The following is a 250,669-nucleotide window of genomic DNA, read 5'->3' as shown; positions in this document are numbered from 1 at the left end:
TTTTACGTTACTTTTGTAGTGTGGACTTACAAAATAGGGCATCACTCTCATTACACTCCCGAATGACCAGCTCGAACGTCCGCATTACCTATTTCACGGCATTTTTGCCGATTTTCATTTGACTCTGTTCATTGCCCTAGCTGTAAAAGTTGTAAAAGAGGATGGATTGCCAAAAAGCAGGGCATTTTCAATTTCCTGAAAAAGGAGGACAAATCCTCCTAAAGGAGGACGTATGATAACTCTATATTATTGGAAATATTATCTTGATTTCAAGGTGAAATATTAACACATTCAGATCTCGATTGAACTTACAGTTGTCCCGCGAGTTGGATCGCGCTATGTACAAAAGGATCAGGATTAGAACACAGAGGGTCGCCGATAACAGATTTCAGACAATTTGTATATTATCAAGTTTCGACCGAAATGCCGGTTCTGTGATGTCGTAATTACAAGCTCATGAGCGAAAGCCGGTTTTGTAATACCACAAAATAATTACTGGTTTATTCTACATAACCTTGCCAGCGATCGTAGGGTTCTGTGATGTCACCACCCCCTTTTTTTTATTCATTATAACCTTGACACCGACCGTATAGCGCCCTGTGATGTCATCATTCCTTTGTTTATTCTTCATAATCGTAGGTTTTCTGCTGATGTCCGCATTTCTTTGTTTATTTATTATAATCTTGCCACCGATCGAGAGGGTCTGTGACGTCATATTTATTTGTTTATCTATTATTATCTTGCCACCGGGCATGCATACTAGTCCAGAGGTGGTCAAAGTAATCAAGAAAACTACTCAAGTAGAAGTAGAAGTAGCGACGTAAAATCGACTCAAGTACGAGTAGAAGTAGTAATTCTAAAAGCAACCTAAATCTACTTGAAGTAGAACTATATTTGACTGACTTTAAGTATACTCAAGTAAGTAGTTGTGAAACGGTCGTAATTCGTTCGTATGGACTGTCAAATGCTGCAAATTGAGTTATGCAGAAGGTGCAGAAAGTTTGATTCATATTGATGCATCTCAGGAGGTATCAATTTTCGACAGAATAAACATTCGTCCGCATCATGGGATGCAAATGGTAGTATTAATAGGGAAATGCGCTTTGGGTTACTCGCATACCCAGGCTTACGAAATATCATGGCATGGCGCCCTCCCTCATATTATAAGGCCCGTAGTTTGGTCGAAGAGCAATACGGAGAAGTTTTATCTGATGGGGTGTTAACACTTTGCGCGATTAGTATACGGTAATAAAATATATGGAGGATCGTCAAAAAGCCATTTAGCGTAGCTTGATTTTCGGAAAATAGAGGCCTTACTACACTTGCTTTTATACTTCAACATGTTGTTCTCCAGACAAAAGAATTGAACCTAGTTAGAACTCAAAGTATGATACTGGCAATTGAGAGAGAAATAAAAATACTACTTCTAAAAAGCGTAAATTTATTTCATGTCTTTTGTCCAGAAAATTGCAACGGTGGTCTGCAAAAACAGGAAGTCAGAGTCCACCATTAGGACACGTCGCGGGCTGCTAGATTACGATATGTTAAGTAATTGCTAGATTGCGAAACGGTACTTCCGAACGTTATGATAGGCCATATTTACTGCGATTTTATATGCGCGACATTATGCGGTGTGAACGGAACCCACAACCCAATACCTAAATTATATTGACTAGGGATGGTGTGAACGTGAGGTTCACGTTCGTGTTCTGTGTGTGAACCTCGGAAATTTAGAGGTTCGCGTTCACAACAGAACCTTGGTAGGTTCTGCACTGTGAACCTTTTTGGTAAATTGTAATTTGCACTTAATTATAAGATCTTTGGTTCAAGTTTATTGCATTTCATCTGTGGGTCACTCTATGCATGGCGCTGGCAGCATAAAAAATCAACACTAAACGAGCATGCACCATGACAACCTTAAAAGTTTTACTTGCATTTTTGTTACCAAAAATTTCTCGAAATATCCAGCTTTCTGTTTGTGAATATTTAGTGACTCTCTGCCGTGAGCTTGACCCGCAATCACACAACATCACGAGCGATATACGTAGTCAGCGAATGATGCTTATTCAACAAATCAATGACATTGATATCGTTTTCTGATGTAAAAAATCGAGCGGGCGTATGGGGTCAATCTCGACTTCATATCTTTACTGTATCATTAAAACCAAATCTGTGCGATTAAGGTGCTGGCTACTGCTATATAACTTGTTGTTTATGGTATCGGTAGCGAGTATAGAAACCCGTTTTACACTCTGCTCAATATCAATGTAGCAATACTCAGATTCCAAACACATTGTCTGGTCTGGCTAAGACCATTCAGGCGTAAGCTTATATTTCCTGGTAAGTCATCGTCGAAATTGTTGGCAAAACGACGAATGTATTGATTTTATGAGATTATTATATCCTGTGATAACCGCGGTTGATACATTTAGCGACGTTTAAAACGCCAATATGTACTTCAGCAATGCGACATTATGTGGCCCGAGTCTTCGCTAGGTATCGTATACAATAATATAGGCTATCACTACATTGAAAGATAGGGTTGGAATTAGCAATATGACGTCACGAGGTTCACGTTCGTGTTCACACAGAACCTTTCAAAAAGGTTCGCGTTCACACGAACCCGAACCTTTCAGAGGTTCACACCATCCCTAATATTGACCTATATACTTTCGTGAAAACATATTTGTCACTCCATCTCTACTGTGCGCGAAGCACGACGGAAATTCTGGGCCCTACTTAACTTTTATGAAAATTCAATGTCGGTACTCCGTGAAAACAGCCCCAAAATTCCTCAGGCTATCTTTCTGATTGGACGAATAAACTACTTGCAAACTGAAAATAGCGAAAAGTAAGTAAGTAGATCACAAAATATTACGAAGTGGAAGTAGCGAAATATTAGACCTACTTGAGTAAGTACCGCAAGTAGCGGAAAAGTACTTGAGTAATTCGAAAAAGCAGAAGTACGTCGTTACTGACCACCTCTACACACTACTCCCGGTGCACTTGGACAATTATAAATTGCCGAAAGTAGATCGCGCGAAGCGCAAAGACATATATCGGTGCAAGAAATTCAGCAAATATCGCATTGATATGAAGCAATCGCTTCGGTCGGTCGCGACCAATAAGAACCCCTGGTATGAAAGAACGCCATGTAGGTAACGGGTCACGCATAATTCTCTTGACCATAGGCAGACAATAACACTGGGCAACAATTTTGAATGAAAAATTTGTTGACTTTGATTTTGCACTTGATTTGGGCTAATTTTGGCGTGCTGATTCCAAAAAGGCCACTGGTTTTCTTCTATCACGTTCCCTTTTTGCTCTACGACATATGCCCAAATATGCAAATTTTCACGAATTTAGCAATATTACTTTTCCATATCATAGAAAAATCCACACGTTTACCATATAATAAGGTATATAGTCAAGGGCTCGGTTGAATTATGTAGGAAAAAGGAACTGGTATCGATCTAGGCCAGTGGTTCTTAACCTTTTTTCCTCCAGCGCCCCCTTTCAAAAATTATCGTGCTCTAGCGCCCCCCACCCCATATTGTAAGGACTGTAATAAAGACAATGGGTAAGAGGGAGGGCCGCTACAGCACTTCGCCAGTCCACAAAAAAGATTTTCTTGGGCACCCATTTTTCGATTTTCGATAGTCAGCAAAGTTTGTGTGGTCTGGTCAGTGGTTACCCTGGGCACCACATTTTTCTATAATGCATGAATGAATAGGTGGTAATTGCATATATATGTCGCTATAAACTTTTTGTCCTCCCGGCCCACGTAATCAGATTTACCAGTAGCGCTGAGTGAGCTGTTGTCTTGAAAAATGAAGGCCATGTAATTATTACCTGAACATATTCGGGTGTGCCCGTTTATACAAATTACTCCATTACATGTTATTATTTTGTTACCCTTTGTCCGCTATACAGTCAAAAGATAATGAAAAGCATAAACGTATTGAACTAAAGTAAGCACACGGTTCAAAATTGGTATTTCTTCACAGGCAAATAATTTCTCTCTGATCGATGTTATTTGTCCTGTGGGGTGCAGATTGCGACGACATGATAATTCGGACCTATGGACAATCAGACTTATCTACATCGAAGTTTACGGTCAACATGAGGGCAATGTTCTTTGGCTAAGGTTTTCTCGCTGGCGATCTTTTTGGCACATTTCTCGGAGTCCCATATTGACCGCAACTTCATATGTCTTTGTGCATCGTGGCGTGGTAATGGCCGACGCCGAAATGTCTATTTCTATTTTCTATAATTATGCGTATTTTTCGTCGTCAAAACATGATGTGTAATTTATGTTCCTTCACCGGAAATAATTTAGGGCACCCTTCGAGCTCCCCCCTCGATTGAGGGGTTTGGGTTGCAGCAGTTTTGGTCCAGTAGGTCAAATTCCAGACGGTCTTTTCGGGACTTTAGTATTGGAAATATTTCGCGATTCAATCGCGCTCGAGGATCACTCGACTATAATAAACCACATAATAATTGTATACAATTAAATAGTATATTCATATTGAAATGAACCCGAATATTTTCGGCTGACACTCGTCAGGGGTAATCGTCAGCAACTAGTAGAGAATTGGAAAGAACATTGTATATCAACAATCGTATCACAAAATATGACGTCACCAGCATGAAATTTCGAATGAGAGAGCGTTCAATGTACTATTTTTAGGTGATACACGAACTCCTTTTGTTGACAGAGTTTTGGTTGGTGTATTTTGATAAAAGTTGATTCCAAGGCACACAAATGGAATTGTGAACGGCCTCGACCTACGATTCGAAATCGGTCGTCTCGATAATTATTCGCACAAATCGGATTATCCAACAGATGTTTGCCGATGGCAGAATTAATTGCCTTTGATCGATCCGCATCAATCTTAAGTGGATGAGTTAAGGGTGAGCTTTTCACATCGCGTGACGCACGTGTTCTGATAAATCTGGGGACATGTTGGTTTATGCGGTCCATCCACTTAAGATTGATGCGGATCGATCAAAGGCAATTAATTCTGCCATCGGCAAACATCTGTTGGATAATCCGATTTGTGCGAATAATTATCGAGACGACCGATTTCGAATCGTAGGTCGAGGCCGTTCACAATTCCATTTGTGTGCCTTGGAATCAACTTTTATCAAAATACACCAACCAAAACTCTGTCAACAAAAGGAGTTCGTGTATCACCTAAAAATAGTACATTGAACGCTCTCTCATTCGAAATTTCATGCTGGTGACGTCATATTTTGTGATACGATTGTTGATATACAATGTTCTTTCCAATTCTCTACTAGTTGCTGACGATTACCCCTGACGAGTGTCAGCCGAAAATATTCGGGTTCATTTCAATATGAATATACTATTTAATTGTATATTGAAGTTCTGTACCTCCAAGAAGCTCTTCTAATAATTGTATGTAGTATATTCATGGTCAAATCAAGGTTGTTATAACAACAATCGGGTACGGTCTCATACCCTGCGGTTCGAATCAGATGTACACATCCCGAATTCTTATCTGCGAATGGCAATACGGGGAAATTAATGGTATTGGATTTCAAGAGTGATATACAGTGCCTCCTTCTTCGATATCCACACGCTGTGCGCTGCAGGATATAATACCTAGTTTTAAACATATTGTTGAAAATAACCCTAGCTAGCGTGACGGTAGTGTTTTAACGGGAATTCGGTGATCTAAAAGCACGCGCAATTCATTTAACATGAATTATAATAACCCACTACATTCATGAAAACATATGTAGCAAAAGTCGCCGTATAGCGCGACAAAGAATTTCGATATTTGACATGTTTTGTGGAATGTTAATTTGCTCTGAATATTCAATAAGGATATGTCCTACTACTACATTATCTACTACGAAGTCATTTTTCTTCAGCGCACCCATATCATCCCCTGAGCCCAGCGGCCCCATATCGCCCATTGAGCATATCCGCCCCCTTCAAAATCGTCATCGCCCCTTGGGGGGGGGGGCGCTGGAGGCAAGGTTAAGAACCACTGATCTAGGCCGATGTTTTCACCCATTTTTGGTTAGAGGATACAATCATACGAGGATATGTCACAACACATATTTGATGCAAACTGCAGGATATGGCAAGAAAAATAAACATATGACATTTACTATCAGCTGTAGGTCCAATGCCCCATTCAGCTTATCCATTGTAACCTGAAACTTCTATCCGCTAGATAATTTGGATCAAGATGAAAATCTTAGGGATAGCAGGCCACCTGATGAAGATTTTGAAATCGAAGTTGATTCAGAACGTAGAGTAGTCCATCAGCACGAGTTATTGATCTGACATAAGCTTTGGGACTTGGAATAGAAATCTTCGGAACTTTTAACATCCTTATGAAGTGAGAAAAGATTACTTGGCAAGGTAGAGAAGGTATCTCACTTTCGATCAGAGGAAACAACCTTTTCTTCGTAGGCCTACTTTCGGTAGCTTTGCGTATTGCCGTGATCCTGGCATCGGCATGATACCGTTACCATGGATTACTGGAGGAGTTAGGAATCCCGATTTACAAGTCAAGTGAATGGCAAATGCCTATAGGTAGCTCAAAAAGAATCCTAAAGTGTGCCATTCTCCAAAATGGCAAAGTCTTAGGTGCAGTAACAACTGCACACTCAGTTAGTCTTCGTGAATAATACAGAAACATTAAGAGTAATACAGAAGCATTGAACTGTTGCAATATCACGAGCACGATTGGATCATATGTGTCGGCTTTGAAATATTGTGTTTTCTAGTGGTCAGACAATAAGGATGCACATGTAAGTCTGATACACATGTGTCACTGCCATATCTTTATGTCGGACAGCAGACATTCAAAAAATCTAAAATATCTACAAAATTTCCCTAAAAACCTTGACATAGTCAGAGATGGACAAGGAGAAATTTTCCCCTAACATCTGAAGATGATGGGGGTAAGATACCATAGAGTAGATTGGAGCTTACATATGTTAGCTGACTATTGCTCGAGTATCAAACTAGGCCACCTACAGAATTATAGGTTATTAGCGTGAATTTGGACCCTGAAACTCGCACTTTATTTGTCATGTAGAAGCAATTTCAGATTGAATCAACCAAATGTAGCAGTGCAAATGTTTATTCGAAGTCTATTGATTTACTTTAGACTGCTTGTACTTTTTGAAACGTTTTATACAATCAACACAAAATATTAAAAATAGTGCTATTATGTGGGTTATGAGACAATGTGGTGGGTGCCTAACCCAAAAATTGACGTGGTAGAGAAAAACGAAAGTCATTTTTGAATTCAGCGCCCAAAAGTTAGTCTATATCAATTGTCTGATCAAAGTCAACAAAAATATTGTTGACCAGTGTAATGTAAGACTATTTCAAATGCATACAGTCGACGCGTCATTGGCGGAATGTTTTTACATTGTTCAATGTGCCACGCATAGTTCTCTGGATAATAGGACAATTTCCTTAATTTCAAATACTGTACATACAGTTGACGCTTCATCGACGGAATGTTTGACATTGTTTATCAGTTCACAATCAACTAACGTGCTCGAGGATTGGATTTTACCTGGAAACACCAAACATCTGCAAATTATCGATGATTTTATTTAAACGAATCGGTTTGCGTTTAGACAGGAAAGGTCATTTAGTTGCTCATTGTAAATGACGTCATAAAGTATTTCCCATCGCGAATTTGCCATTTACAATGAAATGCCGGGAAATTCCTTGAAATCCGCGTCTCCTCATTTCTATGATGGATCTAAGTGGTTTGAATAATAATATTATTGGTATTAAAAGTTTGAGGATGTACAATTGTACATATCCCATGGTAAGGCCTTGTGCGCTATGGTCAGGAATTCGGAAAACTTCAGAAAATATCATTCACATGGACCAGTGGTCTCAAACACGCGGTCGGCGAGAGCACTTTGTGCGGCCTGCGTCGGCATTTTGGATTTTCAAGTATTCGACAATATTTAACTAGCACATATCTTATTTCTGACTTGAGAACCTAAAAGTCATTTTAAAACTACTCCAAAAACCGGAAACTACTCATTAAACTTCGCTGTCACACTACTTTCAAAAGCTACCATGCGGTTGAAGATGAGCTATTATGTCACATTACCTGATCATGATGATAAAACATGACCCGTTGATGACTCGTGACTGAAAATTGGGATTTGAACTTTGGGCGCGACCTTTCGTATATTCGAGCTCGGGCTGACCGGTTGATAAAATAAAATTGACTCGAGTTGAGTCTGGTCAAACGTTAAAATCAGAGAAGGACTTGTGACTCGGAACGCCGTGACTTGCTACAATCACAGACGCAACATACTATCAAACTGTCATGGAGAATAGCATAATATATCAAAAGGTCGTGCCATTTGTTGCGTTGCGTAGCGGTTAGGTATTAGGGATGGTGTGAACCTCTGAAAGGTTCAGGTTCGTGTGAACGCGAACCTTTTTGAAAGGTTCTGTGTGAACGCGAACGTGAACCTCGTGACGTCATGTGACGTCATATTGCTAATCTAAACCCTATATTTCAATGAAGTGATAGACTATATTAATGTACACGATATACCTAGCGATGACTCGTGCCACATAATGCCAAAATGCTGAAGTAGGCCCTACATATTGACGTTTTAAACGTCGCTAAATGTATCAACTGAGGCAATGATATAATAATCCCATAAAATCAATATCTTCCGTCTCTTTGCCAACAATTTCGATGCGGACTTGCCAGCGAAAGCTTACGCCTGAACGGTCTAGGCCAGACCGGACAATGTCTTCGGCGTCTGAGTATTGTTATACGTGGATATTGAGCAGAGTGCTGAACGGGTTTCTATACTTGCTACCGACATTACCCCATTAACAAGTTATACAGCAGTAGCCAACACCCTAATTGCACGGATTTGCTTATTGTGATACAGTAAACATATGAAGTCATGATTGACCCGTACGCCAGCTAGATTTCTACACCAGAAAACGATATCACTCTCACTGATTGGTTGAATAGGCATCATTCGCTGACTACATGTAGTGTATTCACAAACGGAAAGCTTGATATTTCGAGCAAACTTTTGTAACAAGGCAAGTAAAATTTTTGAGATTGTCAAGGTGCATGCTCGTTTAGTGTTGATTGTTTATGCTGCCAGCGCCATGCATAGAGTGGTTTGCAGTTGAATTGCAATAAATGTGAACCAAAGATTTTAGAATGAAGTAAAGGTTTTAACATATGAAAAGGGTTCACAGGGCAGAACCTAACAAGGTTCTGTTGTGAACGCGAACCTGAAAATTTCCGAGGTTCACACACAGAACGCGAACGTGAACCTCACGTTCACACCATCCCTATTAGGTATCTAAGCAGATCGGTATGGAAACCATTGGCATATTGTTACCACCTTGATGTATAGTTAGTTACATCATGGGTCATTTTGCGTCTCTTTATCCATGATATTATCGCCAATTAAACGTGAGTAGGGGTAGCCTATACGCTACACAACTGTAACACCAATGGATTCTTCGGCGATTGAACATTTATTTTACAACGGCACAATTATTTTATTTGTTATAGTGATCTGTTTTTATACTGGAACTCTGATTTAATTTGATTCTGGCAATGACATGGTTAATAGCCTATACTTACAAGGAGAATGCCCAAAACCCGGATTAGGTCAAACTCCACAGATACTCTTAAATCAGATCAATCTTTGTTACATTATTAAATATTCTACATATAGTTGTGGCGCATCAAATGTCAGCTATCTAGAAAATCATAACGCGACATCTTTTACGATGTCATGATGCATTAGTCCTCTCGCTTAACTCATTATCTCAACAAATGATGCCAAGTGCAACAACAAGTTGATTTAAATATTTAAAAATATGACTTTTTCGTGGCAAGCATGAATATTACAATAATAAATCACAATTTCGCGACGTGCATGGAATGCCGGCAGTCTGCAAGGTCTGTCAAATAAGCGTACTTGGAAATAGGCTACATATAGGCTAGTACCCCTATTTGATGCTGCGGCCCGCGTCGTCATCACAAACTAGGAAATTGACCCGCAAGCACATTTGAGTTTGAGACCCCTGACAAAGACCTACTATCACAAATAAATGGATACTGTATTGTCGGGTAATTCTCGATCTCCAAGGACGTTTTGAATAATAGCAATGCAACGGCTGCTATCAGTACAGGAATGAGTCCGAGTCATTTTTTTGTAAATTTACATCGTGCCACATCGGCTTACAGCGTGTCGACTGCATCTCGTGCAGTAATGCTAAATGCTATATTGATTGCAGTTAGGCAAGCCTTCTTCGTTCTTATTTCTGTAGATTATAAGTGCCGGAAACAATGTCATGTTAAAACCTGCATGGCAAATCTGGGGTGTTCATCCGAAATAGGAGTGCAAAAATTTCCAAGAAACAGGCTCCTATAATTTCAGACAGATTACACGCAGACACTCGTCCTCCTACTATCAACTAATGGCGGATAGAATTAATGTGATATACTCGAAGATTCGTTCGCACTGTCCTTCGACTTTTCCATTTCCAAATAATTTCCATATCGTTATGCCGATCGAGAAAACTTGCTGGCAGAAAATCATATAAAACGACATATCTTTGTTATTGCAAGTATCCGCATTGGTATGCTTGTTTAGTTGTTCAATGTTCACTCGGTGAGAAACTGATTTTCTGGAAAGTACATTATTGTTTGCTAAACGCACCATTCTCCCAGTAAACAAGGCGTGTTTGGAATACAAAACAGTAACTATTCTAGCGATAAATAGTCTTGAAATGCCACATTTGAGTCACGTGCCTCAGGGCAGTGAAAGATATGACACTGCGGTGGTATAGGAACGGTGGCGCATTATGAATGCTTGGTTGTGACAATTTTCGCCTTCTTCCCCGCCGTTCGTCTAATAAATGGTGAAAAAGTATAAATATGAGTTGCCCATACGCCTCATTACGTACCTAATTTCTCGCATGTGGTGACGATGTTATCAATGTAAGCGAACGTTAACTAATTTCCGTATGACTGTGCTTGTGGTCTGGCATTATAAGTTGAGCTGCATTTTGCTATAGGAAACGGTACTACTGAAATAGTGTTCTGAGCTGCGTACGGTCAGGCCTATCATACGATTCATCGTGTGTTGGTAGCAGGGTTGCATTTAAAACAAACGGTGTTTTAAAACACTTTGTTTAAAACATGTTTTAAACAAAGACCTTAAAAAAAAACAAAATTGTGTTTTTTAAGCTGTAAAATTATGCCATAATTGTGTAACCACATGTTGTATGAGCCTACGGACAATTACCACCCCATATAGGCGACGTATACCGATATGGGATGGTTGGAACCATCAAAATATTCGGTTCAAGAGCAAAATAGTACAGATATTTCGGCAAAGGAGCTATATTTACTCTATACTTTCAATTGTCAATGCCAGTCCACTATGACGTCACAATTGAATATTCGTGACGTCACGGCTTTAAAAAATCAATAAAACATGTTTAAACAAGCGCCTTTTTTTAAACATGTTTGGTTTAAATGCAACCCTAGTTGTTAGGCGACATATATTGACCCATGTCTGATTACCATATTTTGTCCTATTTTTCAGCTATACTGACAACATAAAGATAAAGTAACCTTAGTTCAAAAATATGGCTTTAACTAAATTGACAAGAATCCTGATGCTTGCTCTGATGGGATCCTTCTCTATCGGTGAGTGTGAATTGACATTGACAAAAATTGTAGTCAATATATAGTTCAGCATTAAAAGATGATGTGCATTATAAGGTGTTGCGAGCGATGCCCGAGCATTTCGTTACTCGGAATGTTGATTCATTAGGCTACTTGTGCGTCTTTAAAATTTCATGAGTCAACATTTCCTCTGCAGTGAACGGGAAAGAGTACATGGGGTTCGTCGTGGATGACACAGGATCGATGGAAAACGAGATCGTGGCAGTCAGAGATTGGATTGCAGAATGCGTCAACGGCCTCGGGAGGTGTGGTGGCAGCCCGAATGTCGTTCGAGAGTGGCTTTCCATCTCCTTCAACGATCCTAGTAAGCACTAAGTATACGGTTGCACGAATAGCAAATAAATCACGTGTCCGGCGTTGACAAGGCTCTACCATCGCTAAATGGGCGGTTGATCATTTCAACGTGTTTTCGTTTCTAAGCAACATATTTAAGGTTTAAAATTTCAACTCCGAGATGTGCACATTGGTTTAACGTAATACGAAATTATGGTTCAATAGGCCCTAGGAGGTACAGAACTTCAATTTTCAATTGAATAATATATTCATATAATAAAGATGAAAAGTGAACTTGATCATAACATTCATTAGCAATCGCATTCAATGAAAAAGTTCCATGACCGATAGGAAAGTCATCAAATATGCAAATACAATTTAATATCAGGTATACCCACCTCTATAGAGTGCGGAATGCTGAATTGACTTTCGCGACTTTACCTTCGGTTTCATTCGTAAGCTGTTGTATGTATTTAGGTATCGGAACTCTCACGGGACCTACTGGTAATCCTGATTTGATAATAAAAGCAATCAACGGGTATTTTCAACCCAAAAGTGGCGGCGATTGCAAGGAGCAGGCGATGAAAGGCTTGAAAGTAAGTAAGGGTTGATGTAAAGTAGGGTTACCATATTTTTGTGGAGCAAATTCCGGACACTCTTTAGCGCCCAATAGCGGATTTTACAATGCGGTATGAACACATTGTCAGTCAATATGACGTCACACTAGCAAAGCTTCGCCTATCGACTGTACTTGTACACACAGGAGTGGAGTGGAACATAGGTTTTAAATTGGGCCATTTCTAATATGAGGTCAGGATATCGCTAGGGTCTGCAACAGATTTCTTCACGGGCCGGATGAAATCGTCTGCATGGTGGACGTTATGCGGTCCGCCGGTTATGTGTTTGACAGCCTTTCTATACTGTTAGGTCGGTGTGTTTATCTGGTTGTGCGTTGTAACCAGGTCCGAAACAACATTTTTTCAGCCCCCTTTGCCCAAAAGAGCACTAATCTTAGGTCCACCATAGGGTAATCGATGCAACTTCTTGCCGGCTTACTATATGTATCTGCTTGTTAAAATTTGTGAATGAATTCTGTCAATGATATTGGTTCTGCCATATATTACTAGAAAATGCACCAGTATAGGTTGCACATCCGGTGTTTCCAACCTTTTATGGCCGCGATCTCATTTTCCATTTGAAAATGTTCCGTGGTCCAACTCAAAAAAGGTTAGACTGCTTAATAAAAAAGTCCGCTTGCCCTCACGGCCAATTTTGGAAGCTGGAAGGAACATCTTCTCGATCCCCAAAATAAAGGCAAACGACCCCCAGGTTTAGAACAACTGTCTTTGACTAAGCTAAAGCATCCAATCGGCCTTAGCCAACTCAAGGATTATACCGTTATCTTATAATTGTAATTACAATTAGACTTATTCCAGTAAAATGAGTAAATGATGGTTATTTTTATTTATTTTTGATTGCATTTTTTGCGAAGGCGGTGTGTTGTCCTCATATTAATATCAAAATACGTTGTATTAAATCGCGCGCAGCGCGAAGAAAAATTTCAAATAGCATAAATCTGCTTAAAAATAATATTGATTATTTTGATTTACGAAAATTATTTTAGCCTACTTCAAGCCTTCGAAATTCCGGACATTTAGGCATATTTTAGATCTTCCCTCCGGACGCAGTATTTACAGTGAAATTCCGGACATGTCCGGTAAATTCCGGAAGTATGGCAACCCTAATGTATAGTCAGGTGGGTTCAATGCAGTCTGCGTTGGTACTGCAGCGGAAGTTGAAGTAGCCTATAGTGATTTCCAAGACATGTCAATTCTGTTTCAAATCGAAGTAGAAAGGGACGCCTGACAAGTACTCACGTAAGTAGAGTGCAGGGTTGTAATGACTCGAGTCGCGATTTTTGGTGACTCGACTTGACTCAAGCCATTTTTTCAAATGCGTAAAATGACTCAACTCGAGTCAATTGTTGTATTGATTCGACTTGTACTCGAGTCATTGTGCTTGACCCGAACCAAGTCATATGACGTGACACTATAGGACGGCCAAGACAGACATTTCATTGTAACTTCGAAGAATTGTAAAGTTACCACATTATTGGCATTTCGTCTATCAGTCCTGATACTTGGGAAATAGGGCCAGAAGGTGATAAAACTGAGGAAAACTACCATATTATGAATGCGAGCCATTCTATATCGATCGAGCAGAGTTGAAAAATGTGGGTTAAACCGGATTGAACTGAAAACTGAACAATGAACATAATGACTTGGACTCGTCCTCGAGTCAAAACACGATTACCCGGGCTCGACCCTGTACTAGCTGACTTGGACTCGGACTTGACTCGGTGGTGAATTGAAAATGACTTGACTTGACTCGAGTCAAAACTATAAAAGTGAGGTTGACTTGTGACTCGGAACCTTGTGACTTGGTTACAACCCCGGTATAGTGTACAGATGCAGATTTGGTTGGGGGCTCGAAGGATCTTTTAGCAGTTAACTGGATTTCGCTACTTTAGACCATGCAGGGTGCATCCATGAAACTAATTCAGAACGAATAATTGCTCTACAAATAGGTGCAATTTTAGAGGCTGTGTTCAGCTACCGTGATCCAGTTACCATGAAAATTTACTCGTGACAATGTTGCAAACTACTTGATACATTACCATATCGAAAGTGAAAAAAGTAGTTTGCCAAATAGACTGTTTAAGTGAAATGGAAGTAGCCTATAGTTATTTAAGTGAGTAGGCCTACTGCAATTAGGAAAAACGTACTTGAGTACGCCGAAAATGCAAAATTTATTCGTTACTGACCACGTCTGTGTGCAGTTGCAACATCTTCAGGTTTAATTTCGAGTTGGAATTTTATAGTTTTGTATGTGAATAATGTAATGTATGTACCGCATCAAGGATATCTTAAACTATTTCTAGATATCCTCAACTGCACACTATAAAGTCATGACGTGCAGAACAAATTGACTAGCAAATATACTGAAGCGTCAGAACGACTTGATTTAAATTTAGAAACTAGCACAAAGTATCCCCAAAACCAATGACGGGTGCAAGATATTTTTCTTCTCGGACGCGACGCCGAAGCATCCGGAACAGCTCGCGATTGTAGACACAATTCTCAAGGATAGAGGTAATGAACTTCTCGATTGCTGTATATTTATACAAGACAATGCGGTACAGTAAAATATTCTAAGGAGTTGGTATTTTGACGTAGATTGTGACTACGTACCGATTTTGACGGGATGCTGTGGGCCGTGCAAGCCGTACTGTAACTCTCCAGATCCAGAACACTGCAGGAATGAGCTAAAGCGCACCTTCGGGTCTGGTAGGCAAGGCATATATATCCTTTTAAATTCATTCTTTTATTACTTCTGGGTTGTTGTTTTTGTTTGAGGTATTCATGGTGTTTATCGACTACAATGGTCATTTGCCCCAGGCCGATTTTATTTATTATTGATTCCGTATCTGCCGACTTGTATCACGGCCCACTTCTAGGCTTTTTTAAGACACCGTTCACGTGGATCAAATAGCGAGCAGCCTATACACAAATAGGGTTGCATTTAGTACAAACGGTGTTTCAAAACACTTTGTTTAAAACATATTTTGGACAGTGTTTTAAGTAAAGGCCCTTTAATAAACAAATTGTGTTTTTTTTAAGTTGCAAAATTATGCCAAAAACGTGTTGTCTGAGCCTGCGGACAATAACTACCCGATATAGCCGACGTATGTCGATATGGGATGGTTGGAATCCTCAAAATAGTCGGTTCAACAGCTATAGTACAGATATTTCATCAAAGGAGCTATATTTACCCTTTTTTTTCAATTGTCAATGCCAATCCATTATGACGTCACAATTGAATATTCGTGACGTCATGACTTAAAAAACATAAACAAAAAAACAAACAACAAAAACATGTTTTAAACAAGGGCCTTGTTTTAACATGTTTGTTTAAAATTGTTTTTTGTTCCAAATGCAACCCTCTATACAAACCTCCAACACTTAGGTAGGAATTCTGGAGTCGACCTCGGTCGAACTCGAATCCGCAACCCATTGGTGTTACATATGTGGATCATACCACTATGCTGACACCTTGGTGATCAGATCACTATTCTGCGTAGCAGAAAATGTGCTTATATCCAATCCAAAATTAAGTCGCCTATCCCAGCGCTTTTCAACCTTTTTCGTCGTGGTGCACCCTTTTAACGTTTACTCTGACGTTTACCGTATACCCCTGACCACATAACACGCTGATTCCGCAGTAAGCCTAATACAGGGTGTTCAATGTTCAACCTTTTTGCTATTCACTATCATGTTTCGATTGGATACAGTGTATACGGCCGCGTTCTGGCGGAGAATCGCCATGGCCCATCTCGACGTGATATACTCATGTTAAATTTGCTACTGGAAATTTCGCACCGTGGAGAACTATTCTGAGGTTATGTGTTATCACTAATTTCTTAAGATACACCTTGCGGAAAAAAGATGTTAACTGTACCAGTAGAACATCCCCGCAAACTTACTGTGTATGCACCAAAATCGCTAGTATAAATGCTAGGAAATGTTATCTGGATTCCTCATCTGGTCGCACTGGGCGCGAAAAAATATTCAACCTGGAAACTTCATGTCGTCGATACTATTGGTTGTTTCAGATATTACTGATGAATATCTATCCATTCTTAGCCCTCGTGATCAGATTAATCGGTAACCGGGGTGTCTTCGGAAATTTTAGACACAAAAGTAATGATGATGCATCTACCGGTTTTATTAATCAAATATTTGCATATTGTTATTTTTTGACATCCCATCAGAATTGTAGGCATGGTGAAAATATATATTGGAATCGCCCAAACGTACCAGAAAAACCTTCATTCGTGAGACGCGCACGATTCCAACTTGGTATTTCTTTATGGGGCGTATCATTATTCTGCGGTTCACTTTTGTACAGCGTGGCACAGATTACATTAGTACATTTAAAACGAAAAATCCAAGTCACCTTGAATCGCGCCAAGTGTGAATAGGATTTTCAAGTTTATGTACATTGAGCTATTCATAGGCAGGAAGTACCAATTCGAAATGTCTGAGCTGTCGTAGTGGTTTCCTCAAGAATCAGTATAGACATATAGGCTATTGCAAGCTGAACACATGTCAGTTACATTCTCTTCTACTCCAAGAGAACCAGTAAGACCAATACCAACGTTGAAATCGGGGTGGCCAACCTTTTTACTACTCACGGCCGGATTTCGATTACTTATGTAGGCTACGGCCGCATTCCAGGGCACGGCCGTAATGAACTAGCTGGACTCAAAATACCCATGTTAAACTGTCCATGGCCATTTCCAGTGAACCCCGGTCTAATCTACTTTCCATATCGGCCTACTATACGCACCGAAATCGCGAGTGGTAATGTTATGAATAGCAACTGGGATTAGTAATGGTCGCGTCAAGCGCGAAAATTTTTCAGATTCACGAACGCATTTCGTCATTATTATTAGCAGTGTCACATATTACTATCAAATATTTGTTCTTTCTAAGCCCATCTGATCAGATTCACCGGTAGAGTTGATGAAAATTTAGGTCAAGTTATAAATGATGATGGATCTTCGGGTGGGCCAATTGTTATATTAGTCATTTTGTTGTATATGCTGTTTCTTGATCTCCCATCAGGGTCGTCGGTATAGTAGAAATATATGGGATCACCCAAATGTACCAGAAACAAATTTATTTCGTGAAGAGCACACGATTCCGAGTTGGTATATCTATATGTGACGCACAGAGGTGGTCAGTAACGAAGTACTTCTACTTTTTCGAAGTACTCAAGTAGTTTTCCTCTACTTCTGGTACGTACTCAAGTAGATCTGATTTTCGCTACTTCCACTTCTACTCCGTAATATTTTGTGATCTACTTACTTACTTTTCCCTATTTTCAGTTTGTCAAGTAGAAGTAGTTCAATCTTCCAATCATGAAGATAGCCTGAGGAATTTCAGGGCTGTTTTCACGGAGTATCAACATTTTAATTTTTATAAAAGTTGAGCAAGGCCCAGAATTTTCGTCGCGCTTCGCGCGCAGTGGATACGAAGTGACCAGTATCATTTCACGAAAGTATCGATGACTATAATTTAGGCAGCGGGTGATGGGGGTGGTTCCGTTCACAACACATTGTCGCCCTTCGCCCATATGAAATAATTCATCACAGTATATGATGTTTCGCAATCTAGCGTTCACATGTCATACCGTAATCTAGCATGTCCATGGCGCGTCCTAACCTGGAAAAGTGGACTCTGACTTTTTTTGTTAGTTTTAGAGCTGTTTTAGCATACCACCATTGAAACTTTCTGAACTAAAGGCATGAAAAACATGTTCCGCTTTTAGAAGTAGTATTCATGTTTCACTTTCAATTCCCAGTATCATATACTTTGAGGTATAATTAATATCAGTTCATTTGACTGGATAACATATATGTTGAAGTATAAAAGCAAGTGTAGGCCTAGCAATGCCTTTGATTTCCGGTAATAAAGCTACACAATATAGCATTTTTACGGTCCACCATCTTTTTTATTAACGTTTACTAATCGCGCAAAGTGTTTACACCGTATCCTATACAACTTCTCCGTATTGCTCTTCGACTAAACTACGGGCCATATAATATGGGGGATGGCGCCATGCCATGCTGTTTTCTTCAACGTGCTGTTCGAGAAAACAGAGGATTACTATCGCATTTCCATATCAATACTATCATTTTCACCCCTGATGTGGACGAATGCTTATGCTATCGAAAATTCGATGCCTGCTGGTATGCATCAATATGAATTAAGCTCGTCACCTTTCGCATAGCTAAATTTGCACCTTTTTACAATCCATGTGAACGAATTAGGATCGTTTTCACAACTACTTACTTACTTGAGTACTTTTAAAGTCAGTCAATTCTACTTCTACTTCAAGTAGTTTCAGGTTGCTTATGGAAAAAGTACTTCTACTCATACTTGAGTAGATTTTTTCGTCGCTACTTCTACTTCTACTTGAGTAACTTTCTTGACTACTTTGACCACCTCCGGTGACGCATCATTTCCCTCTGCTGCTCGCATCTGTACTGTAGTACTTTTTGGGTACTGAATAAAGCGGCGGGCTACCATTCACTCCCGCCGTTTAACCGTACCAGACTGAATTTCCACTTTAATAGTCATAGCACTGGGCAGGAATCACATTGTGGGAAGACTTCTAAGACAGTCTTGTAAAATCAAAACATCTTAATTCAACTAGATAGCTACAAACATTTTTAAGAAACCATGAATTACTTCGCACCATGTTTGTATAAATCATGCAACAACAGTCAACTAAAATATTTGAATAAATCATGTCACACTTTGGACTGGACATCATGTTATCTGTTTCTATATCAGTCCATTGGAAGCCTGTCATTGCATGCTATCAACTAGTGCGCTGTACTCTGATATGCAGAGACGCGCGGTGAGGCTCATGCTTGGTGAGGCACGGACCCCCCTACCCACATACACACACACACACACACACTCATACACACACACACAAACACGCACGCACGTGATGTGAATAACAACAGCAGCGGTTATAGAGAGCATTTTCTTTGCATACTAATATCCGTTGCAATTCCACATTCTACAATACATGTAGGACTGGTCGCTATTGTGCTTAATGGTCAAGTTAAGACGGAAAATAATTACTCTCTCTTCAAGTACCGGTATTAATTATTCGAAGCACATGAAAATAGCATCCTCATTTACAAATCCTTTTTCAGTAAAAAACACCAGGTTTGCCGAATTGCGCAAGAAAATACACTAGGACACTAGGTCAAGTCAAAATACACTAGACTAGTGTGAAAACACTAGGAGTGACCCCATTGACCACAAACAACGACAACGCAGGCTATGTAAGTATTATCACATACCATAATTAAGGGTTATGGTTTTAGGTATTGCAGTTGAGCACAGCATAAAGGCCACAAACAACGACAATGCAACCTATGCAAGTAGCTCTCACATACCACAATTTAACGTAGTTATGGATGGGAAATATACATAACAGCTACATCAGTAAGGGAATGTATTTGCTCCGCATTACGTATTGGCCGTCACTACTATATAATTCCTACAAGACTGTTGTATTCAAAAACCGATAGCGCGTTTCACTATAGAGACTGTAGAATGTACAGACAGTCTCTATAGTTTCACTGTGCTGCGATTGTCCAATTGTTAGCGAATAGTGGATGAGGCAAATTAGTTTGTGCCTCACCTTGGCATTGTTTATCTGCAATGGCATTGTCTGTAATAACGCCGAATGTCACCTTCCTTGGCGATTTTGGGGAGGTTCTGGAGGTCTGACACTGTTAATATTTGGATTTTCGGAATCAGTGTGACGATAGCATTTGATTAATAGCAGTTATTAATAATTCCGAGCTATTTATGATGAATTGCATTGCCACAAGTGAGGCACGACCTGCCCGTGCCTCACCTGTGCCTCACCTCTCCTTTCGCGCTGTATTTTTGAATAATAATTATGCAAATTGATGTTGGGTGAAATAAATGTTCAAATTTAGTTATTTATGAGCATCGATGTAAAATATCAATAATCATCGACGCATGGAGGGTTTTCACAATTTTCACTTACTCACCCTGACGACAGGTGAGGCACTGCCTCACCTGCCTCATTGGACCGCACGTCACTGCTGATATGTAACTTGACACTGCAACTGAGTGAGTCTTCCAGATGTGCATCAGTAAGGTGTGTTCTTTGTTTGTTTTTGATGAAGTGCATGTCATAAAAGGCTGATTCACGACGATCAGTTGAACCAAACATGCATGCTTGCAGCCTTCATAGCTGCTGTGCATATACCACTGTACTTTTCCGTGTCTACAAAGAACCAAAAGTTTGGTGCAGCCTGGTGATCTATGAAGTGCAGGCCATGTTGCAGTGTTACAATTTCAATCTCATGCTGTTCAGCATACAGGCTCAATAGATTTCGTTATACCGGGCAGCAGCAACGATTACAGATAGTTGGAAACATGGTACTTAACTGCGTTCAGAGTAAAAGAATCAAGCTGTGTCAAAAGATACAATACGTAACGGGCATACAGACATTGAAAATCTGCTAGTGCTTCACGTCTATCTGCTGCCCCATAGTAATGTTGTTTACTCCTTTGGCATTTTCCTAGACGTCGAGCTACCATAACGGGACCCCCGTCATTTCAAGTAGACCGTGGATGGCATTCAGTTATGTCACCTGTATAGGCGGTGTGCCGTATCGTCAGTCTTGTGATTCGATTACATGTTGGTATATTATTAATTGTAATCGAGAATATTTGATATCATCATTTTAAGTGTTTATATACATGTATTGTCATTTGTAAGTTACATGTTAGAATATTTAAACAAGAATAGCTAAATCAGATTTAAATTAATAAAAGCTCACTGGCAAGTGCTGCTATTCGATCTATTTTTAGAACAGGCTCGCGGGCCACTCATCTGGTCCTCGCGGGCTACGTGGGGCCCGCGGGCACCGCGTTTTTGACCCCTGTTATAAATTATGACGTACATAGGCTTTATACAGTAGTAAAAAGGTCCAATATTTTACTACTAGGGCGATTTTTTTGCCAAAAAAATACGGAAGATTTTGTCCTTGAGAGAATTTGAGAAAAAGTTGGATTTGAACAGCCCTAATGAGCACGGCAGGATTTCTCAGACGGCACCGAATGCCCAAGGTCGGTGAACAGCTGTCTAATCTTAAAGTTTTGTTGCTTCCCAGCAAAAGGATGACTGCCGCTAGGAAAGCCTCAACCAATATGCTCTTGAAGTCAGTCTTTGAACTTAAAATGAAATACTGCATTTGCGTCTTCGCGTCGGTATTATCCGCTGCTTTAAGCAATCTTTGATGCATTTGCTGACGACCGGTGACTTTCCACTCTAAAACGTCTGTCACAGGTCACGAATTGACTGCACAAGACACAAACAGTTTGCCATTTGGGGGCCTGCGAAACTATGTTGAAAACTCTCGCATATATGTGCAAACTTTGTTTTCGTGTGCGTTTGACAATTTCGGCATTTCGAAAAGCAAAACCGAAGCAAGAGCTGCCCCGTACCTACAGTTGCCGCAAAATCAGTTAGGGTATTGCGCTACGTTGAGCATAACACCTTGTCAACCTATTTGCTTCATTTCACCGTTTATGATTCGAAATGGATGAAAATGCTGAGTCTGATTTATACCGTGGTATAACTCTGAGGTAGGTTCTGCTGTCGTGTATCACTTCTAGGTTGTGAATTCACACTCTATTTCTAATAGTGCAGTTACCAAATGAATTTAGCAACCGTCAATTCGTTCCTTTGCTTTATCGATGATGATGGTCGTCACGAGCCGTGCTTCTGTTTGCTTGATCAGTGGGCGGAATATTACGACCTGAAACTGTTGCCAAGCTCAGCAATATATAATCACAAATATACAGCATACTAATTCTATCTGCAGTGTAAAAACTATTTTTACATGAAGATATCGATACATCACATAATAGTACATATATTCCGCAAACAACTTATTTAAATTTTACCCTCATTCATTTCGTAGAGGCCGCCATACCAGCGTTTTATCGTCTGGCAGCAAGAACCGCTTCGCCTGTACACATCATTACGAAGCCAATCAGTTCGGCAGCCATGCTGGCGGCACTGAAGAAAGAGGTCTCGTTGGGTAAGTTAATAGGTTATATAATTCAATATTATTCGTCGTTCACTGCAACCACTAATGGCTGGAATGTTGTGGATTCTGTTTCCGTCAAACATTCCAAGAAGATGCGAACACGCCGTGCAAGTAAACGGAATCCACAACAGTCCTGCGATATATTTCCATGAGGATTGACGGACTTGACTAGTTTTCATAGTTCGGAATGGCTATGAAAGCTAAACGTTGTACCAGAAAGGTCCAATGACCTGATTTGCACCCACTATGTTATTGTAGAAATCTGGCGAATACACCTATATTTCCCACCAATGTATTTACAGTGACACATGGTCCGACGTACTCCATCAGAATGCATGGGCTCATAAAGGCTGAGCTGATCAATCATTTCATATTTTTATATAATTTTAATGCAATTCGGATATGTTGAAAGTGCAACGTCATTCTGAACCTACACCTGTTGATAACTCCAAATATTAGCATTTATGAAGACTTCACCATACCCCACGTGTGTGTACATCAGGGCGGAGCATGGACCGTAGCCGGATTGGATATCCAGCCGGATATTCTCATTTTCGGCGTGAGACGGTTCGGAGCCGGATCATTACTTTTTACTAAGAATATGACAGCCTTACGCTCTTCCACCCTCGAATCAATAGTTAAAGTGAAACGTTAATGGAAATAACCACATGCCAAGTCCAAGTTGGCACAATTACTTCAGATAAGGGTTGGATTTGATCTTTGTGTTTTTAATTTCCGGTTTGCATTGTTTCAATCAATATTAGATACCATCCTGTAAGTATAGATAATTGTTATCGGAGTTTTTCGAACCGGATCACGGTCATTTCTAGAATCCGGCCTAGGAGTCGGACCGGAGTCGGACCAGAGCTTTATAAAACATGATCGGAGTAGGACCAGAGAATTTATCGATCCGCTCCACCCTATAGCATACACGCGCCTTCGTAACGTATTGGAAACACGTCTCCATTCCAAAGCTCAACGACTAAAGTCCACTATATAAGCGTGCGTCGATCGAGACTATTGAACCGCATAAATTCGTCATCTAATAATATTGCCTACCACTTTTTTCTTTAGCAATAGCCAGATGGGGGCTTTGGTCAAGTTGCTCCGTTACTTGCGGCAGAGGGATAACTACGAGAAGCTGTTACCTTCGAGGAAAAGTAGTCGAAACAAGCAGATGTGGAGACGGCCTATCCAGAGAGGGTTGCTCCTTGCGCGCATGTCCTGGTACGAAGCCTCACACCACATGTCAAAACAGCGGATTTGTCTTCAATTCCACTTATCTCGCCATTATCCTTCCCGTGGATGTTAGACCCTTGAACCTACTTTGTTAAGATAGCCGTTGCCTAAACTGCGACACGTTTCCCGCGCCTGCAAATTTTAAATTTTAACTTCGACCTTTTTCAATGTTACAATATCCTTGGCTATGATATCTTTGAGATTTGCATCTACCAATATCTATATAGTAATAGCGAGTATAAAGTACTTGTAGTTAACGATGTAAAGTCACTATCGCGCGCACAACTTTCTGTATAATGCGAAGCAAGATCTACAAGATCTACAAGCTCTACAAGATCTACAAGCTCTACGGCGTCTCAAGTAACGCGATCAATGCCAGGCTATATAGTTTGATGATTCGGTTGCTGATTTCGGTTTGATATTTTCTGCAAAATAACGAGTCTTCTTCACATTTGCTTACAGCGAAAAAAGAATACATCGGGCTCGTCATAGATAATACAAGTTCGATGAAAAATGTGATTACGAGAATCATCGATTGGATCAGCGGGTGCGATGGCGGCGGTATGTGTCGCCACAACCCGTTTACTACTAGGGAGTGGCTTTCCATCTCCTTTAACGATCGAAGTGAGTATGAATCATGTACCGAACACCGAACTATATATCAGCCAGAGTTGGACAGCTTCACAATTTTGAGTTTTTCAAAACTAGATCAGATGTAAAATTACCTCTACTGTTATTTTCCAAATCTGAATATAATTAGAATTACTGAATTCCCGAAAATTTGGAAATTGAATTAAATTATCAGTTTGTTTTAAGTAATACAAGATACAAGAAAGATCAAGTTCAGTTCGTATCAAACCAGAGTTGATTCTAATGAGCACGAGAATGGCGAATGTCTGTACACCAAGCTCGGCTCGTTTCGCACTAGACAGTTTTCCTGTAGCATTTTCTGTAAAACCGAAAATGAGACTAGAACTAAAATTTGCTCATGATAACATTTCACAAATTTAAGTAGCACTAGATGATCGGCGTTTTGCTCTAATCAGACAACTATAATGATCTAGTCCAGTGGTTCCCAACGTGGGCGATATCGCCCATCAGTGGGTGATTTGGAGGGACGAAAATAACGAAGGGGCGGTTGCGGGCGAACGCGTACGAAAGGGGCGATAGGGGAGGGGGCAAAAATGTAAGAACGGCTATATTTAACTTATAGGCACGATACGCACGTGAAAATCGGGTTGCTGTGGACCTGACACGAAAGTTGCTCAAAAAAAGGCAAACACACACATATCATACGTGGAGACGAGTCCTTCGGGACTCATGTCGGAAAAACGATTTTTTTAGTCATTTCACCAACGATCAGAATTTGGTTGTATTAAATTTTCCGTTTATGAGCCCTTTTTTCGGTTCCGAAAATATGGGGTGGGGGACGAAAATTTGCGTCGAGCTTGATAAGAGGGCGATGAGTCGAAAAAGGTTGGGAACCATACTGATCCAGATTCTGGTTGTCCAAGTTTGATTCCTACATCAGCCCAACTGTATTGCCAATTTCGTTGTCCCATTTCATGGAAATGAATTGTTGATACATCACAATTAATATTTTATCTACACATCATCTGATACCAATAAGGCAGTGGTTCTCAAAATTTTTCGGTTCGTGGCACACTTGGGCCGAGAAAAGATGCTTTAAAAAAACTCGATGTTTTTTTTATTACATAAACAGAACATATACAATAGAAATGAGGTTGAATTGTTCACAAACTTGCCTGCATTTTGTATTGTGCATCCCTATAGAAATTAAAAGGATTTTTTTTATACGGCGAACAAAACCACTTGCGTTTTAATCGCCAAACAAACATAATCAAAAACTCGAATTTTGTCATTAATTCCAAGCAGTGTCTCTCGTTTACAGCTTTTAATTTCAATCAAAAAAGAAAAGCCATGTCCACCAAGCCACGAAGATGCAAATTTCAACACGATATTTAATGTTTTTGCATCGATTACACTGGTTAACACAGTTTTTGTTGACTTTGATCAGACAATTGATTTTGTCTAACTTTTGGGCGCTGAATTCAAAAAAGACTTCCGTTTTTCTCGATCACGTCAAGTTTCTGGGTTAGGCACCCCCCACATTGCCTCAAAACCCACATAATAGCACTACTTTTAATATTTTGTGTTTATTGTACAAAACGTTTCAAAAACTACAACCAGTCGAAAGTAAATCATTAGACTTCAAATAAACATTTTCTCTGCTTTATTTGGTTGATTTAAACTGATATTGCTTGTACAGGACAAATAAAGTGCGAGTTTCATGGTCCAAATTCACGCTAATAACCCATAATTCTGTAGGTTGTCTAGTTTGATACTCGAGCAATAGTCAGCAAACATATGCAAGCTCCAATCTACTCTGGTATCTTATCCCCATCATCTTTAGATGTTGGGGGACATATTCTCCTTGGCCATCTCTGACTATATGTCAAGGTTTTCAGGGAAATTATTAAGATATTTTAGTTTTTTTTTAATGTCTGCTGTCCAACATAAACATGTGGCAGTAGCACATGTGTATCAGGGTTGCATGTGCTGTGCATCCTTATTGTCTGAAAAACAAAGAATAACCTACACAATATTTCAAAGCTTACACATACGATCCAATCGTGCTCGTCATATTGCAACAGTTCTATGTTACTGTATTGTTCTCAATGTATCTGTATTATTCACGAAGACTAACTGAGTGTGCAATTGTTACTGCACCTAAGACGTTGCCATTTTGGAGAATGCCACACTTTACGATCCTTTTTGAGCTACCTATAGGCATTTGTCATTCACTTGAGTTCTAAATGGGGATCCCTAACTCCTTCAGTAATCTATGGTGGCAGTATCACGCCAATACCAGTATCACGGCAATATAAAAAGCTACCGAAAGTAGGCCTACGAAGAAAAGGCTGATTCTCCTGATCGAAAGTGAGATACCTTCTCTACCTTGCCAAGTAATCTTTTCTCACTTCGTAAGAATGTTAATAGTTCCGAAAATTTCTATTCCAAGTCCCAAAGCCTATGTCAGATCAATAACTTGTGTTGATGGACTATTCTACATTCTGAATCATCTTCAATTTCAAAATCTACATCATTAGGCCTGCTATGCCTAAGATCTTCATCTTGATCCAAATTATCGAGCATATAGCAGTTTAAAGTTACCCTAGATAAGCTGAATAGGGCATTGGACCAATAGCTGATAGTAAATTGAATGTTTATTTTTTTGCCATATCCTGCAGTTTGCATCAAATATGTGTGTGAAATATCCTCGCATGGTTGCATCCTCTAACCAAAAATGGGGGAAAGCATCGGCCTAGTTCGATACCACTAGCTTTTTTCTTAATAATTCAATTGAACCCTTGGCTAGATAACTTATTATATGGTAAAAGTGTGGATTTTTATATGTATGGAAAAGTACTATGGCTAAATTCGTGAAAATTTGCATATTTTGGGCATATGTCGTAGAGCAAAAACTTGACGTGATAGAGGAAAACCAGTGACACTTCTGGAATCAGCACGCCACAATTAGTCTAAATCGAGTGCAAAATCGAAATCAAAAAATTTTTTGTTCAAAATTATTGCCCAGTGTTATGGAATAGGATTTGCTAGCAGACTACTAAAAATCACCGAAATTTCTTTTAAAGAAATAGCTTTAAATCTTCGTAAATCAATTAGCTGCTCTTCTGCGAAAGATTGCGTGATTTAATTAGGATACCTTAACTGATTTCATTGTCACTTGTGCTTATTTATCAGCTGTCGAAGAAGTTGAGCCTCTGCTATGAAGATACTGTAACTACAATATTTTGACAAGCCCACACCTCGTCATGTTGCGGGCGTGTATGCACAAATGCTATAGTCAGTGTTATTTCACTTATCCCTGTCGTTTTTAGACATCGGAGCCGTTACGGGACCTACTTCGAATGTTGATACAATAAAACAGGTGATCAACAGGTATATGCAGAAGCCAGGCGATGGACGGGATTGTAAAAGACTGGTGATGGGCGGTATTAAAGTAAGTTGATTCTCGAATGAGCCAAGATTCAGTATCGCACGCAGCGTCGCTAGACTTATGGAAGTGTCCTCTTCGGCAGGTAATTAGCGACCTGACATTGCATTAATGCCTAATCCGAGTCGCATCATGAAAGCAATCAGGTTAATCATGTACATTGAACATAGCATGTGAGAGAGGTTTTGAGAAATGTCGTCGCGAGTTTCTGTATTGATAACCGACCTACAGATTGATGCAAAGCACGTGACTGGGCAACCGAAGAGGGTAGCAATATCTGGTAGTTTCGGGAACGGATATGGTAATGTTATAACTTGCGACCCGAACGCAAAAGTCAATAAACTGGTCTTAAACTATAGCTACTGTCGCACTGATTATGAATCTGGTTAAGCCACTGCAACTACACAAAAATTGCCCTTGAAAATAAAAAATGTGAATTGTTCCGAGCGTTTAGAGCGCCACAAGACAAGTCCTATTGCGGCGCCCCGATTCAGACGTGTACAACTACCAATCTATAGTTAGTTCGCGGTCAACTAACTATTAGTTTTAGAAAAGTTCAAGTTCTGGATTTTTAAAGGTGATTAGTTTTAGTTTTAGTTATATATTTTTAAAATCCAGCAGTCTGTACATTGTAGAAGTCTCCTCCGATCGTTTGCAACAATGCCGAGTTGTAACGATATCTAGTTGCCCGACCGTGGAGTCACGACTCGCAAGTTGTGCATCTATACTTAGATTAGTTATCTATAGTTTTTTTCCTTCGGACTATAATTTGCTCCTTATTGTAACCTGTGCGGTATATTGTTCTTTGCTTCGTGCAAGCTCACTGTGAGATGTTAATTTCCAAAATCATTGGTCCTACATCATGACTTATCTTTGTTCAGAAACTTTTGCAAAGCGTCCCCAGAAATAATGGTGGATGCACTATCTATACCTTATCGGACGGCACACCCAAGGATCCACACCAAGCTCTACCCGTAATACAGCTTCTTAGTGATAAAGGTGGTGATTACGAAATCGACTATAGATACGGAGATGTCAAAAATAGCAATCGTCCAATTCCTCTTCCCAACCAGGCATATGTATTCGAATATAACTGTTTTTCTTTGCAGATTGTGCATACGTACCAATTCTGAGTGGATGCTGCGGCTCATGTCCATCAATCTGCACATCCCGGGATTCTAGATACTGCATAAATGAACTGAAACCTGTCTCAGGTACACAAGAATTATTAGTGCTATCTGCAATTTTTCGAACGGATTCCATTTCAGTAACTCAGCAAAATAAATGCAATTCCGGTCCTTTAAGAAACGACGCAGTAATTAACATCAGTAACCTGCATTTTACCAGGAAGGGGATAGCCTCTCTCATCATACCATATCTTCGTATCAAAATAGTGCCAAAGCGACAATATTGAATTGACTATTGCTCAATGCGCCACCCAAGCATTTTGATATTTCTTAGGATCCGAATCCAAGATCCGAAAAACCGGCCCAAAAGTTATAATCGCAATCGTTCTTTGCTCTAGGATATCGTTCATTACTAAAACGTTCACTATTCAAGCTCGCTTAGCGGATGTTCAAATTTATTTCTCGGTAATTTATATTTCATGTTAAAAGTGCCCCCGAAGACCTTCGAAAGCTTTGAACCTTCGGAACGAGAAGATGGACGTGTGCCAGAGATGAAGTTTCGGACTCCGATCAGGGATCTCGAATAGTGTACCAATTATTGTCAATTCGATTGTTGTCTGGGCCGAAGTACATATCCGTGTAACTAGAGTTGCATTTAAAACAAATGGTGTTTGAAAACATTTTGTTCACAAATGTTTACAACAGTGTTTTAGAACAATTGTGTTTTTCTTTCCAAAAGTTGTGTAATTATGCAATAATTGTGTAAATATTTTTTAAAAAGTATGCAGTATGAGCCTACGGACGAATTGCACGTGATATAATAGATGTGAACAATATCGAATGGTTAGAACCCTCGGAATCGTCGTCGGTTTACCAGCTGTATTTCGTAGATATAGATCATTATTACGGTATGGATGTTCTGACGATGAGGACCGCCGACCGTAAAAATGCAGCATGCAGATGTAGTTCTGGTTAAATATATTTTTGCTCCGTTTATGACAGGCGTCGAACGCCTATTTCGTCAAAGAAGTCATATTTACCCTGTATTTTCAATTGTCAATGCTAATCCACTATGTCGTCACAGTTAAGGATTCGTGACGTCATGAATGAAAAATAACATAAAAAACATGTTAATTTTAAAGTGATTATTTTTGAAATGCAACCCTATATGTAGCCATCACTCTTTCATCCTATCAGTGACGAAACGATGCTAATATGACAAAAATAGCCATTTACGTGAAACGGAGCCTGTTGAATTATAATACAAGATCTGCGTTGAAAAAATCAGATTTATTCAACGTCAAAATAGAGACTTCAAATTTGCGAGGCATTCAAGATATTGAATTAGAGGTCGGGTGAACTTGGGTAAAGGTTTGGCTCAACATTAACATGTGCTACGATAAGGCTCTTACCCAGTAAACACAGTACAGACCAAAGATGTAGAAAAGCCGAGCCGATATAGTAGATATTAGATCTCGGCAGGTCGTAGAAAGGGGGATTTTGTGTCGACTCAATTCAATGTCTTTTCCATGTCCTTCAATAATGTAAATATTATGCAGATGCTACAGCCTTTAAACATGGTGAGTAGAATGTAGATCCTACATTAAAAGAACATCCTGATATAGTAACCTGTTTTCTACCACTGGGCATAACCTGATCACGGCTGCGTACACACACACACACCACATTATCTACTACATATTAATCACATTTGCGGTAATTTAATTCAAAACGAATTGGCAAGTAAATAATGCCGGTGTAAAAAATGAAACGAACGAAATTACTTGTAGGGCCAAGTAGCAATGAATGAAACTATGAGAACAGTCAGTAATCAGAAGGTTTCATCGTCTGATGATGATAATCCCTCTGGCGTTTTCTTTTCAACACCCTGTAGAAATAAAATGAAAATGACGATTATTAGCTAAGACATTCGTACTGCGAAAATGGCAGAGGTAGCGAGTAACGAATGGCTCCTACATTTTTTTCACCCATACTTACTAAAATGGATTTGATTCTGGACTATTTCCACTCAAGTTTTCAAGTTTTTATTATTATATTTTTTATTATTATATGACTAGAGAACCGACTTCAATCGCCACTTCTACTTGATTATCAAGATCAACGATGACTACTTCAGGAATCTTTGAAAACAGCCACTAACACAAAAAGAATTCTTGACTAAAATTTCTTCACATTCTGTCAAAAATGATCAATTCAACAATCCAAATGAATCAGTTATTTGGCAGCTAGTCGGAGAGATACATACTCAAGTCTTGAAAGTGGAATGATACCCTGCCTGGAAAGCTGAAGACCTAACAATATTGTGTACAGAGAACAAAACATTTCAGTGGCGGCACTGGTATAGACATTAACAAATTATTAGAATTGACAGCAAGACATTATAATGAGAATTAGTGCAGTTTCTTAGGCTGTAGTGATACTCAGCCAGTAATTGACCTAGCAGAGAGCAAAACGTTGTAAAAAAAGCGAGCGAAACCTCCGACAAATGATACGATAAAACATTAGAATCGACAGTCTTACTAGAAGCAGAATAACAATCATGAGGGGTTAGAGAACAGAAGCCCGGGAAGTGACCATCAGAAATTACTGCATACTGGCCGAACAAATCCATGACCACTAACAAATGGTCTTTTAATAGTCAATATTGATACCAAATGACACCACCCCTATTTAACCGCAACATTTAGCAAATACAGCGCTGGAGTCAACCTTATAAAGCGCTAACCAAACGCCCATTAGTTTTCCCACCTACTACTTCGCGCTTCGCGGATGGAAATACGCATTAAAGCCAATGGACGCGACTTGTCACACTCTTGCTATTTCTGCTCCTTTTTTCTCTTCCTTCCTCTTGAGGAGAGAAACAGTCGGCCGCGTTTACGGATCGTGAATTCCCGGCTTAAGGGTGATTCTTCCTCCAATGGTCGGCACCTTGAAAATTGAGAACAATGTTGTTGCAAAATGCATGACAATTTGAAAGTTACATCATTCTAATTATTCCAGTTATGGCCGTGAATCGTTACAAGTGCGGTAACCATAAGAATTATTACTATACTTCAACTACAAATACAATATATTGTATAAAATAATTACTAATTCTTTTACGTTGATCGAGTCCCAAATGGATGAAATATGTCAAAGAATTTGCTAAATTTTTTTATATAATTTGACAGATTCCGAAATCTTCTCAAAGTGCACCTTTCAAAAATTTGATATCAAGACTCCCAACATTTTACAATTCGAAGTTGGATGGCTTAACCAATACAAGCGAACAGTTTGTATCGCAATTGACAATTACGTAGAGAACGCTGCGAGACATGCGAGTAGGCCTACCCTAAAACGTTTCTGACATGGACATTAGGGCTCTTAAAAAATGACTTTTTTTCTCAAATCGTTCTGGCTACTTGATAAAATTGTTAGGTTACCTAATTCAAGCCTACACACCAAATTTGGTTCAATTCCAACCAGTAGCCACATTGCTACAGGAAAAGAAAGTTTCTATTTATTATATAAAAATAAATAGAAAAAATTTGAAAATTTTCTGTTCACCCCATGAAAGTGTTAGGTTATGTATAGAAACGATGTTCATCAAATTTGGTTCGATTCAAACAAGTGGAAGCGGAGTTATTGCCTTCGAAAAATTCGGATTTTATTAAAATAGTATTTACGGTGGGCACCACTATAATAAATAATTAAAGAATTGTGTCACGCTGTCATACTGTTTTACGCAACCGTTGTTATGCACTGCATTGTTGCTGTGTTCTGGCTCCATTGATGTTATTTCTAAATTCGACATTAATGCGTCATAACTCTCCATCTGGTTTTGAATTCAACTCTGTTTTGCTTCCTTTACCGTGCCGGTAGCTCTTTAATAGGCACGCGAAAAGTTCTTCGGGTTTCAATAACGTTTATCATGGAGGTACTTTTGAAAGCAGTATTAAAATTTTGTACCACCAACCAGTTATTTAATTACTATTTATCTTTAAAGTAAATGCTCATTGCATGAAGCAGGGTTGTAAGACTCGAGTCAGGATTTTCTGTTGACTCGACTTGACTCAGGTCATCTTCTCAAAGTACTGAAATGACTCGACTCATTGCGCATGACTTGAGACTCAGTCGGCCAAGACCGACATTTCATGATTATTTCAAAGAATAGTACAGCAAATCGCTATTGGGATTTCGTCTATTGATACCGATATTTGAAAATGCGGCCAGAAACTGCTAAAAGTAAGGAAAATTCGTATATTATAAATGCGACCCACTCGATATAACACAAAATATATAAAAAGTTGGTTTAACAAGACTTAAATTGGAAACTGAGCAGCTAACACAATGACTCTGGCTCGAGTCATAATATCATAACTCGGACTCGGCCCTCTGCTCTTTGACTTGGACTCGGACTTGACTCGGTGGTGAATTGAAAATGACTCGAGTCAAAACTATAAAAGTGAGATTGACTTGCGACTCGGAGCCTTGTGACTTGGTTACAACCCTGGCATGAAGCCTCAATAGTTACCTGAGTGGGGTGACTAGACAAAGAACACAGTGACATTTGCAGCATATCATGAATGTCTCTTACTATATGTGATCTTGTTCAAATGGAGGTTGATGAAAGCGTATTTCCCATTCTTTCCGACTCTGCTATAATTTCACCAGACTGGCAACCTTCTTCATGATGCTTTTCGCTGACTGACCGATATTGTCGCCGCCAACGGTACGAATGCAAATGTCTGATATGTCAATATAGCAACAGAATTAGTTGACTGTTCATGACCGTCCACGTTAAGAGTTGCATCTCAAAGATGCTAAAATAAGCCTAAATATAATCCAAGCAATACGATCGTCCACTTTGACTGACTGAATTTCTAAAAATAATAAACATAACACCTTGATAGCTTCCACATCTTACGTTTATATATACAGTCTGCTATCGGCAAGCATTTGAAAATAACAAAACAGATTCAACATACCACATCTCTTGCAAAGGCTTTTGCTTTCATTCAATATGTCATCAAACTTCTTTAAATCCTCCTTTGTGGTGAGTGGCTTCGTTTTATCATATACAATCTATGGCGGAATAAAAGTTTCGGATAATTTCTAAAACGAACACAATTTTCCACACAAAAGTCAATTGCCACACGAAATGCCAAATGCTACGGTCCCATTTTACAAGGTATGGCGAGGTAACGTAGTGGTACCCTCCATTATAGCTAAACACCAATGAATTGCGGGTTCGAGCCTGACACGTCGACTCCATAATTCCTACCGAAGTGTTGGCCGTTTATCTAGGCTCCTCCTCGCCCTCTGATCCGCATAGCCATGTCTTAAAAAGCCTATAAGTGGGCCGTGCTATAAGTGGGCAGATAGTTGCCGATGAACTCGGCACTTGGTGGAAATTTTGTAATGAAGTGTATTAACAGCTATTAATATGATTTATTAAAGTAATAATAGTATTATCAAGTGATTCGTCAATCTTGTAAGGAGGTCAGGGCATCCGTAGATCACGCAGTCACGGCGTGATTAGATCACGGATTGCGTAGCCAAGGAAATAACGCAGCGCTCATATACGCGCGGTCTGCTTGGAATCGATGGCGTGAGTGACGGGCCTGTGTCGTGTAAGTTTTGAGAAGATGGATCTTGGCGTTGTATGTGAGATCGAAACTGTGGAAGATCAAGCGGCGCTTCTTCGTTTATCGATCACGACAAGCCAGTGTTCCTCATCAACAAATGTTTCGCATGATCACGTCAAAATAAATTATTATTTGCCTTTGGAGAGACGATTCCACTCTGGGGTTAGGGTGTCTCGATAACAGGGTTGAAGGATCCCAAGATTACGAGATCTACCGCGAGCCACGACACGTTTAAATTTCCGTTTCGATACTGTTCATTCAAATTAAATGCATTTCTAATGCGAAGGTGTTCTAGTGCCAATTCCTCCAAGGGCCGAGTTCACCAAGTGATGAGCGTCGCGTTATTTCCCGCGATTACGCAATCTGTGATCTAATCACGCAGTGACTGTGTGATCTACGCATGCCCTGACCCCCGTACAACATTGACAACCACTCAAAGTGCCAAGTTCACCGGCAAACATTCCAGTAACCAATCATGGTGACCGGCCAGGTTGGAATCCCGGTACGTTTAGCGCAATATCTTTGGTGTGCCAAGGCGGTACTCGGCGTCACACCTGTGTGCAGTCAGTAGAATCTTTGGTGTGCACGAGACACCGATTCCATATTGGGTGACCGGTACCGCTACGAGATCTACCACGGCCGAATGCACCAAGTGCCGAGTTTGTGCGGCCGAATTCACTAAGTGCCGAGTTCACTGGTAATCGGGCAGATACGGAATGATAATAATAAGAACCAGCCTGGTGTAAAATGACCAGTGTCGTCGAACCACCACCATGAACACCACAAACAAACAGACAAACATCTAACATGGAAAAGAAATTACCTTTACAGCCTTTCACAAACACAGTTACTATTGAAATCAGCAATTTAGGTCTTATTCGAAAGCAGAATAACAGCTGTTTTAGCGGACATATCAAATCAAATGTTGGAAAGTTCATGTAAATTAGCCCGAAATATTATCTTACTGTGACCATATTCTATCAATATGGTCTGGCTAGCCAAATTCTCTGGGCCAACATAAACAAGCTGCGTTTGGTTTCAACGATTAATAATCTTGTCACTGGATTCGAGGTATAATTGCACTCAAATATCAAATTTTGCTCCATCAATCAACATCAAGTTGAAAATGTCCATTCTTGCACCAACTTTTATAAAATCACGAATCAGTGTTCTACAGGTATGTATCTATATGACTTATATACCTAGAAAATTCAAGCATAAATTATGATATACCGCAGTTATAGGTACCGGTAATTCAGATGTTTGAAGCGACTTGGACAACTAGATAATTATAGTGGTCTAATTTCACTAAATTAGAGCGAAATGCCAGCAATATAATATTAATCTAATTCGGAAAAACGGTTTAGCTCTAATTCTAGCCTGGAAAAGCTGAAACTTTTGTATAGTTGTCTTCACCTGTTTGCAGAAAGTCAAACAACTCTAGGTGTCATATACTACAGGCAATTCGAAATACCCCATAAGCTATATGCTACTGCGTATATACCTTTAACCCGCTACCTCAGTCAGTCACAATTCCTATATATTTACGGCATTTACCATACAGAAAGAGCGAACTATGCCTGGCTGCGACCTGTTGCGCGTCAAATCTTTGTCCGGCGCGATGACGCAAAATTTGAATCGCCGAAATATTCTAGAAGTCACGCATCGATAATCATATTCCTAAACGTACAACATCTGACTTATTTAGTTATTCTCTGAATAAAACTATTAGCCATACTCGTTGAACATGCGAGATCACCGAAAGAGTGAATATATATATAATGAAGATCATATATATCAGAAGAAAACAAAACTGTTCGACCTTAGAGCAACAACACGAATATACAACACCGGTGACATCCTCACGCAATAAAACGAAGGGAGAACTTTGTTTTCTAATGGATAGATCGAAGCTACCGCATGAGATCGAACAAAACCGGATAGGAATTCATCGTGATTGAATGTACCGACAAAGTCATCCTTTCTACGTATTTTAGTCATACCAGCGAGAGATAGAAAATTTGCAATATTAGGTTAACTACCGGATATAACGAAGCCTAATGCATGAGATGGAACAACACCGAGTATGAATTTATTCTAATTGAATATAACCACAAGACCATCCTACTACGTATTTTAGACATTCCCTCGACACTTAGAAAATCAGAACCTAATCGAGATGATCCCGGATGATCCTTTTACGGTTTTGTGTTTGCTGGGTTAGGTGTAAGGTCATGATTAGATAATGTTGTGTTAGGATTAGCTTTGTTCAGGATTAGGTCTAGGCGTGAGATTAGCTCATTTTATTGTTAGGCATCATGTTTGGCTAACTTGGGTTATCTTGAGTAACTCACCAACACTATTTGGAGTGGACACAACGAATGAGTATTAAAATCTAGGCCGAGTATCAACTTCAATAATTCTTAGCTCAGAGTCATTTTTTTCGAGTGCAGACAATATATGCCTTCATACCAAGAGTAATATTTTGCAGTCAAAAACACAGTTTCAACACTTTATTCCCAACAATCCTCGAAACCCCGGATAGCCGTAACTCAACATCAAAAAACAAGACGCACAAGGCTACGAATTCTCATGGCACGACATTTCTGTCAAGTAGTGATTAATTCGACACAAATCGTTACAAAATAGCTTTGGTTCAGAAATATGAAATTAGTTTGGATGACGTTCAACTATCAGCATTTTCCTTGCAGCCGCAAAAAAGTTCCATGTTTGAACTTTTTATATCATTAATACTGTTATGAAGTTGTGATAGGAGATACTCAAATACGTGACTCAAAGTTTGATACAAATGCATCGCTGTTTTCACACCGGATATTTTTACGGCTAGTAAAAATTTTATTCGGTTCACATCCTCCCAAACTCTCATAAAATTTAAATTTGCCAAACTGACTCCGACTAACGAATCCAGTCCGTTTTATGTGGTGACCCCGACTCTCACTCTAAACTTTGGAAAGTTCAAATCTCATACAACGAATCACTCGCCTTTCCACTTTTTTGGTGGTACTCACATTAAGATGAAGAAAACCGGTTCCGCTAGAAATCAGGGGTGGCCAACCTTTTCGGCCAAAGGGCCACATGAGATTTGCGAACCATTGCGCAGGCCACTTGAATATTGAGGACTTTCTATTAGTCCTACAATAAGAGCGAATCGGATTAGGTAACGGTGAAAACAAGACTTATATTACTACGCACCAAAAACAATTATCTCATTGAAACCCAGTGTACAATAATGTCATAGCCGCGTCAAGCGCGAAAATTGTTCAAAGTTAATCAATAAATTCGGTCAATAATCATGGTACTTGCATATATTGCGTGTCGCTTCTGTATACGGCTAAGCTCATTTTGGCAAGGGCAGGAATATTCGGGTCCTGTACGTATCAATATCGAAGATTTCGGCGAACATGCATCTATCATTTTGTGCCAAGGTTTCATCGCCGACGTTCTTTCTGCGAGTGTAGACGTGAAGTCGCATGTTGGAAGACACGTTCTCTCATACTTGCGAATATAGCTAGACTCAATTCTGCAAATAGGGCGTATTTTAAATTTTCAGTAAGGGGTACCAATACTAAAAGCAAGTAATCGAGTGACAATAAATCGCGCGAATCGCTAAGACAAATGTCAAGTCAAATAAATCTGCCACGAAATATTTTACTTCATGGTCATATACGAAGATCTACGAAAAATGTAGCTGGATGACCACTGGCTACGCCAATGCGTCGGGACTGATGTTCTAGTCATCACCGTCCCTTATTTCGCGGTCAGGTTAATCGAATTTTGGTTGGCCTTGCAAGTTCACTATAAATTACCTGGGTAATTTATTTTTTGATATGATAACTAATTTCGAGAATTACCTCACGGGCCACAGGTTGGCCGCCACTGCGCGAAATCGTGTGAAGCACGTATTAAATTTTCAAGATACGTTTCAAGATAAATCTATTCTGCACCAAATTACTTTATTTTATGTTGATTTACGAAATGATTTTTTATCACCTTCGAGCTTTTTTCCATTCAGAAAACTTCTGTTTCACTTTTTACAACGAACATGATTATAACATATCGTGTGTGTCAACTCATTTGGCGTTACAGCAAAAATCATCTCACGTGCCAGGGGTTTCCGACCCTTGCTTACAGCTTACGTTGTTGTAAATTGTAGGAGATTATTAACCGTATAGCAAAGTATCTCTATTCTATGGACGGCTCAGTGCTCACATTGCTCAGTGGTGCTCACCTTAACCAACTCACGTGTACGATTTAAGTTGAACGAATATAGTCTATATGTGTTCATATTACTCGCCAACAATTGAAGCAGGCTTAAAGTGTATCTGGTAGATGTGAAGATGGGTAATGTATTGAATCATATCAATTTGTTTCAACTTTTCGATGTTTCGTATTCGATCCTCTATTTTGGCTGATTGCTACTGGCTGAAGCTATATCGTTACGTATTTTGTTAGTTGTTCTACGATGCGTGGGCGATGCAACGCCCTTATGCATGCAGGACCGAAACAGCACTTCGTCAGCCCCCCAAACGTTGGTCTTTGGCTCCCCAGACCGCCCCCCATCGATCTGTACGTTTTTACCGCTACATATCACCGGGATTTGTTGTAAACAGCTGGGACAGCCTACACGAGCGAAGCGCGAAAAGTTTCTATAGTTCATGATTGAATCGGTCAATATGATCGAGAATTGCATATATTGCTTTCTATTTTTTATCCTCTATCTGTTCACGTAATTAGATTTGCCGGTAGAGCTGAGTGAGGTATCTTGGAGAATGCAGGGCCCGTAAATAATAATTAAACATATTCGGGTGGACCCGTTGGTATAATGACTTCCTTAGATGATGTTATTTGGTGACCTCCTGTCTACTCTGTCAAAAGATATTGGAATCGCCCAAACGTACTTAACTAAAATACGCACACGATTTCAAATTGGTATTTTTGCACTGGCAAATAATTTTTCTCTGCGGGATGGCATTTCTCTTGTCGGGTTCAGATTGCTAGGACAGAAACATTCGGCGCCAGCCATTTATGCGCCTATGGACAATTAAACATATATCAAAGTTTTCGGTCAGCATCAGGGTAGTCCTTTTCGATCAAGGTTTTCTCGCTGCCGATGGTTCTGGCACACGTCTTGGAGTCGCATTTTACATGGCCTGAAACTTCACATGTGTTGGTGCGTCGTAGCGTGGTAATTGCCGACGCCGATATTCCCATTTCTATGTATCATGCGTATTTTTTCCTGAGGAAAGGGTACCCAATAGTCAAGATATTTGACACCATTAAATCGCGCGATTTTTTTTTGGAAAAGTTGCATAAATATAAAAAAATAACTCTATAATTTATGTTAATTCACGAAATAATTTTGGGCCCCCTTCGAGCTCGGTCCCCCCAATTGGGGGGTATGGGGTGCGGCAGTTACAGTCTTGTATGCATAATATACACTGTATATTTAACACTTTATTAGGTCCTTGATTAAAAATGAATGACGTCGCAATCTATGTTTTAAACAGCTAGCAAAGTGCAATGACTTCGAATCATGCCTCGTGACTTACTTGACTGGAGTCACGTCTGAAAATCGACCGTTTTGACTTGACTCGAGTCACCTTCGAAAATCGATTGCCTAGTCTGTGTGACCGCGAACTTTTTGAAAGATTACATGTGGATGCGACAACCCAGCAAAGAATGCCTTGAGCGGATGAAAATATATAATCTGAAGATTATTACGTTTAAAGAGGTGGGTTACCATATTTTCAGATCCGAAAAAGAGGACACTTTTTTCAAGTTATAATAAAATACATTCGAATAGTATATTAATATTGAAGTGAACCCGAATATTTTCGGCTGACACTCGTCAGGAGTTATCGTCAGCAACTAGTAGAGAATTAGAAATAATAACATTGTATATCAACAATCGTATCACAAAATGTGACTTCACCTGCATGAAATTTCGAATAATCGGGACGGGGAAAGCGCTTTAGCTCAATGTACTATTTTTAGATGGTACACAAATCTTTGGTGGGCACAGGCTTGCTTGGCGTATTTTGATAAACGTCGACTCCAAGGCACCCAATTGAAAGTATGAACGGCCTCATCCGACAACACATAATCTGTCGTCTGATCATTTTTCGCCCAAAAAAGAATTATCCAACAAATGTTTGCCGATGGCAGAATTTATGGCCTTTGTCTGTTCTGAATCAAGCTTCAGGGGATGAGTCAGGGGAGATAGATAGATAGATAGATAGATAGATAGATAGATAGATAGATAGATAGATAGATAGATAGATAGATAGATAGATAGAGAGAGAGAGAGAGAGAGAGAGAGAGAGAGAGAGAGAGAGAGACGGCAATAATGGTGGTACACAAAATATGCATGCACAGCATTCGGTATCAGATAGGAATGATCGATACGACCTTGAAGGTCAACTAGTCTGGTCACACCCGCATCAAACAGGTACACTGTCTCTATACAGTCTGGCTGTAAAAATGTTAGCTAAAAAAGGAAAACAAGAAAGAAAAAATTAAACGATGGTGGCAAATGATCAAATGATTAATGAAACGATGTCTGGGCAAGGTAGGGCAACAGTGTTAATATGACGACAAGAGGTAATTAAATAAGTATTTCACCGAACCTTTTACCGAGCGTGTTCTAAAAACACGTTGGTCTTCACTGTATCGTAAAACTTACTGACCGCAGAAATCAATAGTTTTTCAAAGCGGGTGAAAATAGGACCAATCCATGGTAGAAGGATATAAATATCTTTGATTGTACGTTCGGTAGGCTCTGTCGAATGTTTGCGATGAGTTCGATTGTGTATTGAAATTCTGTACCTCCAAGAAGTTCTTCAAATAATAGACATAAAACGGGGAATTTATACAGATAATTTGTATCGCAGGTAAGTTTAACCTTTACTAGTCAACATTCGCGGCAGTTCCCGCCCCTTGCCAAGAACAGATAACTCTCACTCATCGGGACTCATACCAGCGTGCCCGGGCTCGCGTATCTGGGCGTCGCCCCACTGCGCGCCGAAGCACCAATGTCCGCGTCGACACTTGGGAAAATTAACTAGATTCCCGTTAAACCTCCGCGTTATCAAAGACGAGCAACGCGTTCGTATGTTCCTTAGGGTAGACTGACCCACGTTCAACTGCTGTTCATATGAAACCATTCTCTACTTCGACTTTCAAATCTCTCATTTGAATATTTGCCACTTCGACCGCGGGCGACTCATTTGGTGTTAGTCAACGCGGGATGCTCCCTGCAAACGCGGTCCACATCGAGCTGGGAAAGAGAAGTGGGGATCGATGTCGATATACAGCCCATGAGCACCCCAAGTACTGAATTATGCCTGTTTGTGATGGCACCGATCACTGGCAGACAGTGACTCAGCGCGTGGGGTAGGGTTTCGGTATGCTGACCACACTTGCAGCAGACCACACTCCGCACGCTTTCTAAACCAATGCCAGTTTGACCGGTGCGGCAATAAAATATCAGCGAGCTTTAAGCATCCAGCTGCGTTCGACTGGCGTCAACACGCTGGAAAATCGGAGGATGCGGTTGGAGCACCGGTACCAGGAGTGCCAATACACTGTTCTTCCCTGTTCGAGTAGCTCCATTTACCGTGTCTTCCAACGTAGATTCACCTTGAGGTGAAGAAATTTGGTAGGGCGGCCCAATTCTGGACAGCAGTAGGCACCCTGTGCTAACTGATAGAGCCCGTCTTCGGTCACGAACCAGCACGCACCGAGACACCTAGCGACGGGTCGGACCTCGGTCCACAGCCTGTAAGCATCTTCGTGCGCCCTAGAGTCGCGCCCAGTTAGACTCACGCAGTTTAAAAACTCAACTGTCAGGATCTCTGACGCCTCTGGGACCCTGCAAGTCTCTCTCACGACCAACGCCAAACTTCCACGCGCAACCGCTTGCAGAGAGCGTTCAGTGGAATTAACCGTCTTGGCGACCTGGGACAGTCTCAAAACGTCTGCCTCGAGGCTCGCAGCAGAGATTCGGGATGCCCAGACCGCCAACCTTCAGCCTAACATGAAAAAAGGGCTGACACGCTCTGTTCGAGTGAGAGAATTCCGCCTTTACCAGCAGCTTTTGAAAAGTGGTTAGGCGCGACAAGAAAAGCCTGTCGCAATAGGACTCTAAAGTTTTGATGGCCTTCCCATCTTTCTCGGTGGTCTGGTACCCCATGTTCTAACCCTCCAGAAAGCGTCACGGTCGAGGACTTGGACAACGCCTACGATGATCAGATGGCCAGGAGGAGCCTAGATTTTTCGAAAGTATGGTAAGTAAGAGTGACATACCTATAATATGTAGGGTTGCATTTAAAACAAAAATCAATTTAAAACAAACAAGTTTAAAACAAGGCCCTTATTTAAAACCTGTTTTTTTTTAAAAGCTCCTTTGACGAGATATCTGTACTATTATAGTTGAACCGACTATTTTGTGGGTTCCAACCATCCCATATCGATATACGTGGACTATATCGGTTGGTAATTGTACAGGCTCATACAACATTTTTTTGGAAAGTATTTACACAATTATAGCATAATTTTACAGCTAAAAAAAACACAATTTTGTTTTTTTAGAAAGGCCTTTCTATAAAACACTGATTAAAATATGTTTTAAACAAAGTGTTTTAAAACACTGTTTGTTTTAAATGCAACCTACCTATATGCAACATTTTGGATCTCCTTTAATGGCATTTGTTTAAAACGCTGTTTAGAACAAATTGTGTTTTAAACATATCTTGTTGCACATGGAACACAAGCTAGATGCAACAATGGAGTTTTTACTGATTGGTCTTCGAATTTCGATACTCACAGATTCAATGATAACAACAACATCGGGGATTTCCAAGGATCAAGTGAGTTATGTAATTTTCGGTCACCGCTGCCCGCGGGCCAATTACATTACGATGTTCATCCTATATATTGATGCATATGTATCCGAAAACGCTTTAATAATAATCTGACGCCGAGATACCGCAAAATGCTCGCAGTACCGATTGCAGCTCTATACCTAGCAATCCTTCCGGAATTAGTTATCTCCCAAGGGTTTTCTTCACTTTTCAGCGGTAAGTGAAGTATAGCGAAAGCCAGTGTTGTATAGGGGACATTACGATTGAGAATCACCATTATATTTACCACCATAACCAATGATACAAATGCCCCTTCTCAGCGATTGTGTCACGGCGAGTGGTAAACGGAAACGAGGTAAAGAGCGCTGAAAAGTGGCCTTGGCAAGTATTTTTCGAGACCGACAACGGAAAAGATCAATGCGGAGGCTCTTTAATAGCAAATCAATGGATCTTATCCGCCGCTCATTGCTTCGATAGGCGAGTGCATTCGCACGTAATAAACTTGCCTCGGTAACCGAAAACGAATGATATACTTTCAGTGGAAAAGTGATTACGAAAATAGTAATGGGGTCAATCCGAAAGGACGGAAACACTGACGGAACAGTCTTTGGAACGGCGGAAAAGGTGCTGTGTCACAAAAGTGGGTACGCGACTTTCGAATTTCTATATCCGCGGCTTCGTTTTCACAGAAACAGACGTGTGTGGTGTTGCCTAACATTAGAACCACGGAACGCGTTCATAGTATGCAAGACTGATGTTACTGATTTACTCACTGCTAAATCTGTCTTGTATATCAGTGGTTGGCAACTGCCGGCGCTGGACTATATCGTATAAAAACATGACTAGGATGCGCCTTGTTGTGGGCAATACAAAACGGCGTCGTTAGCTTTGAATTTAGCGTATGTGTTCTAATAAAATGAAATGGCCATTATGCGTTCTGCAACCTCCATCCTCCAAAGCGGCGTTGTATATCAAGAGCAACGAGAAAGCGAAAATATAACGCGCGAATACATAATAATATATAGGTAAGAGTTTAATGTGACCTTGTATCATAGCAATGAGGCGTGTAGGCTTCGTGATACAGCGAAAGGTGATCAAAGTATAGATATTGTTGGTAATCAAGAAGTAACGTCATAACCTTCTTCTCAAGTGAACGTTGAAGTAGCGAATATCAAATAACTAAAATGTAAGTGTTTTGCGATTTCCAAGCCAGTAATATGTATTGAAATATAGGAGTATTTTTCCAGAAAAATGGAAATCTGTTAAGTAGAAGTAGAAGTAGTGTGTAATCATTACCACTTGAGTAAGCGGTATAATAAGCACAAACCTGAGTACTCATTATTCTTTTTCACGTCAGGACGTTATTCTGGATCTCAGCACATCCTCTTCTTATCTGCACACGTTGTTTAGATTACAACACTGCCACGCTGGACGCTGATATTTGTCTTGTAAAACTGGACCGGCCGGTGGTGCCCACTCCAAATTTGAGACCGATCGCGTTGCCAACGAGACAGACGCACTTGGCTCCTGGGACCACATGCTACGTCGCAGGATGGGGATTTGACGAAAGTATATAATCGTTTCAGAATATGTCACCTTGCGAAGTTCCAATCGAAGGCAAAGCTAACGCCGATTTAATTTGACTTTAGCAATAAAATGAACAATAGCGTACTTATTGGGACAATACCAGAAACCCGGATTATGCTACACTGCCAAAATGCTCTGATCAGATCAGATCAATCTTTGGTCAATTCTAAAATATTCTACCGGGGCCCATACGCATTCATTCATTGGATCTTTGCTGCCGACTTTCAAGCTTGGCTCACTGTACTTTCTGTTTCTTAAGTCACTGCAATCACAGTGAGGTCATCGATGAGGAGCCCAGATAAACCTCCGACACATAGATACATGGTATAGAGCCGTGAATCGAACCAACAACCATTGGCACACTGCGCCACTCGCTTCCCCCTGTTCCAGAAGTGAAAACGCTCATAGCATCCATATGCCACGAGAAATGGATTGACGACTTCATTTTGTCATGTCACAAAATACACACATCACGGAAATTCCTGCGCAGCTGAATTTTTCACGAAGGCACTCCTCTATTGTATTGAGGTTGAAATCGGGACATTGTCGATTGAATTCTCATCTTGATCGTATGAAGTGCCACGAATATGGCCTGTGGTGCCACACGTGCATGGTAACAGAGACGGTCGAACACTTCCTGCTAGTGTGCCCAGTATATATCATTCCCAGAGATAATATTTGGAGAGTGAGATAAACCAAGGGTTCTCAACCTGGGGGGCGCCCCCCCCCTGGGGGGGCGTGGGAGGCTCTCAGGGGGGCGCGAGAAATTGACAAAGTCTGTATAAATTGTGACTAAACATGTGTTTCACAACCATTCTGAAAAGACGATTGTTGAAGATTAAACTTATTTCGTATTCTGGAAAGCTTGCCAAACTCGAACTCCAGCAGCCGCGCTCAACGGAGTAAAGGCCGACTTCAACTTCATTTGAGAAAATTTTTGATATTCTTTGAAGATTTAGAGCAATTCCTACTTGCAAGTCATTCATTCATTACTTTATAGCTTTGGCAGTAGCCTAAATCTCGGTGCGCTAGGTAGCTATTGTTAATAGCTGGCTTGCACTGCCTAAGACAGACTTAGATGCAATATAGGTTGCCCGGTTGCGTCCTCAATTAGGCTATAAATCAACACAGTTTAATTCATTTCCAAAACTGATCAAATTTAGCATGGCAAGACAGAACGACGCCGTGCTCTCTGTATTGTCACTACCAGCAACAGAATTAGTCTCAGTGCAACCTACCTTGAAATTAATTAACGTCCTGTTCAATGTTTTTTTGTTATTTTCAAACAAGTTTCGGGAAATTTGTCAGCAATGTAAAAGACTCGACAACTGGAATGCGGATTCAAAATTGGCGTATATATACCTTATGTATACAATTAGATCAGGGGTGGGCAACTTGCGGCCGTAGAAGGGAATTTGTGCGGCCGTCGACGCCTATAATTCAATTAGTATGTGTTGGCGGTCGTATTACATGCAAATTGCAATTACGAATTCACTCACGAATTTTCTAAAGATTTTATTTAATCTTGAAATTTTCTTCGCGCTTCGCGCAATTCAACAAGACTTCATTTGTCAATCTTAATGCAGTAGCGTCCTTCTTAATCTGAGCCGGAATGGGAATCGTCAAGAACTAACAAATCATTCGCGGATCTGAAAAATGTTCGCGCTCCGCGCGGCAATATGCACTCCCAGCAACTATTCATAACATTGCCACTCGCGATTTCGGTGCGTAAAATAGGCCGTTGTGAAAAGTAGAGTAGTCCGGAGTTCACCGGGAATGGATATGGACAGTTTTATATAGGTATTTTGCGTCCAGATCGTTCATTGCGGCTATGCCCTGGAATACGGCCTTAGGCTACATAAGTAATCGAAATGCGGCTATGATTAGCAAAAAGGTTGCCCACCTCTGTATTAGATGAGGCGCTCTTTTTGACATGACGATAAATGCAAAGGGGGTCAGGGGCGCGAATTTTTTGACCATCGCCAAGGGGGGCGCGTGTCAAAAAAGGTTGAGAACCGCTGGACTAGACGGAACCATGTCGACATGACAGTACGGCAGTGTTGAGATGACTCGAGTCACCTTTTTTGTATGACTTGACTTGACTCGAGTCACTTTGCAAAAATGACTTGACTTGACTCAACGCTTCAGAAATGCGGATTGACTCGTGACTCGGAGCAAAATGCACGAGTCAATTTCAAGTCATCAAGTAAACAGTTTCGATAAAAATCGCTGTATATTTTACAAATGTTCGGATTGTTCTCGATACGCTGGTGTGACTTGTGAGAGCGATAAATCTCATTCATTCAATGATTTTGCGTTTTACTGAACCCTCGTATGAGCGAAATCGAATTCGAATATAGTTTTCAAGTTTATATGACTCGTCAAGCATTGAAGCAGGCTCAAATTGTATCCCGTGCTGGATATGTAGTTGGGTGATGTATCATATCAATTCGTTTCCCCTATCTGAGGTTTCGTATTCTATGCTGTATTTTGTAGGATAATTAAAGACTGAGGGTACACAAAGGTCATGTAGTTAAGCAGTACTACGCATTCGTGAGCTATATACAACGGCTTTTTGCATGTATATTTAGTTCTATATTCATCCCTCGATTTAAAATAAATGGTGACTCAATCTGAATTTCAAACAGCTAGCAAAAGACAATGACTTAATCATGTCTCGTGCTTCGAAAAGATAACTTGACTTGAATTGTGACTTGTGACTTGACTCGACTTGACTCGAGTCACTTTCAAAAATCGATTGACTTGACTTGACTCGAGTCAAAATGTGCAATGACTCGAGATGACTTGTGACTCAAAGGTAGTGACTTGATCCCACGCAACACTGCAGTACGGGGCCCTGTTATCCAGTCCATATACAATTCAGCCTCTTATTGAAATCGTATTAGTCATTCGATCAATCTAATTTTTGCGGATATATTATTTTCGAACTGGTCTGGTGCACAAGACCATAATAGTCAAGCACCATTAACCCCACATACAACTATTTTTTTGCGGGGGGGGGGGGGGGGGGGGGGTCCGGAGGGGCCACAGCCTACATCCCCTCTGGTTTGATGAGTAAGTTGGTTATTAGAACCAAAGTACCCTCTAACCTCAGGCCCTTTTTCATGCCTTCGGAGTTATTGGATCGCACACAGCGTTTAGTCATTCATTTTCGTGCAGGGGAACCGAAGTACTCGGAGAAAACCCCTGCCTAGAAAGTAAAGTTGTGCTCAAGCACTTCGGACCTGGTTTTCCACGCCAGGTCGTGCTGTAGTGCCTGAGTCTAGTGGGCATGCTCTCACGGTCCCACAGTATTACAAGGCGAGACTTGCAGGTAGCCGGACTGGGGGACGCCTGTGGTCGAGATCCCCAGCTGCTTGGCTACATCCTCTTGTTTCGAGCTGGCAGGACTTTCGGCCTGCCACATTTGAAACTCTTCCCCGGATAAATTACACCGTCGGAGAGTGCTCGTTCGGGAATATGAAGGCCGAGGCCATACTCTTCCCAGTGCAAACAGTGATTGAAGTAGGCTACTTGACAGTAAAAGAGCAGCCGAAGCCCACCTTCAATTCCAACCAACCAATTCCAACATACAACTACAACAACCACAGCAACAACAACAACTGTCGCAATTCGGCTACTGATCTGGTCTAATAACCTGCAAATATGATGGCTAAGACGGGAATAGCATCACAAATCATATAATCATATGTATGAGCTGAGTGCGTGTCTTGCCCTCAAGGGAATCCCTGAGACCGACTTAGGAAAGCCCTAGTATTCAGTGGCACAGCGGCTGAGAGCCATTGGTTTATTATTTAGACTTCATTATCTAACAAGGCGAACCCTCATGCTAATCTGCAAGGCTCTGACGAAGCACACATTTTTGCCTACAGTTACTAAAACAAAGATCTACCACATTGAACATCGAATACGCTACGATGTAAACTACTATGTGCAGCTGTGCACTATGCTACTGTGCGCATACCGTCCGCAACAGTGTTAAAGAACCAAACCATAAATACGTGATTTTCACACAAAACAAAAAGCCGCATCGCTCTATCAACTACGCCGGATCTCGATTTTGGATCATTATCCCGCCGGCTATCCGACAGTTGTCGAGCATGTCCACATTCAAGTCGAAATAAAAGCAATTTCAGCTGAATAAATACTAGTCAGCCGTTAAGATTACGGGACCACGATCTGCCATATCGATATCGCCTTTCGACACATATCACATTCATTTTCGTATCTTCTTTTTATCTTATACTTTCTTAAATCTAGTGAGAATGCCTCTTATTTATATGCTCTAGGCCAGGGGTTTCCAACCTAGGGGTCACGACCCCAATGGGGTCGTTTGCCCATTCTATGGGGTCGCGGATACGAAAATTAAACACTAATGATCATAAAAGAATGCTGATTAAGGCGGACGCTATCGCCGACTTATTTCTGATATTTTATTCGTTTTGCAAAATAGAAGAAAATACGACATCTGAGGAATGCGAACCCGGCAAACGGGGCATCAGATCATTCGAAGTGTCATTATAAATCGCTATCTATAATATAACGTATGTATACTAAGGCTTAGGGTTGCATATAAACAAACGGGGTTTTAAAACACTTTAGAAAAAAAAATGTTTTAAACAGCGTTTTAAACAAATGCCTTTTTGAAAAAAACTAATTTTTTTCCCACGTTTGCTTAATTATGCCATAATTGTGTAAATACGTCTGAAAAACCAAGTAGTATGAGCCTATAGACGATTTGCACCCAAAATAGTCGACTTATACGATGTGGGGTGGCTGGAACCCTCGAAATCATCGTCGGTTCAACAGATTTTGCACGTAAATATAAATCATCGGTACGGAATGGGTGTAACGATGTAGTCCTGGTTGAAGATATTTTTAATCTGTTTATGACAGTGATCGGAAGCCCTTTCCGTCGTAGGATTCATATTTACCCTATATTTTCATTTGTCAACGTCAATTCACTGTGACGTCACAATTAAATAGTCGTGACGCCGTGGCTAAAAAAAAACAAAAAAACCATAAAAAACATGTTTTAATCAAGGCCCTTTTTTAAACATGTTTGTTTTAAATTGTTTTTTGTTTTAAATGCAACCCTTCAAAGGCTGGTGTCTGGCCATTACTATAAAGATTAAAATGTCGGGAGCATAGAAATCAATAGGACGGCGACCGACAGGGCTAGATGTTAATAAAAATATACATTCACACACGCTCGGCACGGCCGAATAACTTATATATCGTAATCTGCATTTCGCTTGACACAGAATTTCACGTGTAGCCGTTTGGCTACTTCGATCAGATATATATAGAAAAAGTGCCAAAAAAAAAACAAGATATACGTTGCTATTATAGTCTTAATTGGCGGAGGTTGACGAGTCCATATGCTATTCCTGCGCACATTGTCGCCAACTTACCGTGAGTTGGTTCGGTTGAGGGTGACAATCATTTTCTAGTAACCAAATTGAGAGGTGGGGCGCGACCATAAAACGCTTGGAACCCCTGCTCTATAGGCCAAGATGGGCATCATAGGCTACTCGGCTTTTGTAGTTAAAATCGAGACTGTAGCATCTGACCAGTACTTTCGTACAGTCAAAACTGCTTCGTGCCAGCAATGCTCACTGCCGCTTACACGCCGATAATGCATACATTTTCATCAAGAATTGAAGCTTCCGGACATCCTTCAAGAAGCAATGGTCAAAATAATAGACCGGAATGTGTGCATTTCTTGGTACGACCCACTAAGACTAAGACCGACCGTCGACCGACCGACCCCACTGACGACCGTTGTTAAAAACACTATTTGTGCCGGGTATGTAAATTGCACAATGCACATATTAGATTTAGGCTGTAAGAGAGAGAGAGATATATATGGTATATGGTATTCTTTTTCGCCTGCACCATCGAGATCGAGACGGAGTTGCGATACGGCCCCATGATGTCATCTAGTCTGCGCCCCCGATTTTTTCTCCTCCATGCTATCCGTGATTGCTGAGCGCCTAGCAGGATAGCTGCGGATACCAATTTTCGAGTCTTTGGTATGACCCGGCCGGGGATCGAACCCACGACCTACCGCTCGAGAAGCCCGACGCATAACCATTACACTATCTCGCTCTGTAATAGGAATGCAATTCGACTTCAAATCCGTATTTTCCAGTCACGAGGAAGGCGGACGGGACTCATGCGGAGGAGATAGTGGCGGACCGTTAGTTTGTAAGGATGCCTCTGATAAGTGGATCTTAGCGGGGATTACCAGCTACGGTGCTAAAGCTTGCGGATCAGCAAAAGCTCCGGGAATTTATACAAGCGTATCAAAATACTTGGAATGGATTAAGGACAGTCTAATCCAGAGTAAGTGGAAGGATATTACTGACGGTTAGTCATCACTGCATTTTCGTACTACACTATAGGAATATAAGTTAGGTATACAGATGAAACATATCTTCATATTGAAATATACCCGAATGTTTTCGGTCGAAACTCGTCAGGGGCATTCGTAAACAACTAGTAGATAATCGAAAAGAACATTGCATATCAGCAATCGCATCATCTTATACGAAGTCATTGGCATGAAAACTTGAATAATCGAGCTGAACAAATGATATCGAGGTTGACTCAGACTGACCACTGACTTCTGTATTTCAAAAGAATTAACATAACGCTACGCGTTTAATGGAAGTAATTGCAAAACGTTATCAACGATGTTATCAAATCAATGGAATAAAGTTATTGCATAAATAAAACGGAATGTCTCTGTCATGACGAGTATACGCAATTATTGTCTCATTACTTTCCATCCAAGAGGAGAAATGTTACAATCCCATCTGCTGAGAGTTGACCTCGTGAACAGTCAGTGTTTCGATTGCAAAACACTAACTGTTCTAGCAGTATATAGTTCTAAAACACCACGCCATTTTCTGAACATCCAAGACACATGCCATGGGGCAGAAAAAGATATTGCATCATTGACGGTGGCGTGTTTTGAATAGGCCTACTTGGTTGCGGTACTTTCCCCATTTTCCACGACGTTTGGAAAATCAACTGCAAGACGGGGACAAAATATAAATATACGAGTTGCCCATCGCACGCATCGGCCCCTACCACCAATTTTGTGAAACTGATGCTGTGAATATACGCAAACGATATAATAATTTGTACTTACGGCTGTGCTCGTGGTCGGACACGTAGTCAAGATACATTTTGCTACAGGAAACGTGAATACAGAGAAAGACATTTGAACTGCTTCAGTCTATTTTATAATTGGTCGTGTATTGATTGGTGCATGCTAGTATATCATATATTTGAGGGTTACCGTATTTTAGAATCATGAAAGGAGGACACTTTTACCAAATAAGAAAAGTTAAAATTTCGTGGGTTGACTAAAAAAAAGGTCGTCGCTTTCGCTCGAACCACGAATTTCCTACATAAGGTCATTTATGCCCGTTTTCACTCGAATCTCTCCATTATCTTAGCCGTAAAGGAGGACGAATTGCCGAAAAGGAAGACATTTGGGCGTCCTCGGAGGACATTTTCAAAAACCTCAAAAAGGAGGCCAAATCCTCCTAAAAGACGTATGGTAACCCTAATATATTTAGATATACCACCGAAAGTCTACAACTATAATCTATAACTATGATACTTTGTCACATATTCCAACTATACTACCAAAGTAGATACAATAAGTAATAACTACGGCAAGTTTTTGTTGCAGTTAAATCCGTGAAAAGTTGCATTTATTTTTTCACAAAAGTTGCACTAAAAGACCACCTTTTTCTCGGTTGACTAAAAAAAAGGTCAACTTTCCGGCTCAGCTCCCGAAATACCCGTAAGAGCGTTACTTCAGTGCTAAATTAGACAAAAGTTGTAAAAAGTTGCACTACAAGATTCTTTCCAACAGCTTCAAACAGCATTCTACATATCTTCCAAGTATTTAGGAAGCTGCCGGAAGCTCTAAAAAAAAGTTGCAAAAACTTGCCCCAGTAATAACTTTAACAATACAAAATTGGAATACTTTCACTCAACTGACATATCTCCCGATACTTTCTCTGATGGGATGCTCCTTCAGCTCTTGATTGTGAATTGACCTTTTGTTGTTCGCCCCTGTCGAATTATAACTACTCGCGAATAAATTTTGCTGTCTACCTCACAAGTGCGACGGTAAGCAGTGAAAAACTATAGGCTTTAGTTTTGTGTGAAATATGATGTAGGCCTACAGAGTGGTATAGCGAGAGATGTCTAGCCAATTCGTTATATAAATTGTTGATTCATTTCTTGTGCGTCTAAAAAAACCTAATTTCTATATGTTTCCCACCCAGTTAACGCTAATAAGGAGTACATCGGGTTCGTCATGGATGACACGGCGTCTATGAGAAACGAGATAGCGGGAGTCAGCGCTTGGATTGCAGAATGCACGAGCTCTCTTGGGAGGTGTGGCGACATCCCGAATAGCGCGCGGGAGTGGCTTTCCATCTCCTTCCACGATCCAAGTGAGCATACGGTTTCTACAACTGCAAACAATCTACAGATTCGGCGTTCACAAGGCTCTGCATCACCGTCGAGGGACGGTTGATTATGTCAACTCTCAATATTTCACGGCAATGCAGATAAGCGAGCGAACATGGGACAGTCCCTATACAAATTAATCTACAATCACATGGGCCATTCTTTTGCGATCGCAATCGATTGAAAATGATGTTTGGGTGAAAGGAAATTCATCTATTTACAAATACAATTCGCTATGCATGTCGAATGATGAATAGGTTTACGCAGTTCCACCTTTGCTTTCGCTGGTAAGCTGTGATATCTATTCAGATATTGGAGCTCTCACGGGACCCACTGGTAATACGAATCTGATAACGCAAGCAATCAAAGGGTATTTACCGGTCAGCGGTGGCGGCGATTGCCCGGAGCAGGCGATGAAAGGGTTGAAAGTAAGTTGGGGTTACTGTGTGGTTGCTATTTGCTACAGCCAGAACCGTAACTGCTGCGCCTCAAAATTATGAAGTATTTCTTTGGAAGGTGATGCAACATTTTTAAGAAGGTTTCTCGCTGTACGCGATCTCAGTTTTGCCAAATATCTTGATTACTGGGTACTCGTCCCCCAACAAAAATACGCATGATTTATATAAATGGACACTTAGGCGTAGGCCATTACCGCGCTACGACGCACCAAGACATATGAAGTTATAGGCCATGCAACATGCGACTCCGAGAAGTGTGCCAGAACGATCAGCAGCGAGAAGACCGTGGCCGAAAAGGACTACCCTTGTGCTGACCGAAAACTTCGATACATATAATGTTTAATTGTCCATAGGCGCCAATGGCTGGCGCCGAATGTTCCTGTCCTGGCGATCTGAACCCATAAAGGCCATCCCGCAGGGAAAAATTATTAGCCAGTAAAGAAATACCAATTTGAAATCGTGTGCATCTTTGTAGTAGGCCTATGTTTGGGCGATTTCAATATCTTTTGACATAGCATATAGGAGGTCACGGAATAGCATATCATGTAACGAAGTTATTATACCAACGGGTCCGCCTGAAGATGTTTAATAATTATTCAGTGGTCCTACCTTTTCCAACACACCTCACTCAGTTCTATTACCGGTAAATCCGATTACGTCAACAAGTAGAGGATAAAAAGTTGATAGCAATATATATTCGCGCGTTTAGGCTAAATCAGCTAACTCACTGAGCAGTACATCCAATGTAGCTGTTAAGTAGCTACAAATTGCGTATGGACAGGGGGATATGGGGGTTACCCCAGAAGTTCGGTTTATCATCATATGGGGGGCCCATAACCAACGATTTTTTTGGGGGGCTGACGAAGTGCTGTTACGGTCATGGCTACAGCTTTATGTGTAAAGGGTTTAATAAATACATAGTGCAGTGTGCAATGTATACCATACGGTCTACAGTTCACTGCAGAAAACTACTACGTAACTATGTTGAATCGCCGTAACGACCCGATATAAATTCAGAAATTAGCTGAAAGTATCCCCACAACCAATGACGGGTGCAAGATATTTTTTTTCACGGACGCGACGCCAAAACATCCGGATCAGCTTGAGGCTGTATTCAAAATTCTAAAGGATAGAGGTGATGAAAGCATCGAAAACAATGTATAGTTATTCCAGTAAAATATAATAGGAATTGATATTTTGGTGCAGATTGTGACTACGAACCAATTTTGACGGGATGCTGTGGGCCATGCCCGTCTTACTGTACCTCTCCGGATCCGATCAACTGCATAAATGAGCTAGCTGCATCCTTCGGATCAGGTGGGCACATATCGGCCGAATAAATTTCTTTTGTGTTACTTTGTGATTTGATTACACAAGTTACAAATTAATTTTGGGTTGCTGATTTTAGTTTGCTGAATCCGAATCTGAGCTCAGAATTGTTCTAACACGTCATTTTTTTTCGCTATGAATTTTTCTCACTTGATAGAACAGAATGACTGAGTTATCGGTGAACTTTAATCCCGTGGTTCTCAATCTTCTTTCAATCAGGACCTCTTTTCGACTTTTGAAAATATATGTAGACGCAGCCATTTTTAGTTGGTAGCAGTTTTCATCATCGCTCTTGGTTTAAAGATTGTGTGTAGTTGCTCCATACTTAGCTTAGCTCCCACCGTTATTTTAATACATCTACCCTACAGATTTAATCGGTCTGGACATTTTGTGACACTGCTCTTTCGCAAAACGTAAAAGTCTGTAAACAATAAACAGCATATTGTACGTATATAATGTAGAAGAGAATCGTCCACTCAAGGCACAATGTGTCGCATACTTATAGCAGCTACTCGGAGGTGCGGTTATGACATACGAAATCGCAAGTTGGATCTTCTCGGCTAACGAAAATATATGCAGTTACCTTGGTCCAGGGGCTATTTCACGCAGTTCTAATGATGTATAATTTACTTCGGGTAGTCATGCGATCTTATCTCTAAACTACTTATCTACCTTTCAAAATTCAAATTGCAAGTAAAAGTAAATATTTTGTCCACACAACTGTTCAGGTAGAAGCAGAAGTAGTCTAAAAACATATCCACTTCAACTAGTACTGCAAGTGTAGGTAAAATTTACTTAAGTACCACAAGAAGTAGTAATAATTGACCTATATGTTATTTCCACAGCGTGATGTGATATAACAAAAATAACGCCTGATTCGGATTGAGCGTCCCCAAATTAGGTCATACTGACCCAAAGAATTCCTGGCGCAAAAATCATGTGGGCCATTGTTATCATTCAGCGTGGACAAATATATACCTTCAGCGTAGCAAATTATGCACTCACGTCCAATCCACAGTTTAGCAGACAGATAAGTATAAACCACGTAAACAAACATACGGAAACCATTGATACAGAACTCTTCCCTTTCGCCAACTTTTTCGGCGAAAGGGCCACATGAGATTAACGAATCATTTCGCGGGTCACTTGAATGTTGATGACCATTTTTCAGTCGTTGGAAAGAAGCGAACCGGATTAGGTAACTTTGAAAACAAGACTTATATTACTGTGCATCAAAATCGATAATAATTATGACCTGAAAAATCTATGCGCATTGCGCAAACATATCCTAGCCACGCGAAGCGCTAAATTTTTTCATATAATGTTACTTGCATGTATTGCAATGGCAGAAGTAATTGGTGGTTTTACATGTCAATATCGAAGATTTCGGCGAACATGTGTCTATCATTTTGTACAAAGGTTTCATCGCTGACGATGTTTCTGCGAGTGCAGACGCGAAGTCGGCAAGTCGCATGCTGGACGACACGTTCTCTCATAATTGCGATTATAGTTGGACTCAATTCTGTAAATTGGGCGTATTTATAATTTTCGATTTTCAGGAGGGGGCACTAATACTAGGGATGGTGTGAACCTCTAAAAGGTTCAGGTTCGTGTGAATGCGAACCTTTTCGAAAGGTTCTGTGTCAACGCGAACGTGAACCTCATGACGTCACGCGACGTCATATTGCTAATTCCAACCCTATATTTTAGTGAGATGATAGCCTATATTAATGAACAACCATACCTAGCGAAGACTCGGGCCACATAATGCAGCAAAGCTGAAGCACATATTGACGTTTTAAACATCGCCAAATGTATAAACTGGAGCAATCAAATGATGTATTAAACCCATAAAATCAATATCTTCCGTCGCTTTGACAACAATTTGGACGAGGACTTGCAAGGGAATATGAGCATACGTCTTAGGCCTGACCGAACAATGTATTCGGTATCTGAGTATTTCTACGTTGATATTGAGCAGAGTGTAAAACGGGTTTATGTACTTGCTACCGATATTACTCCTTTAACAAGTTATACAGGAGTAGCCAACAACCTAATCGCACGGATTTGGTTTTTATGACACAATAAACATATCAAATCAAGATTGACCCCGTACGCTTGCTAGATTTTTTACATCACACAACGATATCAATTTTATTGATTGTAGGGTATTTCGCTTTTGATGTTGTGTGATTGCGGGTCAAGCTCACAGCAGAGAGTCACTAAATATTCACAAACGGAAAGCTGGATATTTCGAGCAAACTTTTGTAACAAAGCAAGTAAAATCTTCGAGATTGTCAAAGTGCATGCTCGTTTAGTGTTGATTTTTTATGCTACCAGCGCCGTGCATAGAGTGTCCCGCAGTTGAAATACAATTAATTTCAACCAAAGATGTTATAGTGAAGCGAAAATTGTAATATCTGAAAAAGGTTCACAGTGCATAACTTACCAAGGTTCGTTTGTGAACGTGAATTTCTAAATTTCCGAGGTTCACATACAGAACGCGAACGTGAACCGTGAACGTGAACCGTGAACGTGAACCCTAACCAATACTGAAAGAAAGTAATAAAAATAAAATTGCCATGAATTATTCTATTTTATGGTCATATACGAAGATATACGAAAAGTGTGGCTGGCCCATGGCTACACCAATGCGTCGGAACTTATATTTTAGTCATCAATGTTCATCATTTCGTCGTCAGGTTAATCAAGTTTTTGGTTGGACTTGCAAGTTCAAAATGACAATAATAATTTCGAGAATTACCTCTCGGGTCACTCAAAACCTTCTCGCGGGTTGACCACCCCTAGCCTATATGCTAGGAACAGTGTTGGTTGCATGGGCATTGTACAGAACATGCATTTATGATATATGTATGATGTACGATATGATGTAGTATATATTCACGTCATATATCTTATTATTTTCCCAGATACCGCTGATTTTTTTCTTTTGTCATTTAAGTACCGGCCAGATTGAGAAAACAGAGTTACCGTAAAAAGGCAAATTTTCTGTAAGGTTGAATTTTTTAAATCATGGATCACCCACCAGTCAGGTGGACCGACCAGATATAAATACCGCGATGAAAATAAAAAATGCGCACCCCTGTTAGATTGCCGCGAAATCGATTTATACAGCTCAGCTAATTCTCGTCTGCATTATCCATGATGATGATCATCAAGTGCGATCGCTGACGATTCGTAGGTTTTTTTAGCGCCACGAAATGACTCTTTTATATAAAATGTCTGAAGCCTCATGGTCTAACTGAGGTCATACCATCTCAAACACTTGCATAACGCTACAATGCATAAAGCCCCACAACCCTGATCTTATAGCATTAAATGTATATCTGAAGTGGAAAATAACATTTGAGTTGCACGATATAAAGGTATGATACTAAAAAGTGGCCTGCATTAAACAATTTTTACTAAGAACCCGCCCTTCTCTCACTTCGCAGAGGACGCTATACCGGCGTTTTATCGTCTGGCGGCAAGAACGGGTTCCCCTGTACACATATTTGAAAACCCAAGAAGCTCGGCAAACATGCTCACGGCACTCAGAAGAGAAGTCTCCTTCGGTAAGTAGGCCTATATAAAGTTAACAGGTCGTGGGGTTGTTTGTCTATTCTGTGGGAGTCACGTGACTCGTGATATACATACACACGATCTGTGCATTTGCATATGCATATCATGAGTAGGCCTACTACATGATGTGCAATTGTGCATATGCCGCTGGACAAGAAAGGTGCAGATATAGCCTTGCAAGGCTTCTTAAGACGTGCGCCAGCCCGCCATGCTATCCCGGCATTGCCAGCAATGCTTAGCCCTAAGCGGCGAAGCCATGGTTACCAGTGTTACATATGTCTTTGGTCTGACCCGTCCGAGGACTGAATCCACGTCCTACTGATCAAGAAGCCGGACGCTCCACCATTACGCTGTCTTGTAGTGCTATGAGGTAACTGGGTTCGTACACACGGGATCGGCCTAGCCGAATAACTTATAAACATATCGTTATCTGTGTTCGCGTGACGCATGATTTCACTCGACCACTTCGATTGGGTGGACAGTGGACATATAGGAAGCGCTCAAAACGAACTACGTTGCTACAGTCTTGATAGACGCAGGTTAACGAGTCCATAATTGAAGAATTGCTATTACTGCTCACATAGTCGCCAGCTTCCCACATATACCGTGAGTAGATTTGGGCGAAGGTGCTGAGACTGCTGACCACTTTTTTAGTAATAAGCACGCCAAATTCAGAGGTGCGTCGGTGCGATTTCTCGGGAACTCCCGTACTGTCTGGGCCCGTCTTCGCTGAGCAGCTCAAAAGCTTCTTCTTTTGATTTCATTTCCATCTGAATCAATGTAGGGCGTATTCAACGTGCTATTTGCGCCTTATATATATATCCATCTCATACTGCAGGTACTTTCTCTACTGTACACCAAAAGGCTGGGAATTCGTCCGAGAATATTTTCACAATTTGCATGTTTTGTGACAGTTACGCCATTCAGAACATCCGGCAGTGAATATAATGCCAAATCTCAGCTTTCCATAAAAGGACTCTACAATACCCGAACTATGCGGAAGACGCATTAAGCCTACGTCTCACACCCCCTCGTTCCTAAGTTGAACAACCCGGTTTATATTACGTTTATTGAACGATTCGCTATAGTATATTGGCAACCCGTGTCATCCCATGCGGTTGGGCAGCATATATATTCGCGCCCTCATTAGATATTGGCTACATTGTTTTTTTGATTCAGGATTGGCCAGATGGGGACCTTGGTCAAGCTGCTCAGTTACATGCGGTAAGGGGATAGAGACAAGAGGCTGCTACTACCGAGGAAAAGTAGTCGAGACAAGCACATGTGGCGACGGCCCGTCCAAGAAAGATTGCTCCATGCCCGTATGTCCTGGTAAGAAGCTTTGCGTTAGATAGAAAATACAGCGGATCAGTCTTCACCTCTTTCTATCATCTCGGAAATATTCTTCACCTGGAGCTAGATTGCATGATTGCTAGATTGACCATGGTCACTTGCAATTGGCAGGGTTGTAATGACTCGAGTCGCGATTTTCTAAAGAGTCGTCTGGACTCGAGTAATTTTCTCAAAATACAGTAATGACTCGACTCGACTCGAGTCAGTCTGTGTATTGACTCGACTCGGACTTGAGTCATTGCGCATGACTCGAATGTCAGACGGTCGAGGCCGACATTTCATTGTAATTTCGAAGAATAGTCAAGCATCCACGCTGTTGGTATTTCGCCTATTGGTAGTGGTATTTGAAAATGCGACCAGAAACTATTAAAGGTTAGGAAAATGCGAACCATTCGATATCACCAAAGAGAGTTATATAAAGTGGTTTTAACAAGACTTTAACTCGAAACTGAGTAGTCAACGCAATGACTTGGACTCGGACTTGACTCGGTGGTGAACTAAAAATGACCTGACTTGACTCGATTCAAAACTATAGAAGTGAGATTGACTTGTGACTCGGAGCCTTGTGACTTGGTTACAACCCTAGCAATTTGCAAAGGTAACCTAAATGACGAAACCCACGACACTATGAAATTGCATAGTCGGCATGTAATTTTAGATGAAAAAATTATGTACACCAGGGGTCACCAACTAAAAACGGGTCGCGGGCACCATTTCAAATTTCGTTGAGGCCGCGGGCCACATGAATTCAATATCGAGATGAAATAAGCCCCGCAGTTCAACAATCACGATTTTAAAACTGTGCCCCCTAACATGGGCGATGGACATATAGTTACCACAAAAGAAATAACATATTATTTAAAGATATACCAATACAACATTATATCATTGTCATCACTTTCATTCTGTTTTACACTATGAGCTGCGTGCGATACCTGACAGCACTTTTCAGTGACTATAATGAATCGATATTGGGGGTTAGCTATAGACACGGTTCTTGCTGGAGAACTATCTTTTTGTATATATCTTGATATTGTGGGAAAGCTCCAAGTCGTTTTCAGAGCGTCTCGGTCTTCGCAGTGTCTGGGTCATTGCACGCCAAGGCTATTTTATGCCCATTCATATCAGCTAATTCTTCCTCCTTGGAAGGCTAATACCATGGCTGAAGCCGTATGAGCGAGTGAAGAATACAGATGTTGGTCACTTATTTTGAACAACAGGCAATATTATTAAACTGAAATCAATTTCAGCATTTCAAAATGCTTTACTAAGCGTTCTTTCGAAATCTTATACCGCGGGTTTCGGCAGCAAAATATGATCCGAGGGCCGCATGCGGCCCGTGGGTCGCGTGTTGGTGACCCCTCATGTACACGATGGTATTGTATGAGATACTCAAACATTTGGTTGCCCGGATTGTTGATACATTGTTGCTGGCAAAATGTAATGAGTTTATGCTTTCAATGCAGTGATCAGGAAGGAGTACATTGGGTTCGTCGTAGATGACACAGGGTCAATGGCAAGCGAGATAGCTGGAGTGTGGGATTGGACTTCAGCATGCGCGAGAGGTGTCGGGAAGTGTGGCGATAGCCCAAAAGTCGTACGCGAGTGGCTTTCTATCTCCTTCAACGATCCAAGTAAGTACGATTGCCAGTACGGCAAACAGATTTCAGATCTATCACTAATAAGGAGCTAAGAGACGGTTAAGCTCTTTGTGTTTCACGGCAATGAATTTAGGTTCAAAATTTGAGATCGAAAAGCAAACGTTCGGTAATCGCAATACGAAATTGCAATCATTTTTTGCATTCTTTACCAATCGAGATCGATTGCGAATAGTTATGAACGAATGGGAATGCATTACGTTGCAAATACAATTTACTATCCACATCGAATGCTAAATTGGTTTTCGCAAATCCACCTTTGCTATCGAATCCACTTCAGGTATCGGAGATCTCACAGGACCTACTAGTAATGCTACTTTGATAACCCAGGCAGTCAAGGGGTATTTGCCTCCCAGCGGTGGCTTCGATTGCCCGGAACAGGCGATGAAAGGCTTGGAAGTGAGTTGGGTTTGATGTGTAATTGCCATGTGACAACTTCGTGTGTGAAATGCTATTCCCTGTTGGAGCTTTCTATGGGAATTGTGTAATGTGAACATTAGTGTGCGACCAAGTGCATAAAACTAGGGCTACCATACCAGTGACGTGCGGTGAGGTTCATGACTGGTGAGGCACTGACACCCCCCTCCCACACACACACACACACACACACACACACAGAGACAGACGTAAAATACCTGATCAAGATACACAAATATGTGAATAATAACAGCAGCTAGAGAAGCGGGCAGGCGAGAGCGTTTCCTCTGCCCGTTAGGCGCTGCAATTCTGCATTCTACAATACATATTTAAATTTTTCCTTCAGTGAAATATTCAGTTATTTAATACAGATTGCTCTACTAAAAGGATGGATGAAAATGAAAATAAAAATTTGTTTCAAGGTCCTAATTTCGGTTTTGTATTCTTTATTGCTCTTTGCTCGTCCAATCTCTCTTGGTATGGAATTAAACATAGAACATCGACCTGCAAATGACTATTGCAGTCGAAAACACCATAAAGGCCACAAACAACGACAACGCAGGCTATGTCAGCAGCTATCACATAGCACAATTTAACGTAGCGATTGATTGAAAATACATAACAGCTACATCAGCTAGGGAATGTTTTTGCTCCGCATTACGTATTGGCCATCGCTACTATATAATTCACACAACACAGTCGCTGTCAGTTTCTGAAATCGATAGCGCGCTTCACAGTGCTGCGATTGTCCTATTGATAGCGAATAGTGAATGAGGCAGACTCGATTCTGCCTCACCTGGCTATTGATTCTCGGCGCTGCCATTGTTCTTAATAACACCGAATTTTGCTCTCCTTGGCGATTTTGAGGGGGTTCCAGTTAGGGATGGTGTGAACCTCTGAAAGGTTCAGGTTCGTGTGAACGCGAACCTTTTTGAAAGGTTCTGTGTGAACGCGAACGTGAACCTCATGACGTCACGTGACGTCATATTGCTAATTCCAACCCTAAAAATCAGTGAAGTGATAGCCTATATATTAATGAACACGATACCTAGCGATAGCGACGACTCGGCCCACATAATGCCATAATGTTGAAGTACATGTTGACGTTTTAAACGTCACCCAATGTATCAACTGGGTCAATCATTTGATATAATAATATCATAAAATCACTATCTTCCGTCGCTTTGCCAACAATTTCGACGAGGACTTGTAAGGGAATATAAGCTTACTCTTACGCCTTAATGGCCAGAGCCAGACCGGACGGCGTCTGATTGCTACGTTGATATTGAGCAGAGTGTAAAACGGGTTTTCATACTTGCTAACCATATACCCCATTACCAAGTTATACAACAGTAGAAAACACCCCAATCGCACGGATTTGGTTTTCATGATACAATAAACATATGAAATCAAGATCGACTCGTACGCCTGTTAGATTTTTTACATCAGACAACAACATCAATTTCATTGATTGGTCAAATAAGCATCAATCGCGACCACCTACATGTAGGCCTAGTGGGGAAGCGAGTGGCGCAGTTGGTTAAGCGCCAGCGTCACGACACCAATGGTGGTGGTTCGAATCCCGGTTCGGACTAATTACTATGTGTCGGAGGTTCTATGGGCTCCTCATCGCCGACCTCACTGCAGTCGCAGTGCCTTGAAAAGCCCAATCCGAGTGGGCCGAGCTATAAGTCGGCAGCAAAAACGAGACGATGATAAAAGCGCGCGTGACAGAGACTGCCTGAAGAGAGTGCCTGAGAGAGTGCAAGAACGAACATTCAAGAGACGAAGAAATGCATATTCATTGAACTGTATAACTTGTAATGCCGTGGAGCACAAAGCCTTAAAACAGGCTATAAGCACCACTGATGTGAATGATAATAATAATAATAATAATAATGTAGGCCTAGTGAATTTCGCTCTTGATGTTGTGTGATTGCGGGTTAAGCTCACAGCAGAGAGTCACTAAATATTCACGAACAGAAAGCTTGATATTTCGAGCAAACTTTTGTAACAAAGCAAGTAAATTTTTTGAGATTATCCAAGTGCATGCTCGTTTATTGTTGATTTTTTTTATGCTGCCAGCGCAATGCATAGAGTGGCCCGCAGTTGAAATGCAATAAATTTCAACCAAAGATGCGGTTATAATGAAGTGAAAATTATAATATATGAAAAAGGTTCACAGTGCAGAACCTACCAAGGTTCGTTTGTGAACGTGAACCTCTAAATATCCGAGGTTCACACACAGAACGCGAACGTGAACCTCACGTTCACACCATCCCTAGTTTCAGTGCTCTAAGATGGTTCATATGCAGATTTTCGGAATCGGTGCGACAATAGAATTTGATAGATACCAGTTATCACGAATTCTGAGCTGTTTATGATGAATTGCATCGTCTCAGGTGAGGCACGACCCGCCCGTGCCTCACCTGTGCCTCACATCTCCTTTCGCGCTGTATTTTCGAATAATATAGATGAAAATTGGCGATGCTGGATGAAAAAATACTCAAATTCAGTTGTTCATAGACATCGCCGGTAAATATCAATAATCATTGAAGGTTTTCACACTTTTCTTTTGCTCATCCACGTGACAGGTGAGGCACTGCCTCACTTGTCTCCCCTGACCGCACGTCACTGTACCATAAGTCCTCCTCCTTCGGAGGATTTTTTTTCCAAGAAATGTTCTCCCTTCACCCAAATGTCCTCTTTTTTCGCCATTTGTCCTCCTTTTTAGTTTGACATACCCAAAAAGACGACGAATAACGCGAAATGTGTGCTGAATTGTCAAAAGACGGGTATTTCGGGAGTCGAGCTCGAAAAAATGACCATTTTCGGTTTACCCAATGACCTTTGCTGTATAAACTTGAAAATCACATGTTTTCTTGCCCGCTATAGAATTTTTGCAGCCTGTGAAAGTGTTCTTTTTTACGTATCTAAAAATGTGGTAAACCTAATAAAACTATACGTTGGTAGGGTTGCATTCAAAACAAAAATCAATTTAAAACAAACATGTTTAATACAAGGCGCTCGTTTGAAACATGTTTTTATTATGCTTTTTTTACCCATGGCGTCACGAATATTTAATTGTGACGTCACATCGGATTGACATTGGCAATTGAAAATATAGGGTAAATATGAATCCTACGACGAAAAGGGCTTCCGATCACTGTCATAAACAGACCAAAAATATCTTTAACCAGGACTACATCGTTGTGCAGTATTTTTACGGTCGGCGGTCATCATCATCAGAACACCCATTCCGTACCAATAATGATCGATATCTACATGCAAAAACTGTTGGACCGACGACAATTCCGAGGGTTCCAGCCACCCCACACCGTATACGTCAACTATTTTGGGTGCAAATTGTCCGTAGGCTCATACTACATGTTTTTCAGACGTATTTACACAATTTACATAATAAGACAACGTATGAACAAAAAACAATATTTTTTCCAAAAGGCATTTGTTTAAAACACTCTTTAAAACATGTTTTAAATGCAACCCTACGTGGGTATATTATATTAAATCACAAGAAAGACTCGATTTAAATTTAGAAATTAGCAGAAGGTATCCCCACAACCAATGACGGGTGCAAGATATATTTTTTCACGGATGCGACGCCAAAGCACCCGGAACAGCTCGTGGCTTTACTCAAAATACTCCAGGATAGAGGTGATGATTTTATCGATAGATATGCCGAGCTGATATGGAATTACAATATTTAAGAGTTGGTACATTGTCGCACAGATTGTGAATACGTACCGATTTTGACGGGATGCTGTGGGCCGTGCCCGTCTTACTGTAGCTCTCCGGACCCAAAAGGCTGCATAAAAGAGCTAACGGATTCCTTTGGATCAGGTAGGCATATACATCGTCCAAATATTTCTTGAAATAGGCTACTCCAGTCAATTAGGCTACTACATTCGCGGTAGAAGAAAAGATAGATACAGCTCATGTCCAACCCAGATTTGAATACACTATGCCAGTGCTTTTCAACATTTTTGAGCTCCATTCACACTTTTTTTGTAAAATAAATTTCATTCGCGCAAACTAACTGAAAATTGTTATACAAAAAGAAGACGAAGAAGATACCTAACAACATTTTGTTCAGCTGCGCATCAAATTGGCTACTATGTAGCTTAAGCTATCAAGTGTCATCATTAAAATGTAAATTTTTTTCGCTCGTTTAGATATCAACTATTTCATTTCAATATGAATATACTATTCAATTGTATATTGAAGTTCTCTACCTCCAAGTAGCTCTTGAAACCTTTCTCGGCCAAACAAGTTGTTGGGTTTTGCACAAGAACGTCTACTGCTTGGGTGGCCGGGTCTTAAAATCTGGTCGGCACTCCTATCCAAAACACAGCGTATTTTCGCGAGTTTAAAATGCTTGCTGGCAGAAATTGTTTTTGAGAACTGAGACAAAAGTCCCAGAGACTCCAGTTTGTCGAGAGGGTGAGGCTTTTGCCTTATGTTTTGGAAAATAAGGTCCAAAACGCTCAAGGAGAGTAGGCACATTAGAGCTCGCTACCTTATGATACGTTGCTCCAACTTGTGTTCTGTTTTTTTTTCGATTTCTCATTTTCTGTCTCGCGAGTATATGAGAAGAACAAATAAACCTACGATACTGTCAGTTTGGCTCGTTAGCTCAATCTAACTCGTGAATTCATAGGAGTTTAATAACCTTAAAGCAGCCTTTTACACCGCCACTAAAATCTGAGATTTGGGGGCATCTCGGGCCACGAGCATCACCCATGAAAAGGAATTCATTTTTTGAAATTACAGTAGTATGCTACGATTTTGCGGACATGTAATACATACAGAACTCGCACACCACATTTCTACCCAACACAGCTCTCAAAACATGTCTGACGCACGCGATTTCAAATTAGGGTGATTAAATTCCTCGGCGTGTCGTATTTGTACTACTGTCTAATCCGAATGGGTGCGGCTTCGAGTCCGGCCGAGGTCAACTTCAGAATTCCTACGTAAGTGTGAGAGGTTTATCTGGGCTCCTTCTCGCCACCTCATCCGCGTAAGCGAAGTCTTATAAAAAGCCAAGAGGTGGGCCGTGCTATAAGTCGGCAGTTACGGAAAAATAAGAAAAAATATCGGCCTGGTTTAAATGACCATAGTCGTCGACAAACACCGTGAAAACCACAAAACAAACAAACAAACCGTCTAATCAGATTACAAGAACGGGACTATTCCGTACCGACAACGGAGCACATCCATGTCGAAAGGTTTGGCCATCCAGCATCGGTCATTTTTTGGCCAAGGTTTTATCGCCGCTTATGCTTTTGGCACAGCATGATATCCGCGGTATGATGGCCAAAACTTTACGTCTTCATGTGCCCCGACGCAGAAGGGGTTGGACTCGAAATGAATTAGTCTCATAGGCCTGAAATCGCTCGCTGCACACCCCTACACTAATTCATCCCAACGGTCTTCGTCCATGTTTTCCAGAAAAAAGCCATTCGGATAAATCTTATCAGGAATAGCTCTGGCACCGTGTCGACCCACACTTATACCCTTTGCGGTCCATACTTTATTAATCCTTGAATGGGTAAAAATTTGCGTCACAGCAACTTGCAAATGTGAGTCTGTAATGACGATATTTACTACTGTCCTCGTGCCTCGTGCTAATCGAGTGGTTATTACGAAAATGTGCTGATTGTTTAGCGAAAGGAAGCAGAAAGTCAATTTGACGTCATTTTCCCGCCTGTCACAGGCTCAGACGTGCTGATATACTGTATGTCAGCCACTACACCATGGTGTGTGTAGCTGCAGCTTCTAAACCAGGCTTTTGGTTACGTAATAATTATTGGGCGAAAATATGAATTCACTACGGCTTGTGAGAGCTACGATTAGTGGTGCGTCGTAAGTAGGGATGGTGTGAACCTCTGAAAGGTTCAGGTTCGTGTGAACGCGAACCTTTTTGAAAGGTTCTGTGTGAACACGAACGTGAACCTCATGACGTCACGTGACGTCATATTGCTAATTCCAACCCTATCTTTCAATGAAGTGATAGCCTATATTAATGTACAAAATGTACATGTACGTACACGATACCTAGCGACGACTCGGGTCACATAATCCCACAATGCGGAAGTATATATTGGCGTTTTAAACGTCGCTGAATGTATCAACTGAGGCAATCAAATGATATATTACTTCCATAAAATCAATATTATCCGTCGCTTTGCCAACAACTTCGACGAGGACTTACCACGGAATATAAGAAACACCTTAACGGTCTTGGCCAGGCCGGACAATGTATTCGGCGTCGGAGTATTGCTACATTGATTTTGAGCAGAGTGTAAAACAGGGTTTCTATGCTTGCTACCGATATTATCCCATTAATAAGTTATACAGCAGTAGCCAAAACCCCCCATAAACATATGAAGTCAAGATTGATTGGTTGAATAAGCATCATTCGCTGACTACTATAAGTGTATTTCGCTCGTGACGTTGTGTGATTGCGAGTCGAGCTCACAGCAGAGAGTCGCTAAATATTCACAATTGGAAAGCTGAATATTTGGAGCAAACTTTTGTAACAAAGCAAGTAAAATCTTTGAGGCTGTCAAGGTGCATATTCGTTTTGTGTTGAATTTTTCTGCTGCCAGCGCCATGCATAGAGGGACCGGCTCGCAGTTGAAATGCAATAAATTCGTACCAAAGACGTCATAATAAAGTAAAAATTGTAATATATTAAAAAAGTTCACAGTGCAGAACCTATTAAGGTTCTGTTGTGAACGCGAACCTCTGAATTTCCGAGGTTCACACACAGAACGCGAACGTGAACCTCACGTTCACACCATCCCTAGTCGTAAGTAAAACAAGTTACAATTGCGTCGCAACTACAAAAGTTACACTGCCCTTGAATTTCCTATTAGGTTTATTTGAATTATTCTACGTCAGAAAAATTAACAATTATTCCCGATTTTCATTCGCACTCATCCGGATTTCATTCGCACCATTCGCATCACCTTCGTCATTCGCACTGCAATTTTTTTCGCTCGCACGAGTGCGAACCTTCACACAGGTTGAAAGCACTGCACTATGCCATACCGGTTAGATGAATATATTTCACGTATCTCACCGACATAAAACTCTTTCTTTAGCCTTTCACTCAAAATAGGCACTGACTTGCTAGCCACACTATTTTTCTGTGTGGGCCGCAGATTGTGCTCCCCTGCTGTACAGTATTAGTTGATCAATTTACAGAGCGTATCGTAGGTACCAGGGATATTGATTGATACAGCTTAATTAACATTCGGATTTCGAAACAAGTTATTCATTGGTCTGCTTTGTTGATGACTATGTCTATCAAGCGCGCTGTCCGCGTATCAAAATAGAGTTTTAAGTCTTCGGGTTTTGCTAAGATCTTGCGATTTGAAACTGTTGGGGCACTGCGCAATGTAAAAATCTAGGAGTGCAGCATGCAAATTCTATCTGCAGTAGTTAAACAGATTTAATTTCTATTGGATGTATCAAATGCTTTCTGCAAGCAAATTGTACATTAATCTCGCCCTTTTGTAACTTCACAGAGGATGCCATACCAGCGTTTTATCGTCTGGCGGCAAGAACCGCTTCCCCTGTACACATCTTTGAAAAGCCAAGCAGCTCGAATGAGATGGTGGCGACACTCAGGAGAGAAGTCTCGTTTGGTGAGAATGGAGTTAACAGTAATATCTGATCGATTTAATGCGATAATATTCATCGTACGAATAACGTTACGTTCCTCAGCTGAGACCGGGTTTTCCGAAAACTTTACCGTAAATGAGTTGCATCTGCATGCGCAATCGTAACGCATCGAACCCAGATCCCTCATTCCGAAATTAAACGATTCAGTCGCTGTATAACCAATGTCGAATTGTCGCTCCACGCTATTAAACCGCATAAATCCGTCACCTCATGAAATATTTGCTACCTCTTTTTTACTGCAGGAATAGCCAGATGGGGGCCTTGGTCAAGCTGCTCAGTGACATGCGGTAAAGGGATTAATACGAGAGGCTGCTATCACCGAGGAAAAGCAGTCGAAACAAGCACATGTGGCGACGGACCCACGAAGAGGGAATGCTCCATGCCCACATGTCCTGGTACGAAGCCTTACGTTATATGGGAAAGCGCAGTGAAATCCTTTACGTGTGCTTTATTAACATAACCGTTGCCTGAATTGCGATGATGCCAGACGACGAATATTCGTCGCAATACTGTATTCTTTTCTATATTCTACTTAATGAGTATATATACTTTGGTCATGCAGTAACATCGAAAGAGTATATCGGGTTCGTTGTGGACAACACGGGGGGAATGTCAACCCAGATAGCGGGAGTACGAAAATGGATTGAAGTATGCAAAAACGATTTCGGGAGGTGTGGCGACACCCCAAATGCCGCACGGGAGTGGCTCTCTATCTCCTTCAACGATCCAAGTAAGCATACTGCAAAAACAGCAAATAAATTACAGATCTGTCGTTCATAAAAGTCTATATCACCACTACAGAACGCTTCATCATTTCAACTCTTTGTGTTCGACAGCAACAAATTTCAGATTAGAAATTCTGACACCGAGAAGCAAACATGGGGAATGGTAATACAGAATTGTAATCGGTTGTAGCGTAAAATGCACGTTTTGTCGTCGCCTAGCTCAAACCATTGAGCGTTGTGCGATTTGATCAGAGATTTAGCAGCATCAATCTAGGTTCATCGAGTAGCTATGCTAACTCGATTGCGGCCACTTCCTCACATTCTATGCGTTCTATTGCCCCAGCCTTACCTCTGAGACACGGAAAAATTAAACACCAATTACAAAGTAGGGTCACAATGTAGGGGAGATGTGGTACCGATGGATCTAAAATTGCAAAATGATTTCTGGCCCGCAAATCTTCAGCCGAGAATAGCGGATCTTTTGCTGTCTTAACACTTTGATACAAGATCTAACTATCGCGGACATTTACATGGATATCACACTTTTCAAAAAATATTTATAAACGTTTAAAATTTGTTGCTCGAACGTGTCCTAAGTGTTGGAGGTTTATCTAGGCTGCACCTCGTCATCTCATCCGCATAAGCGGTGTCTTCCAAAAAGCCTAGAAGTGGGTCGTGCTGCAAGTTGGCAGATACAGAATCAAAAATAAGGAATACCGGCCTGCCGGTGTAAATGACCATAGCAGTCGACAAACACCATGAATAACACGAACATGCAACATACAACAAACAACAACAACAACCCATCTGGACGACAAATACTCATGTTAAATGGGCCATTGCGAACGCACCGTAGATAGCCCTTGTGGTGTGTTGTGCCATCGCTGATTACACGATAACCTTGCGTTTAAAAGTTTCTGATTGTAGAAGCAGAACACCCCGCAGGCTTACTATTATGCACCATTCGCGAGTATAAATGTTAGGTAAGCAATAGGAGTCGCTTTCCAGTCGCACGGAGCGCGAAAAAATTGTCAATCCCGTACATGAATTTCCTCGATAATATCATTAGTTTCACAAATATTTTACTGTCAAATATTTATCCATGTGATCAGATTGACCTTCAGAACTGATAGAAAGGATGTATTTGAATATTTTGGGTACAGAATCAGTGATGATACACTTCCGCTTTTAATTAACCACTGTTGCACGACTTTATTTCTTGACCTACCGTCATGCAGGATTGTCGGTGAAATTAAAATTTATTGGAATCGCCCAAACGTAACTGAAAAACCTTCATTCGTGAGACGCACATGATTCCAACATGGTATTTCTTCATGGGGTGCATTATTATTTTCTGCGGTTCGCATTTGTACGGTGGGTTCAGATTGCAAGGACACTATATAGCAAAAATTAAAAATCTAAGTCACCCTGAATCGCGAAAGCATGAAGAGAATGTTTAAGTTGAATTAAAATCTCCAAAATATTTGGTAAATACTTCTTTGAGTCAAATTGCATATTGACGGCCGCTATAATTTGATTATGTAGGTATACGTAGGGATGGTGTGAACCTCCGAAAGGTTCAGGTTCGTGTGAACGCGAACCTTTTTGAAAGGTTCTGTGTGAACGCGAACGTGAACCTCATGACGTCACGTGACGTGATTTTGCTAATTCCAGCCCTACATTTCAGCCTATATTAATGTACACGATATCTAGCGACGACTCGGGCCACATATTGCCACAGTACTGAAGTACATATTGACGTTTTAAACGTCGCCAAATGTGTAAACTGGGGTAATCAAATGATATAATAATCCCATCCTATCTTCAGTCGTTTTGCCAACAATTTCGACGCGTACTTGCAAGGGAATATAAGCTTACGCCTTCGGTCCAGGCCAGAACGGGCAATGAATTAGTCGTCTGAGTATTGCTACGTTGATATTGAGTAGAGTGTAAAACAGGTTTCTTTACTTGCCCGATTACCCCATTAACAAGTTAGGGCAGTGGCCAACGCCCCAATCGCACGGATTTTTTTTTTTTTTATGATATAATAAACATATGAAGTCAAGATTGACCCCGTACGCCTGCTAGATATTTTACATCAGACAACGCTATCAATTCCATTAATTGGTTGAATAAGCATCATTTGCTGACTATGTACAATGTACTATGTACTATGTACATTGTACATGTAGTGTATTTCGCTTTTGGTGTTGTGTGATTGGGAGTCAAGCTCACAGCAGAGAGTCACAAACGGAAAGTTGGATATTTCGAGCCAACTTTTGTAACAAAGCATGTAACATTTTTGAGATTGTCAAGGTGCATGCTCGTTTAGTGTTGATTTTTTTCATGCTGCCAGTGCCATGCATAGAGTGACCCGCAGTTGGAATGCAATAAGTTTCTACCAAAGATGTTATAATGAAATCAAAATTGTCAGTTTTGAAAAAGGTTCAAACTGCAGAACTTATCAAGGTTCGTTTGTGAACGTGAACCTCTAATTTTCTGAGGTTCACACACAGAGCGCAAACGTGAACCTCACGTTCACACCATCCCTAGTATACGGTCGCATAAATTATTTATTTGTTAATCTCAAGGGATCATAGCCTTTGTGCAAAAACAGTTCAGTGATATGGGACTCCCGACATGATCCGGCCCTATGTAGGACGCAGACATGCATCTGGTTCGGACACGCCAATGAATGGCTGCTCTACGTCTGACTATGGTGATACTTGGCATTTGGTTCAAGACTTTGCTTTCTATTATGAAACTGGCAGATATGAATAGGTTAATTTGTTAACTTGTTCAGAAGCGTAAATTTGCCTCTTTAATGGGCTGGCTAGTCATTGGTCCACTTTAATGCGGATCTAATACACCTCAGTACACCCGATCTGAGTGGTACACCCTTTCAAAGTTTTGGTACACCGTGGGGTGTACGATACACCCGATTGAAGAGCCCTGATCTAAGCTACAGCATGGCAATGAAGAATATTTCGTCGCCACCTACAAGAATAAAATAGATTATATCAACTCAAATGTTAGTATAAAATCACATTTTAATTTCCGCCGAAACTAATGCCACACACATATTACCGAAAAAGCGATATTTTCATTTTCAAATAACTCGTAATAGTGATAAAACACCCCAGGTAACTATGATTTACAGCCTCTATATATGTAGGCGTGTTTCTGTTGTTAAGTGGTTAGTTGATCAAACTATTTTGCTTGATTTGGCTATGGTACCATAAGTCCCCCACCCTATAAATATTGTAATTGAATTGAAAATAGTCCACTCTAGGATGATATTGATTCAAAAAATGTGTGTCATTATATATCCTGATACATGCCCTATAATTCACGTAAAAACTATTGCGGGTTTGTTAGTCTGGAAGGTGATATAGAAAAATGTTTATGTCCATCCAAATTTACTTTGCACCCCCTAAAACGTAAATCATTTGTCACATATCCCATAACTCACGCAGGTCGAAGTTTTTTTAATGTGAGCAAAGATTCTGCCAGCATGCCATTGTAGACAAAGTCGCGTACTGTAATCATTGGATTATCACAGAGAATTTTTCAAGTATTTCCGGTACATCTCCCCTATTACCAAAAAAGTTTACGTCGATAACAGTCACAATAGGCTAGCAACAGTTAATTCTCTACTTACAATCTAAGTAATTGCTTTTCAACCTAACCTGTGATATGATACGCGTACTAGGGATTGTGTGAACCTCTGAAAGGTTCATATTCGTGTGAACGCGAACCTCATAACGTCACGCTACGTCATATTGCCAATTCCAACTCTACATTTCAGTGAAGTGATAACCCAAATTACTGTACACGATACCTAGCGACGACTCGGGCCACATAATGCCACAATGGTGAAGTACATGTTGACGTTTTAAACGTCGCCAAAAGTGTCAACTATTGCAATCAAATGATATAATAATCCCATAAAATCAATATCTTCCGTCGCTTTGTCAACAATTTCGACGAGGACTTCCAAGGGAATATAAGCTTACGGCTTAACAGTCTTGGTCAGATCGGGCTATGTATTTGGCGTCTGAGTATTGCTACGTTGATATTGAGCAGAGTGTAAACGGGTTTCTATACTTGCTACCGATATTACCCCATTAACAAGTTATACAGCAGTAGCCAACACCCCAATCGCACGGTTTGGTTCTATAATACAATATAATACAATATGATACAATATGATACAATATGATACAATATGATACAATATGATACAATATGATATGATATAATATGATACAATATGATACAATAAACATATGAAATCAAGATTGACCCTGTACGCCAGCTATAATTTTTACATCAGACAACGAAATCCATTTCATTGATTGGTTGAATAAGCATAATTCGCTGACTACCTACAGACTATTGCGCTCTTGCTGATAGATGAATAGATCATTTATTAAATTCGTCTCACCAGGAAAATTTGAAACATTCAAATAATCGGTATGGACAGGGAAGGGACGATACGACCGAGAGGTCATCTAGTCAATCCCTTCCCTATAGAGCATACAAATTATAACTCACGAGACAGACGAACACAATGATAAATTTCAAAAACACAAAAATAAAAGAGATCGGTATAAACCAGTGGTTCCCAACCTTTTTCGACCCATCGCCCCCTTTTCAAGGTCAACACCGACCATCGCCCCCCAAATTTTGTGCACCGATAATTGGGCATACAGACTGTAATGACCGGCGGGTTGACTAAAAAAAAAAAAAAAAAAAGTCATCTTTCTCCGCTCAGAGCTGAAAATAACGTTTTTTCGCTCCGCATTGCTAGGTGGATGACTAAAAAAAAAAAAAAAAAAAAGGTCAGCCGTTTTTACGCGTCATCGCCCCCCTATCGCCCCCTTCGCTATTTTCGCCCCCCGTCGCCCCCTTTGTCCATTTCCGCCCCCCTGTCGCCCCCTTCGTCATTTTCGCCCCCCTAGATCGCCAAATCGCCCCCTGGGGGGCGATATCGCCCACGTTGGGAACCACTGGTATAAACGAACAACATACACATAAGAAAGCCATGTTCGAACAGCAACAACAACAGTGCATCAATTACAGACCAATAAGTTGATTAGAAGGGTCCAGCAGATAGTCTATCAGTGATTTTTTAAAACCGTTGAAGCTTCGTTCACGATTTGTAATGGGTACATTATTCCAGATGATAGGACCGGCTATCAAAAGAGATCGTTTGCAGAATTCCTTCCTTACTAAATTGTGGCGGTAATTTGGTGCGGCTGAAAATCTGGTATTGTGACTATGGGTGGATGTTGATAGTTGTAATTCATCCTCCAAACTAAAGGCAAGCTGTTTATTGTGAAAACGATAAGATGTGTGATTGTGGGTCAAGGTCACAGCAGAGAGTCACTAAATATTCGAGGAAACTTTTATAATAAAGGCAGTAAAATTTGGCGCTTTTTCGATATGCCCCCGAGGTGAAAATTTATAAACGGAAAAATAAATTATTTTTCCTGTTGGGATTGGGATGAGTTTGAATTTGTGGGTGCTGGATATTAGGGTTGAAAGTAGTTTAGGGTTAGGGTAACCCAATATTGGGGTTGTGGGTGGGAGATATTAGGGTTGTGGGTGGGAGATATTAGGGTTGTGGGTGAGGGATATTAGGGTTGTTGGAGAGGGATATTAGCGTTGTGAGTGGGAGATATTAGGGGTGTGCGTGAGGGATATTAGGGTTGTGAGGGGGAGATATTAGGATTTCATCACCGCTAACCCTAATATCTCTCACGCCCAAACCTAATATACGTCATTCAAACAACCCTAATATCTTTCATTCCCTAACCCTAAAATCTCTCACCCACAGCTCTAACATTGGGATACCCTAACCCGAACCCACTTCCAACCCTAATCTTCCGTACCCAACACGTGAAAAAAAGAATTTATTTTTCCGTTTATAAATTTTGATATCGGGGGTATGTCGAAGAAGCGCCTAAAATTTTTGAGATTGTCAAGGTGCATGCTCGCTTAGCGTTGATTTTGTTATGCTGCCAGCGCCATGCATTTATAGTGACCCGCAGTGGAAATGCAACAATTTTCGACCAAAGATGTTATAATGAAGTGAAAATCGCAGTATATGAAAAAGGTTCACAGTGCAGAACCTACCAAGTTCGTTTGTGAACGTGAACCTCTAAATTTCGGAGGTTCACACACATAACGCGAACGTGAACCTGACGTTCACACCATCCCTAGTACGCACTTGTGCGGATGAAAAATATTGCAGTGCGGATGAGTGCGGATGAAAATCGTAAATAATTGTTACTTTTTCTGACGTGGAAAAATTAAAATAAACCTAGTATGAAATTCAAGTGCACGGAGTTCCCTAACTTTTGTCGTTGCGACGCAATTGTAAAAAAAATTGTTTCATTTACCAAGCACCGCCAATCGTAGCTTTTACAACAACTTTGTCTCGCATCAGCCGTAATGAAATAATATTTGCGCACTATAATTATAGTACGTAATCAGAAGTCTGGTTCGAAAGTGGGTGTAGTGGCAGGCATATACATATAGTGCATCAGCACGTCTGAGACTGCGACACGCAGGGGAAAAAAATGACGTAGCATTGACTTTCTGCTTTCTTTCTCACAGCAATCATCACATATTTTAGTAATAACGGTTTCATTAGCACGAGGCACAAAGGTAGTAGTAAATACCATCATTACAGACTCGTATTTACAAGTTACTGTAACGCAAATATCAAGGGTTCTTGAAGTATGGGTCGCAAAGGGTATAATTTTGGGTCGCCATGGCACCAGAGCGATATGTTAATATGTATGTAATATTTCAATAATTTATTGCAAAAAATTTCTTCGATTGGACAGTTTACACATATCCAAACTCACTGCATTGGGCACTATACATGAAATAAGCAAGACACGCAGAAAATACGACTTGATTATCAAAATGTGCCGACCTTAGTAGTACACAAGTTGATTTGAATTCATGATTAGATTTTTCAGACTGGTTTCTCCGAAAACACCGACGAATCCTGTTGGGATCCTTTATTGTAGGGGTGAAGGGTACAACGAGCGGGTACGGGCCTATGAGACACATTCGTTTTGGGGCCAATCCATTATTCTTCTGTACACATGAAGACGTCAAAGTGCGGTGCTAAAAAGATGGGCGGCGACAAAACCTTGGCCAAAAATGACCGTCACTGGTTGGCCGAAACTTTTGATATTGATATTCTCGATCGTTGAAATGGTCGGCAGTTGGCACCGAATAGTCCCGTCCTTAAAATCTGAGTAGTTATAGTTAGTAGTACAAATACGACGGGTATAGAGAAAAATAATTCACCCAAATTTGAAATCGCGTTCAGACATGAGGTGTGTCGCGTACAATTGTTGCCTTCGCGTTCTCTATGTTCATTGTTCATACATGCCCGTAAAATCGCAGCGTCGTCGAAGTGTGAGCCGTGGGACGCGAGATGCCACTAAGACTCAGATTTTGGTCCGGTTTAAAAATTGTAAGAACCACGGCTTTAAAGTTATTGAACTGCTATGAACTTTCAAGTTAGATTGAGCCAGAGAGCCGAACACATGCTACTGTGGCTTTCTATGTTCTTTTCAATTACTCGTGAGACATAAAATGGGAAATTGAAAACACACAAGTTCGAGCAGCATATCATGAGGTAGCGAGCTGTTATGTGCCTACTCTTCTTGATAGCTTTGGAACTTAATTTCGAAGCCATCACGCAGAAGCATTAAAACAAACATGCGCGTTTAGAACACCTTCGACGTACCGGAGCCTCCGATACCTTTGTGTCAACCATTTCTGCCAGAAAGCGTTTTGATTGGTGGAGGAAACGCTGCATTTTTTGGATAGGAGTGCTGGATGGTTCTTATAAAGACCTGACCATGGCTAACAGCTTATTTGGCCGAAAAGCGTATAAGTGCATTATATGGTTGAAATCCAAACGAGGGAAAAGAGTTGTCTTTTGAATGAGACACTTGATAGCATAAACCGGTTATCTACTTGTTGCACATCTGAACATAATATTGTTAAGTATGTTCACTTTCTTCTTGTATAACAATGGTGGGTTGCTTTGTGCGGATGAGATTTTTTTACTAAAAAGTGAAGATGGTGCTCAAAAAGATTGAAAAGCACTGATCTAAATCAATACACTTACACTCACAATTATATACACCACAACACAATACAAATAACACCATGTAACAAAATTTTGCAAAAGTTTTGGTCAACCAAAAATTTTTATGTATTGTGTTTTAGTATTTCCATATAATTACAAAAATACCTAAATTTTTCCTGAAGTGTCCCAAATTTTGAAGAAATGTCAATTTCTCTAATTTTTGATTTTACTCTTGATTGCTCCGTATTAATCACAATAATTATTTATTGGAGGTAAGAAAACGCTAATGAAAAGGTCAATATGAAGAATTATAGCTTATTCATGCATCAAGTAACCAATCAACACTTTAAAACTCGTCAAAAGTGGTTTTGTTTGCGTGACTTGCGTCTGGGAAATGAGAAATTTTTTCTTATTATGGACCAAAAATAAACCAGGTACCAAAATTTTACAAAATTTTATTTGAGTAAAAATTTTTATGTATTGTGTTTTCTATTCAATCACTAAAATACAATAATTTCTTTTGAAGTGTCCCTAGTCTTTGAGAAATGTCACTTTTTGTGATTTCTCGTTTTACTCAAAATTGCCCTGTAATAATACGCATAATTCCTTATTGGACGTACAAATCCACTAACAAAACGAAGGAATATGCACAAATAGTGGCTACCATAGATTATAAAAGGATGTAAAAACTTCAAAAATTTTCCGAAGTGGTCTTGTTTGCATGATTTGGGTCTATAAACTGAGAAATCTGCTGATATTACGGAATACCGTGTAAATCGTTCATGCCCTTTTCACGACGAAGATATTCGTTCCCTATAATTTCAACCTTGGAGTCAGAATTTTAGCATTCAATTTAGTGATTCCCGACTAAATCATCAAGTTCGTGTTGGTTACGAATGTGTGGTTCTAGATTTATATCTATATGGGAGATATTGAAGTCGTCATCGGAGTAATTTTCTGTATCTGCGCTGTCGAGTCTTCTGGAGCTTTCTTTGCCTGATAGTTGAGTAGATGACATAGAAGGATATGCAATGTCAAGTCATTTTTTAGTTATTCTAAACCAGGGGTTCTCAGCCCTTTCTTGGCCGTGGCTCATTTTCCTGTTTGAAAATGTGCTTTGGCATACCTCTTATCTTATTGCTGTCATAATACTGTTCAATGCGTGGTAATCGACGGCGCCGATATGCCTATTTCTCTCAAATATGCAAATTTTTCTCCTAATTTACTGATGATATTTAAATGCAGACCTTTCGGCCCATGAAATCGCGCCAAGCGCGACGAAAATTTTCATGTCTAATAAATATCCTCCAACAGACGACCAACGAAATAATCTTGTGCAGCTTCGAGCTCCCGCGATTGGGGGTTTGGGTACAGCCGCTACGGCCCTGGTAGATCGTAGGCTAAAACTCTGTATATTATGATCGTCCGCTGCTCCATTCGCGTCGCGGAACACAATGATCAAAACCACACATCCGCTGTGTGATTGGGATTTTAGTTCCATTATTGTGGGGAATAATATAATCATTCTGGGTCAGCTTCAAACAATTCATTGGTGACTGGGGTACTACAGGAAAGTGGAGAAAGATTTATTTATTATGCATGGTGTACAATGCACATTGTATGTCTTGTACCAACCAACAGAAGTTGCGATGTCAGAATATTCAATCCAATGATACAATCAATTCATGTGACTCCTAGGTACAATGATTTCCTGGGCGGACATTCTAAACCGACTCCAAAGATTAATGCGCTCGACTAAATCCTCAATCCAATACGATTCGTTGCGGTGGTGCAGATACCTCCACCAGAAGTTGCTAATAATTTGCAATTATGACTATTTTTATCTTATAATAATGCGACTTGCCTATGTACAGTAAATCTATACCCCAATTACACTTCATTCCGAGTTTATTGCACACCCCTTTCAACGGCATACGACATGTGACCCTGCCAGAATACTTGGTTACTTCAGCATTACCTTCCAGTTATTATATACTCGAAATTATTTTAGCTGCTATTAGCCGTAGGTTGTCATAGCCAGTGGAAAAAGCCTCCGTTTCTCCCTCCCGTTTTCGACTTGAACATGCTGACTCCATGCGTGCCACTACGTCTCATCAGAGTCGGATGAAAAGGTTTACGTAGCCGCCGTATAATTAGATAATTTGAATATATTTTTAGCGATTAATATAACAAATACAACTAAACTAAACATCAATTCTAAAATGTTCTAAATAGCTTTGTGGCCCACCTCAAATGCTCCTGTGGCCCACCCTTTGAGAACCCCTGTTTTAAACCTTGGAATTTCACCCATACAGAAATAACAGCCTTCTATAAGGTTTCGAATTTCCCTTCAGCTTCTTTAATAACAAATGATACTGAATACCGATTTCCCTTTAGACATCCGTCCATATTTCATCCGCATGTTTCGCAGATTACATGAAATACCCAGTTTTTATCATTGTCCCCAATCTTCATGCCGGAGAAAAGTTAATAAGCATATAAACCAGTGGTTCCCAACCTTTTTCGGTGGCAGGGCCAAATTTAGAATTTCAGAGTACGGCCGGGGCCGCACGAATATCACGGCTATGAAAGGAACCCAAAATAGTCATCAAAATATGAAAATTGGCATTGTTCCGATCATTCGCTTGACGCCATTGGCCATTGTGTTGCCGCGCTCCCGTTGTTCAGAACAATCAACCTTTGCTGGCTATTGCGGAGTAGTTTTATTGCCCTGGCGAGATTTCAATTCGTATTTTTGGAATCAGTGCGACACTTGCTTTCGATAAACACCGACATATCAAATTATTCGGACGCTTGGGTCGCGAGCTATAGGACTACCAATTATGCTGCTTTTTGCCGGCTAAGCAGTACGCATCTCGGCGTATTCAATCGTGAGTCACTTGTTGCACATCTATCCGTAAATAAGTTATCAATACCCAGGGCCGTAACAGCACTTCGTCAGCCCTCCTCCCCCCAAAAAACAACGTTTCTCTTGCCCCCCCCCATAGCGTGATAAACAGTACTTCGAAGCCCCCAGACCCCCTCAGGCTAGATGGCTGTTTACCGCTATTCATCATCTAAATCGGGTGTCCGTTTTAGGCAGCTTCTCTGGACTAATCTATAATTCATGATTGAATCGGTCAATAGAATCGGGAATTGCATATATATTGGTATCAATTTTTATCCCCTCTCTCTGCACACGTAATCAGGTCGATCGGTTGAGCCGAGTGAGTTGTGTTTGAAAAGGTAGGACCCCTCAATAATGATTAAACATCTTCGGGCGTATACTCGTTGGCAGGAACGAAACAGCACTTCGCCAGCAGGCCCCCCAAAAGACTTAAGTCTTGAGCTCCCGTAGGGTGATAAACCGACCCCCGTGCCGTTGTTCGCTTCTGCCACGAAATCAGGATCCCCGTTTAGTGAGCCAGCGCGGAGCGCAAAAATTTTCGATAATTCAAAATAAAATAGGTCAATAAGATCGGGAATTGCATATATATTCCTATCAATTACTTGTCCTCTCTGCTCACGTAATCAGATTTACCGGTAGAGCTGAGTGAGGTGTCTTGGATACTGTAGGGCCCGTAAATAATAATCAAACATATTCGGACGGGCGGGTCCGTTGGTACGACTTCGTTGCATGATATTATTTGTCATTTCGTGACCCCCAGTCTGCTATATCAAGAAATATAGAATCGCCCAAACAGACTTAACTAAAAGATGCACACGATGTCAAATAGGTAGTATTTCACTGGCATATAATTCTTCCCTGCGGGATGGTAGCCTATTTGTCTCGTGCCGTTCAGATTGCAAGACAGGAACATTCGGCGCCAGTCATTTATGCGCCTATGGTCAATTATACGTATATGTATTTTGAATATACATAACGGAGTTTTCGGTCAGCGTAAGGACAGTCCTTTTCGGCCAAGGTTTTCTCGCTGCCGATCGTTTTGGCACACTTCTTGGAGTCGCATGTTACATGGCCTAAAACTTTATAAGTCTTCTTGCGTCGTGGCGCGGTAATGGCCAACGCCGATATGCCCACTTCTATAAATCTTGCGTATTTTATCTTGGTCGAATAGTACCCAATAATTAAGGTACTTGGAAACTTGAAATCGAGAAAAATCTTTAAAAGTTTCATAAAATACTCTATAATTTATGCTAATTCACTAAATAATTTTGGTCCCCCTTCGAGCTCGCTCCCCCCCCATTGGGGGGCCTGGGGTGCGGCAGTTACGGACCTGTCAATACCTATATCTATACCTATATCTATAGGTACTGCCCGTTCAACTGGAAAGTTAGGGCACATTGCAGTGAAACAGCAGTGACGTAATCTTAGCAGTCTACTCACAACTTTCCTGCAATCCTAATTGAAAACTCCAGACTCCAAGCCAAGCAAGAGTATTTTATAAATATAATTTATTTTCGTAAATTGATTTCTCAATATTTTTGTGGGGGCCGCATGCGGCCCTCAGGGCTGCGGTTGAGAATCACTGATATAAACCTTACTTCATCTATATTTTATGCTTAACTTGTTTCAAACTGATATACAGACCACGGCTATATCAAAATCGGCCAGCAGGCAGAATACATTTGTGATGCTGACATTAACGATGAGATTATACTCACTAGATCCACAATCAAAACAAAACGAAAAGGAATTTGAGGTTACTTGCCGTAGCCAATACTGACTGAGACTGAGAAGATGATTGTTGCTAACAACCAACTATTATGAATTGAATTATGGATCAATGTGACGTCACAGTGAATAGAAATTTCAAAGAATCAGCTTGAAAAACATGGTGCGGGCAGCTTAAAAAGCCTAAAATGACATTTTTAAACGATATTTGAGGCATATAAATGCAAGAAACATGTTTTATTAGGAAGACGGTATAGGAAATATCAAGATATCGGCCCAACCAAATTTTTGTTACATGCTGGTGTAATTAATCCTTTGTCTCTAAATCTAGTCTCAAGTTCAATCTCCCACCTAGTCATATCAGCAGGGACGTAATGCCACACCCCACACCCCCATTCGGGAGGGGGCGAGCTCGTAGGGGGCCCGAGATTATTTCACCAATCAACATAACTGATAAGAGTGTTTTGTGTGAGATTTATACAACTTAAATTTTCGTTTCACGATTAAATAAAATTTGATGAATAGGTTTCAATATGGTTATACCCTCCTGAACCCAAGAAAAAATGCGTATCATTTGTTTAAATAGACGTTTCGGCGCTGGCCATCACCGCTCCACGACACACCAAGACTTAGGAAGTTTTGCCAACATACGACTTCGCAAAGTGGGTTACCAAATAGCACGTTGGCTGAAAAAACCGCCGCATTTTGGCCGAAACCATCGATATATATATGTAGGCGTGCTATTTTATAAGTGCCTATTATGGCCGGTGCGGAATAGTCCTGTGCTTGCTATCTGGGCCCCATCGCACACCTGGGCACCAGCAGAGGAAAATGATGTCTCGTGAATGTAGCGAGATAACGTATAGTGGAGCGTTCTACAGCTGCAACACCATTGGGCTGCGAGTTCGAGTCCGATCGAGGTCGACTCCAGAATGCCTGCCTATATACGTGTTGGATATTTATCTAGCCTCCTACACGCCATGTGATCCTCGTGGGCGTTGTCTTATAAAAGCTTAGGAGTGGGCCGTGCTACAACTCGGTAAATACGGAATCATAATGAAAAATATCGCACTGATGTAAAATGATCAATGTATAGTCGAAACACCATGAATATCGAAAACAACATCAACATGTCCCGTGCAGAAATGCCAACTTGGAAACGCGTGCGACACCCGATTGAAGTTTTACATTTAATTTGGTGTGTTTGGACGATTCCAATAACGTTTGACTACATAGAAGACGGGTGGTCACGAAATCACAACATGAAACAAAGTAATTATAATAACAGGGGAGCCAGAAGATGCATAATTATTCATTAAGTGCCCTAAATTTGCTTAGTCACTACCTCCCTCATCTATACCGATAAATCCGTTCACGTAGGCTGACAGAGAATAAAAATTAATATCAATTCATGCAATTGCCTATATTGTAGACAAAACTCAAACCTGATTCAGAAAGATACATAAAAATACACGCCGACTCTCCATAACCCTAAAACGTACTTTCCTGGTAGTTGTGAAAGGTCCGTCCTGTGAGTGTTTTGGGGTCTGGGGGGTCTGGGGGCCCAAGACCAACGTTTTATTGGGATCTGACGAAGTAGTGTTTCGGTCCCGCATATTACAAGCAGCAAAGCGACTACAGTTATTATGACTATCAAGCCACGAGGGGAAATCTCCACTGAGCGGGCACTTTTGAACTGTGTGGCTCACAATCACTTGACCATTTCTCGTGTTAAATGCCATTCTTTAGCAATCGCAATAAATTACAAAATGTATACGGACGATGGGAAATTCATCGGATTGGAAATAGAATTTATGCTTAAGTCGTGTTCGCAGCTCCACCTTTGCCTTCACTGGTAAAGTGCGATATCTATTTAGGCATCGGAACCCTAACAGGACCTACCAGTAATATTAATGTGATAAGTCAAGCAGTCAACGGGTATTTACCGCCCAGCGGTGGCTACGATTGCCCGGAGCTGGCGATGAAAGGCTTGAAAGTAAGTTGGGATTGGTGTAGGTTTGCCTTGCTACACTTTTGTGTGTGATATGTTATTCCGAGATTGAATTCTGTAGCTTTCTATGAGCATGGTTTAATGTGAATATTAGTGTGCAGTCTGGCGCAGAATGCTGTTCACACACAATATTCAATATATGCTAACTACTCGAATGAAATTTAGAAATTAGCAGAAAGTATCCCCACTATCAATGTCGGGTGCAAGATTTATTTGTTCACGGACGCGACGCCAAAGCACCCGGAACAGCTCGCGGCTGTACTCCAAATTCTCAAGGATAGAGGTGATGAATCCATAGATAGCTATAACGATATACCGATATTCCAGTACGATATTTAAGTGGTGATATTTCGGCGCACAGATTGTGAATTTGTACCGATTTTGACGGGATGCTGTGGAAAATCATGCCCGTCTTACTGTAGCTCTCCGGATCCAACAGACTGCCTAAATGAGCTGACGAGATCCTTCGGGTCGGGTAGGCATATAAATTAGCACAATATTTCTTGTGATACTCCTTGGTGATTACTCTTCAGCATAATATAAATTATAGTATTGTACAATCCAGACTTTAGTAGCCCATCCTGCCAGATATATGATTGATATACGATAGTAACCTACCGATATGAATTCTCACTTTTCGCATTCGTTCTGCATGGAAGTTGTTGGTTGAAAGCTCATTATTTATCTATCTGCATATTTTCTGTATAAGTGTATATACAGTATACACAGTTTCTAATTTCATTCATGGACAACGTTGATTGTTTTCTTTCGCAGTCTATGGCTTGATATGCAACACCACAGATTACGGAAACAAAGCAAACCCGTTATTCTCCGTTTTGATGTTTTGTCCCTTCTCTTTGCCCACTATAGCCTAGGGCAGAGATTCTCAACCTATATATCTTCGCAGGCCCCTTTTGGACCGTCACGGATCCCGCGGACCCCGAAGTTTTAGTTCAAATTTAGTTCAATTATTATCGTGCAACCGCCATCTGTCTTGTGCAACTATTACCTGTAGGATAGTGATAAAAATCAACTAAAGGACTTTTATTGAAAATATCATCATATACTATCTATGTAGAAATTGGGTAGACTTATATTATTACAAAGCGAATTCTGCAACTGCATTTCTTCAAATACGTGGTCGTGCCTTGAAAATCCGCGTCTTCGATTTGATATGAACGAGTGCCAAACTCCATTTCCACAAAGATAGGTGGTGGCGAATGCAATAATAACGCGTAACGCTTTCGATGACACCTTTAGGTATGATCTCAACAAATAGGGCACCAACATTGAAAAAAGGATTTTTTTAATGAACATATAACGCCCAGGCTGGTCATTTCTATCTGGAGATAATTTTGAAGTTATTACGGAATAGTGCTTATGTATCTGTCACAGAAGTTTTACCAGTAATGAAGCGAAACTGTCTCACGTGTTTTCCTAATAAAAAACATCTAAATTAGGTTATCAATCATTTTATAAATTTAGAGGTTCCGCGGACCCCCTGAACATGCTTCGCGGACCCCAGGTTGAGAACCACTGGCCTAGAGCATATCTCAAACTCAGCAGCTTTTTTTTTTAAATGCCGTCAGCGAGCAATTTGTGTATAAACCTCGCCCCTTGTCACTTCACAGAGGATGCCATACCAACGTTTTATCGTCTGTCGGCCAGAACCGCTTCCCCTGTACACATCTTTGAATATCCAAGCAGCTGGCATGAGATGGTGGCAATACTCAGGAGAGAAGTCTCGTTTGGTAAGAATGAGGTTAACATGTCGATTTAATGAGAGGTGGTCACACTCTAAAAACTGGGCCTACCTTTTGAGGTGTTTCAAAAAAAAACTTAAAAAGAGGAGGGAAATTTTCTACCTTATTTCACCTGGTGGTTATTTTCCCACCTCATCATGAGGTGGGCAACTTTCCACCTTGCCCTATCCGGATTCCACTTCATCCTACCCGGATATCCTTGAGGTACAGCATATAACCACACTTTAAGCACTAAATCACCTTCATTCCAATGACTTTATTTGCAAATTAGCCACGAATGTGATCCAGTTTGGCATAAGCTGCAGTACTGGTGTCTCTTACACCTGGCAAACGCGCCAGAAAAACTGACACGACAGTCAGAATCTGCATTTCGAAGATGTAATGAATTTCTAGCATCGCTGCAAATGCCTCATGGAAGCTCTCGATATTCTTCACCTTTTCAACATCAAACCAGACGGTCCACTCTTTCTTCTTTGTATCGAAGCAAATTGTAGGCCACGCGGATGTGGGTGTCTTAAAGAAATGTATTATTATGTGAAAGAAGCATCAGGTCAAACATACCTTACACACACACACAACACACACATTGATGCTCTTTCAGTAATCAGCTTATCAAATATACCGGCAGCAGGGCACTGCGGATCCTATTTTCAGTCAACATATGATATCAAATAGCAAATAGGCCAATGTATATGCGCACTTGGCCAGGTGGAAGTGATGACCATTTTGAGTCATCAGCTAATGTGAACAGTAACCTTTAGTAGAGCGACTCTAAATTTTTTTGTCAGCGCGGACCCCTTTTTTCAACCATCAAGGCATCCGTGCAGACACCATCAAGTTTTAATTCAAATCATGCTCAATAATAGTGCAACCGCCTTCCACCTCTAATGAATAGTCCATTTTTGCAAGTCGCGACGGTACTTATTGGCGAGTTTGAAGTAGCAACCTTGGATGACTGCTGACATTTACTTTTTCAAACTACTTGAGTACTTTGCAGACCTTCATTTTCTACTTCCACTTGAAGTAGCTTTGTTATGGATTTGAAATCACTACTTCTACACTGTACTAACCTAGAAATATCCGAAGTGATGCTTTACCCGAGCTAAGAAAATCACAAATTATATTATCATTCAGGTTAAAAATTTAGAGGTCTGCAAACACCATAAAGATGTGCTTCACGGACCCAGAGTTAGAACTGCGGGTTGTGGGACCGAGTTGAAAACGGAACATGGGCTTGTAACACGGGTTTTAGGTTTGCACATCACTAAAAAAGGTTCAATACACGACATTGAAAGAAATGTATTGATACTATAATTCAATAATCGATATTATAAAACCTAATTTCCAGTATTTAAAATCGTCTCCGAATCTCCACGACTCAACGACAATTGAAGCTCGACTTGTGCCAGTAGTGGAATAGTTTTTCCCATCCCAAATTTTAAGCAAACAGGTACTTATAATATTGATAAAAATCCGTACCTGTTCAACCTGGAAGAAGTTGCCATATCCTTTATGAAAAATTGTAGGTATAGAAACAATCCGGTCTAGATTTTGAGATGCTGTAAAACAAAATATATTATAAGTCTCAGTTGATCACTTAATACATACAGGTCAACATTAACTCATTACAAGACAACAAAGTGGAGTGCGTCAACGCGTCGCTTTGTAATTACGTATTAGTATAGATTAAAAACAGTGCGAAAATTGATGACTGAAGAACGCTATATAGGCCTATATCATGAGAGGCAATTAATAGATGGAAATTACCTACTCAATACAAATATTTGAAGGGATCACTGCTTATGTCAAAATCAACAGCTTTATTACAACAAAGATAATAGATATAATAGCAGAGAGAGAAAAACATACCAATCACAATCCGTCATTTTGTCTTCGGGACAGCGATGTCAGCTTATGCGCTTCATCCTATCAATCATATTTTCAACCAATTCCGCGTTGATGGGAAATCAATTTCATCTCGTCTTCAGGGACAGAAGACCAAACCGTTTTCTGCAAAGCAGCCGAAATTTGAAATATGCAGTGAAATAGAATAAAAATTTCATTAGGAGATTAAATTTGTGAAACCGAACCTCAATCATTTTTTTATCTGGTAAAGCAGCAAAAATGAGCAGATTTGAATTTATAGGCTTTACTTTGCCTTGGTGAGCCAGTCGAACTTTTCATGCTAAGTAGGGCTGGGCAAAATCTAGTACCTGAGTGATTCAATTCTGAATCACCTAATATGCTTGAGTCGAGTCAAGTAATCAAGTATCACTCATTATGACGTCATAACAGAATGTAAGATGTCAAAGTTGAAATATATACCGTTTAAGCCACCACCAAGAATTTAATGCCTTTTATCCATCACATAAAAGATGCTTAGGTATTTTTTCGACTTTACCGATTTCATTTCACTTGGTGAAAATGCTGTTGGGTGATCATGACTTCGGAAATATGCTACGTCCAGTAACCTTGGTAGATTTTGTACTATAGGTTTCGTATGCTACGATACCGCCAATCAAGGCTTCAACTGTGAAAATTACTAAATTAGTATCGAAACTATAATTTTCGGGTATAAATTAACTTTCAGTGGAGAGAAGCGTAATATCAGTACCGGTACTAAAAAATATCGTATTTTCCTACTCGACTCGAATCATAAGAATTAATACTCGATTCAGGTTCAAGTACTCGAATCATTGTGCCCAGCCCCAGCTACTAGTGATAGTCAGCCTGCCAGTTGCCTAAGTGTGCTGCGTATACACCAATTCCCTACTGGATATACGGTTGCCGGAGAACCCGGCCCTTGGAGAACCCGGCCCTACCAACCCGGCCCTTGGAGAACCCGGCCCTCGGTGAATTCCTCGGGAAATTTTGAAATTAAGTGTATTCACAAGTATTAATATGAATTAATAAAGTAATAATGTTATTATCAACTGATTTGTCAATCTTGTAAGGAGGTCAGGGCATGCGTAGATCACGCAGTCACGGAGTGATCAGATCACGTGATCACGCTTGCGTGGTCGGCTCAGTGTTGAATTGACTTGGCGCGGGGCGGACGTGCGACGTTCGACATACTCGTATCTGTTCATGACATCGCATTGGGTCTTATCGCATTGTACATTGTGTGTGAATGTTCAGATGAAAAATATATCCCAACGATTGTTATTGCTCACATATCAACCACTCGTGGTCTGCTCGTTATTGCAACTGTAGGTTGAGGTGGGGCGTTAGGGTTGGGTAGGGTAGTTGGGAAAGGAGACATTAGGGTTCGGGGAGGTGGGATATTAGGGTTGCCGGGGTGGGATATTAGGGTTGCCGGAGGTGGGATATTAGGGTTGCCGGGGGTGGGATATTGGGGTTGCCGGGGGTGGGATATTAGGGTTGCCGGGGGTGGGATATTAGGGTTGCCTGGGGTGGGATATTAGGGTTGCCGGGGGTGGGATATTAGGGTTGCCGGAGGAGGGATATTAGGGTTGGGGGAGCGGGATATTAGGGTTGGGGGAGGTGGGATATTAGGGTTTCCGGAGGTGGGATATTAGGGTTGCCGGGGGTGGGATATTAGGGTTGCCTGGGGTGGGATATTAGGGTTGCCGTGGGTGGGATATTAGGGTTGCCGGAGGAGAGATATTAGGGTTGGGGGAGCGGGATATTAGGGTTGGGGGAGGTGGGATATTAGGGTTGCCGGAGGTGGGATATTAGGGTTGCCGGAGGTGGGATATTAGGGTTGCCGAAGGTGGGATATTAGGGTTGGTGGAGGTGGGATATTAGGGTTGCCGGGGGTGGGATATTAGGGTTGCCGGGGGTGGGATATTAGGGTTGCCGGGGGTGGGATATTAGGGTTGCCGGAGGTGGGATATTAGGGTTGGGGGAGCGGGATATTAGGGTTGGGGGAGGTGGGATATTAGGGTTGCCAGAGGTGGGATATTAGGGTTGCCGAAGGTGGGATATTAGGGTTGGTGGAGGTGGGATATTAGGGTTGCCGGAGGTGGGATATTAGGGTTAGGGTAGGATATTAGGGTTGCCGGAGGTGGGATATTAGGGTTGCCGAAGGTGGGATATTAGGGTTGGTGGAGGTGGGATATTAGGGTTAGGGTAGGATATTAGGGTTGCCGGAGGTGGGATATTAGGGGTAGGGTTAGGGTTGCCGGGGGTGGGATATTAGGGGTAGGGTGAGGATATTAGGGTTGCCGGTGAATACTCCGAGGGCCGGGTTCTCCAAGGGCCGGGTTCTCCAAGGGCCGGGTTGGTAGGGCCGGGTTCTCCAAGGGCCGGGTTCTCTGGTAATCGGATATACTATATAGCATGGTTTCATACTGGAAAATGACCATAAATTGCAGTTACTTCTAAAATTTTCAAACAATTAATTCAACTGAACTGAACAAAGCTGACTCTGACTCAAGCATGTAAATTTGAAAAGGCAAGTTTGAAGCATGCACAATTCATTTATTAGTCCATTATCGTCTCACCTTCCATTTCTTCACGTGGCGTAATGTAATCTCCATTCTCCAATATGGCGGCCGGTCGTCAGACAGCCGACAACGACAGGAACAGTTGAGCAACTATATATACGGGTTTATGCTAGCGAGAACAGAATGCGTTCATACTGCATTCCTTAACAGGAAGAAACGGTTCATATTAAAAAACGTACAACTATTGCCTGTGTAGTAAGAATAAACACAAGTCATAAGAATTCGCTTCACAATGAACTTCAAAAGAAGACATGCGCCGCCACGCGGTCTCTTCGATCTGTCTGCTTCGAGGTTCGGCCGCTGAATAATTAAAGCGTAACCGACATGGCTGATCAATCAGCATGAGATATTAATATCTTCGCTTTTTGTGTTCGACTTACTACTTGGTACACCAAATAAATATCATAACTATCATTGAGTACAGACTAGAAATTGACTGAATAGGATAGTTAGATGTAAGTCGAACCATAAGCTCATCGGTGTTTATGAAACTCGATGGTTAAACGGGGTTTCCCTTGAGAATGTGGTTCCCGCGGAAACTCAGCTGACTTCGCGGAATCGCCGCGCAAATAACTGATGCATTGCATAATTTAGTATAATATTATGTCGAAACCCCGCATAACAATATCAGAACTTGGGAATAAACTTTATACGGCTGTCTTTTCATCGTATCGCATTTTGTGGTGTATTGAACTCATAGCTCATTGCTAATAAACCAATGATGATGAAGACATATACTGTCACAACAACAACGATAGCTTGGTATCGAAAACGATTTTCATATGAAAGTGAAAACTGAAAATATGCATTTCACGGCTTATAAATTTGAGCGTCTGCCGTTACCGCTCCATGGAGTAGGAGCTAGTACTTCACTCTATAGGATGGTTTTGGGAGGTGGAAGATGCATTGTTGGAGGTGGGAAGATTATTATACCTTCTTCGGTGGTGTATGGCATGTACCCACCTCTCGTAAAAGTGGTAATTATGGTTTCCACCTCGATATTAGCTAAAAACCCACCTTTATTTTTTACAGTGCAGTAACGAACTACGGTACTTCTACTTTTTCGAATTTCGGTTTTGCCTCTAGCACTATTCACTTTATAGTGCAGGGGGCAACCTTTTCGCTGCTCACGGCCGCATTTCGATTACTTATGTAGCCTACGGCCGCATTCTAGAGCATAGCCGTAATGAACTAACTGGACGCCAAATACCCACGTAAAACTGTCCCATGTCCATTTTCGGTGAACTCCGGAGTAATCTACTTTTTCATATCGGCTTACTAATAATGAATTTCGTCATTATTATTAGTAGGCTCACATACTATCAAGTATTTATCCTTTCTCAGCCCATGTCATCAGATTCATCCGAAGGAGGCAGTGTTTTCGAACATTTAGGGCAAATTAAATGATGATGCATCTTCGGGTGGGCCAATTGTTATTAGTCACTTTGTTGCATGCTGTAATTTCTTGACCCCCCATTAGGATTGTCGGTATATGGTAGAGATATTGGAATCACCCAAACGTACCAGAAACAAATTTCTTTCGTGAGGAGAACACGATTCCAAGTTGTTATTTCTGTATGGGGTGCATCATTTTACTCTGCTGTACGCATCTTCACTGTGGGCTGAGATTGCAAAGGGCGTTACTATATTTAAAAAAATGAAGTATCATAGCATTGTATCGCACGTATCGCGAAGAAATTTCAAGATTAATCAAATTTCTGGAGTCAATTCATAAATTCAATCTGCATGTCGGCGGACGCCAACACATAATACGAGTCGACGACCGCACAAATTTCCTTTTACGGCTGCCGGTTGGCCACCCCTGCTCTAGTGGGTATGATTTCAGATTACTTCTAATATTACTTAACAGGTCACTGTCTTTTGAGCAAAAGTAGGCTCCGCATACTTAATTTTGTACTGGAAGGGGAATCAATACGTATGCTTGTACTAGTATATACTGAACAGTACACGTGTGCATTAGGGCTCTTCAAAAATGACTTTTTTTCTCAAATCGTACTGGCTACTTGATAAATTTGTTAGGTTACCTAATTTAAGCCTACACACAAAATTTGGTTCAACTCCAGCCAGTAACCGCTTTGCTACAGGACAAGAAAGTTTATATTTCTTATATAAAAATGAATAATAAAAAATTTGAAAATTTTCTGTTCACCCCATGAAAGTGTTAGGCTGTCTATAGAAACGATACTCACCAAATTTGGTTCAATTCCAACCAGTGGAAGCGGAGTTATTGCCGTCGAAAAATTTGGATTTGAATAAAATAGTATTTACGGTGACTGATTCTTTGTTTATTTATTATAGTTATGCTCACCGTAAATACTATTTTATTCAAATCAAAATTTTTCGACGGCAATAAGTCCGCTTCCACTGGTTGGAATTGAACCAAATTTGGTGAGGATCGTTTCTATAGACAGCCTAACACTTTCATGGGGTGAACAGAAAATTTTCAAATTTTTTATTATTTATATTTATATAATAAATAGAAATTTTCTTCTCCTGTAGCAAAGTGGTTACTTGCTGGAATTGAACCAAATTTTGTGTGTAGGCTTAAATTAGGTAACCTGACAATTTTATCAAGTAGCCAGTACGATTTGAGAAAAAAAGTTGTTTTTGAAGAGCCCTAGTGTGCATTCATACACAGAACGCATAACATCCCTTGGATCCATAAGGATTAGTAGGTCTGACTTATTCTCAACCACTGCAATGGATATGGACCTAATTCGCCCCCGACGCTATTGTGGAAATCTGAATATACCTATTTCCCACCCATGTATTTACAGTGTAGGGCACGGCCGCCGTACTCCCTTAAAATTCAGGGGTCCATAGAGGCTGGTTTGATTAAACGTTTCTTCTGTTGATTTCATTTTGATGTCAATCAATATACGAAGCTCGGAAAGTGCTATTCGTGCTTCATGTTGGGTAAACCGATTTCAAAGTGTGTGAATATGAATTTGTCGATTGTGAACCAAAAAGCTATAAAATAAGACAAAATGTAGGTAATCATTTGCATGTTTTATGACAGTGAAGTAGGGTTACCATATTTTGGAGTCGGGAAAGGAGGACACTTTTATCAAATCATGAAAGTAAGTTGATCCAAATGGAAAACAGCTGGTTTTGATATAATTACTAGAAATATTGTTGTGTTGACTAAACAAAAAAAGAAAAAAAAGGTCATCACTTTCACTCGACTACCGAATGACCTACTCTTTCCGTTTAATTTTGCGGTGTTGACTAAGAAAAAAAAGTCATCACTTTCCTTCGATTCCCGAATGACCCGCTCGAACGTCCATATCACCCATTCCACGTCAATTATGCTGATTTTCAGTTGACCCTGTCCATTATCCTAGCTGTGAAAGCTGTAAAGGAGGACGAATTGCCAAAAATGAGGACATTTAGGTGCCCTCTGAGGACATTTTCAATTTCCTGAAAAAGGAGGACAAATCCTCCTTGGAGGACGTATGGTAATTGGTAAACATAAGTAAAGGCAATCCAAACCTTTGCTATAATGACTATAGCCAAGTGTCACTTGTTTTGAAGACTTAACCAATGCTCTACGTACACATACGCTATCGCAACGTATTAAATCCACGCCTCTTATTCCCAAATTCCAAAAACACTGACCGGCTATAAGCCATCCAAGTCAAGTCGCATAAATTCAAAGCCTAATGAAATATTGATTATACATCTTTTTTACTTCAGGAGTAGCAAGATGGGGACCTTGGTCAATCTGCTCAGTTACATGCGGTGAGGGGATAAATACGAGAGGTTGCTACTACCGGGGAAAGGAAGTCGAAACACGCAGATGTGGAGACGGCCCATCGAAGCGGGAATGCTCCATGCCCACATGTATTGGTAAGAAGCCCTATACATCATGTGGCAAAATCCACTTCCTATGTTTTTACTTATCTTGCCGTCATACTTAATTAGCCACTTTTACTTTGCCAACGTAACCGTTTCCTACGTAGTGAGACTCAACACAGTACAGTGATCCATCATCATGATATCACTCAGTGCAGCTGAATACGTACCGGCGCCCTTCCTGTTTAATTGCAGTGGTTAAAGTACTCATCGTTTCTTTAATTAACAGTTCCGTTTTATATATTTAATATCCGCAGTCTGCGCTTTATCGACTAGTTCAGTGGTTCTTCACCTTTTTTTCCTGCAGCGCCCACTTTCGAAAACTGCCTGCGTCTGGCGCCCCTCCCCCCTCCATATGTTAAGGACGGTAGTAAAAACAAGGGGTAAGAGTTCGAAGTCCGGTCGGTCTTTACGGGTTGGGAGATATCTTGAATCGCGCCCGAGGACCATTCGATTAATTACCGCTATCATAATTGTTTGTGATATATTCGGGATCAAATCAAGGTTATCATAACCACCATCGGGTACCGGCTCATACCAACTGCTCAATTAACTTCCACAATCCACATTAATGTATTCCAAATAAAGCAATCCATACTATTTAACGTTCATGTAAGGTTGCGGGTCACAACACTAAACAGTATCATCAATTTAAATACAAATATATCTAGTTGATCATTTTGACCAAAAAGCTTCAAAGCATCTTTAATGTACAAAGGGCTCTCATTCTCGCTCTTTAAACTGGTGTACAGTGCCTCTTTATTCGACTTCGAAACGCTGTTTATTGCGGGATAAAATACCTAGTTTGAAACATTTTGTGGAAAATAACCCGAGGTAGCGTGATGGTAGTATTTTAACGGGGAAGTAGCGAGATCTAAAAGTACCAGCAATTCATTTTGCATGAATTATAATAAACCACTGCATACATGCTGCAAACATGACCGGCATATATTTCGCGTGTAGCGAGACGAGAAATTTCGAGATTTGACAGATTTTGTCGAATGGTAATTTGCAATGAGAACTCGAGGATATATAGAACTGTTGTTGCACTATGTCCCTACTGCACCCTCTACTGCGACGCAACTTCAGCGTCCCCCATACCGCCCCCTGATCCCAGCCCCCCCCCATTTCGCCCCTGAGCGTTTCCGCCCTCTTCCAAATCCAGAACGCCCTTTGGGGGCGCTGGCGACAAGGCTAAGAAACACTGGACTAGTTGATTCACTCTCTCATCATACCATTCCTACGCACCAATATAGCACTGAAGCGACAGTATTGAACTGACTATTGCTCTATTCACCACACCCAAAATTTGACCGTTTCTTAGGAATCGAAACCCGCATCAGCACGGCACGGCAACGTCGTAACCAAGTCAAAAGGTTCCGAGTCACAAATTATTCTCACTTTTATAGTTTTTACTCGAGTCAAGTCGAGTCATATTCAATTCACCACCGAGTCAAGTCCGAGTCCAAGTCACGGAGTAGAGTGTCGAGTCCGAGTCATAGTGCTTTGACTCGAGTCCGAGTCCAAGTCATTGTGTTGACTGTTCAGTTGTGGGTTAAAGTCACGTGAAACTCACTTTTTACGTCTTGGTAGACCCATCCTCGAGTCATATGACCTGGTCTGAGTCATGCGCAATGACTCGAGTACAAGTCGAGTCAATACAAAAATTGACTCGAGTAGAGTCGAATCCCTTTTTATTTTTAAGAAAATGACTCGAGTCAAGTCGAGTCACCAAAAATCGCGACTAGAGTCATTACAACCCTGCCTATGGGCAAAGGTTGTAATCAAAATCCTTTCGTTTCTAGAATATCGTCCATAACTGAAAAGTACGCTCAGCGGATTTCAAATTTAGTTCGCGTCAATTTATATTTCAGGTTAACGGAGGAACCACGAAAGCCTCACGCGTGCAGAGAAAACAACAATCATGTGTCAGAGCCGAGTTTGTTGCGATAAATAAAATCACGAATACAATCATTGTCAATTCAATTATTGCCTGGTTCGGAGCGCATACCGTGTAATTATCACACCCTCAAAGATCCAGTGACGACACAATCCTGATAAGACAACAAATGGGCATGGTAATATTTTGAAGAGAGTCTGAGACTGAGATAACGCTCGTAGCGACGAAGTTTTGGGCGGACACTGCAGATGGTTGCGTAGCTTGCGTTTACCTGGGTAGTACAAATTTCGGGCATCTGCGCCAGTTAGCTAGTTTCAAAGCAGGGCGTGACCGTGGAAGCGAGTCTAGAGGCATTGTACCGCCTATATAATCATGTGTTATGCCAATATTAATGAAATAATATTACTTGTGGAGCGGCGCACGGAAATTAATATAGCCGGTTTTTCCTAAACGGGATTTACATTTTTTGGCCCTGTAGCGCTCATATCTAGCTCTACCTACAATAAAGAAACAAATGATTTCCTGGTCTTACGGCTTTTCCACACTACTCGAGTAGATTGGTAAAATGTCAGAGTTGCTGTTCTCGTAGCCAACTGGGAAGCGAACTCGCTGCGAGCGCTCGGCCAACGTGGCATTCATGTCCCCAAGCAGCATCGTTATGTCGCACTGCGGGTAGGTCGAGATAATTCCTTCTAGTTGGTCGTAGAAGGCGAGCGTATCAGTTGGGAAGGCAGTGGTGTTTGGAGATGTTGGTCCATACGCACGTACGAGGTGCAATTTGCGGCGACGGAGTTGAATGCTGGCTGTGATAATCCGGCTGTTTATAACGTAAATCTTTGCCTCAGCGTGGAAACGCCGGGACATGATTAAAACGACGCCTCCAACTCCGCCTTGGTTGGCGGGTGATTGGACCATGATGATGCCTGCGCCTAGGTCTTTTTTTGCGGAATGGTTCAGTGAAGTCCTGGCGATGTTCTTGGATTGCCAACGCATCAAATTTGAGGTCAGTCACAAGTGCGGCAGCTTCTTCCTGACGTCATACAGAGTTCAAAGTTCTTGTGTTCAAACGTCCAAGTTTAACTTTTGCATTCAGGCTAATTTAGGGATCTTGGTTGAGGCTTCGGGTCCCCGGCGCCGCCCGGCAGATCCCAGTCTTTCTGTTGATATTGTCCCACTCGGCGAGTACGCAGTAACTTGGGGTAGTAAAGTCTTCGTCGCACTTTGCGACTTGGTCTACTATGTTTACTGCCTATACTGCGCAGATCGTCCAAGCTGTACGTAATCATTACAAGCAATCAGCTAGCGGAGCGAGAAATGCACGTCTGCACTCGGCGACTGACTATAGGGCGGACACGTTCTTGTATATCTTCATTTAGTCCATTGACAGGGGAAAAATTTCAAAACTAGAGTAGAGTAAAGAAGTCTTGCTCAAACTTTTTCCAATCGCGCACCAATAATTTTTATTTTGCTTCACTGCGTATCACTTGACTTCTAAACAGGGTTGTAATGACTCGAACCAAGCCATATCACGCGAGACTAGGACGGCCCAGACAGACATCTCATTGTAACTTGGAAAAATAGTAAGTCAACACATTATTGGTATTTCGTCTATCAGTCCTGATTCTTGGTAAATAGGGCCAGAAACTGTTACTCCTGAGTGAAATTACGATATTATAAATGCGAGGCATTCTAAATCACTCGAGCAGAGTTGAAAAAAGTGGGTTGGACCGGATTGAACTCAAAACTGAACATCAAACACAATAACTTGGACTCGGACTCGAGTAACAACACTATGACTCGGACTCGACCCTCTATTCGCTGACTTGGACTCGGACTTGATTCGGGGGTGAATTGAAAATGACTTGACTTGACTCGAGTCAAAACAATAAAAGTGAGATTGACTTGTCACTCAGAACAGGAACCTTGTGACTTGGTTACAACCCTGCTCCTGAATGACTATTCTACTCAAATGTACCGATATTCATTCGTTGTCAGCGTGTGGCAGATGCAACGGTTTCTTCTGAACAGGCTTTTATATCCGCCGTATCCGGGGGTATACAACTATACATTACTCACGGGACATCAGATATCATATTATCATATCATGTTCAGGCGTAATTAGATGATACCGGCTGTTGGACTTGATGGCCAACGAGGTCGGGAATCCTTGCCCAATGCATACATTCCCATTTCGATTATTCTTAACATGGCTCGAGTCAACGTCTTTTTAACTGGTTGAGCTTCATGATCGAGGTTTTCATGAAAACTACACAATGAGACGAACATTTTCCTCCGTATCCAATTGCGATGCATCCATACTTCATTCATTCTAGATTATGCTTTCGCTTCGACATTGTTAAAATTTATTCTGGTAACTATACGGATGAATCATTCTGTAAGCCTAGTTAGCCAATTTCCCTACAGTTGATCGGTACTTCTTTGTTGTGAAATCGCTGCTCAGTTCTGGAAATTCCTAAATCGTGTATTTGCAGTGTTTTTAGCTACTGCAGAGAGCGGCAAATTGTACAGTAAATACAATTAAAATCCACAAACTTTTCGCGTACCACTTAAAAAGCTCTCGTGTACCATAAGTGGTACCCGTACCACAGTTTGGGAACCACTGTGCAAGAGTCTTCGAGAATATTGAGACTCGCCTCAAGCTCTTTGCTGTTCATTTGTTCATGTATGTTAAATCACCGGCGAGTGAAATATCATGCTATGGAGGCGTGATTCTCACCATCCCTCGCTCAACTACAGCACGCGAATATTTCAATCTAATCTAGGTATGATATCATATTACGAAAAATTTAGTACACTCATATGTTTTATTCTTGGCATTTTATTGCATTGCTGTTTAGTAAAGAGTATATACAATTCAGCTTGCGATAATGCTATTCAATGTCCGCCATTCGTGCTGCAATCACTGTGCGTGTTCTCCACCATGTCTAAATGAAAAAGTATTTGTTAATTTCGTGGCCAATCCATCCAGTAAAGCGCTAAGGGAGCTAAACTCAAGATCACAGAGGGGGCTGGTTGATAACTATGACAAAATACTCTTTTGGGGTTTTGCGTGACCCTGATAGAGGTGGGTAACGATATTGGGGGTAAAGTGTTGATTGTGACCGGATAAATAGGATATAACCGATGTACAAAGTCATCTATCAATACCAGGAAAATATCTTCTTACTTTTAACATTGATCGCAAGTCTTTTTGCATTTACCCTTTACCTTTCCGCACAACTGGTGAAATAATTTGACCACAAGGCAGTCATCCCTTTCATCTTTACACGCTGGCAAGATAAATATAGAATTACGTGAAGACTAGTCCGCTGTATCGTGCCATATGATGAAATTCTTCTTACGGGGACATGCGCGCATTGCGCAAACTCTCTTGGACGGGCCGTCGCCACATTTTCTTGTTTTGACTACTTTTCCTTTGTAGTAGCAACGTCTCGTATTTGAACCTTTTCCGCATGTAGCTGAGCAGCTTGACCAAGGTCCCCATCTGGCTATTCCTGAAATAAAATAAAGGTAGACAATATTTCATGGAGTGACGAATGCGGTCTAACAGCCTGAAACGACATGTGTAGCTTAAATAGCGGTCTAATCGTTCAATTTCGTAAATAGAGATGGGGTTTCAATACGTTACGATAGCTCATGTACATTGTACACGTAAAGCATGGTATAGGACAGGCCCGGGCTAAGTACGGCACTCAACTTGATTCTGAGCGGCTTGGAATTAAAAACATAAGGAATAGTTTTGATTGTTAAAAGTGACCTAAAATCATTATCGGTCTTGCGACGTAGACTTCTAATCAGGCCGTCGTCTCTTCTCGTACCAATATTTTGTCTGACACCCGTACCAAAGGGGGGGGGGGGCGAGTTAAATTCAACAATCTTCATATGTATAACCCACGTCATCTGACTTGAAGAGTTACAGGGCATGTCGAATAATATTGAATTGAATAGACCTATTAACTTCATTCTTACCGAACGAAACTTCTTTCCTAAGTGTCGTTACCATGGCGGCCGCGCTTCTTGGCTTTGGAATGATGTGTACAGGAGAAGCGGTTCTTGCACTAAGACGATATAACGCTGGTACGGCATCCACTGCGAAGTGATAGAAGGGGCAGGTTTAAATAAAAGTTGATTGATAAGGGCATCTCTTTCATATCATGTAACATAAGTAAACCTTTTAATCCATTGCAGATATAATTTGTATGCTGTATACTAGGGTTGCTAAAAAAATACCTTTCTTCCGGATTCCAGCCATTCATTGAATCAATTGTCAGGTTACACTGAAAAACGCTGCACACCAAATTTGGTTCAATTCGAACAAGTATAAGCCGCCGTAGGGTCAATTAAAACTTTTAATATATAATATCGAAAATTGAAAAAAAAAATCAAATTTTTCTGTCAACCCAATGAAATTGTTGAGCTGTCATTAAAAACGATCCAGATCAAATTTGACTCAATTCCGACCCGTGCAGGCGGGGTTATTTGAGTTGTCGTTGATAATTCTCGGATTAAGGATAATAATTTCGGAAACAGAAAGAAAATAAAAAGTACGCGTAAAGTATAAACTGTATACAGAATTTACCAAATATCAAATTGACTATATACAGCTGTTCCTATTCGATGTTCCATGGAACACTAGGGGTTCCTGGAGGCCAAGTATATAAGTGAAGTCATACATCTGATTTGTGATGACATGTCCGTCTTGACCATAAGTGGTGGCAGGTAGTCAGGCCTGGTCAGTATAGTCGGATTGTGACTGTTGTGGACTTGTGGTGGTATAAGTCGTGTGCAGTGGCGTATACGTAGGGAGGCTGGGTTCGATCTACAATACTTATGTGGTCATTTGTAATTTAGCAATTGGTATCACGCTGTTGCATATAGACCGAACAATACGAAAATCCTTTCAAATGCGAAATCTCGCATTTCAGAACTGGTATCTAAAAGTGAACAGCAAAAGTCACGCCGATTTGCAAATAATTTTCGTAATAATGGTTAGGGCTTCTAAACTCTGACTTGGATATGACTATATATGCTGCTACGCTTAATAGCTTAATGCAGCGGAGTATTTCAAAAATGTTCTAGATCAATAACCTTACTTGATCCGAAGTACGTCTTTAGCTGATTTTTGCAATGTTCTGGATTCGGAGAGTTACAGTAAGGCGGGCACGGCCCACAGCATCCCGTCAAAATCGATACAAGGATACAACCTGTGTCAACATATCAACTCCTTAGAACAGTGCTTTTCAACTTTTTTGAGATCCATTCGCACTTTTTTGTGAAATAAATTTCATTCGCACAAACTCACCTAAAATTGTTATACAAAAAAAAAGATGAAGATATACTTAACAACATTTTGTTAGGATATGCAACAAATTGGCTACTATGTAGCTTAAACTATCAATTGTCTCATTAAAAAGGCAACTTTTTTTCGCCGCACATTTTGAATTCAACTATTTCACTGAAACCCTTCTCGGCCGAACAAGTTGTTGGGTTTTATACAAGAATGTCTTCTAATGCTTAGATGACCAGGTCCTAAAATCTGTCGGGAAGAGCAAATAAAGTTACGATGCTGTGTGTTCTGCTCTTTAGCTCAATCTAACTTGAGAATTCATAACAGTTAACGGTGAAGCAGCTTTTTAGACTACCTCGAAAGTTCAAGTTTTTATGGGATCTCGCGACTAGAGCCTCACACATGAAAAGGAATTCGTTTTTAATATTACAGTAGTATGCTACAATTTTACGGACATGTATCATATACCGAACGCGCACACCACAATTCTACCCAAGACAACTCTGCGAAACATGTCTGACGCACGCGATTTCAAATTAGGGTGAATTAAATTCCCCTGCGTGTCGCAGTTGTACTACTGTAACTACTGTCTACTCGGATTGCAAGAACGGAGCATATCTATATCGAAAGGTTTGTACATCCAGCATCGGTAATTTTGTAGCAGCCAAGGTTTTGTCGCCGCTTATGTTTTTGACACCGCATGTTATCAGCGGTGTGTTGGCCAAAACTTTACGTCTCCATGTGCCCCGACGCAGAAGTGGTTGGCCTCGAAATGAATGAGTCTCATGGGCCTGAACTCGCTCGTTGCTCAACCCTACACTAATTTATCCCAACGATCTTCGACCATGTTTTCCAGCAAACCAGTCGGAAAATCGTATCATCAATTGTCATGAAAAGCCATAGTTTCTGCGTGTCTTGCTTATTGGGTACAGTTTTTCCTAACACAGTGACCTTGAAAATGTGAAAACTATCGCAGGATTTTGTGCAATAAATTCAACAAATAATACAAACATATTAACAGATAGCTTCGGCACCGTGTCGACCCAAAGTTATACCTTTTGCGATCCATACTTTAATAACCCTTGAAGGGATCAAAATTTGCGTTACAGTAACTTGCAAATTAAATAGTATATTCATATTGAAATGAACCCGAATATTTTCGGCTGACACTCGTCAGGGGTAATCGTCAGCAACTAGTAGAGAATTGGAAAGAACATTGTATATCAACAATCGTATCACAAAATATGACGTCACCAGCATGAACTTTCGAATGAGAGAGCGTTCAATGTACTATTTTTAGGTGATACACGAACTCCTTTTGTTGACAGAGTTCACAATTCCATTTGTGTGCCTTGGAATCAACTTTTATCAAAATACACCAACCAAAACTCTGTCAACAAAAGGAGTTCGTGTATCACCTAAAAATAGTACATTGAACGCTCTCTCATTCGAAATTTCATGCTGGTGACGTCATATTTTGTGATACGATTGTTGATATACAATGTTCTTTCCAATTCTCTTCTAGTTGCTGACGATTACCCCTGACGAGTGTCAGCCGAAAATATTCGGGTTCATTTCAATATGAATATACTATTTAATTGTATATTGAAGTTCTGTACCTCCAAGAAGCTCTTCTAACTTGCAAATGTGAGTCTGTTATGATGGTATTTACTACTATCCTCGTGCCTCGCGCTAATCAAACAGTTATTACGAAAATATGATGATTGTTTAGCGAAAGAAAGCAGAAAGTCAATTTGACGTCATTTTCCAGCCTGTTGCAGGCTCAGACTGGCTGATATACTGTATGTCTGTCACTACAACAGCTTTCTAATCTGGCTTTTGGTTACGTGATAATTATAGTGCGAAAATATTAATTCGCCACGGCTTGTTAGAGCTCCGATTAGTAGTGCGTCGTAGGTTTTTACAATTGCGCCTCAACTACAAAAGATACACTGCCCTTTTTGGTTCAATTATTCCACGACAGAAAAATTAACAATTATTCACGATTTTCATTCGCACTCATCCGGGAATTTCATTCGCACCATTCGCACCACCTTCGTCATTCGCACTTCAATTTTTTTTCATTCGCACAAGTCCGAACCGTCGCACAGGTTGAAAAGCGCTGCCTTAGAATATTTTACTGTGCCGTATTGTAATGTATAAATATATAGCTATCGAAAATTTCATCACCTCTTTTCTTGAGAATTTTGTCTACAACCTTGAGCTGTTCCGGATGTTTCGGCGTCGCGTCAGAGAAAAAATATATCTTGCACTCGTCATTGGTTTTGGGGATTCTTTCTGCGAGTTTCTAAATTTGAATCGAGTCGTTTTGACAATTCGATATGGTTCCCCATGTAGTTTTCTGCATCTGGCTGTAGAGTATTCAGGATAGGCTATAAACCATTCACCTACAAAGCTGTAAAATGCCATCCCGGACACACAGCACGATCACAGCACGATCAATGTACATCGAAACCGAACTTACTCTTAAGCCTTTCATCGCCAACTCCGGGCAATCGCCACCACTCTTTGGCACAAAATACCCGTTGACTGCTCGCAATATCAAATTGGTGTCACGAGTAGGTCCTGTTACGGCTCCGATACCTGCGTAAGCAAAGGTAGAGTTGTTAGGAAAACCAATTCAACATTCGACATCGATGAGAAATTGTATTTGTATGGCGATGAATTTCGTTCGTCCATGCGCCATTTGCAATCGAATGCGATTGCTAAAGAATGCCACAACGATTACAATTTCCTATTACGATTATCACATGTTTTCTTCTCGGCGTCATCATGTTGAATCTTAAATTTGTTGTCGTGAAATACAAAGAATTGAAACAATCAGTCGTCCCTTGGTGGTGATATAGAGCCCACCTAATCGTCAGAACTGAAATCTATTTTCTGTTTTTAAAACCCTATGCTTACTTGGATCGTTGAAAGAGATGGAAAGCCACTCCCGTACATTTGGAGTGTCGCCACATCTTCCGCCAACGCATTGTTTAATCCAATCTCTGACTCCTTGTATCTCGTTTTTCATCGATCCTGTGTCATCCACGACGAACCCGATGTACTCTTTCCCACTCACTGCAAGGGAAACGCAAAGCCGTTGCATTTTAAAGACGCATATACAATGAATCAACAATTCGAATGCAATTTATATGTAACTCATGATCATTTTATACGTAACTATATATAGCCTACAATTTGTTCCTGTTTCCCGTCTGACTTGGAAGGAAACTGGTTTACTTGAGAGCTGTTAGCATTCGAAGCGTGAAAACCTATAAAAAGTCATTCAACACTCACCAATGGAGGAGTATCCGATCAGAGCAAGCACAACCATTTTTGTCAATTTAGTGAAATTCATTTCTTTTTCTGTATAGTTACTATATCTATTCTGTCTGTGTGTACTGTATAGTTACAGGGCCGTAACTGCCGCACCCCTAACCCCCCAATTGGTGAGGCGAACTCGAAGGAGGCCCAAAATTATTTTGGGAATTAGCATAAATTTTGTAGTAATTTGGGAAAATTTATGCAACTGTTTCAAAATTTTTTCGCGCTGCGCGCGATTTCAAGTTGACAAATATCTTGATTATTTGGTACTCTTCCCCGAAGAAAAAAATACGCAAGGTTTATAGAAATGGACATATCGGCGTTGGCCATTACCGCGCCACGACGCACCAAGACACATGAAGATTTAGGACATATTACATGCGACTTCAAGAAGTGTGCCAGAGTGACCGGAAGCGCGAAAACTTTGGCCGAAAAGGACTACCATTACGCTGACCTAAAATTTCGTTTTGTATACAAAATACATATAGGTTTAATTGTCCATAGGCGCCTAAATAACTGGCGTCGAATGTTCCTGTCTTAGCACTCTGAACCTCAGAAGACAAACACCATCCCGCAGCGAAAAATTATATGCCAGTGAAGGAATGCCAATTTGAAATCGTGTGCGTCTTTTAGTTTAGTACGTTTGGGCGATTCTATATTTTTTGATATAGCTGACAGGAGGTCACGAAATAACATCATGTAACGAAGTCATACCAACGCATCCGCCCGCCCGAATATGTTTAATTATTATTTACAGACCCTACAGTTTCCGGTAAATCTGATGACGTGAACAGAGAAGACAAGAAACTGATAGCAATATATGTGCAATTCCCGATCTTATTGTCCGATTTTATCGTGAATTATCGACAATTTTCGCGCCTCGCGCTGGCTCACCAAATAGTACAGCTATTTTCGTGGTAAAAGCGAACAACGTGATGGAAGATGTTTAATTATTATTGAGGGGTCCTACCTTTACAAACACACCTCACTCAGCTCTACCGGTAAATCTGATTACGTGAGCATAGAGAGGCTAATAATTGATATCAGTATATATGCAAATCCCGATCATATTGACCGATTCAATCGCTCGTCTAGGCAAGAATAGCTGACTCACTAAACGGGCATCTAATGTAGATGACAAGTAGCGGCAAAGAGAGGATATAGCCAAAGGGGGGTCTGTTCGATTAATCACCTTATGGGGGGTCCAAGATAAACGTTTTTTTTTGGGGGGGGGGGGCTGACGAAGTGCTGTTACGGCCCTGTATAGTTATATGTGATAAAGTACAGTTATTCATACGTTGGGCTAGCATATCAACACTAGGGTTATTTTGGACTACGGAAAGGAGGATACTTTTTCAAAGTCCCAAACGTTCGTTGACGGAAATCGCAAACAGCTAATCTTGAAATAATTACTAGGAATATTGATGTGTGGACTTAAAAAAAAACAGGTCATCACTTTGATTCCACTCCCGAACGACCCGCTCGAACGTCCGCATTACCTATTTCGCGTCATTTATGTCGATTTTCAGTTTACCCTGTCTATTAGCCTATATAGATGTAAAATCTGGAAAGGAGGATGAATTGCCAAAAGGGAGGACGTTTATTCGTCCTCGGAGGGCATTTTCAATCTCCTGGAAAAGAAGGGTATAAATCCTCCTAAATGAGAACGTATGGTAACCTAACCCTAATCAATACACGACCAATTATGCGATAGACATATGCAATTCAAAAGTCTTCATCAATATCCACATGTCCTATAGCGAAATGCAGCTCAACTCTTTCTAACAAATGAGTGTATATCATTTGCTTAAATTCATAACACCGGCTGCACAGGTGATCAAAGTGTTATATTGATTTGTATGATGAGCAACGCATATTTATACTTTGCTCCCCTCTTAGCATTGATTTGCCTGACGGCGGGGAAGAATATAGGGAAAGTATCGCAACCATGTATTCAAAATGCCCAAACGCTCCAAGCACCTGGTGGTGCTATATATTTCACTGCCCTGGAGCATGTATTTCAGATGTCAAGAAAATGACGTGATGTTTTAAGACTACATTTACAGTTAGAAATGTTGGTGTTTCGCAATGAAAACGCGACTTGTTTACTGGCGAAATGATGGACAAATGGGTTTCAAACAATTGTTACCTTGGATGAAAAATTATAATAAATTAATTGATGGTTAAGACAGTTCCGCAATGGACGAACAACTGAACTAGCATACCAAGATGGACATTCATATTATTGAAGCTATGCCGTTTCATTTCTTTATTTATCTATATTTCAAGTGCTTGGGTAACAACGTTGGTTATTGTTTGCAATGATTTCCTGCTTGCGGCTTTTCACAATCCACGTAACGCTATGCATAGAAGTCAAACGACAGTTGGAGTAAATCAACGCGTATTTCATGGACTCGTCATCTCTCGAGAGTACGAGTGCCCGCGAGTATTCTGTCTGATTTAAAATCGGGTGCTTGATTAACTAAAGAAGTTGAGACATGTAGTTAAACTATATGTGACAATAAAATTGATATGAATTTTGGAATCCGCCCTCTATCACGGATAGGCACGGATAAATACCTCACATTTTGTCGCCAGATTTAACAAGATTTGTTTCCGCCAATGAATGTCCAAAAATACAAAAAGTACTCTATCGGCCTTCAGTGGCGCATCCTGGAATCGCAGTCAATCCGAGTGCGGTGCCTGCCGTTGTTCTGTTGTTATTCCAAAATTCCACTTCGATCAAGTGGCTTGAGATAGTCTGAATTTGCATTCCAACCGCTCAGAAAACACGTTTAAAATTTACGACAAGTGGATTTTAAAGAATCCCCCGACCACTTCACTCTAAATGTCGACACCAAATTCGCGATTGGAAATACTTGATACCGTTATATGCAATAAATAACCGAATGACCTTTATTGGGCAAAACGGAAACCCGATGCGATTTGAAGAAACCTCAATAATTTACCTCAATAATATGGTTTAATCCGACGCTCGAGCAAGCTGTTGATTCAGAACAAATGAACAATGCAAATACATTCGGCCGACGGCGCGTCGACGGTATGTATTTGAAATTGTGCCGAAATTTTCATGCAATCTAGTCCACAGACCTACATATGCGTGGTTGGTGAACTACAGGATTGCCTTTATTATCATATCGACGGACTATTTTAAAAGAAATTTCACTGGCTAACAAAAAAATCTCATCATGGAAGGTAAGGAAGGACATGATGAAGTTGTTATTAATAAATTGAGTTGAATTTCCACGTGATCAGCATGAATTACCAGAGAACGCATTGCTCAGGTATGACGGGCCACAACTGTTGAAAAGTATTACGCCGGCAATAGGTTATTCGTCGAGCAAGTCCACATTCACGATAAATTACAAGCAGAATCTACTGAATGACTGGGATTTATAGATTAACGGACCTCTATCTGACATATCCACTTTGCCCACCGAAACCTTCCCACGTTCCTTCGCGAATGCATAATTCTGATTAAAACAGCGGTCGTCAACTCAAAACGGGGGTGTGGCGAGATAGCGTGGTGGTATGATCCACAGCTGCATCACCAATGGGTTGCGGGTTCGAGTCCGACCGAGTTCGACTCCAGAATTCCTACCGAAGTGTTGGAGGTTTATCTAGGCTCCTCCTCGCCATTTCATCCGTGAAAGCGGTGTCTTATAAAAGCCTAGAAGTGGGCCGGGCTACAAGTCGGCAGCATTTTTCAAATTTCGTGGAGGCCGCCATCAATTCACCATCGAGATAAAATAGATCACACAGCTCAACCACATTTTTAGAACTTTACGTCTTACAACCATGGATCTACAGTTGAATAGTATATTCATATTGAAATGAACCCGAATATTTTCGGCTGACACTCGTCAGGGGTAATCGTCAGCAACTAGTAGAGAATTCGAAAGAACAGCGTATTATATCAACTATCGTAACACAAAATATGACGTCACCAGCACGAAATGTCGAATACGAGAGCGTTCAATGTACTATTTTTAGATGATACACGAGCATGGATCTACACAGTGTGAACTGCTCGTTATAGTCACGCACCCCGGTCACCGGCAGGGCATGGTATATGGTATGGTATGGAATGGCAAATTTCCATACTCCACAATAACTTAATAGTTCCACTTACAATTTTCCATATCATAGCAACATTCTTCGGTACCATATTTGATACTTTTTCCACACATTCATAGCAGTCATTCATATAACATTCTATTTTTGATGTGTGGAAATTTTCCGGCGTGTACATTCTAATTATTTTGGATGAAATTATCCAGTTAAACAGCCCTGATGCACCAGTTCTATCCCCAATTTTTAAGTCATATGTCAGCTATTATTTGGGAATCACAACAGGAGCTCATAACCAGACATGGGGTAATCGCGATTAGTAATCGTAATCGATTACGACGATTACAGCATTTTTAAGTAATCGTAATCGCAATCGATTACATTCGAAAAAATCCCGAAGTAATCGTAATCGTAATCGACTACTTCCCATATTTAATCGATTTCTTTGTGAAAGAACGGTTACTTTTTATTTGTACAAGGACTGTGACATAAACTGAACACTCGTGAACAAGAAAGATATATTATACCAGTTATCGAGAGCACAAACGTCTGATTTTCAAATGCCACTGCTCATTATTACGTCAGAGGTAGCCTATTAGCTTTGCTCGTCTTTGCGTAGGAAGTATCCACACATAGTAAATGTAGGGATGGTGTGAACCTCCCAAAGGTTCAGGTTCGTGTGAACGCGAACCTTTTTGAAAGGTTCTGTGTGAACGCGAACGTGAACCTCATGACGTCACGTGACGTCATATTGCTGATTCCAGCCCTACATTTCAGTGAAGTGATAGCTTATATTATTGACCACATAATGCCACAATGCTGAAGTACGCATTGACGTTTCGAACGACGCCAAATGGGGAAATCAAATGATATAATAGTTCCATAAAATCAATATCTTTCGTCGCTTTGCCAACAATTTCGACGAGGACTTGCAAGGAAATATACGCCTCAACGGTCTAGGCAAGGCCATACAATGTAGACTATGCGGCGTCTGAGTATTGCTATTGCTTGATATTGAGCGGAGTGTAAAACGGATTTCTGTGCTTGCTACCGATATTACCCCATCAAAAATTTATACATCAGTAGCCAACACCCCAATCGCACGGATTTTTTTATGATACAATAAACATATGAAATCAAGATTGACCCGATACGCCTGCTAGATTTTTACATTAGACAACGACATCAATTTCGTTGGTTGGTTGAATAAGCATCATTCGCCAACTACTTTTACATGCTACATGTAGTGTATATTTCACTCTTGATGTTGTGTGATTGCGGGTCAAACTCACAGCAGAGAGTCACTAAATAATCACAAACGGAAAGCTGAATATTTCGAGCAAACTTCTGTAACAAAGCAAGTAAAATATTTCAGATTGGCAGGTGCATGTCCGTTTGGTGATGTTTATTTTTATGCTGCCGGCGCAATGCATAGAATGGTGCGAAGTTGAAATGCAAAGAATTTCAACGAAAGATGTTATATGGTGACGTGAAAAATGGTGATCCATGAAAAAGGTTCACAGTGCAGAACCTACCAAGGTTCGTTTGTGAACGTGAACCTCCAAATTTCTGAGGTTCACAAACAGAACGCGAACGTGAACCTCACGTTCACACCATCCCTAGTAAATAGATATTCGATGAACATTTGTGTGATTGTAAGAAAACCCACCGTGCTGTATATCGGTTTATCAATACATTTCAGACGCCACTACCTCGCATCATGATAATTAATCATAATCACCTCTCTACCTAAGTTAAAATAGCAACTTTTGCATTGATGCTTGGTTATGCTTAGTTAAACTATAGAATGTAATAGTTCTAATTCTATAGTTAAATGCAGTTTCACCGTTACTGCTTGGCGAGCAGTAGGCCTATATGGTACGAACGTACAGCAGACATCGGTTTAAATTTCTGTACTCGCCAAGTAAAACATTACGATTTCCACAACGAAGCATTAAAATCAACAGCTGCTGATATATTCATCATAACTGGGCCGTTGTTTGGCCGTTTCTCGTAATGGCAGCTTGCACTATCTGCATCAAGTTGAATTTTATGTTCACTTTCTGTTATTCTCATAATATTCTACCCAAAACGAGTCGCTCTTTCACAATTCTTTCCTGAACATTTGGACCTGCCGTCATAGCCATCGGCTTATATACCATGTTAGGGTGGGTTGTAGCTAGAATCAGGATCAAAACAACAAAAGCGTCCTCCAACCAAACTTTGGTCTTGGGCCCCCATAGGGTAGTCAATTTTAAAGTTGAAGATTTAATTTCGTCAATAATATTGATAATTGCATTATATTGCATTTCTAATCCTGTCTATGCGCCCGATGGTCAGATTTACCTGATGAGCGGGGGGAATGGGGGAGGGGGGCGTAATTCATAATTATAACATCTGGTGTCTTGCAACAATTACTTTATTGTATGTTGTTAATTCGTGACCTCCTGTCTGTTACATAGCCAAAATATATTGGTTGTAGTGGCCCAAACAACAGACTTAAAGAAAAACTTGCGTGAGACGCACACACAAATTGTCATGTCTAATGCTCTGTGGGTGCCCGGGTGGCATTTGCTTCGTGGGCTCGGATTGGAAAGAATGGACTATTAGTCACGCCCACCCAGCGCGGCTATTAACAATGGACACATACCCCAAGTTTTGGCCAATGTCTTTCTTTAATAGCACACTCCGTGGAGTCTCATGTTGGCCGAAACTGCATATGTCTTTTGATGTGTCAAGGAGCGGTATTGTACGCCTTATTTCTTGAGGGGGAGACGTATGCATTTCGAAATCAAGCTATCTAGAGACATTTAAATCGCAAAGCTCAAAGAGATATTCCAAGTTAATGAAATCTCTCGAAAATGCTCTATAATTTATGTTGGTTTACAAAATACTTTTGAGTCCCGTCCAACCACGCTCCCCACCCTATTGGGGAATTGGGGATACGGCAGTTATGGACCTGGCAAGAATGCAAATCATTGGGTGCGATAAACCGTCTTCTATAAAATGGGCAATGGGTACATTATGACGTAACAAGGAAACGTCCCATCTTTTTTAAAGACAGTTGTTATATCATTGGGCCTTTCCAGCGCAATCCATGTATTGTCTTCCACTATAACTACTAAAATGCAAAATAAATGTAATCGTGAGTAATCGTGATTACTTTTCCAATGTAATCGTAATCGTAATCAACTACTTCCCGATTTTGCTGTAATCGTAATCGTAATCGTAATCGTAATCGCGTGATTCAGAAGTAATCGTAATCGCAATCGATTACATTCATGAAGTAATCACCCCATGTCTGCTAATAACATGTAAAACTATTGTGGCAATGCACTATGCTAGCAGTGGTATGGAGAGATCTTCTACAAAATTACAAAAAAGGTATTGTTAGAATATATCCTAGAATACAATTTCACATCGCTAAAATCATTAGGGATTTTGCGACAGCAGATCAAATGTCCGATTCCCCCACAAGGTGTGGGACACATACTATTTAGCTTCATTAGGCGACATCCGGTTGTCCATTCTTTTATCAGAGTAAACCAAATTTCATGAATTGCAATAAGTGTCGTAGGCCGGCAAGGCGTAACATCGCTCCGAGACTTGGGCTACCCGGGTCGAATCATGGAAATTCGAATTCTGCGGGTCAATCGGCAGTACCACTCTCTCTCTCTCTCTCTCTCTCTCTCTCTCTCTCACCGTCGCTATTTCATTCAGTTACGCATTTTCCGAAAACTATATCTGTCAAGTTATCATGCATTCGCAAATCTGTCGTGTGGCCACATTTCCCATTAACATTTTATAATACTCAAACACATAGATATCAAGAAATACACGGTCTCGTATATAATTTTATTTTGATCTGCAAGACAGATAAGCTGATGACAGTTTGAAATCATTTTGCCATAGTTCTTGGCCATTTCGAGAAACGATCATGCATGATATGTGCAGATTAGTCTTCGTTCCTTTATGTCCTTTCTAAAGATAATTTGAAAAAAGCGTCAGCATCTTTTCATTAAACATTCCTCACATTTTTATGGGTATTCAATGCTGCTATAATATATGACGCGATCGTCGATTCTACATGAAGTGGTGAATTCCATAAAATACAATGGCATAATCGTACACAACGCGATGCGAAGCTTTTATAATCTCATATCGCGAATTTGCAATCATTCCCTACTTCCGCATTTTCCGCATGTTCGCATGCATAGCGGCCAAGCTGTATCGCATAGTTGGTGGTAGTATTTGACGAGGGCACAGTCTCTTCTTCTATCTTCACAGACTGACACTAGCAGAAAATATACGTGTTTTAGAGAAAGTGGCGTGGAACAACGCTAGAGTGTGCTGTAAATTGAAGATTGTTAAGGCGACCCATACCTGGGCATATTGTCAAAGAGCAGTCGCGTTTCGACGGGCCAACACCACACATTTTCGACGCCACACGCTTGCCGCCATAAAAGCATCTTCTTTCCCTGATCCCGATCCCGCATGAGGCTGAGCATTTGGACCACGAACCCCAACGTGGCATTTCTGAAAGTCAATACAGTCGGTATAAACCAACATAAATTGTCGTTACCGTATTTGATCATATTCTGATGGGCTGGGCAATAATTAACTTTTTAAAATTGTTTTCAATTAATTACACTGGTCAACGCATATTTTTAGGCAGACAAGGTAAAAGTGGTTTGGGGGGATCTGAAGGGCAGTGATTCCGAGTATGGCATTAGTGTTTTTTACAAATTGACTCTATCTTTGAAGATAATCTATGGGGCTATTTTAATTAAAATCTCATATTTTCGCTGTGTGGGTTAGATAAAAAAAAATGGCTCAGTCGTACTATGAAGTTCAGAAATTCAATCTGCTTGTTATTTTGACACGCTGAAGACTGTTTTAAATCAAAATACATCAACATAATTATGTTTCGGGGTATTGGATTTATCATAATTGGAGACTTTCACGGATATCATGTGTACATAAATAAACTTCAATCATGTATATAAGTATTTACCTAAATACTCAAATAACGTTGGATTAATTGAATCAGTTGTATGTCAACCACCTATTTTAAATTCAAAATAATCAGTTGGCATATAATAATAATAACTTATCTTATAGCAAAATAGGTTCTTGTGCTATTTTTGGTTGTAAGCAATTTAGTGCAGTTTTTCGAAAGGCTCCAGCAATAGTCTGCCATAATATGTTTAATTTGATAACATGCCCTAAAGGCCTAAATTTTCCAAGACGACACGTCACTCAGTTCTACCGGAGAATCTGATAATTCTGAGAGGATAAAAAAATTATAGTAAAATGTACGGAATTACCAATATTATTTACTGATTCGGTCATGAATTCTAGAAAATTTCCGCGCTTCGCGCGATTAGGCTCTGTATGTCTCTTTGCCTGCACTGAGTAAAATGGATGTGCTCAAAACTATTGGTGAAAGCATCTATCCAACTGTAGGGGCCCTAGACCAAGGTTTTTCGGGGGTGGGGTGGCGGGTTGACTGAGGACGTGCCTTTTCGGCACTGGTTTTGCGTATGGCCATTGGCCAGGTATAGCTGTTGCCAAGTGTTGTCGTGCGGCACATTGTATCCGTAGTAGCCGGAGTAGCCTACGTATGGTTGTAGTGGGCAATAAACGTTCAGCAAGGTAGCACGACAAAATGCTTGGTTCGACTCCGAAACACTTCTCTCGATATTGTCGAAGAGATGAATGTTATTCGAATTGGCGTGTCGGTTAAATCCACGGCATACGGCGCGAACGACTGTAAACGACTCTCGGCGGTAGCACGTTTATCTGGGAAAGTCGATTTTACCTCGATTCAGCAGACTCACTACCGTAAAATCACATGCAGGCCATCATGAACATAATCAATTACGATTAAACCCCTAAAAATGTCACTCTCTAGCTCTAGCGCCATATACTTGCAAAAAAAGGCTGCATACTTTACATTTTGGGTTGATTTCAATTTCTGAAAGTCCGCCGGTCGGCCAAATATTTTTTGAAATTTTACCAGTCCACGAGGTGAAAAAGGTTGAGAACCACTGCTCTAGTATCAACAATATTATCATAAAATATATCAAGATGACAGAACAGGAAGTGGGATTTAATGCTCATGTTTGCTCCAAGGTTTCCATATGCAGATACCAATTCTCGGACCAACTGTTTGTGGTTGGGTGCTTTGTGATATTCCAAAAAGTTGTATTTTAGTTAGTTGCGGAATTTTAAAAGTCGTTAGTCCTAGTTCTAGTTGGGGGTTTTGAAAAGCGATTACTTCTAGTTACGGATTTTGAAAAGTGACTATAGTTCTAGTTCTAATTGCGGATTTTGAAAATTGGGTGGTTCTAGTTCTAGTTGTGCTTTTTGAAAATCTAGTAGTTTGTACAAGTCTGTGTCATAGTTGTAGTAGATTTATCTAATAGCAACGCATCTCTGTTTCTTAGACGGTTCAGTGCTGATATTGCGCAGCGCTCACCTTTACCGACCCTCTTGTATGATTTAAATCGAAGTAGGCCATAGTTTATGCGTTTCTATTCTCGCGGATGTGTAGATGGTAGGGTATTGCACGATATCTATTTGTTTCAACTTCTCGAAGCTTCGTACTCAATCCTCAATTTTTGATGATAATATCAGACTGTAACATGTAGCTAAACAGGTACTCACGTATTTTATTAGCAGTTCTACGTGTGCGTGAGTGATGCAACGCCTTTTTGTATTTATATATCATGTTATATCATGTATTTAACTTTATTTTTGATTCAAGATAAATGGCCAATTAATCTGTCCTTCACTGAGCGAGCAAATTGTAATGACTTTGAATCATCACTAATACTTCCAAAATTCAAATTGACTTGAATTGTGACTTGAGTCGTGACTTGACTTGACTCGAATCATCTCCAAAAACGAGTGTTGGCTTGACTTGACTCGAGTCAAAATGTGCAATGACTCGAGATGACTCGTGACTCGAAGGTAGTGACTTGATCCCAACAGTGGTATTCACGTACTAACACTATTGATAAAATTCATTTATTTACCTCAAGAGATTTTCGCACGTCGCGTGACTGCATTTTCGATTTTTACTGGTTTTTCATACCATTGAGGCTTGTTCGTGAATCGATCGTCTAATACTGGATTTAGTTCGCTACAGAAGGGTGTGTGGGTATGGGTGTGCGTCTATGAATCGTGTGTGAAGGGTAGTGATGGAATCTCCCTATAAATGATGGATACATATGGAGGGGTGGGAATTTCCCCTAAATTCATAAGCAATTTGTTTTTTGGCTGGGCCCTTGGCATTCACCGTTCATATTCGACTTCGTGTAATGTTTAATCCACTTTTAACAACTCTGGTTGGGTGATACCAAATACCTGGTATTCTTCATATAATAGTTTCCTCGCTCATGACAGTTTGGCCCCATTTTAAGTAGCAACACTGATTAACGAAATACGAACAGTGTTGTAACTTTACTATTCTTCGAAGTTACAACGGAACGCCTTTTTTTGCCCATCCTTAGTCTCGAGTCACATGACTTCCCCGAGTCTTGTGTACAAGTCGAGTCAGTACACAATTTGACTCGAGTCGAGTCGAGTCGTTTTCCTTATATTAAGAATATAACCCGAGTCAAGTCGAGTCATCAAAAATTACGTTGCATTGCATTGCAGTTGGTGGGTCGCGTGCGCATGTCTTAGTCTATTACAATATTAGGTAGAATTGTTATCGATTTCTGTATCGGATTTTGTTAATATATAGGCAGAGGTGGAGAAAGTGTACTCATCGTTTGCACTTAATTACATGCAGTGGTAGGAATTCTTACAGTATGCCAAAACGGCTTGAAGTAGGCTATAGTAGTAGATACTCAAGCAAATAATATACAGCAGTAGATCGAGACGAGGTGTTACAAGCTAGTTGCTTTAGGTAATTGACAGCGACAATTTTCATAATTGCAAGATGCGTTTTATTCAGTACCGAAGAATAATTAATGGCCATGAAAACAGGTGCGGTATTCGAAATCATACAGGGTATGCATAACCATAACCCCGTTTTCCGATAATTTCGTTCATGATAGAGATATCAATCTATCTAGACAACAATACCTACTTCAAAAGCGGTTGTAGTATGCGTGGGAGTAATCTAAAAACTTTAGCACTTGAGCAAGCAGTGGAAGTAGACAAAACCCACGGGAGTCGTGACTCGTGAGTATGCAAAAATATAAGCACTTGCGGTAGTTGTTAACCATTTCTGATTACATGCATCACGTTGTGTGTCCCGCAGCTTGCACAGCATTTTTCTCCAAATTGAATAAAATTGGCCCTAGGCTACTGCGTAACACATTTTATGCAGAAATGTTATTATCATCGATCTATGTATATAAATTGGCGTATGAAGTCGTTACAGTATAGCAAGGCTGCATTACCAAATCCTCATTTTCCAAATGTTTCACTTACTGGGAGGTGGATCTTTCATAGTTTCATCTATCCAGTCCAAGTATTTTGATACGTTTGTGTAAATGCCTGGCTTCTTTTCTGCTCCGCATTCCTTAGCGCCATGACTGGTAACTCCCGTCAATATCGGTACACCCAAATCGTTCCTGCAAACCAACGGCCCGCCGCTATCACCGCCACAAGTATCTTGTCCCCCTTCCTTGTGACTGAAAAGTAAGGCCGTGAAGTTTAATAACATATTCTTATTATCGCGATGATCAAATATCTATACCCGGCACAAATTGTGTTTTTAACAACGATAGTTTTTGCTGAGCGATACCACGCCTCGCAGACATCTCGGTCTACTATTTTGACTGTAGCTTCTTGAAGAATGTCGGGAAGACTGCCATCTATATAAAGATAAAGCGCGGTATCTCATTTCCTCGGTATATCTGTCATAGGCGTTCCTTTCCAATGTGTTATTGAGCATTGGAACGTTGAATTCCGTTGCTGGTCGTGGCAGTGAGAGGAACACACATTTCTACCAATAACATAGCTAGAAAAAAATTGGGTGGTGGATCCATTCGTCAGGGGTAATCGTAAGCAACTAGTAGAGAATTGGAAAGAACATTGTATATCAACAATCGTATCACAAAATATGACGTCACCAGCATGAAATTTAGAATGAGAGAGCGTTCAATGCACTATTTTAGGTGGTACACGAACTCCTTTTATTGACAGAGTTTTGATTGGTGTATTTTGATAAAAGTCCATTCCAAGGCACACAAAAGGAAGTGTGAGTCGAGTACACTGAACGCTCTCTTATTCAAAATTCCCTGCTGGTGACGTCATATTTTGTGATACGATTGTTGATATACAATGTTATTTCCAATTCTCTACTAGCTGTTGACGATTACCCCTGACGAGTGTCAGCCGAAAATATTCGGGTTCATTTCAATATGAATATATTGTGAAATTGTATACTGAAGTTCTGTACCTCCAAGAAGCTCATCAAATGATAAGTTCACCGACAGTGCAAAACCTACGTACAAACGAAATGCACGAGTCAACAAATTTTGACTTTGTAAACAATTTTGACAATTTTTTGACCTAACGCTACAATTTTGACGAAATTACGCCTTATTTTGACATGTCTAAAAAAATCGCCCTAGTAATGACTAAAGAGAAAAGAAAATACGACCATACTTACCTCGACCTCGGATTCCCGTCTGTTCAGAAAACTTATGAGCAACTGCCACAATCAGTGGTTTTGTTTACATGGCTCGTCACTACAAATCCTGGAGCGGCTTAACTTGAACCAATAGAAAGTCCTTACTAAACAAAGTCTTACCAAATACAGGCATATCTAAACTCCGGGATTAATAACTAGTCACGTAACCGCATTTACACATCCTTGACCAAATATTATTGACGGGAGCATTTTCAAGACCCGAAAAAAATCAGAAGTGGGGAATGAAGAGAAAATGGTTGGGAACCGCTGTTCTAGAGTGTGGTAAGTTTCGATTTCAGCAGCATAAGCTATTTAGCTGGATTGATTGTAAAGATACTGTGATGTGATATGGGGTGGTAGGGAGACAGACGACTAAACACGTATAGGATACAGTGTTGGGATGAGTCGAGTTTATTTCATATGGCTTGACTTGGCTGGAGTCACTATGCAAAAATGACTTGACTTGACTTGACTCAACGTTTCGGAAATGTGGATTGACTCGCGGCGGAGCTAAATGTACGAGTCAATTTCAAGTCATCCAGTGACGATGTCGATAAAAATGGCTGATCTTGTATACATTCGGATTGTTCGCGATACGCTTGTGTGACCTGTGAGAGTGAGCATTGAGCAATCACTCAATGACTGTGTGTTTTACTGAGCCTGCATTGTTCTATCACAAATAAATTGACCGCAAACAAAGTGATCGTAGTTTTGCAGTTCCACGTATGCGTGAGCGATACGTCGCCTTTTGCATGTTTATTTACCTCTATATTGGTCAGACTTGGACAACTAGAAAATTTTCAGCTTTTCTGAATTAGATTAGAATTAGAATTAGAGCTCCACAGTTTTTTTCAAACTAGATTAGAATTAGAATTAGAGCTACAAAGCTTCTTCAAATTAGATTAGAATTAGAATTAGAGCTACTAAGCCTTTTCCAGATTAGATTAGAATTAGAATTAGAATTAGAGCTATACTTAGTTCGCAAAAACTTGGAAATGGAATGAAATTGTATATGGGAAATGAATACAGCAAAATGCAGTTCACATCAAATCACAGTGCGTGGTGCAAAAGGCCGTGAGGCGATAGGCGCCACATATTTTTGTTTAATAAACAACAACAATAGTACATTCCCATAAACATGAGAATGGTTAACTTCTGTACACCAAGCTTGGCTCGATTTTTACTATACTTTAATAAAATATTACTTCTTTTATGGTAACCATGGGCATCGCCCATGTTAGTCAGAATGCCAATGTACTAACGTAAAGTTTTAGAAGCTAGAATGCTGTTCGCAGACTACAAGCTATACTTAGCAGGCTATATTCGTCATAATGTCTACTGTGACTGCACGGTGTAAGTAATGCGATGGCGGCTTGGAACTGGATTTCCCTGCGCAAGCGGGATATTCTTTTTAACTCACTGCAATAGTGCAATATGCCTCGGACAAAGAGGCATTTTCAGGAAAACAATAATTAGATTAGAACTAGAATTAGAGAATACGGACATTTCACAAATTAGATTAGAATTAGAATTAGAGCATGAAAGCATTTCACAAATTAGATTAGAATTAGATTACTGGCATTTCGCTCTAATTTAGTGAAATTAGACAACTAGAATTGTCTAGTTGTCCAAGTCTGATATTGGTCCCTCGAATCAAATTAAATGGCGACTTTCTAATAGCTATCAAAATGCAATGACCTAATTATGCCTCGTACTTCGAAACATCATTTTGACTTGAATTGGGACTTGACTCGTGACTTGACTCGTGACTTGACTTGACTCGACTCGACTCGACTTGACTCGCCTTGACTCGACTTGACTCGAGTAACCCCGAAAAATTGATTGACTTGACCTGACTCGAGTCACCTTCAAAAATCGATTTACTTGGATTGACTCGAGTCAAAATGCTAAATGACTCGGGATGACTCGTGACTTGAAAGTAGTGACTTGATTCCAACACTGATATGATGCAATGAGGATTGTGTGATCTGCTTTGTGGGGGTCAATAAATAAAGACTTATTGATAAGTTTACATTCGTCAAACCCCCATCCTGTAACGTCGCATGTTTTTCCATTGGAAAAATGCGTCTTCCTTGGCGGTAATGCAACCGGTTTCAGATTTGCTCTGGGAACCACCGGTCGCTTCAATTTTACGAGACAAATATCGTAGTCCAGAGTGTAGTTATCGTAATCTAAACGGAAAGTCAAAGCATGTAAACCAGGCGGATGGCGAATCAAACTGACAGAGCATGCATGTCTATACGTGTCGAAATGGACGTGTTTCAATGTGCTATAAAACTATATTATACTATGTTTTATTTACGCCCAGCGATAGCAAAAATGATTCAAATATTTAGTCTCTACTGAAAATATTGTGCCTTCTCGCTCAAATTACCACTATTCGCTTTGCGGTACTACGTAGGCTCATTATGATTATGTTCAATTATTTTTATTCCCACGGGACAAAACTGAATGACACGCACGCGTTGATTGGTGAGCCATTTTGATTTTTGCTCGGACATATGTTTGAGTATATATTGTCAACTAGTGGACGGCTATATATTTTTATCGCAGTGATCGAAGTCGAGGAGAGGTAATTATATGATCTATGTTACAGGGTCTGAAGTTATGAACTGAGAGTAAACTACTAATGTCTATTGCAAATGAGAGCCTAGAAATGTGATTACTTTTTGCTTGAGCTTCAACTATCGAGGCATGATTATTTTTTGGGGTTTCGGTATATAAATGAAATCATATTTGATTCATTAACCTTGTAAAACAACTTCATTTTGGCCTTTCATATCAGACGAAAGTCACCTAATGTCCCACCAAAACGAAATTCACTCTGTGCCACTAAACAGCGATAATAAATATAAAACCGAATTGACAACGATGTTGAAGAGCGAATACACCCAATACGAAACCGGAGGCTTATGCAATATATAATCTCAATAGTCATTCATACAGATCAAAATATAGTTGCAGACACGTTTGGATCACAGCCTTCACTACCTAACTGATGGTCATGACAGTCTTTATTATTCAATAAAATATGAAAAATATCCACCAGGAAAATAAAAATCGAGGTAAAGACCTAATGTATGTAGGCCTACTTGTGTAACAGGCGTTGAGGGGGGTGCTTCTTGGCGACTGAGGTCTTTTGGACTGTGTATGTTCATTGACGAAACTATATCCCCGTTGTCCAATGTGGCACAGTTCATCAGTGATTTAACCATGCAGAGATTTTTCAATAGCATGTTAAAGGTGAATGGAATTATATGTATGCATTGACCATGTAACGAATTGCACGAGCGGAACAGGAAAATGCCTAATCATTGAGCTAAATCTAAAAATTACGGTTATCGTTGACAGATTCCAAAATATGATGATTACTAACGGAAACCTTTCTGTTGCGGGCAAAGATCATCCACTTCCTAATCGTAGCATATCATTCACTATTCAGTCGCAAGATTTATCAATTCACAGATTCGTCGGGAAATCTAAATTTCCCAACTCTACTTTTTAGGCTCGACCCTAGGACGTTCATTTATCTTTCATGGGCCCGTTGGAAAATAGCCCATGATCGGTTCACGGACCTCAATTAAGGAATTTTGCTTTACACACTTGTTCTGTCGCTTCATAAAAATTCCTTCCAATTCTTGATGATATATTTCATAAAAATCTCTAATATCTAAAAATTGTTAAGTTACCTAATTTATGCCTACACACCAAATTTGGTTCAATTCCAGCCAGTAGCCGCATCGCTACAGGACAAGAAAGTTTCTATTTATTATATAAAAATAAATAAAACAAAATTTGAAAATTTCCTGTTCACCCCATGAAAGTGTTGGGTTGTCTATAGAAACGATGCTCACCAAATTTGGTTCAATGCCAACCACTGCAAGCGGAGCTATTGCCGTCGAAAATAATAAATAATTAAAAAATTGGCCACCGTAAATACGATTTTATTCGTAATCCAAATTTTTCGACGGCAATAACTCCGCTTCCACTGGTTGGAATCGAACCAACTTTGGGGGGAATCGTTTTTATAGACAACCTAACCCTTTCATGGGATGAACAGGAAATTTTCAATTTTTTTCAATTTATTTTTATATAATAATTAGAACTTTTCTTCTCCTGTAGCAATGCGGTTACTGGCTGGAATTGAACCGAATTTGGTGTGTAGGCTTAAATTAGGTAACCTAACAATTTTATCAAGTAGCCAGTACGATTTGAGAAAAAAAAGTCATTTTTGAACACCCCTACTGCACGGGTTACAATCAATCACACTCATATTCCACGAGTGCGGTCCATGCTTTTATTGCAGCGAGAAGGTCAAAACTCGAAAGTCACCAGCATACTTTTGTGACAAAGCACCTTTTCCGCAGCTCCAAAGACTGCTCCACTGCTGTTTCCATTTTTCCAGACGCTCCCCATTACTATTTTCGTAATGACTTCTCTATTGGAAGTAACATCGGTTTATACGTTACCGAAATAGGTTTAATCGCCGCATGCACTTGCCTGTCAAAACAATGCGCGGCCGACAGAATCCATTTATTTGCTATCAAGGACCCTCCGCATCGATCCAATCCGTTGTCGAGTTCGAAATATACTTGCCATGGATATTTTCGGGGACTTTCAACGTCAAGGCCATGAACTACTAAAAAAGTTTTGGCACGAACGGGGGACGTAAGCTCTGTAGAAACATAAATCGTTGGCAGAGTATGTAAATGTAATTCTTTATCAAAGTATCTTACATAACCTACTATGTATAGCTCACTTACCTCCGACAAATGGTGAAATATCTCGGGACAGAACAGCTGGGAACAGGCCTAATCCAAGACACAGAACTGCAAACGATGCAACTCGCATTTTGCGGTATTCGGGCATCGGACGCGAATGAAGCATTGTCAAATCTGAACACATCATTATATATATAATATTCCTCGATTTAATTGCCCGCGGGCTGCCATGGTTGACGTATGCAATCCTACTTGGCTCATGTATGTTATCATCATTGAATCTACACTTTGATATGTGTAATATGATTTGATGTAAAGGTAAAAGCCCAAAACGCACCATACGAAAATGATTGCTTCATTGCATCAACGTTTGTTTTGGTCAGTGAAATCTTTCAGATATTTGAAGTGTCGTATGGATATGACCCAAAAGAATTTGGCATAGAAATGGTGCATCATGGGCTGTGAAAATGGATAATTACATCCAAAGTAATCACATTATGAACGCCAGAAAATTTCCACACAGCAAAATAGTATATTATCTGTGAGGTTGGGCAACTGGGAAGGTATGTAAATTGTAATTATGAGATAGAACGAGTGAGACGGGTATGGACTATAGAGTAGGCCGTATGGAAATTTCCCATTCCTAGTTTTTCATGTCATGAGCTTCTGTTGCGATTCCCAAATATTCCCATGTATATTTTAGATTCCTTCTTCGACGATTGGGCAATCTACACCGCTGACATAAAGAAATTAGGTATAGAATTGGTGCATCAGAGCTGTTGAAATGGATAATTTCATCCAAAGTAATCAGAATATAAACGCCGGAAAATTTCCACATATCCTAAATATAATATTATCTGAGAGGCAGGGTTGTAATGACTCGAGTCATGATTCGACAAGAGTCACGGTTTTCTGATGACTCGACTTGACTCAAGTCAATCTGTTTATTGACTCGACTTGGACTCGAGCCATTGCGCATGACTCGAACCGAGTCAAAAATGGCATTGTAATTTCGAATAATAGTAAAGTAACCACACTATTGGGATTTCGTCTATTGGTACTAGTACTTGAAAATGCGACCAGAAACTGCTAGAATTGAGGAAAATTAGTATATTATAAATGTGAACCATTCGATATCACCAAACAGTGTTAAATAAGTGGTTTTACCAAGACTCTGACCAGTCAACAAAACGACTTGGACTCGGATTCGAGTCGTAATACCATGACTCGGAATCGATCCTCTGTTCGCTGACTTGGACTCGGACTCGGAAATATTACATTCCATACCATATCATCCACTCGTTGTAGGTTCGCGGTAAATGAGTCGCTTCAGCGATAAACCAACTGAACCAACAATAGTGAGAGAATATCGTAAAGCTTGTGCTTGTAATAACAGGTTACCATATTATGGAGCGATATGAAACACATGTTCGTGATGTCAGGCACATGGGTGTTAACCAGAGTTGGGATGACTCGAGTCAACTTCTCGTATAACTTGACTTGACTCGAGTCACCTTGCAAAAATGACTTGACTCGACTCGGAGGAAAATGTACGATTCAATTTCACGTCATCAAGTGATCGGCGTCGACCAACTCGCTGTGTCTTGAAAAAGTTCGGATTGTTCGCGATGCGCTGCTGGTGTGACCTGTGAGAGCAACCAGCTATTTAATAATTTTTGAGTTTCACTGATCCTGCATTGTTACATCACAAATAAATTGACCACAAACGAAGGGATCATAGCTTACAGTTTACGTTGTAGCAAAGTAGGAGTATAATATTCGTATAGCAATGTATCTCTGTTCGATGGACTGCTCACATTGCTAAGTGATATTCACCTTATTTGACCACAAACGAAATGATCTTAGCTTACAGTTTGCGTTGTCATTAACTAGGAGTATATTTTGACGATTTAAATATGTCAATCCAACGTCTTCAACAAACCCAACCATCAACAACTAATTTGGAGATGATGTGGTAAATCACTACGAACACGTGGCGCAATCCACCAAGCAGGAAATTCAGGTGGAAATATTCGAAAACCCAGGATTTAGGGATGAATCTGAATTTATCTTTGAGCTGTGCAGAGCATGCCGCTATTTCAAAGAAAGTAGTAGAAAAGGCCTGCTACTAATCAAATGGAATTAACTCCAATCTCTACTTCAAGTCATAACCCTACTGCTGGCATTGCTCATTGGTGCTCACAGGGGATGGTGTGAACGTGAGGTTCACGTTCGCGTTTGATGTGTGAATCTCAGAAATTTGGTGATTCGCATTTGCAAACGAATCTTGGTATGGTTCTACACTGTGAACCTTTTCCATACATTACAATTTTTCACGTCATTGCAACATCTTTGGTTGAAATTGTTTGCATTTCAACTTCGGACCACTCTCTGTATGGCGTTGGCAGCATCTTCATCCTTGCAGAGTATTCAGGCATGGTTACTAACTAGTGGCCCCTATAACAACGTTTTTCAACCGTTTTCGTCGCGGTACACCCTTTTAAGGTTTACTTAAAAACTCGTACACCCCTGACCACATATTACACCCATTCTGTAGTAAGCCGTATTTCGATTACATATATAACATTTCGCATTGCAGCGGGGAGTCGTCATGGTCCGTCTGGACGATAAACATTCGTATGAAATTAGCTACAGGGAACGTTGCCCCGCGGAGAGCCCTTGTGGTGTCCTGTGCCATCACTGATTTCTCGAGATATACCTTGCGTATAAGAAGTTTCTAATTGTAAAAGCAGAAAATTCCCGCCGGCTTACTATATATGCACCAAAATCGCGAGTATAAATGCTGGGAAAAGTTATAGGGATTAGTTTTCTAATCACGCCGAGCGCGAAAAATTATTTAACCTCTTGAATGACTTTCGTCGATAATGTTGGTTGTATCACATATAACCATCGAAACTTTATTCATCCTCAGCCCACGTGATCAGATTAACCTGTAAAGCTTATGGAGGGATGTGTCTTTGGAAAATTAATGATGATGCATCTTCTGGTATTTATTATTGACTTTGTTGCATGTTGTTATTTTTTGAATTCCCATCAGGATTGTCGGTATAGTCAAAATATATTGGAATCGCTCAAACGTACCAGAAAAACCTTTATTCGTGAAAGGCACGCGATTCAAACTTAATATTTTTATGGGGTCCTGAATCGCGCTAAGCGTGAAGAAATATTTTCGATTGAAACTTGATAGTTCTCCAGGGGGATAGTTATAACGAATATTGTAATGAGTCGCAGAAAAGGCAGTTTTTTCACAACGCGAGTATGATTTAGTAGCCGCGGTACTTTGGACGTTAATCTGCATGCAATCGCATTGACCCCGTTATAATCGTGGCCACAAAGCCATTAAATTTGAAGTATATTTCCGCAAACTAGTCGATCGATCTCGTATAAAATGACGACTGATAGTTACCAAGCCACGGCGGACAAGAATGTCCAACCATTTCAAATACATACAGTTAACGCGTCATGGACGGTTTTTTTTGTGGATTATGCAACGTGCCACGCATAGTTCTGTGCACTATTGGCACATTAGATGATACGACAATTTCCATAATTTCAAATACTGTACATTCAGCTGACGCGTCATCGACGGAATTTTTGACATTGTTTATTAGTTCAAAATCAACTAACGTGCTGGAGGATTGGATTTCACCTGGAAACGCCCGTCATCTGGAACTGATCGAGGATTTATTTAAACGAATCGAGTTTCCGTTTAGCCCAGGAAACTCATTTGGTTGCTCATTGCAAATGACGGCAGCAATTAATTCCAATTGCGAATTTGGCGTTGACATTTCGAATGAAATTCCTTAAATTCCACGTCTCCTGATTTCGAGCACGGATCTAAGTGGCTTTAATATTATTAATATTATTATTATTATTAAAAGGTTTGAGGTCTTCTGCGCCGCGGTTTAGAACCTGGAAAATTTCAGAAAAGTTGCATTTACGTAGGTGTCGGGAAACCCCCGAGCTCAAAGGACGTGTTGAATAACAGCAGAGCATCGGCTGCTACCGCTACCGAGTCCATTGTTATAAATTTACATTTTGCCACGTTGGGTTACGTCCTGTCGAGTGCAAATGCTAAAATGTCAACGCTGCACTACTAAAATATACTGATTGAATGGGTAATTAATGGATTTCACGTCTTTAGTCCCTATTGTGACTGCAGTCAGGCAGACCTTCACCGTTTTCGTTCTGGTAGATTTAAGCTGTCGGAAACAATGTCCTGTGAAAACTTGCAACAAAAATCTGGGTATTCATCCGTTCATACCCGAGATAAAAGTGAAAAATTTCCTAGAAGCAGGTTCCTATAACGAATCAATTTTCAAATACAAATACTTCCACGCCCCTAATCCTTTTTTTATATTCCAACACCTTAATTTAAATCAGGCAGAACACACGCAGGCACAGTGACGTGCGGTCAGGGGAGGCAAGTAAGGCAGTACCTCACCTGTCGTCAGGACGAGACTTTTTTGTCGCCGTAAGAACAGCGACGCGGGGACAGAGAAGCCGAGAATAACCTCCGACTCGAAATCGAACGCCGGCCGCCGGAAATCCGAATATTAACAGTGTCAAAGCACCAGAACCCTATGAAATTCGCCAAGGAGTGTGAAATTGTACTTTATTACGTATAATGACAGCACAGTGAAACAATAACTAGGTGAGACACAAACGAATCTGCCTCACTCACTATTCGCTAACAATTGGATAATTGCAGCACAGTGAAACGCACTATCGATTTCGGAAACCGATAGTGTTGTATGAATCGTGAAGTTGCGACGACCAATTCGTATTGCGGAGCAAATACATTCCCTTACTGGTGTAGCTGCAATGTGTTTCCCTCCGCACACATACCTTTAACCGCGGTATGTGGTAGCTACCAATGTTCCCGCTAAGCTGCGCGCCTGCGCAATTGCGCAGTGCTTTCACGGTCTCTGCGCACAGAAAATCTAAGGTGCGCACAAGAAAGCCAAAGTGATAACCTTTCTTTTAGTCGTCACGCACTGTTTTCCAAGGGATCGCGCAGTGACTTAGTGAGTGCGTGCAGACTCATGAAAAATTAGGGGGAACATTGGTAGCTACATACATAGTCTGCGTTTTTTATTTTTTTTATTTCAATGTTCATGTACACAGGCCGATATCCTATACTATGATTCCATATCTGCCGACGCTTGTAGCACGGCTCACTTCTAGACTTTTGTATGACACCGCATACGCGGATTAGATGGCGATAGGAGCAGCCTGTATACCTTGCCTGTGAAGATGGCTAATATGATAAGAAACAGGTCGCCAACTTAATTAGCTAGCCTTTTAGTTTTTATATATTTGTGAAACTTATTCCAAGGAAATATGCATCCCCAATCATGCATCTAACCATGATTTTCCACAGTCTGAATGATGTTTTCGTCCATTTAAGTTTGATGTTAGTGAGTGACACATTTAGTAATGCTGATACAGTGACCATTTCAATCCTGTAAAAAAAGAGATTGGACAAGTAAAGGACTACAGAGAATATAAAACCGAAATTAGTACCGCAAGTAAAAGAATTTATCGTTTTTCCTTTCGTTTTATTCGTTGAGCTTTCTGCATTAAATAACTGAATATATACTAATGGAAAAAATTGAAATATGTATTGTCGAATTACAGGTTGCAAAGAAAACGCTCTCACCTTACCCGCTTTCTGTGGCTGTTGTTATTCACATATTTGTGCTATATTTCAGTTATATATATATGTGTGTGTGTGTGTGTGTGTCAGGGTTGTAATGACTCGAGTCATGACTCGACTCGAGTCCGACTCGAGTCACGATTTTCTAATGACTCGACTTGACTCGAGTCATTTTCGGAAAATTCGGAAATGACTCGACTAGACTCGAGTCAATCTTTGTATCGACTCGACTTGGACTCGAGTCATTGCGCATGACTCGAGACTCAGACGGCCAAGACAGACATTTCATTGTAATTTCGAAGAATAGTAAAGTTACCACACTATTGGGATTTTGTCTATTGGTACTGGTACCTGAAAATGCGACTAGAAATTGCTAAAAGTGAGTAAACATAGTATATTATGAATGCCAACCATTCGATATCACCAAACAGAGTTGTAAAAAGTGGGTTAACATAAATTTAACTGGAAACTGAGCCGTCAAAGACAATGACTTGGACTCGGACTCGAGTCATAATACCATGACTTGGACTCGACCCTCCGATCGCTGACTTGGACTCGGACTTGACTCGGTGGTGGATTGAAAATGACTCGACTTGACTCGAGTCAAAACTATAAAAGTGAGACTGACTTGTGACTCAGAGCCTTGTGACTTGGTTACAACCCTGGTGTGTGTGCGGGGGTAGAGGGAGTGTAGTCAGTGCCTCACCCATCATGAACCTCGCTGAACGTCACTGCGCAGATACTATAATACTCTCAAGAGATGTCGCATGGAATATATGATATGCTCAGAAATTTTTTCAAACAGTCCTCCGACATCTATGTTAGTGAATAATTTCCATATCGTTAGGCCTTGCGAAAAAACTTGCTGGTAGGAAATCATAAAAAACAGTATATCCTTGTTATTGTGAGTGTCCGCATTGGTATCGTTATTCAGTTCAGTTGTTCAGCCCTTGAAATACATTCTTATTTTCTAAACTCATCATTCTCCCAGTAAACAAGTCCTTGAATTGCAAGACAATAAGTCTTCTAGCGATAAATAGTCTTGAAACACCACACCATCTTACCATTTAAGACACGTGCCTCAGGGCAGTAAAAGATTTGACACTGCGAAGGTATAGAAACGGTGGTGCATCATGAATGCTTGGTTGCGACACTTTTGCCTTTCTTCTCCGCCGTTGGGCTAATCAATGCTAAGATGTTAAGATGGCGACAGAGTATATATATGAGTTGCCCATCATACACATCGATACGTAGGCTACCTCACTGCTTACATGTGCTGCCCATTTTATCAATATAAGCAAACGATATGCTAATTTCCGTATGACCGTGAATAAGGTTGAGCTGCATTTTGCTATGGGAAATGGTAATCCTGAAAAAGTCATCTTATCGGCGTATGGCCAGGCCTATCCTACGATTCATCATGCAAAGATGGCACTGGGATATTTCGGAAAAACCCAGATGTGGACGCTAAATAAACCCAGAAAAACCCAGATCCTATATTTCACTCAAATTCCTATGCGGAAGCTGAGAAAATGGAAACTGACAGTCATTAATTACAGTCATATTGACATAGAACCAAGTTTTAACTCTTGGTGTTGAAACTAACAGTTCATACCAGGGGCGAGCAACTTCTCCAGTCGGCGGGTCGGATATAGGAAAATTAGGTAGGCCTACTTGGCGGGCCGGATTGCCGAACCGATATATTATTTGCCCATTCGTCCACATATACACGGAAAAAATCGTATTTATTGAATGTATTTTAACGACAGCAATATCACTTCAAAGCCATTTCTCGCCGATAATGACGAAAACAATGTGGATTTGAGAACACCATTGTCATACAGGCACCGCCACGTCTGCTTCTCTACGATCAATTAACACACGGTGCCACCATAGTGTCCTATAGTGACCGGCTTGTCGAGCGCAAAATTTGATAAAATGGGTATCAATCGAAAGCTACCGCGTTACTGATTGCGAAAATATAAATTTTATTCTGCTCGTGGCCCTGGAACCCCCCCAAAAAAATCCGCCTCGAATGTTGCATTGTAACGGAGTTTGGTATTGTGATGCAACCATGCCGCCTGGGAGCTAGTGAGAGCAGCGCAAACCGCAAGCGTTGGCCATTGTTGCTCAACCGATTGAGCATTCACACTCTCACTTTCGTGGGCACTTGCTCCCGAGCTGCTCTAACGGCATCGTTGCGTCACAATACCAAACCCCGTTACAATGCAACATTCGAGGCTGATTTTGGGGGCTCCAGGGCCACGAGCAGGATATAATTCATATTTCTGCGATAAGTACCGCGGTAGCTTTCGATTGATACCAGTTTTATCAAATTTATTGCTCGGCAAGCCGGTCAAAAATTACCGTCAAATTGCCTTTAGCCCAGGGGTTCTCAACTTCTCTTGTATGACGGGCCGCATTTTAACAGAAAAAGACACTGCGGGCCGCAGAATATTATTACAATGTATTTGTGGGCTACAATTACATTTAGGCTGTTGTAGCCTATTTAGCAGTCGTATACGGGCATTTGGTACATTTTATTTGCACTCTCAAGCATTAATAAACAGCGTTCGTAAGTTTTCAGTTGCTGCATTTTGTGAGAATATGTATCTTCCAGTGGCATAAGCAAATCGCTTCATTGAGCGTGCATTGCATTCGTTGCCTGGTCGGTATATTCACCTTCAACCCCTTCCGCCAGAGAACCGCACTCTTTGTTTCAATGCGCGAGCGAGCAAGAATATAACTACGTCAACTTTTTCGTTACAGAGGCCATTATCACATTGAGCTCTCAGTGTTACGAGAAGACGTCTATAGCGTTCGGAGTCATTTCTGAGCAGACCAATCAACCCTTCTCCTTTCTTTTCACGGCGGGGGCACTGCACCAATAGTTACATAAGTCAGCTTTGTCAAGTTGAAGTTTTTCGCTGGTCCCCTCTCAACATTTGAGCAGCCAGCATTTCCTCTGCAAATATGTCCGCTGTGATAAAATGCACCCCGATAATTAGCTATGCAATGTCTGCGGAATCGGTGCAAAATCAGAGACGGTGCGATAAGAGAGCTGAGTAGCTAAATCAACATCTAACAATACCGTGCCAGTAATAATTGCGTTCATAATGAAAGATGTCGCGGGCCGCAAAATAAACGTCTGCGGGCCGCATGCGGCCCGCGGGCCGCGGGTTCAGAACCCCTGCTGCCAAATGGAACGTGTGACGTAGACCCATTTCACTGAGCCTTGTGATTTGCCTGTGTCTCTACACCATATTGGGACACTACGGTCCAATACTAATTAAGATTTAACGGCGTTCGATGAGCCCGGTACCCCAAATTTCCCAATATATCAATTCATTAGGGTCGAGTACATGGTTAATGCCGATAATGCAGGTCTTCTCGCTTCGACGAAGTTACGCGTAAGCTCTACTCTTGCACGCTGCATACACACTACACACGTATATAATAACATAAAGTCACTAAAATTTGACGTTTAAGTAAGTAGTGGGGAATCTCGGCAGACTGGGACCGCGGGCCAAATTATCATATGTCCGAGGGCCGGACAAAATCCCGTCCTGGGCCTGATCCGGCCCGCGGGCCGTATGTTGCCCGCCCTGGTTCATACTATACATTTTGCTCGGTTAACAATGCAAATATAAAAAAAATATGTTTTTTGGGCATTGCTACGAAAGTAATTGGTGCTCGTTATTGCTCCGAAAGTTCGTGTGATTAATAAAAGTATTACTTTGTAAGTGGACGGTAAATAAGCTGTGAAAGCAACCAAGATCTTTTTTTGTTTATTGATACTAGCAGTCAAGTCTTGAATCGACATGAATTGTAAGAAAGCGGTTCCGAATTCCAATGAGTTGCCCTATGAACAGGTAGTGTTATTTTTGGCATATGCCAAAACTGCCAAAAATAACTTCTTTTTGGCATTTTTCGATTTTTATTTTTGGCAGTTTTGGCATCGTCATCTAAATAGATAGTTTCAGCCTCGAATTAGTCACAAAAACGCTTTATTTGGGCTAGTTTGTCAAAAGATACCACAAAATGTGCAGCATCCACGTATAATCAGTGCCAACAAACATTAAGAGAAAAAAAAATCTAACGATTTCATTGGTTAATTATATCACACGAAACCACAAAATGTGCAGTGTCCACCGGAATCGGTGCCAATAAGCCAAAAAGAAAAAGAAAGAAAAGCCTAACAAACACGCTCAACAGATGATTGTCACAGCTGTTGAATAGACTTAAATCGTATGCACTGTAGCAGTAGCAGTGCTTCCAAACTCAGGTCAGCTAAGTTTCTCCTAAATGCATTTCTTGCCCAGCGAATCTGGGAAATATCGGCTTCAACAGTAGCCACTGTAGAAAAGAATGTTGCCAGTCATCCACAAAAGGTTTTCAGAGCTTCAAAATCTTTGGAGAGCCGAACCGGCTTCCATGCATCATGAAAAGAGATCACTTCGCCAGTGCCATCGACCTCATCGCGGAAATAATTTTCTTTCTGACCCTTTTCCAGGACTTTCCTGTGTTGTCTCTCAACACATTCTATTTAGTAGCCCGGCTATCATTTCTCCTTCAGTCTACCTGTTATGTTCGTGCATTTACGTTCGGTGTCGTAGAACTCTTTCTTTATATAGGATTAGTAATTTCAGCCAATCATTATTTCCTCGTGTGTCATGCTTGTATTTCTACCCTGTGTTCTGTTGTCTCGTGGTCTTTTCATTTAACTGTACTGTGGATCGTATCGCTGCCTTAAAGTCATACTGCTGTTAAATATACTGATTTCGTATTGCAACCTCGTCGTATTGAGTTATTGTTCAAACAAGATCAAAAACATAACAATTGGTGTCAGAAGTCGGATTCATAGTTATTTCTGCGACGAATTAAGCATGGATTCAGGTATATTGAAGCTGCTCGAGAAGCGGCAGGAGATGATGGCGGAACAACGCGCACAGCACAAAGAAGATATGGCACAGCAAAAGCTGCAGCATGAGGAGGCCATATCGCAATTAGTGCAGAGGTTGAGTCCCGGTGCGTCAACATCTGAAGCTACCGCTCCCAAGTTTGATTCATTCGTAAAATCAAAGGAGAAATGGGACCAATATCTGCAACGACTCAACCATCACCTTGCAATTTACGGCATTTCCAACATGGAGAAGAAAAGAGCGTGTCTACTATCATGGGTCGGACCTTAAACGTACTCGCTCCTACGTAATTTGTTTGGTGCCGCTGATTTCAGTGCGCAATCCTTCGACGCGTTGACTGAGAAGTTGTCTACACACTTCAAGGATTCAATTCATGTGCAAGCTGCCAGGTACGAATTTTACAATTGCAAAATGCAGCCGGGACAATCGTATGCAGATTGGATCGCTACTCTACGCGGAATCTCCAAGGATTGCAACTTCACATGCTCAAGAGATGGCTGTGATCAGAGCTACGTTGATGAGCTAATGCGCGATCTCATCATTAAAGAAACGCCGCACGCGGATGTGAGACGGCATTGTCTAACACAGGGGTGGGCAAACTTTTGAGCTCGCGGGCCGCATTCAACATCTGAATCCATTCGCGGGCCGCACTATATAAAATTGGGATTATAAACCAAAACGCAATATTGGTATTTGATTATATATTGATGACATGTAGATGCTTATTAAAAAACAAACCAAGCATTTCGTTGATGATATCGTACATGCGCCAGAAACAGTGGCGAGATTTCATAGGCTGGTCGACCTCAACAACCGATTTGTCAAAACTATAGAGATGAAAGTCGGTGTCAGCAGCGATCGGTTCATAGATTTGTTAATTCCACTTTTGGTTCAGTTCCTGGATACACAATGCTGACAGCATCATAACCATGTTAGCTTCAAACACGTTTGTACAGTGTGTGGATAAAATATAAATACCCTAATTCTACGCATACAGAGAACGAATCTACCTAAGACAAGCGCGAATCGTTTTTTATAAGAACCTCACTGAAAAAATTGAAACTGGAGTGGCCAATCTGAAATCACACTCGTGACCCGAATTACGTCAATCTCGTTCAGGATTTCTGCGATTTTTAGCAGTTTGAACCTTTCAAACTGCGTGAGCTTTATTATCGGGCTGTCGCGCCAGATATTAAACATGAAAAATAATCTAGGAATTATTTACCTTAGAACAGTGGTTTTCAAACTTTGCAAGAGACCAAACTTTGCCCCCTTACGATGGTGAAAGATTACGTGTCCCCTTTCTCGTCATATCACAAAACGCAACCAGGATGCTAGCAAACCTAACGGGTAGTTTGATGGCATGGAAGGTTACGACTGTGGATGAGAGATTATTAAATATGAAATTGAGACTAAATACAGAACAACAACTGTGAATTGGATGTAAATCGCGCGGAGCGCGAAAAATTTTTTCAGTTGATCTCAGCTTCGCGCCTTTCTTAAGATGCTTTCCCCCATCAAGTTGGGCGCGCCCACCAGTTTGAGAACCACTTCCTTAAAAATATCATGGTGAAATATACTAAAAAGTTTAATCAAGTCCCTGCATTAATTCGATTTTTAGTATGCATTTCATCAATATTTAAAAAAAGTTTCTTTAGACTCTCGCGGGCCGCACAGAACGGTGTGGCGGGCCGCATGCGGCCCGCGGGCTGTAGTTTGCCCACCCCTGGTCTAACACAAACCAATCCATCCCTCGACGACGTTCTCAAAGTAGCCGCAACATACGTGAGAACGCTGGAAACTGATAGGGTTATCCAGGGCGAGAGTAACGGTAAAGATACTTCCATCGCGAACAAAATGACGGGAAGTTATCAGAAGGGGAAAAAACCTTCCAAATCCAACCAAGGCAACTTCCTAGAAAGACTGAAATCCTGCAGCCGCTGTTTCATCGATCACCAGAGAAAAGACTGTCAATATCGACATTCAGTATGTCAGAAATGTGGTCGTAAAGGTCATATCAAACCTGTGTGCATGTCTACCAAACCTAGTATCACGCAACAGGTCACATCCGTCAATTTCTGATCAGTGCCACTCCTCTCCTTCGACATCGATCAACTATATCGACGTGTAGGAAACCAGCTCTGGATCAACTCCAGCATCAACGGCATTCCGTTGCCGACACAGTGGGACACTGGTGCACCCTCCGCCATGGTGGGATTGACTGGGTACAAAACTTTAGGCTCTCCGAAACTCTCAGCATACCATTGCTCTTTCGTAGCGTATGGCGACAAGCCATTGAAAGTGAAAGGTATTTGCACTGTAACCGTGCAGGTGGGTTCTGAAGTTCGAGTTGGCTTAAAATTGGTAGTTCTCGACGAACACCGTGGGCAAAACATTTTTGGTCTTGATTGGAGCGATGCTTTCTCCATGACCGCTAAGGGAACGTCTGCTTTGGATGCAATTTCTTCGCAGATGGTCAAATCGCAATCATATAATACTATTGACATTTCTGATTCGAACGACAAATTGGTATCTTTTCAGTCCAAATTTCCCTCCGTTTCTCTAATGTATTAGGACGATGCACCAAGACGAAGGTGACAATTCACTTGAAACCTAATGCCAAGCCCGTATTCAACAAGCCACGCCCTTTGCCTTTCGCAAGGCAAATCGCTGTTCAAACCGAATTGGATAGATTAGTCAATCAAGGTATCCTCGAACCAATCAATTACAGTGATTGGGCAGCACCAATTGTTGCCGTCACTAAATCAAATGGATCAGTACGCATTTGTGGTGACTTCAAAGCATTGAATCAACAAATTCAGATAGATCAACATCCCCTGCCCTCCTTAGATGAAATTCTTCACAAGTTACAGGGTGGTTGTATTTTCACGAAAATTGATCTTGCCGATGCTTATTTTCAGCTAGAATTAGATGATGATGCGAAGAATTTGTGTGTCATCAACACGCAGTTCGGTCTATTCCGTTATCGACGCATGTGTTTCGGAGTCGCATCTAGTCCCGCAAATTTTCAACGTTGTATTGATGCCATGATCGCCGGCTTACCCGGTGTTGCTAGTTTTATCGATGACATAATCGTTACTGGCATTGATGAACGCGATCATTTTCGCAACTTATCGCTACTCTTTGAGCGCCTCACCGAATACGGTTTCACCGTCAACTTCGCTAAATGTGAATTTTTCAAAAGTAGTATCGAGTACCTTGGTCACATAATCGACAAGGACGGCAAACGCCCGTCTCACAAATCCGTTGAAGCAATCAAACAGTTGCCTAAACCTCAGGATGTTCGCCAGCTACAGGCATTCCTGGGCAAAGTCAATTATTATCGCGCGTTTATTCCTAATTTTACGAATAAAGCCGCTGCCTTGTACCGTCTTCTTCAAAAAGACGCGGAATTCATTTGGAATACGGACTGTGACGCAGCTTTTCGCATTCTCAAAAACGACGTAATCGACGCTACGCAGTTAGCTCATTATGATGTAACAAGCAGCTCATTTTGTCAACTGATGCTTCTCAATTCGGAATCGGCGCTGTCCTCTCAATCGAGCACAATGGCGAAGAGAGACCCATCGCGCACGCATCGAAAACACTTTCCGATTCGCAAAAATCCTACTCTCAAATAGAGAAGGAAGCTCTGTCAATCATTTACGGAGTCACTAAATTTCGTCAATTCTTGTATGGTAGAAAATTTACGCTCGTAACGGACCACAAACCGCTTTTAGCTATTTTCTCGCCAGACAAGAAAATTCCCGTGATTACAGCGCAACGCTTACAGCGATGGGCACTAACGCTCATGGCTTACCAATACGATATTCGCTATAAACCGACCAATCAGCATGGAAACGCCGACGGTTTATCTCGCCTACCAATGGGTCCAGACCCTGAGTTTGACGAACTGGAAATTCGTGAAAACGCGGAGATCGTTCACGCTATTAATATGGCATTCGATGGCTTACCGTTAACTCGCAATGAAATTCGCGACGCGACGCTGAAGGACAAAACCATGAAACTAGTAAAATTATCTGTCACTCATGGTAATTGGAATCCAAAGATGCACATTGACGATTTTTCTTGGTTTTCGACTCGCAAACATTCGCTTTCTCTGCACGAAGACATAGTCATGCTCAATATTGATGGTTTTCAGCGCGTAGTAATTCCGCAGTCACTTCGCTCTCGAGTCTTATCATTGTTGCACGAAGGACATTGGGGTATCGCGAAAATGAAGCAGATGGCTCGACGTTACATCGCATGGCCTTTCATTAATCGCGACATTGAAAATCTCGTTAAGAGTTGCGACGCTTGCCGTAAGGTAATAAAAGCGCCTGATCGTCAGTATCGCGAATGGCGAAAAACTTCTGAAAGCTTCGAACGAATTCATTTGGATTTCGCAGGTCCAATAAACAATAAAATGTTTCTTGTCATCGTCGATGCGCATTCGAAATATCCTTTCGTTAAAGTAATGAATGTCGGATCTACCACAACCTTGTGTGTAGTCAACGCTTTGCGGGAAGTCTTCTCTATTGAAGGCTTACCCGTAACAATTGTCACGGATGGCGGGCCGCAATTCACATCGAATGAATTCGATACGTTTTGCTCTAATTTGGCAATCAGCCATATCGTATCACCGTCTTTTCACCCTGCCTCTAACGGGGAAGCGGAGCGTTTCGTCCAGACTCTAAAAGCTGGATTGATAAAAAATTGCGACGGGGGAAAAGATCTCAACTTTGCGCTCCAAACACTTTTCGCTACGTACCGATGTGCACCGCACCCGGGCATAGACTGGAAAACGCCTGCCGAGATTTTACATGGTCGACAGCCGCGCAATTTGTTAAGTTTGTGCTCGCCCTTCGATAAATCGAAACCCGTTACGCCTAGACAATCAGTCACTCATTTCGAGATTGGTTCCTCGGTTTACGCTCGCAGTTACCGAAGCGGACCAAAGTGGGTTGCTGGCGTGGTGACGGAAATACTGGGGCGTGTTGTGTACATCATAAAAACAGATCATGGGTATTGGAGGAGGCACAAAAACCAACTCCAACCACGCTTGATTTCCGCTGGTCATGATACAGCCACGCAGGAAGTTGCTCAGCCTCAACAGTCCCAAGCTGAGCAACCATTGGTCAGGAATAGGGCACAACGTCCTGCATCTAGCCCTGCTCGATCGTCGGCAGACGTTATCCTCTGAGAAATAGGAAACCCACCGATTTCTATAGACCGTAAATGTGGGCAACCCTCTAACTTACAAGGGAGGACTGTTATGTTCGTGCATTTACGTTCGGTGTCGTAGAACTCTTTCTTTCTATAGGATTAGTAATTTCAGCCAATCATTATTTCCTCGTGTGTCATGCTTGTATTTCTACCCTGTGTTCTGTTGTCTCGTGGTCTTTTCATTTAACTGTACTGTGGATCGTGTCGCTGCCTTAAAGTCATACTGCTGTTAAATATACTGATTTCGTATTGCAACCTCGTCGTATTGAGTTATTGTTCAAACAAGAACACTACCGATATATTTTCGGAGGACATTTTTTCACTTCAGGTGGATTTAATATTACCAACTCGCATGGAAGAGTCCTGGGAAGGTTAGCTTGTTTTAGAACATTGACGCAACAAGACTGTCTGGCAAAACCAGACTATGCAGCTCAGAAATAGCCAGACAGTTTGTTGCGTCATAATGTTCAACTCGATCACAATGCAAAAATCGCGGTTGATTTTAGGAGTTCCAATTCCATGAGCAGAATATAATTTATATTTTAATAATCAGTACTGCGGCAGCTTCTCATTGATACCCATTTTATTAAATTAAGCGCTCGACAAGCCGGTCAAAAATTGTCGTAAAATTGCCTTTGGACAAATGGAAAGTATGACGTAAACCAAATGCAGTCAGCTGTGCCACACCATTTAGGACACCATGCTTTCACCCCTAATGGGTGAGCTGGACCCAGATTAGGAAACCTGCCTTTCACAAACGCTCCTCTCGCTTGTAATGCGGTCCTGTTAACACAGCACCATGAACGAAATAGGCCTACACTATTTGGCAGGCCGTGTTATTTTTGGCATATGCCAAAAATTGCTTATTTTTGGCATTTTCAAATTTTTATTTTTGGCAGTTTTGGCATCTGGCTCCTGGAATGCCAAAAATAACATGGCCTGCCTATGAACATGACTTTCTGCGAGCTGGAAGTTGTTATTCAATAAAGCTCCAACACATCACGGCCTTTCATTTTAGTGGTGAAGGCTCTGCCGTTACGATATAGCAAAATTCCTAATGCAGCAATCAAACAGTCAATCGACAACTGAAACTCGTGCATTTTTTGACATTTTTATCTTACTTATCTAATATAATTGATTTTCGAATATAAAATGAACCTGGCGAACATGATGTTGAAAAACCCCAGATTTCATGGACAGAAACCCAGAAACCAATGTGATGCTCGAAAAACCCAGATCTGGGTGGACAAACCCAGGAGTAGCATGTCTGATCAAGTGTATATAGGCGATATATACATATAGACCCAAGTCTAATAACTAGATTTTGACGCATTTTCCAACTATACTGACAAAATAGTTAAAGTAACTATGACTAAGCTGACAGGAATCTTGATATTTGCTATGGTGGGATCGTTCTTTATCGGTGAGTGTGAATTGCCATTTTGATGGTTTGCACCATTCAAATTAGAACTACTCGCAAATGAACAGCATGATGTTGTTACGAGCGATGCGCGAGCATTTCGTTGCTCGGGTTTTAGACACATCATTTGTGCGTCTAATAAATTCAATGAGTGTACGTTTCCTCTGAAGTGAACGGGAAAGAGTACATCGGGTTCGTCGTGAATGACACAACGTCGATGGAAAACGAGATAGGGGGAGTCAGTGATTGGATTGCACAATGCGTCAACGGCCTCGGGAAGTGTGGCGACAGCTCGAATGTCATACGGGAGTGGCTTTCCATTTCCTTCAACGATCCAAGTAACCATAGATTTGCAAGAACAGGAAATACATCACAGATAACAAGGTTTTGTCTTCGCCAAGGGATGGTTGATTTCAACAGTTCTAAACAACAAATTTTGGTTCCAAATTTTAACTCCGAGATGAAAACATTGGGTAATTCTAATACGAAATTGTAATTTATCATGGAAATTTATCACACATGCAAACGCGATTTAGTATTAGGTAGAATGCGGAATGCTGAATTGGCTTTCATGACGCTACCTGCTCTTTCGCTTATAGGGTGTGATGATCTGCGGACATATGACAACGCGACGTAATAGCATGCGACACTTCAGCATGTGACAACTGGGCATGCAACACTTGAGGATATGGGAATAATTTGGGGTTGGGGCCGGGTATGGTTTGGATTGAGGATTGGGTTAGGGTTAGGTTAGGCTTTAGAGTATATATATAAGTGCTGGTTTCGGAGTTAAGGTGGGGTTTGGGTAGGATTCGGGGTTGTGAAGCCACATGCCAAAGGGTCGCATGATGATCTGTCGTCTTTCATTGTGTCGCATGCTCAGATGTCGAGCAACCGGCTGTCATATCTATTTAGGGTTCCCACAGGACCTACTGGTAATCCAAACTTGATAATGCAAGCAGTCAAAGGGTATTTATCGGTCAGCGGTGGAATCGATTCACCCGGAGCAGACGATGACAGGCTTGAAAGTAAGTTAGGGTTGATGCATAGTCAGATGAGATCGAGGTAACAAGTGTTGGTGGCAGACATGGGGTGATTACTTCACGAATGTAATCGATTGCGATTACGATTACTTGTGAATCCCGCGATTACGATTACGATTACAGCCAAATCAGGAAGTAGTCGATTACGATTACGATTACTTTTCAAAAGTAATCACGATTACTCACGATTACATTTGTTTTGCTTCTTAGAACTAATTTCAGAAGAGATATTGGAAGACAATATAAATAAGGCTTGCGATGAACAGGTCTAATGAGATAACAACTTTCTTTAATAATCATATTTGATTTGCTTGTTACGTCATAATGCACCAATTGCCCACATTTATGCAGGACTATTCGTCGCATCCAACGATTTGCATTCTTGCCAGGTTCGTAACTGCCACACCCCAAACTCCCCAATAGGACCGGGAGCGAGCTCTAAGGGGACTCAAAATTATTTCGTAAATCAACATATTTTCAAGAGAGTTAATTAACTTGAAAATTTTCTTTGAGCTTCGGGATTTAATGTCTCTAAATAGCTTGATTTTAAAATGCATACCTCTCCCCCTCAAGAAAAAAAGCATGCATAATTTATAGGAATAGGCATTTCGGTGTCGGTTATTACCCCGCCACGACACCAAAAGACGTATGCAATTTCGGCCAACATGCAACTCCACAAAGTGTGCTACCAAAGAATGACCTTGGCCAAAACGTTGGGTATGTGTCCATTGTCAGTAGCCGCGCTCTGTGGGCGTGACGAATAGTCCGGTCCTTCTAATCTGAGCCCCAACAATGCAAATGCCCCCCGCGGGGCACTCACAGAGGAATGAAGACATGACAATTTGTGTGTGCGTCTCACGAAAGTTTTTCCTTCAGTCTGCTACGTTAGGGCGACTACAGTATCTTTTGATTATATAAAAGACGGGAGGTCACGAATTAACAACATACAATAATGAAATTATAACAACATACCAGATGCTATAATTATGAATTACTTGCCCCCAGCTCTACCGGTAAATCTGAATGAATAGCAATATAATGCAATTACCAATATTATTGACGAAATTCAGTCATCAACTTGAAAACTGACCCCCCTATGGGGCCCCAATACCCAGGGTTGTAATGACTCGAGTCATGACTCAACTCGAGTCGCGATTTTTTGGTGACTAGACTTGACTCAAGTCATTTTTTGTATTGACTCGACTTGTACTCGAGTCATTTTGCATGACTCGAACCAAGTCATATGACTCGAGACTAGAACGGCCAAGACAGACTTTCCATGTAACTTCGAATAATAGTAAAGTTACCACATTATTTGTATTTCGTCTATCAGTCCTGATACTTGGAAATAGGGCCGTAAACTGTGAAAACTGATGAAAATTACTATATTATGAACAGACATGGGGTGATTACTTCATGATTGTAATCGATTGCGATTACGATTACTTCTGAATGACGCGATTACGATTACGATTACGATTACAGCAAAATCAGGAAGTAGTCGATTACGATTACGATTACATTGGAAAAGTAATCACGATTACTCACGATTACATTTATTTTGTATCTTGGAAGCTATGTTGGAAGACAATATATGGATTGCGCTGAAGAGGCCTAATGAGATAACAAACTCCCTTTAAAAGAGATGCGTCAATTGCTTGTTACGTCATAATGTACCCATTGCCCATTTTTATAGAGTTCAATTTATCGCGCCCAATGATTTGCATTCTTGCCAGGGTGATAATTGCAGCACCCCAAATTTCACAATAGGGTGGGGAGCGAGCTCGAAGGGGGCTCAAAAAGTATTTCGTAAACCAACATAAGTTATAGGGTAGTTTCGAGAGATCTAATTAACTTGAAAACCCTTTCTAGATCAGTGATTCCCAACCATGGCTCCGAGCTAGCCTACTTGCGGCTCCCATTGACGTTGGAAAATCCTACAAAAATATTATAAAATCAATTTAGAACAAACATAAAAATTGATATTCAAAAATTACACTTGCTTGGCTTGGAATCTATATGGAGTTTATAATTAAGGGTGGAGACCAATTCCTTTGCTGTCGAGTAGCGATTCTCTACTCAGCAACGATTTCGTTACTCGACTCACGTCAAAAAGTATGCTCACACTCAACTGCGTTTGGATCGCCACTCAAATTTAAGTCTGCTCATCATCAGACTTAATTAAGTGCAAGTGGTGTTGCAACATGTTTTACAACGCTATCTGACCATCAAACCAATGGATCATCTGACTTGATTGTTAAGTTCAACGGCCGCATTGACGGAATGAATGCTTTTTTTCCCCATGATGAAAATGTTTTCATGTCCTATTGTAGTTAATGTGGCCACTGACCATGGTAATTTACAACTTGAGTTGCTCGACATGCAGTCAGATATAAAGACATGACAATTTGTTTTTGCGTCTCACGAAAGTTTTTCTTCTAGTCTGCTACGCTTGAGCCACTACAATATCGTTTGGTTATATAACAAACCGAAGGTCACGAATTAACAACATGCACTACAGTAATTATAACAAGATACCGGAGGTTATAATTATGAATTACGTGCCCCCAGCTCTACATGTAGGTAATTGTGTGGCGAGATAGCGCAGTGGTATAATCCACGGCTGCAACGCCATTGGGTTGCGGGTTCGAGTCCGACCGAGGTCGACTTCAGAATTCCTTTCTAAGTGTTGGAGGTTTATCTAGGCTCCTCCTCGCCGCCTCATCTGCGTTAGCGGTGTCTTACGATAAGCCTAGAAGTGGGCCGTGCTACAAGTCGGCAGATACGGAATCTAAAGTGCAGAAAATCGGTCTGGTGTAACTGACCGTTGTAGTTGACAAACACCAAGATTACCTCAAACAAACAAACTCTATACAGGTAAATCTGATCATCGGGGGCTGAGGGGGGAATAATCAATAGTAATATAATGCAATTTTCGACGAAATTCAGCCTTCAACTTGCGATTACCACTTCATAGGGGACGACTTGCTGTTTTGGTCCTGATTCCAGCTACAACCCACGCTAACATGATATATAAGCCCATGGCCATGGCGGCAGGTCCCAATGTTGAGTACAGAGTTGTGAAATAACGATTGGCGCCCTTTCAAGTAAAGTCATATGAGAATAAGACGAAGCGAACATAAAATTCTGCCTTCAACTTAATACAGATATTGTACTGCAAGCTGCCGTTACGAGAAATGACAAAAACGGCTCGGTTTTTATATATTTATATCACCAGCTGTTGATTTTTACTGCTTCGTTGTGGAAATCGCAATGTTTTATTTGACGAGAACAAAATTTCAAATCTTTGTCCGGTGTACGTACGTACTAGATAGGCGTACTGCTCGCCAAGCAGCTACGGTCAAATTGCGTTTAACTAAGCATAAGCATAACCAAACATCAACCATACGTTACTATTCGAAACTAGGCAGAGCGGAGATAAATTATACTGCTGCGAGGTAGTGGCGTGTGGAACGTGTTGATAACCTGATATACAGCACGGCGGGTGTTCTTACAATGACACTAATGTGCGACGCACGTACATCGAATATCTATTTAGTGTGGATACTTCTTACGCAATGACGCGCAAAGCTGTTAGGCTGGTATAATATCTCTTCCTTGTTCACGAATGTTCAGTTTATGTCATAGTCCTTGCAAAAATAAAAAGTAATCGTTCTTTAACCGAAAAATCGATTAGATATGGGAAGTAGTCGATTACGATTACGATTACTTCGGAATTTTTTCGAATGTAATCGATTGCGATTACGATTACTTGAAAATGCTGTAATCGTCGTAATCGATTACGATTACTAATCGCGATTACCCCATGTCTGATTATGAATACGAGCCATTCTATATCAGTCGAGCAGAGTTGAAAAAGGTGGGTTGAACCGGATTGATCAGAAAACTGATCTGTGAACATAACGACTTGGACTCGTACTCGAGTAAAAAAATATGACTCGGACTCGACCCTATACCAGCTGACTTGGACTCGGACTTGACTCGGGGGTGAATTGAAAATGACTCGAGTCAAAACTATAAAAGTGAGATTGACTTGTGACTCGGAACATTGTAACTTGGTTACAACCTTACCAATATCAACGTTTGGAGTGGGGGCCAAATTGCTGTTTTGGTCCTGATTGTACCTACAACCCACGCTAACATGGTTTATAAGCGGATGGCTATGGCGACAGGTATAAATGTCGAGTGAAGAATTGTGAAATAACGATTGGCGCCCGTTTCAAGTAGTCATATGAGAATAAGATAAAGTGAACTTAAAATTCTACCTTCCACTTAATACAAATACTGCAAGCTGCCGTTATGAGAAACGGCAAAGAACGACTCGGTTATGATATATAAACGCAGCTGTTGATTTTAACCATCGTAATGTTTGATTTGACGAGTACAAAACTTCAAATCTTTGTCCGGTGTACGTACAATACATAGCCTACGTATACTACATAGATAGGCCTACTGCTCGCCAAGCAGCAACGGTCAAACTGCGTTTAACTATAAGCATAACCAAACATAAATACATAAGTTACTATTTGAAACTAGGCAGAGTGGGGATTATTATATTAAATGCTGCGAGGTAGTGGCGTCTGGAGTGTATTGATAACCTGATATACAGCATGGCTTACACTGTTCTAACAAGCACACCACAGTACATCGAATTATTTACTACGTGTGGATACTTCTTACGCAAGGACGAGCAAAGCTAATACTTCTGACGTAATAATGAGCAGTGGCGTTTGAAAATCAACTGCTTGCGCTATCCATAACCTGGTATAATATCTCTTCCTTGTTCACGAATGTTCGGTTATGTCATATTCATTGTACAAATAAAAAGTAATCGTTCTTTCACAAAGAAATCGATTAGATATGTGAAGGAGTCGATTACGATTACGATTACTTTGGATTTTTTTCGAATGTAATCGATTGCGATTACGATTGCTTGAAAATGCTGTAATCGTCGTAATCGATTACGATTACTAATCGCGATTACCCCATGTCTGGTTGGTGGTACAAGTATATGATAATTGATAGCTATGATAATTTCTCTCATGAGAGAGATACAAACATACCCCGGAATTCCGTTCTACTTTACCATGTCCAAAGTGATAAAGGGAAGTATAGTTTTCCAAAATAAAATGTTTGAGTACAAGTGGATGTAGTATAAAAACGTATGGTACAAGTGAAGGAAGCGCCGTAAATATAGAAGGCGCCAGTTTGAAACACGGAATTGTGGGTGTGTAATAGGAGTGGTAATGTTTCACTTTATTAAGATGTGTGCTGTACATGAACATTGAAACTAAGGGCTTTATATTCACTAGACTAGATGTCATGGAGCAGGTGAATTATCTGCCCTGCATATCTGCAGCACGGAGACAGATAGGAGAGAACCGTCTAGTGACGCGTTCTTGAGAAAAAACGGCGCTTCCCCGCAAGAGACAGCAGATACCCGAAAACCTGCACATGCCCTACCATTTTGCTTACGCAGACGTTTAAAGAAGGACATACAATCTATTGCGCTTGGTACCGTCAGGGGCAGTACACAAATGTCGCACGAATAAACACCACAAGCATTTCCGATGAGAAACCTGAACAAAATATACCAAACGCCAGGTTACAGATCCGTGCGAATAACCAAATTGCAGGGACGGTATAACACCATGACGCCCAAGAGCACCATGGCCAGAGTCGGCTCAAGTTCATCAGCACCGGCTGAAAAGCCTGCAGGGTTACCGACGAGATCTGGGGTAATAACATACCAGTCGCCCACTGCGTCCGTAACCACGACTATGACCACTGCACCCGCGACTGCGTCTGCCCGACCAAGGTCGTGGAGGGATACTCGTGAATGGGGACGGTCAATAGGCGAACCTAAATTGGCGACGACTGCATATCCTGCCGCGACTTCGGTACTTACGCGTCAGATTTCAAGGGAGAAAACTGTGGGGACCGGAACCACCGCGGGCGGAGAGTCCCGGACCACTATACGACTTATGACTAGGGTTACAGTACCTGTAAGGGTCAGCATGGTTAAAATGACAATGACCATTACTACAACCCTAGGTCCTCTACCTGAGCCACCCAGTTCCGAAAGAATTAAGACAGTCATACCATCTATAGCAGGGGTTCTCAACTTCCCTTGTATAATATAACGGGCCGCATGTTAACGGCAAAAGACGCTACGGGCCGCAGAACATTATTACCATGTATTTGTGGGCTACTGTAGCCTATTTACCAGTCGTATGCGGGCCTTAAACCCTTTCACCAGAGAACCGAACTCTCTGCTTCAAAGCGTGAGCGAGCAAGTATGAAATTACGGTCACTTTTTCGTAACAGAGGCCATTATCACATTGAATTCTCAGTGATATAAGAAGAAGTCTGGCGTTCGGGGTCATTTCTGAGCAAACCAATCAACCCTTCTCTTTTCATTCCATAGCTGTGGCCCTGCCCCATTAGTCACATAAGTTAGCTTTGTCAAGTTGATGTTTTTCGCTGGTCACCCTCCCACGTTTGCCCAGCCAGCATTTCCTCTGCAAATATGTCCATTCTGATAAAATGCACACAGATAATTAGCTGAAGAGCTTCTTGGGGTACAGAACTTCAATATACAATTAAATAGTATATTCATATTGAAATGGACCCGAATATTTTCGGCTGACACTCGTCAGGGGTAATCGTCAGCAACTAGTACAGAATTGGAAAGAACATTGTATATCAACAATCGTTGACCGCTCACAAGATAACACATCAGACAGCCATCTCTCGTGGTTTGGTGTTACAAAGATAAGAATTACGCACCAGTAATATTTTGGTAATTAGTTTGTCACAGAACCGGCGTAGACGGTGATTCCAATACCAACAATAACCGCGTTCGCATACGAACACTCCAAATAGGTGTGAAATATATTACAAACCCCACGATCGCTCACAAGATAACACCAAAGACATAGCCATTTCTCGTGTCTTGCCATTACATACAGCCCAATCGCTACAGTTTAATATGTCGATGGTTTTTACTATCAAGTAATAAGTAATGAATAACAGAACCGGCGCAGACTGTGATTCGAAAACCAACAATTTGGCACTTGCACGCGATCGCTATATGTTTTGACACTTCGGAAGAGTGGTTGACTTTAGTTGCGTGATACAAATAATGAGAATATTCAATCAATGTGTCAATTTGACAACTTGAAATAAACTCACTACACAAATCAAGTTGATTCGTATTTGAATGTGTTGATTCGACACAACTCAAATCCTTTGAGAAATCCTTTTAACACGATCTGTCGAATCGAACGTAACCTGAATATTACTGACGCTAACATTCGGCCGCATCGGATTATTCACACATTCCGCGCCGCTGTTTTCACACCTATAGAATCAATACCAACTAGCTCAATGAGAATCAAGAATCACAAGTATGCACATACAATAATTGTATTTATTACTGAGAAATTAAACGCTTAACAAAAACACGCAACTAATCATTTGCCAACTCTAGCATTACCAAAAAATTCAGGTATTGTTGATTGAAAATCCTTGAGTCCTTATTATCAAAAATGTTATGGTGCGGTGTCGGAATCCATTCGCAGGATGTACTAAAGGTAAATTCAGATAATCCAGAATGAAATATTTGGACTTTGACATAGTCTGAATTGAAATAGATTGACAATCATGACTACCAACTTTGATCCAGTCACATTTCAAGATTATACTTTGAAACAATCCTTGAAACTTACAACTCTATTCACGATTCCGTTTCCGTTTGTAAAATAGAGTTTCAGAAATACTATCACTATGACAACTCAACATTTTAACATCTTGCCCTGCACAAAAGAGTAAAATACAAAAACATTGTCAAGTCAATCCGTTTGTAGTAACTCACCCAACCAAAACAAAAAGTGTCCGTACGAAAAGTAGACAAGACTGCGCGAATAATCACTACAACCCACAAACATACCAACTCAGTTGTATCCATATCCCGTCTTTTTTATTCAACTGTAAGATGAAGTAATTACTACTTGGTGCGCGACTTGAGATTAACATGTGTTTTGAATATGCGACATTTGAAAGTCTGACCAACGTAGTTAAGAATTCATTTCCTACGATCAAACGCCGGTGTTACATTGAAAGTTATCATACTATAAACATGAGGATTGATCGACACATTGATTTGACATAAGACGTATAGTTTGTAATGCTCGACCATGACTTGATTATTAAATTATTCACGGTAATTAGACCCGGTGTTGTGGTAAAGGTTATTATGACAGCAACAAACTTTTCACTACCATGGTTATTAACACATCAATTTGTAAAGCCAGACTTGCATGTGCGAAATGTTCTTGATTGGGAAATTATTCCGGGTTGGTACAAAACAATCGTTGTATTGCAGACAACAGAAAATACTTCACAAATGCAGTCGTTTACAATAATTAGGACTAAAGATGAAACAACAATATCGGTATTATTACATTCAACAACCAGTACAATTATTAAAATCCATCGTTTGCGATAACCAGTGCTAAAGATGTAATAATTCCATTATTCATACATTGAACACCCGATACAAAATGCTTTATTATCGCAATTCATAAGCAGTAATTGAAACGACTACGTGTGGAGTTAGTATATCACAATGTCATATCGTTACTAGTGAATCCAACAATTGATACGATTTATTGTCGGAATTTTTGACAGCGAATTGAAACATCCATACCTTACAGCAGGGGTCGCCAACTCAAAATAGGTCGCGGGCCACTTTTCCAAATTCCTGGAGGCCGCGGGCCGCATGACATCAATATCGATATAAAAGTAGGCAACGCAGTTCAACAACCACGTCTGATAACTCTACGTTATTACAACGCTGTGCTTTCTAACATAGGCGACGGTTATAGTCACCACAAAAGAACTAATATTTTATTGAACAAACACAAATACAACAAAAGGTATCATGATCATCAATGTCATTATATTTTGGACTATGAGCTGTACACGATACCTGACAATGACAACACTCTTTAGCCGCTAAAACAGGGGTGGCCAACATTTTTGTAATTCACGGCCGCATTTCGCGTACTCATGTAGCCTGCGGCCGCATACCGGTGGTTAGTCGTGATAAACTAGCTGGGGCCAAATACCCACGTTATCATGTCCATGTCCATTGCCGGTACACTCCGAACTAATCTATATGCACATATCGGCTTACTAGGCGCACCAAATCGTTAGTAGTTATGTTGTAAAGAGCCACAGAGAACCAATCTGTAGTCGCGCGAAGCGCGAAAAATTTTCCATGTTCATGAGTGAATTTCGTCAATAAATATTAGTATAGTTTCACATATTACTATAAAATATTTATCCTTTCTCGGCCAATGTGATCAGATTCCCAGATACAGCTGATGCAGGGGGTATCTGCGAAAACTTAGGGTTGTTATTACAAGTGTCGACAGCAGCATAATTTTCCTTCTACTGCTGCAGATTGGCCACCCATGGATTGAAGAATCAATATTGGGGTTAGCTATACACGGTAGGCCTACTTGCTAGACAACTATCTCCTCGTAAAGCATGGTCTTTTGGAGCGCCCGAAGTCGTTTTGCAGGCGTCTCGGTCTTGGCAGTGGTGGGCCATTGCACGTCAAGGCAATATGCCCATTCGTACCAGCAAATTCTTCATCCATGGAATGATATAACCATGCCGAAGCCGTATCAACTAGTGAGTAATAGTGATAGTGGGCACATAGAATGGCTCACTTTGAAAAACAACAACATTATGTTTCCACTGAAATCAATTCTAGCGTTTCAACATGATTTACTGAGCGTTTTTCTGAATTTTTTTCAAATCAGGTCGCGGGCCGCAAAATAGGACCTCGCGGGCCGCATGCGGCCCGCGGGCCGCGTGTTGGAGACCCCTGCCTTACAGAGTGTGAAAATATCACTTTTGGTATCGAGTACCAGTAGAAGCGGGTGAACAATACTTAATCCTTTCAGTGACTCGCTGTTGTACGTGCTAAATGTAAAACATTACAAGGTTACACTCTAAGACCTTAATCAGCACAAGAGCAATTTGGAATATCTTTACTGGCTGCAACCTATTCTACTAGACAAAACTCACAGCATTATTAAAATAAAAATATGTGCTACACTGAAATCTACAAATAATGTGTTTGTATTGTTGTTAGTGATCATGCATTATCATTTGAATCTTCTAAGATAATTGTAATCATAAAACCAAACTACTGAAAGTCATTACCACCACAAAAACAATTTCTATGATATTCGCCAAACACATCCTAACTCAGTATGCAGAAATTATTTGTAGAGTGCATACCGGCAAAGAAATCAGGAACACAACCAACACCGAAAATGATAAATGCGTTTCGCGTTACTATTGATACAAGTTCATTTTTATCGGGCGAAATAAATGTCATCACAAAACTCAGAGCATGCAAAGGTCTTGATTGATGTGAATTTCGATTTGTGTCTTATGATACCAGCAAGCATTTTAGAAATATTTCCATTTGTTAAACCAAAGTCGTACGTCTGATTAATAGTTGATTGGAAACTTGATCACGTACCTCAATCATTACAGAAGAGTATAACACCATTCTCCGACAATCTTTTACAAAAAGGATCGAAACCAAGTCACTCAAAGTCGTTGCCGTCACATAAACAATTTGTACGACGTTTGCTAAATGTATCCTATAGTTGGGTGTACTATAGAAATATTTGTAAAACACACTCTGGTAAAGAAATCGACGAAAAGATATCCTACACCTAAATCTGGTAAAACCATTTTGCACTTTTTGTTCGTTAGTATAGTATCCATTTGAATTTTTCCATTTCCTCTCGTCAAAGTAGATGTAATCAAAGTCACTAAAGAACTTACTTGGACGTGCTTGAATTCTAGACATAGTTCTGATTTATCCGATACAAGACCCAAGAACAACCCTAGTTTCAACCGAGCACACATATCCAAAATATCACACACTTCGCTATTCCTAAAGCGCAAACACCCGATACAAAATATTACTTGTTGTGTTGTTGCGGTATCATCTTCACAATATCACACACAATACAAATGATGGTTATGTGTAACAGGCTGTCGACTTGAATCACACCAACCTGGAAGATGATTTACTCACTCTTTACATAACGGATATTGATCAACATCACGTCATTGGTGTGTATCGGTTTTTCTAGATACAAACTATATGCTAGTGTAGCGGAAAATAATTTAGTGTAACAAAAACAATTTTCACTCTCTAGACTTATGAAAACAACAGACGAGTCTTCCTTCAATATTTTGTTTGTGTCAACTAGTTGCTTTGTATGATACGTCCGATATCCCCGCGACTTTTTCAGATCACAATATGAAAGATATTTACATCACACAAAATACTCCACTCGATATTTCCATACTATACTAAACTGCGGAATGATTGGTCAGACTCTACAAAATGTTTTGATATCGTTTTTACACGAATGGTCACGTATCTAAATATTCAAATAATCCAGAACGCAACTATAGTACTTACAGAAATATCATCTAGTTGTTGTAACAAAGTTGTATGAATATACTATTGAATTGCATACTGAAGTTTTGTACCTTCAAGAAGCTCTTCAAAGTTGTATGTGTACAATGTTTATCGTGAGTCCTACACATTCACGATATCCACCCGAGTTTGACTTTTAGAAAATATTATGTCGACATACTGACGTCTTTCACAAACCAAACCGTTGTCACTGCTTGAGAGACCTATCAATGTCATGACAGTAATCTAGTTACTTCCACCAAAGAGTATGTATTCGACTTACGTTCCACAAATCTAACGCACAAAACAATTTACTTTACTAACGAGAAGCGCCGAGCCTCACATCAAAACAACTAGAAGGTGGAACTATATTAAAAAAACGTTGCTAACCTTTGTGCACCAGCTGTAAATCACACAAACAACAAGTTTCAAGAATCGAGTTATTGATAAACGTGAAAGCCGTTATGTTGATGAAAGTGTATATTGTAATCTCATGATCAATTTGCGTTCGTTGGTTACAAACTGTCACTACTCTATTTAATTACTTTTCGCTCGACCTCAATCGTTTTCATCAATCCCAGGGTTCAAAAAACAGGGTTCCAGAAACTACGACATGAATTCTGATTTTCTGTTTTGTAAATAGGTAATCCTTATTTTTAGTAACACTTTATCAATGTCATCGAGTTGTGCGAAAAGATTTACATGTGCTCTTGTGGTTCTAATCGAAGCACACAGCATGATCTAATGTAGAGTCGTCTCTATTGTACAGCAACTCGGTAATCGAAATGCATGCATTAACATTTGAACAACGATCTTGTTTCGTCGCACCAAAAATATGTTCACTGTCGCGATACTCTGCACAAGACGTGCAAATCCTTTTCACCCTCATAATAGTATACGAACGACCACCGACGACAACGTCTAACAATACCAACGACACTGGAAACACTGAACCCACGACACTTACCCGAGTAAAAATGCATTTTCCTTTGGTTACATGACGCTTACCAGAGTAAAAATATCATTATCACCTGGAGATCCACCGTTACCCGAGCAACAAAACCATTTTCCTTTGGCGATCCATCGTTTACCCATAATAACAAAACCATATTCACTTGGAAATATATTTTTCCCTGGGTAACAAACCATTTTCACTTGGAAATATATTTTTCCCTGAGTAACAAACCATTTTCACTTGGAAATATACATTTACCTAGAGTAAGAATACCGTTTCCTTTGAAGATCTGACATTTACCCAGAGTAATAATACATTTTCACTAGGAAATCAGACATTTACCTGAGTAACAATACCGTTTCACTTGGAAATCTATCTTTTCCCTGAGTAACAAACCATTTTCGTTTGGAAATCAATCGTTACCTAGAGTAACAACCCATTTTGGTCTGGAAATATATTTTTCCCCTGAGTAATAAACCATTGTCGTTTGGAAATATATTTTTTCCATAAGTAACAACACCATTTGCGCTTGGAGATGCGACGTTTACCTGAGTAATAACACCATGTTGGTTTTGAAATCGGACAACCACGCGCATCAATTTGGTATTTGTTGTATCGGTGACAGTTTGAAATTGATTACAACGAACAGTGACGAAAATATAAACCGACAACCGGTTTCAGAGTAAACCTGCGTCGATCGCATCGCATCTATATCATCGGATAACCACATGAAATAACAGCATACCATTGTATATCGAAATGTATGCTTTGGAAATCGACGAATATTGTGTGTCCTGGTGTGTGTCCGGGTTCGTGCTTTAGTTTTTCCACAGAGTCCATATGTCTGAACTGAATAAAACACCACCTCGATTTTGGTACCTGGTTGGTACACGGGTAACGGTAGTCGGAAATCGATGAATTTATGTTTCCGTCGTGCTAACAAATCCGGGTTTAGTTTTCTCACACATGTTTACTATATTATGTCTTTACTGGTCTATACATTTCGCTCCAGTCAGCTGAAACCGGAAACCCTGAGAAAGTGCGCGGACCAGATCCGGATATTCACTCATGAACCAACGACCAATATTCAAGTAAACATGTTACAACCCGTGTTTTGTCTCCATGAAAAATACCAATGCATACACCACCACATCAAGTACGTCACGATTGTTTACCCACACAAGTATACGCATAAACGAGGTGTTGATAGAATGCGTCGGTGTACAAACATCATGGAAAACAAATTCATGTTCTTAAGTCTCATCATGCGACGACTCTGTACATTCAATGTGGGCATAGATGACACACGGCATGATACAATGGACAGCGCATTATGCATGCTGATATATTCTCTGTCAAATATGCGAACCATGTACAACCATATACCCTGATTTTCGCTGAATATCCACGACACCAACAAATCTGTACATTTCTTTTCCCTCGACCTCGACGATAGAGTTGTCATCCCAATGTACCAATTGAGTGTACGGTTCATCAGGTGTAAAATCCAAATCAAAGGTCACCAGGGTATCGTTTTTCATTTTCAATATTTCCACCTCTGCGTCTTGTCTATGTCGTAAAACCACGGTGTGGGGCCAGAGGAATCTATGGACAGTTACGCGTAGTCCCATATTTACTCGTGGATAATGTCAGGTTACGACAACGTTTTCTCAATGGTTTGCGTGGGTGCACCGTTTCAATAGGTAGCTGGATCAACTAAACCTAAAGTTTCCATCCGCGTTTTATACCGACCTGTAGAATTACGAGACAGCACCCTCTTGCAGAGTGGTTAACACGAAACCAGTCTTCAACCCGCAGAAACACACCTTGGATTACAATATCAAATCGTAATCGAACTCGAGATTCACACACACACACACAGAGTCCCTGTTTACGATTTCAATCCGGAGTTCCTGTTTACTATGTTTAGATGGCGTCGTTATGCGGGAGTAGCGACATCCGACATATTCATCGCATGAAAGATTGATAACGATAGTGATTGCCAAATACATTAAACCAGGTGAAACACCGCGGTCTCAGCAAAAAAGTTCGCAGGTTATGACCAACAATACGCGGGGATTGAGCGATTAATTAAACTACGTAACCCGATATTACTATATGTCGAGGTCTGGATCACGATACAAGTCTACTTGAAAATCCGGACAATCTTGCAAAATCAAGGTGTGAACCCGTGAAAGGGTTGTACTCGTGTGAGATTCGTTTTTTCACAAGTTGGGTGGAGGCCGGTTCATACTAAGACCATGTTACGTCCAAATATGGCTGCTTGTCTGTCTCCAAGTCATCTATGCCCACATTGAATGTACAGAGTCGTCGCATGATGAGACTTGAGAACATGAATTTGTTTTCCATGATGCTTGTACACCGACGCATTCTATCAACACCTTGTTTATGCGTATACTTGTGTGGGTAAACAATCGTGACGTACTTGATGTGGTGGTGTATGCATTGGTATTTTTCATGGAGACAAAACACGGGTTGTAACATGTTTACTTGAATATTGGTCGTTGGTTCATGAGTGAATATCCGGATCTGGTCCGCGCACTTTCTCAGGGTTTCCGGTTTCAGCTGACTGGAGCGAAATGTATTGACCAGTAAAGACATAATATAGTAAACATGTGTGAGAAAACTAAACCCGGATTTGTTAGCACAACGGAAACATAAATTCATCGATTTCCGACTACCGTTATCCGTGTACCAACCAGGTACCAAAATCGAGGTGGTGTTTTATTCAGACGTATGGACTCTGTGGAAAAACTAAAGCACGAACCCGGACACACACCAGGACACACAATATTCGTCGATTTCCAAAGCATACATTTCGATATACAATGGTATGCTGTTATTTCATGTGGTTAGCCGATGATATAGATGCGATGCGATCGACGCAGGTATACTCTGAAACCGGTTGTCGGTTTATATTTTCGGCACTGTTCGTTGCAATCAATTTCAAACTGTCACCGATACAACAAATACCAAATTGATGCGCGTGGTTGTCCGATTTCAAAACCAACATGGTGTTACTACTCAGGTAAACGTCGCATCTCCAAGCGCAAATGGTGTTGTTACTCAGGGAAAAAATATATTTCCAAACGACAATGGTTTATTACTCAGGGGAAAAATATATTTCCAGACCAAAATGGGTTGTTACTCTAGGTAACGATTGATTTCCAAACGAAAATGGTTTGTTACTCTAGGTAACGATTGATTTCCAAACGAAAATGGTTTGTTACTCAGGGAAAAGATAGATTTCCAAGTGAAACGGTATTGTTACTCAGGTAAATGTCAGATTTCCTAGTGAAAATGTATTATTACTCCGGGTAAATGTCAGATCTCCAAAGGAAACGGTATTCTTACTCTAGGTAAATATATATTTCCAAGTGAAAATGGTTGTTGGGCCGAATTAACACATTCAGATACGAATCAACTTGAGTTGTGTAGTAAGTTTCATTTCAAGTTGAGAAATTGACACATTGCTTGAATATTCATATGATTCTTATCATGAAACTAAAGTCAACCACTGTTCCGAAGTGTCAAGACCTATAGCGACCACCAGAAAGTGTCAAATTGTTGGTTTTCGAATCACCGTCTGCGATGGTTCTGTGACAAACTAATTACCAAAATATTACCTTGAGAATGATTCCTACCTCTGCAACACGAAACCATGATATATGGCTATGTCTGAGGTGTTATCTTGTGAGCGATCGTAGGATTGGCAATCTATTTCACACCTTTTTGAAGTGTTAGTTTGTGAACGTGGCTATTGTTGGTATTGGAATCACCGTCTACGCCGGCTCTGTGACGAACTAATTACCAAAATATTACCATGCGAGTAATTCCTAGATTTAGCAAACTATTTCACACATATTTTGTAATGTTAGTTTGTGAGCGCGGCTATTGTTGATATTCGAATCGCCGTCTACGCCGGCTCTGTGGTAAACTAATTACCAAAATATTACCTTGCAAGTGATTCCTGGATTTAGCTAACTATTTCACACCCTTTTTGCTGAAAGTACGACATGCCGCCCGCAGCCTATACCCGAAACTACGAATCATCGACGCACCCATAAGAATAACGATCTACGTTACCATGTCACCGCGTCCATAAGGATAACGATATATTAAAGTCGCAATCACCGTAAACGTTGGGATTACCTGGAATCGGTCATATATAATAATTTGCGATATAAACATTAACTAAGGATCAGTCACGTGACTATTTACCATACCTGATACATATTTAACACCGTGCACATTCTTGCGTGCGGGTGAGGGTGAGACAAGGGGAATCCCCAAAACACACCCTATCGCTCAACCGGTGCCTTGTAAGTATAGGTAGGGATCACTGACCTCTCGCTGGTTGACTACGAAACGGTGTGTTTTTGGGGATTCCCCGTGTCTCACCCTCACCCGCACGCAAGAATTTGAAGCAATTTTGAATATCTTCACTGGTGCACCTTATTCACATTCTTGCGTGCGGGTGAGGGTGGGACAAGGGGAATCCTCAAAACACACCCTATCGCTCAACCGGTGCCTTGTAAGTATAGGTAGGGATCACTGACCTCTCGCTGGTTGACTACGAAACGGTGTGTTTTTGGGGATTCTCCGTGTCTCACCCTCACCCGCACGCAAGAATGTGAAGCCGCGTGCGAGCGATCCCTATGCTGAAAAGGGTTACCGTGCGACCACAAGACACAATAGCCGCATGCGACCGAGAGGGGGTCAAAAAGGGTGGTCGTGCGAACACGGGATTTCGAAGCCGCGTGCGACCGATCCCTATACCTGAAAGGGTACCATCACCAGAGATCCCATAAGACGCAATAGCCGCGTGCGACCGAGAGGGGGGGTCAAAAGGGTCACCGGTTCAACACGAGTTTCGCGGCACCGGTCGAGCGGGTCCATAAGAGCCCCTGCAACATCACGAGCGATCTACTACACCACTAACGTATAATGAATGTTATTTATTTCTCCGAAGCAAGTTATTCAATACATATTGCTAAATACACATGGAAAATCGGTATTGAAATTCATAAAACATTAGAATATCTAGGCTTGGCAATGGGAGTCATATAGGCGTGGCAATTAGGGTGACGTGGCTATGAGCGTCCTGTAGGCGTGGCAATTAGGGCGACGTGGCGTTCTCTGATTGGCCGGTCTATAAAAAGGTGATAACACTACTTACGTAGCCACACTAGATTTACATGTCATGAGATTCTGTTGTGATTTCCAAATAATCCCGTGTGTATATATTATACGTTCGGTTTCCGATGATTAGGTAGCAGTGACGTAACGTTAGCAGTCTATACTCACAACTTTCCTGCAATTCTATAATTAAAAACTACAGAGACCAAGCCAAGCAAGAGTATTTTGTCATAAATCGATTTCTTAATATATTTTGGGGGCCGCAATAAGGCTATCTGGGGGCCGCATGCGGCCCTCGGGGCCGCGCTTGGGAATCACTGGTCTAAATGGTGTAGTATACCAATACCGCAAGTCGCTTTGCACAGCATCGTTTAGTTGTAGCTAAAACAAGTTATGGAAAACGTGTATAGTGCCTGAATCGAACCCACAAGGCAAGTCTCCCAAGATAGTAGCTCCAATATAGTGCTAAGTCGCCCGTGTAACTAAAACATTACAAAACCGGGTATACTTCGACGTAACTTAACAGAACTTAATTAGTTACATGAGCTTTCGGAGCGCAGCTCCTTCATCAGGTGTTTAAGCGAAAGTAACGCAAAAAGAGCAACGCAAAAAGATTTTAAATTTGAACATGTCCAATGTCCATGTTATGACATCATAGGGATAAGATTTTTTAGATTCTGAAGTCGCGTACTTTATGACGTCATCATAGACACCAATATCAAATTTAAAATGCAAACAGTAAGTTGTGTTCCTAAAATTGGATTCCATAAGGTGTTTTTAGGATAATTCACATGCACAAAAGGTGTCAAATCAAGTATTTCATGGTATAGTGAGACATACATCCTCTATCTATATTCAGCCCTTGTCGGAAAGTATCAAATTTGCCACTATATTTTTGTTCGGTAGCCTTGAGAAGGGTAGAGTCTTTAATGTTCCCGACCAATGCGTAGATTGTCATGTCGCTCTCCGAGTTCCCAGCGGAAGAAAAATGATCACCGACAGGCTTCGATTTGTTAACTTTGGAGATATCATGCCGGTGACCATTTACTCTCTTGTGAAGAGGTTGACTGGTCTCTCCAACGTACCATGCATTCGCACATCCTTTTCGACATAGAATCAAATATACGACATTACTTGATTTACAAGTAAAATGGCCTATATGTAAGACACGATAATGTTAACATTTCTGTAGTTCAATAGGTATTATGCGGTCGGGCCAAAAATGCAGCTACGGTCATGATGCATGTAAAGTGATACATAATCCTTTGTGGTCAGTAACTAAGTGCCTCTATTTCTAGTTCTAGATAACTGTCATGGCTGAAATTTCCTAAAACAGGTTAATGCAGACCCTGTATGACGGTAAACGGTTATGAAGTCACGAACTAGTTGATTTTCATTACTGACTATAAATGGAATGAGAAAGACAAAGTAATACCCATTTTATTTTGAATTCAATGGTGAAACCTTGTAGCACCTGCAAAAAGAATGGCCTTGTAGCACCTGCAAAAAGAATGGGTTTAACTTGGTAGATTACAGTACTATAATCAAGTTCAACACATCCCTTTTAACATGAGACGCTGGTGACGAGATAGCGCAGTGGCATAATCCGCGGCTGCAACACCAATGGGTGCGGTTTCGAGTCCGACCGAGGTCGACTTCTGAATTCCGATACCTAAGTGTTGGAGATTTACCTAGGCTCCTTCTCGCCACCTCGTCCGCGTCAGCTGTGTCTTACAAAAGCCTAGAGGTGGGCCGTGCTATAAGTCGGCAGTTACGGAAAATAAGAAGAATATCGGTCTGGTGTAAATCAGGGCTTTGGAGCCGGAGCTGGCGCCCGGAGCCGGAGCTCCGGAGCCGTGCATTTTCACCGGAGCTAGAGCCGGAGCTCTGCATAAAATTCAGTCGGAGCCGGAGCTGGAGCCAGTTATTTTAGGGGAAGCTCCGGCTCCGACGTATTTCATAAGATGTTATTATATATGCAACAACGATATCTGCTGAGTCCAGATAATTCAACAGCAGGCCTTCGCGAAATTAAGAATCTTTTCCTCTTTGGCGCTACCTTTTCCGACTAACCATGTTCCTGGGGATTTAACAGCAGAGCAGTCACATGTTCAATTTTCAATTATCAAACATGAGTGCCGAACCTCGGTATGCTAAATATGCCTGTGAATATTGTGGGTATTCAGCATACCCGCAATTTCATCATCACCACAACCTTGTTGGCCAATTGTACGGTTCGAAAATAATGATCACTATGTATTACGCGAAATGGGAGAGAGGATAAAAACGTGATTTCGATGCACATGTCGTTATGACGAGAACGAGCCAAGAAAATCCATCTAATCGTTGCTATCAATCGGATGATCAAATTCTCGTTCTTTCGTGATTGTTCTTTATTCGGGTCGCGAAATTGGACAGTGCTATTGTGTGTGCAATTATGCATGCGAATTGGAATTCATTACTGCGCATGATCGTCATTCACTCCTATGAGGATTTTCGAGCGTAAATAGGGGGTGGAATAAGAGTAGATCAAAACGCCGTTACACTCAGCAAACAATTGTCGCGGTGCGAGCTACTCAATGCGATGTCAGCACCCCATAGTATTTTATGTTGGAGACAAATCACTGATTTGATACGCGATTTCCAATTTGTAATCATCTGTTTCGTAAATTCATTCTTGATGTCTGCTTGATACTATAGTATTCCCGAGTTATCGCGCACTGTGACTTGTAAATGGGCAACGTGCATACTGCATAGTGTAATTCGTTATGGGCATGGCGCGATGTGCATGGCACAGTGTATAATTCGATTGTTCGATTCGTTTAAAAGGGAGAATATTATATTCCGATATACTTGATCGACACCCGATGGACTGGTAGCCAGTGCACCAATACCGAACGTTAAACCATTGGCCATTTGGTACAAATCGAATTTGTATTGATGAGGTCGTGATATCTGCCCCTATTGCTCTTACTACAGTTACAGTTGAATAATAATCGCACATTTAAAGATTGAATTGAGCTGTATGGCTTACTGTTAACGACTACAGCGCCAGTGTTAAAACACCGCATCAGAATTTTAAAGCTGTACACATCAATGGCATGGATTAAAGTGCGCTCTAGTGTAGGGTTACCATATTTCTGCCACCCAAATTCCGCACACTCTTTAGTGCCCACTAGCGGATTTCAAAATCAGTTATGACGTCACACTAGCCAAGCTTTGCTCATAGACCAGAGGTGGTCACGATCCTGTTCAGGAGTATGTGGCTTTGTGTTGTGTAACCGGGACCGAAAGCACATGTTTTCAGCCCCTTCCCGCACTATAGGGTAATCGATGCAACTTCTGGGGGGGGGGTGCTTGTTATATGAATCTAATTTCTATATGCATCTGGTCGTTAAATTATTTGCATGAATTCTGTCAATATTATTGGTTGCTCCATATATTACTATATAGGTACTCCTTTCCGCCCACATGATCAGAGTTAGCGGTAGAGCTGGTGGAGAACGATGAGGTCGAAAATACAGGGAGCGTAATTGCATATCGCTAAGTCATCTTCATGTCCTACCGATAAGGTTGTTTATCAGCCTTATTCCGGTGCGCACCACGGAGCTTTATAAACACCTCACATCCAGTGGTTGGCAATCTTTTATGGTCGCGACTCCATCTCCAACTTGAAAATGTTCCGTGGCCCAGATCAAAATTTGACGAGCTGATTACCAAAAGAAGTCACTGTCTTTGCCCAGACTTACTCACGGGCTATTTTGGAAGCTGATTACTAGGGTTGTTCAGAATTGATCGACTTTCAAAATGTCGTGGTTTTCAGTCCGAATCCCATGCCTTATAGCATAAAAACATATTCTAGGTACTTTTTTTCGTAATTCATCCCTTGCATCCGTGTGCACATTGAGCTGGAAGCATATCGGCTAAAAATAGGGGATTCCCCTAAAATTTCAGTGTCGCTTTTCGGACTAGGCTAGTAAAACGTCATATATAAGCTGGTTTTATGTAGCTATTGCGGTTGGAGTGCTACATAACCTCACTGTAGACAGTATTGTCAGTTCAGGACACCATTTTCATGTCCCACACTGCCTTAGAACTCCTTAAAACTGCCTAAGACTGATAGTCATTTTGTTGGATCACCTATCCTACACTCCTCAACCCTACCCGAGATTGTTCATCAATTGCCGGGATCACCACGTGCAAGAATACAACTGTAAATGTATCATTCACTCACAGCCACATTATAAACATCACATTGTTCAAAGGAAACGAAACAAAAAGGTAAAGAAACAGATCAACTTGGCACATTGCGTTGCACTGGGATGCAAAGCTCACTAGAAGTCGTTTCGGAGGGAAATTTGAGGCCTTGGCAGTGCTGGCATAGTCTGCGTATTCCAACGCATTTGAGAAAGGCAAACTTCTTGGCAATCGAACTCTGGAGAGTGCTACAGGAAAAGCTCAGGCTGATCTGTCATTTGAACTGCTGGAACTTTATAATTTAACAAATAATGTCAGAGCTCTTGTGTTTGACACATCACCCTCAAAAAATGGAAAAAATAAAGGTGCGGTTCTGTTACTTGAAGAATTGATAAACAGGAAAGTTTTCTAATTTCTACTTCTGCTTGTCGCCATCATATTTATGAACCAGTCATCCGGGGAGGTCTGGAAGTGAAGTGTGTTTGGATCTGTGACCACAGGCCCTGAAAACACAGATTTTAACACCTTCCAAGAAGTGGAAAGATATTGATCAATTAAGAAGCTCTAAAACACTTCAGTTTGATGAATGCAGTTGGTTGGCGATCAAAGCTGATGAAGCTAAGCAAGAAATAATTCCACTGATGAAGCCATATAATGGAAAGCAGAAAGAAGTCTTGATAATAAATGACTACAGAGAATGTGCAACAGGCACCTTGGCGATTGTAGCGGCCAATATATCGATAATCGTTTTCGCAAGCCTGGTGCTACTAATAGCACTGGATGGATGAGTCAAGTGCTGTACTGTCAAAAATGTTCATGTGGAGAGAGCAAATGGGCTATTCTGAAGAGTTCATTAGAAAGTTCCCCTGTTTTATGTCCCAGCTTGGTTGAAAACTGGTAATGCATGTGACGCACAGTATATTGATCTCAAATTCCTTCACGGCATGACAGACTTTTCATTGTGCGATTTCACAGTTGCTGATGAGGCATATAAAAAGATGTGAGAACATCATTGGCATCTCACCGAGGAAACGGTGGTATCAACAATGTTCTCGGCTAAACCAAAGATTCCTGACAAAGTGAAGGAAGCGATGGCTGCTAAATTGCTGCAAATGCCAATCCTTGAACAATATCGCAGAGGTAGGCTATATAATGAGAATTCTTGATTAGAATTTTTTTTAAAAGGTCACTAATTATCATGCAGCCCATTGAAATGTGTTTAATCATAGTATTGAGAATTTATGTTGTGATATCGCAACTGTATTACGTTTCAGAGATACCACGTTGGGGTTCGTGGTTCGAATGTTCAGCCTCATGCGGGGTCGGGATCAGACGAAGAAGATGCTTTTACAACGGGAAGCAAGTGGCGTTGAAAACATGTGGTGATGGTCCGTCGAAACGCGATTGCTCTTTGAGAAGATGTCCAGGTACGTAGGCCTCCACAATAATATTCAATTCACAGCATATATCACTGGGCCAAGCTACTTTTTTGAAATACGCGTATATTTTCTGCCCATGTGTCAGCCTGAAAAGACAGAAGGAGAGACTGTACCCTTGTCAAATACTACCACAAACTATGCGATACAGCTTGGAAGCTATGCATGCGAACATGCGGGAAATGCTCAAGTATACGTAACGATCGTTAATACGCAATTATGAGATTATAAAAGCTCCGTGTTATGATGGATACGATTATGCTTTTGACGTTTATAGAACTGACCACGTTATATAGAATCTATTCTCGCATAAGATATTATAGCACATTGAATACACCATACTCGCTAACAGCAGTCTTGGACAACCATGCTTTTCCTAATTAGTAGGGATGGTGTGAACGCGAGGTTCACGTTCGCGTTCTGTGTGTGAACCTCGGGAATTTAGAGGTTCGCGTTCACAACAGAACCTTGGTAGGTTCTACACTGTGAACCTTTTTCATGTATTACAATTTTCACTTCGGAACGAAATTGGTTCGAATTTATTGCATTTCAACTGGGGGCCACTCTATGAATGACACCGGCAGCATAAAAAAAAACTCAAAACGAGCATGCACCTTCACAATCTCAAAGATTTTACTTGCTTTGTTGCAAAAGTTTGCTCGAAATTTCCAACTTTCCGTTTGTGAATATTTAGTGATTCTCTGCTGTGAGCTTGACCCGTAATCACACAACATCACGAGCGACTTACATAACATGTAGAGAGCGAATGATGCTTATTCAACCAATCAATGAGATTGATATCGTTTTTTTGATGTATCATATCTAGCTAGCGTACGGGGTCAATCTTCACTTCATATGTTTACTGTATCATTAAAACGAAATCCGTGCGATTAAGGTTTTGGCTACAGCCGTATAACTTTTGGGGTAGCCTAATATCGGTAGCAAGTATAAAAACCTGTTTTACACTCTGCCCAATATCAATGTAGCAATACTCATACACCGAATACATTGCCCGGTCTGGTCAAGACCGTTAAGGCGTAAGCTTATATTCCCTGGCAACTCCTCGTCGAAATTAATGGCAAAGCGACAGATGATATTGATTTTATGGGAGTATTATATCATTTGATTGCCTCACTTGATACATTTAGCGACGTTTCAAACGCCAAAATGTACTTCAGCATTGTGGCATTATGTGACTCGAGTCGTCGCTAGGTATCGTGTACATTAATATAGGCTATCACTTCATAGAAAAATAGGGTTGGAATTAGCAATATGACGTCACGTGACGTCACGAGGTTCACGTTCGCGTTCACACAGAACCTCTCAGAAAGGTTCGCGTTCACACGAACCTGAACCTTTCAGAGGTTCACACCATCCCTACTAATTAGATTAGAATTCACGAAAACTTGGACATCGAATGAAGGTCAGTTCATATCAAACATTGTTCATTCTCATATGCATGAGAATAGTAAATGTGTGTACAGCACACTTGGCTGGTTTCTCATCATACACTACTCCTGTAGGATTTTGAGGAAAACCAGGAACTATAATAGAATTAAAATAGGTAGATTCGAATTGAAGTTAGGACATAAGAAACATTTCTAAAATTAGATTACCAGCATTTCACTGTAATTATTGTATACTCTTGAACTAGAATGATCCAGTTGCTCATGCGCTGAGCTATGAATATTTTAGGAAAAGATGCTTTAACGTTTTAAAATTCTCTTCAGAAAGGACCTAAAAGAAAGAAAACGAATCAGCGCACATCGTGACGCAACCGTTCCTCGGAATAGCCACGAATTATTAAAACTGTTTCTCGGCTTAGGTTCTGCTGATCGAAATAAAATTATATACGAGCTCGCGTATTTCGTGATATATTTATATGTGGTTAGCGTATATCAAAAGATGTGAATTGGAAATGTGGCCACACGACAAATGTGCAAATACGTTGCTTTCATTGGTGTGACATAACTTCATACAGAGCTTTTGGACATCGCGTAATTAAATTTAAAAAAAGATGAGAGAAAGAGAGAAACAGACAGAGAGAAAGAGATAGCGAGAATTTTTCCACCTTTTTCAAGAAATCGCAAATGTCCGCCGAGGACGCTCAAATGCCCTCCTCTTTGGCAATTCGTATACTTCTTTGGAGCTTTGACAGCGAGGCGATTGTACTGTAGGGCTATCCAAAATTGACTTTTTTGTCAAATTGCACTGGCTACTTGATAAAATTGTTAGGTTGGTTAAAAAAAGACTATGCACACCAAATTTGGTTCAAATCCAAATTTCAACCAGTAGTCGCATTGCTACAAGAGAAGAAAGGTTTGGATTTATCACATAAAAAGTACGTAAACTATTTTCAAAATTTCCGTAATTCCCATGAAATTGTTAGGTTTTCTACAGAAACGATGCTCACCCTTTGGCTCAATTCCAACCGGTGGAAGCGTAGTTATTGCAGTCGAAAACTTTGGATTATAGTAACCTGGTCGGGTCACCGTAAATACTATTTTATTCAAATCCAAATTTTTCGAGTGCAACAACTCCGCTTCCACTGGTTGGAATTGAGTCAAATTTGGTGAGCATCGTCACCTAACAATTTCACGGGGTGAACAGAAAATTTTGAATATATTTTTACTTATTTCTATATAATAAATAAAAAACCATTTTCTCTTGTAGCAATGCGGCTATTGGTTGGTGTGCAGCCTTTAATTAGGTAACCTAACAATTTTATCAAGTAGCGAGTGCAATTTGAGAAAAAAAATCATTATTGAACCACTGGCGTAGCAGCATGTGCTGCCGCCCCTGACTCTCGCTTAAAATGACGCCCCCCCCCAAGTAGACAGCAGCAAATTTCGACATATATTGATTTTCAAGCAATCTTGTCAATACAAATAATTAGGGCTGGGCACAATGATTCGAGTACTCGAATTTGAATCGAGTACTAATTTTAATGATTCGAGTCGAGTAGTAAAAGACGATGTTTTGGAGTACTGAAATTATACGCTAATCACAACTGAAAGTTAATTTATCAACGAGAATTATAGTTTCGATGCTAATTTACACTGTTGCGGCCTTGAAACCCGATTGGTCGTATCGTAGCATGCGAAACATGTCGTGCAGAGTACAAACGTTGCTTGAAATGGCAAATTTCCGAGGTCATGATCATCCCACAACATTGCCACCAATTGCAATGAAATCGATATGGTCGAACAAATGCCAAAGTATCTGTATTGTGATGGATAACAGGCATTATGTTCTTTGTGGTCGCATAACAGGTACATATGTGAGTTTTGATATATTGCATTCTCTTGTGACGTCATAATTAGTGATACTCGATTACTCGACTCGAAGCATATTACGTGATTCAGAATCGAATCACCTAGGTACTCAATTTTGCCCAGCCCTACAAACAATTACAAGTAGTATGCCGCATCTCAGCCTCACCTTCTCAACGGTAATAAGGCCAAGAATAAGACAGACAAGAAATAGCGAACGAATGTATTGCGCAAACAGAAATCAATAGCCGCCTCAAAACTTAACTTTTCGGGCTTTCACTGAAGCAAAATCAGCGATAATAACCTCAAATTCAAGTTTTTTAACCTATAGTCTCTTTCTATAGACAGAATGGATAGAGCTGATAGCCGATCATCATTCATGGTAGAACGTAAATAAGACTTAATCAGTTTGAGCTTTGAGAAGCTCCTCTCACAACTTGCAATTGAAACACCAATGGTCAGATAAAGTTTCAGATACGAGCATAAATATGGTGTCGAATCAAGTAGCTTTGCATTAACTAACCACTGCTCCATACCAGCCTCTTAACCTGTCAATTTCCACAGCTAACTCCAAAAAGGCCACCTCGTCGTCATAGGTGCTTTTAAAAGCGCTGGTGAACAAATTGTGACTTTCGCTTTGCAGCAGCGCGTGGGGATTAAAAAATCCAAACATCATTAAGTGGTGTAGGCTATGCCGGTAAACCTAGTTTGAGCTTCAAGTTTAGTTGTCACACTTGAATACCCAGACAGGCCTACTGCTGAGCCAGCTAAAAGCAGCATAATTGTTCATGGTCATCATTAGGGCGTTTTTTTTTTGACATGTCAAAATTTGTCAAAATTTTGTCAAAATTGTAGCGTTAGGTCAAAATTTGTCAAAATTTTTCATGAAGTCAACATTTTTTTGACGTCCGCATTTCGTTCGTATTGTAGATTTTGCACTGTCGGTGAACTTATCATTTGATATTTTACAGTTTGTAGCCTATTTTATAGGCCTACCGTTGTAAACGGCTAATTGTCTGCTCATTGTGAATCATAAACGGTCAAATAAAACGAGTAGGTAAACATGGTGTTATGGTCAACGGACCGCAATATCCTAACTGAAGAAAGACTTCTTGCGCATTTCATCATTTTTATATTAAGAAGCGCATGATGAAAAATTGTGATGTAGACAACATTGTCAGAATGAAGCAACACGGTGTGTCACCAGTAGCGTACGCACAACTTGAGTGTTGCCAGCCAATAACTGCCGCTGCTGAACGTTCTTGGCAAGCTTCTTAGTAAGGACATGCACTTTTTACCCAAGAATGTAGGAAAGTATCTCTCGTTGTACTACAATTTTTTTAAAGTATTTCTAACATAATACATATTGTAACCACTGGAATTCTTCATAGGGCCAGATTTCGTTAAAATATTGTTTTTTTCGTGTAAAAGGTTGCCTGTTTCTAAGCCAAAAACGTTTTTTCATCCAAAACTACTTCGTTAGGACAGTCAGTTCCAACCAGAAATGAAGATAAGTGGTACAATTTTAACAATCTGTGGAAAACACCTAATTTGCATACGTTAAGTCAAAATTTGGTAAAAATTCAGTTTGTTTAGGTCAAAAAAAGTCTAAATTTTGACTTTTTAGGTCAAAATTTTCCTTTTTTTAGGTAAAAAAAAACCGCCCTAGTCATCATATAGTTGGCCAGGCCCTCCGAGCGGCGAGCGCTCAAATTTAACAATACTGATCTTAATCGAAAGCTATTGTTGACGTGATTCCGGAAATACAATTTAAATACTGGTATGGAAATCGGCATTGTTCCTAATAATCGCTCGATATAATTTCCATTATCATGGTCAATTGGTCATGGTCAGTGTATTGCGGCGCTCCGATTGTTACGAACAATCGGCCTTGACGGCTATTTTGGAGTGGTTTTATTTCCATGTTAAGATATTAATTCGTGTTTTCGGATTCAGCGCGACACTAGCTTTTGATTGAGACCAGTTTGATTAAATTTTAGCTCACGGGATACCAGCTATAGGACTACCAATTACGCTGCTTTTAGCCGGCTGTGTACGTGTACACTGTGTAGCCTCATTTTGCCGCCCCCTCGGAGCCTGCCGCCCCTGGCGCAGAGCCAGAACCGCCAAGTGCCTGCTACGTCACTGTATTGAACACCCCTATTGTACAGGCACAACTAAAATACAATATAAATGACGAGAAACCTGGAAGTGACGGCTAGGATGACTAATAAATGTCAACCAACAACTAAATTACGTAGACCGGGACTTTCAGGAGTCGAGTTGTATCAATGACCTTTTCTTTAATAGTCAACACAATGGCATTTTCCGTTAAAAATTTCGTCCGATATTGTAAGTTTCGTGATTTTCAAAGACTGTCTTCTTTTCAGGGTCTCAAAGTATCTTAACCCCACCTGAGTCAGTCTCATGGTTTCCCAGAGGTCAAGACACGCACTCCAGTCATAGATACGATTTGAGAACTGGCACGCCAGCCTTGGTCATCATTGGTTGCAGGCAACTAGGCGATATCAGTAATCTAATTGTAGCTGTTGTGGTGGTGCGCTGTGTGCAGCAGAGATGAGCGGATTTGAAATTTCTGTGTCCTAATCCAATCCAAATCCAAAGCTTTAAATCCTGATCCAAATCCTAATCCCGAACTTTTGTTTATCCAAGGCCATGTCCAATCCTAATCCGATTCCAACTTGAAATTCAGAAACAAATGCTAATTTATGCAAGGAAATTTTTCTTTCGCAACCAATAATCCTCTTGATTTAAGATAACTTCCATAGAGCTGCATCTCTCATGCGCATTGGCACCGAGTATACCATAGTGTAGTGTACCATAAGTACATTATTAGCTGATCTGAATAAAGTTTGTCGCCATTCGCCACACGGCATATCAATCTCCCAGAAGATCGGTAAATCCAGTCCAAATCCTAATCCGTTCAGAAAAAAATCTCCAATCCAAATCCGACAAAATTTGACAAATCCTGTTTTTTCTCTGGTGTGCGGTGGCGTACGCAGGGGTCGGGTTTCGATCGAACAATACGATGCTGTTTCCAAGGTGAAGCCTCGCATTTTTGAACTGGTGTCTGAAAGAAAACAACAGAAGTCACACTGTTTTGCAATAAATATTTATTATAAGGTTTTCGTTTTGCGTGGAAATTATATTTTAATGGTTTTGTATTTTTAATGCTCTGTCGATACATATTTCATTTTCTGCACCAGTGATGTATCCCAATGAATTATCATAGATGTGTTGGATTTTTGTTTTTATGACTCGTTGAAAATCTGGGGTTCCGCCCGCAGGCTTTCAGATTAGCGTATAACTGCTTCGCAGGTTGGTAAAAGTACGAACAACCGCATTAAGGGCATAAGTCGCGGGGGTGTCAAACATACGGCCCGTCGGACGATTTCATCCGGCCCGCTAAGCCATTCTGAGTAGATTAAACAAGCTTATATTATCCAGTACATTTTTAACAGATGTTGAGCTGTTTTGAAGGAAATGTTTTTGTTAAATAATCCATCAAGACATCAAATGTCGTGTATGTTCAATGTTCATAGGCCACAAATCACTCGACTGCCTGTTGTGGTTTCACTCTAGTTACCAAGTTACCAATAGCCACTAGGAGCAAATCGGTGACATTGACATCCAATCTCGAGACTGCAGAAACAGTGCACACTGAGTTGAGAGTTTTATGGAATATGGACCGAAAAGTAGAAGAGGCGCAAATTGCAAAACCGTTATGTGCAGTGTAATTCGAGAATATATTAGTTTCACAAAAATATATATTTTAAATATCTGTGGTCGCGCTGGTGTGTCTCTTCCGACTCAAGAAGTCCCCGGAATCCAGAGAAACCTAAATCGTGATTTATAATAACAAAACAATTTCCAACTTCCGCGGTTACCGTTGAATCTCTTGCATTCCTCAGAAAACTTACACAAGGCGAACGCCAGATTACGACTAAAGCATAGGGAACGAGGAAACATTCCAACTTGTATCTTCGATACCGCCACTATTTAGCGGTTCATAACTGTATTCAACCGGCCAATCATCGTATTTTTACCATCGTTCGCGAATAAAGGTGTAAGTACTTGCTACAAACAAACCCCTATGATCCACGATACTATGTAATATCTATTATCTATTATCTGTGTATACTTGATAATACAGTATTCGCGTGAAAAGTAGGAGCATGGGGTAACCTTTTTGGAATCAGTTGACTGGTGCGGCCCGCGAGAGATTTGAAACTTTGAATCCGGCCAGCGGCTTAATTTGAGTCTGACACCCCTGGCGTAAGGCATATCTTTATCAACGAGAATGATCGCTTTGGTATTTTTCCCACCGCGGGATCTTTGAAATCTCGTGCTGCGTACACTCTTTGCAAAAAATATGTGTATTCACAATTAACACCCTTGTACCATCCGTGATAAACGGGTATGAATATAGATCCATGGTACATGACACGAGAACATACCTCAGACTAGGGTTGTATTTAAAACAAACGGTGTTTTAAAAAAAAGGCCTTTTAAAATAATTTTTTTTAAGTTGTAAATTATGCCATAATTGTGTAAATACTTTACAAAAAACATGTTGTATGAGCCTACGGACAATTACCACCAGATGTAGCCGACGTATATCGATATGGGATTTCGGCGAAGTTAGCGATTGATCTGCGGTATAGTGTCACAGGGCGCTATATCACGTGTAAGCAAATTGAATGCCATTTTTCATTAACTCTCAGGTCTGCTTACTTCTATGATGATTCATAAGTTAAACATTCTACTTTGTATCGAATTACTCAGATGCACGATTTTCCCAGCCTGTGGTAAGCACGCGCTATCGGCGAAGGTAACGACAATTTTCCAAATAAAATAGGAAAAAGTCAATGTCACTTCCAAAATTTCCAAAGTCTCGATAAGTCGAATATAATAAACCGAAACTATAACCGGGGTGCGTGAAAATAACAGAGAATAACTGATGTTATGCACTGTAAATTCATGGGTGTAAAATAAGTGTGTTTATCGCATTTCGCCATAAAGTGAGATTGTTAATCAGGTAAACAGCACTTTCAGACCAAATTGAGCTTTCCCGCCCTTTCTATTATACGTGAAAACGAGCCAAATACACTAACCCTTATGATGATATACCTAGGGTTGCATTTAAAACAAATGGTTGTTCAAAACACATTGTTAAAACATGTTTTAAACGATGTTTTAAACGAAGGAATTTTTTAAAAGGCAACATTTTATTTTTTAAGTTGTATAATTATGTCATCATTGCATAAATACTTTCCAGAAAACATGTTGTATGAGCCTACGAACGATTATCACAGGATAGCCGACGTATACGATATGCGATGGTTGGAAACCTCAAAATGTAGTCGGCTCAACAACTATAGTATGTGGATATTCCGTCAAAGTAGGTATATTTACCCTATATTTTCAATTGTCAATGTCAATGCACTATGGCGTCACAATTGAATATTCGTGGCATCATTGCTTTAAAACACACACAAAAAAACAACAATAACAATATGTTTTCAACAATGAACTTGTTTTAGGCTTTTTTGTTTCAAATGTATTTTTCTTTTAAATGCAACCTTAGATATACCCCAGGGGAGTAGTAGGCAGTAAGTTCTGTTGGCGTTGCTATGCGGTACTGCTAGCGTTGTGTTTAAAGCAAAAAATGATTAATAACAATAAGTATCATCAATTCCCTAGGCATGAGCCTCGTATTAAAGTTTATTCAGATCGGTTTATTCATAATTTCGTCGTTTCAAAACACCACAAGATAGCGATACACTGATCATTGAACAGACATGAATGAGTTGAAACGACTTGGAAAAGTCTTTTGATGAAACCCCAATAGTAGCGTATCTGTATTACTAAAATAACACGCACACCGAAATGCCGGCAAATACTTTTTCGCGATCGCGGTCAGTCACACTTGATAAGAGCAATGCATTTTCTTGTAATTTGTGCTAAGCATGTAGTAATGGGTAGGGTTTTTACACTCAATGCAACAAAATACTCAGAATTATGATTCCTAGTCATTTCTACAGACAACCTAACCTATCTACGGGAACAGGTAGACCATTCGTTCATGATGATATGTGCAAGCTATGAATAAAACGTTAATTTACAAATGTAATAGTTGTCTTGCAAGCAGTCGCGCGTAAATCATTATGAGGAGTTTGACGCAATGCGCATAATATCGAATTTACGTCTTCGTCCATAAACATTCAGATAACTATTTTCAAATTTATCTCGAAAACAGTCGATCGATGGGGCATAAAAAGCAACTCTATAGCACACCAGTCACGAATATGCATGTTTTTGGACTATAGGAAAATTATTTATGAAAATTTCCGTAATTTAAAATACGCACATTCGCCGCGGCATCGACAGCATGTTTTCACATTTTGTATTTGTTCTGAAACAACTAACCTGCTGGAGGGTCGGATTTAACCCGGAAAGTCCCGAGATTTCCAACTTATTGAGAATATATCAAATCGAATCGAGTTTCCGTTTTGTTCAACAAATTTCATTCGATTACGCATTGGAAATATACGACATCAAATATTTGCTGTTGGTATATCGACAACTGCAATGAAGTTATCGGGGATTCTTAAAATTCTTTTCTCTTTCACATTAAACATGTATCGGAGCGGCTCGAATAGAAATCCAGAATATCTCGAGCCGGTTGATAACATTCTCAATCTTAAGGTAATTTTGCAATAATTTTAAGCAAGGAACATGTTTTATATATGTTTGTTTTGAATTGATTTTTGTTTTAAATGCAACTCTAGTTGTGCGGACTGTGAAAAGCCGCTTGCAGCAAACCTTTGCGAACAATATAATCAATGATGCTATCCACATCAACTAAAAAAATAGAACATCATATCCTTATTAATGTAAATGCTCGCATTGGCATGCTAGTACAGTTGCTCAACCTTTGTGAAAGTGTCTATACGGATTTTTTTTTCTTATAATTCTCCGACGATGGTGAGAAATGTTCCGTACCCATCTGTCGACAATTTTACCAGTAAACAAGTCCTGTTTCGGTTACAAAACACCGAATTGTCCAGGAGCAAACAGTATTGAAACAGCGCGTCATTTTCTTGACATCTGAGGAACGTGCCCCAGGGCAGTAAAAGATATGGCACCGCCAAGTTACAAGGACTGTTGGCCATTTTGAATGAGATATTGCGGTACTTTTCCTATTCTTGAGGGGCAAACAGTATAAATATGCGATGCCTATCGTAAGCGTCAGTAGGTATACCAATTTGATCACCTTTACATGTACATTGTACAAGTACACCTGGTATAAGCATACGATATACTCATTTGTTAGTATGCGTTGAGCTGCATTTTGCTTTTTATTACATATTGAAAAATGCTTATGTAATGTATATGCCTATCGCATGATTGGTCGTGTGTATGTGTATATTGGGCGTCTATAATAGCTGCATATTTTTTCGGATATATGTACACAGACAAAATAGTGATAGTAAATATACACGAAACATGATGACTTTCACTCAATTGACAAAAATCCTCGTGCTTGCTTTAATCGGATGCTCTTCCATTGGTAAGTGTGAACTGTTTTTCAAATTATTGATTAAATTCTACTTCGCAGTTGTTCTGCCAATTCTGCAGGGAAACAGTGCGCAAATTGTAGTCTATATATAGTTTTGTATGAAAAGATGATGTACGGGATAGTATATTAATGTTTGTTGCTCGGATAGTCGTTTCATTGCGCATCTATAAATTCAATGACGTTACGTTTTCGATGCAGTGAATGGAAAAGAGTACGTCGGGTTCGTCGTGGATGACACAGGTTCAATGAGAAACGAGATAGGGGGAGTCAGAGATTGGATTTCACAGTGCGTAAGCGGTCTCGGAAGGTGTGGCGACGACCCAAATGTCGTACGGGAGTGGCTTTCCATCTCTTTCAACGATCCAAGTAAGCATATGGGTTTGGTTCATACAGAAGCAAACACTCGGTAATCGCAACACGAAATTGCAAACGATCGTGGATGTTTTTAGCGTCAGATATTGATTACAAATAGTATATATACGAATGGAAATTGATCACATTGCGAATACAATTTACTAACCTTGCCCAATGCCGAATTGGTTGAAACAACTCCACGTTTTCTTACGCAGCTATCGGAGACCTCACAGGACCTACTGGTGATAGTAATTTGATAACTCAAGCAGTCAACGCATATTTTGTGCCAGGTAGTGGCGGCGATTGCCCGGAGCAGGCAATGAAAGGCTTGCAAGTAAGTCGGGAGAGGCTTCGTCTTCGTGCGTGCAATGTTATTCCTGTAGTTGGAATCTTATAACTTTGCATGTGAATGGTTTGATGTCAATGATGTGTAGCCTACGCTGTACAGTACAATGTACGGTACAGTCAAGTGCTGAAAACTGCCTTGTTGAGAACCAAGTTCGACAGTCATAACGAATCGATTCAAATTCAGAAACTCGCAGAAGGTATCCCCATTGCCAATGACGGGTGCAAGATCTATTTCTTCTCGGACGCAACTCCGAAGAATCCGGGACTGCTGGCGGCTGTATTCAAAATTCTCAAGGATAGAGGTGACAAAATTGTCGATAGCTATATAGTTTTGTATACAATATCCTAATAGTTTATATTTTGTCGCAGACTGTGACTACGAACCGATTTTGACGGGATGCTGTGGGCCGTGCCCGTCTTACTGCACCTCTCCAGATCCAGAATACTGCATAAATCAGCTAAAGGAATCCTTCGGATCAGGTATATAGGCATATCGAGCTATTATTATTCCTTGTAATACCTACTCCGTGGCATGATACTATTTTGCTTAAAAGCTTAACAGAAAGTTTAGAAGCCCATCTTACCATATTGAAAAATACAATTCGCACATTCTATCATTTCACAGAGGATGCCATACCGCCGCTCTATCGTCTAGCGGCGAGAACCGCGTCCCCTGTACACGTCGTCACAAAGCCAACCAGCGCGGCAGACATGGTGACGACACTTAGGAGAGAAGTATCGTTCGGTAAGAATGAAGTTAACAGGACGATTTATTACAACATTATTCGCCGCACGCTGTAACAATTGGTGTCAGGTGTAGCGGGTCATATCCACCAGGATTGGTTAATTTACCTCTTCATCTCCCATTGGAATGAGTGTGAAAGCAAAATTTGGTACCAGAAATATAGCCGAAGGCCATATTTGCAGGCTACGACTGAGTCTACGGGGTAAATCTGCTGAATACACCTATTCACCGCCCAAGCATTTGCATTGTACGCACGCCCGCACGGTCGCTCGTACTCCTTCAAAATGCATGTTTTAATACAGGCTATCATGTTCAAACAGTTCTTAATTTGATTCAATTTTGATGAAAGTAAATACATAGGCCTAAGGCGTACTGAAAGTACTATGCGTGCCTTGTATGTGGTGAATTCGTTTCATAATGTACGTACATGTATTGTACACCAAATGGATGGAATAATATCGCCAAATCTAGTTAATTTTTGCATTTTTCGTGACAGTAACGCTATTCGTTGCTAAAAACGTCAATATCAGCAGCCTACCCAATGATCCTAATGAGCATATCATAACGTGTTGAATCCAATTCTCTCTTTCAAAAACTGGACGGCTTGGCCGTCATTCAAGCTATGCACGTCGTTTAAGACTGTTACATCGCTTTAATGGTAACCCCTTGAAAGATTGACTACCTTCGCTTTTTATTTCAGGAATAGCCAGATGGGGACCTTGGTCAAGCTGCTCAGTTACATGCGGTAACGGTGTAAACACGAGAAGCTGCTACCACCGAGGAAAAGTAGTCGACACAAAAAGATGTGGCGACGGCCCGTCGAAGAAAGATTGCGCCATGCCCGCGTGTCCTGGTAAGAAGCCTTGTCATTCGGTAAATACAGTGGAGTTGTCTTAAGTTAATTATGTTCATCTCACCAGTGTGTAAAGATGAAAGAACTGACTGCCTTGTTGTCAAATTGTTTCACCAGCTATGCGGCAAGGTGGACGGTAAATGCAGGAAGACTTGCGACCAATGTTAAAAGTAAGAGCAGATTCTCCGTGTATTTATAGGTTACTTTGTGAATCGGGTACATCTGATATTTCAATAATGATTGTAGTTCCTATTTATCACAGGTCACAGGTCACAATCGACACTATACCCAAAATATCGTTGTAGACCTACACCTCTATCAGTGTCAAGCAAAACCCCAAAAGAGTATTTCGACATAGTTATCAAGTATAAGCCTTCTCTGTGACATTGTTCCACATTGGAGAAAACTAATGATTTCAGCTCCCTTTGCGGTTTACTGGATGGATTTGTCACGAAATTAACAATTACTTTTTCATTTAGACATGGTATACAAGTGGAGGAACACACACAGTGATTACAGCACGAATGGCTGGCGATGAATAGCATCATCGCAAGCTGCACTATATATACTCATTATCAATGTGCAATGCAATAAAATGTCAAGTATAACACTTATGAGTGTTGTAAATTTTGCGTAATATGATGTCATACCAGTTTAGATTAGATTATTCGCTCGTTGTAAAGCGTAGACCAACATATAGTTGGGGGAGATAAGGTGAGAAGCAGACCTCAATAGCATAAGATTCCACTCGCCGGTGATATATCATAGATGAACAGCAAATCGCATCAGATGAGTCCCCATATTGCCGAAGACTCTATAGCACAGTGGTTCTCAGACTGTGGTACGCGTACCACTAGTGGTACACGAGAGCTTTGTACACGTGCTGGTACGCGAAAAGTTCGTCGTTTTTAATTGTAGTTACTGAACACTTTGCTGTTTTTTGCATAGCTAAAATAGCTGTAAATATACTCCATGTAGGAATTTTTGAGCTGTACAACGATTTCACAACAAAGAAACCCAACCAACTATAGGCAGATAGGCTAGGTAATAGGGATGGTGTGAACGGGAGGTTCACGTATGCCAGGAGCGGGCAACTTCTCCAGCCGGCTGGCCGGATATAGGAAAACTAAGTACTTGGCGGGCCGGATTGCTGAATCGATACATTATTCGCCCATTTATCCACAAATACAAGGAATAAATCGTATTTAATGAATGTATTTTAACGTCAGCAATGTCACTTCAAAGTCATTTCTTGCCGATAATGGCGTAGACAATGTGGATTTGAGAATAACATTGTCATACAGGCACCGCCATGTCTGCTTCTCTCTGATCAATCAACACACGGTGCAATCCCTAATTAAGATTTCAAGGCGTTCGATAAGCCCGGTAACCCTGATTTACCAACTTTACCAGTTCATTAGGGCTGAGTAGGTGACGAGATAGCGTCGTTGTTCAACTGTGTGGCCTAATTATTCTCGATATTGAATTCATGCGGCCAGCGTCCTCTATATACGAAATTTGAAAAGTGGCCAGCGACCCATTTTGAGTTGGCGACCCCTTGCATAAGCGGTGCCTTACAAAAGCCATGACCATTGTAGTTGACAAAAATCATGATCACCACAGACGAGATTAGGGTTGAGTGCATCGTAAATGCCGATAATGCAAGTCTTCTCGCTTCGACGAACTTACGCGTAAGCTCCAGTCTCGCAACGCTGTGTGTGCGCATACACGTATATAATAACATACAGTCACTACAATTTGACGTAGTAAGCAAGTAGTGGGGAATCTCGGCAGACTGGTGCCGCGGGCCCATTATCATGTAAGACGGAAAACTGTCCGCGGGCCGGATCCGGCCCGCGGGCCGTATGTTGCCCGCCCCTGACGTATGCGTTCCGTGTGTGAACCTCGGAAACTTAGAATCTCGCATTCGCAAACAAATCTTGATAGGTTCTGCACTGTAAACCTTTTTAATACATTACACTTTAAACGTCATTATCATTTGAAATTCTTTCCATTTAAACATCGGATCACTCTGTACATGGTGCAGCTTGAAATATATTCAGCACTAAAGGACCGTGCACCCTGTGTGGCGAGATGGCGTAGGAGTTTGATATACAGATGCAACGCCAATGGGTTGCGGGTTCGAGTCCCACCGAGACGCCAGGATTCATACCGAATTGTTGGAGGTTTATACTATACTTCTCCTCGCCATGTCATCCCTGTAAGCAGTGCCTTATGAAAAGGCTAGAAGTGGGTGTGCTACGAGTCGATCAATACAGAAACAAAAATATTACCGGCATGGTGTAAAATGACCGTTGCGGTTGAAACACCATGAATATCAAACAAGCACGCACCCTGCCCTTATTTTCAAAGCATTTATTTTCTTTGTTAGCAAATTTTTCTCAAAATATTCACTATTCTGTTTGTGAATATGTAGTGACTTGTGAGCTTGGCCCGCAATAACAATCGTTATCAATGATTGACATCCCAAAGGGTTGAGAAGGGTGGTGCACCTACCTCAGAACTATATCGTGGTCATGAATCCGACATGACTTTGCCTATACGTGCATACCTCCTACGTACCGTTCCTGCGTTCCCTTCCTATACGTTCCGTTCATACGTTCTGTTCCTACGTTCTATATGGAAACGATATGTAACGAGGGACTTTTTGTGACTTTAATTGCTACGGCCCACTTTGCTACATTGGATTTATTTCGAATCTGGATTACTCGTATGATGTACCTATGCTACGTAATTGCGGCACATAAATAAACATACTTCATAGTAAACGAATGTCCACTTCAGTTTTACGACCTATAATTTTAGTCCACAAATTAACATTCTAAAATAGGTTTTATGTACTTAATTACCGGTAACTTTTCGCGGGCCGTTCAAAACCGCGTGGCGGGCCGCACTTTGCCCAGGTCTGCTCTAGGGTGTGCGATACATCGGGTTGAAAAGCACTGGCTTCTGGGATATCAAGTGTCGCATTAAAAAGACAACTCTTTTCCCTCGTTTTGATTTCAACTAAACTGCACTAAAAACCCTTCTCGGCCAAATAAGTTGTGTTTTTTCCAAGAACGTATACTAGTGCTTGAATGACCAGGTCTTTATAAAAACCATCCAGAACACATATCCAAAATACAGCATGTTCACCGAGTGAAAAACGCTTGATGGCAAAAATCGTTCGAGTGAAAGTAGGCACATTAACGGTCGCTACCTATACGTTGCTACAACTTGTGTTCTGTTTTTTTTTAACTTCCCATTTTCTCTCTCGCAAGAAATTGAGAAGAGTAAAGAAAGTCACGATACCTTGTGTTCGGCTCTGTAGCTCGCTCTAACTTGAAGGTTCATGACAGCAGCTTCTTAGAGCAGCTTCTTAGAGTCTAGACCACGACAAAAATCTGAGATTTAGTGGAATCTCGCGACCCGTGCCTCACACGCGAAACAGAATGCATTTTAAATAATACAGTAGTATGCTACGATTTTACGGACATGTATGACATACAGAACGCGCACACCACAATTGTACCCAACACAGCTCTGAAAACATATCTGACGCACACGATTTCAAACTAGGGTAATTTAATTCCTCTGCATGCGTGTCGCATTTTTACTACTATCTAATCAGATTGCAATAACGGGACTATTCAGTGCCGACAACGGAGCATATCCATATCGAAAGGTTTGGCCTACCAGCTACGGTCATTTTTGGCCAAGGTTTTGTCGCCGCTCATCTTTTTGGCACCACATTTTATCAGCGGTATGTTGGACAAAACGTTATGTCTTCACATCACTTGACGCAGAAGGGGTTGAACTCGAAATGATGTATCTCTCGCTCGTCGCAGAGTGCACACCCCTACACTAGTTCATCCCAATGGTCTTCGACGATGTTTTCCAGTGAAACCCGTCGGAGAAATCTCATCATGAATTCGAACCAATTTGTACAATAACAAGGTCGGTACATTCTCATGATCAAGCCATATTTTCTGCGTGTCTCGCTTATGGGCTATATTAGGGTTACCATATTTCGGGCATCTGGAAAGACGACACTGTTTTAAAAATTTCCAGACTTACAATACTGGATTAAAATCCGGAAAGATTGGTAAACTTATTGCGAGTTTGTAGTTGGCTGACTAAAAAAAAGAAAAAAAGATCAACTTTCTGGCTCAACTCCCGAAAGGCCCGCCGGACCGTCACCTGAGCACTGATTTCCTATATCTCAGTTGAATTTTATCATACATCCAGCCAGAATTTTCCAAAAAGAGAACAAATTATCTTAAAAGAGGACGTATGGAACTCGCTCGCTCCACACCCCGACACTACTTCATCCTAACGGTCTTCGCCGATATTTTCCAGAAAAACCATTCGGACAAATTTTATGAATTCAAACCAAAGGTCGGCAGATTCTCATGATAAAGCCATACTTTCTGCGCGTCTCGCTTATTGGCTACAGTACCCAACACAGTGACCTTGTATATGTAAAAACGATCGCAGGATTTGTTGCAATAAATTCAACAAATATTACATACATATTAAAAGGTAAAAATTTGCGTTACAGCGACTCGCATATGTGAGTCTGTAATGATGGTATTCACTACTATCATCGTGAAATTGATGTCGTTGTCTAATGTAGAATTCTAGTAGGCGTATCGGGTCAATCTTGATTTCATATGCTTATTGTATCATGAAAAAATCCGTGCGATTGGGGTGTTGGCTACTGCTGTATAAATTTAGCAGTACAGAAACCCGTTTTACACTCCGCTCAGCATCAAGCAATAGCAATACCCAGACGCCGCATACATTGTACGGTCTGGCCTAGACCGTTGATGCGTATATATGTCCTTGCAAGTCCTCGTCGAAAATGTTGGCAAAGCGACGAAAGATATTGGTTTTATGGGACTATGATATCGTTTGATTGCCCCAGTTGATACATTTGGCGTCGTTTAAAACGTCAATATGCATTTCAGCATCGTGGCATTATGTGGTGAATAATATAAGCTACACTGAAAAAAATCTGGTAGATTTACTGGGAAATCACTGTAAATTTTGCAACGAATTACCAGTCGCAGCCAATAACTGTGAGTAGCTTGTAATTTTACATTTTGATATGTAATATTACCTGAATTTAGCTGTAAAGTCAAGTTACCAGAATTTCTTTGCAAAATTACTGGCAGTTACTCGTTCCTGCAGTTTATCAGGTTATTGGCAAAATTGATTAGCTTGAAAATCTCTGCGGCCAATGTTATACGTGGAACTGAATGTTACTGATATCATTTTTGTGGTGATTTGACCTGATTCAACCACGTTCGCGAGACTGGGGTCTATCATACGGAAATTGTTGGCCTTAGTACCAATTTCAGTAAAGTACATACTAGGGTAAAAGAAACAACTAACAACCGTAGCTAATGTGGTACAGTACACCATAGCCACTATATTATATTATAAGGCTATGGCTATACGGCCGGTCTCGTTGGTTACCACGGATAGGACTGATAAGTTAAAATATCAGTTTAGGATGTATAATATTGTTCGGGAAACTAGAAATATCAGCACCGCATATGCTCAGTTGACCATTTATTAATGGCGGACATGGCGATCTGTCGTAGGTTACAGTATAGGTTACACGCGTTACTGCTTTTTCCGAGATTCGTAGTAAACAACTAATGCACAACTGTGACATCACAAGCAGCGTCTGGTTAAGGAAGTACAGTGAGTAGTGAACATCACAAGGAATATATATCAATTTATACGAGATTAGATGGAAAAAAAGTGACTATATGTAATGATAAATGTTTATGTATGAAAAAATACGACCTAAATCAAACATTATAACGTGGCCAGTAAATATTATTGGTGGCATGTCAGCGGATGAATACCACTCATTTTGAAATCGTTCGAGTGTCGTTACTGTCGTATCGTCGTCTAGCCCAGTGCTCTTCAACCGGGGTTTTCGTACACCCTAGGGCAGTGGTTCCCAACCTGTGGTACGCGAGGGTCTTCCAGGTGGTACGCGAGTACATTCAGTTTTTTTTTCGACCGAAGGAAGTTATTAGTTCAGTTGGGTTGATTTTGAATTTTTTGAATTTTTTTGACTAGTGGTGAAAAAACGATTCCAAGCATCTCATCAACCCGGGCTGATAATGCCTAGTTTAATAGAATTTGTTATTACTAGGGCGATTTTGCTTTATAAAATTGAGCGTTAAGTCATGAAGTTGTCAAAATTGTTTACAAAGTCAAAATTTATTGGACCCCTTCATTTCCTTTGTATCGTAGATTTGATATTTTCCAGCTTGTAGCCTACTTTATAGGCCTACCGTTGTAGGCGGCCCATTGTCTGCTCATCGTGGACCATAAACTGTTAAACGAAACAAATAGGTTGACAATTGAAATGGTGTAATGCTCAACGTACCGCAATATCCTAACTGAAGCAAGACTGCTTGACATTGCATGGTTATTTTATCAAGAAGCGCATGATGACAAATTGTGATGCATGACAACGTTGACAGTATGAAGCAACATGTTGTGTCACCAGCAGCGTACGCACAGTTTCAGTGTTGACAGCCAACAACTACTGCTGTTAAACGGTATTTTTCCATTCTTGGCAAGCTACTTAGTAAGGACAAACACTTTCTACCCGAGAATGTAGGAAAGTATCTTTGGTTGTACTACAACAAATTTTCATTAACTCTACCATAATACGTGGTGTAACTACTGGGCCAGATATCGTTAAAATAAAGTTTTTCATGTCAAAATTTGTCAGTTTTTAGGTTAAAAACGCTTTTTCGTAAGGACAGACAGTCCCACTCCCTACCAGAAATGAATATAACATTATGTGCGAAAACACCTAATTGGCGTACATGATGTCAAAAATTGGTCAAAATCAAGTTTTTTTAGGTCAAAATCCTCTGATTTTTAGGTAAATAACTCGCCCTAGTTATTACACCTCACATAGCTCAAATACGTGAGTATGATGTCATAAACGGTGAAAAGATTTTGACCGCCTACGGCGTGCGTAAATTATGTAGGTGGTACGCGAGCACCTAATAAAACCTCGAAGTGGTACGTGGGTGGAAAAAGGTTGGGAACCACTGCCCTAGGGTGTACCAAAATTTTAAAAGGGTGTACCACTCACATGGGGTGTATAGGGGTGTACCAGATCCGAATTAAAATGGACCGATGACCAATGTTCCCTCTAATTTTTCACGAGTCTGCACAAACAGGTCAACTCGCTGCGCATGCCCTTGGACAACAGTGCGCAACCAGGCCCCCATGGGGTGATAAAACAAACTTCTGGGGGTCTTCGCCTTCGCCCCCAGACCACCCCGGAGTCTCCGCTTTTTTCCGGTACTTATCGCGCGAGGCGCGAACAATTTATATAATTCATGAGTGAATCGGTCAATATGATCGGGAATTGCATATGTATTGCTATTAATTGTTATCCTCACTCTGCTCACATAGTCAGATTTACCTGTAGAGCTGATTAAGTGGGGTATTTGGGAATATATAGGCCCGCTAAATAATAATGAAACATCTTCGGCCGTAGCCGTGGGTATCATTACCTCGTTACATGATGCTATTTCGTGACTATCTGCTCTGTCAAAAGATATTGAAATCGCCCAAACGTATCAAACTAAAAGACGTACTCGATTTCATATTGGTCTTTCTCTACTGGAAAATAATGTTCTCTCGATATGGCATTTGTCTTGTTGTGGGACTCGGATCGCCAGGACAGGAACATTCGGCGCCAGTCATTTAGGGCCTATGGACAATTAAACATATATGTATATATATCGAAGTTTTCATTCAGCACAGGGGCAGTCCTTTTTGGCCAAGGTTTTCTCGCTGCTTATCGTTCTGGCGCACTTCTCGGAGTCGCATGTTACATAGCCTATAACTTCATAAGTCTTGGCGCGTCGTGGTGCGGTAATGGCCGACGCCGAAGTGCCCGTTTCTCTATCTCAAGTGTATTTTTTGTTGGGAAAGGGTACCCAATAATCAAGATATCTGACAATATTAAATTGCGCGTAGCGCCAAAAAAATTATTGAAAAATTCCAAAAAAATACACCATGATTTATGTTAATTCACGAAATAATTTCCTGCACCCTTCCAGCGAGGCCCCTCCTATTGGGGGGTCTGGGGTGCGGCAGTTACGGTCCTGAGTCAATCTTACGCAATGTTCATGCCACGCGGAAAAGACTATTCGTTAGTTTCTCGCAGAGTAACTTCGAGCTAGCCCATTGTTATTTATAACTTTGTTAAACCATGTTATTTCGCCATTCCCACAAAATAATGTGCTATTGAAATGATATCGGTATCGCTCACGCGTACGAGACCATACTAAAAAAGTATCTTTCGTGTGGCGCGCGTGATTGCAAATTCTCATTTCTTCACGGAGCGCAATATTTAACATTGCGGGCCGCACTTGTACCTCAGTTTCAGACTTCAGTGATAACACTATTTCCCTCTGGCAATGTTCCATCTAATTTTTCACGAGTCTGCGCGCCTGCGTGGTCCATTGGACAACAGTGCGCAACGACTAAAAAAAACGTCACTTCGGATATTTTGTGCGCAGCTTAGATTTTCTGTGCGCAGAGACCGTTTCAGCACTGCGCATTTGCGCACGTGCGCAGCTTAGAGGGAACACTGCCGATGACTATATATAGCTATCACAATAAACAGGCAATTGCATGCTTCAGAACATCAATATGTTTACCGCGCGTGCATTATCGTAAAATATGTTCATATCAGTTGTACGAGCTTGTAAGCTATATATTGTGCACATATCACTTAAATGTTGGTATGGACTTTTTGATTCCTTTTGGAGTAGAAAATAATGGAGATGACATGTGTTCCGCTTGCAATATCCGTCTATATTGATGCTTGAGGAAACCACTGCGACGGTTCAGAAATATTGAATTTGTACTTTCTGTGAGATCCTTATAAATAGCGCATCGTACATCATTACAGCGGCGTAGCCAGGGTGTCTCGAGGGGATCTAGTTTTAGAACCACGTACTCTGCTAGCTGGTGGTCCGGATCCTCGAGCCTTGATTAGTATTTAGATTTCAAATACGTTGCACCATTGTTCATCCTTATTTCAACAGGCCAGCACCTGCAGACATACGGTCGCATGCATCTGTTGAACAATATTTATGCAAAACATATTAATTAAATTAGAACGTGTTTTGGCGTCCGTTAATATGAAATTTGAATTAACGACTAGGTTCTCAAATCTTTGAGAGATTTTAAACTTGAAAATTTTATTCACGCTTGCGCGATTCAGGGGACCAGAATTTTTTGTATTTTATATATAGTGTAATCTGAGTCCCACCGAATAAATGCAAACCGTAAAGGAAAAAGTTTATATAGTAAGATCGCGCGAGGTGTGAAATTTTCTATAATTCGTGATTGAATCCGTCAATAATATCAGAAATTGCATACATATTGTTATATAAGGCTACTCAATAATCTAGAAATTTGACATTAAATCGAGCGTAGGGCGGAAAAAATTGAATGAAGTTGAACAAATTTTTAAAAATATACTCGATAATTTATGTTTATTCAAGAAATAATTTTGGGACCCCTTCGAGCTGCCCCCCCAATCGACGGGTTTGGGGTGCGGCAGTTAGAGTCCTGTTTATATGACGTCCAGATGGGCCATTATGACTCTACGCCGGAATGCGGTAGCATGCTATGTAAGGAATCGAAGCACGGCCGTGAATAACAAGGAGGTTGAACACCCCTGGCCTAGGCTTGGTATACGGAATCAATGAGTTATCCGGTCAGGGGTGTACCAGTTTCAAGTAAACCTTAAAAGGGTGTACCACGACGAAAAAGGTTGAAGAGCACTGGTCTAGCCATTATTGAGATTTGAGCAAAGGGTGGAGCGCCAACATGGAATCGGTGTCTCGCTAAGCGTACCGGGATTCCAACCCGGGTGGAGCGAAGCTTGTTGTGCTTGAAGAAAGTGGATCGTTGAAAATTCTTAGGAATGCTGAATGGGATACGCATCGTAAAAGGTACAGTACTACATGGTATTTGTTACCGTGAATATCTATGACTGTGCACACCACCGGGATGACTTTGACTTCATTATTGAAATATTTCATTCGCCTCATTCTCTGTTCTATTTTGGGATATTAGTCGACTTACATAGTGACCTGTGACACCACATACTCCGCCACAGAAGAGTTGAAACTGTTGGCTTGTTCATGTAGTTTTCGGGCCATAGCATAGGGATGTTTCCATCCACTGCTGGATTTGTTTGGCACACATGCCACCTCAAATGAGGAATCTTTTGCTTCAATACATTAGATCAGTGGTTCTCAACCTGGGGGGCGCGAGAAATTGACTGAGTCTGTCTGAATTCTGACTAAACATGTGTTTCACAACCATTTTCAGAAGACGATTGTTGGAGAAGAAACTTATTTCGTATTCAAGAAAGCTCGCCAAATTCAAACTCCAGCAGTCTTGATATTCTTTGAAGATTTAGAGCAATTCCCACGTGTATGAATCTCTGCTATATCATGTAAAAGGCGGAGCCGTCATCACACAATGTACCAATTCCGGTACTTCAAAAATTGTTATATTTTCGTTAGCCTATTTGTCTTGGTAGTTATTGTAATGTCATGTCTATGTTAGGAACTTTGCTTAATATAGCGACTTACGCATGAGTTCTTTTTAGCGGAACTGCAAGATACTAGTCACACAGAAGGAATGAAGACGAGAAAAAGAAACAATTGGAAGTTTATCCGTCGGTGGAATTAATTCACCTTTTCTTGGGACCACTAGTGCTATATTTGCATTCCTCCTAAAGAAGAATTAGACCTCCAGCAGCAATATACTTTTACATCATGAATCATGAATGAATATGCAGTTGTCCCAATGTCGTTTTTAGAGCGTGAAGAAACTTGCGGTATTTTGGGATAGGTATGGATGTAGGCTACGTGAATTTAGAAGCTGGCATGTAATCTGATTTACAAAGGACAGCATGTAGGGTTGTAGGTACTAGGTAGGCGGTAAAATTGCAGTCTCGCTCGTAAATGTACAGGAGAGAATGTAGATTGAATATACCAGAGGTGACTGTAACATTATAGTCTGGCGTGTAAAGCTAGATTACCGGACGGGTGTAAGTTGAATTTACATTGAGTGATGGTAATGTCATATTACTGCCAAGTGGCTGGCCACCCTGCTTCCAGACATTTCGCGGTAAATCGAGGTAAATTGTTTTTTTGTGTGTATCATTTCACTGAAATGTAGGGCTGGAATCAGCAATATGACGTCACGTGACGTCATGAGGTTCACGTTCGCGTTCACACAGAACCTTTCAAAAAGGTTCGCGTTCAGCCGTTCACACTTACCTGAACCTTTCAGAGGTTCACATACCACCCCTAAGTTCTACCATAGAAATTTGAAAAATTTGTGAACCCAGTGTATCTTCCTATACCATCCTAAAGCCTGATTACCCCTAAAAATTTCAAAATTCCCCCGAAAAGGGGGAGTTCCCCCCGGTCGGGAACTACTAGCCTAGTCGCAGATAGGCGCGGTTCTCTCACTTTGTCGGGTCGCGAGCGTGGTGTGCATCGGGCTCTATTGTCGCACAGGGAACATAGCTTAATGATAGAGCGACAGTTTTTGAAGAGTAGGTTATAGGTTCGATTCCAACACTCTCCACATTTTCCGCAACTTGTTTCAGGTACAACAAAACGATTCAGTGCAAAAGCGACTTGCAGTCACTTTTCACGTCTTATAATATAGCTAACACTTTCTCTCCTCTGACATTCTCATCGAAATACCATTGTATAGTGTGCGAGTTCATTTATTTCGAAAAAGAGCAAATATATCAATGCGGGGTTGCAATGACTCGAGTCACGATTTTTGATGACTCGACTTGACTCGAGTCATTTTTTGAAATCCGTAAAATTATAATCTTGCATTGTGTAGAAAATGGACTCAAGTCACGTTGTGATTTCACGAAATCTATATCGACGCGACAAAAGTTATTATCAGATATGGATCAATGTTTGTGTTAGACATGCCACATCCTGGGCTTTTCCACCCATATCTGGGTTTTTCGAGCATCACCTTGATTTCTGGGTTTTTGTCGTTGAAATTTTTTTCAACATTATGTTCGTCAGGTCAATTTTACACTCGAAGATTAATTATTAGATTAGTAAGCATTGTCGTAAAATGCACGTACTTCAGATCGCCAGTTGTCGGTGGATTTCGCTTTATTGTAACGGTAGAGGGCAGGTTCTTCAGAGACTCTTTCACAACAAAATTGAGAGGCCTTGCGATGCAATGGAGTTTCATTTAATAGACCTACTGACTGCCATGTCGCAGAAAGTTAGTTCATAGGGCAACTCCTTGGAACTGTTGTCTTACAATTTGAAACGATTTAGGACTTGAATACAAGTATCAGTTGACTATCAGCACATTCGAAGTCACGATTGGCAGTTTATTTGTCGACTAAGCATATGCCTGTCACATTATCCCAGATAAAAGTGATTGTCACAGGATTATTCAATTGAAAGCGACAATCAATTTGGTCAGGTCACTGAAAATACTGGAAATCACCCTCCGAGATGGGGAATGCTGGGATTGTTTTGAGTATTGGCGAAGCGCACCTATTGTCTCATAGCAATGCGTCGAGGGGAAAACGACATATTTTTGAAAGATTTGCAGTGTTTACAGAGCCAAATTTATTGTATAAGCTTTGGGAATTTCAATATCAAGGGCTAATACTTACTTCTATGACTGTAATTAATGACTGTCAGTTTCTAGTTTCACAGATATCGCATTGAAATTTCGGTGAAATATAGGATCTGGGTTTTTCTAGATTTATTTGGTGCCCAAATCCGTTTTTTTCCCGAAATATCCCAGTGGCATCCATGGTTTGCGTGGCCATATTTTGTAGTGTTACCTTACGACAAAGGCATATTCTGAAAGCAAGATAAGACACTCTGATATTATTTGGTTTAGATTTTATTCCCAAGTTATTCGTGCCTATATCGGAATGACAACTGTATCATAGATATGGACCGTAATGAGCTCTTTCGACTTTTTTGATGTCGTCAATATTCAACGAAAATCGGACTTTACATAATTGTGTGTTTGTTTGATTTGTGGTAGCCTATTCATCGTGTTTGTCGACTGCTATGGTCAGTTACACCAGGCCGATATTCTCCATTTTTATTCCGTAACTGCCGACTTGTAGCGCGGCTCACTTCCAGACCTTTTTGACGACGCGTCTTACGCGGATGAGGTGGCGAGGAGGAGCTTAGATAAACCTCCAACACTTAGGTAGGAATTCTGAAGTCGATCTCGGTCGGACTCGAACCCGCAACCCATTGGTGTTGCAGCCGCGGATTATATCACAACACTATCTCGCCACACGGGTCTCATTGTGGAATGTGAATTGATCAACGTCCCACTATTGAATATATGGTCGGTTGTGCGTCTATAATGTTAATAAAATACGAAAGTCTCAGTTACATGTGCTCCAGATTTGCAGAGCCGATTATATTGATCTCTCGATATCAGAATGGAAGTCCCGAAAACAACTTTCAAAGTGTCCACTCTGGCTCAAAATTTCGTTGTGGATCTAGCGCTCATATTTGATCGAAGCGAAAGATGACCATGAAAAGGTATTGTACTGGCTGAGCACTGCCCGATGACTGCTACTAGCTTTGTACATTGGGTGTATCGAGCGGATGAAAATATATAATCTGATCACCTTTATGGGCTCATATGCCTTTTCGAAAGTAATTACACAAGTACGACGTAACTATGCGCAACGTTTGAAGAGAACAAACATTTTGGCTCCTTTTTGAAATGGCATGTTTTTTTAAACAAAGTGTTTTAAAAGATCTGTTCCAAATGCAACCCTATAGACGCAATAATGGGATTTTCATTGATTGGTCATGGATTTTCGAAACTTACAGACTCAATGATGAAAACAACATCGGGAATTTCTAAGGAGCAGGTAAGTTATTTAATTTTTATCAACCGATGCCCGCAGGCCAAATACGTATTTCGGTACTTAACCTATATATTCATGCATTCGTATCCGAGGACGCTTATCAGTAATCAGAGTCCGAGATACCACAAAATGCTCGCAGTACCGATTGCAACTCTATACCTAGCAATAGTTCCGGGATTCGTTCTCTCTCAGGGTTTTTCATCACTTTTTAGCGGTAAGTGAAATACAGCTAACACCACTGCTGTATCAGATACAAGTAGTTATATAGATCGCTCGCGAATCGTCATTGTGGCTTATGGGCGGGGTGGCATGTCGCCTGGAAACCCGGGGTGGCATATCGCGCTTTTAGACCCCCCTCTCGGTCGCACATCGCCCTTTCGGGTAAAGGCATCTCTCGCACGTCGTACTTTCGCATGTCGTGCTTTCGCGTATAGGTTGTGTTGGTGATTCGCCATGTGTTCTTATGGGTGCGGTCGTGAATCGTACTTTTAGGTATATACATCTCTCGCATATCATACTTTCGGGTATAGGCATCACTAAACAGGAAATTCACTAATCCGCAGTGCATTGCGCGATTTTGAAAACCAGATGTTGGCGGGTTTGTGTGACCCACTAAATACGTCCGTTTTGGAAATTCGGAGCGCGCACTATCGTATCGATTATTCCACTAATCTAGTAAGTACTATTACATACAGGAGTATTCAGTATTCAGCAACGACACGAAAAGCGACCAACAAATAACCGCACTCGTAAATTAACATCTAAAAAAGTGTAAAATTGATTGCAAATCCCGCGATCGCTAACAAGATCATGTCTCCGGTATAACCATTTAGTGACTTGGTGTTAAAGACATACCGATCGCTCACAAGGTAATATTTCGGTAATTAGTTTGTCACAGAGCCGTCGTAGACGGTGATTCGAAAACCAACAATTTGACGCTTTCTGGTGCTTGCTATATGTTTTGACACTTAGGAACGTGGTTGACTTTAGTTGTATGATAAGAATCATGTGAATATACAAGTAATGTATCAATTTGTCAACTTGAAATGAAACTTACTACACAAACCAAGTTGATTCGTATTTGAATGTGTTAATTCGGTACAATTCTAATTATTTTGAGAAATCTTTTGATTCGACCGTAACCTGAATATTACTGACGCCGACTTTCAGCCGCATCGAATTATTCGCACATTCCGCGCCGCTGTTTTCACACTTGTAGAATCAATACCAACTATAACTCTTCTACAAGAATCAAGAATCACAAGTATGTGCATTACACAGTTATTGTCTTTATTAACTTGAAATCAAACTCTTAACAAAAACACGCAACTAATCATTTACCAGCTCTAACATTATGAAAATCCTCGAGTCTTTATTTTTAAGAATGTTATAGTACGGTGTCGGAATCCATTCGCGGGGTGTACTAAAGCTAAATCCAGATAATCCAAAATGAAATATTTGGACTTTGACATAGTGTGACTTGAAATAGGATTGACAAACATGACTACCAACTTTGATCCAGCCACATTTCAAGATCATACTTTGAACCAAGTAATGTAACATTACAACTCTATTCACGATCCTGCTTTCCGTTTGTCAAAGAGATATTTTAACATCTTACCATACTCAAAAGAATTATTCACAACATTAACAATTGTTAAAAATCTAGTTTTCACTTACTTGATGAAATCACTGCAACTCATAAATTTGAATTAATTCATCCTGGTTGTATTCGTATGCTCGGTCTTTTTTATTCAATTGTAAAGGTTGTTACTATTCTGAAGACAAACTATTTACTAATCGGTGCATATACGATTTGACTTGGACATATTATATTTTGAGTATACGAGATTTGAACGTCTGAACAATAACTGAGAAATAATTTATCACAATTAAATCCGTAATATTACAGCGTAAAAGATATTGGAATGTCAGCAACTCTGTAAGGTCATAGTTACTACCACATTACCTAATTTACCCGACCAACTCGTCATGATCATTCCTGAAATCAACACAAACGTGACCACTGACTTGAGTTAACCACAAAACAGCATCAAGTTTTAAATCCACTTGTAGCTTACGGCTTATTTGAATGCGGGTTATGTTTTGTTGTAATTGAGTGTACGGAAATAGTATTACGTCTCGACATATCACCATCTTACCATATTCAAAGAGTCAACCACGAAAACATTGTCAAGTAAATCCGTTTGTAACTTACCCGACCAACTCAAGCAGTTAGCCAAGCATACACGAGTCCATACAAACACTAAAACCTAAAATCCATAGCAAGTTCGGTTGTACTCATATCCCTACGACACCTCATTTTTATTCAACTTTAAAAGTCGTTACTATTCTGTAAGAAAGAGAAATTACTCCGCGGTATATTCTGCAAGACAAAGTAATTATTACTCGATATATTTTGTAAGACAAAAGTAATTACTACCCGCTGCAGGTGACTTGAGATTAACATAATATGTTTGAATATACGAGATTTGAAAGTCTGATCAACGTAGTTGCGACTTCATTTCTTACAATCGAACGCTGGTGTTATATTCAAAGTTATGATATCAGAAAATATTTTACAAATGTAATTGTTTCCAGTACCCAAGACTAAAGATGTAATAGTTCCAGTATTCATACATTGAACAACCGATGCAAAATGCTTTATTATCCCGATTCCCAACGGGTAATTGAAACGACTAAGTGTAGAGTCAGTATATCACAATATCGTTACTATTGAATCCAGCAATTGATACGATTTATTGTCGGAATTTGTGACAGAGAATTGAAACATATGCACTTTACAGAGTGTGAAAATGTCACTTTGAGTATCGAGTACCGTTCGAAGCTGGCGATCAATTCTTAATCATTTCAGTAACTCCCCATTGTGCGTGCTAAATGTGAAATATCGCGAGGTTATACACTCTAAGACTTTGATCATTACAAAAGTAAATTGTGATATGTTTGTTAGATGCATCCAATTCAACTAGAAGTGTCTAGTGCCCAACACTCGTAATATCAAAAAAGTACTTGCTACACTGTAATTCACTAAACGTGTTTTGTATTGTTGTTCATTTGTAGTATTGATTGAAATTGTTTTTGAACCCTCAAATAATAATTCCCGACATGAAACTAAGCCACCGAAAGTCGTTACCATCACAAAGAAACAATTTGCATGATGTTTACTAAATGTGTCCTATAGTTAGGTGTGCTGGAATTATTTGTAAAACACACACACACACAGGATCAGAGAAATTGGAAATTTTTCCGTTGTTATTATCTAAAGTAAATGTCATCACAATACTCTGCCACTAAAAGACGTTACTTGTATGTGATTGAATCCCTAACAATTAACCCACTATTCCAAAGAAATTTTACTCACTCGACAGATATGAAACAGCGTCACTTAATCGGTCTATCGTTTTTCTAAAGGTAAATCATATCCATCCAATAGAAAACAATTTTCACTAGCTTGGTAATGAAACCGAAGTCTCCATTCGATATTTTGTTTGTGTCAAATACTTTACAATGAACACATTTGAGTGGTTGAGCTTTACATCATCAAGCTGTTATTTGTAAATCAAGATTTCGGTAAACTTGTAAATGTATCGTTTAACTAACCGACATTTAGTGATTGCTGAACATACCACTTCGAAATACTGCGTTGATCTCAATTCCCTTTATCCTGATAATCGAAGTACTTTTGTTTTGAATTCATAACAATCGGCTTTTCTATGACATGATAAATTATTGACAAGTTCTGCTTAGAAGATTGGTTGCATATCACGAAAAATAATATACCACACATATTATTACTGTTACTCCATTCATCGGTATTTTTTCCGTTGTCGATTTTCAAACGAGTAAAATTTATTACTTGAGTTGCTCTGCTTACTATATTTAAATGTAAACTCGCCCGTCTTTCAACAACAAACAATGTTAAAAAAGTATGCAATCAAACACAACAAGTTTTACGATACTAATTGTTATCCCACATAACCCATTTCTTACCGATGACATATGAAATATATTCATGTTACACGAAAATATTCGCTCATGCTACAAACCTGTACAATGATTGGTGGTGCTTTCAAACTGCTTCGATACCTCAAGAACTTTATTGTCTGAATGGTTGTTCATGTATCGTAATAATCAAGTAGTTCAACACAGAACTAGTATTAACAGAAACACCAGAGTTGTTTACACAAAAGTTTGTATGTGTACAGTATACGAATACCATGTGTAAGTCCAGCACAATTGTGGTATCCATACGAGTTTAGTTAACACAATTTACGACACCGAGGTCGCGTCATCTTTCGTAAGACAACAAACCAAGGCTTCAGGATATGTCCATGTCATAGCAATAAATCAGCTACTCCAACAACAGAGTGCATATGTTTTCTAGTTACGGTGCTTACATCTTACACACAAATCAATCTACTTTGCTAACGAAAAGTGGTGAGTCATCACAACAATACAACTATCATACAAAATGGCCGTTATAGTTTGCACACCAACGATACATCGTACAAGTAACAAGTCTCGAGAATCCAGTTATTCAAAAAACGTGAAAGTATTTCTACACCAAGTCGTTATGTTGACGAAAGCGTATATTGTAATATCATGATCGATTTGCATTCGTTGGTCACAAACTGTCACTACTCTAAATAATTCTTTTTCACTCAAACACAAACGCATACTTGTCACCATTCGTTTTCATCAAGCACGAGTTCAAGAAACTTACTTACTACGACATGAATTTTTATTTTTATGTTGTGTAAATAGGTAATAATTAATTTTAGTAACACTATATCAACATCATCGAGTTGCGCGAATAGATTTACATGTGGTCTTGTGGTTTTAATCGAAGTATACAGCACGGTCTAATGTAGAGTCATCTCTACTGTACAGCAACTCGGTAATCGAAATGCATTAACATGTAAACAACGATCTTGTTTCGTCACACCAAAAATATGTTCACTGTCGCGATACTCCGCACAAGACGTGCATAGCCTTTTCACACTCGTAATAGTATACCAACGTCAAGCGATAACGTATTACAAGACCAACGACACTGAACCCACGACGTTTACCTATGTAAAATTACCACTTTCACTTGCCAGTCCATCGTTTACCTGACTAAACATATTATTTTCCTTTCGAGATCTGACGTTTACCCAGAGTAAGAAACCATTTTCACTTGTAAATATTTTTTTTCCTCGGCTAACAAACCTTTTTTCACTTGGAAATATATTTTTTCTCTGGGTAACAAACCTTTTTCACTTGGAAATATATTTTTTCTCTGGTTAACAAACCTTTTTCACTTGGAAATATATTTTTTCTCTGGTTAACAAACCTTTTTCACTTGGAAATATATTTTTTCTCTGGTTAACAAACCTTTTTTCACTTGGAAATATATTTTTTCTCTGGATAACAAACCTTTTTCACTTGGAAATATATTTTTTCTCTGGTTAACAAACCTTTTTTCACTTGGAAATATATTTTTTCTCTGGGCAACAAACCTTTTTCACTTGGAAATATATTTTTTCCCCGGGTAACAAGCCTTTTTCCCTGAGCAACAAACCATTTTCACTTGGTGGTCCGTCGTTTTCCCGAGTAAAAATATCATTTTCCTTTGGAGATCCGGCGTTTACCCAGTGTAACAATACATTTTCACTTGGAAAAATACTTTTACCTAGAGTAACTAATCATTTTCTCCTGGGTAACAAACCCTTTTCGTCTGGAAACTATCATTTAACTGAGTACCAATACCGTTTTCACTTGGAAATACATTTTTTCCCTGGGTAACAATACCATTTTCGTTTTGAAAACTGACAACCACACCGGCCAATTTGATATTTTTGTATATTGTTACAACGGACAGTGACAAAATATACACCAACAACGACTCCGATACATTTGTGTAATCGCATACTCACTTGCTCTGGCGCATCCCATCAAAATCGACGGTTAGCCACACACACACACAAACACAATAACAATGTGCTATTTCGATATGACTGCGATGTCCGGGTTCGTGCTTTAGATTTTCCAGAACCAATCCGTCTAAAGTTGTAATCCCCCACCTTTGTTAACTGGTTGATACACGGATAACAATCTTCGGAAAATGTAGGAACGCATACTACCCATCGTGCTAACGATTCCGGGTTACTTGCGATTAATTTCCTTGCTCACCCTATACAGATTATACGTACAGCGATATGTAGCGGTAATCGGTTTGGTCAATACATATCGCCCCATTCAGTATGGAATTACAAACCCAATACAGGTCAGTTCATAACCGGATCCGGATATTCAATGCAAAGCGATAAAGCAGAACCAATGACCAAATGTAATTAAACATGTAGATTCACAACCCTTGATTTTTTTTTCGTGAAAAATGACAATGCATATCGAATATATATTTTACGATGGTTCAACCCTACCAAGTATTCACGTAAATGTGGTTTATGACATTACATACAATGTATCAGTGTATCAATGTTGGGTGTTTATGCACACATCGGTATGACCCATAGACAACATCATCATACCCTCCAGGACTTCGTTATTACATAGTGAGGTCAATAAAATCAATCGGAGGCATAGACGACAGAAGGCTTGGAGATCCAATGTAAAATTCAGACAAACAAACGGATATATTTGTCCATCTTGGTTATTTACTCAACTACCATTGGTGCTCTCGATACAGCGAACGGTACAGTATGCAACGCATATCATTAGAGTGATATATCCACAGGTAAATATGGGGCCTGGCCACAATAATTGTACGACGCCGACAAATCGATGCACGCAAGGTGTGGTTGATAATAATTGTTTCATGTGTCAAAGAGACAGCACTCTCTCGTAAAGGTTAGCAGATCCCACAGAAACACACCTTGGATTACATTATCAAATCGATTTTAAACTTAAACCGAATCACTGGTGTTGAGAGTAGTGATATCCGATTTTTCGAATATTCATATCGACTTAGTGAACGATCGGTAACGACACTTATCATAAACATTATGAATATTAGTAATTCCAGTCGTATCTATCTTGTGTTGTTACAAGTTGCTAAAACCATCGACTGAATCAGTGAACGGATAGTAATCTGGGTTAAATCTCGATACAATTATTGTGGCCAGGCCCCATATTTACCTGTGGATATATCACTCTAATGATATGCGTTGCATACTGTACCGTTCGCTGTATCGAGAGCACCAATGGTAGTTGAGTAAATAACCAAGATGGACAAATATATCCGTTTGTTTGTCTGAATTTTACATTGGATCTCCAAGCCTTCTGTCGTCTATGCCTCCGATTGATTTTATTGACCTCACTATGTAATAACGAAGTCCTGGAGGGTATGATGATGTTGTCTATGGGTCATACCGATGTGTGCATAAACACCCAACATTGATACACTGATACATTGTATGTAATGTCATAAACCACATTTACGTGAATACTTGGTAGGGTTGAACCATCGTAAAATATATATTCGATATGCATTGTCATTTTTCACGAAAAAAAAATCAAGGGTTGTGAATCTACATGTTTAATTACATTTGGTCATTGGTTCTGCTTTATCGCTTTGCATTGAATATCCGGATCCGGTTATGAACTGACCTGTATTGGGTTTGTAATTCCATACTGAATGGGGCGATATGTATTGACCAAACCGATTACCGCTACATATCGCTGTACGTATAATCTGTATAGGGTGAGCAAGGAAATTAATCGCAAGTAACCCGGAATCGTTAGCACGATGGGTAGTATGCGTTCCTACATTTTCCGAAGATTGTTATCCGTGTATCAACCAGTTAACAAAGGTGGGGGATTACAACTTTAGACGGATTGGTTCTGGAAAATCTAAAGCACGAACCCGGACATCGCAGTCATATCGAAATAGCACATTGTTATTGTGTTTGTGTGTGTGTGTGGCTAACCGTCGATTTTGATGGGATGCGCCAGAGCAAGTGAGTATGCGATTACACAAATGTATCGGAGTCGTTGTTGGTGTATATTTTGTCACTGTCCGTTGTAACAATATACAAAAATATCAAATTGGCCGGTGTGGTTGTCAGTTTTCAAAACGAAAATGGTATTGTTACCCAGGGAAAAAATGTATTTCCAAGTGAAAACGGTATTGGTACTCAGTTAAATGATAGTTTCCAGACGAAAAGGGTTTGTTACCCAGGAGAAAATGATTAGTTACTCTAGGTAAAAGTATTTTTCCAAGTGAAAATGTATTGTTACACTGGGTAAACGCCGGATCTCCAAAGGAAAATGATATTTTTACTCGGGAAAACGACGGACCACCAAGTGAAAATGGTTTGTTGCTCAGGGAAAAAGGCTTGTTACCCGGGGAAAAAATATATTTCCAAGTGAAAAAGGTTTGTTGCCCAGAGAAAAAATATATTTCCAAGTGAAAAAAGGTTTGTTAACCAGAGAAAAAATATATTTCCAAGTGAAAAAGGTTTGTTATCCAGAGAAAAAATATATTTCCAAGTGAAAAAAGGTTTGTTAACCAGAGAAAAAATATATTTCCAAGTGAAAAAGGTTTGTTAACCAGAGAAAAAATATATTTCCAAGTGAAAAAGGTTTGTTAACCAGAGAAAAAATATATTTCCAAGTGAAAAAGGTTTGTTACCCAGAGAAAAAATATATTTCCAAGTGAAAAAAGGTTTGTTAGCCGAGGAAAAAAAATATTTACAAGTGAAAATGGTTTCTTACTCTGGGTAAACGTCAGATCTCGAAAGGAAAATAATATGTTTAGTCAGGTAAACGATGGACTGGCAAGTGAAAGTGGTAATTTTACATAGGTAAACGTCGTGGGTTCAGTGTCGTTGGTCTTGTTAAACGTTATCGCTTGACGTTGGTATACTATTACGAGTGTGAAAAGGCTATGCACGTCTTGTGCGGAGTATCGCGACAGTGAACATATTTTTGGTGTGACGAAACAAGATCGTTGTTTACATGTTAATGCATTTCGATTACCGAGTTGCTGTACAGTAGAGATGACTCTACATTAGACCGTGCTGTATACTTCGATTAAAACCACAAGACCACATGTAAATCTATTCGCGCAACTCGATGATGTTGATATAGTGTTACTAAAATTAATTATTACCTATTTACACAACATAAAAATAAAAATTCATGTCGTAGTAAGTAAGTTTCTTGAACTCGTGCTTGATGAAAACGAATGGTGACAAGTATGCGTTTGTGTTTGAGTGAAAAAGAATTATTTAGAGTAGTGACAGTTTGTGACCAACGAATGCAAATCGATCATGATATTACAATATACGCTTTCGTCAACATAACGACTTGGTGTAGAAATACTTTCACGTTTTTTGAATAACTGGATTCTCGAGACTTGTTACTTGTACGATGTATCGTTGGTGTGCAAACTATAACGGCCATTTTGTATGATAGTTGTATTGTTGTGATGACTCACCACTTTTCGTTAGCAAAGTAGATTGATTTGTGTGTAAGATGTAAGCACCGTAACTAGAAAACATATGCACTCTGTTGTTGGAGTAGCTGATTTATTGCTATGACATGGACATATCCTGAAGCCTTGGTTTGTTGTCTTACGAAAGATGACGCGACCTCGGTGTCGTAAATTGTGTTAACTAAACTCGTATGGATACCACAATTGTGCTGGACTTACACATGGTATTCGTATACTGTACACATACAAACTTTTGTGTAAACAACTCTGGTGTTTCTGTTAATACTAGTTCTGTGTTGAACTACTTGATTATTACGATACATGAACAACCATTCAGACAATAAAGTTCTTGAGGTATCGAAGCAGTTTGAAAGCACCACCAATCATTGTACAGGTTTGTAGCATGAGCGAATATTTTCGTGTAACATGAATATATTTCATATGTCATCGGTAAGAAATGGGTTATGTGGGATAACAATTAGTATCGTAAAACTTGTTGTGTTTGATTGCATACTTTTTTAACATTGTTTGTTGTTGAAAGACGGGCGAGTTTACATTTAAATATAGTAAGCAGAGCAACTCAAGTAATAAATTTTACTCGTTTGAAAATCGACAACGGAAAAAATACCGATGAATGGAGTAACAGTAATAATATGTGTGGTATATTATTTTTCGTGATATGCAACCAATCTTCTAAGCAGAACTTGTCAATAATTTATCATGTCATAGAAAAGCCGATTGTTATGAATTCAAAACAAAAGTACTTCGATTATCAGGATAAAGGGAATTGAGATCAACGCAGTATTTCGAAGTGGTATGTTCAGCAATCACTAAATGTCGGTTAGTTAAACGATACATTTACAAGTTTACCGAAATCTTGATTTACAAATAACAGCTTGATGATGTAAAGCTCAACCACTCAAATGTGTTCATTGTAAAGTATTTGACACAAACAAAATATCGAATGGAGACTTCGGTTTCATTACCAAGCTAGTGAAAATTGTTTTCTATTGGATGGATATGATTTACCTTTAGAAAAACGATAGACCGATTAAGTGACGCTGTTTCATATCTGTCGAGTGAGTAAAATTTCTTTGGAATAGTGGGTTAATTGTTAGGGATTCAATCACATACAAGTAACGTCTTTTAGTGGCAGAGTATTGTGATGACATTTACTTTAGATAATAACAACGGAAAAATTTCCAATTTCTCTGATCCTGTGTGTGTGTGTGTTTTACAAATAATTCCAGCACACCTAACTATAGGACACATTTAGTAAACATCATGCAAATTGTTTCTTTGTGATGGTAACGACTTTCGGTGGCTTAGTTTCATGTCGGGAATTATTATTTGAGGGTTCAAAAACAATTTCAATCAATACTACAAATGAACAACAATACAAAACACGTTTAGTGAATTACAGTGTAGCAAGTACTTTTTTGATATTACGAGTGTTGGGCACTAGACACTTCTAGTTGAATTGGATGCATCTAACAAACATATCACAATTTACTTTTGTAATGATCAAAGTCTTAGAGTGTATAACCTCGCGATATTTCACATTTAGCACGCACAATGGGGAGTTACTGAAATGATTAAGAATTGATCGCCAGCTTCGAACGGTACTCGATACTCAAAGTGACATTTTCACACTCTGTAAAGTGCATATGTTTCAATTCTCTGTCACAAATTCCGACAATAAATCGTATCAATTGCTGGATTCAATAGTAACGATATTGTGATATACTGACTCTACACTTAGTCGTTTCAATTACCCGTTGGGAATCGGGATAATAAAGCATTTTGCATCGGTTGTTCAATGTATGAATACTGGAACTATTACATCTTTAGTCTTGGGTACTGGAAACAATTACATTTGTAAAATATTTTCTGATATCATAACTTTGAATATAACACCAGCGTTCGATTGTAAGAAATGAAGTCGCAACTACGTTGATCAGACTTTCAAATCTCGTATATTCAAACATATTATGTTAATCTCAAGTCACCTGCAGCGGGTAGTAATTACTTTTGTCTTACAAAATATATCGAGTAATAATTACTTTGTCTTGCAGAATATACCGCGGAGTAATTTCTCTTTCTTACAGAATAGTAACGACTTTTAAAGTTGAATAAAAATGAGGTGTCGTAGGGATATGAGTACAACCGAACTTGCTATGGATTTTAGGTTTTAGTGTTTGTATGGACTCGTGTATGCTTGGCTAACTGCTTGAGTTGGTCGGGTAAGTTACAAACGGATTTACTTGACAATGTTTTCGTGGTTGACTCTTTGAATATGGTAAGATGGTGATATGTCGAGACGTAATACTATTTCCGTACACTCAATTACAACAAAACATAACCCGCATTCAAATAAGCCGTAAGCTACAAGTGGATTTAAAACTTGATGCTGTTTTGTGGTTAACTCAAGTCAGTGGTCACGTTTGTGTTGATTTCAGGAATGATCATGACGAGTTGGTCGGGTAAATTAGGTAATGTGGTAGTAACTATGACCTTACAGAGTTGCTGACATTCCAATATCTTTTACGCTGTAATATTACGGATTTAATTGTGATAAATTATTTCTCAGTTATTGTTCAGACGTTCAAATCTCGTATACTCAAAATATAATATGTCCAAGTCAAATCGTATATGCACCGATTAGTAAATAGTTTGTCTTCAGAATAGTAACAACCTTTACAATTGAATAAAAAAGACCGAGCATACGAATACAACCAGGATGAATTAATTCAAATTTATGAGTTGCAGTGATATAATCAAGTAAGTGAAAACTAGATTTTTAACAATTGTTAATGTTGTGAATAATTCTTTTGAGTATGGTAAGATGTTAAAATATCTCTTTGACAAACGGAAAGCAGGATCGTGAATAGAGTTGTAATGTTACATTACTTGGTTCAAAGTATGATCTTGAAATGTGGCTGGATCAAAGTTGGTAGTCATGTTTGTCAATCCTATTTCAAGTCACACTATGTCAAAGTCCAAATATTTCATTTTGGATTATCTGGATTTAGCTTTAGTACACCCCGCGAATGGATTCCGACACCGTACTACAACATTCTTAAAAATAAAGACTCGAGGATTTTCATAATGTTAGAGCTGGTAAATGATTAGTTGCGTGTTTTTGTTAAGAGTTTGATTTCAAGTTAATAAAGACAATAACTGTGTAATGCACATACTTGTGATTCTTGATTCTTGTAGAAGAGTTATAGTTGGTATTGATTCTATAAGTGTGAAAACAGCGGCGCGGAATGTGCGAATAATTCGATGCGGCTGAAAGTCGGCGTCAGTAATATTCAGGTTACGGTCGAATCAAAAGATTTCTCAAAATAATTAGAATTGTACCGAATTAACACATTCAAATACGAATCAACTTGGTTTGTGTAGTAAGTTTCATTTCAAGTTGACAAATTGATACATTACTTGTATATTCACATGATTCTTATCATACAACTAAAGTCAACCACGTTCCTAAGTGTCAAAACATATAGCAAGCACCAGAAAGCGTCAAATTGTTGGTTTTCGAATCACCGTCTACGACGGCTCTGTGACAAACTAATTACCGAAATATTACCTTGTGAGCGATCGGTATGTCTTTAACACCAAGTCACTAAATGGTTATACCCGAGACATGATCTTGTTAGCGATCGCGGGATTTGCAATCAATTTTACACTTTTTTAGGTGTTAATTTACGAGTGCGGTTATTTGTTGGTCGCTTTTCGTGTCGTTGCTGAATACTGAATACTCCTGTATGTAATAGTACTTACTAGATTAGTGGAATAATCGATACGATAGTGCGCGCTCCGAATTTCCAAAACGGACGTATTTAGTGGGTCACACAAAACCGCCAACATCTGGTTTTCAAAATCGCGCAATGCACTGCGGATTAGTGAATTTCCTGTTTAGTGATGCCTATACCCGAAAGTATGATATGCGAGAGATGTATATACCTAAAAGTACGATTCACGACCGCACCCATAAGAACACATGGCGAATCACTAGGGATGGTGTGAACGTGAGGTTCACGTTCGCGTTCTGTGTATGAACCTCGGAAATTTAGAGGTTCGCGTTCACAACAGAACCTTTGCAGGTTCTGCACTGTGAACTTTTTTCGTATATTACAATTTTCACTTCATTATGGCATCTTCGGTTCGAATTTATTGCATTTCAACTGCGGGCCACTCTATGCGTGGTGCTGGCAGCATAAAAAATCAACGCAAAACGAGCATGCACCTTGACAATCTCAAAAATTTTACTTGTTTCGTTACAAAAGTTTGCTCGAATATCCAGCTTTCCGTTTGTGAATATCTAGTGACGCTCTGCTGTGAGCTTGACCCGCAATGACACAACATCACGAGCGAAATACACTACATGTAGTCAGCGAATGATTTTTATTCAACCAATCAATGAAATTGATATATTTTTTTGGTGTAACAAATCTAGCAGGTGTACGGGGTCAATCTTTGGCTTCATATGTTTACTGCATCATTAAAACCAAATCCATGCGATTGAGGTGTTGGCTACCGCTGTATACCTTGTGGGGTAGCCTAATATCGGTAGCAAGTATAGAAACCTGTTTTGCACTCTGCTCAATATCAATGTGGCAATACTCAGACGCCGAATACATTGTCCGGTCTGGCCAAGATCGTTAAGGCGTAAGCTTATATTCCCTGGCAAGTCCTCGTCGAAATTGTTGGCAAAGCGACGGACGATATTGATTTTATGGAAGTATTTTATCGTTTGATTGCCTCGGTTGATACATCTAGCGACGTTTAAAACGCCGATCTTTAATTCAGCATTGTGGCATTATGTAGCTCGAGTCGTCGCTAGGCTATCACTTCATTGAAAGATGGGTTTGGAATTAGCAATATGTTGTCACGTGACGTCATGAGGTTCACGTTCGCGTTCACACAGAACCTTTCAAAAAGGTTCGCGTTCACACGAACCTGAACCTTTCAGAGGTTCACACCATCCCTACGAATCACCAACACAACCTATACGCGAAAGCACGACATGCGAAAGTACGACGTGCGAGAGATGCCTTTACCCGAAAGGGCGATGTGCGACCGAGAGGGGGGTCTAAAAGCGCGATATGCCACCCCGGGTTTCCAGGCGACATGCCACCCCGCCCATAAGCCACAATGACGATTCGCGAGCGATCTATATAACTACTGATACATCAGCAATTACGTGCACCTATACGATAACCAAAGGTAAAAATACTTCATACTTTGCAGCCTTTACGTCACGACGAGTGATAAATGGAAATGACGTAAAAAGCGCCGAAAAATGGCCTTGGCAAGTATTGTTCGAGATTGACGACGGAAAGGCTCGATGCGGTGGCTCTTTGATAGCGAGTCAGTGGATTTTATCCGCCGCCCATTGCTTCGACAAGCAAGTGCATATATTCGGACGTAATAAGCTTGTCTCGGTAACTAGTAAACGGACGATATACTTTCAGTGGAAAAGCCATTACGAAAGTAATAATGGGATCAATACGAAAAGATGGAAACACCAACGGGGCGATCTTTGGAACGGTGGAAAAGGTGCTTTGTCATAAAAGTGAGTTGGCGACTAGTGCTGAGGAACATCTAGTTCCTAATTGATTAGATCTGATCGATTCTGAATCATGCTTCAAGTCGAGGCGAGTGTATTTGACTAACGCTGCTTATGATGTCATACCAGTATGAAAGATGCGGAATGTTGAAATATGTACCTTTTTGTTACCGCAACGAATGTAATCCCAGTTTTACCTCACAATAAAAATAATTTTGTATTTTTCGATCATGCCTATTTCATAGCACTTTGTGACAAGGCTGAGGGTTGACCACGACTTTACAAAAATGTCATTTCCACTAACGTGCATAGCTTTGTGCTGCTTGTTTCGCGTAACGCGAACCGATCAATCGTGGTTGGAAACGCGAACTCAAGTACTCTGATAATTATATAAGCATTATACACCGACCCTGATGAACAACCACACATTCGTCATTTATTATCTGCATATCTCGTTTAGACTATGATACTGTCACGTTGGACTTCGATATTTGTCTCGTAAAACTGGACCGACCGGTGGTGCCCACCGCGAATTTGAGACCGATCGCGCTGCCAACGAGGGAGACGCGTTTGGCGAATGGAATCACGTGCTACGTCACAGGATGGGGATATGACGAAAGTATATAATTATGCCGTGTCGGGCAATGTCTGCTTGCGACATTTGCAATGGTCTTCGTGTTATCCAAAGACTTTATTATCATATTAAAAGAACAAATCCATTATTACATGATATTCTCACACAACAAAAATGTTATAACGGATATTAACTGCAAATTAGTGTGATTTCTGCTGTGCGTGTCCTGACCTCAAGCGAACCCTTGGAACTGCTTCAGCATATACGCGTGAACCTCGGTTGAGTACCACTGTCTTTGTCACATTATTTCACGTACAAATTCAGGTATAAGGCAGCAATGTATACACTATACATATACCAGTGTTTTAACCGAGTCTCAAGGTTCCGAAGCACAAGTCAATTTTACTTTTATAGTATTGACTCGAATCAAGTCCAGTCATTTTCACATCACCATCAAGTCAAAACCCGAGTCCAAGTTAGGGAGCAATCTGTCGATCTTATAGGGTTACATTTAAAACAAAAATCAATTCAAAACAAAGATGCTTAAAACAAGACCCTTGTTTAAAACATGTTTTTATTGTTTTTTTTAAGCCATGACGTCACGAATTTCAGTTGTGACGTCATATTGGATTGGCATTGACAATTGAAAATACAGGGTAAATATAGCTCCCTTGGCGAAATATCTACGTTCTATAGCTGTTGAACCGACTGTTTTGAGGGTTCCACCCATCCTATATCGTATACGTCGGCTTTATCGGATTGTAATCGTTCGTAGGCTCATACAACATGTTTTTTAAGAGTATTTACGCAATTATTGCATAATGTTACAAATAAAAAAATAATTTCAAGGCCTTCGTTTAAAACATGTTTCAAACAAAGTGTTTTAAAACACCTTTTGCTTTAAATGCAACCCTAGTCGAGCTCACAGTGTCGAGACTCGATTTCGAGTCCGAGTCCAAGTCGTAGTGTTCACTGTACTTTGAGATCAAGACGTGATCAATTATAATTTCTGTGAAACTCTTGGGTGATATCGAAGGCCCCGCATTCATAATGTGCGCATTTTTCACTCTCAACATGTTCAATTGTTCATTCAAACAGATAAAATAGGATTTATGCGCCTATTCTTCAAGTATCGGTCCTGATACACGAGAATTGAATCAAGTAATGGTGAATGTCCCGAATCATACGACTTGGCCGAGTCATGCGCAATGACTCGAGAAGTCCAGTCAATTTCAATTGTTAAGAAAATGAGTCGAATCAGGCCGAGTCAACCAAAAATTGCAACTTTAGTCACTACAAGCCTGACCTATACACGTAGGCATACTTTCGAAGTCAAAACTGCTTCATCACATCAATACTCACGCCAATAACGCGTGTATTTCCATCAAGATTGGAACCTGCCGGACATCCTGCAAGAAGCAACAGTCAAAATAATAGACCGGAGCGACTGCGTTACGTGGTATGACCCGCGAGGCGTGACCGTTGTCAACAACACAATTTGTGCCGGGTAAAACATGTTGGATTTTCGCGGTAATAGAAATGCTTTAGTCGACGTAAAACCCGTGCTTTCTAGTAACGAGGAAGGCGGACAGGACACCTGCAACGGTGATAGTGGCTGGCCGTTAGTCTGTAAGGACTCCTCCGATAAGTGGATATTGGCGGGGATTACCAGCTACGGTGCTAGAGACTGCGGATCAGCAAAGTCGCCGGGTGTTTATACGAGCGTATCAGAATACTTGGAATGGATAAAGAACAGTTTGATCCCGAGTAAGTGAAAGGGTATTTACTGACGATTTATCATCGCAGCATTTTCGTACCAGTATGCGAATGAATCATATTTTCATATTGAAATAAACGGGAATATTTTGAATAGTCCAGAAGATTTGAGACGCGTATGCCCTCGGGCAGCGTAATTTGAAATCTTGGTTGCGGTACTTTCCCCATTCTTACCCGCCGCTTGGTTAATCAATTCTGAGGCGGCGACAAAATAGAGATGCATAATGCATATGCGCTGTCCATCGCATTGGCACATACCAAAACAGCAGTGTAGCCGATGTTCTCAATATAATCACACGATATACAGTTTGTGCTTATGGCAGTGCACGTGGTCAGAATTACATGGTTAAGATTGATTTTCTAAAGGAAACGGGAATACCAAAAAAGATATTGGAATTAGAGCTGCTTCGACAAATCTTATAAGTGGCCGTGTATTGACTGTCTATATATAATATATTTATTATTATATCATATATCAAATATTTATACATATCGCCCAAAGTCTAATGACTATAATTTGTCACATTTTGTAACTACACTTACAAAATGGATCAAGTAACTTTAACAAACCGGAGTTAGATGACTCTTACATCTGAAAAAAATATCGATACTTTCTTTGATGAAATGCTCCTCCAGCGGTGAGTGTGAATTGACTTTTTGGTGATTCGGCGAAAAGATTGTAGGCTATACTTTGTATGAAAATATGATGTTGGCGAGTTGGCCTACAGGATGGTATTGCGAGCGACGCCTTCGCATTTCATTGGATTGTTAATTCAGCAGTGAGTGTATAAATTTCCCGTTCAGTGAACGCTAAAGAGTACATCGGGTTTGTCTTGGATGACACAGGATCTATGAAAAACGAGATAGCGGCAGTCAGAGATTGGATTGCACAATGCACGAGCTCTCTCGGCAGGTGTGGAGATATACCGAATGGCGTACGGGAGTGGCTTTCCATTTCCTTCAACGATCCAAGTAAGCATACAGTTTCAAGAGCATCATCTAAAACTACAGATCTGGTAGATCTGCAATTGTTAGGTTAACAATTTTGCAACCGGCAAGCAAACAGGTGCAATCGCAATGCTAATTTGTAATGTCATGCGACATATTCCTTAACAATCGCAATCGATTACAAATGGTGTGTAGAAAAGGAAATTCATCACTTTACGGTCCATGTCGTATGCTGTATTAGTCTTCGCAACTCTATCTTTGCTTCTCGGGTAAGCTGTGTTATCTATTTAGGTATCGGAGCTCTCACAGGACCTACTGATGATGCTAATTTAATAACGCAAGCAGTCAATGGGTATTTTCAGCCCGGCAGTGGTGGCGATTGCCCGGAGCAGGCGATGAAAGGCTTGAAAGTAAGTTTGCGTTCGTTTGGTACTACGGCTTCTTGTGCTGTGAATGGTGTAATAAATTTGTACCTCTACACTACACCGTGCACTTTACAGGCAGATGCATGGAAAGTATGTTCCACCGCCGTAACAACTCTATATAAATTTAGAAATTAGCAGAAAGTATCCCCACAACCAATGACGGTTGCAAGATATTTTTCTTCTCGGACGCGACGCCGAAGCACCCGGAACAACTCGAAGCTGTATTCAAAATTCTCGAAGATAGAGGTGATGAACGAAAAAGACTAAACAGTTATACAGTTATTCATGCACAATATGCTTACAGTTAATATTTTTGCGCAGGCTGCGACTACGAACCGATTTTGACAGGATGTTGTGGGCCATGCCCTTCTTATTGTACCTCTACGGATCCGAAGAACTGCATAAATGAGCTAACGACAGCCTTCGGATCAGGTAGATGGACATATCAGTCTAGTACTTCTTGTATTTCCCCTAAGACCTCAACGTAGCAGAAATATACTCATGTCCAGTCCAGATTGTAGTAGCCTATATCCTACCAGAGATATAGATGTTCTTAAACCACGGGTGATCAAACCGGCGTACGCGCACCCCCAGAGATAAAGATGGTGAACAAGTGCGGTCGACGTCTTATAGGCTTGTTCATCCCTAGCAAATTACGCTTTTGAAAAAAATATTTGAAGTGTTATGGTCCAACTGATCTTAAACGGTTGCGTTACACCTCAACGTATTAAATCTATACAGCATACAATATCTATTTGAATTGGAAAGTAAGATTAAATATACATTACATGATATGGAAAAATTACCTTCATCAAACAGCTTGTGTTTAAACCTCGCCCCTTTATCATTCCTCAGAGGACGCCATACCAGCGTTTTATCGTCTGGCCGCAAGAACCGCCTCCCCTGTACACATCATTGAGAAGGCAGGAACCAAGGAAGCCATGCTCACGGCATTTAGAAGAGAAGTCTCGTTCGGTAAGAATGGAGTTAACAGGTCGATTTAGCGCTATACTATATTAGCCTACCTTTGGTGACAAGGTAAGATCCTGCCTTAAAGACGAAAAGATGGTACATGTCATGAGAACCCACGACATCCCTATACTAGGATATATATATCAGTTACGATTGGTGAACCTGACTCGCTCTTTGGAATCGGTTTGAAACGAAAATTTTGTACTGGAAAGTTCCATGGCCTGATTTGCATACTAGGCCTATACGCCATGGTGCAAATCGGGTAAATACACCAATTTCCCGCCTACGTATTTACAGTCTCACGCACGGTCACACGCATCCATTTCCTCAAAATGTATGGGCCAATTCAGGCGGACCTGATTACCCATTTCTACTTTTGAATTTATTTCCATCCAAATCAATGTATCTAGTATTTTAAGTGATTTCCGTGACTTTTGGTAAATCCATTTGATTTACTTCATTGTCTGTCCACCCAAAGACTGGGAAAACATAAAAAATCTAGGTAAACATTTGCATGATTCGTGGCAGTAACACCATTCAGAACCTGGCCAGTTACAATGCCAAACATATTCTTTTCCGAAAACTCTATCATACTCTCAAAGCGCGTAACTCATTAAACCTATATCTGTCGTTTCTAAACTGCACGATTTGGTTTATTCGTTTTACAATCCGTTTATATTCGGTCTATTGAACGATTAACTATGCAAGTTGTCCATGACGATTCAGGCTGTTGAAAACCGCACCGCACAAATTGGTGATTCCAAGTCACATTTGCTACCTGTTTATATACTTCAGGAATAGCAAGATGGGGACCTTGGTCAAGCTGCTCAGTCACATGCGGCAAGGGGATAGAAACAAGAGGATGTTACTACCGAGGAAAAGAAGTCGAAACAAGCAGATGTGGCGACGGCCCGTCCACGAAAGAGTGCTCCATGTCGTTATGTCCTGGTAAGGAGCCTTACGTTATATGGAAAAATACATCGGGTTTATATTCACCTAATCTTATTTACATGGACATCCTTCAAAAGGAGCTTTGCTATAGTCACTTGCACTTTGCTAAGGTAATCGTTACCTAAATAGGGAAAACCAACACAGTACAACACAGTCTTGTGTGAAAATATGATGTACAAGATGTATGGTGTTGCATGCCATATACGAGCCTTCATTATTGGGTGTTTCCCATGCAGTCACCAGGAAAGAGTACATCGGGTTCGTCGTGGATGACACAGGTTCAATGGCAAACGAGATAGCGGGAGTTTGGGATTGGATTTCAGCGTGCGCGAAAGGTATCGGGAAGTGTGGCGACAGCCCGAAAGTCGCACGGGAGTGGCTCTCTATCTCCTTCAACGATCCAAGTAAGTACACGATCGCAAGAACGGCAAGCAGATTGCAGGTTGTCATTATTAAGGCGCTATATCACAGCCAAGAGACGGTTAAACTCCTTTGTGTTCCACGGCGATAAATTTTAGGCTCAAAACTTTAAGATCGAGAAACAAACGTTGAGTAATCGCAATACGAAATTGCAATCATTTGCATTCTTTACAACATTGCAAATACAATTTACTATCCGCATCGAATGCTAAATTGCATTCGCAAATCCACCGATGCTTTCGAATTCACTTTAGGTATCGGAGACCTAACAGGACCTACCGGTAACACCACTTTGATAACGCAGGCAGTCAAGGGTTATTTACCGCCCAGCGGTGGCTTCGATTGCCCGGAACAGGCAATGAAAGGCTTGAAAGTAATTTGGGGTTGATATGTGATTTCTACGTTACATTTTCGTGTGTGATCGACCGAGTTGGAGCTTTGTAGCTTTCCATGTGAATTGTGAACGCTAGTGGAAACAACTAGCCTCTATAAAACTATACGTGGGTATATTATAATAAATCTTAAGAAATACTCGATTTAAATTTAGAAATTAGCAGAAAGTATCCCCACAACCAACGACGGATGCAAGATATATTTATTCACGGACGCGACGCCAAAGCACCCGGAACAGCTCGCGTCTGTACTCCAAATTCTCAAGGACAGAGGTGATTAATTTATCGATAACTACATGCTTAAACCGAGACCAGAGTAAAGAATTTAACAGTTGGTATTTTGGCGTACAGATTGTGATTACATACCGGTTTTGACGGGATGTTGTGGACGGTGCCCGTCTTACTGTAGCTCCCCGGATCCAAAAGACTGCATAAAAGAGCTAACGGAATCGTTCGGATCAGGTATAGACAGACATATCGAACAAATATTTCTCGTAATAGCCTAGTCAGTGGATTACTATAATCATCGAAGAAGAATAAAATAGATTTATCGCAAGCACAATATTCACTTCATGTCCAATCCAGATTTTGCTAGGATATCTTATACCAGAAAAAAAAATTCACGTATATCTCACCGACTGTCATTCAGTACAAGCACTTCTTTTCTTTTCTGTTCACACAATTTTTCTATGTGAGCCGCAGATTGCACACCACTGCTGTACAATATTGTTTTATCAACTTACCGTCGGCGTATCGTAAGTACCAACTATATTGGCTAAAAACCTCACTTGACACTTCGATTTCGATTAATTTATTCGTTTGCTTTTTCTTGTTGACAATAGCTATCATGTGCGATGTATATGTGCATAATGTAGAGGCTTTTTATAAAAATAGAGTTTGAACAGTTACAGAATTTACTGAGATCTTACGAGCTCAAACTGTTGCGTCACTTTGCAATGTAAAAACCTAAGAGCGCAACGTGCAAATTTCTCTACAAAAGTAGGTAAAAAAGTTAATTCCACATTGAATAGTGCTTTCAGCTAACAATTTGTAATTCAAACTCGCCCTTGTGTCACTTCGCAGAGGATGACATACCAGCGTTTTATCGTCTGGCGGCAAGAACCGCTTCCCCTGTACACATCTTCGAAAAGCCAAAAAGCTCGGATGAGATGGTGGCGACACTCAGGAGAGAAGTCTCGTTTGGTAAGAATGGAGTTAACAGGCATAAATGCTCGATTTATGCGATATCTTTCCACGTACGATGGGTGGCGAGGTTGCATAGTTACCTTTTTAGCTGCAACACCATATTGGTCTGAGAGTTCGAGTGGGACTGGGTTTTCCGAAGACTTTACCGAAAATGAGCTAAATCTGCATATGCTCTCATACCGCATTGTATCCATATCTATCATTCCGATATTATACGATTCGGCCGCTATATAATCTCTATCCATGCCGAATTGTGGCCCCAAGCTATTCAACCGCATAAACTCTTCACCTCATGTAACATTTTTTACTTCAGGAATAGCCAGGTGGGGACCTTGGTCAAGCTGCTCAGTTACATGCGGTGAGGGGATAACTACTAGAGGATGCTACTAGGGATGGTGTGAACGTGAGGTTCACGTTCGCGTTCTGTGTGTGAACCTCGGAAATTCAGAGGTTCGCGTTCACAACAGAACCTTGATAGGTTCTGCACTGTGAACCTTTTTCATATATATTTTCAATTTTCACTTCATTATGACATCTTCAGTACAAATTTATTGCATTTCAACTGCGGGCCACTCTGTGCATGCCGCTGGCAGCAGAAAAAATCATCACAAAACGAATATGCACCTTGACAATCTCAAAAATTTTACTTGCTTTGTTACAAAAGTTTGCTCCAAATATCCTGATTTCCGTTTGTGAATATTTAGCGACTCTCTGCTAAGAGCTCGACTCGCAATCACACAACGTCACGAGCGAAATACACTACATGTAGTCAGCGAATGATGTTTGTGTTTATTGTATCATAAAAAAACCGTGCGATTGGGGTGTTGGCTACCGCTGTATAACTTATTAATGGGGTAACATCGGTAGCAAGTCTAGAAACCCTGTTTTACACTCTGCTCAAAATCAATGTAGCAATACTCAGAAGCTGAATACATTGTCCGGTCTGGCCCAGACTGTTAAGGCGTAAGCATATATTCCATGGCAAGTCCTCATCGAAATTGTTGGCAAAGCGACGGATAATATTGATTTTATGGAAGTATTATATCATTTGATTGCCTAAGTTGATACATTAAGCGACGTTTAAAACGCCAATATGCACTTCAGCATTGTGACATTATGTGGCCCGGGTCTTCGCTGGGTATCGTATGCATTAATATACGCCATCACTTCATTGAAAGATAAGGTTGGGATTAGCAATATGACGTCACGTGACGTCATGAGGTTCACGTTCGTGTTCACACAGAACCTTTCAAAAAGGTTCGCGTTCACACGAACCTGAACCTTTCAGAGGTTCACACCATCCCTACTGCGATCTCATCTTGGCCGTATTTGGTAAAATGAAAACAGGTACCGAGGCACACAGCAGATCGATATAAATACATCATTATGTCAATATCGCAGTTTTAGCGGATTTACATGTATATGCATCGGCCTTTAGGCAATATCATTTATAGTTATGCGTTGATATGTTGAGATTCATGAACGCCATGTAATAAATATATTTGCAACACATCTCGACACACGTTTGTCCAGATAACCATCTTGCCTAATCGGTAAACGTTAACACGATTCGTTTTGTGATAATATGGATGGAAATAGTTGTAATATTGACTTTGCGATGGTTTACGATATAGACAGGAAACTACCACTTTCCGTCCCGTAATTATTGTAGCATGGTGGGGAAGAGGGACTTATATTTGCGAATATTTGATTACCTGGAAATTTAGAGATTCGCAGAGTTTACTCTCATCATATGGTACTTCCTTTCTTTAGCTAGTTTTTTCAAGCTATGGGTGCGAACAGTTCATCAGTTCGGTTTATTAGCGATTTTTATCAGTCCAATAAACCGCAAAAAATTGAGATCCAACGAAAAGATAGGAAGGTGTCGAAACGACTAGGAGTAGTCTTTGGAATCAGACACCTACCGTGGCCTAGGCGATGTAAAGAGGAGCCATGCACACTGAATGAAACGTAAAAGAAGATAGTATAGAAAAAGCAAGCGACAACAATGGGGTGGCATGTCACGGAAGTCGAGATCGATAGGTCACGTCTTGGCCCGGTAATCTTGAGGGCGGACTAGTATTTATTTAGTAGAAAGTTTTCCGTAAAAGAACCCCTCCTCCAGCGTGTGAACCGGTGAATGAATGATTGCTTGCACAAATATTACGCGGACACACGGCAGTTCAGCGTTTTATAGCAATATTAGCATCTTTGGTCGAAATCCAATGAATCGCAACTTTCAATCACTCTCTACATGGCAGTGACAGTGACGGAAAGTATGCACGTATACACGTATACACGTATGCCCGTGTAGCGTTAGCTACTTCGACGTTATAAGGCACTTCGATTTAAATCAGGTTGTTAAAGTCATCTGGCGTCGCGGGTCGGATTCAAACCGTCAGATTGCTCGCGGGCCGGACCAAATTGTTACTTCGAAATCCATGCCCCTGTTTTTCATTGAATACTTCATTATCAAGCCTATATTATCATCCGTTACATTATATTACTGACCAAATAGAGGTACGATTCAAGCAGCACTTTTATTCGCAAACAACCGAATTGCCTAAAGAAATACGTTGGTTGGCCATTTGAATACTGTTATATATTATTACATCGCGATTCGGGTTTCTCAGGAGACAGGGGACCTATTGGGTCATCATAAGTGATACCGCAGTGCGGTCACAGATATTTGATTTATACTTTTGTGTAACTATTATATTGTTTAAGTATCCTGAATATAACGGTTTTGTATTGGCGTTTTCCCTTCTGAGAATAACTAGTTTCGAGCCAACTTCTCCATAACGCTCTGAACTCATTGGGTGCACTTATTTGCATTCTCGGCATTGGGTATCAATATCATCGACTTGTTCCTAATAGCGACTAGAGTAAAACCATAAGATCGCTGCCGGATGCTGGTTATTAGGGCTCTTCAAAATGACTTTTTTTCTCAAATCGTACTGGCTACTTGATAACCTTGTTAGGTTACCTAATTTAAGCCAACACACAAAATTTGATTCAATTCCAGCCAGTAACCGCTTTGCTACAGGAGAAGAAAGTTTCTATTTATTATATAAAAATAAATAATAAAAAATTTGAAAATTTTCTGTTCATCCCATGAAAGTGTTAGGCTGTCTATAGAAACAATGCTCACCAAATTTGGTTCAATTCCAACAAGTGGAAGCGGAGTTATTGCCATCGAAAAATTTGGATTTGAATGAAATAGTATTTACGGTGACCGATTCTTCGTTTATTTATTATAGTTGTGCTCACCGTAAATACTATTTTATTCAAATCAAAATTTTTCGACAGCAATACCTCCGCTTCCACTGGTTGGAATTGAACCAAATTTGGTGAGCATCGTTTCTATAGACAGCCTAACACTTTCATGGGGTAAACAGAAAATTTTCAAATTTTTTATTATTTATTTTTATATAGTAAATAGAAACTTTCTTCTCCTGTAGCGAAGCGGTTTCTGGCTGGAATTGAACCAAAGTTTGCGTGTAGGCTTAAATTAGGTAACCTAACAATTTTATCAAGTAGCCAGTACGATTTGAGAAAAAAGTGATTTCTGAAGTGCCCTACTGGTTATAGTGTGGCCTATGAACAATTAACATACTCGACAGTTCCTGGCTTTTTTAATGTAAGTATTTTTTTACTAAAAATTGAAGCATTTAGAAATATGCTGGATAATATAAGCACTTTTTAAATCTACTCAGAATTGCTCCGCGGGCCAGATGCGGCTCGCTGGCCGTATGTTTGACACCCCTGATTTAAACTATTGTTTCTTAGATTCAAAGAGCATATTATACATGGCATATGACATGACATTACATAAGCAAATATCCCATTTCTCCATAACTTTGTGCATTTCTATCCCCTCTACATAGATTCTTGACACACATACCATAAAAGGGACAAGTAACTGCTACACGAGTTTACCAGTTATTCTTAATTCAGAGACATCTTATCAGTGCAAGGACCATATCACTCAAAATCTAGGAATATAGTGTGTGGATGGAACGACGCAATTATGACATTTAAAATCATACATATATTTGGCATTACTGCCGTTGTTGAGAGTAAGTTCAGATCAAATTAAACGAATTCCGAGTTCATGAAACATCAATTCTCTCGGACGGCTTCGCCCACCTCAGATGTTTCCACGACCTCCAATGGGGGCATGTCCCCAGTTTGAGAACCACCGGTCTAGAATGAGATCGTGAGCTTTCCATTACGCCGCAGTGGCAGATTAGTCGTATATGAATAAGCTACAAATTATATTCGGGTATTTCCGGATTTGTGCAGATTTTATTGTTTACTGTGTGTTTTTCAGGCAGCTGAGCCGCTGAGTATCGGATGTGAGATTGATTGATTGATTACATACTTTTTGATTGCGTTTAGGTTGATGGACGTGTAGAATTGACAGTCAGATCGGGTGTGACTGGTGGAGATTTCGTTGTTTTGTTGCTTTTGTACTCATATGGCAACTTCTGTTTTAATCTTTGTAATATACTCAGTACAGTCCCGCGATGCCAAATCGTTACTGGGCTGAAACGATTGCCAGAGCAGTCCACGAATACTGGGAGTCAAGAAGGGACATAAGTTCAAAATTAGCACTCTGTATCTTAACAAAATCGCTTCATAGTGATTCCGTAAACGTCAGGTTCACTACATCGTTTACGAGGGTTGTCCCCGATATTTGACACAACAATCTGAGATGCGTCATCTGAAACTATTCTTTCAAGTAGGGATTGGTTGAAGGCTGGATTGTTACAAAATATTTTAAGATCATCATTCTCTGTGCATCAAATAGGCAGATATAGGGCATAGGCGAATTTTCAGAACTTTCAGCATTGTGGGGTGTTGTATTGTTGTATTCAGCGGTGTTTTTTGGCATGTAGACCGAAAATAAATGAGGGGTAAAAGATGTAGGGGAGATGTGGTACCGATGGATCACTGGGACCGAAAATACTTCGAAAATTCTCTATGATAATTCCATGATTACACTCCGTGAACTTGTCTACAATTGCATGCTGGCAAAATCTTTCCTCACATACAAAAAAAAATCGTCTTGCGCGAGCTATGGGGTCTCTCACAGATGTTTTTTGTTTTGGGGGGTGTAAAGTAAATTTAGATCGACATATACGTTTTTCTTTGTAACCTTCAACACGAACAAAGCAGCAATCATTTTTATTGTGAAGTCTAGGGCTTGTATCAGGCTATATATTGGCACCTATTATTTTTTCAGTACTTTCCTTGAGTGGAATTTTTTTCGATTCATGTATAAAATTCGTAGGGTGGGGACCGATGATACAATAGCCAAATCAAGCAAAATAATCAAGCAGACTAATCATGAAACAAATGAAACATGCCTACGTACAGACGATCTTTATGTAATAATTGCATATGATGTTTTATCGCTATAACGAGGTATTTGGAAGTCACACTGTCGATTTTCGGGCAATATGTATGTACCCTAAAATTCATAAGTCCGAGCCTAATTCGAAACGTGATTTTATGACAACATTTGAGTTAATATCTATTCTATTTTTTGACGGTTGCGATCAAACATTCTTCTTTGGCTTCCTGTAGCTTAGATTATAATACTGAGCAAGAAAAGTTGTCACATCTGAGTTTTTTAGGGAATATGTGTCATAGGTCCTCGGATCGTGTGCCATTGGACCCACCGGGTGGGGACCGATGACCAGACATGGGGTGATTACTTCACGAATGTAATCGATTGCGATTACGATTACTTGTGAATCCCGCGATTACGATTACGATTACGATTACAGCAAAATCAGGAAGTAGTCGACTACGATTACGATTACATTTCAAAAGTAATCACGATTACTCACGATTACATTTGTTTTGCTTCTTAGAACTAATTTCAGAAGAGATATTGGAAGACAATATAAGGCTTGCGATGAAAAGGTCTAATGAGATAACAACTTTCTTCGTAAATTATGCGTAATGTTCTTGTTACGTCATGCACCCATTGCCCAACTCTATGCAGGACTATTCGTCGCACCCAACGATTTGCATTCTTGCCAGGTCCGTAACTGCCACACCCCAAACTCCCCAATAGGACCGGGAGCGAGCTGTAAGGGGACTCAAAAGTATTTCGTAAATCAACATAAATTATTATAGAGTATTTTCAAGAGAGTTAATGAACTTGAGAATTTTCTTCGAGCTTTGGGATTTAATGTCTCTAAATAGCTCGATTTTGAAACGCATACCTCTTCCCCTCAAGAGAAAAAGCATGCATGATTTATAGGAGTACGCATTTCGGTGGCGGTCATTACCCCGCCACGACACACCAAAAGACGTATGCAATTTTGGCCAACATGCAACTCAACAAAGTGTACTACCAAAGTCTGACCTTGGCCAAAACTTTGGCTAGGCCTATGTGTCCAATGTCAATTGTCAGTAGCCGCGCTTGTGTGGCTCGAGACTAGAACGGCCAAGACAGACATTCCGTGTAACTTCGAAGAATAATAAAGTTACCACATTATTTGTATTTCGGCTATCAGTCCTGATACTTGAAAATAGGACCGTAAACTGTGGAAACTGATGAAAAATACTATATTATGAAGACGAGCCATTCTATATCACTCGGGCATAGAGTTGAAAAAAGTGGGTTGAACCGGATTGATCGGAAAACTGATCTGTGAACATAACGACTTGGACTCGTACTCGAGTCAAACACTATGACTCGGACTCGACCCTATACTAGCTGACTTGGACTCAGACTTGACTCGGAGTGAATTGAAAATGACTCGACTTGACTCGAGTGAAAACTATAAATGAGAGATTGACTTGTGACTCGGAACATTGTGACTTGGTTACAACCCTACCAATACCAGCGTTTGGAGTGGGGACGAATTGCTGTTTTGGTCCTGGTTGTACCTACAACCCACGCTAACATGGTGTATAAGCGGATGGCTATGGCGACAGATATAAATGTCGAGTGAGGAATTGTGAAATAACGATTGGCGCCCGTTTCAAGTACAGTCATATGAGATTAAGATATATAGTGAACATAAAATTCTATCTTCCACTTACAGATACTGCAAGCTGCCGTTACGAGAAACGGCAAAGAACGGCTCGGTTATGATATATATCAGCAGCTGTTGATTTTAACCATCGTAATGTTTTATTTGACGAGTACAAAATTTCAAATCTTTGTCCGGTGTACGTATAATACATAGGCTACGTACTACGTATAACCAAACTGCATTTTACTAAGCATAACCAAACATCAATACATAAAGTTACTATTTGAAACTAGGCAGAGTGGTGATTATTAGGCCGGGAGATAGCGTGGTGGTAACGATAAGCGCTCACCAATCTGGCGGGCCCGGTTCGATTGCCGTCGGCGGTTTATCTGGGCTCCTCTTCGCCCGCCGTTGCCGTTGCCCAGAAAAAGACCCGACTAAAGAAAGCACTCACAAGGAATGGAAAGAACTGGTAGAAAGGGCCGCGGCTTCAACAAGATCAAAACCGATAAGAACTGTGATATCGGGTACTCTAGGCCGAGGTGGATGTTAGAGTAAAAGGATCGCAACTACAGGCGTGTCGCTTGATATCCGTAGTTATATCTGTTCTTTACATCGCATTGTACATTGTGTGTGACTCGTTCAGATGAAAATTATAACCCAACGATTATTATTATTATCTTGCTGCAAGGTAGTGGCGTCTGGAGTGTATTGATGACCTGATGTACAGCATGGCGTACACTGTTCTAACCATTACACAACAATGTACATCGAATATATTTACTACGTGTGGATACTTCTTACGCAAGGACGAGCAAAGCTAATACTTATGACGTAATAATGAGCAGTGGCGTTTGAAAATCAACCGTTTGCGCTATCAATAAACTGGTACAATACCGCTTCCTTGTTCACGAATGCTCGGTTATGTCATATTCATTGTACAAATAAAAAAGTAATCGTTCTTTCACAAAGAAATCGATTAGATATGTGAAGTAGTCGATTACGATTACGATTACTTTGGATTTTTTTCGAATGTAATCGATTGCGATTACGATTACTTGAAAATGCTGTAATCGATTACGATTACTAATCACGATTACCCCATGTCTGCCGATGACACGTTCCAGCAACAAATTTTGAACGTCCATAAATATTTTTTGAAAAGATGGATATTCATGTATATGTACGCGATAAGTAGAGCTTGTATCAAATTGCTGAGCCAGCAAAAGATCTGCTGTTTTCGGCTGAACATTTTGGGGCCAGCGATCATTTTCCAATTTTTGATCCATCGGTACCACATCTCCCCTATTTACGAGATTTTCACCATGGCTTGGGCTGCAAATCGTTCAGGCGTGGTACGTAATTCAGACTGCACTTGTCATACCATTTGCTGCAAACTAATCAAATGCAACTATACGCAACTTACGAGGTTGTATGGGTGTATTTAATTCACTTGCACCAATTAGTCAACCCTATCGAAACTCATCATGTTGTCGGATTTTTATTATCTTGTTATCACCATTTATGGTTCCTGCTTTGAGTGGTAACTAGGGATGGTGTGAACGTGAGGTTCACGTTCGCGTTCTGTGTGTGAACCTCGGAAATTTAGAGGTTCGCGTTCACAGCAGAACCTTGGTAGGTTCTGCACTGTGAACCTTTTTCAGATATTGCAATTTTCACTTCATTATAACATCATTGGTTCAAATTTATTGCATTTCAACTGCGGGCCACTCACTGCATGGCGCTGGCAGCATTCAAAATCAACACTAAACGAGCATGCACCTTGACAATCTCAAATGTTTTACTTGCTTTGTTACAAAAGTTTGCTCGAATTATCCAGTTTTCCGTTTGTGAATATTTAGTGACTCTCTGCTGTGAGTTTGACCCGCAATCACACAACATCACGAGCGAAATACGTGGTCAGCGAAGGATACTTATTCAACCAATCAATAAGATTGATATCGTTTTCTGATGTAAAAATTCGAGAAGGCGTATGGGGTCACTCTGGACTTCATATCTTTACTGTATCATTAAAACCAAATCTGTGCGATTGAGGAGTTGGCTACTGTTGTATAACTTCTTAATGAGGTAATATCGGTAGCAAATATAGAAACCCATTTTACACTCTGATCAATATCAATGTAGCAATATCCTTTGATTGCCTCAGTTGATATATTTAGCGACGTTTAAAACACCAATATGTACTTCAGAATTGTTGCATTATGTGGCCCAAGTCGTCGCTAGGTATCGTGTACATTAATATAGGCTATCACTTCATTGAAAGATAGGGTTGGAATTAGCAATATGACGTCACGTGACGTCATGAGGTTCACGTTCGTGTTCACACAGAACCCTTTAAAAAGGTTCGCGTTCACACGAACCTGAACCTTTCAGGGGTTCACACCATCCCTAGATGCTACTACCAAGGAAAAGAAGTCGAAACAAGCAGATGTGGCGACGGCCCCACGAAGTGGGAATGCTCCATGTCGGCATGTCCTGGTAAGAATCCTCCCATCACATGCAAAATACAACGTATTCTATGTTAGCCACTTGTACAGACGTAAGCATTCCGTGAATTCAGATACCCACAACGCTGTAGCTCAGATCTAAGTTTTTGACTAGTTATTATTTTTATTATTATTGATACAACACAGTGGCGCTTATCGCTTTTTCAAGCTATGTGCTGCCACGACACGAATTGTGGTAATGCTCATAATGTCTTTGCCTTTCATAATCTTGGGGACGGCTTTCATTCTCTTCTCCCAGTCAATCTTTAGTCACTCTCACTAGCACGCGTCCCCAGCGTCGTCTCAGCTGCCGACTTCTAGCACGGCTCACTTTCGGTCTGGGCTTTTCAATGCACTACCGTAGTAGTGAGATCGGCGATGAGGAGCCCAGAGAAACTTCCGACACGTAGAAGTCGGTCAGAACCGGGATTCGAACCCACGCTGTAGCTCAGATCTAAGTTTTTGACTAGTGTTTCCTCGCCGTTCCTAAACTTTCTCGTACCCCCAGTCTATTTTCAACACAACTTCTGATGGTCCCTATAGTAAAATAAAAAAGACCATTGACATGAAATCGTGAGTAGCCCGAAGAACTTTTTGAGTTAAATCAATCCGCTTATCAATATTCCACGTTCTGTTGCCTTGCAAAATAATTTTTGACGCTAGCTTATAGACCTAATGCGTCCTGATTTGGTGCTTCGTACCTCCAAGGGGTCAACGGACCCTGGTTAAAAATCTACCTATTAGATCAGTGGTTCCTTTTTGTCTTCGCGGCCCCACTTTGGACTGTCACGAACCCCCGCGGACCCAAGAGTTTTAGTTCAAACTTATACCTAAATTATCGTGCAACCGTCATCTGTCTTGTGCAAATATCAACTGTTAACTAGTGATAAACAGTTAGTATTACAAAGCGAAATCTGTAGATGCATTTCTTGAAATATCTGGCCGTGTCTTGAAAATCTGCGCCATTGATTTGATATGAGCGAGTGCCGAATATCCATAAAAGTGGTGGCGAATGAAATAATTACGCGCAACGCTTACGACGAGTCGACGACACCTTTGGGTATGATCGCAATACATATATCGCACCAAAATTGAGAAACAGATTTTAATGAACAGATAACACCCAATTAGTCCTTTCTATCTAGCAGCTCATCTTGAAGATATATACTGGAAAAGCGGTTGTGTATAGCCTATCACAGGATTTTTGCAAATATTTTTTTTAACCCAAACAAAACATCTATAAACATTAAACAGCAATATGTTTGTGTCAGCAGCCTATTGGCAATTTGGCAATTAAAATGAGTTTGCACAGTAGAATATTTCATCTCAGACGGCTATTCTGTCTATGTGAGTTCTGAAGTTTTTGCTGTTATGAAGCGAAACTGTCTTGCGATTTCTCTAATTAAAAAATATTCAAATTAGATTATCAACAATTTTGCAAATATGGAGGTTTTGCGGACCCCTAGGGGCACGCAGACCCACGGTTGAACACTGTTTTAGATGTGGCGATACGAACATAATCGAGTATTCTGGGTAGCTAATAGGGATGGTGTGAACGTCAGGTTCACGTTCGTGTTCTGTGTGTGAACCTCTGAAAATTTGAGGTTCGCGTTCACAACAGAACCTTGGTAGGTTCTGCACTGTGAACCTTTTTCATATATTGCAATTTTCACTTCATTATAACATCTTTGGTTCAAGTTTATTGACTTTCAACTGCGGGCCACTCTATGCATAGGGCTGGCAGCATAAACATTCAACACTAAACGAGCATGCCCTTGACAATCTCAAAAATTTACTTGTATTGTTACAAAAGTTTGCTCGAAATATCCAGCCTTCCGTTTGTGCATATTTAGTGTCTCTGTGCTGTGAGCTTGACCCGCAATCACATGACATCAAGAGCGAAATACACTGTATTTTGTCAGCAAATGATCCTTATTCAACCAATCAATGAGATTGATATCGTCTTCTGATGTAAAAATCTAGCAGGCGTACGGGGTCAATCTTGACTACATATGTATACTGTATCATAAAAACCAAATTCGTGCGACTGGGGTGTTGGCTATACTGCTATATAACTTGTTAATCGGTAGCAAGTATAGAAACCCGTTTTACACTCTGCTCAATATCCATGTGGCAATACTCAGACGCCGAATACATTGTCTGATCAGGTCGAAATTGTTGGCAAAGCGACGCAAGATACTGATTTTATGGGATTATTATATCATTTGATTGCCCCAGTTGATACATTTGGCGACGTTTCAAACGTCAATATGTGCTCAAGTACTGAGCTATAATGTGGCCCCGAGTCGTCGCTCGGTATCGTGTACAGTAGATTAATATAGGCAATCACCTAATCGAAATATGGGGTTTAAATTAGCAATATGACGTCACATGACGTCATGAGGTTCACGTTCGTGTTCACACAGAACCTTTCAAAAAGGTTCACGTTCACACGAACCTGAACCTTTCAGAGGTTCACACCATCCCTAGTAGCTAAGATGGAAGCGAGTACTTGCTCTGATGCAATGCTCTTCCATCGCTGAGTGTGAATTTACGTCTTGATGATTTGCCCCCGTCAAATTCCAACTTCCCGCTAATGAACTTTGCTGTTTCACTTTTAAGTCCCCCGGTAAAAAGTGTTAGATAGTATATGTAGGTTATATGTAGTTTTATATGAAAATATAATAATGTTCAGGATGTTATCGCGAGCGACGCCCAAACGTTTGGTTGGTCGGATTGTTGATATATTTTGTTCCTCCTAGCGAAAGAGTATGTCGGGTTCGTTGTGGATGACACAGGGACCATGCCGAATGAGATAGCGGGAGTCAGAAAGTGGATTGAAGCATGCAAAAACGATCTTGGGAGGTGTGGCGACGCCCCGAATGTCGCTCGGGAGTGGCTTTCCATTTCCTTCAACGATCCAAGTAAGCATACGGCTGATAGAACAGCAAACAAATCGCATATCGGTCGTTCATCAAACTCTCCGTCACGTTTGAAACAACCGTTTCGCAATCTAGCAATTATAGCTATTATACCTATAGCAGCCCATGACATGTCCTAATCTGAAAAAGTGGAATTTGACTTTCTTTTTAGCGTTAGACCTGTCTTAGCAGACCGCCGTTGGAACTTTATTTCAATTACGAGTATTATACGTTGACTTTTAATTATAGTTTCAGTTCTTTGGTCTGGACAACATACATGCTGAAGTATAAAAGCAAGTGTAGTAATGCCTTATATTTTCTGAAAATAAAGCTATAAACTATATGGCATTTTACGATCTGCACTATTTTTAATTAACGTATACTAATCGCGCAAAGTGTTAAAGCCGTATCCGACACAACGTCTCCGTATTTCTCTTCGACTAAACTTGCGCCCTTATAATATGGGGGAGGGTGCCATGCCATGGTATTCTCTAAAACGGGGTGTTCGAGTAAAAAAGGATTAGTATCGCATTTCCATATCAATGCTATCATTTACATCCCATAATGTGGATGAATGCTTATTCTGTCAAAAATTGACACTTCCTGGGATGCATCAATATGAATCATGCTCTCTACACCTTCCGCATAGCCCCATTTGCAGCTTTTGTCAGTCCATGCGAACGAATTAGGATCGTTTTCACAACGACTTACTTACTTGAGTAGATTTAAAGTCAGTCAATTCTACTTCAAATAGTTTTAGGTTGGTAATGTAAGAAGTACTTATACTCGTACTTGAGTAGATTTTTTTCATCGCTACTTCTACTTCTACTTCAGTAGCTTTCTTGACTACTTTGACCACCTCTGGGTAGTCACAATACGAAATTGTAATCGGTTGTGACATTCGTTAGCAATCGTAATCGATTATAAGTTGCTAACGGACGATAGGAAATTCATCTCATTGGAAACACAAATTATACTATCCTGTAAAATTTGTTATGCTGAATTCGTGTTCGCAACTCGAACTTTGCTTCTCTGTTAAGCTGTGATATCTATTTAGGTATCAGAGCCCTCACAGGACCTACCGGTAATATTAGTGAGATAAGTCAAGCAGTCTACGGGTATTTACCACCCAGCGGTGGACGCGATTGTCCGGAGCTAGCGATGAAGGGCTTGAAAGTGAGTTGGGTTTATGTATAAATTCTAAACTAAATACAACGCATGCATACACCTTCGTGTGTTAAATGTTATTCGGATATGTGGTTTTTTAGCTTTCTATCAGCATTGTTTATTGTGAATACTCGTGTACATAAAGTCAGGTACAGAGAACTACCCGAATACAATATTCAACAGTTTCAATCAGTCGATGTAAATTCAGAAATTAGCAGAAAGTATCTCCACAAACAATGTTGGGTGCAAGATATATTTGTTCACGGACGCCACGCCAAAGAACCCTGATCAGATCGCGGCTGTACTCAGAATTCTCAAGGATAGAGGTGATGAATTAGTCGCAAGATACATAGGTATTTCAATATAATATGTAAAAATGGATATTTTGTCGCACAGATTGTGAATACGTACCGATTTTGACGGGATGCTGTGGACCATGCCCGTCTTACTGTAGCTCTCCGGATCCAACAGACTGCTTAACTGAGCTAACCAGATCATTCGGGTCAGGTAGGCGTATATACCAGCCTAATATTTCTTTTTCCTGTGCAAGGCTATACTCCTCGGTGATTAATAACCAGAGTAGATGAAAAATAAGATATAGCCTATATCATAAAATATAGTTATGTGCATTCCAGAGTTTACCAGAGTACCCTACAAGATAGATAAATGCATTTCACGTAACCCATCGACATAAAACTCTTCCTTCCGCTTATCATGTAAAATAAGCTCTTCTTATTTTGGTTACACAATATTTTTCTGCGGGTAGGAGATCACACACACCAGTTGTAAACTATCCATTTGATGAATATACCGACACCGTATTATATACCAACGACATTGATTCATATTGATTTATAAAGCCAATTGAACAGTTGAATTTCGAAACGGATCATTTTTTTCGTTTTTATGACGGTTATTACCGGTCATGCCTGTGCATTAGGGTTGTCCAAAATTTGGAAAATCTCAAGAATGATGGGTATCAATGTCTTATTCTATAGATTATTGATAAAAAACCGCAATGAGCCTGGAATAAGCTCACAGGAACGTCGTTAAGATTTGTCGCAAAGCGTTTGAAAGTAGCTACCGACGAGTGGGCGTGCCAGCGACCATAGAACGGCAACAAGACTAGTAATCACGAAATCACGGCTCTCGATTGGCTAATCGGCTATGCTTCAGTGATCACGACGGTAGTGGCTTGCTGATCAGATGTTAAAGGAGTCTACTAACGGCGGTGATTCTGTAAGCGCATTGTAGGTTGGTTGGCAGATAGTGATTTAAGATTGATTCAGGACATGTTCAGTGACTAGATATATGATGATGAACAAACAACAGCTACTTCACACAAACTTAAAGCATGACTGGCTTACTGTGAAGGAAACCGCCGTAGCCTACATGTCTGTTTTGACCGATGGATAGCACAGAACATGCGGAGAAATATTGCAAAGGCGCTTATGCAAGATGCGAACGAATTTCTTGTCTCAGAAGAGATGCATCATAATTGAATACAAATATAAAGCTTAACAATGACACTACTTGGTCTGATCTTATTAGGCCCCAGTCGTGCTGTATAACTCAAGTCTTGAATGCTCTAAGGATTGGCTGAATCACTTTTATGCTGGGGACTTATTGAACTCTTACAGCAAAATGAATTCACTCGTAAGTGTTGTCAAAGTCGTCAATGATGCCGTAGAAAGAGGTGTAGAGGTGAGCACAGACTATGCTGGATTGCTGGTATGACCAGCAAAAATACAGTACATCTTAGCATGTCCTGAGGAAATCTTGAATCATTACCAGCTGTAATACTACAAATGCTGGAATGTAAAACGAGCTTAAAATGCAATGAAGCAGTGCGATAGTTACATTTCTTCGTGGTTCCACTATATAAGCTATATGGTCGGCCAATATAACATCTTCTGAGCAGATAAGATTTTGTGCGGCATCCATCTCACGTATGGTGTGCTGTACCAGTTTGCGATGACTAATATACTTTACTTACGCCCAGTCTGACGTATTTGCAACCATAACTAGGTATTTCTTGGATTTATATCTAGTTCTAAAATAGCACAATCATTCGCCGCTTTACCTCTGTCATGCCTGCAATTCTCTAAGGCTAAGTTAAGCTATACAATCAAACTGTCTTTTTAATGGGCATAATAGCATAGTCTGTGCTTATACCTTTTAACTCTTTGTGCGGCATCATTGACGACTTTGACAGTCCCCAGCATATACGGCTGATTCAGCCAATCCTTAGGGCATTCAAGATTTAAAATATACCACGACTGGAACCTAATAAGATCAGACAAAGTATAGTGTCATTGTTACGTTTTATATTTGTATTCAATGATGATGCATCCCTTCTGAAACAAGAAATTCGTTCACCACTTGCATAAGCGCCTTTGCAATATTTCTCCACGGGTCATGTGCTATCCATCGGTCAAAACAGACATGTAGGCTACGGCGGTTTCCTTCACAGTAAGCCAGTCATGCTTTAAGTTTGTGGGAAGTAGCCGCTGTTTGTTCATCATCATGTATCTAGTCACTGAACATGTCCTGCATCAACCTTAAATCATTATCTGCCAACCAACCTACAATGCGCTTACAGAATCACCGCCGTTAGTAGACTCCTTTAACAACTGATCAGCAAGCCACTGCCGCCGTGATCATTGAAGCATAGCCGATTAGCCAATCGAGAGCCGTGATTTCGTGATTACTAGTCTTGTTGCCGTTCTATGGTCGCTGGCACGCCCACTCGTCGGTAGCTACTTTCAAACGCTTTGCGACAAATCTTAACGACGTTCCTGTGAGCTTATTCCAGGCTCATTGTTGTTTTTTATCAATAATCTATAGAATGAGACATTGATACCCATCATTCTTGAGATTTTCCAAATTTTGGACAACCCTACTGTGCATAGACTTGATTGCTAAATACTTGGAAGTTTTAGGATATATAACTGGGATCTCACGATCTGAAAGTGCGGCGTTATACTATGTAACATAAAAACCTAAAAGTGAAGCATAAAAATTCTATCTGCAGTAGATAAAAAGAATTACTTTTCATGGGATGATAAATCAAAAATGCCTCTAGCAAGCAATTTTCTTATAAACCTTACCCTATCGTCACTTCGCAGAGGATGCCATACCAGCGTTTTATCGTCTAGCGGCAACAACCGCTTCCCCTGTACACATCTTTGAAAAGCCTAGCAGCTCGAATGCGATGGTCGCGACACTCAGAAGAGAAGTCTCGTTTGGTAAGAACGGTGTTAACAACCATATCTGATCGATTTAATGCGACACTATTCATCGTGCGATGGGTGGCTAGGTAGCATAGTTAAGTTACGTTCCTCAGCTGCAACACCGTAATAGTCTCACAGTTCCAGCGTGACCATTATGCTACATCTCCATGTTCTTTCTTAGCGCATCGAACCCATGTCCATCATTCTGAAATAAACTATCTACACGTCGAATTGTCGCCCAACAACGCATAAATTCGTCACCTCATGTAATATTGGCTACCTATTTTTTACTTCAGGAATAGCCCGATGGGGACCTTGGTCAAGCTGCTCAGTTACATGCGGTGAGGGGGTCCACACGAGAGGCTGCTACTACCGAGGGAAAGAAGTCGAAACAAACATATGTGGAGACGGCCCAACGAAGTGGGAATGTTCTTTGCCCACATGTCCTGGTAAGAAGCCTTACGTTATATGGGAGAATACAGCGTATTTCTTCAAATGTACTTTGCATACCCGTTGCCTGAATTGTAATGATGCCAAATGGCGAATATGAGTGTATTGTTCGTCGCAATATTCTATACCTAACGAGTCTACAAGTTTGCCATGCAATGACAGCGAAAGAGTATGTCGGGTTCGTTGTGGATGACACAGGGACGATGCCAAACGAGATAGCGGGGATCAGAAAATGGATTGAAACATGCAAAAACGATCTCGGGAGGTGTGGCGACACTCCGAATGTCGCGCGGGAATGGCTTTCCATTTCCTTTAACGATCCAGGTAAGTGTACGGTTGCAAGAACAGCAAATAAACACATATCTGTCGTTCACCAGACTCTATATTCCCGCTGAACGACACCGATAATTCGATAAACATACGTGGGATAATCGCAATACGTAACTGTAATTGGTTGTGACATCCATCAGCAATCGCATTAAATCACAAATTTTGTGCGGACGATAGGAAATTCATCTTATTGATAACACAATTTATACTATGCAGTAAAATTGCTAATGCTGAATTCGTCTACGCAGCTCTAGCTTTGTTTTCGCTGGTGAAGTTATGATATCTATTTAGGTATCGGAGCACTCACAGGACCTACCAGTAATATTAGTGAGATAAGTCAAGCAGTCTATGGGTATTTACCACCCAGCGGTGGACGCGATTGCCCGGAGCTGGCGATGAAAGGCTTACAAGTAAGTTAGGGTTGATGCGTAGTTGTTATACTTGCTACATCTTCGTGTGTGACATTTTTTTTCGAGATGGACGCTTCTAGCGATATTTTATGAATTAATATTAGTGTACAGTACAGTCATATGCAGCAAATTGCCTAAATACAATATTCAACAGTTTTAACCACTCGATTTAAATTCAGAAATTAGCAGAAAGTATCCCCACGACCAATGTCGGGTGTAAGGTATATTTGTTCACGGACGCGACGCCAAAGCATCCGGAACTTCTGGCGGATGTACTCAAAATTCTGGAGGATAGAGGTGACGAATTAGTCGAAATCTATATAGGTATCCCAGAACAACATGTAAGAGTTGATATTTTGTTGCACAGATTGCGAATACGTACCGATTTTGACGGGATGCTGTGGACCATGCCCGGCTTACTGTAGCTCTCCCGATCCAACAAACTGCATAAATGAGTTAACGGGATCCTTCGGATCAGGTGGGCACATAAGACTAGACTTAGAATAGACTTAAGTGGCCTATCCAGACTTAAGTGGCCTATCCCGCCAGATATACGATTGATATACGATTGTTATCCGCCAATGTAAACTATTCCTTTGTGCCTTGGTTTTGGAACTTGTTGGTTGAATGGCCATTTTATATATATTTAAATTATTCAAAATTTGCTGTACATACGGCATACACACTTTGAATCATGCTTGTTTCGTTCATGGATGACGTTGATTGTGTTCTTCTGAAGTGCGTGTATTGTATATGACCCAGATATATATAGGCTAGCATAACACGGCTTATGGCAACAAACCAAACCCTTTATCCTCCGTTTTCAGTATTTGACCCTTCTCTGTGAGCTCACTAGAACTTAGCTCAACCTCAGCAGACCATGCATTAGAAAATAGATATTCAAAAATATGCCTTCAGCAATCAACGCTTATTTGAACCACGTCATTCTATGCTTCGCAGAGGCTGCCATACCAGCATTTTATCGTTTGGCGGCAAGAACCGCTTCCCCTGTACATATCTTTGAAAGTCCGAACAGCTCGAATGAAATGGTGGCGACACTCAGGAGAGAAGTCTCGTTTGGTAAGAATGACGGTTATTTAATCAGAAATGGTCAGTAAATAAATATCCCTACTTCTTCGAATTTACGAATAAAGTTTTGCCTCTTGCACTATATTGACTCAAGTGGTTATGATTTTAGATTACTTCTTGTTCTACTTGGCAGGTTTCAGTTTCTGGGCAAAACCAGGCCTTGAATATATACTTTGGTATACTTACTTGCACTGGAATATAAACTGAACAGTGCACGTGCATTCGTACACAGACCGTACAACACCCTGTCACAAAACGTAGGGAATCATTTGCATGTTTTATGGCAGTAAAGGCACGCCGAACCTTCGCTAATGACTACACCCGTCAACACAATTTTTGTTGACTTTGATCAGACAATTGACTCAGACTAACTTTTGCGCGCTGAATTCAAAAAGTCTTCCGTTTTTCTCTATCACGTCAAGTTCCTGGGTTAGGCACCCACCACATTGTCTTATAACGCACGAAATGTACTACTTTTAATATTTTGTATTTATTGTATAAAATGTTTCAAAACCACAAGCAGACGAAAATAAATCAATAGATTCCAAATAAATATTTGCACTGCTTTATTTGGTTGATTTTAACTGATATTGCTTCTGCAGGACAAATAAAGTGCGAGTTTCAGGGTTTAAATTTACGCTAATAACTCATAATTCTGTGAGTTGTCTCATTTGATACTCGGGCGATTATCAGCTAACATATGTAAGCTCCAATCTACTCTGGTATCTTACCGACATCATCTTCAGATATTGGGGAATACTTCCTTCTTGCCCATCGCTGACTATACCAAGGTTTTCCGGGAAATTATTTATATATTTAGCTTTTTTGAATGTCTGCTGTCCGACATAACATAAACGTATGACAGTGGCACATTTGTATCAGGGTTACATGAGCAATGAGCATCCTTATTGTCTGACCATTAAGAAAACACAATATTTCAAAGTTGACACATATGATCCCATCGTGCTTGTGATATTGCAACAATTCAATGTTTCTGTATTATTCACGAACACGAACTGAGTGTGTAATTGTTACTGCATCTAAGGCGTTGCCGTTTTGGAGAATGCCACACTTCAGGATCCTTTTTGAGCTACTAATAGACATTTGTCATTTACTTGAGTTGTAAATCGAGATTCCTAACTCCTCCAGCAAGCCATGGTAAAAATATCATGCCAATGCCAGTATCACGGCAATACACAAAGCAACCGAAAGTAGCCCTACGATGAAAACGCCGTATCTCACGATTGAAAGCGAGATATCTTCTCTCTCTCTTGCCAAGTAATTTTTTTTCCATTCACAAGGACGCTAAAATTACAGAATATTTCTCTTCAAAGTCCCAAAGCCTATGTCAGATCATTTAACCTGTGTTGATGGACTACTCTACGTTCTGAATCATCTTCGATTTCAAAATCTTCATCATTAGGTCTGCTATCCCTAAGATCTTCATCTCGATCCAAATTATCGAGCGCATAGGATTTCCAAATCACACGGGATATGCTGAATGGGTCATTGGACCTATAGCTGATAGTAAATGTAATGTTTATTTTTCTTGCCATATCTTGCAGTTTGCATCCAATATGTGTCTGAAATATCATCGGATTATTGCATCCTTTAACCACAAATGGGTGAAAGCATCAGCCTATATCGCCTTGTTTCCTAATAATTCAATTGACCCCTTTGGTATATAACTTATTGTATGACAAAAGTGTGGATTTCTAGATGGTATGGAAAAGTCATATGGTTATATTCGTGAAAATTTGCATATATTGGCAAATATGCCGTATAGCAAAAACGTGACGTGATAGAAGAAAACCAGCGGCATTTTTGGAATCAGCACGCCAAAATTAGCCCAAATAAAGTGCAAAATCAAAGTCAACAAATTTTTCGTTAAAAATTGTTGCCCAGTGCTATATAGCCAACCCAAGTATCATTGGGTATGAAGACTTGACCAATACTCTACGTACACATACGCTATCGTAATGAATTAAATCCACGTCTCTTATTCCGAAATCCCACAACTTGCTGGCTGCTATAAGCTATTCACGCCAAGTCGAATACGTTCGTGACCTCATGAATTATTGGCTACCTGTTTTTTTTTGTACTTCAGGAATAGCAAGATGGGGACCTTGGTCAAGCTGCTCAGTGACATGCGGTAAGGGAATAAACACGAGAGGGTGCTACTACCGAGGAAAAGAAGTCGGAACACGCAGATGTGGAGATGGCCCAACGAAGTGGGAATGCTCCATGCCCAAATGCATTGGTAAGAAGTCCTACATCATGCGACAAAATACACTTCTCATGTTTCTATTTATCTTGCCGTCATCCTATGTTAGCCAGTTTTACTTTGCTAACGTAACCGTTTCCTAAATAGTGAGACTCAACACAGTCGCGTGATCCATCATCATGTCACTCAGTGCAGCTCAATACGTACCAGCACGGTACATGTTTAATTTCAGGTGCTAGTACTTGTTTCTTTTACTAACAGTTCGGTTTTTGTAATGTCACACTACCGTGCAGCAGTTAATGTCTGCAGTCCACGCTTTATCGACTAGTTGATTCGCTCTTTCATCATACCATTCACATGCACCAATATAGCGCGAAGCGACAGTATTGAACTGACTACTGCTCTATACGCCACTCTCGAAATTTGACCGTTTCTCAGGAACCGAAACCCACATTAGCACGATCTATGGGCAAACCTTATAATCTCAATCCTTTCGTCTCTAGAATACCGTCCATGACTGGAAAGTGCGCTTACGGTTTCATATTTAGTTCTCGTGAATTTATATTTCAGGTTAACGGAGGAACTTCGAAAGCATTACGCGTGCAGACAAAACAACAATCATTTGCCAGTGCCGAGTTTGTTGCGATTTAGAATACGTACCCCGATGCATACTTCAAATAAAATCGCGACTACAATCATTGTCAATTCAATTATTGTCTGAGCCGGAACCGATACCGTGTAATTATCACACTCTCGTAGTCCCAGTGACGACACAATGCTGATAGGAGAACAAATGAGCAATGCAATATTTCGAATTGCAATACAGGAGAGTCTGAGATAAAGCTCGTGTCGACGAAGTCTAGAATAACGCGAAACAATAACTTCATATTGTTAATTTATTTAACTACAAAATAGTTCCTAGATTTCAAATTTTATTCACCCTATCACTGACGTTCGCTACTGATGAGAGTCAGTCGAAAAGGTTTTTGCGAATAAAGTAACAATATGAAGTTATTGTTTCGCGTTATTCTGAAGTTCTGTACCCCAAATGGCTTGTTCGAAGTGTAGATTGGAGACTGCAGATGGTTGCGCAGCTTGTGTTAACCTGGTCGGCACTGGGCAGTACGAATTTCGGGAGTCTTCGCCAGTTAGCTTTTTTCAAAACAGGGACTGTCCGCGGAGGTGAGTCCCGAGGCATTGTACCACACTACCTACAATCCCGTGCTATGCCACTATTAACAAAATAATATGAAGAAGATATGTCCGAACTATGGCGAATGCGGACCGCACTAAACTTTGGTAAAGTACAGTCAAATTTGACCTGTTTTTGACCGATCGGGTAGCCGCTGACGAAAAATAAATCACCAAGTCCGCTTGCTATGGACTTGAATTGAATCGATGAATTTGGTACGGTATGTTTTTCACGTTAGCTCATATGTTGGCTTAAAAAGTTAAACAATTTAACCAGCGGCCTTGTACTGAATTTGGCTTGACTTTTTCCTGCTTAGTAGCAATTTGGTCGAGAGGCTGTCGCGCACCCCACGAAATCGTCTCGTGAGCCTCACTTTATCAGGTGGTGTAATAGCTACGGAAGGAATTTAAACATATACCTAGCTTGAAATCCGCCAAAGAAACATACAATTGTAAAGGACTAATTTCTACTTAACAGTTCTATACCATAAAAATCTAAAGAACCCAGGGTATCTTCCGATACAATGCCAAAGCCAAATTTCCCCTAAAAAAATTAAGCCAGATTCCCCCTAAAAATTTCAAATTTCCCCCCAAGGGGGGAATTCCCCCCCGGTTGGGAACCACTGTTATAGAGGAAATCTTTTTGTCTACATAAAATAGGTTTGTTCAACTGAATAATAGTACACTCCAGCACTTTTAGATGAAACAAAGACCTACCACGCGCAATGACAGTGAACATATTGTCATCATAGTGCTGTGCACAGGTTTTAACTCAAATGCTGACCAATTGACGAAGCATATGCTTGGTAATCGTCTTCTAAGCAGGGCAATGGCACCCCCTTGAAATAGGCTTACACCTGAAAGTTTGAAAATCGGCATTGTTCTGAACAATCGCAACCACGCAAGAGCCATTGTTATGGTCATTGTGCTGCGTCGCCACGATTGTTTAACAATCCCGATTTTCAGACTTTGAGGTGTATTTCAAGGGAGGCTGAATACGTAACCAAATCATGTCCGAGATGCGCGTAATCCGCTACAGAGTCAAGTTTGGCGTTTCTGTACATAGAAGCTGCGCTCTTTTCAATGCTTTTTAATTAAACGCTGACCAAGGGGGGGGTCTTTAGGATACAGGAAGGGCCGACTCTCAATATCATGGCTGTGTTCGACGTGGCCTATTTGCAGAGAGAGAGAGAGAAAGAGAGAGAGAGAGAGAGAGACTGCTTCGTAGATACTCAAGGTCTATGTACTATGATGTTTTAAGCTGTTTGGAGGGATTTTATAGTGGAACTTTTTGCTATACTTTTCTCTATTTTTCATATCCAATTTTTACTGCAACTTTGATCAAATATTGCGTAAAAATGTAAAGGAGTGATTTAAAAACATGCTATAAAGTATTTCTAGTATGGTTCTACTCTCTTCAAGTTGCATAACAAAGAGCTATATCATGGGTTAACTGAATCTCACTGTTATCTATGACATAATGGAGAGAAATTCAACTCCCTCTGCCAAGCACAACTGTGCCCGGATAATGTGTAAATAGATCGCTTTATTAATTCTGTCGCTTAAGTTTGAAATATAGTTTCCCATATCACGAACGCTCATGCGAGACCGCCGAAGAGACCGAATTTTCACCGGGTCCCATTTTTCAGGCTATTGATTTTGTTAAAGTCGCCAAGAGTGAGTTTTTTTGTAATGCCTTGGGTCAAGTTTGCAGACCTAGGGGGTTTGGGGTGTGTTATTCTATTTGCTTTAGTGGGAGGTGGTTATCGATATGTTGTTTGGCTTTTTTGGGGAAATTATTCCCGCATCGTGTAATTTCCTTGCTGTGTGTCGGGAAAAATGTAGTTTTTGGCGGTTTCGTCAGACCTTTATATGGCGAAGTAACAAATTTGACAGCTATGCAGCAATGTTCCCTCTAATTTTGGACGAGTCTGCGCACACTCACCAACTCACTGCGCAGACCCTTGCAAAACAGTGCGTAACGACTAAAAAAAAGGTCATCACTTCGGATTTTTTGTGCGCAACTTAGATTTTCTGTGCGCAGACACCGTGTCAGCACTGCGCATTTGCGCACGTGCGCAGCTTAGAGGGAACATTGCTCTGCAGTATAGCTAGGTTATACAATGGAACCTTTCAAGTAGAATATCTCATACCCATAATAATTCAACAAAAATTATAAATGCAACTTTTTACTGCAACTTTTGTTAAAATTAAATGCAACTTTCTCGCGATTTTAGTGCAACAAAAACTTGCCCTAATTGTCGCTGTCGTGTTGACGAAGCCTCATGGACTGTAAGCGTCACTGTTACGTCGTATGATCTTAATAATAACAAATGGCAAGTTGGATTGCGTATGTGAATCATGGTCGCCCTCGGGCGAATTAAACAATGGAATATTCTATATATATTGTTATATTCCGATTTGAGGATTTTTCCATCGGATCCGATTCCAAACTACCGAAAAATGCGCGTCGCATCGATTGCAATTCTGTGTCTCGCAGTAGGCCTCCTGCCAGGTGTCCTCTCGCGAAATTTTTCGTCCTTTCTCGGTGGTAAGTGTACTATATGGCTGGTTATGAGAGTTATGTTCACATGAAATCGAATGCTCCTGTGACTTTTACAGTACTGACATCGCCACACCGCGCCTCAACTGTGTTAGTTGTGCATGGCAATGACGTAGACAGTGCCGAGAAATATCCCTGGCAGATATTTATCGAGCTCAACAACGGAACAAATCAGTGCGGAGGGTCCTTGATAGCAAACGAATGGATTCTGTCGGCCGCGCATTGTTTCGACGGGCAAGTGCATCCGAAGAACTAAACCTGTTTCGGCAATTATATATAATCCGATTTTACTTCCAGTGGAAGTTCCATAACGAAGATAGTAATGGGGACAGTCCGAAAGAATGGAAACAGCGATGGAGCGGTCTTTGGAACGGCGGAAAAGGTGCTTTGTCACAAAAGTACGTTGCTGACTTCCGAACCAGGGCTGTAATGACCCGAGTTAAGATATTTGTGGACTATACGTGACTCGAGTCATTTTCTTCAAATACTGAGAATGACTCGACTTGAGTCAATTTCTGTATTCACTCGACTTGTACTCAAGTCATATGACTCGAGTCTCGAACAGTTAAGACAGTCATTTCATTGTAACTTCGAAGAATAGCAAAGGTACCACATCACTCGTATTTGCTTTTATTGTAGAATGTGACGTCATTGATTTTAACCTTATGCCAAATCCGTTTTGCGTGTCATTAAATAACCAGCGTTAATCAAGTTCACTCATCGTGTCCGATACGGAATTATAGTTTACTAAAAACTACTTTGCCTTGCTGTGGGCCATATAGAATGGCGTAATTCGCTTTGCTATCGGCATATGCACCGTATATAAGCCGATCTATAAGTTCTGCAACCTGCATTCCCAACAGCTATGTGTTCAATATCAACAATGATGAGAACGTGAATATATACAGCTATGGATAAAATATAATCTGTATGGAAGATATCAGGCGTAGACTTTGCGCCAAGAAGAGATATAATTGTCGCGGGTGAGCCATTCGCTCCCTTTTCGATATTGACAAATTTATAAGTAGGTATTCCCCTACTTGCGTTAATTACGTTTTTGGCCTGCGCTGAGAAGAGAGAACTCAATATTATTCCTCAACCTTGAAGCAAAACCACTGATGTGCGTCAGTTTCGGTCAAGCATTTTATCGATTTTAATAGTAGCCTATATTTGTCTATAGAGAATATTACAATGAACATACTCAGGAGGTGTAACGAGACGAATACAGAGACAATTCATTGAAATGTGTAGAATTTTCTCCGCAATCTTATTGTTTTGTGATTTCACTATTTGGGAATCAAAATATGTCGCAATTGCGTCGTTTTATATATCCATTCAGTTGCGCAACCACAAATGTCCTGTCTTGGTATTATTCCTTAATTTGCCATCGTTTATTACCTCATTTATTTAGATTATGATACTGAGACACTTGACTATGATATATGTCTCGTAAAACTACATCGGCCGGTGATGTCCGGTCCAAATCTGAGACCGATTGCGTTGCCAATGAGCGAGACACACTTGGTGAGTGGTACCACATGCAGCGTCACAGGATGGGGATATGACGAAGGTAAAATAGTGTTCGATTATAGATAGCCGCAGGTTAGTTATCTATAGTTCGACCGTGTCTGCTTAGGATCTTAACTTGACCTATTCTTGTAGTCTTTAATGTCGCGATGTCATATTATTCCACGTATATATCTAATATGGGTTCCAGGATTTTAGATCCATACTTTTCGATACCACGATCGAGGGCACAATAACAACCATAAGCAGAGACTCAAATGAAAGCCAACTTGAGAATCGCATGGCGTAACAATGCATTTCTAAAAAGCATGATATACAAAATCAACTATACCGAACAATATGCGTTATTCGTAACAAAGAAAACGAGTGACTATCAAGTATAATACGCCTAAGAACTAAGAACGCATGAAAGACATATAGTAGTATATATTAGTATCTCGAGAGCGTAAAGGACCCTCTTCTGTCGACGCAAATCCATAATTTTTAATCCAATAATAATAATTTAATAGGCTGACTCCCCTATAGATACATGAAATGCATACCTGCCTTTGGAAATCACAGTGATTTTGGCGACTTTTTGTGATGGCACTGACCGGATGTCCTGAACGCAATATTCATGCTTTGTGCCGCCATTCGCATAACGCGAGAAAACTCAAAACAGCGATCGACACGCTCTGCACCAGTAACCAACTATATATAATTCACTCTACTACACCCTCTCCAACCCCCAGCAGACACACGCAACCATCTCAACCATACCCCATCAGTTGAACTATAGGTGACCAACCAGTGGTAGGTCAGTTGTCAATAGTCAATATCAAACTGATTCCAGGCCATCTCAGTACCCCACGCCATCTTGTGCCACAACCGCTTCAGTATAAATTCTAAACGGCAAATTAGCGCATCCTTGAAAACCAGGAATGCCATACTGCAAGTTAGTCTACACGGCTTTTGTATAGATAAGATTGAGAATAGACAGTAGTAATGTTCTCAAAATTCTTCATGGTTTATGGCAGCCGTACTCACTGTCACTTTAACTGCCAATGACGTATTTTACAGACTGGGATCTTCCGAACATCCTTCAAGAAGCAGAAGTCAAAATAGTTGACCGGGATGTATGCGTTGCGTGGCATGAACCACAAACCACCGTTGTTAACAACACAATTTGTGCCGGGTAGGCTATATAGTTGATTGCCGTGGTAATAGAAATATATTTGTCGACTTTAAATTAGTACTTTTCAGCCACGAAGAAGGAGGACAGGATAGCTGTAATGGTGATAGTGGCGGGCCGTTAGTTTGCAAGGATCATTCCGATAAATGGATACTGGCGGGGATCACAAGTTACGGTGCGAAGCACTGTGGATTGGCAAAAGCACCGGGGATTTATACGAGCGTATCGAAGTACCTGGAATGGATAAACGACAATCTAATCCCGAGTAAGCGAGATATGTATTACTCAGCATGTGATGTTAAGCCAATATATTAATATAGACGCTTCATGGACGGAAAAGTTTCGTTCATTTCAATCCTAAGGAAAATTGCATTCACTGCAGAAACGCATTGGAGTTCGTGGAGTGTGAGATGCAGCGTAACGTGCGGACGTGGACTCGGCTTCGCAACTCGGTTTTGTCTTACGGAGACTGGCAATATCGTGGACGACAGGCTTTGCGTTGGATTGCCTACGCAGACTGTACAATGTGACACGCAACCTTGTCCTGGTAGGTTGCGGAAGGCGTAGCAGTGACGGTGCGGAGGAGCAGAAGAGAGAAGTTCCAAACTTCTTTACGAAGTGGCATGTCTCGTAGCGATAATTTACGCTGCTACGACACGGTTATGTTACCAGTTTGTGCGAGACTGAAGTGCAGTATCAATGCTCGGTCAGTCAGACTCGAAGGAAAACAACTACCTGACTAAGGCAAAACGACTAACGAGATTTCAAGTAGAACTTATTCGTTACTGACCACGTCTACGCTACGAATATATAGTATTTTGGCGTTCACGTTCACAACCTTTGAAAAACAACTGATCTCGAAGTAACGCCCGATAATGCCCGGTAACGTTGATACTTGAATTGATGATTCTGATCTTACGTTTTCTAAACAAAATCATTCTTGCTATACATTTTCTTACAGCGAAGGAATACATCGGGATAGTCGTGGATAATAGAGGATCGATGAAAAATGTTATTGCGGGACTTTCCGATTGGATCACTGAATGCACCACAAAAGGTGGTCTGAAATGTGCCGCAAAGCCAAATAACATGATGGAATGGCTTTCCATCTCCTTTAACGACCGAGGTTAGTATGGATCATGAAGCCGACAACGAATAGTATATCGACAAGGTTTGGTCAATTTTCACGAGTATAATGCGGTAGTACAACTTCGTCTCTCGCTGCTCGACTGGAATCCTTACAATTAATACACCTCGGATTCGAGTATATACTCGAATAATTGCGCCCATGCCCTAATCACCACATTGCAGTTGATTTTCGTAACAGGTAACGTATTGTTGTGAACAGAATTTATTGTGATTGAATGACAAGTCCATAATCCAATTTGTTGCTGACACTTCGCACATAGTCGCTCAAGCAGAATCAGGCGTAGTATACCTGATCTCCTTCAATCTTTCGTTACATTTTTAGAATTTGGGGTCGTGACGGGACCTACTCCGAACGCAAATTTAATAAAGCAGGCGTTCAGCAGGTATTTGCAAGAATCAGTTGAGGGAGGCGATTGTCAAACGCTGGGGATGAGCGGCATTAAAGTAAGTTGGTGCTGGAATGAACCAGTATGCTGGGTGTATCGCACAACATTACCGATCTACAGCTATGGCAAATATACTCGCTGGTAGTATAGCGAACTGAAATCACACATAGTCACTTCACGAGGGCAATGAGGCTACATTAGTTATGAGGAAGGCTTTCTTGTATTGTAGAAATGTACCCATGCGTTTGCATGCCTCCGGATTGGAACTTACATCCGTACCAAACATTAGGGTTACCATACGTCCTCTTTTAAGAGGATTTGTCCTCTTTTTTCACTAAATTGAAAGTTCCTCGTAGGACGCCTGAATGTCCGCCCTTTAAGGAATTCATCCCTTTTCCTAGAAAAAGTATTAAAATTCGATAAAAAAACTCGACCCCCTAACATCGAACGTCGGAGTTTAAATCGGGTAAAACGGAAGTCGAGTTAAAGTGATGACCTATTTTTAGTCAACACCACAAATTATCGTAAAAAATCGGGTAAGTCGGGAGTCGAGAAGAAGTATACGTTTTTTAGTCAACACAGTACTATTGGTTGCAAAGTTTTCAAAATCATCAGTTGCGAGTTGATGAACTGTATCGCTTCGAAGTATCAAAAGTTGTTCACAAATATTTTTCCAATAGTCTGCCTCCTGTGTTTGATGACTTTTTCATACCTGCTAAACATGTCCATTCCCATTACACGAGATCTTCGTCTAAAGGAAACGTCTACTTACCCCAACCCAATAGCAACCTAACTAAGAGATCTATCGACTACTCGGGACCTATCATCTGGAATGCATTACCATCACATATCCGTGAATTGCCTTATAATAGATTCAAAAAAGCCCTACTTGATCACCTCTTGTCGTTACACTAACACTGTTGCCCTACCTCGCCCAGACATTGCTTCATTGATCATTTGCTACCATTGTTTGATTTTTTTTTCTATTTTCCTTTCCTAACTAAACATTTTTTTACAGCCAGACTGTTCTGAGTCAAGTGTACCTGTTTGATGCTGGTGTGATCAGACTAGATGACCTTCACGGTCTTATCGATCATTCCTATCTAATACCGAATACTGTGCACGCATATTTTCTGTACCACCATCACTGCCGTTTGTTATGTATTTTGGTTCGATGAAAATAAAGACTCTCTCTCTCTCTCTCTCTTTTCTGAATTTCCAGAATTTTTGAAAAATGTCCCCTTTTTCGAATCTCAAAATATGGTAACCCTACCAAACATACAAAACTAATGCGAGAGTTGCGAGTTATAGAATATAGTTATAGTCTGCATCAGGGCTGTGGAGTCGGAGTCGGAGTTTGGCTAATTTTCACTTGATGGAGTCGGAGTCGTGAAAACTATAATGGCTGGAGTCGGAGTCGGGGGAAAAATACTGACTGGAGTCGGAGTCGTAGTTTGTGAAAATGACCCTGACTTCGACTCCGACTCCAACTTCTCTATCATAAAAACAATTGCTTTCAAAGGATTTTCAATATATTTTATCATGTAGGCTACCACCAATCACTGTTATTAATAACCATACAGATCAGGTGCGGCCAATTTTGCATGCCATCGTTAATCATATGTTTGTGTATGTTTAATGGTTGTATGATAATAGTCATTCAACCGACAGTGTGGCATATAATTTTCGAAGTAAATTGGTAATACTGTTGGAGTCGGAGTCGGAGTCGGGAGCCGGAGTCGGGGTCGGAGTCGGTACGTTTTAAGACTCAGGAGTCGGAGTCGGTATATTGAAAATGTGTGGAGTCGGAGTCGGTGGTAAAATTTACCGACTCCACAGCCCTGGTCTGCATGCACTTGGATTGGTCAACCTGAATATTTATTGATTTCAACATGCAGTTCAAATCTTGTATGTTGCCATTGTTACATTAAGAATTGCACGTTGTGTGAGCTCAATTTCTCGTTGCCTAATATAAACTCATGTACTTAATAGCCCGGGCAAATAATGTAATTCACTCCATCCAATTTTGAATTAGCATTAATACACCGCCGAATATAGTTTAAACTTTTGTCTCGGCCTGCAACAATAGTTTCTGCGTATCATTTGGCCTATTGGGAAAATGTAATTGAAAACCCCTGCTCTAGGATGTTACATCACACAAAACTTTCCTCCTTCAGCACAACTCAATCTTTATACAGAAACTTGTGCGAAGCGTCCCCACAAATAATGGCGGATGCAGAATATTTTTCTTCTCGGACGGACAAGCAAAGGATCTACATCTACTTGTGCCTGTATACCAGCTTTTTCTGGAGAAAGGTGGCGATTACCAAATCGAGTATATATTTATATAGCCTATGATATATACGGAAATTTGCATTACCATCAAATTTATGTTCCACAACTGTGCAGTCTGCGCACCGTATTTTAAGAATAGTATGTTTCCTTTCAGGATGTCAATACGAACCGATTTTGACTGGATGCTGTGGCCCATGCCAATCTCATTGTACATCCACGGATTCTAATACCTGCATAAATGAGCTAAAAGCCTTCTCAGGTGCACAACCATTATTATTGTTACTAGGTTTTCAAAACGATTCCAATTCACTGGAAGATCAATTCAATTCCTATCTGTTGGTCATCATCTCTTCAATGAAAGCATGCACAATCTGTTCAATTACTGGAAATCCTGATCGATTTCTTAATGAAACGATGCAATATAGTCACAATTAGCAACCTGCAATTTACCGAGAAAGAGGTACGCTCTATCATCATACCATTTACCCGAAAAAATATGGTGCTGAAGCGACAGTATTGAACATGGTATTGCTCTGTGCGCCACATCTTCAGCCAGTTTTCTGGGACTGAAAGCCCCATGGTTAGTTTATCTCCGAGTATTTTATCTACGGGGCTACTAAATCTGGTGCTTGATTAAAGAAAGAATTTGAGACATTTACTTCAACTATGTGGAGCTCAAATTGATATTTTGGCGCCACATTTAACAGGATTTGTTTCCGGCAATTAAGTTTTATCCGAACGAGAACATGGAAGGTCTGACATGACTGCAGTCACTATAGTGATCCTAGTAGACATAAAACCTATTGCACTATATCAGTATACATATATCAGAGTTGATATTTGACATTACAGCAGGGACAGTGTGTACAAAAGGTATTCTATCACATCTTGGACTCACAGTCAATCCGATTACGGTGACAGCACGCATGCAGTTGCCCTGTTATTATTCCAAAATTCCTCTAAGAGAGAAAGTCTGGATTTGTATTCCAACCGCTACGATAACACGTTAAAATTAACGTGAGGTGAATTTTAAGGAATCGCCGACAACTTCATTCTAGATGTCAACGCCCAAATTCGCGATTGGAAATACTTGATACCGTTAAGTTCAATAAATAACCGAATGACCTTTATTGGGCAAAACGGTAACCCGATACGATTTGAAGAAACCTCAATAACTTGGGGATATCGGTACTTTCCTGGTTAAATCCGACTCCCGAGCAAGTTAGTTGATTGAGAACAAACATATGGGCCTAATGTAAATACATTTGGTCGATGCCGCGTCGACGGTATGTATTTGAAATTAAGGTCGTACAATCCAATTCACATATTGTCCCTAGACCTATATATATGTATAATTGTATATATAGGCGTGGTTGATGGATTACATGTTTGCCTTTAATATCGTATAGTCAGACTATTTTCGAAAATAATTATTTGAATCATTATATTGGCTACTCGGAACTGAATGTGATTTTATGCGCATCACGTCAAACTACTCGCTTTGATTTACTCATAACTGCTTGAAATACATCTATTTTATTATGCTAGTTTAGTGTTAATTTGTTATTCTGCCAGCACCATGCATATAGAGTGACCCTAAGTTGAAATGAAATAAATTTCAACCAAAGTTGTTATAATGACGTAAAAATTGTAATACACGAAAAAGGCCACAGTGCCGAACCTCGTCAACCTACCGAGGTTCGTTGGTGAACGCGAACCTTTAAATTTCTGCGGTTCACACACAGAACGCGAACTTGGCCCCCAAGTTCACACCATCGCTATTGGGAACCACTGTTATAAATCAACGAATTTAACTTCTAGTTCCAGCAATTTGAAAACTGCCACACGATTCTGACCGGTCAACGATGAAGGATGCTGCGACACATACTTTTCAGACTTGGGCTATACCCGGAGGTGCCAAGAACAAAGCCATACGTTTAACCAATTTGTCCGGTGCGAACCGCGAGACGTCTGCTGTAAAGCAATAATTGAGTTTGCATTTCATGGTCATCTGACGCTAATAATGACACAATTTAGATTGTTTTGGCGGTGACTGGTTTACGTGTTTCACATTAGGGTCATGTCAAAGAAGGTTCAATGCACTGCAGCAACGCGGGACAACCGAGCTCTCGGTTTCTGCATAGCGGTATGATCCACCGTTGGATAAATCTCCTTTTTGTACTGTGCTGATATAGTGCAGTTCGTTGAACTAGCTAGTCTGAAGTAACGAGGTAGCTGATGGTAGGTAACCAATTAGCAGCATAGGTAGAGCTGTACCAGTACTTAACTTGCGACCCTGCTTTCCAGGGGTTGCGAAGTTTTAATCCATAGATTCACTCAGCAAATATATGGGCTACACTTATGACAAGTGTGTTGTAGTTGTAGGTTTGCAAAATGAGTCTCTTCGAACGATATAGAACAGCTACTTTTATATGACCGAGCGACAGTAGGCCAATATATATAAATCTTGTTCAAGTGATGTCAGGTTACCATATCAACTTCATACCAGATACTATAGATAACAGTGTTGCCAATTGGCACGACTGGCTGCCAAATTTCCGAATTTCGGCCCTTCTTCAAGTTTCTTGGCACCATGATTATAAGTTTAACAGATAGGCACTATTCTGGCATTTCACATTTGTTCAACCATCACAAT

The 250,669-nt window shown here is 40.5% G+C and overlaps 6 protein-coding genes and 4 long non-coding RNA genes across 11 annotated transcripts; 6 read left to right on the top strand and 4 right to left on the bottom strand.

Moving 5' to 3' along the window:
- Window positions 1-11,665: 11,665 nt before the first annotated feature.
- Window positions 11,666-15,637, top strand: LOC145455970 (von Willebrand factor A domain-containing protein 7-like). The gene is made up of 5 exons (XM_080333997.1): window positions 11,666-11,726; window positions 11,902-12,069; window positions 12,516-12,634; window positions 15,073-15,190; window positions 15,275-15,637. The coding sequence occupies exons 1-5, from the start codon at window positions 11,666-11,668 to the stop codon at window positions 15,451-15,453; spliced, it is 645 nt and encodes a 214-aa protein (XP_080190123.1). The 3' UTR covers window positions 15,454-15,637.
- An 8,862-nt stretch (window positions 15,638-24,499) lies between these two features.
- On the top strand, window positions 24,500-28,784 carry LOC145455880 (uncharacterized). The gene is made up of 2 exons (XR_013920447.1): window positions 24,500-24,642; window positions 27,942-28,784. It is a non-coding gene; the product is annotated as an uncharacterized LOC145455880 (long non-coding RNA).
- Window positions 28,785-30,889: 2,105 nt separating this feature from the next.
- LOC145456038 (uncharacterized) lies at window positions 30,890-32,122 on the bottom strand. The gene is made up of 2 exons (XR_013920482.1): window positions 31,954-32,122; window positions 30,890-31,072 (listed from the first exon to the last, which is right to left on the bottom strand). It is a non-coding gene; the product is annotated as an uncharacterized LOC145456038 (long non-coding RNA).
- An 11,691-nt stretch (window positions 32,123-43,813) lies between these two features.
- LOC145456164 (uncharacterized) lies at window positions 43,814-238,426 on the top strand. The gene is made up of 44 exons (XM_080334225.1): window positions 43,814-43,930; window positions 44,035-44,191; window positions 44,254-44,354; window positions 45,125-45,283; window positions 50,981-51,131; window positions 51,477-51,670; window positions 53,635-53,805; window positions 54,131-54,249; window positions 55,297-55,414; window positions 55,486-55,596; window positions 59,064-59,183; window positions 60,370-60,522; window positions 62,010-62,177; window positions 62,482-62,600; window positions 66,176-66,293; window positions 66,369-66,479; window positions 70,175-70,294; window positions 70,574-70,726; window positions 70,894-71,061; window positions 85,695-85,813; window positions 85,994-86,111; window positions 86,190-86,303; window positions 87,460-87,579; window positions 214,229-214,381; window positions 214,621-214,788; window positions 215,059-215,177; window positions 215,352-215,469; window positions 215,548-215,658; window positions 216,280-216,399; window positions 216,716-216,791; window positions 225,823-225,899; window positions 228,670-228,831; window positions 229,886-230,004; window positions 230,204-230,321; window positions 230,392-230,502; window positions 233,124-233,243; window positions 233,525-233,677; window positions 233,841-234,002; window positions 234,300-234,418; window positions 234,598-234,715; window positions 234,786-234,896; window positions 235,379-235,498; window positions 237,615-237,767; window positions 238,302-238,426. Exons 1-44 carry the CDS (start codon window positions 43,846-43,848, stop codon window positions 238,304-238,306), a joined length of 5,580 nt encoding a protein of 1,859 aa, XP_080190351.1. The 5' UTR covers window positions 43,814-43,845; the 3' UTR covers window positions 238,307-238,426.
- On the bottom strand, window positions 87,672-92,314 carry LOC145456210 (uncharacterized). Of its 2 annotated transcripts, XR_013920518.1 has the most exons (4): window positions 92,058-92,314; window positions 89,461-89,601; window positions 89,071-89,150; window positions 87,672-88,104 (listed from the first exon to the last, which is right to left on the bottom strand). It is a non-coding gene; the product is annotated as an uncharacterized LOC145456210 (long non-coding RNA). The 2 variants fall into 2 exon arrangements; XR_013920517.1 differs by lacking the exons at window positions 89,071-89,150; window positions 89,461-89,601.
- LOC145456192 (uncharacterized) lies at window positions 100,658-106,588 on the bottom strand. Its single transcript, XM_080334277.1, has 9 exons — window positions 106,448-106,588; window positions 106,070-106,228; window positions 105,630-105,748; window positions 105,335-105,452; window positions 102,951-103,061; window positions 101,827-101,946; window positions 101,199-101,351; window positions 101,024-101,126; window positions 100,658-100,781 (listed from the first exon to the last, which is right to left on the bottom strand). The coding sequence occupies exons 1-8, from the start codon at window positions 106,506-106,508 to the stop codon at window positions 101,026-101,028; spliced, it is 942 nt and encodes a 313-aa protein (XP_080190403.1). The 5' UTR covers window positions 106,509-106,588; the 3' UTR covers window positions 100,658-100,781; window positions 101,024-101,025.
- Window positions 114,403-129,446, bottom strand: LOC145456188 (trypsin-4-like). Its single transcript, XM_080334269.1, has 10 exons — window positions 129,429-129,446; window positions 125,006-125,137; window positions 124,743-124,917; window positions 124,583-124,680; window positions 122,255-122,413; window positions 119,283-119,400; window positions 119,015-119,217; window positions 114,950-115,102; window positions 114,753-114,860; window positions 114,403-114,547 (listed from the first exon to the last, which is right to left on the bottom strand). The coding sequence occupies exons 2-10, from the start codon at window positions 125,127-125,129 to the stop codon at window positions 114,537-114,539; spliced, it is 1,149 nt and encodes a 382-aa protein (XP_080190395.1). The 5' UTR covers window positions 125,130-125,137; window positions 129,429-129,446; the 3' UTR covers window positions 114,403-114,536.
- On the top strand, window positions 166,626-168,421 carry LOC145456221 (uncharacterized). The gene is made up of 2 exons (XR_013920529.1): window positions 166,626-166,734; window positions 168,275-168,421. It is a non-coding gene; the product is annotated as an uncharacterized LOC145456221 (long non-coding RNA).
- Window positions 177,266-180,329, top strand: LOC145456190 (uncharacterized). The gene is made up of 9 exons (XM_080334275.1): window positions 177,266-177,410; window positions 177,618-177,785; window positions 177,989-178,107; window positions 178,306-178,423; window positions 178,491-178,601; window positions 178,747-178,866; window positions 179,567-179,719; window positions 179,787-179,889; window positions 180,199-180,329. The coding sequence occupies exons 1-8, from the start codon at window positions 177,347-177,349 to the stop codon at window positions 179,885-179,887; spliced, it is 954 nt and encodes a 317-aa protein (XP_080190401.1). The 5' UTR covers window positions 177,266-177,346; the 3' UTR covers window positions 179,888-179,889; window positions 180,199-180,329.
- Window positions 238,427-238,584: 158 nt separating the features above from the next.
- On the top strand, window positions 238,585-248,552 carry LOC145456176 (uncharacterized). The gene is made up of 12 exons (XM_080334243.1): window positions 238,585-238,913; window positions 241,349-241,473; window positions 241,545-241,719; window positions 241,783-241,883; window positions 242,897-243,055; window positions 244,072-244,186; window positions 244,255-244,448; window positions 244,566-244,730; window positions 245,145-245,309; window positions 245,655-245,776; window positions 247,917-248,034; window positions 248,168-248,552. The coding sequence occupies exons 1-12, from the start codon at window positions 238,780-238,782 to the stop codon at window positions 248,446-248,448; spliced, it is 1,854 nt and encodes a 617-aa protein (XP_080190369.1). The 5' UTR covers window positions 238,585-238,779; the 3' UTR covers window positions 248,449-248,552.
- Window positions 248,553-250,669: the final 2,117 nt, after the last annotated feature.

This window comes from Botryllus schlosseri, chromosome 14 (assembly GCF_051294905.1).
Source record: "Botryllus schlosseri isolate E-star chromosome 14, Bs_hap1, whole genome shotgun sequence".
NCBI lineage: Eukaryota > Metazoa > Chordata > Ascidiacea > Stolidobranchia > Styelidae > Botryllus > Botryllus schlosseri.
Note: the sequence above shows the minus strand (reverse complement) of the source record. Positions and strands in the feature narration are given on the sequence as shown.

Excerpts from the sequence above, each read along its gene's own strand:
- LOC145456176 (XM_080334243.1), top strand. The coding sequence starts at position 238,780 with ATGGCTTGTTCGAAGTGTAGATTGGAGACTGCAGATGGTTGCGCAGCT. Across the intron at positions 241,474-241,544 it reads TTTTTCGTCCTTTCTCGGTG|TACTGACATCGCCACACCGC; the intron begins GTAAGTGTACTA and ends TGACTTTTACAG. Across the intron at positions 244,187-244,254 it reads AACAACACAATTTGTGCCGG|CCACGAAGAAGGAGGACAGG; the intron begins GTAGGCTATATA and ends AGTACTTTTCAG.
- LOC145456164 (XM_080334225.1), top strand. The coding sequence starts at position 43,846 with ATGCTCGCAGTACCGATTGCAGCTCTATACCTAGCAATCCTTCCGGAA. Across the intron at positions 70,727-70,893 it reads CTCCATGCCCACATGTCCTG|TAACATCGAAAGAGTATATC; the intron begins GTACGAAGCCTT and ends TTGGTCATGCAG. Across the intron at positions 215,470-215,547 it reads CCAAATTCTCAAGGACAGAG|ATTGTGATTACATACCGGTT; the intron begins GTGATTAATTTA and ends TTTGGCGTACAG.
- LOC145456192 (XM_080334277.1), bottom strand. The coding sequence starts at position 106,508 with ATGAATTTCACTAAATTGACAAAAATGGTTGTGCTTGCTCTGATCGGA. Across the intron at positions 106,229-106,447 it reads GATCGGATACTCCTCCATTG|TGAGTGGGAAAGAGTACATC; the intron begins GTGAGTGTTGAA and ends TTTCCCTTGCAG. Across the intron at positions 101,352-101,826 it reads TAGGAAAGAAGTTTCGTTCG|GAATAGCCAGATGGGGACCT; the intron begins GTAAGAATGAAG and ends ATTTTATTTCAG.
- LOC145456190 (XM_080334275.1), top strand. The coding sequence starts at position 177,347 with ATGATGACTTTCACTCAATTGACAAAAATCCTCGTGCTTGCTTTAATC. Across the intron at positions 177,411-177,617 it reads AATCGGATGCTCTTCCATTG|TGAATGGAAAAGAGTACGTC; the intron begins GTAAGTGTGAAC and ends TTTTCGATGCAG. Across the intron at positions 178,602-178,746 it reads AAAGGAATCCTTCGGATCAG|AGGATGCCATACCGCCGCTC; the intron begins GTATATAGGCAT and ends ATCATTTCACAG.
- LOC145456188 (XM_080334269.1), bottom strand. The coding sequence starts at position 125,129 with ATGCTTCATTCGCGTCCGATGCCCGAATACCGCAAAATGCGAGTTGCA. Across the intron at positions 124,681-124,742 it reads GCCGCGCATTGTTTTGACAG|AGAAGTCATTACGAAAATAG; the intron begins GCAAGTGCATGC and ends TACTTCCAATAG. Across the intron at positions 119,218-119,282 it reads AAAAACACAATTTGTGCCGG|TCACAAGGAAGGGGGACAAG; the intron begins GTATAGATATTT and ends CTTACTTTTCAG.
- LOC145455970 (XM_080333997.1), top strand. The coding sequence starts at position 11,666 with ATGGCTTTAACTAAATTGACAAGAATCCTGATGCTTGCTCTGATGGGA. Across the intron at positions 11,727-11,901 it reads GATGGGATCCTTCTCTATCG|TGAACGGGAAAGAGTACATG; the intron begins GTGAGTGTGAAT and ends TTTCCTCTGCAG. Across the intron at positions 12,635-15,072 it reads AGGCGATGAAAGGCTTGAAA|AAACTAGCACAAAGTATCCC; the intron begins GTAAGTAAGGGT and ends ATTTAAATTTAG.